Source organism: Falco cherrug, chromosome 3 (assembly GCF_023634085.1).
Source record: "Falco cherrug isolate bFalChe1 chromosome 3, bFalChe1.pri, whole genome shotgun sequence".
NCBI lineage: Eukaryota > Metazoa > Chordata > Aves > Falconiformes > Falconidae > Falco > Falco cherrug.
Window position 1 is genome coordinate 52346323 of NC_073699.1, and position 255487 is coordinate 52601809.

The 255487-nt window shown below is 40.6% G+C and overlaps 1 protein-coding gene and 1 long non-coding RNA gene across 5 annotated transcripts; both read left to right on the plus strand.

The window, feature by feature from the left end:
- The first annotated feature begins 5460 nt into the window (after nt 1-5460).
- Nucleotides 5461-206848, plus strand: NOL4 (nucleolar protein 4). Of its 4 annotated transcripts, none has more exons than XM_055705990.1 (12): nt 5461-5986; nt 42184-42333; nt 54207-54318; nt 54831-54943; nt 61412-61544; nt 121190-121473; nt 155527-155706; nt 156445-156636; nt 168753-168866; nt 191988-192168; nt 196221-196301; nt 204900-206848. In XM_055705990.1, exons 1-12 carry the CDS (start codon nt 5720-5722, stop codon nt 205091-205093), a joined length of 2001 nt encoding a protein of 666 aa, XP_055561965.1. In that variant the 5' UTR covers nt 5461-5719; the 3' UTR covers nt 205094-206848. The 4 variants fall into 4 exon arrangements, with proteins under 4 accessions (XP_055561965.1, XP_055561966.1, XP_055561967.1 ...); XM_055705991.1 differs by having other exon boundaries at nt 5461-5929; XM_055705993.1 differs by lacking the exon at nt 5461-5986 and adding an exon at nt 6632-6922.
- LOC114015939 (uncharacterized) lies at nt 127212-132523 on the plus strand. The gene is made up of 3 exons (XR_003560129.2): nt 127212-130207; nt 130431-130584; nt 130693-132523. It is a non-coding gene; the product is annotated as an uncharacterized LOC114015939 (long non-coding RNA).
- Nucleotides 206849-255487: the final 48639 nt, after the last annotated feature.

Sequence of the window (255487 nt, forward strand, 5' to 3'; positions counted from 1 at the left end):
AGTAATATTAGTAGGTGGAACAGTGACTATTTTCTACTCATGGAAGCTGTGTCACAGCCAAGTCCTACCTCCCCGAATGTAATGAGGTGACTGATTATCCAGCTGCTCAGGGGATTTTTTCATGTACCTGAAACGAAAGGAAGACAGCACAGACAAGCCCACGCAGTGCATGAGCACCAACTTCTGCTTCTACAGGCGTTAGGGCTGGCTGTGCTCATTGTTGCTGCCATCACTGGGCTGTAAAGGACACAACAGACTTCCACTGAAATTCTCTCCAGAAGAGAGGGAAAGTGCTAGCAGGTACACAGTTTAAAGTAAATAATTTGTAGTTGTAATTTCTTTATCCCGCAGCATGTCTTCACTCAGTTTGGTAAGGATGATTTTCAGTTTGCACAGAAAGAGGACCTTCCATCATAACTCACAGACATGGCCAGTTAGAAGCGTCAAATAATTTTTCTAGCTATGTTGGTGAACAAAAAAGCCAAGAGACATAAAATTCTTACCCTCAAAAGCTACCCTTAATCATCCAATAACTCCATATCAAGCACTGCGCTGAAATACGGTGCACATTTTTTAAACACTCCTCTCTGGTAGAATTTGGATGATAGGTTTCAGCCAAAAGCTGCCTCTTTTTTTCAGCAAGTTTTAAAAACTTGGAAGTGTCTTCTCAGCTTCTTCTATGGACTCAGTGCTATGTCACCACAGTGCATAATTTCATCTAGAAACACTGGTAATTCTAATGAGAGACATCAGGCCCCATTCTGCCCAAGTCTTCACTTTCTATTGCCAGTGGACTTGTTAGAGCTGATAATTCCAAAAATACAATATTTATAACTTATTCATGATTTATTTTAAACCTCTTTCACAGCCTGGTGCACATGAAGCAATTTAAATCGCCAAAACTCTGTTTTGCAACTAACACTTCGTTATACTGAATGGAAAAGTTCACACATCTGTTGGTGTTGTATCGTTTCGGGCTGGCTGCAGAGCAAACAATCCAGCAAGGCACAGATTTGCCATAGGAAGGCTGTCTCCAAACCAGAGGGTAGAAACTTTCATTTTCTGACAAAGGCAAGCGAGTTCTGCAGAACATAGAAGAGTCTCACTCCACGGCATTGAAGGACTGACACAGCCCCTCTCCCCAAGGATGCTAAGGGAGTTTCTTCAAGTGCATCTGAGTAATGGGGTGTCACTGGAAGTCTTGACAGAAGGAGGGTCTGTGCAAGCCCTTTTCGTTGGATGGAGATTCCAGTCTGTGTTATAAAACGCTGTTAATTCTGATACCAAAAAAACAGAACGGTGACCCAAACCTCGTGTAATTTTCCTTCTTTAAATATAATCTTACAGTACTAATTTCAGGGTCTCAGGTGATTAAAAAAATTGGAGATTAAAAATCTGCATTCTAAACCCATCACGTAAATTCTGTTGGAATTACTATGTCCATATATATATATATATATGAGAACATATGTAATGAGTATAGGTTATGCAAATATATTATACAATGTGTATTTATATAAAAGTGAAGTCATGTACCATGCAATTGACCTTATTTACACCACCAATTCTTTACAGTAAGCATTGGTTTTGTGTCCTGTGCTGACCTATTGCCTGGCATGGTGGGGTTCCAGGATGCTCCTAGGACTTCTGGCCAAGGGACTAATGGAAGCAGTAAGAAAACATCCATACCTCTCACTGACGTGAATCAAAATTCCTAACTGTAAAACAAAGAAACAAATCCAGCTGAGTTAAATATTGCACTAGTTTCTACTCCCCATTCCCACTCCACACCACAGTTGGTTTTCATCTGCTTTTGTTTGTTCTCTCTCCTGCCATTAAACAGTTTGAAAAAAATAACGGATATTTCTGGTTTTTTTAAGGCATGGTCCAAACTCGACTGAATTTAGGAATCTGTCTCTGCTGAGAAGGCATATGGCTCTTTACATGATCCAAAGCGCTACTCCTGGATACGGAATTATTTTGATATACTAAAGCACTCCTGCTTATTTCAAGCATTTTGCTCATCCATGCTATAACTGTCTGGATCACCACTCCTGGCTGCGTCACGTCTTCCTCTCCCCTCCTTGCTTTGTGAGCTTACTTTGGATTCAGGCAGAGCACGGTATCAGTGTGATACAGAAGTTACTGAGACCCTCAGCGGGAGGCTGGTTTGAGAACAATTATCTGACAGAAATGTTTAGCAGTGCAGCCCAATCTATGTTATGACCCTCTTTCTAAATGTAGATATAATGGCATGTTAAAGTGATGTTACATCTTACAAAGCCTGCTGGGTGAGGGTTCAGCAAAGTTCCCCTCGTTTCCCTCCTGCACAGCAGTTCCTTTGTTACTGCCTCTCCTCCAGATCCTGTGATGGACGGGAGTCCTGTGCTCCTCCAACACTAAAATGGGGCTGCCAAGATAATTTACGGGCCCTGCGGCCAACAAAAAGTCTCGGGCCTCCTCGGGTTATCTCTTCAGCCCTCCTTTTCTCCACCCATTGTGCCAGCTTGTCCTCTCAGATTTTACAGATGCCAGGAAAGGTTTTGGCAACACAAACATCCTTCGGCGCGCTGCTTTTAAACAAGTCTTCTCCTGGCTTCGCCTGTGTCTGCGTCGGTGTTTCTAGACACAAAACAGAAGGGCAGCCACACGGCCGGGGGGAGGGCGAGCGGAGCGGCGCGGAGCGGCGATGGTGCGCTCCGGGCGGGGGATGGAGGCCGGGGTGAGGTGCCCGCGGCGGGGCGGGCCCGGCGGAGCAGCCTGGTCGGGCTGGGGCGTGTGAGGGAGGGCCTGTGCCCCTCGCCCAGCACCTTTCCCCTTCTCCACTGGAAATCCAGGCTCGGCGTGAACAGCTTTGCGGGTGCCGCAGCCCCCGGCGGCCTCTTCCCGCGGGGGGGAAGGTGGTGAAGGCGGAGGGTGCTGGCCGCTGCCCGAGCGTGGGCAGGAGAACCCACGGCTGCCTCCGCGCCGGCTCCTTGCAGGCCCCAGCGGCTGGAAAGCCAGGACCGGCAGGGCTTCTGCGGGGACCCCGCGCCCCGCTTGGCGTCCGCGCAGCTGCGGAGGCAGGGCAGGGGCCTGGGGTCCGCAGGCGCTCGGCCTCCTCCCGCACCCCGCAGCCGCACGGCCAGCGCCGAGCCGCGGGGCGGCCGCTGGCTACCGGGGAGCGCGGCGCGGTGCCCGCCGCCGCCCGGGATGCACCGCCGCCGGCCGAGACCCCCGCCCGCCGGGCCGCACGGCGCTCCGCCGAGCCGGGCTGCGCGGAGGGTCCCGGAGGCGACGGGAGATGCGGGGAGCGCCGGCGGGGGGAAGCGCGGCCCCTCCGCGCCGCCGGGCGGGGGCCGGGCCGCGGGGGAGGCAGCCGCCGCGGAGGGGCTCCGCTGCCCGTTTCCAACGGAAAGCCCGGCCCGGCGGCGGCCACGTGTCGCGGCAGGGACCGCGCAGGGACCCCGCGGCCCCGCCGGCCGGTGCGGCGCAAAGTGCGCGGTGCCGCCGCTCCGCCCCCGCTCCGCCGGCGGCTGCGGCGTGCGCGGGCCGGCGGCCGGGGAGGGGGGGAGCGGTGCGCGGGGGTTTCCGCCGGGGGCGCGGAGGCCGCCAGCCCCCCGCCGCGGCCCTGCGCGCGTTTCTTGCTCCAATAAGCAATAATTAGGTCCTAAGCTAATGGTGTGTCAGCTGATCCGCTCCCTCCGTCGGCGCGCGAGAGGGGGGGGGGGTGCTGCGCCCGGCGACATCGCCATGGAAACGCTGCCCTCGCCTCTCCCCCCGCGCCCCCCCCACGGCCCGCGCCCGGCTCCGCGCCGGCCCCCGCGCACAGCCGCGCCCGCGGAGGCGGGGGCGCCGCGCGCGCCATCCCGACATGGGACAGCGCTGCCCGTCACCGCGCCGCGCCGCCGTCGCCACAGAAACTTTTGTCCCGGCGGCCAATCAGGGCGCGGGGGGGGGCGCGGAGCGGCGCTGGGCCCGGCCCGGTGCGCCGCCGCCGCCAGCCCGCCGCGGAGCGGAGCGCAGCGCGGCGCGGGGAGCGGCGCAGCGGAGCGGAGCAGAGCGGCAGGGCGGCGCGCGGCCCCCGGCACGGAACCCGCCGCCGGGCCCGGGTGGGACGCGTGCCCCAGCCGCGGAGGTGCCGGCTGCGGGCGGGGGCGCGGAGCCGGGCGCTGGATGGCGGAGGCGTGGGCGGGCGCGGCCGCGGAGAGGCGACGAGAGGGAGCGCCGCCGCGGCGCCTTCCCCCCGCGGAGGGGGTGTCCTGCTTGGCGCGGCGGGGGACACCGGGGAGAGCGCGGAAATCTCCGGCGTGAGCTGAAACTGTGGCAAAGGGAGGGGGCAAGAAATGAAGATTGCCTTCTTCTTCTTCTTCTCCCCCCTTTAAAAAAAGGGGTTTTGCTCAGCATCCGCACGCAAACTTACTTGAATGCCTTGTAGCCAGTTTAGCCCAGAGACCAAAGGATACCCCCGCACCCGAGCAGTCCTACATGTGTGAGCACCATCATCACACTGGCAGAACAACCGAGAGCCGCCTCCTTTCCTTTACCAACATCCTCCTGGGACTGATCTCTCTCTCCTCTGGTCCAATATCCGAGCCTATCTCGTAAATACCTGGTTTGGTTTTGGTGTTGGTTGGTGGTATTTTTTTCTTTTTTTTTTTTTTTTTCCTCCTCCATCTGCTGGGATTGCCAAGTAAATAGAGGAAAATTCCTAAAAGGGCATCTGAAATTCAGTGGGACTGAATATGAGGAAGTGAAATGCTCACAGACCATTATTTATTTTTTTTTTAATTTAAAAATACGTACTTAAAACGCTGATCGGATGTATTAGGCTTAGAAAATGGCAGGTAAGAACTTTCTTTCTTTCCAGTACCTTCATGCCCGGAGCGGGGATACCTAAAGCAAAGCCGCCCAGCCCTGGAATAAAGGGGGAGCAAAGAGACCAGTTTGCCCTTCAGTGCTTCCTCCATCCTGCGCGGCGAGGCGGCTTTAGGGAGAGGCACAGCCCGCCAGGACAGACAGAAAGCCTTGCCAGAAGGCAGCCGAGAGCTGCCGGGGCGGAGGAGGGTGGGCTTTTTTTTCTTCTTCCCCCCACCTTTTTTTTTTTTTTTCTTTTTCTTGCCTTCACCTGTACTATCCAGGGTGAATTCGGGTGCAGCTGATGTACGGAAAAGAAGAAGGATCCGAGTCAATATTTTCTTTTCTCTTCGCTAAGCCGAGGGATAGGATTTTAATTATTTATCCACCCGAACCCTCGCCGAGTAAGGCGCTGCTGGAGCCAGTGGGATAGTCCTGCCTTGCACAATTATTAAAAAGACTGATCACGTAGTGGAAGGATAAGAGGAGACTCCACCAGACCCGTTTTGCCTCCTGTGGAAAAAAAATAATAATAATGAAGGAGAACATTGCCACACTATTCAACTGATTGCTGCCCCCCCTCACCCATCCCCCTCCCGGCCCCCCCCCCCCCCCCCCCCCGAACCACCACCACCAACAACCACCACAACAACAACAAAAAAATCCGCTGGGATCTGCCTGCACCGGGACCTCCTTCGCTCCGGCTCGGAGGTGGATGCATTTTTCATGAGCGCTGGGTGAACAGGTGCAAAGTGCGGCGGGGCGGCCCGGCCCCGCACCCCGGCCCGCTGCGGGGCGGCGTGTGCGTGTCTGTGTGTGTGCGTGTGTGTGTGCGTGTGTGCGCCCCGGCGTGTGCATGTGTGCGTGTGTGTACTAGGAGATTATGGAGAGCAGCGACCGGGACATGTACCGCCAGTTTCAAGACTGGTGTCTCAGGACTTACGGGGACTCAGGAAAAACCAAGACGGTGACCCGTAAAAAATACGACCGGATCGTCCAGCTCCTGAACGGCTCCGAGTCGAGCTCCACGGATAATGCCAAATTCAAATTCTGGGTCAAATCTAAAGGCTTCCAGCTCGGCAACTCGGACGAGGTCAGTGGTGGTGCTGGAGGAGGGAAGCAAGTGCTGTACGTGCCAGTCAAAACCACGGTTAGTAGAGAATTGTCTTCCTTGTTCTATGTCGGCCGCTGCAGCCCGCTCCGGGAGCGAGAGGCACAGGGGGAGCCGCAGCCACAGTTGGCTCCTTCCTCCCTCTTCCCCCAAGTCATCATCACCATGTTGCGTTTGCCTGTCACATTATACACCGCCGAGGTCTTTGTGGGTCCTTTTATTTAAAGCGATCGTGCGCACAACACGCCCTGCCGGGTCGGTATCGTTCTGCTTCTCGTCCTCCCGGTCTCCCCGTGCCCCCCGGGCCGCCGCGGCGGGTGTGGGGTGGGCTATTGTCCCGCCGCCGCCGCCGCTCCGGCCATTGTGCCGGGCCCCGGGGCCCCGGGCAGCGGCCCCCCGCCGCCGGCGGGGCTGATCGATGCGCACGGGGGTAGCCTGCCTGGCGCACAGCCAAGCGCGGCGCCGGTCGGTGATTTGGGGGGGGTTTCCCCGGGATATCGTTGGCTTCTCCCCCCCACCCCCCCCCCTTTTTTTTTAATATTATTTAATTCTGTTTTTTTAGGATTGGTGGTGGTTTGGTTTGTTGGGGGTTTTTTTTGTTGTTGTTTTTTTTTTTTTTTTTAATTCTTAGCCCGCAGCCCTTGAGCCGCCGAGCGGCACGAATATGCCTGGCTGGCTGCGAAGCGCCGGCTGCGACAGCCACGGCGGCGGGGAGAGAGGATGCTCAACAAAGGGAGCAAGGGTTCCGCATGACCGAAGGAAGGCTGTATTTTGTTACTCTTTCTGGGGGTGCGCGAGTCTCGCAGCCGTAAGGCTTAAAACTCGATCTGATGCGCCAGGGTAGCGTGGCATCCCCCGGCAGGCGCGGGAGCCGCAGAGCTGGGCGCAGGTCTGACAGCGGGAGAGCTATTATGCTTGGTGGTGGCAGAAGCGACAGATTTTCCTATTTAAGAAGATGGGGACTGTTGGCTGCAAGTAGGTTTTGCCTATTGAACTCTCTTAATGTATCATTATTCTTACTTCTGATGCTCTGGGTCACGCAAGCTAAGCTTCTTTTGTCTGTGCGTGGGGCGGGTGGGGAGGGGGAGCTGAGAAAGGAAAGCCGGCAATTAAAAATATTCTTGCCTGGGCATTTGGCTTGGATGAGCGATATTCTCTCTCTCTCTCTCTCTCTCTTTTTTTTGGAGTGGCGGTTTATTCTGACCTAACGGGAGGGTTGCTGGGTGGCGCAGCAAAGGGGGCTTCTTGGAAAGTATTCTGGGCTGGGCTGTGACGTAGGCTGCCAGGGAAATCTGCCTCTCTCTGCCTCGCTGAAGTCACCAACCTGGGCATTCCCAGAGGCCGCCTTGCATTTGCCCCCTTGTCATCAGCGCCGTCACGGCTGTGAGGAGGCAAAGGTGGGAAATTATTAAAGAGTTTACAAATATGAAGATTGAAAGTGAAAGAGAAGCTCTGGACAGAGTTTGTTCCCTCTCTATGGTTTTTATTCACCAAAGCGTTCTAGGTCTGCCTATAGATTCAGGTTGTTTGGCAGATTTCTGTTCTACCATTAGATGACCGATTGCTAATCTCTGACCCCACAGGGTACTGTAAATACAGTCTATAACAAAGACGTGTCTAGAGCAGAAGTCTCCACTTAGGTTGGTATTTTTTAATATATCTTCTGCTTACTAAAATAATAATTTTGGAGAGCCAGTAGGCAAGATGGTTTATTCCTAAGACTATCCTTTTCACTGCAAGTTCAAAACTGTAACCAAATTCAGTATTTTTTAAAATTACATTGACTACGCTACTAAATAAAAAGGCTAACCTTAATTTTACATGATGGAATTTCAAAATTAAGTGCTGCTCTGGGCCTCTGAAACAAAAGGCTCGGTGATGATTAGCTTGTCTATTTTCTCTCACCTTTGCCAGGCTGTGGAAAGCCTAGAGTCCCACCTTGCATCCCCTCTTCTATTTTATTTTCAGGGCAGATAGTAATTTTTTTTCTCATTCTTTTTTCCTTCAGAGATTTCAGTCAGAGGTTGGGTGCCTTGCTGATCTTACCTTTGTTCATTTGGGGGAATCATACCCTCAAATGAGAATGTCTCTGTATGTCCCTATATATGTATTCATATAGAAGTAACTATCTTTAGACAGCTTAAGCAACAAAGCAGGCATCCTGATAAAATAAGGATGCCTGCTAATGAAATCAAGAAAGGAAAGTTAGCATGACCTATCTGTAAGCAATTCCTGAATATCTGTACATTACTTGAACAATGACATATAAACCCTTGCAGAAAAGGTCTTGCATGTAGGTAAAATTTCCTCCTGCTGGCCAATGTAAATCTGTTGTCCAACATAAATAAGAAAAGGTGATACTCAGCACTCTCATACAACGTTCAGCTCTGAGGAACAAATACTGCCCCCTTCCTAAAGCCATCAATCTGGTGTCACTATCCCATCACAAAAGGCAGAGGAGTATTTAAGTAGACCTGTAGGGAGGCGATGGTTTGTATGAGCTATTGGCAGGGCAGAGGCAGCGCCTGCCAGACACTGAAGGCTCAGAAACAATCGTTTTGACAGAACAGGGATGCAGCCCCTGGCCCAGAGAAAGCCAGTAGCAAAGCTTCTATTGACTTCAAGAGGCTGAGGGTTTCAGACAGCCAGGAACGATAAGGTACAGAGGGAAAGACAGGATTTTCATCAGACAGTAATTGTTGGTAAGCATTAAAAACCCATTTGCTCATTTCTTTAACTCTTACTCATTATTTAAGAGTTTATTTATTTATGACCATTAATAAACATTCCCACTGTTTTGTTTGGTTCTCCCCCCCCACCTTGTTATACCATACATTTGAGCCTGTCTAGTCCACAAAGACAGCCACAAACAGTAACAGATCCCCAAACCGTGAATCTCTCCCTCATCCTCTTCCCCTTCTTGTCCATCACTTGATCTCACCATAGGTAAAAGTAATTTCAATTTAAAATTAATCACTGCTGGCAGCATGAGCGCTCCCTCTGTAGTAACAGGATGGATCAATTTAAAAGTTGGACGCTACAGTCACAAGCTGGTCAAAAATAAGCAAATATTCAAATACTTTGTTAGGAATTATTCTCTCCTTGAAGCTTTAAGATTTGCTGCTCAGCTTTGCTGTCAGCCAGAGAGATTTGCTCCTGATGGTGCTGTAATCCACTGCTGCTGGTAATTAGACATCATTACTGCTGCGTTAAAGGGAAAGAGAGAAGGAGAGAGGACAGGCTGGGGCTAATTAACTACTTGATTCTAATGAAAGAAAGAGAGCCTGATAGCAACTGGGAGGTTGCACCGGAACAGGCTAGATGTACAACACAGACTTAATTGAAGCAAGGGTGTCTTGCAGTCTCACAGTAGCTGAGGCTTGGTCTGCTTTCATATTCTGTGGGCAGCAGCACATGAGGTATTACTCTGTTTTTTCCCTTGCCTGGTTGGTAAGTAGCTCAAAATCACAGGCCTGTCTTCAATATCAAGTTTAAGCATGCCAGCAAGGAGAATGCATAGATGATTATGTGCTGGCTTAATCTGTTTTACGGGTCTTCTCAAGAGCAACAGGAACAAATCAATTTCTGAATGTTCACATCCCTCTGCGGCCTAGGAGATGCACTTTTGGTCACCAGGCAACAACATCCCCTGCAAAACAGCCATTTTAGGTCCAGAATGGGACAGCACACAGTAAGGTATTCCTATATACAACTCAGCGAGTACCTGCCTTCTGCAACTTTTCAGATTGCTACTTCACTGTAGGTTTTCTTTCATTAAGCCCAAGCTGCACTTTGTGAAAGTAGCGAAATTATGCCTAGCCTAGACACATTGTATATATGTATTAAGCCAACAAATATGCCAAATGGTTGAGAGTATGGGCTCTTCATGGTTGGTACTCACAATCCATAAGGAGGCATGGAACTACTATTTCTACTACAATATCTTTTTTCACTCTATACATGATTTTTATGGTGGATTTTGTTTTTTTGGTCTGTATTTCCTGCATAGTTCTTAAACTGGAACTATTTATTGATTGGCAATTTGAAAACAAATTTATTTTCACCACTTTTCTTTCTCTTGCTTGATGTTGTCCATAGACAGAAATATGGCTCCTAAAATCGGTGTTGATTTAAAAATAAGTTATAAAATAATGGCCCAATCTGTATCAGTGGATTGTAAGCAGAACTTTTCTTTAAAAAAAGAATGGTCAAGATGACTGCAGGATACTCTCAAATATAGAATTTACACAGTATTAGCAAACTAATAGAATATAACCTTAAAGGCCAAGTTCAGATTGCTTTTATGTCATTATTAATTTGGAATGACTCCACTGACTTTAATGAAGTCGCCAGCCTAATGTATGAATTTTCCTGTGCTTTCTTTTATGTTTTTCGACTACAAGCATAGAACGAACTTTCATTCAGAAACCAGATTTTGTTCAGTTTAGTTAAATCTCTAGATCCTCCAGGAGGATCTGGTACTTCTTGGATTGCTGCTAGTAAACCAGTGAGGCTCTCTGCAGGTGCGGTGCTGTACTACTGAAACTGATTATAGGATTTAGGGCTTAAAATTACAGGCCAGTCAGTTCTACAGGACAGGCTGTATCTCAGCCCACCTCTTGTTATGTTAGTGGTGAAGAATAGTAGATGGACATAAGAGTTTATGGTTCATTTGATTTTCTAGAAATGACTGTTTATGAACAATACAAGAAACAGATCACAGTATAAATAGCTTATATGCCAAAATATGGTGCTTTAAATTATCTTATGTTTTATATTGTTCATTATTTTAGGGATTTTTATAGCAATCTGAAAATAAGCAGCTTTGCTTCATTGTGTTTCTCCCCATTTTTGCAGCCGTCAATATAAAGAATGAATAAAAGTGTTTGTCAAATACATATCGGTAGCTCTGTAGCCTACTGAACTGCCAGCACATCATGGCAGTAAGTACCTTGGAAAGGTGATGCTGAGGGTGAGCTATAATTTATCCCAAGGTGCAGTTCTGTGGTAGTTTACAGTCCTGTTAAATGCACCTTCCAGGCTCAGAAGCGGTATTCGATCCTGCCGTATCCGTCCCATTTTAACTGCCCACCACATTTTCTTTAGCCCCTGTTCAGGTCTGCAGAGCTTTGTCTCCTCCCATTACCCACAGCCTCTGCCCTGCTGTTTGCAGACCTCCCGGTGGACTTAGTGAGGGGGGATGCTGGTGAATCAGATAGCGCTGGAAAATGGTCATAGCAGATGGAACAAACTGGGTTTAGTTGGCAACTCTTAATGCAGGCATTCAGCGACGTGTTCATGAACAAAGACAGTAACTCTGTCCTGAAATTTAAAGATGTTAAAGTGGCCATATGTAAGATGCCATCTCCACACGTGTGTGTGAGAGAGAGGCAAAGGGAGAGGTAAAAGAGAGAGAAATGCAAGATTTCTTGGTAGCAATGTTGTGCTAGATTTTTCCAAAGAAACATGAGCCAAAGAGGAAATTTTTCAACCTGGAGCGTTTTAAAGCAGTCCTTCTGCAAACCTAGGAAATGTTAATGTTACTTTAGAAACATTAAATAGGGTGTAGCAGTACCCTAGCAAAAACTGCTATTGATGTATTCATCCCATATATACATGTATGTAGTGAGAGACAGGATGACAGATTCAGTGCTATAACCTGCTGAAGGCCAGGCTTGTAGTTCAAAAGCCCCAATATTTCCAGTGATCCAAAATAGAAAATCCCAGTTTAATTTTCATGCTGCTGTGAACCTTTGCTGAGAAGACTGAGGTGACAGTGAACTTGGTCCTTCACTATCATACCCTCAGCCTCTTGTCAGTGAAGCTGCACTGGATTCAGTCGTGATGCAGCATGGTAAGGACTCCAGCTCAGACACTTCAGCCCTGTGTTTTCTTTATACACACTGAGCGTTGTTTCTGTAGCTACACAGCTACGTGATCAGTGGGAAATAAGTAGGCATTTATTAGCAGGTTAGTGCTAAAATGGGCTGATAGACATCAATACAGCACAACGGGGCTTTTTCTGATCTCTTTATGGAGAAAGTTTCCCTACCATCTGAGGTGATCACCATTGCTCTTGTTCAATGCTTTAGACAGAAAGGAGACACGATCTGGAGAGAGTACGCGCATATATACACAGAAAGATTCTGTGTAGAGAGGGCTCATCCTCAACACAGGCCCCTGGGGAAGAGGACTAGTGCTAGTGTTGGACAAATGTGGGAGTTAATGATTCAACTTGCATTTTATGCTACAGAAATAAATTAAAATTGGCTGACATTGAGCCGTAATTTTTGGTATGCTGTTGAAAGAAGGCAACCGGCAGCTGCTGGGTTTCGTCTGAAGGAAGCTATTTGGGTCCTGATCTTTCCCCGTACGCAGGATACACCTGTCAAGAGTTTGCCAGTAAAAGAGGAACAAAACAAGCAGGGCATATAAATGAGATAGATATGGAGAAAGATCATGAGACAGTGTGGCAGGGAACATGCTCCAAGAGGATCATACCAGAATCTGCAGCCTCCCATGCACCACTGAGCATCACAGGTATCTTTTGTCCCTTGTTGAGTAGGTTGACCCTGGTCAACACAGCCCCCCAAATGAGTAGATCTTTCCAGGATGTAAAAGACGTTTTTAATGGCGTAGTTGTCATTTTAACCTGCCAGAAGTCTCTCTGACTTTAGAAAACTCGGGAGGTATTAGCTGGTGCTTGAGACTTGTTTGCATTGTCCTGCAGCAGCACTGAAAGTGATCCTGTAGCTTTCTTAAATTACCTTTTTGTTCTAAAGAGATTAGCCTCAAAACCTTACATTTCCACTAGCAAGGTGCTTTGTAATGGTTTTAAAACATAAAGTATCCAGGTAGGCATTGCCAATATCCAGGAAAAACTTGCTAAAAGTAATGCCGTTTAGCATTCTTCTGGATGTAAAGGGATTTTCTCAGCAGTGGTCAACTTTATCATGGGCATTTGTACAGCCTTCTAACTGCTTACTCAATAACTCTGCAAGCTGCAAAACCTGACAGTTAACTATGTGCATCTGCTGGGATTACAGCTAGTTGTTGAAATTGAATTGTAGGGTTTGAACCCTTTAGTTGTATCTATGGATACTCTCCAACTTAGGGGGGGGGTTTACTTAATAGTTCTGATCTATGTCAGAGTTAACCTCAAGTAAAGAGTTTTTTTCAGAAATAAATTTTCTGTATAGACTTGGAAAGACAGTTTTTATTAAATGACCTACTTGAGCCTAGGATGAAGCTCATTCAACCTTTTTCATTTGAGAGCCTGTAATTAAGCTCCTCTGGGAAATGAGAGGTTTTATATATTATATTGCCAGTAAGGTCTGTGTGTCTGAAAGTTGTGTAAATTTTCTTACCCCAAAGTTTTTAATACAAGAGGAGATGGATGCTATAACATTTTGACTGTACTTAAGAAAATTTAGGAGGTGACATCATTTGCACTTAAATGACTTATGACTAACTCATTGTACAATTTTTAAACGAGTGCTCTCTTTTTTGCCTCCGGACTTACATGTACCACTACCAATACTGCCAGGTGGATTTTGTAGAAAACTTCCATTCAAGGCAGATCCAGAGCTGAAGTCACTGCCACTAAATCATTATCTGTAGGGTAAGGCAGCATTGTGTTGGCATATGGGAAATCAAACTTGTGAATGGACCAATGCTCACTACCCTGAGCTGACAGAAGAAGAGTGACAAGCAAGTAATTACACAAGTATTTACATACATTAAGCGAAGAACAGCTACGGTATGGCCAGAAGTTTCAGCAGGTAGGAAAGACGAGGAGTAAAAAAGGTTTCAAAGAACTTTATTTTTCAGTGTGTATCTTCTCTGTTGTGGGTGCTGAGGAAATACCTATCCTGGGTTTACATTTTTCAGGTGATGAAACTGAAGAATGCTCAGAAGTAGAGAAATTAAAAAAAGAGTTGATGACAAATCAAGATATCAATTTGCAGTGCATCGGGACTAATACAAATCTAAGAACACTAAAGAACTTAATGAAATAACTAAAATATTATTAAAATGTATTATTTGCCACTATATATGGCAATGATACTGGACAATGGCAAAAAAAGCACTAGAAAGAGAGAAAACAAGGTGGTAAAGATAGTTCATAGAAATGACAGACCAGTGAACCATATTTCAACACCAGGGGGAAAAAATCAATAAGAAAATAATCAAAAATAGAGTTAAGTGTCTATATGAACCATACTTGGGTTTTGCAACTAGTTTGGGTTTTGTAAGAGTTAATTATGTTCCTCTAACCTGTTGTGTGAAGAAGTCTTAAAAACAATTTTCAGGTGAAACTTTGGTTCTGGCTTCCTCTGAAATTAAACCAATCAAATTCTGACTTTATTAAAGCAGGGTTGAAACTTTGGCAGTGATGACAAATGAAAGCTGGTGGAGAGTGGGAAACCATAAGAAGCCTTTGAGAGCTATACAAATGCAGCCCAATGTGCATATATATACACCCATAAGTATATATGTATATATATAGGCACAAACCTCAGAAAAATGAAGGGGTTTCAGCACTGGATGGAAATGCAAATTAATTAGGTTAAGCAAGTCAAAGAAGAATTTGGAGGGAAAATAGAAATATCATAACAAAGGAAAAAAGGAGAAATCATGGCAGGCAGAATTCCCTACAGACCACTGCCAGATAATTTACATTTATGCCATTGTGACATTAGCTTTTTGAAAGGAAAGGACGAATTCAAGCTTTTCAATCACATTTAAAATGCATAGAATTCGTATAACATCTCAAGGGAAATATTTAGGAATAACTCCAAACAAATCAATAAGCGTATTTACAATAAGCATAGTAGGTATAACAAAAATCTGCATTAGGAAAAGTATAGGGAATAATGTTGAAAACTTATTCTTCTCATTAATTAAATGGTATTTCCTTGCCTTTAATAACATGCTTGGTGTATTTATCTCATCTCTAAAAGGTCATGACAGATGAAAGGTCCAGGGAAGGTAACTAAGCTAATTAAAGAAGAGGAGTACTTGGAACCATTAAAATCTGTTTCTCTTATATCACCCAGAAAGATGAACATTAAAAGAAAATGCACAGTAGAAAACAGACATGTGAAGAGGCAGAAAGAAGCTGAGAGAAATGGTGTGGCATAAATACTGATGAACAGCAAAGAAAGGGAATTCAGCAGCCACCCCTTTTAATCCTATTCCATCATCTAAGACTCTTTTGACAACCATCTCAAAAGCTAAATTCAAAACTGGGCCGTTGTTTTATAACCTGTAGTGTTGGGAATGAGAAGTCTGCATTGCATCCCCTAGAGAAACTCTGAATGATTTCACCGAAACTTCTTCCATGGATTTTACAAGAGAGTGATAGCTCCGTGGCTCTCATAAGGCTGTAGCATGCTCTTTACGTCAGTTCAGCTTGGCTGGCTGGAACAGAAGTGAGGATGAGGTCGCGTTCCTGCCCTTCCTGCACTGTGCCCCTGGGAGTGCGGGCACTGGTGATGGCACTTGCCTCTGTCTTGCTGCTACCTGGTATCCTGCAGCATCTCCCAGGTGTTTTGCCATAGAGCATCTGTCAGGGTTAGTCATAGTTCTACCCATACAGTCAACACAAGGAAAGACTTCTGGAGCGCAGTGAAATCCCAGCATCTTCCCATCCCTTTCCTCCTCGTACTAAATTTTAATATTGCTGGTGGTCTCAGCCTTCATGCTCTTGTTTCATGAATAGATTATTAGGTTTTAGGTAGGTGTTCTTAGGTTGGCTGAAGCTAGCTGTCGTTATTGCACAATGCACCTGTATGTACTGTACTTTGTTTAGGGATTTATTTGTTTATTTACTAATTACTGAGCTCTGAAGCATCCTTTGCAGACTCCCTTGGAGACTGGGACTAGATGGTCTGTGGGTTGTAGTGTGGACTGTAGCAGTTTCTATGGCTTGTTGCGGTAGTGGTATTACTAGTCTGGAGGAAGGGAGGAGACAGTCAAGTATCTGAGCTCCAGCACTATCCTATGTGGACCAGTGCATGAGATTATTGTGATTTATACAGAACGTTTGTGACGAACCACCTCTCTTTATCAGTTTACTTCACTTGGTGATGAGAAGTAATGTTATGTTTTCACCTCTGTATTTTTGTCTACTTGTGCTAGCTTTTTTGTGTCTGTATTTGTTGCAACTATTACCAAACTCATACTACAGTGGGAAAAAAAGATAAAAAGAACAGAATTATTAGAGAATTAATTGCAAATATGATAGGAAATTAGCTCATTCAATTTCTGGAAGACTTTGCTTTTGACCAGTCTGACCAGCAAGTGTCTCATATATATAATTACATGACTTGCCCCTTTGCATTTCTCAAGAAACTGCAGTGGAAAAGAGAAAAGAATGTAACTCATCCTTTTCTCCCTTAATCTAGATATAGTCATAATTTTTTTTATTACATCTTTTGATAACCTTTATCTTTTTATATTCTGAGAGTTCAGCAAAGCTTCACGGCCATGGTTGCCATAATACTAAAGTATTTCATTCATAGCAAGCAAACAGCTCAGCCTCCTTTTAATGAGTGCTATATTCCAATGCCAGGCATCTGTCTCAAACCGGGTTCAGACAGACCACATCTATTTACCTCTTTTTTCTCAATTTGGGCTTATCCAGCAAGGAGATGGGACAGTAAGTTCTGTATGGATGCAGCAGCAAAAACGAGTTTCTCCAAAAGATGCATTTTGTGAACTCATTGCACTTTGACTCTGCGTTTTTTAGAAAGCCTAAACAAATCCTCTGCTGTGTTTTACCAGTGCACAAGGCCTGATTATCATTGTTTTGGTGTAATTTGAGAGTTGAATTGGGCATATGGTGAGCTTTCAAGTAGTTAAATTTGCACTGAAGCAAACAATAAAGCAAAATAAATAAAGCTAGTTCTAGAGCTGGATAAGACTACTTTCTCCCTTTTAATTGCCCTTCTGTATATTATTATTCTCTGCAGATCAGCCCAGTTTTGGCAAGTTACCTCAGACTGTGGAATTGAAAAGATTGTTTTACCTGTATTCCTAATGAAACACGTGAACCAAAAGGACTGCTTTCAAAAACTGAGCAGGGAAAAAGTATTCCTAAATAGGAGAAAGAGGGTCAAATTTTATTGATAGTAATAAATAGATAATTTTAATTAATAGCATTCTAATGAACTATGTCTTTTCTGCCACTTATCATTGAACTTGGGTTAAGCAAGTTTTTGGGGTTTTTTTTAGAAATTTAATTCTTAACTGTAAAGTCAGTAAAATTTCCACATATACAGACTTCAAAAATTCTAACAAATCTGCATTATCATGCTTGCTGTAATCTGAAAGCAGGCAAATAAAGTACAATATAGATGGTTATGTGAAAATATTTTAAAGTGAATTAGTACTTTGCTTAACAGATCCAAAGAGCGAACTAACAGACCTACAAAAGAGCTGGAAAACTGTAGCTGTGTGAAGATGGAAGGAGTCAAGCCAGTGAAATCTCTGAGGCTTTGAAGGACCGGTCCGGTCGTCCTAAATTGCGCTGGATGAAATACCCTCCTGGGATAGGACCAGCAGAAGCTCTGTGAATCAGTTTTTTTGGCACAGACATTATGTTTTGAAGACATAGTGCAGCCCCTGAGTGATGCTTAGGCTTTTTAATGGGCAGTGTCCAATGGAGGAGCCCACTCACAAAGCATCCGCCATGTGTGCTCCACACCCCGATCACTTGATATCGGTTGACTGGGTGGCAATGACTAATTCTCAATAGGATACGTTCAGATCAAGTTCTTCCTTTTGTAAACAGTAATTTACCTGTACCTGGTATCCAATTTTGCCACAGGATATTCCAATGTGCTAGACCAGCACTTAGTAAGTGTATAGACACGTTTATAAAATGTATAAAAATATCTAGAAAGGTTTAATTACAGCAAGGCCAAATTCAGCTGTAAAATAAATACTAGGAGCACCCTACACCCACCTCTTTGGTTATAATCTGTAATGCCAGTGTTGCACTCATCACAATGCACTGTATAGACAGCTCTTTGTTGTAGAAATCCCCATATTCTGATTGTTTAGGGAGGGAAAAACCAAACTGGAGAACGAGCTTGATCTTACTCCTTTAAACTTTCTATATACTTAAGTTGATTAAAAGTGCATCTCTCATCCAGTCCCCTTCCCAACTAAACATACACAACACACTCACCCCCATTACGCTGTTGAGGTTGTTTGTTTGCTTCTTTTAAGTATTCTCACTTTTCTATGGATATTGCATTAGGACATCTGCTTGGGGAGAATTCTTTTTCCCTTTTCCCTGTCTCTTGGAACTATATATGCATTAGAGCAATTCTGCTTCTAATAAGAGTGGAATAAAAGTGAGATGAGAGAACAAATAAAGTGTTAAAGCTAATCAAGTATAAACAAACTTTGGCTTAATAGCTTCCTCTGAACTCATCCTAAAGCAAGAAAGTCAGCTTTGGGAGAGGTGGAGGCTGAGGAAAGTAAAATAAGCCTGGAAAACACATATTACACATGTCATAGTAACAATAACAATAATAATAATAACAATAACAATAACAATAATAATAGTAATAAAGCTAATGAAGTAAACCAGGTAAAATGAGGCTGATGCTTCTTGCTAATTTGGTGATAAAACTACTATTGATCTTCCAAACTAGTATTTAAGCAGCTAGGCATACCTGTTGGCTACCTATAAGCACAGAGCAACCTTAAGATATGAACTACCTAACAATTAAAACTGTCTGGAAAATATGAGGAAGATGAAACACAATTTTTTGGGGGGTGTTTTTCATGGAAATTTGATTTAAGTGAAATTTTGAATAAATTCTATGTCTATTCCCAAGCATTTATTTAAAATTTGAGTTTATTAGTTACCATTTAATGAGTATCACAGTATGATATAGCAGAAAGTAGCTAAGCACCAGACACTAAAAACATTGTCGTTATACAAATAGGTGCTAGATACACCTCCCAGTTTGAATGTGAATGTGTTCACCATTGTGTCATTGCCCCAATACCTATTTGATGTCCCAAGTGCTACGCATTTTCCTTGATCCTTGTCATTTGTCTTTGCTGCTGCAGATAATTTACTAATAGGCAGAGAACAGTCTTTTTCCTTGTGTTGTTGCCTTTATTTCCAGACCTCGAGGCCTGCTGTTTCTCATTTTGAATTCCAATCCAGTGGCAGGTGCCAAGATTCAAATGTATATTATCTACAGGCAGTAGGATCAGCCCGTTTGTGTAACATCAGTTGAACTGAACCACTCACTGTGCTGGCTGCATTTTAATATTTTTAATCTTTCTTTGGAAGACATGCTATTTTGGTGAGCAACCAAAAGCAGTCTAAGCTGCACACAAGAGGAGATCTACAAATGGGTTGCTAAATCTAGGCTTCTGTAAAATTAAAAAAACCCCAAAAACAAAAGAAAACAAAAAACCTTAAAACCATGTAGCTGGAGATTCTATTGGGTCCAATCCACCCACAACCATCTGGAGCAGTAAGTCATCTATCATATTTATCTAAACAAAACTTTGGACATGACATGAGCAGAAATGAGGGGTGTAAGTTGAGCTGAAATAAATTGTACGTTGCTCTTTTAAAACGTTCAAGGCCAAGAAGGGCGATTTTAAGAACTGCTGAATGACATTACCATAATAATGTGAAATAGACCATTTTCAAGGCAAAAAAAACCCTGTTCCCGCTGAAGTCAATAGCAAAATCCCAGTGACTACAATAGCGGTGGGATTGGTCTGCTAAGTAGCAAGCCATGCTTTAAAAAAAATCAATACTTCAATTTTACAAGGTAATATGGATAGCAGCTTCGCTGCCTGTTATCAGACCCCATAGTCTGTGGATTCTCTCCCTCCAACGCCACCGAGGTTCAGCACCTATCTTACGAATCATTGAGAGGAAAGACATAAGCTGTTCCGAGGCATGTCCCCGGCCCCTGCCCGGGGGGGTCCCCGGGGGCGGGATGCGCGGCCTCCCCCCTCCCCCCCCCCACCCCCGCCGGGGCCGCTGCGGGTCGCGGGGCGCGCTAATCGCTGCGGATCGCGCTGTAGCGTTTGACGCCCGGTACTTCAGCTCCGGCCCTCAGCGTGTCAGCAATAAACAGAAATGCCCTGAAATGGGTCGGGTTTTCATCTCGCACCACACCACAAACACCACCGGCGACATTTTCGTTTTGCATTTTCCTTTCGCGTTTGGAGCACTGCGGTGTTGCGGTTCAAAGCAGAGCTACATCCCATACGTTCATCTTCACACAAAGGATATACATCGGTTTTGACAGAAAGAGAGGCGGGCTTTGGGGGAAGGGGCTGAATTTTGCCTCGCCGGCAAGAGAAGGGCAGCCAGCCCGCTGGATTTTTAGTCCCTGGAGCTCAGAGCGCCCCTGGCCACACGGAGGGTTTGCGGGGTCCCTCCGCTCCGGGGCACGCCGCGCCCCCGAACCCGCGTGTGCTGGGAGCTGGAGCCGCCCGGGGCTGGCAGGCGGCGGGCCGGGCGCTGGCAGGAGGCGCGGTGACCGTGACTCCATCGGACATAATGAGCGCAGCGGCTCGGCAGCCGGCAGGCATTTCCTTCACCCCTCCCCCTGCAGCCATATGGTGCCGTAAACAACCGCCGCGCCGTGCGGAGTTGGGGTTTTGTTGTTGTTGCTCCCCCCGCCCCTTCTCCCCGCGCCGCACAGGCCGCCCCGGCTCCCAGGGGTGCCGCCCGGTGCTCCGCAGCGCCTCTCCCCGGCGCACCTTGCCGGCGGCGGGGGGCGGCGGGCGCGGAGCGGCGCCGGCTGCGGAGGGGCCATCTGCCGGGGCCGCCCCTCGGGGGCCCGCGTCCCGGGGCCTGGGGCCGCCCCGCGGGAGGCAGCCGGGGCCGCGACGCCAGCTGGGTGCGGGGGCTGCCCTGAGGGGCGCCGCTCCAGCCCGCGCCGCTCCAGCCCCCACCGCCCCAGCCCGGTGCCGCTCCGCCGCCGCTGCGGCTCCATTAATTGATTCAGGGCCTGGGCTGGCATTGAGGGCACGGGGGAGGGGGGAGCGCGGAGAGGGTGCGGCTGTGCCGCCACCGCCTCCCCCCGCCTGTTCCTATGGTAACAGTGAAATACCTCCGGGACACGCACACGCACACCCGCTCCTCACTCCCACTCGCGGAGCGGGGGGGCCCGGCCGGGCCCGGCCACCGCGCCCTCGGCAGCGCCCCCCCGCCGCGCGCGCGGTTCCCATGGCGACGGGCTGCGGCAGCACCTGTGCGGCCACCGCCGCCGAGGCGGCGCAGAGCGCCTCCCGCCCGGCCATCGCCGCCTCCCCCCGGCCCCCGCCGCAGCCCGGCCTGGCTCCCGCGGGGGCCCGCTGCGAGGCCGTGCCAGCCCTCCGCAGAAAGGGCTGCGGCTGGCAGGGGCGGAGGGGGAGCCCACCCGCCCCGCGGCCGCCGTCCCGCAGCCGCCGGGCCTCGGCCTGTGCCCCGCCCGCGGGCGGTGCCGGCCCCGCGCGTTCGGTCAGAACGTGAGGTAAAATAGTGGCTCCGGAGTATTTTCCGTGCAGCAAATGCCCAGTGCCTGCCCAGCGCGGTGGTTACTGCTGGCACTGGTAGCACCCAGAATAATGCTAGTGCTGGAGATAGGCAGGTGATAGCCCTGTCTGGCCAGAGCAGCCGTGTGGGCGGACTTCTATGCCAGCCTGCCTTGTTCCCAGCAGGGGATGGGTGCTGGTGCATGTACGAGGCCGTACGGCTGGTAGCTATTTCATCAGACACCCGCAGCATGCTTGCACCATGGCCCTATAGCCTGCAGACATCACAGGCCTCTGGGAACAAGTGGTCTGACTTAGGGAAGCCCTTGTCTTTGGAAACAAGCCCCAGGTGCCTTAAGTAAATTCACTGTACCATGATGTGATGCCACAAGAGACCCTGCTGGCAGGTGTAGGGCTGCCCAACGGCACTGCAGTTACAAATAAATACTTGCTGTAAATAGTGACATGTCATGGTTGGCATGACTTGAGGTGCAGGGAGTGGAAATAAAGCCTTGCGCCACTGTTACTGCTGGTGTTCACCCTTGCTTTCTGCTTTTGCCAGGACCCGGTACTTAAGACACCATTTGCTTACCAGCCCTGATGCTCTCTTACTGTGTGTAGGTAGCTGTATGGTATGAGGTGTAGTATATAGTTACAGCTATTGCTGAAAAGCAATGTTGCTCAACTTTCGGCCCTCAAGGTACTAAACTGGCTATTACAGGCAATAAAAACTTCTGTGTGGAGTTATGAAAATGTGGTCTTGGGTCCCTGATGTGCAAACAATCCGATCTATTCTGAAGCCAGGTCTGTCCCTCCAGAGAAGACTTGTAAGTCCCATCCTCCATGCAGCTGAATGGGGCAGCCCAGAAACTGGGAAGAGGGGGCAGACAGGAGGAACGTCCTTAGCCCCAGTTACTAGAAGTTTCTTTTTTAGCCGTAATATGAGAAAACTATTTTTTATCAGCTTCACTAAATGCTGGATTGCGTGTCATCAAATACAGCTGGAGGACTCCCATTGTCTTTAATAGAACACAGCTGAGACCTAGAAAGATAGTAAAATACCTGACCAATAGTAACATCACTCATGAAAATAAAAATTTATTTCCTGTGTGAAAAACTAACCACAAAACCGTATCTGTACCCTAAAGATGTTAATGTAAAAAAGAGCAGGAATCTTTCTCTATAGATGTTAAAATAGCTTAAAAATTGAGAGTTACCAACTGTTACAAATTCATTTTGAATCCCATGGTGTTTGTAATTTTTTATTTAAAAAAAAATCATCTCCAGTCAAATGCTCATGAAAATTCTACTTTTGTGTTAAAAAATGAGGCAAAAATCACTTAGTAATCCCCACAGCTGTATAGAAGAGATTGTCAGTCGTAGCAACAACTCCCTGTCAGTTCTCAGAATCTCCCAAGGACTGTAGGTATTTCATTATCAGCCTTTTGACTGATGAGTGTATAAAATGCTAGTGGTTAGTGTGGTTGTAGAGACTGATACTATTGATTCATAAACCATGAATGGTCTTGCAGGCTGTGGTTTGAGAACTTTCACTTTAAAATCTGCAAATGTCCCAAGCGGACCCTGTAGACTTAGAAACCAGGGAACAAAATAAGTGTGCTTTTTTTCCTAAATCATAAGAGTTTTCAGACTGATTTAATGATTTTCCATACTGTGTTTCACCAATTCAAGTATCCGTTAAATAATTATTACTGAAACAAAGGCCACAAATACGAAAGATGAGAGAATGAAGGATATAATTTCAGCAGGATCCTCAACATAATGCCTAATAAGCTCTTTGAAAAAAATTCAGAATAAAACTCCGAATAGTTTAAGTACAAACATAGGAACACTGAATATATCTTAAATTATATAAAGCTCAGCTTCATAATAGGGGAGTCTAGAAACTTCAGTCCCCAGAATTTACAAATCAGATTGTAAAAACTTAATGTGAAAAAAATTGCATGAGTATTCTGCATCATAAAGCAAGCTCTGGAGAAGGAGAGCATTCTACTAAATGGCTTGCTGAAATAGTATTTCCCAGGTGCCATCCTGCCACAACCCGGAGACATTCTTTCTGCTGCAACACAGGAGCACAGGAGGATCAAATGTGAAAGCAACATCAATGTCATTAATTCTTGGGCCCATAATTCTAATAGCTTGACTTCTGCGGGACAAAAAAAGCAAAATAAATTGCTGCAATACCTACAGCATCAATAACTTGCAAGAATTAATGCAGAAAATTTATATAGCTTGAGTTATACATAGCATCAGATGAGTTGATCATAATGGTTCCTTATAAACCATTATAATCATCACCACCATAAAAAGAAGTGTGACCAGCAGGTCGAGGTGATTCTTCCCCTCTACTCTGCTGTCATGAGACCCCACCTCGAGTACTGTGGCCAGCTCTGGAGTCCTCAGCATAGGAAAGACACGGACCTGTTAGAGCAGGTCCAGAGGATCCACTTAGAGGGCTGGAACTACTACTCCTATGAGGAAAAGCTGAGAGAGTTGGGATTGTTCAGCCAGGGGAAGAGAAGGCTCTGGGGAGACCTTATTGCAGCCTTTCAGTATATAAGGGTGCTTATACGGAAGAAGGAGAGAGACTTTTTACCAAGGCATCTGTAGAGATAGGACAAGGGGCAGTGGTTTCAAACTTAGAGGCTAGTTTTCAGATTGGACTTAAAGAAACATTTTTTTACTGTGAGGGTGGTGAGACACAGGAACAGGTTGCCCAGAGAAGCTGTGGATGCCCCATCATTAGAAGTGTTCAAGACCAGGCTGGATGGGGCTTTGAGCAACCTGATCTAGTGGAAGGTGTCCCTGCCCATGGCAGGGGATTTAGAATGAGGTGATCTTTAAAGGTCCCTTAGGCCAACCCAAACCTTTCCATATTTCTGTGATGCTGTGATTCTGTCTCTGTAACTCATGATACCCAGTATAGCTAAGGTCTGGACAGGACGAATGCGAACAGTAGGTGCTAGACTGGATGCTGTCATTGTAATAGATTTATTTCAGTGAATATGCAAAGCTGGAACAGATACCCTGAATGGAGAAGGAATGTCTGTAAGCTATAAGCAGAAAGAAGGACACAAAACCAAAAAACAAGGAGCATCTGAGCAGAAAATCTAATAGGAAAAAATGAAATGGAGCCACCACCTTTTTTGCTTCAACATCCAAAATCTGAGGGAGTTTCAGAAAGATTTTTTTGGGTGTCATCAGAAATCATAAAATGTGTTTGTCAATAAGCCTGAAGAAAAAGTATTCCTGACCCCTGGAGGAGAGTGCAATGATGGCATTTTGTAGTGAAGTACCCTCAGATGGCAAGTTACTGTTAAAAATGACTGAGCAAGATGGGAAGTGGGCTGTAGTGATGAATAGATAGATGGAATAAAACCCTAGATACAGAATGAAACCCCATCCTAAATGCATTGTACCAGCTGGTAACAACTACCTCAAGGGTCTGTTCGTTTTTCTTCAGCAAAGTTTAGCCAGCTTGCCATGCCGGTGAAGTATTACTGAATCAAATTGAATTTAATTTCACACACACCCATAAGTAAAAAAACAAACACATGTATTTACCAGACATGCAGCTGTGCCTGGTGTCTCCCCAGAACACCAATTGCAGGATACGTGCAGAATACCCCCAGTGAAAAGTTATGCTAGAAATGGTTCAATTTGATGGGTAATTGCTGTGTCATTTCCTTTTAAGGGCTGTAGCACTCAAAATACAGTACTGTAATAGGCTATTTGCACGGAACAGAACAGGGTTTGTCTGTGTGGTCTTTTTAACATCTTGGTGATCCATGCAGATTTGGCAGTTGTAGACATAGGATTTTGAATTTAGAGTTTTCCTAGTGAGGAGAACTGGACTTTATTGTGGTTTGGGTAGCAGGTGTGACTTGTCAATAAAGTAATAGCGTTATTTCTCTTAGAGCAGACAAGGCCTAAATGATGTAGATAAAGTAGTTACTTGTCTGCATAGCTGACTTCATCTGTTGACTTCAAGTGCTTTGAAGTCTTTTAGGTTATTTGCAGTTAGTGGTTGCTATAAAGTGCCAGCAAATGAGTGGGTACAATGTATTTACAAAGGGAGAGATGTGATACAAGAATTCTTACTACACTGGCATCCTTGATTTCACTAAATGTTTCATGATATACATGAGCTCCTTCTGCAGTGTGTCTTGGGAAGTGTAGTCCAGGAACAATCAAGCCTGATGTAAGGAAAAGGTGAAGGTTTGAGCAAAGCAAGTTGCAGCTTCCTGTAGGCACATCAGCATCTCAGAAGATGCAGTTTAATGTTGAATTGATGCAGAAAGAATTGCAGATTCAGTCCTTGTTAATGTTTTGTTGAGCAGAATAAAAATGTTGTTCATGTTGTCAGCAAGATGAAAATAGATGTTGGCTGTCCTTTGTAAGATAGATTTGAGGCTTTATACCCTTAGCCACCTCTAATGTATATCTAAAACTGTCATCTCTGCATCAGCTTTGCTGAGGAACTAAAACTGATGATGGTGTTCCCTAGTCCTTTGCAGGCAGAGCATGATTTTAGAGACAGTAGGAGAATTTGGGAGGTTGATCCATATTTTGTTAAAGTCAATGTGAGTCTTCAATGGGATTTTTAATTATGTTACTATTCGTGATGAAGGAATGTGCTGGACCCTTTGCAAAGAAAGCTGTTTTTGACAGGAGCAGAGCAGGAGCTGGGAGCTACGCTCAAAGCGTGGCAGTGATCTGGCAAAGCCTTAGGGAGGTGATCACCTATTTCTCACTGCTGCTGAGAGGGCCTTGCTAACTCTTTCTCAGCAGAGAAACTTTATTCCCCAAATGAATCCTAAAGAGTGCTAGTATTGTGTCTGTCTTCCAAGTGAACATGACTAAGGAACAGCAGTACAGCAGTCTGCAAACCTTTTGTAGCAGGCGGTTGGCATGGCCTCAGCCAAAGATTCTGCATTTACCTCTACTAGTCTGTAAATTTGCCTCTTAGAGGCAGTGATGAAAGGTACCTTTCATCAGAAGAGTCATTTAAGATGAGACAGAAGAAATTACATCATGAACAACAGAAAGCAGTCCCTTTTCTGTCAGGATGTGTGCTAAGTGACCATTTGATTTGTTGTTCACCTGTAATGTCCCTGATTTTGTATAGTACTATTCATCTCAAGAGATCCCATAGCACATTGCAAGCTAAACTGTAAATTACAACCAGCTCTGGGTTGGATGGCTGTATCCGTCAGTCAAACTATATGCAGCATGTATATGTAAAGAGAGGAAGACAAACATTATTGTCATTATTATTACTGAAGACATCTGAGTGTTGTTCTCATTATCTTAATACAGCCAGTATACGCAAAGGCGTGAGAAAATGGGCAGGTCACTTAATATTGGTGAATTGTGGTTTTGCTGCAGTTTGAATGCAGTAGTTTAAGATATTGGGAGACAGAGCGCCAAATTCTGGTGAACCTGATGAAAATTACAGTAACTATACTGTATGTAATACATAATTGAATTCTAATGCTATGTTTCAAATTTTTTTTTTTCCTGCTTTGGTAAACAGCTGAGAAATTTAAAACTTTATTCTTTTTATATAAAGAAAGTGCAAGTAAGGATACATAAAAGAAAAAATGTTAATATAGTGCTTGGTTCGTATTTTGAGCCTAGAATTGTACTAATAATTAGAAAGATTCGTATAGTTTGCATGTTAACTGTTGTAGATATGAAAGAATAATCATGAACTTTAATTATACAGAACAGACTGTTTCATCTGAATCTTTCCTTTTCTTTCATCAGCTGTGCTTTACATATACTAATATTAGCATGCAAAGTAATACTATATGGTAGTAAACACATGGGCATGCTTAGATTAAGGCAGAGACTTGCAAACATCTGATTAATAGGGAGTCTCTTGCAAATGCTCCAATTTCCTGTCTTGTATCATGCATCAGATGTTGGGTAAATCTGGTTACCTACTTACTCAAAACACCTATTTTTGCAGTACTGTTGAGGAAATCATATGTTTTCCTTCATTATTTGACTGTTTAATTATGTTAAAAAAAGAAAAGGAATGGTGGACATCATAATCAGTGATCAGAACTGGAGAGTACCTCTTACCTTCATTAAAAAAATTAAGAAGCTGATATTTATAAAAATTAAGAAGCTGAATTCACCCAATAAAACAGCATTTGCAAAGTCAGTTGTAATGTGTATTTACCAGTGTTTTGGACTGTTTGCTGTTTTGGGCATGCTTCAGATTTGATGCAGGAAATGTTCTGAGTAAAGTTAGTGTAACTGAGATCTAACCCCTTTCTAGGTTACTGATGCAGTCCAGACATCAATGTCCATTTCAGTTTCAAAGCAACATAATAAAGGAAAATAGTTCCATTCACTCTCCTGTTTATAATCAGTGATACATGTGCGTGTTAGATAAGACTGCAAAACATTTAAAATTCATAGAGAGGCATATCTTTTACGTATAGGCTCTTGAAGAAGGGGACTACTATGCAGTAAAGTTCTGAACGAAGGACACAACAAGCATGAACCCACTGAATTTCATTGCCAGTGGCAGAGCAGGCACAGATTTTGATTCCCCGCCCTCGGATGAGCAGTGGTGCCTGAGCATGCCTGAGAGAACATGCCCACAGTCCCTGTGGAAATTGCTAACCATACATCTCTTTAAGCCCTGAAAAAAGTGGACTGCATGAAGAGCTGCAGATAGACTGAAAGAGGAGCAAGGGGGGAGAAAAAGTAAAAAGTAGTGGGGAAGATGTATTTTTTCTTACTGCTTCTGTGAGAAGAACCAATAGCACTCCCACAAGCATTTGAGTATTCTCCCTGCTTTCAGAAGGGCATTAAGTAAGGCAAGAAAGACTTACGTTCTGATAGTGCTTATTGAAGGAAAGGCTGATAGAATTTATTTAGAGAAAACCTGAGTCTACTGGGCCTTCAAAGAATTTCAGGAGACTGTTTTAGATAGTTGTATTATCTTAGTGCATAACCCTACAGGCCAAATAGAGTTTGGTGGGTTTTCATGAAGGTTCATCATGTGTAACATTAGCAAGTGTTTTCTATCACACTAACAGCTTCAATGTAATATCTGATACAGAAGAATTTTCCTTCTAAAGGAGATTTCCCAAAGGATTCATAAAGGCTCCTTTTTTCAATCACCACCACCATTTTTAGTTTAGGTTCTTTTTAGATATATGTTTTATTTTTATCCCTGTAGCAAAAATTAATTGGCAAGGTGAAACTGTAGATCAGTGTTGAAAATTTTTCCTAAGCAAAGTCTGGCTAATATTGACTTCAGTGTACAGTAGCAGCATGTTTGTGCTGAGCGGTGATATGAACTCTCCATCTGCAGATGTCAGCCTCCTAACTATCACGCTGGTCAGGACTGAACATATGGTTGAGCAGTGTTTTTCAAAACTTGATTCTTCTGGCAAGGATTGGCCTCTTCATGCTGTGGACTTTGTTTATGGTTGGGGAAGGGAGGATGAAGAAAAGGAGAAAAAAATTGGTCTAAATAATCTGGCTATTTGCAACGGTACTTCCTCACAGAAATACAGTTTTTTGCATCTGGCACTTGTTCTTGCCTAGGTTACCCAGGAAAGAAGAGTGCTGTTGCAGGAGTGGAGAAATCAGTAGAATTAGGGAAATGTAATTTAATTAAAGAAAAAGCCAACAAATAAGTTGTTAAAGAGCCCCACATATGTCTTCTGAGGTAATTTAATTTTGTAAAACCTGATCTGTGCGTACACACAAATATGAACAAAACTAATTAAAAAAAAGAGCAATATTCTTTATTTACCTACTAATTTAGTTTGCACAAATTCTAGTTTGAGTGCACAAGCCCTCCCTCAGGTCTGAGATAGGCTCAAAACTTTGGGATTTTTTAGTGTATTTTTTGAAGGATAACTTTTGCACCCCTCATAATGAATTTGCCTGAAGAACATGGTTAGATATTTGGTTCATGGCATTTGCTGGCTACAATGAAAACTTATTGCTGATATCTGACGTGACATTTGCTCCTTCTGTTTCAGACCTGGTCGAGAGATTGTGTATCCAATGTTTTGCCTGATTTTTCGAAGTACTGTGTTGCTTGGTCTGAGAACAGACCCCAGTATTCCCTACAGGTCTTACTTTGCTTATGTGCATAGGTCATCAGGGCTGTAACACCACTACTGCTAAAACTGCCTGTAGGCAGAAGTCAGTGTGCCAAGCACAGACCCATACATTCAGTTTTGTACTAATCTAACTGTTGAGTCCCCAGTGCCCGTATCCCTGGTCAGGTAACGTTGCCTGTGCAATTACAGTGAGCCCCTTCATCATCCCTGCCCGCTTGGCCTTGCAGAAATCTGGAGCGACCTCCATTAGAGGCTGTTAGCTTATACTCCAGGAATATTTGGTCTTGGAAGTACCTCTTTGCTCTCTACAACAAACTGCTTTCTTCCAGTGTGGGAAGTATATTGGTAATGTGGGCAGAGAACTAGGCCGGGTGTGGAGCACGGGGTGCTCTGGAGATGTCTGTCCCCTTTGGCACTGGAGCTGGGGACAGTTGTTATTCTGCGCTTTGCCTTGCAAGCGAGGTTGCTGAACCAGTGCCTGGGTTATATCAGCACAAAGGTTTTGTATGGGTGATGCAAAACCACTAATGTTTTCTCATCTGTCCCTACTGCAAGCTGCCTAAAATCGGATCCCCAGTGTCTTTACTGATGTTGCTAATGAGGTTACCAATTAATGGCACCTAATGGTCTGTTATAGAAGTGATTTTGGTGATGGAGCCAGCTGTCTTCTGGGAACTGTGCTGAGACCATGAACTCATTTTGTATAAGCAAGTGAACAGCTGTTGCAGAAATATCTGTGGGAGAGATTAGGTCACAGACTTCATCTCCCTGCCACCCCAGGACTGTTCCTTGCAGTAGGCAGCAGGTGGAAGGTGGAAGCAACTTTAAGGGACAAAAGCACTTGCTGGAGTTGGACCCAGAGATCTAGACACAAACCCACCATATCGCACTAGCAGTCTTTTGATCCATCCTTTTCCCCTGACTTTTGGAGGTATTTTACTGACTAACTGGGATTGTGGAGCAATTTATTATTTTTTTAGAAGTTTTGTCACTGAGCTGTGTTGATCTATGGTGTGGTATCCTCTTGGCACCTGACCACTGTATATAACTCTTGGGACTTGCATATCACATTATTTACTGAGTAAGTTCCCTCTGTGAACACCCTTGCATCAGAGATTTATGAGTATTTGAAATATAATTTAAAAATATACATTTATATTTACCCCAGCACTTTGGGGTAGCGCATTCTTATTATTTAAGCTTCACTTTAGCACTTAGGTTAGTTTTGGCGTACAGTAGTTGCATTTCATCAGTCTGAAAAAAGGTGGCATTATAGATCTATGTTGCATTCCCTTAGTGCTTGAATACCTGTAAAGTATAGCACACTTTAGAATATAATTGTGTAATTGCTCATTTTTGGAACATGACAGCAGTGTTAAGAGTTAACATTTAGATGGTAGCTTGCCCATTTCTTTTTGCTGAACTGATGACAATACCAGATATTATAATTTAGAAAAAAACCCAAAACACTCTAAACAGGTCCACTCTAGGATTCACACCCATGCATTTTAAAATCCCCTACAGTCAAAAATATTTGAAGAGAATTAGTTTTTTTATCCTGGTAACCTTATTTGGGAACAGCAAATCTTTTTATGCTTACCAAAGTACTGTATAGATACAAAGAACTGCCTGTTTTGAGATGAAAGTAAAACTAAGTTTTGTATGTATTGTCATTGCTAGTAACTTTTAGAAACAAGGTTTCATGGAAATTATGGTACAGTGTGCTGAGCCGTCAGAACGGGGAGCTGAAGTCCCTTCCCTTCAAAATACTCGCCAGGAATAGCTGACCCTTCCAGATTACCTGTGAGACTGAAAAGGCAGTTCCCATGCTAAGCATTTAGCTTGGCATTGCAGTCTTCTCTGGAAGAGTGTTAGAATAACTGTTTACAGCCTGGCAGATATAATTATCAGATAAAATACATGAAGAGTAGAAAGATGTGAAAAAGTGTTTGAAGGGAATGTCATTTCAGTATGTGTACATTTAGTGGTCACTTGTGCTTCACTTTGTTGTTATCCTTCTATTTTTTGGCTTAGCCTGTCGGTGTATTTACAGTTTTGTGAACAACTGAAGAAATCGGTACACAGAAGGATTACCACCAGACTCAGAATTACTTCTTTGAACTTTTTTTGGTGTCTCTTAGTTGGTAGAAATCTTATAGTTATCCTAATATTTACCTCCATGTTCAGTTTTGCTGTAGTAGAAGAATAATATGTTACTTTAATGCGGTGAATTTTCACACACTTTCATCCAGTTGGTAGAACTGAAGTCTTGGCAGTTTTTTAAACTTAAACCCAGCAATTTCTTAGAATTTACACAATTATAGAAAATTATGGTAGAAGTTGTTCATACCTAGATGAATTTTTTAATGAATCATTGAGAAGGAATAAACGCATTAAAACTTTGATTATGAATGTGAGTCTAAACAAAAACTTCAGTTAAATTTAGTTATACTGCTCGAGTCTAAACAAAACCTTCAGTTAAATTTAGTCACACTTCTCCTCTTTTCAGGTATCTTTAATGTCCTAACTAGGTTTATTAACTTTCAGATGCTTACCAAACAGTGAGTTTGAAGTGGGCAAGTGAAGTGTGATGGATATTTCCAGAACTGTAGTATTTTCACTCAAAGTCAAAAGTAATTATTTCTAATAGAAAGCTGACCCACTAGAAAAGAGACAGCATCCTTCATGGAACAGGAAATAATGCAATCTGTTTATATAAAAAAAGAAATAGTTATTGCTTCTCTCTTAAAATGTAGACTTCTAAACAAACTATTTTGAAATTGTCTAAGATCAGAAATTATTTTTCAGATTATTTTTAAAAATGAAGAATTCATTGATAAATTATGGTTAAGTTCAATTGAAAATGCAGTTTGCTGAATTAAAATTTTTATTGTTGTTAGAGATTGACAAAAAGATGACCTTTGAAGTGAAAATTGCCATTGCCTCACAGGTGTTTATGTGCTCTTCTGCTCTCTCTGTCCAGTCCTGGCTTTGGTTTGATTGAAATTGTCCCATTCTTTTCACTGAATATGATGCATTTAGTGCCTGAATTAACTGTTCCTGTATTAAATATACCAGCTCAATATACTTTTGTAGACAGAATATAGCATTAATTTGCTTTCTCTGTCAAAAAATAATAATAAGAAAGGCCAGCTGTAATCAGACTTCAACTAATGATGGAAGCATCATCTGTTGTTTTAACAGGCTAAGTAGGCAGCAGTTTGCCAGAGAGGGAGGCAGGTAGAGGGTGCGATGCAGCAAATATGGCGTCCACGTCAGAATAGGTGTTCAGCTTCTTTCTGCTCTTCCCAGTCACACCAGGGCTATGTGTCCCTGAGCCAGGTACTTAAGTGTCTTCCTCATCGGTTTGGGTAATGTTCACCACAGTATACATGTGTGAAAAATCCTATCTTTTTGCCTTATTAAGGAAGCTAAGGCTGCATCTGCACTGGCATTTTAGTTTGGAGAATGAACGTGCCTTTGAAACAAAGCTCCTGACCATGCTCACTGTGCTTCATGTCACATTGCAGTGTTTTTTCAGTGCATGAACTGGGTTCCTTTCAGTGAAAGAAAACTGGCATTTGTTCCAGGCATGCACCTACTAGTTTGCAACCAGAAGTGGCTGTCCAGTGCAGGGGACCAGGTTTGAGCTAGCCTGAAATATGTATGGTCTGGAATCAGCTCCTTGATACTGACTGCTTTGCTCTACAGATCTGCTCTTCCTGTGGTGCCCCGCTTGCTCACAGAGATAGAGCTCATGGTGTTTGGTTAGCCTGCAGCAACAGACTTCACAAATAGTAAAATGTGGCCTGTCTTGTGACCCGTTTTTGTTCAGAATGGTTGTGCAAATGTTTAAACACCTAGGGAAAAAAAATAATCAGGTGTTAGTGTGCTGGGGGAAGAGTATTAAGACCTCAGTTAAGAGCTGACTCTTAAACTGTGAAGAGTAAACTGCAGCCAGGGCTCTGCCTGTTGTTTATTTTTCACTGGGGTCTTCCCTGCCATTCCTTCAGGACCCTGAGTGCTGTTGATCTTGAAGTGGCTTTTTGAAATTGCCTCTCATTTGCCATGTCCATGTTTATTTTCAGTACAAAATGCAAGAGTCAGTAGACATGTTCTGTTCTCATTTCAAAGCTCTTCTCTTGCACCAACACTGATGATGATAGATCTGCCTATCCAGCCACACTTTTGAAGAAAGATGAAAAAGAAAAGCTTCTGCCCTTCTCCAATATGGAAAGAACTTAAAATATTTATCTCAGGGACCACTGGCCAGGTTATTATCCTGTTCATGCCAAAGGGGCATCTGAGGATAACTTTGAAGGTAGCTTGTCTATCATGAAATAATCTCCAGGCCCATTTTAGTACACTTCAAGGAAAGCAAGGTGGCAGACCTTCCCATTGCAGTTTGGCAAGTTGGATTTCATAGAATCATAGAATGTGTTGGAAGGGACCTTAAAGATCATCTCATTCCAACCTCCCTGCCATGGGCAGGGACACCGTCCACTAGACTGAGTTGCTCAAAGCCCCATCCAGCCCGGCCCTGAACATTTCCAGGGATGGGGCATCCACAGCTTCTCTGGGCAACCTGTTCTGGTGCTTCAACACTGTCACGTAAAGAATTTCTTCCTAATACATAATGTAAATTTACCCTCTTTCAGTTTAAAGCCATTCCCCCTTGTCGTATCACTACATGCCCTTGTAAAAAGTCCCTCTTGAGCTTTCTTTTAGGCCCCCTTTAAGTAGTGGAAGGCTGCAATAAGGTGTCCCCAGAGTCTTCTCCAGGTTGATCAACCCCAACTCTTTCAGCCTGTCTTCACAGGAGATGTGCTCCAACCCTCTGATCATCTTCATGGCCCTCCTCTGGACTTGTTCCAACAGGTCCATGTCCTTCTTATGTTGGGGGCCCCTGAGCTGAACGCAGTACAGGGTGGGGTCTTACAACAGCAGAGTAGAGTGTGAGAATCACCTCCCTTGACCTGCTGGTCACACTTCTTTTGATGCAGGCCAGGACATGGTTGGCTTTCTGGGCTGCAGGTACACATTGCCTGGTCATGTTGAGCTTTTTATCCACCACTGCCCCCAAGTCCTTCTTCTCAGGGCTGCTCTCAATCCATTCTCCACTCAGCTTGTATTTGTACTTGGAATTGCCCTAACCCACATGCAGGACCTTGCACTTGGCCCTGTTGAACTTCACGAGGTTTGCATGGGCCCACCTCTCAAGCCTGTCAAGGTCCCTCTGGATGGCATTCCTTCCCTCCAGCGTGTCAATCGCACTACACAGCTTGGTGTCGTTTGCAAACGTCCTGAGCGTGCACTCAATGCCAGTGTCCATGTTGCTGATAAAGATGTTAAGCGGTCCCAATACCTGAGGAATGCCGGTCTTCACCTGGACATTGAGCTGTTGATCACAACTCTTCGTGTGTGACCATCCAGCCAATTTCTTATCCACTGAGTGGTCTATCTGTCAAATCCATGGCTCTCCAGTTTAGAGACAAGGATTTAGAGACTGTCATGCAGGTCAGTGTCAAATGCTTTGCACAAGTCCAGGTAGATGACATCAGTTGCTCTTCCCTTGTCCACAAATTATGTAACCCCGTTGTAGAAGGCCACCCAGTTTATCAGGCACAATTTGCCCTTAGTGAAGCCGTGTTGGCTGTCGCCTCACTATTTCCCATGTGCCTTAGCATAGTTTCCAGGAGGATCTGTTTCATGGTCTTGCTGGGCACACAGGTGAAACCGATGGGCCTGTAGTTCCCTAGGCCTTACTTTTTTCTCTTTTTAAAAATGGGAGTTATATTTCCCCTCTTTCAGTCAGTGGGAACTTCACTGGACTGCCACAACTTCTCAGATATGATGGATAGTGGCTTAGCCACTTCATCTGCCAGTTCCCTCAGCACCCACGGATGCATCTCATCAGGTCCCATGGACCTGTGCACCTTCAGGTTTCTCAAGTGTTCTCGAACCTGATTGTGTCCTACAGCAGGTGGTTCTTCATTCTCCCAGTCCCTGCCTTTGCCTTCTGTGACTTTGGCAGAGTGGCTGGAGCACCTGCCAGTGAAGACCAAGGCAAAAATGTCATTGCGTACCTCAGCTTTCTGTATGTCCCAGGTAACCAGATGTCCTGTTTCCTTCTGGAGAGGGCCCACATTTCCCCCAGTCTTCCTTTTACTATCAATGTACCTATAGAAGCTGTTCTTATTGCCCTTGACATCCCCAGCCAGAGTTAATTCTATCAGGGCTTCAGCTTTCCCAGCCTGACTGTTCAGACAATTTCTCTGTATTCCTCCCAGGCTGCCTGTCCTTGCTTCCACCCTCTGCAGGCTTCCTTTTTGTGTTTGAGTTTGTCCAGGAGCTCCCTGTTCATCCATGAAGGCCTCCTGGTGTTTCTGCCCGACTTTGTCTTTGTTGGGACACATCACTCCTGAGCTTGGAGGAGGTGATCCTTGAATATTAACCAGCTCTTAGGTCTCTTCTCTCCAGGACTTTATCCCATGGTAGTCTAACAAGCAGATCCCTGCACACGCATTTCACAACCCGTTATCTCTAATTGCTAGAGCTTAATTAAATAGAGCTAGTGATTCACACCAGGTGATGGCCTCACCTGAAAGGATTCAGTAGGGTAGTCTTTCTGGGTGGGATCTTTTAGACTTACATGTCACTCAGCATGCACCCCTTATTGTTTATGGACAGAGATTTGGTTTTTATGATTTCCTGTCATCTGGACTGGTCTAAGAGATAACGGAGAAAGGGACTTCTGCTCAGTATTGATTTGGTATGTCTTGCTATTTATTGGGTGTCTAGGACTCCCCTGTCAAGACAATTAGAGGACTTTTTCTCACCTACAGCTTTCATAACATCCCAAACCTTTTTGTCTGTTGTTTAGTCTAAGTCTCTCATCTCAAATGGCATATTAATTTGCCATTTTACTTCACTTTATTCTATTTATTTTCATTATCTATTTCTACAATTAGTTTGACTCATTGCTGCCATATCCTAGCTTATTGGTTTAGTCCTTTTAGGGTTTGTTGCTCTAAAGGTTCCAGAGAGAGGACTTGGCAGCTGGAAATGGTTCTGATGTGTGTGTATCTGCCTTAATATAACTCTGATTTTTCCTGTCTCCATCTGCTGGTAAAAGATGAGATTTACTGTTCAAACATATCATATAATGAGTAACAGAAACTATAAATTTCAAATAATAAATACCTCTTTCACTGTTGTGGACGCTTTCCATTAGGAACTGGATAGAAATGATCAATTTATTTTTAGGCAGTCTAATAATATCTATTAAATACTAATAATTTTTGATGTGTTGTGAATTTATACTGTGTCGACAGGAATAAATTAGATATTCAAATGGATGTACTAATAACCTGGGAATTCAAATCTGTGTGCTCATTAAACTGGATTTGTTAATTTCTGTGGAGTAAGAGATATTCCTAAATGGTCATCTCTCTTTTTAAATATTAGTATTTTTACAGTTACTGAGCAAGCAGATAAAGGAAATAATGTATAATGGGATTTTCAGTTTGATCATTAATTTTGACTTATTTCTGCAGACAGGTATATAAGACTCATGTTGCACATAAACTACCATTGGTTCCTCTTAACAGTTACAGTACAAAATTTTCCTGTGTTGAATCCAAAGGGAGTAAACCACCTACATACAATCATGTCAGGAGCTCATTACATATAAGCTAATTTTATGCAAAATGTTTTGTTCATTCAGAGCACAGTGTTTCAGCCAGCAAAAGACTTTGCTTCCCATCCAGTGGAAGTGCATCTTCAAGACTGCAAGAGGCAATACTAGTCAGCAGAGGTGTGGTGACACAAATAAATACTGGTTATATGAGAAAAATGTTACACATCATAGTTCTGCATTCATAGAGGCCTTACATTTGTATGTGATTTACGTTAGGTAATGAAATACTTAGGTTGATTGTGATTTCCATCTACTGTTAATGTTTTGTAGATGCTTCTGGCTTTTACAACAGAGGTTTTTATAGACCTGAACATTTTCTATAAAACCACCAACAAAGCCTTTACTTTTATTTTCAGTCTATCATGTGTTTATAGGAATATTTTTCAAACACTGTAAAGATGCTGATAGTTACATTCATTCTCAAAGCAAGAGGGTGTTTTATGAGGCCTATTTCTCTCAAGAAATTTCAACATGAGATGGTACAGGTATTCTCAAGCAAGGAATTGCAAGCACTTTTGTTTCAGTGGCTTTAATTTTAAAGGCTTGTATTAAATTTTTCTCTCCTCTGCAAAGTAATATAAAGATGACAGCCTTTTTTTATAATAGATATTTTTGCTGTCTTCACTAAGTTTTATCTGTTCGCTTCACTGGCAAACTTTTTTCCCTTCTTTACTCCCACTAGCTCTATAGACTCCACCTCAATAAAAGAGACTGACTCTCTCCTCAAGCATCCTTGTTCAAAGGGATCCCTAGCACTTTCCAAGAGGTGCACAACTCTGTAAACGTCACTTCTGTCCAGACATTTATTCTTTGTGTAGCTATCTATAAACAAATAAACAAATAACTTCCATCTCAGAGTGCAAATGGAATCTGTAGGGCTGAAAATGAAAACCATCTTTTTATTTGTATCCTAAGAACATAGTAAGATCTCTGAATAAACATAAACCCAAGAGTAAACAGGACATCCTGCAATACAAAGAGTAAAATTAAGTAACTTTTCCCTGGTAGAGATTGAAACCATTCCAGCAGCTGTAAAGATGAATTATATTTTGGCAGTGGCTGTCATGCTGCTGGCCAGAGAGGAATCTGAGAACTGGTTTAGGATAGGGGCATACCTCAGTGATGACTGAAATGTGTGGGATGTAGCTTTGCCTAAAAGATTTGAGAGTTGAAGTCCAGTCTTTGAAGTGAAACATTCAGTGAGGCTTCCATTCCTAAGTAATTTTTGAAAGTGAGGCTTGGACTCTTGCCATGACGAATAAAAGTCCTAAAAATACCTCAGTGATTTATAAATATCCTCATTGCTATTCCAGCTTTGTTAGTTCCCAAGTCACTTTGAAAGTGGCATTTAAGCTTCTCAGTCCTAGAGTTATCAAGAAGGAACTCAATTAATATCTAGTCTATCCAAGACAGGATTTACTCAAACTATCCGTGACAGATATTTGTCTAACCTGGTCTCAAAATCCTCCTGTGACGTACATATCTCACAGCCTCCCCAGGCAAACTATTACTATACTTGACTATCCACATCAACAGTAAGTTTTTCCTAATGTCTAACGTAAATCTCCTGTGCTGTGGTTTAAGCCTATTACTTGTTCTGTCCCTTGTGGACATTTCATAGCCTTTCAGACATCTGAATAGCATTATCATGTATTCCTTCACTCACCTCTTTTTAGCCTAGTTGTGGCTAAAAAAATGTCCCCTCAGGCACTGTGAAAATTTTTACCCAAAGCCAGCTTATAAAGTAGAGTTCCTTTGTTAATGCCTTTATCAAATAGCAATTTCAGGATAAAAGTGTAGTGTAATGGTGTATGGCAGAAAAGCCTGATACAACTGTGTCCACTTCAAAGACTTTATGGTTTAAGCGGAGGTTTGAGGTTGTATCATTTGCCCAGCTTTTTACTTGTTGGGATATCAATCTTGGGATATCGAAAGTCCCGGTAAGTAAGCTACCTTATTCAAGTTGCTCATCTGGTGTATTGCTTCTGCAGCTAAGGCTTACAGTCCCTGCTCGGCACTGCATGTTGCCAGATGGACTGAGCAGCTCACTCGCAGCAGCTCAGCACCTTCTGCAGCACTACAGGCTTTCCGAAACAGGCTCTACCTTACAGCCTTATACAGCACCAGAATGAAGCCTGACCTAGTCAGGTGCAGGCCCCACCAGATAAAGTTATGATGAAGTTATGAGTATAGATGTTAAATAATGGTACTGTCTTCCCCTGAAACAGTTTCTGCTCCATGTAAACCCTTTTTTTGTACCCTTTTTGACTGACAAGATTTGGAAAGTTTGTATTAATTTTCTGGCACTTCAGTTAGAAGGCATGACAGAGAGTTTGTGCAGATTTTATTTCCATGCATTTTTAGCAATAGTTGCAATGCTTACTGTTTTATTCAGCTGGATGGAGAAATGCAGCTTGAAGAGCACACCCACATCATGCTTACCTACCTACCTTTGGGTGTCAGTGTCCAGGAGGGAGGTACCATCAAAAAAAGAGGACTGCACACTATGGCCTCCAAAAGCAGAAAAATTAGTTTTGTTTTTGAGTTCCTTCTTTGAATATATTCCCAATATTTATATGTGTCAGCTCTGCTGAGGTGGCATCTCAGGTTTTAAATTAATATTGTTGTAATGCGTTTCTCTTTAATTAAAAAAGAGAGCTCCCCCGTAGGAAATTTCCTAAAACAAAACTCATCAGTAATAAACAGATTAAATCTTTATCAGTTAATCAACACTATAAACTTCTGAGTGTTTGGAGAGTGATGTGAGATAACGCTGTCATCATAATAAGAGTGTTTGAAATCATTAGGGATCCCACCGTGCTGTTTGGGTGGTGAGAAAATAATGATTGAAGATGGGCCCCCCTACAGAGTTCACATGTGAATTCTTCTAAAGATTAAAGCTGCAAAGATCAGGATTTTATGTTGGCCCCATCTCTAAAGCATTCTTTTTTTAAATAGTGGGCAATAGTGGTGGATAATACCAAGTAAATTCTTAATGGTGTTGATACCCGAACCTGTCATGATGCCACAGAATTGTTGAACTGCTGGTTAGTGAAATTTTAGAGACTGTTAATGGGATGGGAGCCTCACCACCATCTCAGAGCAGCTGTTCCCAGCTGATCTTTCTAAGGCTTGAACCTGTGGTGGTGACTGCACTGCAGATTCCTCATCTTTCTCCACCCTGAATCCTCAACACAGTCGCTTCCATCAGGACTATGGCAGTCCTCTCATCACACGTGTGGGAGTTCTGCTCTGGTCCAGCTGTCTCCTGGGGATAAGGAGCCCAACCTGCTGTGAGGATGGAGGGGACCATGTAGCTTTGGGCAGGGACCTCTCTGAAGAAGTTTGGGCATACTGGAGCAGGATAGGACAAAACTTGTCTGGCTGGTAGCATATCAACACCGCCTAACTCGATACCATTCGGAGTCATGCATGTTTAGAAAGTTACTCTATAAAGGCACTGATGTTTTCTCCATCTCTACTGGGAACGTGTCAGAGTGCCTCTGTGTCACCTTGAAGTGTTCTTTGGAGCCATTGCAATTATTTGGGTCCTTTCTGTGAACAATATGAAAAATATAAGTAAGTGGGCTGGAATGCAAATAGAGGCAGTGAGAAAAATAAACCATGTTTGTCCACATCCAGCAAACCTTCTGGAATGGGTTAGCAAAAAGTTATGAGCAGGGGGATGGCAACTAGGAATCACATAATTATTTCCTTTTCATTTCTCATCTTTCATCTTTGTTTGGTCACCGCAGCAATAATTGCATGTATTTTGTCACAAAAAAGGTCAAAGTAAATCAGTTTTGTTGTGGCACGAATTAGAGTAGCAGTAATGGTGTTATCAAGTGTGTTGAGTTTGGAGTGCCCTTATTGTTTCAAATACCATTGAAGGTTAGGTGACACTGCTGCTTCTAGAGGTGCAAATTCAAATACTGTGTTGGAGTACAAGTGAATTGGCCATTCTTATTTTATTCTTCATATACTTATATTGTATTACAAAACACAGTCTGCTCTGGAAAAACAAGGGTCCCAGATACTGTCCCTTCGTTACAACTGAATCCATAGACAGCTATAAACCAAAAAAATGCTCATATGGATGGTCCTGTTTAAAAGGCAGGAACTGAACTGCACTGATTAGTTTCAGAGATGTTTGGGACTGGTTCTGTTCATAAATCTTTAGCTACTGTGGCACTATTACTTTTGAAAATGAAATGGTAGGTGTCCTCACTTTTCTGTCACTAACTGGAAACGTGTGTGGAAAAATCACAAATTAAAAAAATGTCCCTTTTCCTCATGCTGTGATATGTCTTTGTGTAGTATATTTTCAAACCAGTTTTGCAGGGGTAAATTGTAACAACTTCCTTTGTATTCATAATTACAGTCAGCTCTGTCACCAGTGAATTAAAACCTTTTATTATATACCTTTATGAAGTGCTAGGTACAGATTTACTGGGGGTGGGGTGTTGGGGGGGGTGGGGGGTGGGAAGGAAATAAGAGGATAAGAGAGCTGTTGCATTCTTATTAACAGCCGCATAATGCATTTCTGTGCCACGTGTTTGGGACTGCTTCAGCCTTTGAATCTTGTTTGTGCATTTGGAGAAAGAAGCACAGACACATTTTGTTTTGGTTTTTAAATACTGGAGTGAAAGATCATGTTCTATCAAGAGACCAAATGCCCTGACTTGTCAAAATGGACTGCTTGCAAGGGTCCGTGTGATCCTTCTGATCATACAGTTTTCCTACAGTACTGTTTCAGACATTCACAGGGTGGGTGACCTTCAGATCTCAGTGGAAGTGTCTTTTAACACCCTGCTAAAAAAGGACAATGCATCCCATGGCTATCATAATTCATCTATTTATCTCATCCTTCTTACTCTTTCTTTTTATGTTTTTTTCCTTTTCAGGATGGAGTAGGTGTAGATGAGAAGCTGTCTTTACGGCGGGTAGCCGTCGTAGAAGATTTCTTTGACATTATCTATTCCATGCATGTTGAAACTGGGCCTAATGGAGAACAAATCAGAAAACATGCTGGACAAAAGAGAACGTATAAAGCAGTAAGTAAAAAACCCCCAACAAACTAAAGGTGAACATCAGTCTCTAAAAGCATGAGTGATTTGGGCTTAACCACATGGCATGTGATTTGTGTTTTTTCCAACTGGATTAGTACTGCAACCCTCACCCTCAAATTTATTTCAGAGATCTTTCAATAATGCATGGAAACATACAGTTTAGAAATCACATTTTCTGTGTAATAAAACCCAGATCCATTGACTTCAATAGAGATTTCTGATTGATGCAAGCAGGGAATTTATTCTTTCTGTAATGGTTTGACAATTTCTGTGAAAACTCTGTATAAATTAATTGTTATTAAATGGATGAAGTCTTAAAGAAGACTTAGAAGCTATTGCCACAACTTTGGTAAATGAGTTGCTGTACTTCATCATATGGATGAAGTTGCCTTGTAGTTTATTGTTGCAGGCTAAGTATAGTTATGGTTTAATGGTATGAAAACTTGTTAATATCCTAAATTCAAAAGGCCGGAAAGCTAATAGGTACAATGAGAGAAGTATTGAGAGGGCACCTCTCACACCTGCATAAACTGGCTGAGTAGAGAGAAATGATTATTTCTAAGATTTTTAATTGCATGTTGTAGTTTGACCTAACCAGTTCAGCCACTGCCTTAAAATAGCTATAAATTGCTTTTGTGGTTAGTGGCACAAATATAACTTTTCTTATGGAGAACTAATGAAACATTTATTGCACTTTCCCAACGTGTTTAAAATGTATGCGCTTGCCTGGTTTTGGATGGCCAGACTTCCATGCGCAAATCTATGATAGTCCCAGGCATGCTCAGTGCTTGATTTTCCAGCTGCTGAAGTACCAGGGGCTCCCCCAGGGCAGCAGGGCAGGGGCTCCCAGCCAGGGCCCATCCTCTCCCCATGGTCCTAGCAAGATGAGGCTGGTGGCAGGCTGTGCACAGGGCCCTGAGGTGACCTGTCACCCTGAACACAGTATTCTTCACATTAAAAAACACCTGCAGTCACATTGGCCGTTTTTGTTCAGAGGTCACCAGAATATGGCGGAACTCCACATTTCTGATACCCACATCTTTGATTTTAGCTGTAAGAAACAGCTATTTTTCCATTACTGCTTTTTTCAGGTATATAACAAACTTTACTATTTATCTATGAATCTCTTCACAGATATTTTATTTATAGGCTATTTCAGATGGTTTGCTGTGGGATAAGCTCTTGGCAAAATTTCTTATAATTTGTTCCCAGTGGTATTGACCTTAAGACAGATATATGAATACATCCGTTATCTGGGTGTGCTTTTGTAAGGCTTGGAGTGTTATTTCAGGGTAAACAAACACAAACTGTCTAAATTGATTTTCATCTGTCACCTTGGCCATTTTGATACTTGGTCTTCTCTTTTAGAAAGCATTAGCAAAGTAGTATTTTCATTGACCTTATCTATTTTGTTTTACTTCAGTAAGCTGATCAAAGGTATAGGTCACAAACTTTGTGGAATAATATACAAGTATAAATAGTGCTGCCAACTATAAATACAATACTTCAGGTCATCATCCTACATCCTACACAAACACATGCCAAGTATAACATTTACTACTGTAAGAATCCCATGATTCCAGGTCAGGTAAGAAATTTGTTTATTGCAAACAGCATGAAAGACAACTAGGGTATCTTCTGTGAGAACTACTTGTGCAGATTCAATAGCCTACACAGTAGTTTCATTTCATGTCAACTTTTATTGCAATTGCGACCTGAGATTATTGCATCATTATGAGCAGAGGATAAGGATGCCCAAATGTAAGTTTGTTACCAGAGTCTGCAATATTTGTGCAATCATTTCATTGCATATTGGTTTAGGGGTTGACCTGCTGGAAGGCATCTCTGTGGGGAAGGACCTGGGAGTCCTGGTGGACAGCAAGCTGGCCATGAGCCAGCAGTGTGCCCGGGTGGCCAAGAGGGCCAATGGGATCCTGGGGTGCATCAGAAGAAGGGTGGCCAGCAGGTGGAGGGAGGCTGTCCTCCCCCTCTGCTCTGCCCTGGTGAGGCCATGTCTGGAGTGCTGTGTCCAGTTCTGGGCTCCCCAGTTCAGGAGAGAAGGGGAACTACTAGAGAGGGCCCAGCAGAGGGCTACAAAGATGATGAGGGGGCTGGAGCATCTCCCTTGTGAGGAAAGGCTGAGGGAGCTGGGCCTCTTCAGCCTGGAGAAAACTGAGAGGGAAACTTAGCAATGCATATAAATATTTTAAGGGTGAGTGTCAAGAGGATGGGGCCAGGCTCTTTTCAGTGGTGCCCAGCGACAGGACAGGGGGCAGTGGGCACAAACTGAAACACAAGAAGTTCCTTCTGAATATGAGGAAGAACTTCTGTACTGTGAGGGTTACAGAGCACTGGAACAGGCTGCCAGAGAGGTTGTGGAGTCTCCATCTCCAGAGACATTCAAAACTCACATAGATGTGACTCTGTGCAACCTGCTCTAGGAGAACCTGCCTTAGCAGGGGGTTAGACTAGATGATCTCCAGAGGTGCCTTCCAACCCTGACCAATCTGTGATTCTGTGAATAAAGGCTTTGAGTCATATTTCCCAAGGCCAGGATTCACACACATATAATTTTTACAGACTTCCATAGAATCAAAAAAGGAAAAAAGACTCCAGAACAAACTAATGCCAGCTCTTGTTCTCCACCCTGACACGAGAATTAGATTAAGTAAACAGGCCTCAAACTCTACCAGACTAACTGGGGAATTACATGGTCCTTTACTGGACCTGTCTATGAAAATGACTGCACTAAAATTATGAGCTGTATTGTCAGTCTGTTCCAGCAAGCTGTGCAATATCTATCTTGTCTGGCATTGCAGGAGGAAAGAGGCAGTATCTTGGGTAACTGTCTCACAAAGCATTATACCCTAAAAGCTTTATAAATCAAACTGAAGTACTTTGGCGGGGTTTAATTTTATTAAGTGAATAGGGAACAAGATTAATTTAGTCTTGTTTCTTTATTCACGTGTCAAAAGTGAATCAACCTTGAGATCTGTGAATGTACTTATCATGCATAAATATTCACCAAATAGTTTGAGTGAAGAATTTTTACAGGAAGGAGGATTCACAAACTGTATGGTACAACTGCTATTTGTTATTCATAATTCATGGCATGTGACGATCACATTGCTTCTGCTCTCTCACTGGGTAACCAAAACATTTTAGCAGAGAAATGATGGGGAGAAAACCACCACAGTTTCAGTACAAAATTGCTAAGCATCTGAAGTTCATAAATATTGTCATGGATTTTCAGTACCTGAGTATTTCTAAAAAATTAATGGCACATCCCTAAGAATTGCAACATATTGATTTCAAGTAATTAATTTGCTTATATATGTGTGAGTCTCTATTTGCAATAGTGACGCTGCTCCACTCAAAGTTTTGAGTAGCACTCAAGCATGATTAGAAGGGTAATGAAATTGTCAAAGGTGACTTAATAAACTACTTTTGCATTTATATACAGTAACAAACTTGGAATAAGTAGAGTCTTTTTAATTTTTGGTAGAGTCACCCCAGATGCTGGAGTGCTAAAATACATCAGTGTGTTTCTCTGAAAGCATGTTCAGAACAGCTTACAAACTCAATTAGTGGATCTGTAATCTGCTCTGACTGTTTTATGTTGACTGTGTGGAAACAAATGGCATTTTTACAACTGATTGATTTCTGTGGGACTTCCTGCAGTGGTGCTGCATGGGAAGATAAACAGGATCTGATACTTGGTACCTCTAAAAGAGCAGTGTATTGGAAGGTAGCCTTTATATTTTAATTGGGGCAGCAATGTACCAAACTCAAACTTTGTGATTTCTCGGCACAAACCATATAGATTAATTAGGAAAGCATCTTACTTCAATATTTAAGTTTAGAATAAGGTCCCATTTTCTTCTTCTCTGCACACTACCAAATGAGAAGGGAATTGTACAAAGTCTATGTGGGAGATATGAGAGAGTAACCTTGAAAATATGCAAAAAAGAGTGAGCTTCCCTTTTAACTGGCAGGTTTTGTGCTCATTTCAAATGCCGACTTGATACAATATAAGATTGATGGGCTGTGTTTCTTGCCAGAACAACTGTAGGTAGATCTACACCAGCAAAAAACCAAAAGACCTGGCTTACATATATACAATGAAACCAAGAACTTTAAATCATATCTGGAGTATGCCAGACTGGAGGAATACTTAATATGATGCTTATAATCTCAGCTAGTTCCCTTGTTCCCAGGGGACTTCAAAAACAGGGAAGATGCTGAGGGCGTTGATCTGGGAGATAATTCCTTACAAAGGTAGGATGTGTGACACATGGCCTGTCTGAGTCGGTTGCTCAGCAGGGGCACAGGTGATGAGGAAGATGCAGAAGGTGAAAAGACCATGTTCCTTAGTGCCAAGGAAAGCAGCGGTGCCCAAACAGGGCCCTGTTTGTCCTGCATTCCCACCAGGTCCTCTGCCGGGCTCCATAGGAGGTGTGGTGAGATGTGCTGAAGCAAAGAATTTGTTAAGCGTTTAGGAGAAAGTACCAAGGATCCTTGTAGGGGTGACTTGGCTGGCACTCACTGATACAGCTCAGTGTCCCGGAGGAACTGTGTTGCTTTGGAAGAGTACTTTTCACTTTCTGTCCTGAAGGACTTATTTTTGTATAGGCATCCCATCTTGAAAGGAGAACTGCGGTGTGTTGTGGTTTAATCCCAGCTGGTAACTAAGTACCATGCAGCCACTTTCTCACTCCCTGCTTTCCCGCTTCCCCCTCCACCCCCCCGTTGGGCTGCGATAAGAACAATTTAATAATTGAAATTAAAAAAAAATAAAAAACCCAAACAACAACAGTAATAATTGTAATGAAGAGGAGAGGGAGAGAAGGGAATAAAACCCAAGGGAAAAAAATCCCAAGTGATGCACAATACAGTTGCTCACTACCCGCTGACTGATGTCCAGCCAGTCCCCAAGCAGTGATTGGTGGCTGCTGCCCCCCCCCCCCGAGTTTATACACTGAGCATGATGTTCTGTGGTACAGAATATGCCTTTGGCTAGTTCGGGTCAGCTGTCCTGGCTCTGCTCCCTCCCTGCTCCTTGTGCACCTGCTCACTGGCAGAGCATGGGAAACTGAAAAGTCCTTGATTTAGAGTAAGTGCTACTGAGCAACCAGTAAAAACATCAGTGTGTTATCAACATCATTCTTATACTTAATCCAAAAGCATTGTACCAGATACTAAGAAGAAAATTAACTCTATCCCAGTCAAACCCAGGACATGGTGTCGAAGCAGAGGTGGGGATGCACAGAAAAGTGTTCAGGAAAAGAGTCCATCTGGTGTATTGGGAAAGGCGTGCAACGAGTACATAGTGGACTTTCTGTGCCTTTGTATAGCTGCATTTCTTAATTTAAACTATTCAGCTGTGTCTAAAATTTAAATTTGAGTGCTGAGGCGTGTATCAGAGGTGGGAGTAACTGGGAAAAGTTGTGGCTACAGCAGCAGTATAATGCAACAGGCTCAAGCTGTTAGGACAACTTTTTGTGATTCAGTGCAAACCATGAAAAAAGCCTTACATTTTTCAAGAAAATCAAATGGTCTGTGATGAGACTGAAGATGGAAATCATCTCTTCTTTCTCTCAGGCCCAGCTATAGGTATATTGCCCAGATTTAGTGATCAAACTGTATTTCAGAGTAGGTTTTATTGTCTTTACTTTCTTAAAAAAGATGCTAAATTTTCATTCATTTAAACAATAGAGTAAGTCCCTCACCTTTGTTTTATCTGGACAAAGTTTCCCATAACTGAGTGCATCATTTGCCTGAGAACTGTTTGTTGAAGTCTCATTGCCACCTTAAGCATCTTAAATTCTATGTGCATATTCTACTTGAGTATTTTTACTTGTGAAGGATGATCTAATATCTGCCTGTTTAGCCTGTGTAGCCACCATACAAAGCCTTGAAATGTTACAGCAGTGAACTTGAGTTGTAAGTGAGGGTTGTGGTATCTGAGCAGGAGAAATGGGTCAGTTAATAAAACTCCCAGCCCATGAATGAAAAAAGAGCACTGGGCTGATGAGCCAGAAGAGAAGCAGGCTTGTAAAACAGGGAAGAGATATTGATGTGTTAAGGGAAAGTAGCTTGAGGCAAGGCTCTGATCAGATAGGTAGTATATAAGTATATAACATCTGAGGCGTAACAGGAGTCTATTAGGTATGGGGCAATATCTGGTGTCCTGTGCTTCATCCAGCTGTTGCAGTAATAAATGGGATCAGGCTGTTGAGTAGCCTCCCTCTTTCCCGTCACCCTAAGAAAACCCTTCCTCAGATAGTGAAACATGGTGTGACCCTTTTCCCTTCCCAAAACAGGATTGTGCTTGCAAGTCCCTTCTGAACATCACAGTGAACGCGTTTTCTTCGGGGAAGAAATTTTTGGCAGGTCACACCTGTGAAATAACGTCATCTCCTTCCAGTACAACTTCCCTGATCAAACAGAGTTAAAGTAGGTTTGGGGCCTGGCTGGTTTCTGTCCCGAACAGACCTTGTCCTTGGGGACGCAGAAAAATATGAGGTTTGTGCAGGGCCTTAATGCGCTTAAATCCTTGCACCCACACTGTTCCTGTGTGCACGGCGAAACAGCCAAGCCCCATGCACTTTTACTCTACGGACCTTCTTCTTGCTTCTTTGCAAAGAGCGAGCGTTGAGTGTCCTGGCAGTGGTCCCGCTAGCAGGTGTTCCCCATCACTTCCCTCGCAAGAAACAGCTTCTGCTACGTGGGGAGGGAGGGGAAGGGAGCTGTGAAGCGCAAGTTTAGCACGAGAGGGAACAGCATTTTCCTCAGTATATCAGGGTAGCGAGCTCTTGATAAAACTCCCAGCAGTAATGTATCTGCTTTCCTATGTCAGCCTTCTATTCTGACCTCTTGCTGAGGAAAGGAGAGGACTTTCCTTGGCTGGCTTGCCCTCCTGTCATCAAGAAACCAATTTCTGCCACCTGGTTTGATGGCTGTGGGCCCAGGACAGATTACCATCTTCACTCTCTCTCCCTGTCTCTCTCTCACTCCCCCCTCTTGGAAGTCTCCTTTGGATAATTTTTCCCTCCCCTTACCCTCCCTAATTAAAAAAATATACACACACACCAACACAAAATCCCTGTCCTGACACGTCGTATCTTCCAGACTACACATACATCCTCCATGTTAATTCTTTAGGGGTTAATAGGTTCACTTGCAAAATGTCACTCCCTCTCCTCACACTTGTCTCTCCTGCTCTGCCATATGTGTCCTAAAATCTGCCTTTCAGTTTAGAGCTTGTTAATTTTCCAGATAAAAGTGTAGCACTGCAAGCTACATCATCCCAACATCCTGCAATTAAATAATTTGAATATTGGAGAGCATAAAGAAGACTTTGCCTGTTTTCTCTGCCTGCAGCGACGCAGTAGGAATGCAGTACACTTCTCGTAGACAACTAGGGCATGCATCACTTAGCTCCAATGTGAATCAGATTACGTGCTCAGGTACTGGATTACTTGCCTTGGAGTAGTTGTGCTTTTCATGGGATCCAGTAAACAGCATGTAGGTCAATTGTAGGTCTAGAAAGCCATCGATGTTGGGTGATGTTTTGGATGGGTTGACTTATGTCAAAATCTATTATATCATAGACCTTTTGTGATGGGTGAAAAAAGATCATAAAAAATTTGACTCTGAAGCCACTGAAGTCAACTCTTTTTAATTTCCTCTGAGTTCAGAACTAGAACAAAATAAGTAGGTGTGTGTAGATCAGGGGTCCTCAAACTTTTTAACCAGGGGGCCGGCGCGCGGATGAAGTGGCAGGCAATCATCTGCGGCTGCTTGGTTTCCCCCCCAACCCCTGGTGGTGGGGGCAGGGGGCGGGGGGGTTCTGTAAATACCGGGGGCCGGATTGAGGACCCTGGGGGGCCGTATCCGGCCCACAGGACGTAGTTTGAGGACCCCTGGTGTAGACTGTATTGTTAGGAAATGTTTGCTTCTTATCCTATAACTTCTGAGGCTAAACCAAACCCTGTATGATTTTTGCACTCTTTGCTTAATGCTTCAGATGTCTATTTTCTTCTTCATATAATTTTTTCCCTTTACCTTATAAAAAGCATTCAGCTGTAAGTACAGAATACCTAAACACCAAACTGCTAGAATCTGCTTATTTTCTGATTTGTCTGTGATACAGGATACATCCAGATACAAGATAACAAGTTTCTACAAGCAACTGCGTATGTACTAATGTGCAATAAAACCACTAGTAAGAATAAGGAATCTCATAAGGATCCTTACAAAGCTTCTAAAGCAATCCAAGTAATTTTATCAATATAGGAATTCACCATCAATTGTTCTTTGATTGGTACAGGCATATGCATGAGCAGTTTCTTGTAAGTCATGCCAAAAATATGCCATTGTCAGTGTGTGGATGTAAATAATGCAACATCCTCCACCTTCCTGGTTTATTTTTTCTTAAAATGTAGAAATGCATGCATTTGGTTTTTTGTGTGTGGAATTGCAATAAACCAATATTCTTTTATTGGAGCACATAACTGAATTAGATGGTCTGAGTATATTTTTTGTTAGCCAGCAGCCTGGAGAAGAGAGCTAGGAGCAGAGCCGCTGAAGGCATTTAGAATATACAGCATCAGTGAGGACTGAGTCATTATTGCTTTCTTTAGGATAGAATAGAGAACAGAAACAATTTTTCCTGATGAAGTCAGACCATTGTCTAAGGTATTTCTGTAGAGTTATCTAGAAGGTGTTATAGGTCACCAGGTTGTGCTCTGAAATACTCACATGCAAGTTAGCTCCACGAATTACATCAGCACATCAGCCCAAGCTTGTGCACAAACTGGTAAACTCTACTGGGGGGTGAAATCGACAACTTTGTGTTCAGCCTCGTGCTAATTTGGTTAGAGAGCTTCCTGGCTACAGCTGGTGCTAAGCCAGCTGGTTCGGAGCATGGCCAGAGCAAGCAAGCGGCTGTCTGTATCTTATAAAGTAGATGTGCCCTTCTTTAATGAGAAAGGCAAACAGGAGTCTGCAGTGTTGGGGACATGAAGTTTTGGGGGAGGCGGGGAGCAGATTGTAAGCTTTCTGACATTGAAAATTGGAAAGAACTTTTTGTGTATATTCAAGCAGCAACAATAAGGAAAGCTATGTGTTGTCCTCTATGTATCTCTTTTTTTTTAATGTCATACCTATTGTGTTATGCCAATTTGTACAGGCTGAAGTCTTGGATTGTGATTGATTCAAATTACAAAATAAACAGGGGAGGAAGTTGGTGAAGAGTGGTGTTATTTAGGGAAGGGCATCCTTAAAACTGTGTTGCAGTGGGAGGTTGGAGACACAAGCATCTGCTGTGTGGACAAATTTAGTCATAAAACCTGGTTCCTTTATAGTCAGTGGAGCATACCTATGAAATCTGGGCCTTAGCTCAGTGGCTTTCCATGGAGGATTTTCATCTTGTTTGAGCAGAACTGGAATTTTGACAGAGATGCTTGATTAGAATAAATGGAGCATTCCTATCAAAAGCAGGCAACTAATGAATGCATGGGTAAGCTCCATTAATTTCAATACAGTGCTAAATGTGTTAAATGTTATGAGAGAGAGGTTGCTGCATACGTGCACTTACCAATTTTCTTAAATTCTAGCTAATTTTAAGGTCTTTTTTTAGATTCCATAAAGCATGAGGCTAACCAATGTTTTCCTATTTAGAAAGGTAAATACACATCTGTTCTGTGGTATAAAACCCAGGAAGAATAATCTGAAAATATTTTTAGTAGGGTCTCCTATTCAGAAGTGGCTTCATTTAGTGCCTTCATTTTCAGATAAATTGTTTCAGACCCAGAGATAGTCTTTGCCAATTTTCATTACAGAACAAATTTTGCTTTTATACTAATCCCCTTCTCCCCCCCAAAATAGGATTTCTGTTACATGAGAAAACAACAACAATAAACAGCCTAAACAATAACACAAACAGGATGGTATAATTTGTGTTCTTATTCTACAATGCATCATTTCCATGTATTTCCATGACTAATGACACATCAACAAATGCTAATTTAAACTCCACCTATTTTCCAAAATACTGTCACTGATAAATTTGGTCCATGGAGTTTTAGGAAACATAGGTTTCAACACAGGCTAAGTAGGTGACAAGCCAAGAGGAAAAGAGTCAAAACTGGCCATTCCTCCTCCTGTTAGCACCCTTGTGAGGAGCATGAGTGATCTACACAGTGTGCAGTCCCATTTACATCCAGTTAAAGTTATCTTGTCCTTTCTGTATCCACACTTTCATGTACCCCACCTCCATTCTACTGCACTTCCTGCAGAGACTTGCATCAGTGTAGTACTTGATAGGAAATCAAATCCTGCTGTAGGTTTTACAATAAGGGAATACAAGCAGATACCAGTTGACACTTTTAATCTCTCTTGCTGGGACTTTGTCTGTCTTCAAGGACTATCTTCATGGCAAGACAACATCTTGGCTGGGAAAAGAAAGGCTAGTGATTCCTTACAACATTTGCACTGTTCAGTGTATATACATTAATGTATATAATGAATCACAGAAAAGCCATGGCTTTGCCTTGTAATGTCTTGAAAACATCCAGGTCTGGAGATTCTTCCATCCATCTGGTAAAGCTGCTCCAGGGCACTGGCCTCTTAGTGAAGAAGTTTCTGCTCATGTCAGGTTTTAATGTCCCAAGCCGTGGTTGGTAGCTGTTGTCCCTGGTTATACCCTCTGAAGAGTTTCTTTCCACAGTTTTTTAACTTCCCTTCAGGAAGTGATGGACTGCAATTAGATCTCTCTCTGCCTCATAACCTACGTGAAACAAATCCAGCTTCCTCAACCTTTCCTAGGTTCCTTAGGTTCCAGCTGCTATGGTGTCCTGTTGCAGGGCCCGCTCCTGCTTCTCAGCAGCCTTCTTGAGCTGTGGAGGGCAACCCGGGCACATTATTCCAGCTGCTGTCTTGCCTGCACTGAGTAGAGAGTGATAATAACTGTTCTTGATCTGCTGGCCATACACTTAATGTAGGCAGTATGAGATGTACTTTATCTGTAATCAGAGAGTATGCTGTTGGCTCATTTTCAGCTTGGCACCAACCTCAAGGTCCTTTTCAGCAAGGCAAAATGTCTATAAAGATATATGCATCTTTGGGGGTGATGGGAATGCAGTTTTTAAAAACAACAATAACTGCTTCTTCCTCTCCCCTTTCAAAAAAGAAAAATCCCTCTGATGCCTGCTTGTGAGTATGTGATTGGAAAGACAAGGAAACAACCAAAATCTGTTGTTGAAAGTATCTACAGGTAAATCAGTCTTTGAAATCAAGCGATTCCCAAATTCTAACAATTAGTAAAAGTAACATATTTACTCTATAGTATTAAATCACAAGCCTTCCAAGAATATTTTTGCAAAACATTCAAACCAAAGTTAGAATAGTAAAGAAACCATCATTGCTGCTAATACCCTGAGTCCAATATCAGTCTACATACAGTTATGCTAAAAATAGAGTATGTAAACCAACCACTTTCTTTTTTTGGTATTGGTTGGAAGAAAAAGGTTGCTTTTCAACTTTTTTTAAAAGCAACCCTCAGTGGGATGCCTGTTATGTATGAATCTTTTTGCTGAAAGGAATTTGAAAAAACAAAACTCCTTTTGATATACGTGGAATTTTGTTCAGTATCAACTGTTACTAGCCATTAGATGATAAGTTGGCAGACTGGATAGATGTTTCTTGAAATCCTACATACTATGCAGAACATGCTTTCATTGTGCTTCCTGGCATTATAAGATAATATACCTTATTTGGAAATTTAATTATCAGTTCTGTTAAATCATGTTCAATCAGCTTATATAATAGCACCTATATTTTGTTACCCATTTCAGATTTCAGAGACCTATGCCTTCCTACCGAGAGAAGCGGTGACACGATTTCTAATGAGCTGCTCAGAGTGCCAGAAAAGAATGCATTTAAACCCAGATGGAGCGGATCATAAAGGTAGTTTTAGTGTCAGATAGTGGGATGTAAAGTAATTTTATTCCTAATATCCATTTTTATTTTCCTAGCTTAAGTGAGGGTTCATAAAAATTTGGTAGACTGGAACAGTTCAATAAGTCAGATCATCTCATTTACTTAAGCTGGAAGGTAGTGAATCTTCTGCATTCACTTCAGGATGGAGTGTAATGCCATATGCACCCTCATTAAAAAGGTGATTTCATCTAGAGGAAATAATTTATTTTGCTTTGGAAATGTTTATATGGGGGCTTAAACATAAGGAATAGATAGGGTGCATGTGTTGTAGTCATTTAGGGTAGAAGAACTCATCACTTTTCAGGGCTTAAGCTTGATTTTCATTTTTTCTTTGGGAGACTTCCATCTGTACAGCCTACAAGCGATTGAAAACGCCAAAGTTAGAACTAGATGACATAACTGTCTGACTTTGACTGCAGAGTAGGCTGAAGTAGCCTCCACAGTTAACCTATAATGCATAATAAATATTTTTATTGCAGATAATGGAAAACCTCCAACTTTGGTGACCAGCATGATTGATTACAACATGCCGATTACTATGGCTTATATGAAACACATGAAGCTGCAGCTACTAAATTCACAACAAGATGAGGTAAAACCTGAAATCTTTTGTTTTTCTGTTCTCCTATGTTCTTTGGTACTTGTCTTTGTGGTAGCCAGGAAACTGAACTGAAGATGATTGTTGATCCTACCTTTACAATTTCATTGCTAAAATCATGAGTCTAAAACCAAACCAATGCTGTTTGCAAGTAATCAGGTTGAGAAAAATGTCATGACTTACCACCCTTCCATGGTTGGGAGTAATAAGCTGTACTGCTTCAAATTAGCTGAAGGTGCCCTTTTACTGTCTGGACCAGCGGAAAGGGTAACGGGGCAGCATGTTCACCTGAGACTTAGTGCTGTGCTCAGCAGTGGCTTTCATTGTCTACTTCTAAAAAGCAATACCATCAACGGCTGAAATGAATGCCATGGTGTTCTCAAGGTTAGCAGCCAGGATGCAACATATTATAGTGAGATAAATGGAAGCCCTGACAACATCAGTTGAAATCTTTAAGGCAAAAAGCTTCATAAGTAAGAGTAGGGGTTGCTTTTGAAACTTTGAATAAAAAGACGGGAAAAAAAAGGAAGAGAAATAGGCTGAGAATCAAGCTTCTTCAGAGAGGATTGGAGTTGAATTGCATTTCTTTCTTCCTGAAAATTATTTTATTTCTGTGATGTATTCAGATTTTTTTCAGATCTTAAGAAGTCCTTCATCAATTGGATGGCACCTACCAAATTATTTGTAATAAACTCACTTTGCTAGAAATGTGTTCTTTTGTCATTTGAGCTGCCAAATAGTTAGAAGCTCAGCTATGTGCCAGCCAAAAAGCAGTCCTGCATGCTGTGTCCTTCTGCCTGACTACAAGATATTTTTTAATAAAGAAAACCTTCAAAAACAACCTTAGCAGCTGGATTATGTTGAAGACCCTGGCTGACTTCTGACTTCTGCGGAGTCCGCTAGATTTTGTTTCCTAATAAGTAGATGTGGGCTATTGGTGGAGATTTATGGATTACTCAATACCCTATAGAATAGGGATTTCATCACTCCTCTAGAAATAGAAATATCAGGATCCTTGTTTTGCTTTTGTTGTTGTTGTTGTGTTTTTGTTTTGGGTTTGGTTTTTTTTTTGTTTAATTGTGGAGGGTGTGAGGAAAAATCTCCAGCTCAGACTTCTTCATACACAAATACAGCCTGGTCATCTTTCTCTCCTATTGAGTCTCCCCTCTGCGTGCTGCCCCTTTTCTGGGATCTGGCAGCAGGGTTTCAAGCAGCAGGAGAGAAGAGCCTTATCCCTTTTGTAGCCTTAGGAGTAAAGGATTTCTTGTTTTTTCCACTTCTTCCCTCTGAGAATTACTCCTCCCACAACAGGGTTGAGCACTCATGCTGGATCAAGGCCATCTGCCATAGTGCTTCTATAGTCTGAATATTTTGGTGTATTCTTTCCGTTTTGATGGCTGAAATTTTTCTTAAACCAGTTTTTCATCTGGATGAACCAGTGGCAACAATAAGGTGGCAGCAGGAAGCACCATTGCCTGCTGTCTCCCTGCCCAGCTCAGTTTTGCAGCTATGTTACTATGTATGAAATGTCTGCAGCACTGGATCTATGAGAAGTAATTTTAATATATTTTAGTAATAATGTCTTTGCCAGGGCAGAGTGGGCACAAGGAAAGTTCTCAAGATAATCTTTATGTCTTTTCTCAAAGCAGAGTTTTGCTAAGATTTTTTTTTTTCCTACGGGCTGTACATTTGTTGCACTGAGAACAAAATGACAGTGAAAATGTTGTAGTACAAAGCAGCAAGATTTCTGGTGCATACATTCAGACTACTTCATGCACTTAAAAAACATGCTTGGGTTTGTAGGAAGGCTCTGTTTCCAAGGTTTCATCAATCATATCTGTATTCTTGTGGAGGGGGTGGAACTGAGACAGGAGTAAACTTGGATCCCACAATTAGATAGCACAGTGACTGAAAGCCTCCCAATTCTCTCATCCTCAATTCATCATTTTTAAGCTGAGGCCATCGATGAAAGGGGAACAGGCTTCATCTAAAAGGAGAACTCATCACTGTGTGGGAATATACAGCTGTGCGGCAACTGGTATGAAATGCCAGTGGTTCCCAGCTCCTCTCCCCATGCCTGTATGTCCATGCAGATTCAGATACATGTTTTTGTAGTTTAGGGAGTGAGGTAGAGATAGTCTGGAGAGAGCTGTAGGCAAACACAGGCTGCTTATGTGTGCTGTTTTGTACCTATGCAAGTGTCAGATATCCAGAGCTCCCTTTCTGGGGCAGGAGGCTAGTGGACACCACGGTTCTTCTGTGAGGGCAGTGTACAGGTGTTTGCTGCTGCTGTAACTGGGGTGCTCCTGCCTTATCTGGGCAAGGAAGACAAGTGCCAGATGGAGAAGCCGTCACTCTTCCATTTAGTTTTTTACGGAACTTTGAGAACAAAGTGTTGTGGTTTAACCCCAGCTGGCAACTAACCCCCACACAGCCACTTGCTCACTCCCCCACCAGCTGGGTAGGAGAGAGAATCAGAAGAGTAGAAGTGAGAAAACTTGTGGGTTGGGATAAAGACACAAAAGCCACACACACAAACAAAGCAAAACAAGGAATTCATTTACCACTTCCCATCAGCAGGCAGATGTTCAATCATCTCCAGGAAAGCAGGGCTCCATCGTGTAATGGATGCTTGGGAAGACAAAACTCCATCACCTTGAATGTATACCCCCCTTCCTCCTTCCTTCTTTCCCCCCCAGCTTTTCCCAGCTTTATACCCTGAGCATGACACCTTATGGTCTGGGACATCCCTCTGGCCAGTTGGGGTCAGCTGTCCTGGCTGTGTCTCCTCCCAGCTCCTTGTGCCACCTCCCAGGCTGCTCGCTGGTGGGGTGGGGTGAGAGGCAGAAAAGGCCTTGACTCAGTAATGAAAACATCCCTGTGTTATCAGCACTGTTGCCAGCACAAATTCAAACATAGCCCCATACTAGCTACTATGAAGAAAATAACTTGTATCCCAGCCAAAACCAGCACATTCTCCCCCCTCCTTATTCCATACCATTTACGTCATGGTCAGATCTCACATTATCCAATACATTTTCATTACCCACCACCACCCTTCCCATCTTTTGATATAATACAGATATCATTCCCTTAGTCTGTGGACCACCCCTGTGAAATGTCTGTAAAATATCTGTAAAATGCCTACAAATGTCCACAAAATGTCTCTTGAGTTCATTTAGTCCATGACTTTGGGCTCCATCTGTTATGGTGGTCACTGAGGACAGGAGAGGTGGTGTGGTGCATGGAGTTACTGGGGACCAAAGCCAGCTCAGGTCATGTCACTGCTGCATTTGCTCTGCTTCTTGTAAGGCTTGTCCTCCATTGGTTCAGGTTGTTCCTGCTACACTTATTTCTGTAACATGCAACTCAAATCTTGGGTTACAATAATTTAAAGGTATTTCCATTACAATCCTCAGCCCTGGTCGCTTTGGACCAGCCCATAGGGTTTAACATTTCAATGAACTCCTCCTCTTGCCCCTGATCCAGTTTGGACTTATCCACAGACTGCAGTCCCTTAGGGATGCATCTGCTCCAAGCGGAGCCTTATCTGTGAGCGACAGTCTCTCCAGGGCTGCGCCTGCTGCGGCATAGACTCATCCGCAGCCACAGTCGCTTTGAGGTGCACCTGTTCCAGCGTGGCCTTATCCATGGGCCGCAATGCCTTCAGAGGTACACCTGCTCCAGCGTGGCCTTCGCCACAGCCACAGTCCCTTCAGAAGTAAACTGGCTCCAACATGGCCTTACCCAAGGCTGCAGTCCCTCCAGGGCTGTACCTGCTCTGTCAGGGGCTTATCCATGGCCACACGCTTTGAGGTGCTCCATCATGACCTCAGGCACAGCCAGCGATGCTTCAAGGTGTACCTGCTGCAGCGTGAACTTATCCACAGATGCTCTGGGGTGTACTTTCTCCAGCATGGACTTATCCTTGGGCCACAGTCCTTTCAGAGGCATTCCTGCTGAGCAGAAACGTAACCACGGTCACAGACGCTTTGAGATGTACCTGCTCTGGCCTGGACTTATTCAAGGCCACAGATGCCTTGGGGTGTCCTGCTCCTACATAGACTCATCTGCAGGTGACAGTCCCTTTGACTGGAGTTCACACCGGTGTTCCAGCCTGTCCGGTACAGTGGCAGCAGTGATGCCCTGGCCACCTGCCGGCCCAGGCCCGTCACCACGGCTGTTATCAAAGCGTTCCCAGGCACAGCAGAGTCAGGTGATAAGCAGGATGGCAGTACAGCAAGTAGTGAAACCAAAAAGCAGCTACTAACGAGCACTAGACTCTAAAATACAGTAAGGCAAGCAAGCCCCATGGCAAGCACAGGAGCCTGCCAATTAATAGCTAAACAGCAATAACAGTTATGAATTCAATCTAGCACATTCCAATCAGGTCTGTTGTTATCTTGAACCCTTTGAGCCCCATGTTGGGTGCCAAAAAGAACTGTCATGGTTTAACCCCAGCTGGCAACTAAACCCCACACAGCCGCTCGCTCACTCCCCCACCAGCAGAACGGGGGAGAGAATCAGAAGAATAACAGTGAGAAAACTCGTGGGTTGAAATAAAGACAGTTTAATAAGTAAAGCAAAAACCACACACACAAGCAAAGCAAAGCAATGAATTCATTTGCCACTTCCCACTGTCAGGCAGGTGTTCAGCCAACTCCAGGAAAGAATGGCTCCGTCATGTGTCATGGATGCTTGGGAAGACTAACACAATCATTCCGAACGTCTATCCCCATCCTTCTTTTCCCCCCAGCTTCATATGCTGAGCATGGCACTATATGGTCTGGGACATCCCTCTGGCCAGTTGGGGTCAGCTGTCCCGGCTGTGTCCCCTCCCAGCTCCTGGTGCCCCCCCAGGCTGCTCGCTGGGGTGGGGTGAGAGGCAGCACAGGCCCTGGCGCTGTGCCAGCTGCTCAGCAGTAACTAAAGCATCCCTGTGTTATTAGCACTGTTGCCAGCACAAATCCAAAATGTAGCCCCATACTAGGTCCTATGAAGAAAATTAACTTTACCCCAGCCAAAACCAGCACATGAGGTATGTTTGTTTCATTATCTGTCATTGTCCTGGTGGACAGTGCAGAACAGCATCGCCTAGCATGTTGTCCTACTCTCAGTCCTGAATGGTATTTGGCAGTACTTCATCCCAGTTTAATAAGAATTGTAACTGCAGGGAACTTGCCTTCCAGAAACGAGAGGAATGCCCACGCCAGCTAGAAACGTCACTGAGACTCAAGTGAAAAACTGATTTCAGGGCCAAGCACTCAGAAGGAAGAAAGCTATATTAGCTATATTAGCATCTGTAGAAACCAGTCCACAACAAATACACGTTAAATCATATTGTAAAGATTATTATTTTTCTAGGTCAGTTCTGGTGAGCAACCTAAAAACATAGTCAGAACCCTGTCAGTTATGTTTTTGTTAAATAATAATAATAAAAAAGGAAAATAATTTTAAACTGATCTGCAAGGGATACAAAATTGTTTGCCATATTTTTCTCTTTTTTTACAATGCTTTTCTTCATAACAGGAGTAATTATCTCAGAAAAGTTGTTACTGAAAATATATCACCTTAGGTTTTTATGTTGATTCAGCAGTTTACAGAGCAAGACTTGTAGATGCTTAATTTTTAATCCGTGAGTGTACACATAGACTTCAGTGGGACTGAAACAAGTGAAGTTAAACATGTATGTGAAAGTTTGCCAGACTAGGTCCAAAACTGTTTTGCTTTTATAAATGGGGACAAAATATTTGATTGGGACTTTTAATTTTTGCCCTCTGCTATCATCCCTAGTAGATTCTCTGTAATTAGACTTGATATCTAATCTTTAATCATATTAAAGATGTAGAAGGTAGAATAAATTTGAAACTATTCTCATGTGATTCTATTCTTTAGTTTGCCATTGACTGTCGTTTGAACTTTTATAAGCTTTATTATTTTCATAGATGCTCCTTTAAACACAGTATTAACACATTAAACAAGGTATAAACACATTAAACAGGGTGACATCATGTCAAGGGCATTTGGTCATGAATTCTTATTGGGTCAGCTTGCCATTTGAGTGGTCATCACAGCGTTACCGACCTCGCTAGGGAAAGGTAGAGGATTCAGACAGGGAGTGTGGAGACCTCTCCTCAACCAAATTTGAATAACAAGGACTTGGTATGGGGTCTCTATTTACTAGCCCTCTTTTGCAAAATACTGTGGAAACAGAGAGCGCAGTGATGGGAGTATCCTCATAGTTGAACAAATTGCGTTTGTCAGATTATCATATCTCATAAATGTTGTGTTTTCCTTGCTTTTGGTTATGTGCTCCTCATGTTTGCTTATATACACAAAGATTTAGCATGACTACACGCCAGGTGTGAGTGAAACAAACAGGAACGAGTGAACTGCATGTATGATGTGAACAGCGTAACAGTGAAAGTTTTCTGATGCATCTCTGAAACTTTCCATTTGCAGGATGAAAGTTCTATAGAAAGTGATGAGTTTGATATGAGTGACTCGACTAGGATGTCAGCTGTGAACTCTGACCTCAGCTCAAATCTGGAAGAGAGAATGCAAAGTCCTCAGAACCTCCAGGGCCAGCAGGATGGTAAGGCTCTTGTTTCATACAGAAAATGCAGTATTGCTTTGTCTTTTTCCCATTCTATGCCTTCATTTAGTACCTGCTGTGTCCTCTTCTTGACAGTGTGTTTCATTAGGTAATTTGAAATGTATGTTCCCTATATCTCAGCATGAAGAGAATGAAGTTGGGGTTTTTTTGAGGTTAACTTATTTGTTGCTTAGGCAACAGGTGAGTGCTTAGACCACTATATGTTAAGTATTATTATTTTACTATTTCTATATATGTAGTGTGACCATACACAGGCATAAAAGGAAACTCAAACATTTCTGAGGCAACCAGAAGGCTGAGAAAGTTGTTTTTACTGGTTGCAATGAGGGATAGGGGTGTGACAGAAGCATGATTATTTGAGAGCTAGGAATTAGGATGTGATATTCAGAAATAAGGATGTAAAGCCCATAGTGAAATAGGGGTAAAAGAAAGGAAAACAGAATGAGCAGAATTGTAAATCTGAATATTAATTATTTCTAGGTTAGTTACAATGCAAAGCTAATTTGTTGGTGAAAGTGATGAAAGTTTTACTTTGCATAGAAGATGCATAGATGTGTACTCTGATTTCATCCCTTGTTATAGAACAAGTTAGATGAGCCTGGTTTGGAATGAGCTTTCTCCTTGGCTATGGAGCTCGAAAAAAGTCTGTCCACTACAGACCGTGACAGTGGCTCATGAGTGGCACATGAATGTGCAACACCCAAAGTGCAAGTCAGTTCTATTGCTATTAGAAACAACACATTGGTATTCTGTACTTGTTAATCCATAATTTCCTGATTGTGTGTGCCAGTTCAGAAGTGCTTCTTATATTTTTCCTGAACGATAAATTCGTGGGATTTGACAGTTAAGCTGGATACTTTCCACTTTATGCATCCTGGTCAGTTGCTGGCTGGTAAGCTATTTACATGAGAATATAGTGGCTGATAGGATCTGGTGACGGGTAGGGCCTTCTGCTGTGCTGCTCTCCTGACAAATAAAGGAGGAGGATATCTATGATAATTTGGTGGGCCAGATTCTAACCACAGACGCCTTTTGTCTGAGTGTCTTCAAGCTATCACAAAAATTGTGCAACTTTTGACTTAATTTCTATCTATGTTCACTAAAGGAGCAGTTCTGATTGCACAACATGTAGCGAAAGCCAGTTCACTTTCCTGATGAAGTTTGACTTTTTAGGGCTAATGTATTACAATAATACTGCTAAGTCAGAGTTTTCAGGGATACTTTGGGAGGTGCCATTTTTATGTATCTGGCTTTCAGTGCAAAACTGTGCTTTAGAGGTTTTTGTTTACTTATATACTCAGTCAGCTTTACATGTATAGTGTTTCTTAATAGTAACTGTGAGCATGTGTATGTCTGAAATAAAAATTATAGCTCAGTACGGTAACCTATGAGGAAATGCCGGTCATACATGTCTTAATACCTGCTGCAACTAGATTCATGTGCCACATCTAATCATATTAGAACATAAGTACAAATGATAAAATGCTGCAGATCTGTCACTTGCTATTTAAAATGTATGGAAAATAAAGGCACTGTGGTCTTTGAACTGCAGGCAGCGTGATCTTACAGAATTGCTTTAAGTTTCTCAGCTTTCCTTCGTTTCCCCCCAGATGGTACTTGCTCACCTTCCTAAGGTAGTCCTGTTTTCCGCTGCGTCTTCTGGCTAAAGCATCTGCTGGTAGAGAAATAGCACCTCTTCCTGCTTCATGATTTTCTTGTGCTAGCTGTTGTCAGGTAGCAAACCTGAGTGTGGCTAGTTATAGCAACACTTGCTTTTTCAGATATGGGAGAAGAGACTGAAGGAGGAACTGAAAGACATTGTTAGGGTGGGGGAAAGAAGAATGATAGCAGAGGGCAGGAAGAAAGAAGACTGGAAGAAAATAATCAACACAGGGACAGGGGGATGGAAGCAGGAACGGAAAGGAGGGAAGGCAAAAGGGAACTTAAATGAACTTAGCAGTACAATCCCTTTTGCTGTCACAGCCTTCACTGTAAAATGTTACAAATTTCATAATTATAGTGCACACACCCCAAAATCATCCAGAGCATGAATTTCTGTGTGTCTGAAGTGATTATTGTCCCTTTCCCTCCAACATTCTATATGCCCGTGAGAGTTTATGTCAGCCACCACATTCAGTCTACAAAGACACTTGGCATTTGGCTCATCTGAAATGTCTTTGCTGCATTCTGGCAGGTGAAAACTTATTGCTGCATAAGGTTATTGCCTGTGCACACATAGTTGGGAATGGTTTCCGTGGTCACATGGGACACCACAGGTTGTCTGCTGCCCCAAGCGTGCCCTTCTTGGGAGCATGACTTGCTAATGGGAATTGTTAGGAAAACTGCTGCCTGGGGTGGATTAGTGACTGCTCAAGGTACCTAAAGGAAACGTGTTCTATCACTGTTTACCTGGCTTTCCCTGTGAGGTGGCATGAGAATATTTTGGGACATCTATTGGTTTTTTTCCATGGATTTCAACTGATTTGGTACTAGGATATAACTGTACCCTAAAGGAATGTAATGGTGAGCTGGGTCATGACACTGAGGGATAGATGGAGGCTCCTCTTAGTTCAGTTTATCAGAGCATAGTGGAATGCTGACACTATCCACGTAAAAGGAGTAAGATGCTTTCATACCCTCTTCCCTTGGGGTTACATCTGCATCATTTTTAGATAGGCATTTGGCTTTGGGACTCTGTTGCAGAGCTCATACTAAAAAAATTGACCTGAGGTTTCTCAGTGTCTTCCAGTCTAGTACTCTGTGTTCAGTTTCTCATGGTTAGGTTGTTTGAACCTAAATAGAACAAAGGCACATATGAGAGCAATCCACAGTATCAGCTGAAAGCAATAGACTTCTTCACCCAGAAATGTCATGGTAGGTAGGGAAAGTGCTAAGAAGGAGGGCACAGGGTGGAAAGGTGTGTGTTACTTACATTAGATGGGTATGGGTGCTGGTACTGCACAAAAGTCCTGGGCTCTGTGAATATACTGAAGCTTCAAAAGATTTGTATAAAGCATATTGGGTTGAAAGGGAACTGAGGAAGAAATGAAAAGTGGGGAGAGTTGATGAATTGTATCCACAGTACCAAAATTTGCACTATACTATGAAGGACAGTTCCCACTTTAAATTAGCCTTTGAATATTTTTAAATAACAGGGCCTTGAGTCACACCTGCTGGTGAAGGGCTGAAAATATCATCCTGAGCACCTGCAAGGCTGCTGCAACGATGGGGGAGGAGCTGGAAAAGAGCTGCTGCTCTTCCCTGGGGAGTCAGAAAAGGAAAGTAGCTCTTAATTTGCAATTGGTTCATTCCCCAGCTGGGAATGGGGTAGGGCTATCTGCTTACCAGTGCCTCAGAGATGCTTTCCCTAACAGCCAACTGGATAATAGGCCTGCAAACTGTGGTGTGTTCCTTTCTGTTTTGCATCCTTTCCCCTTGCTTGCCCCTGTTTTCTTGCTTCCCTACACGTGCTAAAGCTCCGGTGTCCTAAGCTAGGTCTTTGGAGTGAGCCCTGGGTGCCACTCATCTGTGGGCAAGCTCCCACTTGAGAGCTGTTTTTAATTCCCTTTCTCCTAATAATGCTCTGGGGACTCTGATGCTGCTGGATTAAACTCTTTTGCCCTTATCTCAGACACCAGGCAAGGTTTGCAAACTGAGTTGGAAATAAAGGAGCTTGTATTCTTTTTAATTAGTGCTTCAACTGGTACAAAAATGATTTTTGTAGTAAAAACTAACCTATAGATAGGTCTGTCAGAGGGCAACTACCCTGAGGGAAAATGGGATTCTTGTTGCCCTTGCCTGTTAGCTGAAGCCCTGTGCAGAACAGCTGAGTGTGTTTGCTCCCTCACTGTGGTGGTTCGTTAGTTACCAAAACATGAGACAGATGCTCTGATTAGAGGAAATTAAGAACATGCACAACATTAGAAGTAACAAGAGTTAGGTATAAATTTTATGTTGAATTTTTTTTTTTGTTTTCACTATGTGAGCCATCAAATAAAAATCAGGAATGAGACTATTTGACTGTAACTCAGTGCAAGATGCAGAATTCATTTATTTTCAGTATTTCTCACTGTACTGAGGTACACCAAAACAAATCAATGCTTTGTCTGGATTTCTGTGGAGCGACTATGCTTTCTTCAATCTAGTTTTTAGAAAATGATAGTAACATGTTTATACCTATTTATACAGAACTCCCTCTCACAAAACTTGTATTTTGTGACTGTGCTTATAGCAGCTAGCTATGACAAAATATGTCACGGTTCAACCTTTGACAGGGGTTGGGATATCATCTTAGATGTGGAGGTTACTAATAAGCTTTTCCCGATTGTATTTATTTTTCAGCTTATAGAAAATCGAGCAATAGTACTGTAATGCAGTGGAGATTATGCCTTCAAGTAGTTTGCGGTCATTTGGATAATGCCAGTTCTCTGGCATGTTCAAGTTGCCAGGCTTTCCACAGTATAGATGTAGAAGTGGTTATTCACATTGACTATTCCCTTCACTCATTTGATGTTTGTGGTGGATACAAGTATTGGAGTCAGTCATCCAAATACCTGTTTTCTGCATCAAAGCTATAATCTTTACTCAATAGCTTCACCTGAAACAAGAAACATTAGCTGATTAAATTGTCAAAACTGTGTGTCTGTGCAAGGGTGTAGAATTTGCTGTGCCCATGCTTGCTGTTGGATTATTCTCTCTGAACTGACTCCAAGCCAAGTATTTAATCCATCTTTCCATTCTTAACTGGTTGTGCTGTCATACTTCTTTCTGCTTTTGTCTTTATTCCACTAAAACCTGGACTTCTTGTCTTAAAACTCTGACTTTTCTTTTTCCACAAAGTAATTTAAGTGAGATGTACGAGTTAGAACACCAGCTGCAGGCCAAAATGAACAGAGATTGGTGAAGGAGCATATTGGTGTAAATTGTCTCTGCTTTTGCCTGTGTTTTGGCCCTGCTTTTGATGTTGAGTAAAGCGAGTGGTAACAAAGCCAACACGAGAGCAGATGATTCCCAGTACTGAACCCATGGTAACCTTTTGGCTGCTAATTAAGAATTTTCAGTGGAAATGTTATTTTACACTAATTTACAAAATTAATTTACATTAGTGAGTATTGTGACTTTAATTTCTGTTCAAGCACCGAAAGGTTTTACAAATATGCTGGGATTTTAGGAGATCTAAGTCCACTTGGCTTCAGCAAAGGCCCACTAAATATTAGCTGAAATGTTTGCAGAGTTTGGGTGTCTTTTACTTAAAAGCTTGACTTTAGGTTTCAAAACAAAGCACCTGACATTTCTGTGGCGTATGGGATGGAGTGAAATTACTGCATGAAGACATAAAGCTTTAATAACAGTATTAAAAATAAAATAAAAAGCAGCCTGCCAGTTTTCCTACATGCAATCTCATATACTTTTAGAAAGACTTTTCATTTTTTGGGATTTTCCATGGCTTGACTGGTTTTATTTGCAATTTGTAGATCCATACTAACACAGCTGTAATGCTATAAAAGTTGCTTATTATGCTTATACATTATACAAGAAATTGGACATGCAAAGTTAATAAGTATTTTACTCTAAAGCAAAAGGTAATTTTTGCTTGATAATGAGGCTTTGGGCTGATAAAGAATGAAGGAGGTAGCACTGTTAGCGGTCCTGGTTTCAGCTGGGACAGAGTTAATTTTCCTCTTAGTAGCTGGTGCAGTGCTGTGGTTTGGATTTAGTGTAAGAACAATGCTAACAGCACACTGATAGTTTTTGTTGTTGCTGGGTGATGTTTATACTAAGTCAAGGACTTTTTGGTTTGTCAGGCCCTGCCAGTGAGAGGGCTGGGGGTGCACAAGAAACTGGGAGGCGACACAGCCAGGACAGCTGACCCCAGCTAGCCAAAGGGATATTCCATACCGTAGGAAGTCGTGCTGATTATATGAACTGGGGGGAGTTGGCCAGGGCCTGTGATCGCTGCTCAGGGACTGGCTGGGCATCAGTCAGCAGGTGGTGAGCAACTTATTGTGCATCACTTGGGGGTTTTCCCTTCCCTTTGGATTTTATTCCTCTTCCTTCTCCCTCCTTTTCCTTATAATTGTTATTATTGTTTTGGGTTTTTTTCCTCCTATTTTGTTTCAATTGTGAAGTTGTTCTTACCTCAACCCTCAGGTTTTGCATTCCTTTCTGATTTCCTCCCCATTCCTCTGGGGCATGGCAGGGAGTGAGCAAGCAGCTGCATGGTACTTAGTTTCTGGCTGGGGTTAAACCATGATATTAGCTTATAACATTTTTTGGGTAATAATCTCACATCTTATGACTAAGGGTGAAACAATAAATACTAGTTTTCTGAAAGAAATCTAAGATACCTGACTGACTCATGGTAGTGGAAGAGTACAGTAACATCCAGGCAATGGTAGCAATACAGTACCTTCTGCATAGTCTTTTGTGTTCTTGCTCTAATTTCCCTGAAGAGGAAAGCCTGCCTGTATGAACAGGTTTTATCTTTCCCTTCTTCTGGGAGATAGAGCAGGGGCTGAATGAGGGCAACAACTGCATCCCGAAGATGAGGGCTGAGACCGGCTGGCCAGAGAGAATGAGGAAGGTCTCTGCTTCGGCAGCCTGGCAGTCTGTTCTGAGGATAAGCAAAGGTCTCTTGTCTCTGCAGCTGTCGATCTGCCACCTTTTGCAAGCACCAGTTTCATTACTGAATAAAGCAAAAGGCAGCACAGTCACATATGCATGTTTCCACGTCTATGGGCTGCAGTGAAGTGTTATCTTACACATGTCAAAATCACAAAGGTTTCTTTAGACAGGAGCTTAGTTACAGTAGAGTATATTGCTCTATCTGAGAAAACTAGTATCATCTTCATCTAAGCAAAGTTAAAGTGGACCATAGTGCTAGTATTATTTTGTGTCAATGGGGCTGCACTTGGGGTGATTTGGCCTATCAGGTCTGCTTTGATGAAATATTATTTGCATAAACCAATGCATTTAAGAAAGAGGAAGGAAATGGTGAAACAAGAACAGAAAGCCAGAGAGTTGCAGAAATTAGTTTCAGTGGTGTTTTAGTGGCTTCTTTAGAGATGATACTTTATCAATTCAAAGGTACTGTGAGTGACATTGTAATGATATGGGCAGTGTTACAATGTCAGTGCTAATGCATTGCACTGAGCCTGGAAAAGAGCTTGCAATGCCAGTGCAGCTGTGTTAAAAACTTTCAGTCCTTAACATCATTAAGGAGAGCTGGGTGGAATTTTCAGCAAATCAAGTATTTTAATGTACTGGCTGCTGACGAGGCAGCTAGTATGTGCACTGTCATCAGAGTACTGGGCTGATATATGAGGCATTTCTATTGTACAATAGATGAAAATCTTCCTTTGACTCTCTATAGAATCCAAATTTGATGAAAACTAAGCATCAGTGTCTCTCCATGGAGAGCACTCCTTCCTTCCTCCAGATTAGTGGAAGGATCTTCCAGAACTTCACTAACTCAGAGGACCTGCCTGAGCAGACAAGAGTCTCAAACCAGGATTTGGGCATGAGCACCCCTCTCACTAAAGTGTAGCAAATGGATTACTTTTACAACTGATTCTTTTTAATATGTAGAGTTACTGTATTTTCATCTGCTAGTTGCAAGCATCTTGCAAGTTGGCTGTGCTGAATGTCTCCCCCCTGCTCCTCTGCTCCATTTTACTTCCGTGTGTCTTCTCTCATCTCTTAATAACTTGTGTTCTTTTTTTTTTGACATGTCTTTGCTTGTTTTTTATCTTATACTGTAATTTTCTTTAGAGACTAAAATATTATTAAATATGAATTATGCATTGAGCAGACTCTCTGCTAGAGCCTCACTGGTCTGTTGCAACCAGAGAACAATCCTGTTTCCTGCGCTACCCTCCCAGCTGCACAACTGTCACTTTATATTACGCTTGTCTGGAACAATTGAGTGTGGCTTGTAATGACAATAATTGCCTCAAAATTGTTTGTCATGTTTTCCTTGTTAGCGGCAAACTATTGACTGTTGGTTACAATCAAGTTCTCAGCTATTACTCCATAATTACATCAGGGAATACTTACAGCCAATAATAGCTGAGAAATCAGAATTATCTTTTCACAAATAATGCTAAAATGCTTGCAGACCATTCACTCTAGTCACAGCCATTCTTCTTGACATCAGCAACCTAGTGGTAAGTAAAGTCTACCCCTGTGTAAAAGGCTAGCTGCAGACCTGTATCCTTTTGCACCTTCAGAACAGGTCTGCGGGTTGCATTGGTGTTGTACAGGTCCTCTATCAATAGATATTTCACTTTGGCAATAAACTAAGCAGCCCAGCTCCCTCTTCCTTATGCGGGTACTGAAGTGAGCCAATTTGCTTTCAATTTCAGTATGCAAGCCCTTGTAACTAATCTTAGCGGGATTTCTGAAAGTGTTGGCTTGAGTTTTGGTTGATTTCCTTTGTTCTTTTCCCCTATCTTAGCATCTCTCAGGCTCTTCCCTCCCATTTCTCTGTAACACCTAAACTAAGCAGGGGCATTCTGGTATGGAGATTTAGCTTTGCTTTCCAGTAGAGACACTACCCAGTTTATCCTTTCATATGTACCAGTTGACTTTAGCAGGGGCTATGTGCACAGATTGTTTGATTTGATCTATGTCCTTACAGTATGAGTTTTTTTCATAACTACTGTTAAAATGCATGTTAGGCATTGACTCTCTTTTTCCTACTACATTTAATAGAGAATAATATAATAGAACATTTTTTTTTTCCAGTAAAAGGAATGTAAAACAATGGGCTTTAAAGAAAATTAAATTTAGCCATTAATCCTTCACTGTGTTATATTTTAATTAAGGAAGTTATTAATTTATATTCTTCTGAACAGGAAATTCCCTGGAGACATTGGGCTGTCTTGTGAAAGATATTTTTTAATGGAAATTTCTTTAAAGTATTTATTGTTTGATAATATATTTGTAATGCTGAATGTTTAAAATTAGTAGTCATTTTTTAACAAAATGCAAATACTTTGATTACAAAAAGAGAGTATACTTTTTCAGCACTATAGAATTCTGTAATATTTAACACAAATGCAAACTATTTATATAAATTTTCCTGAGGTCTGTGAAGTGGTGCTTTCAAATAATTGGTTTAATGTTACCAAATAGTAACCGTATTTGTTACTCTGAGGCAGAGGGATGCACTATCGCTGTCAATTCTTAATAACAGGATGGAAGAAACGATATTATCATTCTGAAAGTTTCAGGATAGGCTGAACTCCAGCAGTGTCCTCCAAGTATTTGTGAATGCTCGTAGTCTGGTTATTGTGAGACAGAGAGTAGTGATGGTTTGCAGGTTGGCCAGAGACAGAAAGGTACGAGAACAATGACATTTAGCATCAACACAGATTAAAATACAGCCCAGCTCTTTCACCTTATTTAGCGCTTGGTGACTGGTTAGCAGCTTGCTTGGAGATGTGTGAGGCTGAAGCAGTCTCTCCACTGCTGCATGCCAGGTGGACACTGCCCAGCCCTGGTTGCTGAAGGAGCACCCTTCCAGACAGACATTAGTAGCTACTGAAACCCGCTCTGGAAAAAGATGTAAAGGAGCACCTCCTGTTTAGTTGCCTTTGTGGGCTGTACTGTGTGTAATGCTAAGAAACCAATCCAGAGCCTCAATTTTAAGAGTTGGCATTATCGTTAAAATAAATTAAGATTAAAACTAACGTAGAGACAGAATCCAAATTTATATAATACACATTTTTCAGACTTAGGTGCACAGAAATGAAGAGAAATTGATGCCTTAGGTCAGCTCCAAGGAGCTTTTCTCCATTTCCGTCAGATAACAACTCATTAGTACACTAGTCTTGCAGCTGCAATGTGGTTTTCCAGCTGAAATATTGCCCTGAGATCAGTCTCTACTGCAGAAATTCCTGGTTATGGGGATAGTTGCATCTTTGTATCTTAAGTCCTTCTCTGTGCTTCAGTTTAATTTCAGAGTTTTTACAAGCCATCTTTCTTGTGAAATGAATCAAGGAGTCAGCTTAATGTATCTCAGAGAGCTAGTGACTGCTTCTACTTAACTCCTAGCAGTCATGATGTTCCATGCGCTTTACTGGGTAGAGTTGCTTCCTAAGTAGAAGGTGAGGTGATCCTTGTTAATAACCATCCCAGATCCCTGCTATAAACAGTTAAAGTTGTGTAAGATGAGTAATTACTTCTGACTGGAAGGCTGAGTTCAAACCTCTCTGTTTAGCTTTTCATACTCTGGAACTTGGGTTTCACGTAAGCATAGGCTTTGGCAAGGAGGTTTAAATGTGATCATAAACCAGAATATAGTGTGTGGTTCACTAGCAGCTTTTAAACAAGGTAGCAGTAATAGGTACTTTGGGGCAATAACTGATTAGAAGATATGATTTTGTGCTTTGAGAAACATTGTGGTAAAACCATGATATCAGCAGACTAGTTGAAATTCTTGGGAGTGATAATTGCTATTATGGGTTTGATGGGGAAAAGAAATTAGGAGACACAGGCAGGGAATAGTTGTGGGGTTTTTTTCTCTGCAAAATCTGGAGATGACATTTCAGTTACATGAAGTTACTGTTCTAAGAAGAACCAAAATATGAAGTGTACTAAAATTTTAATGACTTAATTGGCAAAGACATGCAGTGAGTTTGTTACATCACACTGTTTAAGTGTCTTTTGGATGGTTATTCTGAAGGGAGCCAATACTGCAGCCAAAGAGAGGATGAAGAGACAGAACTACAAGATGTGGGAACTCTTAATGTGCATTACCTACAATAGCAGAAATAGGCCCTCTTCAAAAGGAGGTGGTACAAAGGGTAAGAGCAGCCAGGTGGTCTAGAGAGGTAGAAAGTAAATGGAAGCAACCAGTGCTGTCAAATCTCTTCCAAAAAGCACTCCTTGTATGTTTATAAAGAATTATAAATAATTGAATAGTTTACAGGTCTGCATACATCTTTGAGCATTTCTGTCTGTCTAAAAGCAGTAGGTGACTTTTTAAAAATATCTGAGAACTATCCATGGACTGCATTTTTATGCAGTTGAAAGAACTTTGACTTCTAGTGACTTGGTTTTTTAGAAATTGTATCCAGCATGATCGTGTCCAAAATATATGAGCATGATTAAAATCTTACTAAAATCAGTGATGAGTTTCTGCAAACTCCAGTGGAGACAAGGATTCATCCTTGATGTTTTCATAGTAGGCTCTGGGCAGTTGAATGGATCCTAAAGTAGTTAATATGGGTGCTGACATTGCTACTAGTTCTTAGTTAAACCATCAGTGCAGTTTATGCGGAAATTATAAGCTTTAAGTCAGTGAGCTAGCCCTATCTGTGTTTATGTATCTTCCTTTATTATTTGTGCTATATTTCTGCAATTCTATACTAGTTATGTGTGCTCTCTAGGAACTGTTAATCTTAGATTCCTCGAGCAGACTATAATCCATGGTTATTCCTGTACGTCTGTAGTCAGACTTGCAGTTGCACATATTGTTATATCTTCTGCAGATATGCCCTATTTTAATTAAAAGCATGGGTGCTGTAAAGCCTGTTAGCAAGGACAAATATTTTTCTGTTCTCTGAATCAGCTACTTGGCAGTGTGCTTCCATTCAGTCCCTGGAAAAAAAAGGGCTAAAATGGTTGCTTGCTCAAGGAGACGGGGAAATGGTGGTGACAGCGTTAAAAAGCATGGGGCATGGGTAGATTTCAAAGAGTAAGATGACAGCCTGGCCAGGTTTTCCACAGTAATTTATGAAACAGGGTTCCATGGTGATTCTTGAACTTAATTCTCTCTGTTGACATAGTAAACTGTTGATTTCAGTAGAAGCTTACTTAAATGCAGCTTTGCAAAAGAGAGGGTGGACATGGTAAAACTGTTATTTTTCTGAGAAATAATTCTTCACCACCTAGGAAACTGCGCACTCCTAGCCTTCTAGTCTTTTACAGACAGCTCCGACACCACCATGCCGTGCAGAACAAGTTCTTTTCAGAAGAGCTTCTACTGCATGGGTAAATTACTTGGGTTGGGTTGGTAGTGGTAGACTATTAGTATTTTCCGTTTCTTGGATCCCCTTCCAGTGTACTGCCTGGTTTTGAATAGTCCAGTTGGTAGTCTGTGGGGCAGTTCTGTTTAATCCATGCCTTTTTTTAGGATGGTTTTCACGCCTTCTAGGACATCTGCTGTTTTTTGTAGATGCTTGATGCGAGCCCCTGTAAGTAGAAGAGGATGCTGCAATATGGCTTGAGGGAAGAGGACATGCCAAATCAGGCATATGGCCCACATATTAGCATACTGTAATAGAGCAAGAGCTCATTGCTTCTTAGCTGAAATAGGTTGTAGGGCCTTGTGTTACAGGTGATCTGGCTGATGCCTGGGGATGAACAGGCTGGCTAGTAAGACCTGAATCCTAACTGATCATCAAGTACACATGTATGATGAAGAGAGCAGGTGTTAGCAGTACCAGTATCTTGTTGTTTTTTTTATATTTGTATACAGATAGAATGGAAATAACTACTTGGATTTTAAACTGTTCCTGCCTTGCAGAATGAATTTCTCTGAATAATAATGAGTTTCTTTAAAGATATTCCTGTCTTGTGGGTCAGGAAGAAATCTAGTCTCCCATGCTGTCTGACTACCTCTTGAGAATACGGCAATCAGGTGCACTTTGAACCTGAATGAAAAATTGAGAAGAAAACCATTCTCCTGACTCCTCCATTATTCCTGCTCAAACTGAAACCTGTCCCCCTTCAGCACCCTTCAAGGCAGGAAAATTTTACTTATTCTGTTTTCTTATGTCAGTATGTGGTGGATGCCTTACTATTTGTTTCTCTCTGGCAGTACACACAGATGTGAACAGAAATAATCCAGAGAGTAGAGGGTTAGGAAGGCTACTTAGGGACTAGCAGAGATTGAGCTTGCTAGCTTGACAAGGTTATTTTTCCAGCAGCATTTATTAAAAATGAAGTTAGCATTGAGTTGTATGTTGGCCCTGTTTTGTATTTCATTACACAATATGGAGCAAGCACAAAGCTAATTTGAGTCTACACAGAAGTATCTATTGATATGAATAGATTTTCTATTTGTAGGTTTTATAACCATATTTATAAATCTATATTTCTCTTGTCACATATATATGTCTTTCTATACTTACCTAAGTAAAGTGAACAGATCGCTGAAGAGAAGTAGAGCTTTATGGCACAGGAATCTGCTATTAAGCAGATGATACATTTTCCTGCACTCTGATTAGACCATCTCAGAGTTCAGAAATGCCATAGGCCTGAATTTCTAAAGAGGCAATTCTGTGAAGGCTAAATCCAACCAGAGCAGTATACATTCCAATACCTCTTGAAGCTCTGAGGCAAAAAATAGTTGGCATCTCTTGCTTTCTTCTTGTTTTGGTGTGGGTGGAAAAGGTTTTGTTTGAATGTGTTTCAAGCAAATCATAAGGTGTGCGCCATGTGAGCCAGCTTGTGCTTTCCTGTTCAACAGGAGCAACAGCAAGGAACAGTGGATGTCAGTGTCTGTAGCTCCTATTAGAATGTTGCAGGTTATATCTGAGGGGCAGCAGTAGCTACAAGAGCTTAGCAGCACATTCTTCTCACAGGGAAGCAACATCAAAAATAAATTTGGATGGCTGTCTCTTGTAGAAGTAGGTTCCATATATATATATATATATATATATACACATGTGTGTATATATATATAAAACCATATGAAGCTTTTTCCATCCTTCAAAGTGTTTTCCTGACACAGGGACAGTGCCAGTCTTAGGGGCTTTCTTTCAGAGCCGTTTCCAGGGGTGCTTTGCAGGGCATGTCAGAGATTGAGTGGGGAGCATGAGACTGGTATGGACTTGACAATTGGTATCGGTGAGTAAGTCGTCTCCCAAGGGCTCTTCTTTGGGTGGTTTCATTCTTAAGTACAAAGATTGGCTGTGTCTAAAGAGTTACGGTCAATGACTCAATGTCCAAGCGGAAACCAGTAACAAATAGTGTCCCTCAAGGGTCCATACTGGGACCACTACTATTTAATATCTTCATCAACAACATAGTGTTGCTGAGTGCACCCACAGCAAATTTGGAGACGACATTAAGCAGAGTGGTGCCATTCATTTGCTGGTGGGAGGGGATGTCATCCAGGCTTGAGTAGTGGGCCCATGCAAGCCTCATGAAGTTCAACAAGGTCAAGTGCAAGATCCTGTATCTAGGTCAGACAATTCCCAACACCAATACATACTGGAGGAGGAATGAAATAGAGTGGAGAAGGACTTGTGATACTTTATATTATCAGTGAATGAAAAATTGGACTTGAGCTGGAAATGTGTGATGGCAGCCCAGAAAGCCGATTGTATCCTGGGCTGTATAAAAAGCATGGCTGGCAGGTCAAGGGAGGTGATTCTCCCCATCTGCTCTGCTCTTGTGACATCCCACCTGGAATACTGTATCCAGCTCTGGGGTCCCCAACACGAGAAAGACATGGACCTGTTAGAGTGGGTCCAAGGGAAGGCCACAAAAATGGTCAAAGGGGTGGAACACCTCTCTTATGAGGAGAGGCTGAGAGAGTTGGAGTGTTCAGCTGGGGAAGAGAAGTCTCTAGAGAGGTCTTAATGCAGCCTTTTGGTATATAAAGGGGACTTAGAGGAAAGACGGAGAGAGACTTTTTACCAAGACCTGTAGTGACAGGACAAGGGGTGATGGTTTTAAACTAAAAGATGGTATTGGATATACGGAGGAAATTTTTTACCATGAGGGTAGTGAGCCACTGGATCAGGTTGCCCAGAGAAGTTGTGCAGCAATCAAGACCAGGTTGGATGGGGTTTTGAGCAACTTGATCTAGTGAAGGTTTTCCCTGCCCGTGGCAGGGGATTGGACTAGATGATATTTGAGGGTCCCTTCCAACCTAAACCATCCTGTGATTCTGTGATTGCAGTCATCAAGGTGAGAACTCATACATTCCAGCTTATAAGGCCTGTGTCAAAAATTAAAGGAGATTTCTGGGTCATTACAGGTAGGAGATAATTTATTTTTGCTGCCATGGATGTTTAGGCAGCCAATAATGTAGCATCTTGAAAGGTCCCAAAATTGGAAAGTGGGTTGAATAATTTAAAGCTGAACATTCTTGTTACTGGAAGATTATCAGGAGGCACTTACTTCCTCCTACCACCTTTGTTATTAAAAGGCACTTTTTTTTTTTTTTCCCCCTGTCATCTAAGCATCAAGACAGCTGGAGAAAGAGATGGACTGTGGAGTGAAAAGCTTTGTGCATTGGTGTCAAAGTGACAAGGAACAGGTTTTTTCCACAGGTACATGTAGTTTTTGGGGAAGAATGGCAAGACCTTTTTTTTGTCTCTAAGGTGTGGGTTTTGGTAGGAGAGGAACATAATAATCCTTAATTCTCAGTCTGAAATATTTCTCCTCAATACTTCATATTTGGTTATTTGCCAGCTGAATCTATGTTATATCGGAGGAGAATGGTAGTAAAGGAAGCGGTGCAGCTGATTGGAAGGCATGTACTTCCATGAGAACAGGCTAGATTAGAGCAAAGAAAAAGGTAAGCTATCTTCATGCTTGATTTCTGGCTTGGATTCTGAATCTGAGAAGATAAAGTCCATTTCAGCAGCAAGGAAGAAGAGTTTTCCCAAGAGCTGTCTGACAGACAGGAAGAGAGGCAGTAGTGAGGGGCTTGGCAGAGGCTTAAGTGGTAGTTAGACCTCTAACTCCTGCAGAGGGGTAGCAGGAGAGAGAGCACTTTTCTGCAATTTGTGCCTTTGAAAGCGTTGCTCTTGGTGAAGGTGTGCAAATTCTCTTCTAGTCACTCCACAAAGAAGCTGTTTAAAAGAATACTACTTGCCAATGAGTGAAAGGAAAATGTCAGCGCAGGCAAATTTAGATGTCTTGCATTATATTCTCAGTGGGTCTGCGCTGGTTTATAGTAAATGAGGTTCTGACCTTGTTTAAAAACAGCTATTATCTTCTGTCTGCAATACTGATTTCTGTGATAGTTGATAGTTGTCAGTGCATACCTGTAAGTATGAAAAATATGATCTTAACTTTATCAATTATTATGCAGAAGTTAAGTCCAAAGTGCAGTGGTAATAAAGAAAACCTGCTGATGTCCACCCACTATCCATTCTCATCTTCAAATGGTGAAGTAACCGCATAGATGTTTGTGGTAAATGCCTGCCTTATTTCACTACAACAAAATCTGTTTTGGAATACCAGCAAGTCAGTTACACGGAGTAAGTGGTGTGTCGTATTATGTTGTCTATGTTCCAGAGGAGATGCTGTCACCTCTACCACCCACCCTCTGCATGTGGAGTATCTTTTCAAAGCAATCTGAGGGTGTTTGCCTGTGCATTTAAATTGCAAGCCTGATTCAGTAGTTTTATTGTTCTAAGTAGTAATACTAAAGGAAGCATTTTCAATTGGGAGCGTTTTGGGGATTATTACCATCTTTGTTAAATGTACCCATCCATACAACAGGAGTGACAGCCATTTCCAGTGACATGGAGCATCGTTACTCCAGAATGTTTAGAGCTATTAGCAGGGATAGCAAAGCTTAGAAAGGTTACTCTCCCATCTCCCTAGTTAAATCAGAAGGCCAGTGAAGCTGGGGAAATGAGGCAAGGACAGGTCTTTGACAGAATAATGTCTGTTGCCTTGAGTCACAGCAATATGCATTATTCAGAAGCTGAAGGTATCAGAAATTGCCAACAATATGACTTGAGGCCAGAACATAGCTTGCAGACTGTGAAATAAAGAAAACAAAATAGATCAAAAGATGCAGTTTAATAAATTGAGTTACCAGTCTGGTGATGCTGGAATTTATTGATGGCTGTAAGGAATGTGTCCAGGAACTCTGGTGAATGGGTAGGGAAGAGGGAGATTGTTACTGTCATGTTCCTCCTGTGAGCGTGAACACAGGTGATGGAGTTTTTTTGGCAACTACAAGCTCTAATGGGACGGAGCTGTAGAGTTAGTGGAAAAAAATCCACCTTAAGTAAAGTCTGCATTACTTTTTAATGAATTGTGACCAGCTGTTGGAAGAAAAGAATGGATTTTGGCCCTGAACACTGAAAATTATTTGTATTTGGTTTTTTTTTTTCCTGGATGTTCACACTGATTCAGCACTGACTATATATAGATTATTTTTTTTTCTTTCAATGAATCCACTCCTTTGACATTAAAGAGGAGCAGCTTTTACACTGAACCAGAAATCTGGAGAGTATTTTAAGATCCACCTACATCTTGTGAGAAAGTCTTTACTACTCTAAATTAGATTCCCTAAACATGCCAGAAATGAGAATGAGTAGAACATATGGATTGGCCAAAGGTATCTGAAGTAGGAGCCTTTTCTTTCTGTCTGCTACAGCTCATCTCAGCCTGAATTGTGACAGGCACTTTTAGTGACACGTTCATGCAGGAAAGGAGAGGGTAGCTGTGAAGACAGGCCAGAAACATTCTTTCTGCTAAGAACTCTGCTGGCTGCATACATGATTGCATAAAAAGTAATAGGGAAGCTGTGAGATGCTAAAGTTTTCAAGGTAGGGCTGAGGCCTTGCTTTTGGATTTTGGATTGTGGCATGTTTCTTCTTATACCGATACAGATCCTGTGCAGGCAAGCTTTGGCGTAACCACAGAAAGCCAGTGAGTTTCTCTGTTCTTTGCTTTAAACATGGTTATCAATGAACCCTTTGAAGTTGTCATTTAAAAAAATAGATGTCTGTGATGTTTAAGTTTTAACCCAGGTTCCAGGTCTTTATTAGCTAGTGTTAGAGTCTCATGGATTGCACATCCACATCTTTAGCCCAAAATGGGTTTTATATAGTTGAAAAGTACTGATGAACCCTACAACACACAGAGGATTTTGGCAGCAGAATCAATAGTGGAGCATTTCACTGGTTACTGTGATTCCATTTCTTCAGTCCTGAGTCCCCTCAGGAGCCCAGGAAGCTGAGCCCAGAAAATGCCTTGAACACACAGCTTTTCATTACTAGCTCTCAAATAATGCTGACGCTAGGACCCTTCTTGTTTCAGTTCGGGACAAATTCAAACACATATGAAAGAGGCTTCAAACTTATACCATTTCCATTGAATTTGCCACTCCATATTGGCTTCACACTAAAGGCAGAGGCATTCGTGTACTTAGTTGCAATGAGAGAAGCTCAGTTAAATGAAGCTATTCCCTATTGTATGGCTTCCCACTGCTGTTTCCAGAGACTGTAACCAGGAACATACAGGAAGAACTGAAGATTGTCCAGAAGGGCTGGCTCTCCCCAGCTTCTGGTTCAGAGAAAGCTTTCGGAGAGCAGGGTAAGGAACAGGAATTTTAGCTGTTTGGATGAACGTTTGTATGGGCAGGATGTGTCAAGAATCATCTGAGCTGTAAGCTCATTTTATTTACACACAGTATACTTCCTGGGATTGGTGGAGAAAGGAAAATACTGTTTTAACAGAGATTAAGGAATAATAAACAGTGCACTTTGATGGTATGTTCAGATCCAAAGAAGTGTTTAAATACTGGGAACTTCCCAAGTTGTAGCTGTTTGCTCAGCAATGCAAAGAATCCTTGTAAATAAAATAACCAAATAATGTGGAGCTCTTTCTGTATTTTAAAAAAAGTAATATCACTTTTCTTTGTATTGCCCAGCCAGTGTTGCAATGGCATGTTATCTCTGCTGGCACACAGCAGAAAGTTTCTGCAGAGTAATATTGCTTCCAGTGTTATCCAGGTGACTCAGCCAAACTTATCATTAACAAGTTTGGCAACACCCTTAGGCAAAGAGATGATTAGCTAATGAACAGCCATTATCCTATCTGAGTAGACAGCTATTGAACACTGACTGCCAAGAGATCATCTACTGAACTCTTTGAAGATATGAAAGCCTAGCTGGAAATGCTTTAAACTTTTTCTTTTTTAACTGCTTAGGCTATGATAATCAGTCAAGAATAGCTTCAATGAGTGTGTGCTGGAAGTTTGTCTTCTAGGGGAGACACTTTTGCTCTGGCACACACATTTAAATCACTTTGCCTCCCTGTGTGTGCTCAGATCTCTTTGGACTGATTTCCACAGTTTCTTTCATTCAAATGATCTCTCTTTGATTATGTAGACCTTCAATTCTTTTTTTAAAAACCTGTGGTGCAGTAAAGGTTCAAGCTTTTGAGTGTGTTGTGGTGTCTGGTTTTGTGTACACAAATATGTGCAAAGTTATGTATAGAAGATATTGTCTAGATACTGTTAGGTTCTAAACCTACACAGTTGGTGCAGAATTACATTTTTGTGACCTTCCTTGGCTGTGAAAGTCACCTTGGCACAAAGGTCCATCAGGAGGCAGTAGATTTCATGCATAAGTGCACATGATTGTCCTTTAAGTAAGAATCGACTTTCCTGATTGTACATATGATTAATCATCTTTTCATAAGTGTATGAAGGAGGGCACCCCAAAAATCTGTTGAAAAATTTTGTCTTAGCTGAATTCTTTTGATTTAGTAGTTTTGTGAAGATGCAATACTGTGTGAGGAAGACAAAATAGCTACTCTGAATCTAAAATATATCTGAGGGAAATAGTATGTGCAAACCAACTAAACCAGAGCCTCTTAAATGGGAAAATGGGAGACCCTTGGGAATGAGAATTTAATTTTCGTACTGCTTTCTTACTAATACTGTATGATTCCAAGTGTGTCTCCTTAGGAGATAAACCATGGTGTTTCCCTTTAGATTCCCTGAGAGAAAAAGATCGTTAATACCATCTGAAAAAGCTATTTAGTGTTTGTTAGGCCTAAATTATCACCAACGCCTTTTAACTAGTCACATGGCAAGAGTAGGATGGCCAATATTCAGATATGTTCATATGGACTGTCTTCTTATTCTCTTTGCCTTTCTGCATTTTGTTGAATGTCGCACCTTTTCATTTTGAGAAGTGTGGGAAAGATGAAAATTTTGAACGTGTACCTAGGCCCCTGAACTGCATTTCAGACAATGTAGGGAGATGTCATGTCATGACAAAAACTCTTAAGTAAGCAAACTAAATGACAAAGGCGTAAACTTCTAAGGTTGAGTGTCCCATGTTTAGGTATCACGTCCACGGCTTTGATATTGCATTCAGCTAATGTAGCCTGATTTTTCAATGGTCATCAAGGCCTGCCATTTACTGGTTCCTTTACTGAATCATTGCAGGGAATTCTGTTTTATGCCTGCTCATAGGCACTGAAATGTGACAGTTTAGCCAAAATGAATGAAGAATCATTGCAATGGATATTTTACCAGATACTGACAGTGGCTGACTCTAGGTATGGCTAATTTAGAGTCATGGCTTGCTACACCATGTGACAACGTTCTCCTGTCCCAGAGCTTGCAGTCCAGACTGGGCACTGTCCTGAGCCCTCTTCAGTCCGCTTCTGACTTGCGGGTCTGAGGTTCTTCCTGGTGGTGAGCAGTGCGGAGGGATGGTGTGTGGGCAGGTGCCCTGCCTGGGGAGTGAGGAAGTGCTGTCCTCTTCCTTTTAAGACTCAGCATGTAACTAGCTCCCTCAGAGCTAATATTTGGCAAATATTTTTGAGTTAATCTCAGGGAATTTTAAAACATCCACTGCTGACTCAGATTTGGGTTTTGATGACTAGGTTTATAAAGGTATTTAGTTGTGTAATTTTATTAAAACCAGTGAGAACCAGGCCTCTAAATACTTTTTGGATAACAGTTGTAAAATAAGACATTTATTATAGTTTTTGGACTCTAATAACATTTTGCTGCAGTTTGGCTTCTGTGTTTTTTTTCCTGTTTTCTTTTCTGAAAAGGATTTTTTTTTTTTAAATAAAGTAACGTAATCATCAATTACTGTAATAGCCACTAGAGGTCTACTGATATCAAAATTCTACCAACATCAATTATTTCTGCAAGTATTGAAAATGTTTCATCCAAAAGAAAGTGCTTCTTATTAAACACTGTTTGCTTTGTGGAGTGTCTCATTTTAAATACTCTAAATTTTTAACCTCTTAGTGTTGTTTTTATTAAGTGGTATTTAACTGAAGTAGGAAAAAGGTACAGTGTAAAACTCACAACTGAAAAGGGACTTAAAAGATTGCTGACTATATTTACCATGTAAGTATTTCATACTGTAATTTGTTGGATAGAATATATTTCTTAGTGGTTAACCTTGTAGCAAACAATGTTTTAATGAAATTGTTCTACAATTAATGGCTTCTTATGGCATTACTGAATTCTATCTGCCTTTGGGGTTTATTTTTATTTCTCAAAACTCCCCCACCAATCTTCAAAGCCTCTTTTAAATGACCTTAGTATCATGCTTTTTAAATTTCTAACAAGTAGGAATTAGATTCCTGTATTACCTGTAGGCATAGTTATTCATCACAAGAACAGGAGTGTATTTGTTGGGACAAAAGGGGGGACCAGTTACACTGATGACTTTTTCCTAGAGACTTCTCTGCAGTCAGGTGACAAATACCCCTTCTCAGTCAAAGTAAACACAAAACAAAACAACCAAACAAAATGGGTAAGTCACAGTTGCCCTGTGATTCATGAGGTCCTTACCTAGAGTTTGTAGGGAATTGGGCTGGGGCATGAGAAGGTCCATCTGAGACCTACCCGATGATTAGAGTTAAACATGGCTTATCTCTGCTGCTGCTCAGCAAAATGTTTGTACATCCTCTTTGTCCTGGCCTAACAATTCACGAAACAGTAACCTGTGGGTCTCATAAGCGGTGTCAGACTCTTTAGATTTCATCTGATAGTGCTTTCTATTTGGTGTCTGACAAGCTGTCCTGGTTTCAGCTGGGACAGAGTTAATTTTCCTCTTAGTAGCTGGTGCAGTGCTGTGGTTTGGATTTAGTGTAAGAACAATGCTAACAGCACACTGATAGTTTTTGTTGTTGCTGGGTGATGTTTATACTAAGTCAAGGACTTTTTGGTTTGTCAGGCCCTGCCAGTGAGAGGGCTGGGGGTGCACAAGAAACTGGGAGGCGACACAGCCAGGACAGCTGACCCCAGCTAGCCAAAGGGATATTCCATACCGTAGGAAGTCGTGCTGATTATATGAACTGGGGGGAGTTGGCCAGGGCCTGTGATCGCTGCTCAGGGACTGGCTGGGCATCAGTCAGCAGGTGGTGAGCAACTTATTGTGCATCACTTGGGGGTTTTCCCTTCCCTTTGGATTTTATTCCTCTTCCTTCTCCCTCCTTTTCCTTATAATTGTTATTATTGTTTTGGGTTTTTTTCCTCCTATTTTGTTTCAATTGTGAAGTTGTTCTTACCTCAACCCTCAGGTTTTGCATTCCTTTCTGATTCTCCTCCCCATTCCTCTGGGGCATGGCAGGGAGTGAGCAAGCAGCTGCATGGTACTTAGTTTCTGGCTGGGGTTAAACCATGCCACAAGTGAGGATACTTTTATTTGCTTTTTTTGAAAGAAGGTGATGTCACGCGTAGTTTTGCTGAAATAAGCTGCTGTGCTAAGGTTACAAATGAGGCCTGTTTCAGCACACTTGCAAAACTTTGCTGATGCGTGCTTAGCTGAGTTGGGTGCTTTGCTGAACTGGGATGAATTTCAGTGAAAATATTGTGTATGGTGTACTGTGGTGGGTCTTGTAATGAAATATTGTCTGCCTACTGGCTGTATTGTGACTGCTGTACTCCCCCTGTTCTTAGCCTAGCACTAGCTGTTACCTTGTGCCTAATTTTCTTCACTCACTGAAGGATAGTGTGATAGTGATAGTGTGGTGACTTCATTTAATTGTGTGTGTGAAGTCAGTAACTGATGGCTGGCAGCTAAAGAAAAGGAAAATTACCAAGTCTGTCTTATTTCAGACTGAAAAATTCTGATGGCCACATCTGTCAACCTTAATATTTATGAAGGTATCCAGACATCTCTCTTACTGGTCAGAGTGCTTGGTATAAGTATACCTCTTTAGTAAGAGGGGAAATCATCTGTGTGATAGCAGAACAACTCATAGTAAATCATTATACTAAAGGATTTGGTAAGCCTGTATATAAACGGCCACTGTGTACGTAAGTCATGCCGAAGACAGTGTTCACTTATTGCCCTTTGTAGAAATATTTCGGTTTTCTCCTTCCTCTTCCACTTCAAGAGGAAATGTCACATGAAGATGGCAATTCTTTCATGAAGAAAGACCCGTGAAATTAGTTCTTTTAAGAATATCCTTGTTTTCTTCATTGAACAATCGAAGAATCACTCAGGTCCTTTGTGCAAAAGGCAAAAGAGCAGATTCAGTCATGAAAGTGCTGGCAGCTGTAATCACATCTCCCTGCACTAGTCTGGATCCATTATCCCAACAGGGGCTTCCCCTCCAGGGAGAGCAGGTGGTGGACCTGCCTTGCCCTCCCCGAGATTTTAGGGGAAGGGTAATTTTAAGTTGCTGTGTGGGCTCTGAAGAAGTCTTGCTAGTGAAGTTGGATAGAGCAAAACAGATACAGCCAGAGTAGTTGGGAAAAGTGAAGACAAAGGGCTCGTTCTCCAGCGATTTGTCTATACTATTCATTATCATCCATTCACCACTTTTATCTCAGCTCCTGAATGAAGAATTATTTTATCTGGTTTCATCTAGTGTTGATTGAAAAAAGCTGTGTTATTATTGTTATTATTGTTATCATCATCTCTGTCTTCATAGTCTCAGAAACTGTTCTGGTTTGGTCTGAGCAGCGATCCACAAGCCCCAGCCAATTCCTCCCCCCCAGTTCATATACTGATCACGACATCCCATGGTATGGAATATCCATTTGGCCAGTTGGGGTCAGCTGTCCTGGCTGTGTCCCCTCCCGATTTCTTATGCCCCTGCAGCCCTCTCACTGGCGGCACCTGAGAAACTAAAGTCCTTGACTTAGTATAAAAATTACCTGGCAACAACTAAACCCATCAGTGTGTTATCGACATTTTTCTCACAACAAATCCAAATTCAGTATCTTCATGATGACTGTAGCTTCTGTAAAACCCTGAGTTGTTCTTAAAGCACTGGGCAACAGGCAAAATACTGGGATCGCCTGGCTTGCCTCCTGAACATCCCATACTTGAGAGACTGCTGAAAATGATTAGTGTGAGGACGGAAAAGATACAAGATATATCATGAGCATGGGCTATTATGTTTTTCACATTTAAGTAAAAGCAGATGTAAGCTATGTGAGGCTAATGGGGCATTACGTACAGAGCGTCAATGGAGCAAAATTAATGGAAACGTTTTTCTTTTTAGCTCTAAAATGCAGTGTTTAAATGGAATTATGTGGCAGAAGGGGTGGAGCCAGCATGGCATTTTTTCTGGATGTTTGAATTCCTAGTTTTCCTTGCCCCAGAATTGGTGATTCACATCTTCAAAGCTTTATTCCCTGTATCTACATCAGCAGTATGTGAACACCTTCACAGCTTCTTTTTTGTTTCTGCAAGTAGTAGGTATGAGGGGAAAAAGGAATATTTGGACTAGGAAAAGGCACCTTATTTCCTTTTTCCCTTGGGTAGAATGTGGCAAAATTCCACCCTCTGCATTCCTTTCCCTGCAAGGAGAGGATGAGAAGTCAAATGTCAGTTTATTAGCACTCACTGTGCTCACTACTGTCTCAGACTGGGACCTCAGCCAGAAAGACAACTCAGGCCTTAGGAGTAAATGAGAGGAATATTGTTCACTGCAAGATTCCCAACCCTTTCTCAAGCTCCCAGATATAGACAACAGATTTTACTGAATTCACAATGAAAGCATACTTAGGATCATAAAAGCTTTTTTGTTTTATTTTTTGTTTCAATTCTCCAGAAAATGTGGTTGATTTTTAGGAGAGCTGTATACAGAAATGCTTATTCAAGCAAGACCCAAAGAAACACCTAAATGAAATGCAAAAATCCATTTTGCTAAACAAAGTGCAGATTTCAGGATATATCTATACTTATATATATGTATACTTATATATATATATAGGTATGAATTGTCTAATAATTTTGAGAATTTTGGACTTCTAATTTGGGCATTTGATATCATGAAAGTGGAACTTATGGATAAATAATCAAATTTCTGGAGTTCTTTTCACCTTATGTGAAAGTTCTTTTAACTTTAAGCTCAACATGGCCTGACAATGTGCACTTGCAGCCCCGAAAGCTAGCCGAATCCTGGGCTGCATCAAAAGAACTGTGGCCAGCAGATGATTCTCCCCCTCTGGTCTCCTCTTGTGAGATCCCACTTGGAATACTGCATTCATCTCTGAGGCCCCCAACATTAGAAGGACATAGACCTGTTGGAATGAGTCCAGAGAAGGACCGTGAACATGGTCAGGGGGCTGGAGCACAACTCCTGTGAAGACGGAGAGAGTTTGGGTTGTTCAGCCTGGAGAAGAGAAGGCTCTGGGGACACCTTACAGCAGCCTGCCAGTACTTACAAGGGGCTTTTTAAGAAAGATGGGGGCACATCTTTTGGCAGGGCCTGTTGCAATAGGACAAATGGTTTTAAATTTAAAGAGGGTAAATTTAGATTAGATATTAGGAAGAACTACTTTACTGTGAGGGTGATGAGACACTGGAAGAGGTTGCCCAGAGAAGCTGTGGATGCCCCATCCCTGGAAGTGTTCAAGGCCAGGCTGGATGGGGCTTTGAGCAACCTGGTCTAGTGGAAGGTGTCCCTGCCCATGGCAGGGGATTTAGAATGAGGTGACCTTTAAGGTCCCTTCCAACTCAAACCATTCTGTGGTTCTATGTGTGAGATCAGAAACTCCTACAACTTATTTAGATACAGTGTTCTTATTAAATGCATTAATTAAATACCAGAGACTCAGTGAAATGGACATGTATAATATGCTGGAGAAACCCATCTATGGTGTTGGCATTGGTATGGAGTTGACATGCTGTGTATTCTACTTAAGGCTAGGGTGTCTGTAAATAGAATGGCCTCAGGCATATGGCCTAGAGGCAGGACCTGGGTTTGTGCACTGCAGGTTGGGTGAAAGAAAGCCTTGGAAAGGGTTTACCTCTGATATTGAGTAATATACATATAAATGTGTGCAGGGAAAAGGTGGCTTTTGTATGTACTATAGATTCAGTGGCTGGAATACTAATATCCCTGTATCTGAAACCTTTACTTCCCGTGACAGCCTAATGAGACAGTGACAGTGGCTGCCTGCTTGTCCTGAGCGAATGTCCTGCATTATGTTGTTTGTGTTGTACTGAAAGATGCTGAAGTGGGGTTGTCTGACTGCTGTCCCCTCGGGAAGCTCAGGAAGAGATGTGCTGAATCTCCCATGAGGCTGTCCTCGGAAACAGTTTTCTACCTAAAATAAACACTGTCTCCTGGGGTTCTTCTAGAATAGTAACCACTGTATGACTGCCAGTATCTTTTCATACCGTGAAAACCCGAAGCCTGAACTATAGCATCTATAATGTGGAGGCACAGTTAAGATGCTTTAAAAGCCTTTTTTATGCTTTATCATTTACTGACTGAACAGCACTGTCTTCCTACCTGTATCTATGTGTAAATTCAGTTGTATACACTTCATACTTTTGTGACTAAGCTTTCTAGGGACTTCTGTTCTCTTTATTTACCATGCAAAAGCTGAGGTCGTCTGTGATGTGTTCTCTGGTATTTCTTGGAGGTGTGTGCTAAACAGAATAGGGAGGAGTTAAGGCATACTGCTATATTCCTGTGTGGAATTTCTTAGCTGGAAGTATATATGGGTATCCTAAAAGTCTGTAGTGTGAGTCTGTGAGTTCAGCCCATCAGACCCACTGATGTGAGCTTTAAAAACAGCTTGTATGTTCTTCTGTAGAAGAATCTTCATAGAAACCCCTTGTGTTTCATAGCTTTATATGGAAGAGTAGCAGATTTGAACTTCCTGATCTACAGCTCCTAAATATTTATACTTACATTGATCTCATATTTGTACACGTATGGAGAAACGTTAGCTAAAAATCTTTGCTGCTTCTTCAAACTCTGTTTAAACAGTACAAAAAATTTATGCACAGAATACAAATTCATTATCGTATTATGTTCTGTGTGCTTCCTTGAACTTTATTGCATTATCGTACCTTGAAAACTGATGTCATAAACCAAATACAAGCCAAGATGCTCTAGGCTTGAGAAGACATAATGAAGAAAGACTAGAATAGAAAGTAATGTGGAATGAAGAAACATTAAATAAACTCTTGGACTCTTCGGTCTGGAAAAAAAGAGATGTCTGAGGGAGGCGTATGACTGGTCTGTATGGTCATAACCAGTGTATAGTGGTAAACATAGTATTATTCTCTACACTTTTTTATACTGTAGGAAATTAGGACACTTAATAAGATTATCAGGCAATGAGATCATAAGAATCAAAAGACATTTTTGCACACAGGACATCATTAAGTTGTTGTATTATTGTCACAGAATGTTGCAGAAGCCAAAAAAAAGAAATTTCAAAAGTGGAGTGAGCATATTCCTGAAGCATAGATCAGTTGATGGCTATTCAATACATTTCGGAAAAAATCTTTACTTGGAGAAGATCATAAAGTATTGATTTCTGGAAGCTGCAAGGATGTACTAGGAGAAGGATCATCATATTTTACTGTTCCTGTGGTCTTTTGCTCAACATCTGCTTAGAATTGGGATACTTGGCAAGATGAATCTTTGTTTGACCCACTATGATTATTTGTGCTTGTTATTAGATTTCCAGGTATTACGTCTATATGTCAAATACTGGATGGTATACACTTAATGGGGTCAAGCAGGCAAAGTCATGCAGATAAAGACAGTGAGAGGTTTCCCATCGTCGAACAGAACATCAAAGAGACAATCTGTAGCAAAACAGGAAGAAAAGGCAGTGTTCAGTTGCATGCTATATTGCAAGTTTGCGGTTTGATTTTTGGTCTACGTTGTGCTAATTATCATCATGAACCAACATAAAGCCTGACTGTAACCTCAGTCTTTTTCTTACCTCTACCAATTGCCTGATACACTTTAAAAGTATCTGATAATTTTGTGGAAACACGCTCAGTTCAACGATCTTGAGACCTTTTAGAGTTTGTTACTGCTGACAATTTGCTACCTTTTTTTTTTTTTTTTTTTTTTTCCTTAAAGGGAGAATATGTTATTAGGTGTACCAGTGGTTGCACAGAAAAACAAATAGGTCAGACAGAAATGAAGTACCTCTGAAAAAATTAACCTTTTTGGGGTGGTAGAAGAAAATGGCCAAGCAGCTAATATAGCACTATCGAAGCAACCAGTCTGTCTGCAAGCTCAGCTCTGGTCATCAGAGCGGGGGATACAGAACTGGGATTCAGTGGGTTTGCGTTTTTTCGCTAGTTACGTTTGCCCTGGTCAAGTCTCTTGTTTTCTCCTTTGTGTTGTTTCCTGTCTGGAGAGTGAAGGTGATAACATTGTTTAAATCCATCTATTTTCTGTCTTGCTTGCTTAAGCAGTAAGCTTTCAGGTCAGGGATTTTTTTACTATGTATGGGTACGATGGTACCCATAATGGGTATAATGGACCTGATACAAGCTGGGGCATGTAAGTGCTAAAGCACTTACATGTGTATGTACGTTAAGCAGAAATACTTAAAAAACCCAAACTAACCAACCAAAAACCCCCTACTTGAGGACAAAGAACGGGCAAGTCCTTGGCTTTTTACTTCAGCCCTTGTTTCTGTCTTTACCTTCCCTGTTGTAGTCTGCCAATGCTCAGTTTCTTTTCCTCCAGCTTTCTCAGAACGCAACAAGAATATTTTACCAAAAGCCTGGTTCTCTTTGGTGGTGTTCTTTAGAAGCAGACGTAAACTGTGAGGGAATCACTGTCAGAAGTGCATGTGCCTGCCTTCTCCAAATACGTACTTGGGTGCTTAGGTGTGCTCCTTAACGGTTGCTCTACGCTGGTGCTGGACCCACCAGCTCAGCTGCTTGTGCCGCCCTCATCTCCCTCTTCTGTGCAAACAGTGACACACTCATACATGCCTTAGAGGCAGATCTCAGTGGAGATGCAGGTGTTAAAGGCAGCCCTGCAAGACATGTCTGCTGGCAACATCAAACCAGTGTACTAGCTTCACAAAAACAAACCAGAAGTGTGCATCCGTGCTTCTCACTGGGGAACCAATACCCCAGGACTCTGGCTCTAGAAAGTGATTCTCTATGCATCCATGACCTTTTAGTGATTTTGTGTCAGGAAATGTGAACAAAAATTTAAAAAGAAAATAAAAGGGACTTTATTCTTTCAGTGAAAAACTTTAAGCCTGAGATGTAGGGGAAAAATGTTACCATTCTCCTTTTGATGTAATCAAAGCCCTTATGTAATCTGAGCATTGGGGGGGAACAGCCTTCCTGAATCGTATTTACTAGTGGGAGTTTCAGAACTGATGTGTAGGTGGGAACTAACAATAATAACCCACGCATGTCACTGCTGCACTGCATGGATGGGGCTAGGCTGGTACCAAGACTAGCCATCAATGTTAGCCTCACCAGTTTTGACTTGCACAGTGGACATTAGACTTGCTAGCATTTCTGTTTGAGGTACCAGCCATGTGATTGGGAAGGAAGTGGCACTTGAATTTCTCAAGATTTGGCTAACCCCTCATCCCGCATTAAGTAAAACATTATATGTTTTTCATTTCTTAAACTGGAAGGTTGCACTACCATTGAAGTTACCCACTGTAGACAAATTATGTAGGACCCCCATGAGCTGCTGTGCATGACTGGAATTCCAGCTCCTAGTCCTGGCCATGCACTTCTCACTGAAATCAGTTTTGCACCATGGGGCCCCCAAATGGTTTTGTCACTGCTTGGTTAGGCTTTGAGCAGTCATTTTGTTGTTGTTTGTCCAAATAGTGCAGATTGTAGATCTCAGCTCAACCATCCTTTATAGTGAAAGTCAATTCATCTTCCCCCTCTGTATCCAAAGCACCTGGACCCTTATGCAAACCTCCATGACATCGATGAGCTGTGGACTAGATCTTCAGTAATCAAGGTTAATCATGGTATTCAGATGTCACATACACAGGATTTATTTATGTTGTCATGACTAGAGAGTACAGTTAAGAGCATGTCTTTGCCTTTTTCATGGTGAGCAAATTGTTGCCAGTTAAAACACTGATGTTGCATGGTGTACCATATCCAAAGACTGCTGATTTCTGCAGTAATTTCCACAGATTTAAATGGATTTTGCCACAGGACTTTTCCTTATTACAAAAGTAGTGCTTAATCTGGTAGTGTACTGCAGACCAATTGTGCGCCATCACTGGGAAGAAGCAACAGGGGAAGTTTTCACTTCAGCTGAGACTTAAGGATTATTTAATTGTTTTATATGATGTCTTAGGGTAGAAAGTCCATAGAAGTTCATTCTGGTACTGCTATTCCCCCCTTTTGTGCAACATATTAGAGTTTGCTTTTAATAATTCACTGATTAAATGTTTGTTTTTTCTCAAAGCAGGAGAGGGAAGAAGACATCAGTCATTGTTTTGACTTGGTAGTTTTTTTCTGCTACCTTACTATACACATGGGAGAATGCTTTGCTCTGAGCATTAGAATACCCTGTGGATGTGAAATCCCTTTCCCCCACTTTCCTCCTCTACGGTGAATTCTCTTAGATCAGTTTTATTGTGCCATCTCCGTTCTGTCCCTATTAGATGTTCCTCAACTTTAATGTCTATCTGTGAGAATTAGCTAGCAGATGGAGTAAGCAGCCAAGGTTATGACCCAGGTAACATTCTTATGTCCCAGATTTTGTTTATTTGTTTTTCTTATCTGCAATGCTTAAATGATTTACTGCAGGGTAGGTGTCCTTGGAATATTTTCTTCATATAATACTTTGAGTCTAATGCCAGCTGAGATACTGAATCAGTCAAGTGCCATCTCTTCTGGTGAGAATGGAAGGCTGCAATTTACATGACAAGTTTCATAAGTCCCTTCTGGAAACTGAATTTAGCTGTTGCTCCCACCAGGGCCAAAGAATTGTTCTTTATATACCTGCTGATGAAACTTAACAGAGCTTTAGAACTAGATGGAACCAGCAAGAGGAATTAGAGTTTTCTTCACACTCTATTTCATGTCCTCTTGACATGCTATTGCTTCAGCATCTCATACAAGTCTTCCAGAGACGCACCTTGTAGCAAAGCAAAGAACTTACGCAGGTATCTTGCTATGCTTAAAAGGTTTTAGATCTACCTTTATAACTGGGTGTTTGAAATGCATCTGTTTCACAGCTTACACTTTCTTTAGCTCCACCTTATTCTTTTCCTTAGTTTTCATTCTAGCAGCCATGGGGTAATATGAGTAAGTTTCTTACAAATATACTTACAGATAATGAACCAGAATGAAAATCTGAGTATTCAACTCTTTTCCCATATTGTATGTTCCTTGATTATGATGCTTTGTCAAGCCAGAGCTGGCTAGTGTATCTTTCTTGCCTCTTTTTATAGTTAAGCCAAGAAAGAACATAAACAGTTTCACTTTGGATTTTGGTGCTCTTGGTCTTATGCCAAATATTCATCCTTAGATTTTAAAAGATAAATAGCTGGGATGCTTTTTTTGCCACTGCTGGGCCATACATGCTATTACTTTTCTTGTTCCCTCATCTTGATTTCCTATGTGTCTATCATAAATGGCAGCTCCTGGAGAAACATCAGCCAATATGGTTTATGCAAACTTTGTTATTTACTGTGATCTTTAGAATAGAAATTACCTTTTTTTTTTTCTGCTATGAATTCATAAACTATTTAGGGAACATTAAATAGAATTTCCTGCCTGGCATGATTAGGAAACAGGCATTTTTGGTCTTTCAAAGCTGTTTGTTTAAAGAACTTTCAGTCATCTCACTATGTGTTTTTGCATCCTATTTCCAGCTTTTTTTTAATTTCAGGATCTTTCTCCTCAACAGTAACTTAAATTGATATATATATATATCTGTATGGGAAAAGAAGCTGAAAAATTCTGAAAAGACCAAATATTGTATTAGGGAAAATCAGACTTCCTGTACGTTGAAAATAGACCTAAACACATTCAAACACAGAAATGCACAGTAGGTCATCCAGAGTACTGTAGTGACATGATTTGGAGTGATAGGAAGGAAATTTGATGCAGCTTCTAAAATAATGTTCATTTGAAACTGTGGGCACTGTAAGAAACATTTACCATACTGATAATATCTATTGCAATTGCATTAGGCTGTGGTCTTGGTTTGGTTTGGGTTTTTTTTGTTTCTTTTTTAAGTAATGGAAAAGGTTTTATGCATTTAGAAGACGTGTTCCAGTAGAGCTATTTCTGCTTCTGGATAGGAAATAAACAGGTGGGAAATATGCACGGAAGAGTGAAACAGAAGTCCTAGCATATTTACTGGCAATCCTTAAAATTAGTTAATATCCCATAATATCATAAATACCAGCAATGAAGCAGAAATTGCTTCAGTAAAACTAATTTGTATTAGGTTTTGTTTTCTTAACTAAAGGTAGTATTTTAATTTCTTCCGACGCTCAAACAATAAACACTTGAATTTCCTGGACTTTTAAAATCAGCTGAAAAAAAATCTAGGTTCAGTAGTGTGGCATAGAGATGCTGCTTTCTGACCGAAATTATGAACACTGAAAGAATAAAGTAATAAATACACTGGTCATCTTAATTTTTTTTTTGGGGGGGGTGGGGGGTGTTGGTTGTTTGGTTGTGTTTTTTTTTTTTTTTTTGTAAGCCCAACCTGGTTCTAGCCTGCTTCATTTGGATAGCTTATGCACAAAGACACAAGGCTGTAAAGTAAAATTCACACGAATAACCAGAAATCAATTAGCTTCTTTCATAGTGTTAAATGTTCGTATTAGAAGTAACAGATACAGAAAGGAAATAAATTCAGAGAGTATACTTTAACACTGTATAACAGGAATAGCGCTGAGCTTGGAAAACATAGATTTGGAAATGAGCTCTGTTATCTCGGAGCGTGAATAGATTTTACATTACTGAACTTTTTCATTTGTCCAGATTTACATGGTGCTAAATGCAACCTTTTTGTAGTATTACCCAGATCATACTTAATTTAAATATTTTAAGTACCTGTGTCTTGAATTTATTATTTGGGAATGTATAGTTTGATGCTCACACTTACATTAAAAAAGATCTGAACTTCAAAGCATCCTGCACTGAAATGGAAAATAGCAAATGTGTGTCTTGCAATGTTGCAGTTGGTATCCAGGAAACTGCAAATGAAAAAAATTGAGGTCTTCACTGGTCACATTGGTAGCAACTTCCCTGAAGAACAGGGTTTCTATGCAGGAACATAATAACATGATGTAGAAATACAGTGTACTGAGGAAGAGTCAGGAGCTCAGACCTGTTAAGAGTCAAAACTATTAGTGTGTGAAAGAGTCACTGGGCGTGTGGCTGGTCTAAGGTCCATCTGTGTGCTGTTCAGAAAGGGGTCAGGGTCTGAAAGCTCGAGTGCTGCAATGCCTAGACATTCACTTAGTTTAATTGTTAGCTCTCTCCAAGGTCTGTGCTGGGCCATTTCAGCTTGCTTACTCCAGTGCAAATCTGTTCTAAAGGAAGGTAGCCCTTGGCAATGGGGATGAGAACGTAATCCCTCTGGGTTTCCTAAAGGCTTTTCACAAGGCTCCTGCTAAAGGCTCTGTAGTATGTAAGTGGTTGAAAAATCAGAAATGGAGAATATGGATAAATACTTAGTTCTCAAGTGGAGAGAGGTCAGCAATGGAGTCCAAATGGTTTTGCAGAGGGCTCTTATTGTTCAAAATATTCATAAATAGTTTGGAAAAAGGCTGGAGAGCAAGGTGACACGTGTTGACAAGGCTAAGTTACTCAGGCTCACAAAACAAATCCTGATTGTAAAGAGTTATAGAAAAATCTCATGGTACTGGATGATAGAATGACATAAGAAATTCAGCTGTGGTGAATGTAAAGTAAAAATAGTGAAGAAATCCTTCCCTCAATTTATATATGGTCTACAAGGGCTGTGAACAGCTGTTACCACCTTGGAATAATATCTTGGGGGGATAGTAAATAGATTATGAAAACATCAGCTCAGAGCTCAGTAATAGTTTGCAAACAGACTGAGTGTTAAGAGTTTTTTGAAGTAGCACTGACGATATGGTTTAAACAGGATTTGTACATAGATGTTAGACCAGCTAGTGCAGTTGGAAGAAACAGTGTTATGGATTGATTGAAGTAGTGCTAAAGATACGGGTTTAACAGGATTTGTAGATAGATGTTAAATCAGCGAGTGCAGTTGGAAAAAGTAGACAAGCTTTTTGGCACACAAACCTTGATACAGTGCGGATTGAAGGAGAACACTTCAGAGCTTAATATAGAGCTTAATATTGGATCCACCAGAAAAGAAATAGCAAAACAGTGAATGGTAGCATCCTCTTTTTCACCACGGTCAAAGGCAGGACATTAGACTAAATGGGCTTTCTCTGACCCAGCACAGCGATTCTTACCATTCCCGTCATATCCCTGTGTAAATTTAGGTACCTGCAGTGCCATTCTGCCCTCCCTTTTCCAAAAAGTATATAGAACAAAAGGGAAAGGTGATAAGGAAGATCAAATATACAAGATTGTCTCCACGAGAGAAGAAACTGCTTTGACTATGACTCTAACCTGGAGAAAAGGATGATTTAAGAGGACATGCTGACATTTTTAAAGTCATGAGTGGCATGAAGAGAATTAAGGAGGCCAAACTGTTTGTTGTCTCTCATAATTCCAAAATGTATGGCTCGTCAGATGGAATAACAGAGGTGATGACCAGAATAAGTAAAAGAAGGTACTTTTTTGTGCATCACAAAAGGATGTTGTAGATGCCAAATGCTTATTATAGTTTAAAAAAAATGAAAAATTAATGGAGGGAAAATCCTTAAAGAGCTTCAAAAGGCAAGAATGTGTCTTTAAGCTATTTGTTGGCTTTTTGCATTTTTCAGACCTAGGTCTGATCCCCAGATCATACACACTGTATCTGTGCAGTTCACATTCAGGTTCCTCTTGGGAACAAGAATCAAGTCCCTCTAAGGGCTTTGACATTGCAATGTAATGTCACCGTGCTTTTACAGTCCCCCCTATGGGGTATTGTGGTATGTCTGTCTCATCAATTGGTTAATTTGGGGTTACCATGCAGACGAGACTGGTTAAGTGAACAGTGTGGACAAAGCTGGTCCTGCCCTGAGCAGCATGGACACAAGTCAGTCTGCTCTAGCTGGTTTAAAGGCCAGAAACTACTTCCTACTGTGATCCACAAAGCTGACAGTGTAGCCAGGTTATATAAGGTCAGGTTTAGGAAACATCTGACCGAAAGGTAGCTGGGTGGCAGGAGGGTAAGCCAGGGAAACACGGTCACTCTGTTCTCAGTCATGCCTCAAGCTGTTGTGGGGTGTCACGGTCAGGAGGGTGTATCTGTTCTTATCATCTTGCAGGAGAGTGGTATTGCTGGAAATAACATGTATTTCAAAGTCATTGTTACTTCCTAGATACCCTCTCTTTGAATGAGAATGTCTATCAGATACAAGTATGGTTTAATTTTTTCTTGTTGGTCTCACTCACCAGAGTGTACTACCGCAGAGTAGCCCGTATGACTCACAGAACAGTTGATTTTGGAAGGGACCTCTGGAGATTGCTCAGTCCAACCCCGTTTCCTGTTTAAGAAACCTATGAAATTCAGGTTTTATAAGATGTATAAGCAACAGATATTTGAAAGAGCATTTTTTTCTTTGCTGTGCCTCTCCACCACTCCCAATCTGATAAACTAACGTTACAGATCTAGAAAAAAGAACATCTAACTGAGAACATCTGACCTCATCTTTTGTTCATGATTTTAGTGTAGAAATAATTTAGTTTAATGTTGTTTAATGACCATGTCTCACAATGGGGTAGCTTATCCCTCAATGAGTACTTCTACATTTGGCACTACATTCCTTACATTACTTACACAAATGTAAGGCATTTGCTTAAAAAGACAAAATTATATGACACTTTTAAAGGTACAGGCAGTTTTAAGTTTTCTGTATAAATTACTTTGGTTATTAGAATGAAATCACAGTATTTTTTATCATTTTGCATATTAAAAAAATCATATCTCCTGAAATGTGTCATTACTTACAAAATCATTTGATTCAAAATTCCTGAACACTGATTCTGCTCATACCTAGTCCTATTTGTAAACCTTGAGTAAAGTTAGTGAATTAGGAGCAACCACAGGTAAAGAAAAAAGATCTAAGAGGTACCAGAATAGGTCCTGATTGCCTGTGTGATCCAGGGGATAAAATTACAGGAGGAAAATGTTTAATTATATGACACTTTTCCAAAAATAAAATTGTGTTTAAGAGCAGTCTTACAGTGTAAAAGCAAAAATTTTCTTTTTCATTTACGTATTTAGGTGTATTCCAGTTGTTAGCTCTGCACCGTTAGTTCTGTGTTTAGAATATGAAAACTGAGTGTTTGCTGTCAGAGGGGGGTGGTACAGCTTGCACTGGTGTAGGCTTCTTCTTGATTTATCACTGCACTAGGACTGAAGGTCACTCACTGTTTCATATAAGGAATTCATCTGACAAAAGCAGGATCTGACTTAGCAAGATACATTTGAAAAGAGAAAGGAAAGGATAGGGAATTAGGGGTTTAAAAACCCCAAATCACAGGTTTGATCCTGTAAAGTACTGGGCACTGTTGCTTTATTTCAGCAAGACTTACATGTGCTTAAACCTTTTGTTCAGGGCTCAGCATTTAGCACTGTTTAATCTCAAATGAACCATTCTTAAAAAGAAGATTGGTATTTCCTTTCATCCACAGATTTCAAAGGACTGTGAACAGCTATGTACAGAAACTGTATAATAAAAATGAGAATTCAACAGTGATTTCACAGTTAAGCATAGTAAAGAAAAGGACAGGAAATCAAAACAGAAACCTTCACTTTCTCATGTCAGCTTTTCATGTTGAACCTATATATAGTTTTATTTTCCTGTCTTTTTTTTTTTGTTTTTATTTTCGACATGAAATCCTCAGACTCCTCATTTGTGGCTAAAGCTGTGAATTCATGCAGAAACGTAGGACAGGATGTGTCTTCTGAGCTCCCACGTCTTGTCTTTAAACTGTGGGTGTCCTGTTGAAAAGTGGCTGTTGTGTATTCACCAATCATCCCTCTCCCAAGCAAGAGGGTAGACAAAGGGCAAAATTCAGACTCCAACCTTGATAAAGGTAGACTCTGCCTTTGAAAAAGATAGAGCAGACCTATGAGAGCAGTGGGAGCAGCTTGTTTCTGCTAAGGACCTAGAGCTGGTTACTCTACTTGAGCCTTAGAAGTGTGCTTCTTTGATCCTACTATGTCACACGTATGTGGTGTTCTTTAATTATAGTAGATAGCTTAAATATATGTCATCACCTTTCATTTTATCTTATTCCTTGTTCTGGCAAGCTGCATCTGTGTTCATTAAAACAGTTGCCTTTCCCTGGGTATACCCAGGGATATATGTATGTAGTAGGGATACCTGTGAGCATTTCTTGGATGTTCTAGGAGATCTCTGAACTTTGCTTCTGTTTCTCCACGTGTGTGTGAGAGGGTGTGTTCCTGCTGAGGGAGTGATTTGGGTATTCATCTGAAATAAAACCCAAGAAGTTTCAGCCAGAAATAGGAAGAAGATGGTCAGAGTTAATTTGACCCACTTTCGTAACTGGGTGCTACTTGTTTAGGGTGCTGGCAGGGCAATCCATTTCCTATCCGACAAGTAAAGGAACATATTACTTGCATTTGATTGGAAGACTGAACTTCCAGAAACACAAGATTCAGTGTTATTAAATGGAAGTTCCTGCGCATAAGCATTAAGAAATGAATGTTTGCATTCTAAGGGCAATATTTACTGATTTCTACAGTCATAGTTTGCGAAAGAAATAAAGAGACAGAACTTCACTTTTATTAACCGTAATAGTAGTTTAGGTTTTTTCACAGCATTAATCTTGCTGTAAACTGTTCTTTTCACGTTGTGAGGACACAGCATACAACAGGAAAAATCTGTATCATCCAACATCTGATTAGATGCCCTTTTTCCTCAAAACCAGTTTGCATGCCTACAAATATCAGTGTTTCCCAGTGGAATTGAGGGTGTAAAATATTGTCTCTCAAGCTGAAAATTATTTAGCCAAAGATTTTTCAGTATTTGGGATTCTGGCTGGATGATTTCAAAAGCAAAACCATATGTCGCTTACATGATTTGGCATTTCTCCAGTTGCATAGAACATGAGTGGAAAAGTGGAGGAAAAAAACCCCAACAAAACCTAACGCTAATTAGATGGTAATAAATACAGGTGCTATACTGTGTGGTGTAATTCATTTTCATAGTGAGCTGTAGGATGAGTCAGAGCCAGGGGATTCTAAGGGATACTCTTTTGTGCATGTGTATTTCTGACACATGCTAAGATCCAAATGAAGGTAAAACTGCAAGAAGTGTGTAACACTGAGATGCTTTGCCAGGTTACAGAAGCGCAGTATTGCCCAGCCATGGAAAAGAAATCGTGTGGGTTTTGTCTGGGGGTTCTCACTGTAAATCCATTTAGTGTAGTACCAGGGAAAAAAACAGTGATTTGATGATAATTTGGGCATCCTGACCTGGGCTCCCTCATGCCCCCATCCCCCCAGACTTCCCAACCATTTCCTTACCCACTGCAGGCAGCAAGGTGCCTCCCCAAGAAGGCACCTTTCGTCTCCGACCAAAACCTTATTCCCGGCCTTATGTGGTTTGCTGAGATGAAGTTAGTTGGGACTAATCTGCCAAATATCCTGTATAACTGGCTGTACAGGGAAAGCTGTTATACATCTGCCCACTGGTTTGCCTGCCCACCCGTCACTTCCCTACCCATAGGAGTTCTGGCTAAATTCAGCCTCTGGGCTCTTTCTCGTTCATGTGTCAGACACTCATGGAGGTTCTTTTCTTTTAAAATTTCCAGAGAGAGAAATGGATTCAGATGATGTAGATTTGATTCATCTGCAGCTCTTTTAGACTCAGATAGGTCAAGCCAGTACAGATACCGAGGGGACTGGTGTATCTTCCCTGTTGATGAGGTGTTATGTGTGTAGCCACATATGTTACATGCTCAAGAGTGAAGGCACAAAGGAGGAAGGAATCTGTTCTGTGCAAAAGCACAGCTAAAAACATGATGAGAGACTGGCCTTACATTCTCAGTTGCTACTTCTTTAGTGTGAAGACTCACTGAGATGGACATGCTTGTGTCTGAAATAACAGAAGATGCTGCAGCCTCCAGGAATTTAACACAATAATATGTTGGGTGGTTTTGTAAGAGAAATTAAAACACAAAGAAAAACCCTTTGCATGAAAATTTGATTGAACAATTAAAAATGTGTAAATAATTGAAATGCAGGAACTATAAAAGCTTTCTGTTATTCTCATTGAGAAAAAAATGTTTAAAGCGTCGGGTCCAGACATTATTCTGGGGCAGTAAATAGCTGATATTTACAGTATGGATTACTCAGTTTTCTTTTGCCTGATGAACAGGGCTCCCAAATCTCATTGTGGCTGTTTTGTCGTTTGTGTAAGACACATGGCTGCTGTGATTTGCTTTTCTCGGTATCCCCTCCCCCATCAGCACAAACCTTTGAGCTTCAAACACAGATGTTATACTGCGCTCTTTGTGTTCATGTACGTGTACCAGTGTAAAGTCATTAAAGAAAGACTGTGTGCCTAATATGCTGGAAAACCAAAGCTGAATCACAGGACTCAGCTAGTGACTTTCTTTCTTTCTATGTTAGTGAGATTTAAGCGTGGACTAAGTGTAGGACTGATGTGTCTGAACAAGTCGTGGTTTAAAAGCAGCCACGCTGCTTATAAAATCAGCAATTTAACGTAAACAGGAATGGCAGTTTCATTAAATAATGCTATGATCTCTCAACCATATTCTTAACTAGCAATCTCCCCGTAGCAAAATACATAGCTAATCAACCTCCTAGCCTGTCAGTAAACTTGCAGGGGAATTAAATCCTGGAGGAAGGAGCCCGTAGCCCTGGAGGAAGACTGAATGCATGTTTCACTGTCGTCTTTTCAGCTCATCTCAGTGGTCCCACTGCTAGAATGTGCTCTGTTGTCATGGCAACCCCATCTCCTGCTTCCTACAGGAAAGATTAGCTCGTACTGTGCACTGGAGAGAATTTAGGGGAAGTCAAGCTAATCCCTGGGTGCACTGCAAGAGAAAGGTTGGACCTCGCCTGAGGGATGCTGTATCTGCAATGATAGAATTGGCCTGCCACAGACACTGGTATTTAAGTTGAAGAGCAGAATTCACAGTAAGTGTCAGATCCTCCAGAGAGGAATATTGAATGAGGTTTTCTAAGTCTTGGTGAAGACTGTCCCATGCCAACAGTGGAATGACAGCAGGAGGCTGTGTGTGGAATACCAATATGTTTCACCCGTTCAGGTGGTATTTCAAACATAGATTCAAAGCCTCAGTTCCCTGGAAACTAGGTGATAAAATTTTAAAACATCATTGTGAGATGTGCACCTAGAAGCCTGAAGCATGTCTCCTTTGGTGCATAAAGCTGAACAAGTGACGATGAGCATGCCTTACAAATTGTGTATGCACGGTGTGGCGTGCTTAAGAATTCCTGTGTGCTGAAAAATAAGTGGGAAAGCATGAGGAAACCGATCTGCGTGTGCTGCAAACTCAACTGCAAAAGTGCTGAACTATCAGATTAAGCATGAAAATTTACAGCTCCTGATACAACCTTGTTTTTTCTTCCTATTAAAACCCAAACAGAGAAAACATGAGCTTTTTAAAGGTATAGTCATAATACAAGCTTTTCTTTGAGGAAAACTCATTTTACTGTAGCTAAATTAAGGTGGTGTGTGACATGATGCAGCGTGTGATATGTGTGTTTGTTTTCTTGCTGTAAACAGAAGTTATTCTAGCTATTCCATTTCTGGTTATTTTGATGCTCTGCCTTTCTTTGATATGGTCCTGAATTTAACTTTAATAGATGCTCAAGACTCCCAGCTTTAAACTAGACTGTTTGCAGTAAGATTTTAACTGTCTGCTTTTTATTACTGTCAGCTTTTCCTAAACTTATTTTTTTCAGCAGTTTATATGTTCAGCCTATGTATTTTTACATTTTTAGTATGCATGCTTTTTCTGTTGAGTTTTTAATCAGAAAATAACTTTATCATTATTTAATGGTTATTTCATATATAGCAGTATTCTCTAGCTTAGATCTATTTTGCATATGTGTTTTACATGTATAAAATCTATGTGTGCTTGTGTGTTTCTGCAATACATACATGCATATACGTAGGCAGACAGATGGGGTGTTTGTTTTAATGAGGCCCGTTAGTGATTCATGATAATATAACACCAAGGAATTCAAAGACCTGTTTTCACCTTGAAGGATAGGTATTTTTTTTCTATGTAAAATGTTTATTGTTGCAAAAAAACCTAATAAACACACTCAGTCTGCTTAAAGAAACAGCATATGTTGTATTTTTATGTGTGTCTGTAGAGTAAAAAGGGAAGGCAGATTCACTGATATAATGAAAGAGCTCTGTGTTGCCTTTCCAGTGACCTGGGTCCATGGAATAGGTAGTAAAGGGATAGTTGTTTTTTTCTTTTCCTCCTCCCTCCCAGGGCAGCTCAGAAAGAATCACACATAAGCTCCAGATTGGTTAGTGTAAGAGCAGTCTTGCCTGAAAACTTCCTCATTTTTGGCTGGTTTACCAAATAGTAAGAGCAAAGACAATGCCTGTCGTCTTTGTAGTTGAAAACAAAAGTAGCCGTAGCGTACACCTATTATATGGAGGACTATAGAAATAAACACAAAAGGTATGGAAGCTTTAAGCCAGGGGTCCTCACACTTTTTAACCAGGGGGCCGGCGCGCGGATGCAGTGGCAGGCAGTCATCTGCGGCTGCTTGGTTTCCCCCCCAACCCCCGGCGGGGGGTTCTGTAAATACCGGGGGCCGGATTGAGGACCCTGGGGGGCCGTATCCGGCCCGCAGGCCGTAGTTTGAGGACCCCTGCTTTAAGCCATTATTTAGGCTGGCCCTTGAATCTGTGGTAGACATATGGGTGACAGGGAATCCACACAAGTGCCAAGTAAAGCGGGGATCAGGGTAAAAGGAAATTCATCAAATAGATGTTTTTCATTAGAAAGAACACTTAAGAAATTATTGTTTGTTATCCATCAAATTAAATCACTGATTAAAAAGTCCCTTCTGTGATAAAATAACACATTTCTCAGAGGTTTGCTTGTATATTGTCACTACCTCTGTGAGGCTGTGTTTTAGAGTAACGCTTTTTAACGTAGCTGTTTACATCTGTTAAAATATTTTAGATGGTTAGCTGCACAAATTTTCCACCTTGTGCGTCCTTTTGTTGAACTAACTAGCCAGGAAGTTTTTTATCTCAAAGTCATGATTTGTTTCCCTTTTTTTTTTTTCTCCAGCATTTAACTTGTATGTGGAATAATGTTGGCTGGGCAAACATTGTCTCAGCTTATTTTGTCCGCTGCAAAATATGTGGTTTTAGGGAGTTGGCCCAAGTTTTATTAGGACTGAGTTTTCACAAAGGGACTTGAATTCCTTATCTGCATTTCTAGACATCTTTAAGCACCAACTCTAAACAGGACTAACTGCATGTGAGGGAAGTGCAGTGAGGTTCAAAGCATGCACCCAAATCCATAACCTGCATTGCATTCTCTTCTAAGAAAGGGATGTCAATGCTCTTTGGAGCAGTGGGACTGTATCATACACAGGCAGGTAGGACTGGTAGAGACTGCTCACGCTGAGGAGTCCAGGCCTCCAAACTTGAGGGAGTTTCTGTATAAACTGTTTCGATTAAATAAATTTAATTTCCTTGAGTTTTCAGAAACTAAAAAGCAGAGATGACTCTGCTTGATGTATACAAAAAACTCAGAGTTCCTAAACTCTTAAAAACAATAGATGTAGCGTGTTCTGCGAGGGCTTCTTTACAGCACTCTCCTGTTGTGAGAACGTTGGCTTCTCCACAGAAGTGGGTCACTCCTCTGCCTAGTCTTTTATCATCATTCCATTTCTGCCCTGCATTCCTGCTCCTTACAGGTACTGCCCTCTTCTTGAACTGCCTTCTCCCTGTGCCACTGTGTCCTAGTGTTCGGGCTGTCTGCTGACTAGATGTTGAACTGGCTAATGTAGCACTCTCTGATGTGTCTTTTCCATGTATAAAAGTAATTAGGATGATTTAATGTATGTACCGATTCACCAGATCAAGGTTTTAAGTTGTAACACCAATCTGAAAAGTATTAATAGTGTGTCACTCTCTTTCCTTGAAAAATTTCTCACCATTGCAAAAATAACCCCCAAAATTTGTACAGCACAGCTTCTGCCTACAACCTCCATTTGGAATTCATGACTAACAATTTGTCCCTCTTTCACTGAGATATTCATTCAGGGAAAAATAGGTAAGATGTTCAGCACTTCCCGGGTGATATGCTGTGCCTCACAGAACCTGGCTGGCTTTTAACATCCACAGATATGATAAAATCACAAACTCTATTCTGTCCCAGCAAGGATCTTTCTGCTGGTATTCTCATTAAATCAAAAAAAAGAAAGCACAAGTTTATACTATGTACAAACTTTACACACAATGTATGTGTCTCTCCATATCAGAGATTTATCCTTGACATTTTAGTAAGAAAACAGTAATAGTGATGATATTTTTTCTTGGTTGCAAAGCATTTTGTTTCCTGAGGCATCTCTGCCTCTTTAATTCCTTTAAAACGAATGTGTATGTATGTCAAGTTTCCAAAGAGACTGTAAATGGCCAATTTGAAGGTACCAGAAGTGGCCCTCAATGACAGAAATGTATCTTCAGTTGAAGCAGGAAGTTTAAATCTATTGTGATTTTGTCTTTAAACATAAACTCAAATATTTTGATTATTACTTGTATTTTTCTTTTGTTTAAACAAATCTGCAACGATTTAAAAAATATCTTTTGTGTTGACAGTTTGCCTTAATTTGAAACAGTAATAGCCAGCCACATGGGAATATTTTGATCACTTTAAACCTCCTTTATCTTCTTTTTCTACTCAAAAGTAAGATTCTGAAGCAACTAATTGTATGTAAATCGCATGAATTTAATGGACTAAATTATTTCCCACACTGCACACACTGGCTCCTGTTGACTCTAGTGAGATTACGATCATATGCATCCAAAGGTAGATTTCAGCTCTGTGTATGATGTTTGTCTGGCCAGCCTTATAGCAGTTAATTAACAAGAGCTTTCTCAGTGCTGTGCTGCTGGCTTTATGGCTTTCTGCATAGTAAGTTCTTTATACTAGTTGAAGAGCTAAGCAAACCAGCAATGTTAATTTTTAGCCAGGCCAAATACAAAGGGAGAGAAACTAAGACTTCCTGGGCAAATTTTCTGTTTGTAGTTGTAGCTGAGATACTACGTGCTGCCTGGTGGATGGCCCTAATACTAAAAGGAATGGAATTGTTCTTGTTGCAGCTCCATTATTGTAGTTTTGTATGCTGTTAGCCATAGCAAACTGAATTTTTTAGTCTTCTCCAGAGGTCATTTGTGAGGCACTGGCAGCAGATGGCTACAAGAAGCATGAGGGGTGTAAATGCATCCTCTAGGGCAATGCTGAGGTTTATTTTAGATTCCAAATATCAAAATTACAATGGCAGTAGAAAATTATGCAGTGGAACCCAGCGTTTCCATCATTCTGTTGCCAGAAGAGTCCACCTGGAGTTTTACAGGGGATAAGAGAATGAATATGAGCTCAAGATTTGAGTGATCAATCTTTTCATATGTAGTGCATTTTAATTTCTCATTGCATATTTATCCTTGACAATAGATTAGTTATTGTATCCTGTTGTGGACCCCTTTAATGGTCTGACTTTAGGTGGATAATCAGTCATTTCGACTGTCATTTCTTTAATCATTGTGGTTGAAATTGTTTTCTGAAACATGCAGAGGAGAAGACAACTACTGTATGTGTGGGTTGATGGCAACAGCAGCAATCCTGTTTGCACCCGTAATTTGTGAATGCTTTCAGCCAGCAGCAAACCAGATGGGGTCTGATCAAAACTGTGTTTTGGATATTCAAGTCCGATGGAAGAGTGCCATGATACTCACTAATGTCCTTCCATTCTGCTCTTTGCTACTGCATAAACTACTGAAGATTATTTTTAATGGCTCATATTGTGGTTACCACATGATGAAGAAATTGCATTAACAGTACCGGTCCTTTTACTGTCTGCAAATGTGCTGCCTCTAAGTCCACTTCCAATACAAAAGCTCAGCCTCTGCTCCCTCTACTCTACACCATTTTATCTTAATTGCCTGCAGCAGCAGCTGTGGTGTTGAGTTTGGCAGGGACTCATAGTGTAGGAAACTGCGCATTTCAGTGCTGAAGTTAAAAAGAAATGTGTTCTGGGAAAACAGACTGCTTGAGAATCCAGTGATGACATTCACATAAAAGGGACTCCATACCAGTGATTTTCACCACATTTGTCAAGTGTTTTTTGCCATTTGTTGGAGATGTTCCAAATTAGAGCTGTCTCAGGTGTTCTTAAACAGAGGATAATGTTGAAATGAAAGCAGTTCTGACAAAACTTTAATCTTCAAAGGCTTCACAAGTTCAGCCTGAAAGATTTTGGACCAAAAGTCCAAAAGCCTCACAGAACGTTTTTCCTGGGTTTGAGAGATGTAGGTTCAGACCTCTGATCTGAATCAAGTAGTGCAGTGACTTAAATGAATTTAGGTATTTTCTGCATCATTGGTAACTGTATTTTTCTCTTCTTCACTCTGCTGGTAATGTGCATGCAACAGGAAAGAGGCACTGAGTCCGTATCCCACTGTTCTGGGACTTCAGCTAGCATTGGGGAGACAGGATCAGGAACTTGAAAAACTGTATCTCTTTGCATAAAGGGGAATGCCAAGATTATCTTTGAGGTATTACAAACCTTCTAAAGAGGAAGATGATATCCTTAGACTGCCTTCTAAATGCTTCAGAGGTTAATAAAGAGAGGGTTTTTCTTTTAGAAAGACTGTCTTTTGAGTCCTCCAAAATGTGTTTGTTCATGTGTTGGAGAATCAAAGATGGTAACCATTTATTTGGCTAGACAGCCGAAATGCCTTTAAGTACCTGAACTGACATACATAGTATGATCAGTCGGTTTGTGTCAGTGTTTTCTGTCTATTGGAGCCTGTCACGCTCGCTTAATCAGGGGTAGTAAAATTATGCTTTGCCCAGATTATTTTGTGATTTTTGGACCAATAAAATACCTAGCTCTGAAGTTTCTGTGGTTTCCTATATGCAGAATAAGGAAACTGTCATACCTAGAACATCTCTAGGTGCCATCAACGACAAACTTTTCCACCCAAATTTGTGTTGGAAGTGCAATTAATAGATTTGAATGTAGTGTGTTTACCTTTGCCATCTTTCCATGAGGTTATTTTTCTGTTATTGCACTGATTGTATTATTTATTCTGGTGGCAGTTACTTGTAATTGCAGAAAAGGAAAGATCTGCTGGTGTTCTGTGAAGGAGGACACACTAGGCATTTCATGCTGTTGAGTATTGGTATGATTGTTTGCTTTTATACTGGATATAAAAGATAACAGCCCACCAAGATTGTAATAGTTATTATAAATGACATTCTGTTCATGTTCAGATTGATACCATGTGTTTCCCTTTGCAGCATGCATAACTTTTCCACTTGATCCAACGGTAACAACTCAGAACTAATAAGCTTATTTTATTCTCAAACCCATCTTCAGATCTGTGTTCTGCTTCTAAAAAAATCAAGCTTCTGGAAAACTGGAATACACAGTTCCTTCAGAATTGATATATAATTGTCATTTAGGAAGAAAGGTGATCAGTTAATGAAGGTAATGATAAGAATTGCAAAGCAATGATCTGGGATTTGAAAAAACTTCCTAGGATTCTGTTGTTTTGATAGCCATTTAAAGTTTATTTATGCAGGAGAAAGACTATCAGCAACTGTTGCTCATTCTCTTCATTGTTTTTTGCAAATACTCTATATTTTCCAACTTTTCTGAAAGCTTGGGAACAGGTTTGGCATACAGCTGTTTGTCATACAGCTGTTTCTGTTTCCAATGTGCATTTCAGTTAGATTAAAGTAGCTATACAATGATGATCCCTTCAAAATACAAAGTGTATCATGGGGCAAACAATGTTGTTTATGGATTTTAAAGGGGAAAGAAACTACATAGCGGATTTTGCAACGTCATTGTCCTTTACTTTGTTATTTAAAATAACAACAAGCATTTCTGTTAAGTGCTCTTGCTCTAGGCTGCCCCTTCCTCCCCTAGCTAGCTTTGTAACTGAGAATATCATCTGTGGGCAGGATACTTTGTTTACCAGGAGTAGCCTGCTGGTTTCCACACAGAGTTCTGTTGGGGCAGCTCAGCAAATGGTAATTTCTCACAATTTTATTCCCCCCCTTCATTCTCAGCCAATCCCATATTATAAGAAGACCAAGCAGGTATTGCAGTTGGACTCTGGTATGGTTTTATTCTTTCCCTTTCTAGTGCTCTGACCTTTAACAACAATCGGTACATAAATTGTCAGAATTTTAGTGAGAATAGGACTGATTTGCTGTGATTAAAACATTCTTAATTTTCATCAGTAATGGTACCTCAGCAATACTGTAAAGCACAGGAAAAACACGTGCTGCAAACACTCTGTGTGTGGACTGTCCCATTGCTGAATCCTGCTGGGCTACCAAAAGCCTTTAAGTGAATTAGAAACATGAACTAGTTATTTTCTTTCTTGAGAAATCTCTCCAGTCTGCAAAGAACTGCAAAGCAGTTCATGGATTCTCTCTGAAAGGTGGTATTCTGTTTGCTCTACTTTCTGGCCTTGTTGAGTAGTCTGGTTTTGGGGCTGCCTCTCAGTGATGTTTCAGCAAGGGCAAACCGACGGCCTTTAATGAGAAGAAAGTTTTTGAAAGTTACTAAAATAGTATTATGACCGAGAAGCCATAGTGTTTCTGTTGGCATTAGCATCTCAGAAAGGAACTGTAAAATGATGGTCTTCATGCAAATGTTTTCAAGCATAAATAGTTTTCAACTTTTCCCATTTTTCATTTACACTTTTGTTCAATGCACCCTCTCATATTTGCTCTGCTCCCCGCCAAGCGCAGATTGCTGCATTGCAGTGGGAGGGAAAGTTCGAAACAAGAGAAGCATTACTTAGTCAGGTGGCTTGGCAGTGAAGGTTTCAAGTGCGCAGTGAGGAATGGCAGTGGATGTGCCAGAACCATCTATAAGGTACTTTGGGCTTCGTGAAGTTTGTGGACATTGAACCATAGTTACTTGGTTTGCAAGAGATAATGCGCTGACAGACCATCTAGCAAAATCATTTATTTTTGTCTTCAGATACCTCTTATTCTAGTCCATTTTTAGACAAATGCTCAGCTATATTTTGGGAATTGTAAAAGAATGTATTGACTTTGATGTCTGTGCTTAAAATAATTTCTGAAAAGGAAAGAGCATGTTTTATCTTTGCCAAAAGTAATTTCTGAAAAGGAAAGCATGTTTTGATTTTGCCAGTCAAATGGGGAGTCAACATGTCTATCTGTAGTGTTATGAGGTGGTTGGGTTTTAAAAGTGGTGAATTTAATGAAGGCAGAAGAGACCTTGTTGTAGTATTAAAACCTCATGGGAAGTCTGCTGTCTTCTGCTTGATATCACACAATTGGTGGCAGAGACCTAAAATCATGGATGTTTGTGGACAGAGTTTGTGAATTTGCCATTTTTCAACCCAAGATATATTACATGATTTGGGATTCTGCTGTCCTGGACCCTGTGATTTCTTGGTAGGAAAAAAAAAGTAACTACTGTAAACTTCCAAGACTATTCTAGTGCCATGCATATGATAATGCCAGTGCATCTTTCATGGCAGTTTTGGCATTTACTATGCAGACAGATTTTTCAGACTGATGAAGGGAGGTCAATCATCAGCACTGTTTATCCCCGCCCCCCCCCCCCCCCCCCCCCCTTTTGTTTGATGCTGTAGTTGTAATCAACAAGCTAGGGAGACTTGCAATATGCTTATGTTCTTTACCTCAGTAGCAATATTTTGTTCAGGTAAAGCTTCCTTAGCACTGATGTCTGTTGTCAACTTTTGCATTCTGGTGTTTGGGCTGGTGCTTAGCTTTGTGGATGCTGAATATTTTTAACTTTCACTTGGTACAGTGAAAAATAATACTAGGAAAACACAATGGAACGTAACATTTTAAAATGATTGCTTGCTGGATGGAGAAAGGCCATCAGGTTTGTTATCAAGTGTTGCCCCGTGTGACCAGAATACTGTTTTCACTCAAGCAGTGAGGAGGCCACTTACTGCAGTTACCAAAGGCATACTCAAATCAGGAGACAGTAATGTACATGCTGCCATGGGCATCCATAAGCATTTTAAAGTGATACAATAAAAAGCAAACTGAATTGAAAAGGGACATATAATTTATATCACTCAAACATACTTATTTGCTCAAGTTTGTAACAGCAGCTTTCTAAGCTCTGGAATTCATCGAATTTCTAAACTTGCAGTTTAGCTGTAACAAAATGATTACACTTGACTCACTGACACTCTGTCTCAACAAAAATGTAAATTACATCACAGTCATTAAATAAGGAAATGGCAACCCTAATGGAGTCTTAAACTTGGATGTTTAGTGTTCTGACTTCTCAGGTTCACCAATTCCCTAATATATCAAGGAAGTTTTAGTTCACTGTCGGTAATGCCAGAACTGTGATGAAGTACAAAGGATGTGATTTCCTTCTTCACAGTCACATACTTTTCTTCTAGTTTTTCCCAATTACATGTTTATTACCTACTTTTAAACTGAATTTCAGTATTTGAATATCAGAGGTACTTATTTTACTCTGCTGACTTACGAAATTTTTCTGAAACCATGTATGTTAGTGTGACTGGAGAGAAGTGCTTGGAAAGGATGTGACAGAATTATTCTAGAGTGAAAACCAAATCTTTTGTAAAAGCCAGTTGATTTTACTAACATTATCAAATGAAAACTAGAAAAAATTATGAACATGGTAAGAAATGCTTTCACGTCTCGTTATGAAGCATTTTTCATGTCCTAGCTTTTAGTATGCAATTGTAAACAACAATAAAATGGTTTTAATTTACTTGATTCAATTCTTTAAACTCTACTTCTCTGTGTAAAAATATTTTTTTAAAAAATGCATTGCCATTTTTAAATCATGAACTCTAGAGGTACAAACCTGATCATGCAGGGTCTAATGAATCTGAACTATTTGTAGAAATATTATTACTGGAAGTTATGCAGTCAACTCAAACTATTTTCATTATTTTAGAGGTACCCAAAATACTGGGCTGACAGGGCATTTTTAACGTAGTTACTCTTTGTTTTATGCACCTAAATAGCAATGTTATAGCTACGGAGACTGCTTCTACATTACAAATATATATAATTACATATGTACATGTAAATGTACATGTAAATATATTACAAGTAAAGTAAAAAATGCTTGCAAGTCTTCAGAATGGTTCAAAAATGAAACTTAAAATATAATAGCAGTGTTTGTTGAACTGCAGAACTCTTGGTTTTCCTACATTTGGGCATATATAGATAACTTTTCTCAATGCTTTTCTGTTCTTTTGTTGGGTACGTAAGATTTTTTTCTTATTTCTGCTTCGTTGTAGTCTTCTAGTGGTAGGCAAAATATTAACAGGCGTATGATTTTTTTCATATTTAAAGAGGAAATTTCTGCTCAGTTTTCTGCTAGGTATATAGCAGACAGGCAAATGCAGCAGTTTGTACTGTAAAGTTTGGGAGCCCAAGTCAGATTTTGGGTTAAATGTTGCTAAGAATGTGTGAAGCTCAAAGCACCATTTCTGTTTGCTCTTAAGACTTGCCCCTTTCTCTCCCAGTCTTACTGATGGAGTGGGTGTAACGAGCCTTTCTATAGCCTTGCTGCTTTTATGGAAGAGCAGGCAGCAGTTTGCTGAGGGGGTGCAGAGCTGTCAAGCGATCATTTATCTTGCTTGTGCTCAGGGCTTCACCCCTCCAGAAGAAAGTACAGACTGATATCACTCTGTGAACCCACTCAACACACTAAAGCTGGTAGGCTAAATTTTAGACTTTTAAAGGGCTTTATTTAAAATGACAGTATTTGGGGCATCCAGTCTGCAGAGTATTTCCTCTACTGACTCCAACTTGATCTTTCCTCTTTGCTTTTGTCTTCTGGTTACATCCTAATTAAGTAAAATGCATCATCACACACATGCACTAGGTCCAAGTGGTAGATAGGTTTAATGTAATTCCTTTCAGCCCCATTTGGATTGATTTTTAGGCACCAAACATGCACCTATGTGTTACTCTTTTGTTTGTTGCTGGCACTGCACCAGATACTTCTTGCTGCCGGGAACGGTGGCAGCTCCTGCTGCCCACAGCAGCCTTTCGCTAGAGCAGCATTAAGCCTCTTCCATGCTGGGCAGGGAAGAGAAGAGGGTAAGATATCTCCTAGGTTACCTCTTTTTATGTTAAAGAAAAGGCTTTATCTTTCGCCTTCTTAACATGTTGCAGTCTCAAATATCTTTGTCACTGGTATGTTCTGTACACGGTTGGAATTTTAGTGAATCTCAAAAGTCAGAGTTAGTCTGTCCTGAGCCCTGCTTACTTGCTTGTCTCCCAGTCTTCCTCAGTTCCTAGCTTCATACCAATAAACTGCTCTGAAGTCTTGTTTGGGATGAGTCATAAGGCAATATATCTGGCATCATTCATGTGATATCGGGCTGAGGACTTGTTCCTGCAATGCTTGTCCAGAGATGGAGCTCTAAGCCACATTCTCAATCCCAGATATCTTGGCTGTCCAGTATGATCCTATAAGCAGCATGAAAACTTTTAGAAGAATTGCAGGTTTTCTGTATTAAGAACTGCTTGACAGAGCCTTTGTCACAAAAGGTGCCCTAGAGGTTTCTCCTGAGTAAAGGGAAAACCAGAGATTTTTCTCCCAAGGGGCAATGAGGGCTGTCTTTTGAAGTAGAAATGTCAAAGCACAAGTACAAACTAGATGCATTGTGATAATAAAAATAGTATGCACCCGGTGAGCTATTTAATTGGTTATTTACATGTGCAGTAGTCTCCTAGTAGCCATTCTGCTTCATCTCTTTGTGTATATGCAGGGACAGTAGCTCTGCAGGCAAAGTAAGCATGCAGTCACTCATGAATCTTTATAAATGAGCCCTTCTAGAAAACTGTGACTAACAGGAGAGTACTATTATTTCTCTGATAGTTGCTGATGGAGTGGCAGTTGCTCACTCTTCTGTTATTAAATGTTATAATTAATAACATATCTGCCTGTTTTGTGGCACCAACAAGAAGAGACATTTACCCATGGAAAAACTGTGAATTACTGGGGCAGTTGTTTAATAATGAAATAAGATTTACAGCCTGGCTAATGCCGATTCCACTGTGTATGTGCATGTGTATATCAAATTTACTGTACTGTTGTTGACAATACTAAGGATTAGTTTTGTAGTTTGCTTTTGTTCCTTTTTCTTTTCATAAATGCATGCAGTGAGTGATGATATGAAGTAGCTCCTGACTTACTGCTCCATCACTGAAGACACCAGTGAGGGACTCATTGATTGGCATCACACTGAAACTAATGGACATTCCAGGTTCAAATGTCCATGTAGTGAGTTCCATAGCTGAATTCACAGAAGCCAACCACATCAGGAAAGCTATCAAAAGAAAAACATAAAATTGTTGATGTTGGTGAGGTTAGCTGAAGAGGACGATTAACACATGTTATTGTAGTGGAGCAAATGCAGTCTCACTGCGAATGAAGGCACTGAACTCTGTGCACATCACCTCACTCTGTATTCTAGAAAGCTTCTTGCCAGCCTCTTAATTCCTGCCTTGTTTCTTTGACACAGCACTGACATTTTAGTGGAAACAGAAATAGTGGCAGTAACTTTTTGGAGGAGCAGAGAAGGGTGCTTGAGATTTACATAGTACAAAGAGAGACTGGATATTTTCATGGAAATCTGTTGAGTATCAGTAGGTTACTGGAAACCAAATCCAACTCAGAAAGACCTTGAGCTGAAAATTATTAAGGGCTCAGCAAGCCATAGAAGGAAGAATTGTATCTGCTTGCCTTATTGTCTTCCCTAAACATCTCCTAATAGCCACTGCTGGAGATAGGATATTGGACTAAACAGATTTTTGATCTGACCAACTATGGCCATTCCAATGCTTTACAAAAAGACGAATAATAGAGGGTGTGAAATCACCTTTATACCTACATTAGTAGAACCTCTTCTCTTTATCATAATATGAAAGGAAATAGAGAAGATGAATAGAAATAGTTGATTTTGGCTGACTTTTAAGTTATCTATTGAACTTGTGCTTGAAACATGACTTGTGATGTAAATGAAGCGTAACCGAATACATAACTGTGACAAATTGGTATTAAACAGTCCTTGTGAAAAATGGTGGGAGTGAAGTGTGACCTCGCGTTTTTATCAGTTAATTTAGAAAGTCTCTATAATTATTTCATACTACAGAATTTTCTGTGAGTCAGCACCCTGCACCACTTTTTGTCTGATGCATGGTGTTCCTCTCCCAAAACTGCCTGCCGTCAGTTGCTGCCAGTAGAGCATTTTTTTCAATAGTTCCTGTTAGGAAGGTTTGCTAGCATTCCTTGGGTTTGTGGAGTTACAGAAGGAATGTAACTTAGTTTTAAATGTTTGCTTATGTAGCAAATATTATTTTCATTAAAGTTGTGTTTTAACATAGAAAAGATAAAACACTTGCATGACTGAAGCCAAAGGTTAAAAAAGAACAGCACAGTAACTAAAGTGTCTGGAGTCTATCGGTCTTTGGTCTGCAGTGCTGTCTTTTGCAAGTGATCCTGTTCAAATGAAACAGAATCCTATAGGGTGTAAGGCAGTGTTTAGCAAGGTCTGGGCTGGTGATGTCCAGCCCAAAGAGATTAAAGCAACCTTCATCGTACAGGACTTTGGCAGACGATCTTTAAGAGTGGTTTTTATGACAGTCTGCACTTCCACAGCCAGAAACTTCGGTCTCACTCATCCCACTCATCTCATTCACATCCCATCTCCTCCTTTTAGAAAGTGCAGTTACCCACCTTACAGTAACTGCTGCTCTCAGAGATGCTGTGTTGACAGGTAACCCACTCAAAGTGTTCGTTTAACCTGGGTGCATACTACTTTGGAGTCTGCAGGCATCAGTGTCTGTTTGGGCTGCATATGTGGCCCTCTCTGCTCTCTGCTTCATAAAGCAGGAAGTGGCCCCAACGATCGCCTAGTTTACTTAGTGTGATTAATTGGACTCATTATCACCAGGAATGGTTTTGACTTGTTGAATGCCCCCGTGTAGTCAGAATATCTCAAAAGAGCCAAAGGTGCTATGAGGTTAATTGCCTTTCCCACATTTTTTTTTCTTCTAAATTCTAGTTAAAGTAGGCTATCTGCCTTGTTTCATGGCAAAAAAGGGGAGCTGTGTTAGAGCTGCTTTGGTGTCACGGGGCTCTTGCTTCATGCTTAGTGTTGGTGGAGGATTCCTTAGCTCCCTGACCCATCACCATGTTGTCTTCTCAGCAGATCTGAGCTTCCGTGTGGCTGTGTGGTTGCACGAGTGTGCCACACTACTACTGTTATTGCTGAAGGCCAACACTATGGATTACTGACTACTAAAATATGCAGTAAGTTTCAGGTAGCTGAAATCTCAGCTATATAAACTATTTAAGCATACTCTAAGTATTAATTGAATTCCTGCCTGGGAATTAATTTGAGAGAGGGAGAGGATTTATTGAGAGATCTGTCTTCATGTGGAATGGCTTGTTGACTTCTTCCCAACTTTCCGGCAAGGAATATGAAAAGTCTGTTTGATTTATAGTATGAAATTGATTGCTAAGAGTAGTGCAAGAGATCCTTTAAAACATCTGGAAATTTTTCTCTCAAGGAGACAAGTGAGATTTATATATATGTACCCAGGTTTGAGATTCACAGTACTTCAATGACACTTAAATCAGAGTTCAGATCTTAAATTTGTGCTCTCAGAAAAAATGGTGTTTGAAGGACTTGTTATTCCATCCAGATTTGCTGCATACTTCAACTTGCTTTCCTTTGAAAAAACGCTCTTACTGAGAATGGTGTTGAGCATTTGACATATCTGGTCTGAAGAGTTCTCTCTGGGTGGAAGAACTGTATTTTAACCTGTAACAGAAGAATCTTGAATCCTAACAGTGTATGTTGTTTGCCCATTCATAAACCTAGGCATTACTTGGTAGGAGAACACAATTCTATAAATTAAGATCTGGTTTTCTGCTCTAAATCAGAGTGCCCTTAAACTATCAACTGCTACAGAAATCACCTTGCAGAATCCAAGGTGTTAAATACAAAGAAACTGGGTTTTGGCAGAAGTTTAGACCATGGAAATGCAAATGTTTGTGGCAGTTAATTGAAATGAAGGATGCAACAGTTTTGAGAATCAAAACTCATATTCAGAGCATCTGTTTACTTGGGCTTTCTTTGGCATTGTCTATTCCACTATTTCCAAGTTTTCTTCAAAAGCAGGGGGAGAAGCTAACGCAGTGGTGGCTGCAACAAGCCTGGAAAGTTTTCTCTCAGGAGCCTGGACTTCTCAGTTGTGCAGAAACAAAGCTAGTGCCACTTTGTGTCTAGCAGACCTCAAGGGGATGTAGAAGCTCTAATGCAATGGGATGAATAATAAGAAACTAACTTGAAGTAGGAAAATTACTGCGGTTCTTGTTTTAAGAATTATCCCTAACACTGAGAGTACTTGGACTGAAGGTGTCCAGAGGGTGTTGGTCAGAGCAGAGGATCAGCGTGGAGCTCTGTGCAAGGTGGGAGAAGGAGATCTCGACATCAGGAGGTTTAAGAAGTACTCGTCCATGATTGAGAAGTCCATGCCTAAGCCTGGACAGTACTCCTTGCTTCAGGAAAGCGGCTACTGCCCAGTCCAAAGACACCTTCCCTCTGCTCTTCAAGTCTTTCTCTGAGGGGTGGTGGTCTTTAATCCCTGAGGCAGGATCTGTGCGTAGGTGAGGCACCAGCTGGCAGTTTTCCAGAAGTGAAGCACATAACACATTTTGCAGTCAGACTCTCCCTTTTCAGGCTTAAGTAACAAAACCAGTTGTAGTTGTGCTTCCAGTCTTCCAGCATCCTGGGATACGGGCTTGATAAGTGCACAGTTTCTAGAGACGTGTCCTGCCCAGAGCAAACCGCAGCGTTTGATGAGGCTATCATATGCTGTCATGGCTGATGCCTGCGGATAGCTGCGGCCCTGGGAGGTGCTGAAGGCGTGAGTTGGTCACACCTCCTGCCCCCCGGAGAGGCAGCTGCCACCAGGGAGGGTGGTCCAAGGAACAGGTCTCCAGGAAACCACCTTGCCCCTTGGCAGCTGTGAGGGCCTGCAGTCTCTGCGGGCTCAGGAGCTGGGGGTGGCTCATCCCAGCAGCCGTGAGCAGGGCTGGCACATGTTGGGGCAGTGGCTGCCCATGTCCAAGGGTGAACGTGCCTTTCCTCTCCTGGGCCGGACCCTCCTGCCTTTTTCCCCAAACCAGTTATTCCTGATATGGTCTGTGTTTCTGATACCTCAGAAATTCTTGCTTTAGAGTAGTCTTACTCTTGGCAAAAATAGACCAGCTGCCCAGGGATGGTAACATCTGTAAGGAACTACTAGCACTAAACCACTGGATTTTTTTCTTGATTTCGTTTATGGCAGCACATATGTATATTTACTTGGCAAAAGTGTGATTTATAGCCATTGTAGCCATTCTCCTGAACATCCTGACTAGACAATAGCTCCCATCTCTAACAAGCAAGGTTAAATGACTGTAAAAGCAGGTCTTTGACTTTATGGTAGAAACCGAGTTTCAAGTAACTGAGCTTTTGCTAAGTAAAGACAAAAATAATGTAAATACTATATTATTGTTTCAAAGTACTGTGATGCTTGACCATGTTTATTCAGCACAGGAATTTTTCAACGGTTGTGTTTTAGAAAAAATATGAAAAATGTGGTTGGTTTTCTTTCTTCTGTATTGTAACATTCTCACACATGTGTAAGTTTTAGCTGTCAGCCATTAATCATACAGGGAAAAAAAAAAAAAAAAGTATTGTTATTCATGATTACAAGGGAAAACTAATAGCCTTGTTTTGGACTTGGTTGTTCCTGAATCTGGCTCTAGGCATAGCTCTCTTCCTACTCCACCATTCCCATTTAGCCATCTATGTCCTAGTAGTGACTGCTCTGCACTGCATGGCCCAGAACCTTCAAGTGCAGGTGCACAGAAGTTCCCTAGGGATCAGAGTTGTGTGCTGCAGAGTAGGCAGTACCCCCAGCTTTTAGGTGGGTCTCTGCATCCTCTTGTTACTCACTTGTTTCTCTCTGTACTCCAACAGCAGGGAATTTTCTGAGCCGTTCAAAGGGAGGAGCATCCCTCAGTCAGTGACCAATTCAGTAATTGATTTAATTAATTTGAAACTGTCACTTGTTAAACTGATAATCAAGGAGCCAATTACCTGTTAACAGTACTAAATACAAATCAGCAGTAACCAAAGTGCTTCTCTGTTAAACAAAGAAATCTGAATTTCTTTCTGATATCTCAGCTTTTAAAATTAGTTGTAAATATGGCTATTTTCTTTAAAAAAAGCAAAGACCCAATATTAGTATGCCATTTTCTAGTTCAGAATAATAAAATTGCGTATTTATTTCTGAAACTGCATTTAGAATTTTAACCTTTTTAGTGTGTTATGGCCTGTAAGACATAAGTCTCAGGGCATGATAGAAAGTTTATTAAGGATAAATCATGCTCACCCTCTTCATTTACAGAGCTGAAATCCTCAAGCAGTCCTAGGTTTTTAAATTAGAACATTTCCATTCCTGTGTTGCAAGTCGGGTTGGTGCACACATTTAAAAGTCTTATTCTAGGAATATTATGCATTTTATTGTGTGTGCATTTATATTTGTAGAAGGTAATTTAAAAGTGGTCCATACCAAAACATAGCTTTATTTTTTATTGCTGCCATTAATTATAGAGCATTTTGTAAACCAAAAAAGTGTTCCTTAAATAAAAGCATTTTAATTAAGTTTTTTTAAATTATGTATTTGCATTATACTAGATTTATTTTTACAGGTTTACAAAACAAAGCAATTTAGAAAAATATGTTCAGAATGTGTGCCCAGTCCTGTATACTTCATGACATGACAGTGTTGGATGTGTACAGCGAGCAAGCCACTGATGTAGGATGGCTTGTCAATGGCTCTCTGAGTACTTAATTGAATTAGATCATTACCCATTTATACAATACTTTATTCACTTTTAAAATTATGTTCTGAGGGCACTGAATAGTTGTTTTTTACTGTATTAATGATGGAGAGTCAACAATATGATTAATCATGTTGTTTCAAGCATGAGTATTGCTAAGCCCATCCTTTAAAGATAATGTGTCTGATACTTATTTTTTTTTCATTCCATGTATATATAAATGTGTTTGTTTCTTTTCCATGCAAGTTGTTTAGAAGAGCATGAGAGCAGATGGTATATTAAGGTACTAATACATTAAGGTCCATCTCATCCCGTATCTCCAATTTCAATCTGTATGTGTTCCTGGCTGCTAACTCCCTGGTTTTGTTTCCAGCTGCTTCTTCCCACTGTCTGTGATAAGCATAGGCTTGTAGAGCCCTAGGCAGGTGTTTGCACCATTAGCAAAACCATATAAGTTGCCAGCAAAAAGGTGCTTTAGAGAGCAAGAAGTAAGGCCAAATTCTGCTGCCAATTGGTCCATTGAAGGATGAATTGTTCTACTAGATAATCTTTTGGCACCCAGGCTGTTCAGAATTAAAGGACTGAGTAGTAGCACAGGTTGCAATTTCCAGTGCTGACAAACACAGTATACACAAGCCCATAAGCATGTGAAGACACAGATTAATCATACATTTCAGCTGTAAAATCTTAGGGGTAGCAGCAACACATCCAGAGTTTTCAGGTGTAACTTTCAGGTTGATGATTTAATCCTTTATTGAACAGTATTTCTAAATACAGTATGACACACAATGAATGAGCAAAGGGATTGAGCACCCGAACAAAATGAAGAGAGGATCTTTCTTTTTGGAGTCAGCTTTTCCAGTATAATCTCTACTGCCAGCAGTGAATACATCAGATGTATTTACATCGTATCTGTGCAAGAGGGTGTTTATGGATATGACATATGCTGCTCTGCACCCTTAAAACCTGAGAAGTAGATTCTCTCTCAGTACCATGTGCATCTCTGTTGATTTCAGAAATATGCAATACTGCAATAACGAGTATGGTACAAGAATCTAAATAGATACATAGACATATGGACAGGCAGATGGATTAAGGCAGACTTTGTCACTTTGTCCCTAAAAATCCTTTGTGATACTTATCTTTTGTGTACACAGTGACACTAAGGTGTCAGCCCAGATAATTTCCCTTAACTTAGTAATATTTTATGGATTTACATAAAGTTTTTACTTGAAAACATGGAGGAGTGTGTGTGCACATTTTGCAGAAATGTACTGGTGCTAGTAATATAAACAATTTTCATTCTATTTTGAAAACATTTTGAAGGTATAAATTATGTTTGAACTGGACAGAGATGATGATGTGGCATGTGACTGAAAATATATATTTTTTAATAGATGATTCAGCCGCAGAGAGTTTTAATGGCAATGAGACCGTGGGACACAGTTCCAATGCTTCAGGGGGAACACACTGCAGGGAGATGGCAGAAACCAACAGTAATGGCAAAACAAATCTGGAGCAGGATGAGCAGCCTCTGAACCTGAGTGACAGTCCCCTCTCTGCTCAGCTGACTTCAGAATACAGACTAGATGATCACAGCAGTAATGGAAAGAACAAATACAAGACTCTCCTAATATCTGATCTCAAGATGGAACGGGAGGCAAGAGAAAATGGAAGCAAGGTAAGATGCTTCCACATGCTCCAGATATGAAGTGTGTAGCTTAGAAAAGGAAAAGATTTATGAGGCCAAACCGAAGGTTATTCCCCTTAATGCAATGTGCCTAATGTTTGTCACATCATTACTCAAATGCTATACATAGATTTGTATGCTCTGTTATACATATACGATGCATACGTACATTAAGTGTATGTGGATGTACATGGGTGAATACATATATATAGGCGTATATATTGTGCTGACACACTGAAAAAAAACAGTGCAGTTCTCCATCAGGCATGAATTTTATCAGCCCATTTATTGAGAACTGTCTACGTTACCCATTTGAAAAAAAATAAGTATATTTAAATATGTATATAATGTGATACATATATATGTATACATACTGAGATACATATATCTATGTATATTTATAGATGACCATCTCGTTACATGTATTACATATCTGTAGAATGAATCTGTATGAATGCCAAGTGTGTATGCCCAAGCCGATTACTACATGTGAATTCTCAGCATCTGAAAGGAGCTGGTTTGCTTCCTTCCTGATTGTTTGTGTTATGCAGGCACCTAACCTGAATTAAAAATGACAAGTTTGCTTTAAGAAGCTGTAAATCTGTAATCCCCTGAGGGCTTTTCTCTGTGGTTTCCATCATGTGGGTAAGGAGAAGCAAGGGTGGCTATATTGTATATGAAGATGGATCCTATAGATCAGGTATACTAACTTTCTAGGAGGGTGTTGAGGGAATACTGTAGGGAGGGTGAAGAAATGTCCTTTATCATAGAATTTAGCCATTTATCTTATTGGTGACAAGTTCCTGGTTTTTATCTGATAACTCCCAACCGGACTGCCACTTTTACAGCAGCAATAATAGGATGTGAGTACTGGATCCAAGTACTATTAATGCTAGTCACCAGCTTTCAGTAGCCCACCACAAAATTACCTGACAACATAGATATGTTTTGAATGGCCACATTTTTTGCACAGCTTTGCAATAGGAGTGATAGGGAAAATCGCTTTTTCTAGGTATATCCAGAAAGGGATTGTACATGACTGATGTCTAGAGAACAGCATTTATTGATGTTAAAGTTTTAACTCCCGTCTTCATTGCCTGTGGAGTAAAAAAAACCAACAAAAACCCCTTGAAATTTATTTTAACTCATGTATCTGGTTTTGGTGGGTAGAAGAAAGCTCTCAAGACCAAATGGGAGATCGCTAGTCTTTTTTGGCCGTTCCAGTTTAGCAAGTCATGTATCCCAAAACCTTCTCCATAAAATCTTTATGAAAAACTGTTTATCTGCATTGAATATTTTTGTTTTGACAAACTTTCGTTTCATTGAAAATGTTCTGAAGATCTCTAGTCTCTGAGTGCACGCATATTGCAGTGCTGGATTCACTCAGTACTTTGTTGCACAGTGAGTCGCAAACTCTCTAATACGAAATGGTATCTTCATTTGCTTCAGGGCACATTGTTCCAGTGAACCTTTTATAAGCCAGTCACCCAAATATTGATAGACACACAGGCTCTTTTGCCTAAGGTACACTTCAGTTACTGCCATTACTCTTGCAAATCAGGAATAAGCTTGGTGAAGAAATGGAACAGTTTTACTGTGGAACTCATTTATAGCTAGGACAAGAACATTAGTCTGGTGTTACATTTCTAATTTTAACCAGTTCCAACTCAGATGCAAAAAAAAAAAAAAAAGTATCAAAAAGTGTTAAAAATCTGTTTGTAATGAACTGAGATGACAGTCAAAGCCATCTTATTGTTATTCTACAAATTTTAAGAGGCCTGAATCATCCCCCACATCGATACATTCTTTCATCACTCACTGTCATCCTACCCACTCTATACTGCAAACAATATGCAGATTTGTCTCCCTTTTTTGTACTAGTGAAACTCATTTTGATGTTTACAGTTCATTTAAGTATATGATTTATTAGGTATACAGTAAAGATTATTAAATATGGAGTGCAGATTTCAGGAAGAACACACTACTGAGACAAAAAATTGTCACAAGGTTTTTAAGCTGAGTGTAGAGTAAAATAACGTTTTTGTGGCCAATTTCATATTTTACAGATTAATTCTACTCTTACTTTTTACATTTAAAAAAAGTTACAGAGTATTTTTAGAAGGAACAAAAAACATCAGTGTATTAGAATAGAATGGGACTGTACAGCATCTCAGTGTTTCATATGCATATATATACACTCATATAAATCATTACTACTGCTTTACCTTAAGTGGTATCTTACATGCTAAAGAGTCAGATAATGTTTTACAAGCCCTAAACCTGATCAAGGAGATCCTCTTGCCTTCCCATGGTGATTCAGGTTACTGGGCCCTTCCAGAAGAGTGTTCTGGCCGTTACTGAGCCGATTAATTTTGAACAATGCAGAAGATCAAACTCCTAGTTGTGTGCAGTACTCACCCTTGCCCACGTGCATACCGTATCACAAGGAACTAGCCAGGACTCCAATTCTCTGCCATAAAGGAAACAAAATAAAGGACAAGTAAGGTTAATAGAGTACTATAGTTTACTAGGAACCACATCTCACATATCCTTTTTACTCAGAATACAACAAGTGTATGGGTTGTTTTTTGAAGTCATCTAGGAATTCTCCCAGTGCTTTCGCAGCATCTAACCACCAAGCCATTCACAGTTATACAGTTATCAGGCATGATTAGACCTGAATAATGGCAATATTGGTAGTGATGGGTAAGCAAATGTGTTCAGTGTAACCTCTAATCATGTTTCATGAGAAAAATAATCTGCAGCATTCACCAAATATCAAATTGATATGCCATTTCTTATAATGTAGTATTCTTACAGTACCTTTATGTGGCAAAGAATTGAGAAAAGTTATGCAAGAAGCTAGCGAAGAAAATACCTGGTTTCTAAATGCAGGGGAAATATATTTTAATTATTGGGCTAACATTGCAGGAAGTAATACATCATACTTCCTCCAGCTTCTACCACAGCCCGTTCAGCCTGCAGATGATGTTACTTGCTCGAGATGGCAAGGACTCTGTGAAATCCAGAGTCAGAGGGCTGGAGCCGGGAAGATCTGTTGGCTGACATATTCCCTATCTGCTGCGTCTGAATCTCCTTTTTGGATACTGCATCATGTATGTTTTATTAAATTTGCAGCCACAGTTTATCTGGTCAACTTGTATCTGTTCTGACCTGTCACTAGGTCTAAAGATAACATATCAGAGCTGAATCTAGCCACAAAAAGACAAAAGACTACTTTTTTTTGTTGAAAATTATCAACATATTATACCTCCTGACCAAATCACAATTTTTTTAAGGGAGCTTATTTTTTTCTGGAAACAAGCAGTTTTGTTAAACTATAAGTATTTGCCTGTACAACACTGTTTACAAGAACAATACTTCATTCGCATGTGTAGAGGTGGGCTCCACTGTTTGACAATACAGTTCTGATTGATAGTTTTGTACATACTGCAGAAACATGATCAGAAGAAGCAGTTGAGATAAAAGCTGTAGTTTTCCCATCATATTTTCTTTGCAAATCTGACAGCTAATAGACAAATGTTTTGGTTTTTTAAATGGTTATTTCTTTGTGGAAGTTCAATATTTAGAATATTCATCTTGTCAGTACCTATTTGAAGCAATTATATGCTTATGGTATATGGAAGGCTTGCTAGATGGTGGCTTCAGTCTATGAAAGAGTCTTGGATGTCCAAAGAGGGTTACCTAACATTTCCCTAAAATCAGGTCTCTCTAATGTACACAGAGGAAATCATTAGTGATTTGTAAGAAATGTAGTTTTTTGGGAATAACAAATCAAGTCTTCTTGTCAGAAGAGACTCTGATGTAAGACTGGAGATCAGATAACCCTGTGAACAAATTTTAATTTTCCAACTATTAGGGTATACTATTTAAAGAATACTCTGTTCAGTCACTTCAGAATATGACTTTTAAAACTGATGTTGATAACACTCTTTAAACAGGTGTGATGTTTCAGTGGACAATGTAACTTTCCTCTTTGAATCCTCGGTTTCAGGCAGTGAGTATGTGTGGTAACCTCTGTGTAAAAAGACCACATGCCAAATGGAGTTGCCAAATTGTAACATAACCTTAAAATCTGGTCTAAATTGTGTTACCATTCACTGGAAAAATGTCATGCAATGAAAAATTTGGTATATACATATATGTAAGTATGTATGTATATATGTATATGTGTATGTATATACTTTATATATATGATTTTATTAAGCTGATATTAGGGAGCTCATCCTTCAATAAGATGGAGATGTTCACGGCAGCAGAACTTTCTACAACCATTCAGGGCTAAACTGAAGTCAGTGAAATTTTGGATAGCTGCACAAATATATACATAAATTTACCTTAACAGGTCTGGTTCTTTGTACGACAAAAGAGTTATAAAACTAATGTGTAAATGCTCTGCAAATGCAATTCTATGAATTCAAATAGTTAAGTGCACATATAGATTATTTTAGATTATTATATACTTACGTGTGAGACTGCTAGGTTTCTGTATGACCACAGTGAAGTCTCTGTAGCACTGAGATTTTTGATTTGTGATTCTTGTGTTATTGCTTTTTCCTAGACCATATATTTTATTTTTAAAATCTCATTATATGGCTTTATCTCTTTATCTTTTCTACATCATTTCATGAAATACAGCAAGCCCACTCCTTTGAAATGATGTCTCTTCTGCATTTGCATAACAAGGTTATTGTGATACAGTATGGGAAAACAGGTTTTGAGCTAACCAGCTGTACTTATATCATGCCATGTATCTTACCTGGATCAATAAATAGTTCATTATGTCTCTATTGCAAAGGATGTTCCTAATATGCAAAACTTCTGTTTGGGATTTCCCAGACAGAAACACATACTACTGATCATGAACGCCTGGGAGATATATTAAAGTAAGGTAATAAGGAGGACACATACCATGTGTCCATTTTGTCCAGATATCTACTAAGTGCAGGCAGTTGATTAATGTCTTTTTTCTTTTTACCAGACAAAATTTCTGATAGAAAAGCTGGACACCTCCAGGCCCTCTGTATGTATGGTAGGCTAAGTTAATATGCGTTATGTTTAGCCGAGTGTCTAATTGGCTTCATGGAGAAATGCACAAGATAATTAATATTTCTCTAAGTCTGAAAAGAAAAGCAAAGTTTTAAAGAAGAGAACAGTAAATAATTATTGCTGCATACAATGACCTTTAATTATACTACTGCATTCTAATGTTCATGTCATTATAGTTACAGTGGTTCACAGCAAGGCCGAGCTGTCATGTAGTTTCTAAAAGGAAGATCTTTCTGTCACTCCTTTAATGTTGGACGTTTAAAGTGTTTCTCAAGCTTTTTTCTTCAGCCTGATGTAAAGACCAGTCTTACCATCATGGGCCAGTGCCAGGGGCCATGTATTCCCAACTATTGCAACTTCAAACTGGTGCTGTAATGGATGCATTTACACTACAGCAGGTTAGGCTGGAAGGTTGTCCACTTATAAGACAGGTCCTGCTCTAAGAAGGTATTTAAAGACGGTAACATTGCATGGGATCTGAAAGGGGATGTGAGATCCTGGGTGAAGAGTCATTTAACATTCTGCATGATGCCCTAGTTAAAACTTTGGTCATCTTCAGTGGTTAGTCCAGCTGTAGAATCTCGTAACATCTCCTTTGCCAAAGCTCATCATTACAGAAGGAAGCCAGGCACAACTGTCCAATCAACCTGGCCTGAATATACAAATATACTGATTAGTCTGTTGTAACTTGCTGATGCATCGTCAATCCAGCTGTTTTCCGAAAGTACACATGAATTTAGCCACAGACAGACATGAACTCTGAGGAGTAAGGTAGAGTTTCAATATGTTCCTTTCTCTCTCTCTCATTTTTAAAGATATGATTGTATCTTAGGAAAATATGAAAGGTCATTCCTAATATCCAGGGAACATCATCACATCTGACACCGTGTCTCTGCGGCGCGTGAAGTCACTGTCTAGTTCCCCTTTGCCTATATTTTTAGTGCAAGTTCGCTTGGAGAAATGGTCAGTATATGAGGGAGCATATAGCATATAGCATGTAGAAGTGGGGTCCTCAGGAGTTACAGTGAGCTTTTATATAGAGCAGTAGTAGCTTATTGAGCCACTTAGTAAGAAATGTGTTAAAAAAATTCTTAAAGGACTGTGAAATAGGAGTGCATCTACTTGAAGCAAGAGGTAAAATACAGATTGTGGGAATTTGGCACGTTGAAGAACAGTGTTGGAGACATTCTTTTCTTTTTTTTCACTTCATAATGAAAACATTTATCATTTCTTTTTTTCTTTCATCATCGTTCATTATTTATATTCAAATGGCACAGACAGGTTTCAGCTGAATTGGAGCACATTGTCATATGGTTCTTACATGATATGATTACCTTAGCTCTAAGCAGGAAGGAAGGCTAAAAAGGGTAAGATAGAAGTGTGTCCTCCTCTTTTGAGGATACTAGTAAACTCTGCATACCGGGTTTTTTTTGGTTCAAAGAAAATGCCTTTTTGCCATTCTAGTTTATGGTGCCAAGTGCCCAAGTTACTGATAATGAAACTGAATTAGGAGCTAGTTAAGCCTTTCAGAAAGGAGTTTTTGACTCCAACTCATCCTCTCTGCAGAACTTCTCACTCATCTCTCTTACTTCAAGTTGGATCTTGCTACCTACGTATGGCATAAAAGGAAACTGGATTTTTGTTTTGTTTTGTTTTAATTGTTATATTTTATTTCATTTCCATAGCAGGACAGAAAGTGTCAAAGCAATGCCGTATTTTACGGACTGCTGTTTTGTTAATGAAAATATCTTAAGTGTCTGCAGTCCAGATGTTTGACAGCCTTATTTTATGTCTTAATTGTTAAGACTAGGAAGAGGCTTAGCGTGAAATTCTGTTTGCTACTGTAATGAATAACATATGAGGAGGGAAGCAAAGTGTGGTGAAAAGTATAGGCAGGACATTACAAAAGTTAGTGGTGTACTAGCGTTTGAGTAAACACCAACGTAAGAATGGGGCAGAATGCAAAGATAGTGCATGACATACACCCTGTGGAGCAGCAAGACATCAGCACAGACTAAAGCCTGCAGCTCCACAGGTATCCCAGCTTGCTTCCACCATTCCAACCACAACACCAAGGAGAAGATGGTGACTTCTTACAGCTGTGCCTTAATTGTTATCCTATAGATTCCAGCATTGCTGCTTTTCACTAAGTCCTTGGAAACAGTTTGTACTGAGATTCAAAAGTGAAAATGATAGAAGTGAACTGAAGTTGAAATCCACCCCCGCTGCCATCATGGTGGGTAATACAAGGCTACAACATCTTTTGGCTTGCACCTCACTTTGTTGGTGTGTGAAGGCAGGCTCAAATGTTCTGTTGAAGTATGCACCTTTTTCTTTCTCTGCTGTACTCAGGTTTGTGCAAAGGTAGTAGACATGCCAGTGTTTTTCACACCTCCTTGGGAGATAGATACACTACAATAGAGGGAGATAGGCCCCTTCTCTTCTCCTATGCATGGAAAATATTAACGAAAGGACAGAAAACAGTGTATGCAAGGAGTTTTGTCATCTCATTTTTCCCTACCCACTCACCTACACAAGTAAGACAAACTAGCCTGTTTTCTTTTTCCCTATTAACGCCTACTTCATACACAGGGGTTTTATAGGTTGGTGTCATTGTAAAGACTAAGTCCGTTATATTTTCCTCTACCATTTTTATCAATCACCTTGGCTTTACTTTCCCCCACTTTTAGAAAGGGAGAAAGCTGAGAAAATCACAATTTTACAGCTTCAAAAGTCAGTTTATTTGTTGTTTGGAGAAAGAAGTATAGTTCTATGAAGAAAAAAAGGTCTGTCTTCTTTTTTGCTGCTCTTTGATAGGGGAATTGTTATACACCACTGAGTACCTTTTTGGTACCAAAAAAATTATGTTATTTTAATAATGGTTTAATAAGCCTTTTCCTTGAAAAAGAAGTTGAATTTATAAAGCACTGGTTTTGTCCAGACTTGAATCTTCTGATTTTGGGAGTTACCCATAATAAATAGCAAAATAGAATGGTGTTATGAAGAGAGAAAACTACAGGTGCATGAAAAAATCAGTGCAGTGTTTGTCTAAAGATATGAATGCTTTAGCATTCTCTCACAGTCACATTCATCAAAGTCCTTTGTCTATGACAACATCAATTCTATGTTTAATTCTTCCCATTGGAAGTATATTTAGTAGCAGGTTTTCATGTTCAGTGAAAGCTCTTGAAAATGAAATTGGTTTCCTGCAGGGCATGCATTACAATGATGGAAATCCAGGTCAATTAAACTGAAGTTGATGATGCTACCCTAGATTTACATATCTGTAATGGAGAATACAGTCTGGCTCCAAATGCGTATGAAATCCCAGCTAATGTAGAACTGGCATGGAAAAGAATAACTTTTAATGCGACCTTTCATAAATTTTCTCAGAAGTTTTTTTTTTTAAAGGAACAAGTGCACATTGGTCAAGTATCAGACAGTGGTGCTGTTGATTCCAGATTGCATGTGTATTACTCACAGATCCAGCTGTCTATCTTCATTTACACTCACCTTTGGAGTCATTGGTCCCTCAAACTGAAACAGAAGCAGTTGTACCCAGAGGGGATGCAGGACTTTGTCCAACTTGATTTTAGTGGCTGGACATCTGTTCAGACAAGAGAGAAAGCTATCAAGTGCATCTGCGATCAGTGAGGTAAGGTGTACGAAATTACTACTTCCCTCCCTGTTTACAGCCAAGAACTTTTTGTAACTCAACAGCCCAGGAACCCAACTCTGTACCTTTCAGGCAAATTGCTGTTGACTTCAACCAGGGTTTGTTCCTGACAGATACTTGGAAGGCTGGGCCTTGTTACAATGAATATCCTTCAATCCCTAACTCTTGCTTTTGTCTTTTGTTTGTTGTTTTTTTGTCTTAGGAAGGAAATTGAATTTGTGTTGAAGTCCTACCAGGTCAAATGGTTCACTGCAGCTTTTTCTTCTCCTTCTGTTATCACATACGCAGCTCCTCTACCAGCTAGAAAAAAGACTGAGAGCAAATATTGCTCTTAGAAGATTAAATACTATTTGATGGTAAATTGAGCGAGATATAATGGGGCAGCAACAATTGCTACCTACTACATTTATGTTTAGTCTTAATATTATTTACAGCTAATGAACTGTCATTTTTTTATTTTTCAGATGCAGAGGTTGAAGAGCTGATCCTCAACTAACCTGTGATGAACGGCTTGATAATTGGCCACTTTCTACAAATGTTAGACTCCTCCAAAAATATATTGTTATTCAAGAAGTTGATAATCCCAAAATGTTAGCCCTATTTTTTCTTCTGGTATTGAATTATTTTCTATACACCAAGTCACCTGCTGAAGAAAGGGCGGAAAGAAGTCAAAGATTTTTTTTTTCTTTAATGACTTTTATAACAACATATTGCTGAGGCTTTAAAATAAATATAATTTTTATTAGTTGTCTTACAGACATCTCACAAGCTAATCTTGTTTTTTGTTGATTGAATGCCACTCGTCAAATGTCTTGCTGAATACTTGATACACTTTCAAACTGTGCTTTTGTGTGCTCTCCATTTTCCCTCTACAGCAATTGCTGAGAATAATTAGGTACACTAGAACACGGAATGCTTTTTTTGGATACTTACTTATTCACATAACTGGATTTGCAAGGTGATGTGAAAGAACTGAATAGGTCATTTTTTTAATGAATGAAGGAAGAAGTAAAATTCAACTTTTCAACTATTTCACTATTTTTTTCTCTTTCATGTTTCTTTTTGTTGCTAGTCTTTTAACCCTCCTTTTGCTGCTTCAGCTTTTTGTGTTAATTCTCCTCTGTTCTCCTCCATTTGCTTCCAAAGACTCCTAGGAAGACCTATCTGAAATTTTATTTTTAGAAAGAAAATAGACGTAGATAGTAATATCAATTACCAGAAAAGAGGACTGTAAGGAATCACCTGAATTACTGAGTCCAGTCCTCTGGAATTGGCAACCTTAGTAATAGACATTTACTCCAAGAGGATCTGCAACAGTTCAGCTCACTAAACATCACAACATCCATGAAGTTCTGATTAATAACCTTCACCCTTATAGGAAAGAACAATGGTGCAGCTGTAATACGCCACAGGAAAAAAGTGAGGTACTGGAATCATTGCTGATGTCCTAGATCCTGCAACAACAAGGGATTTGCTAGGTGGATTTCCCAGATGCTCTTTAGCAGTATCTTATTGCCCGCAGAATAGGGAGTAAAAAAGAACAACCTCCAATAATCCCTATCAGTCTGCTTGAGGTTTTGTCTGCCATATGTTCCATCAAAACTTCCTGCCTTATATTTCATCTCTTAACAGTGACTGGTTTTGAATACTTCAAAGAAACAATTAAAAAAGCAGCATCCACATTAGTTATGTGGCAAGGTGGTGAGGTAGGTAAGCATTGAAAGCTGTGAAATGTGCATTATGTTTACTAAACGCAGTCAAAAGAAAGCAATCAAGTGATTTTGCAAAATGTAGGATAACAAATAAGCCACTGACTGTTAAAAGTATTACAGAACAGTATTCTTGTGCAATCAGGAAAAGTTCCTGGAAACTGGTATTTGAGAGCTGTGTAAACAGCCAACATTTACTCTTCATGGGGCACTGATGAAAGCGTATGAACATATGAGCAAGTCTGAAAATATGTAGCCAGAGGTAAGGGTCTGTAACTGGTGTAGGTTTTCATTCCACTCAAGTAAGCATGGCATATCATGACACATTTTAATACTGAATGGATTCCATACGCATCTGTAGAGTTTTTACTAAGCTGCTGCAGCTTGACACTCACAGTGTTTCTATGAAGTATTGCAGCTGTTGCTCAGATCTTGGCATGGTACAACTGAGTATTTCCCATATAGATGCTTCTTCTCATCAGCTGCTTTGGTCACAGACTGTCATTCTCAGTGTCCTTTCACAACTATTCAATCTGTGCTTTCTTCATTCTTCTCATCATGATTATGCCATGAGCTACCCCCCAGATCTGATGGGTAATGATAGAAATGATAGATGCTGTTCTCTTCATATACATACATACATATACACACACACTCTCTTTTATATATATAAATATATGTATCTATTTATAGATATATTTATTTTTTTCCCCCACTTCTCTGATGAGAACAGTGGTCATGACCTCAAATTGATGGAATCATACAGGTGAATCTGGAACTTAAGAAGATCTCATCTCTTCTTGTTGAGGTACCTGCAATGACACACACCTAAACTTTGTGTTCAGGTGCTCCGGTAGACAAAAGTGTGTGATTGTCTTTTATGTGCATTGTAGTTAAAATCAGGATGATTTCTTGAATGTTGCTTCTAACTTCATTTTATATTTGGGTAGAGGTCATGAGGTAATTTGTTTCCTCCTCTTGTGTTTCCCATGGCATTTGGGAATTGTCTGACTCCATCAGGAAGATCCCTTGCAGAACTATTCAGAATTTCTGCCCTTTACCTTCTGCCATTGAGCTCCTGGGCTGGATCTCAGGATGGATAAAAGAATCTGCATGCAAAACAGGGAAAGGTGAGTTGATTTTCTTAGGGTTTACCACAAATGGCCCTAGTATGGTCTGTCCTTGGTCCTCAACATTATGCTATAAGCTCTATATCAGCTGTCAAAAAGACACGTGACTATTCTTTGGGCCTTTTTTTACTGAATTAGTGATATATAAGGCTTTTTTGCCCCCTCCCTTCTCAATGCATGTATCTTTGTCTCACTTTGTACAGTTAGTCATATGCTCTTAAAAAATCTTTTGCAGGTAGAACCCCGTGGGACTGGACCTGTATCAAAAACTGTATTGAATGACTAAAATAAAGGTTTTAAAAGTTCCTGTGTCCCCCAGTGTGTTGCTTAGAGGTAATAGGTTTGTTTAGTGGAAATCAGATGAATCTAGGGCACGTGTGCTACCTCATACCCTCTTGGCTCAGCTGGGAGATGGAGGAATGAGATACAGACATCTTTTGGAATATGATTGTTGTGTCAGTTGCATCTTAAAGATGACTGTCTCACAAGGTTGATGCTTCTGTGTGGTTCATTAGGTGCTTTTTAAAATACACCTCTGTACGTAATCATGAAATTAAAGTGTTCACCTTGCCTTCAGGAAAAACATAGTATGCAAGTTTATGTAATACTGAAAAAAAGATATTGGAAGCCATAGTGGATTTGAATAAGTGACAGAACACCAACAAGCTGAAAAACTTGCTACATGAAGAGGGAATTACCTTGTTAGAGATAAAACAATGGTGACTTCATCACAGATTTCACTGGATCTTACCGATTAATAGATTGTGGTTTATTGTAGAAGAGAAAGTTATTGAAAGAGTCAGCACATGGAAGTTGCTTTATTTTTTTAAAGTTAGGTTGGAATTGAGATAAAATATTTTTACAATGATTGTAACCAATTATTTATATGAAAGTAGTTAATTATTACATAAAAAATTATACATAAGGTAGTTACTCTTTTATAAGTATTTGTTCTAATTAATCTGCAAGTTATTTGGCACAATTATGTATATTTAGGAAAACAGTGACGACTGTTCCCTCCTGTTCAAGTTACCAGGTGATGATCTGCAGTGATGGCATTCTCTTCTGTGCTTAACATCTATGAATTTGTAGAAGTGTCTTGAGTGCTTAAAGAGCCAAAAAGGCTTTTAGCCTCTCAGACTGCCAGTTCCCTGGCACAAGCTTTTGAAAAATCTGGACATCTATATTTCATAGTCTTTATTATTTAGCCCTCAATGCATCTGGTTTGGGGTATAAAACCCAGGACAGGATCTTTATTTTTACTGCACTCACTATGCCAATTTAGGATCAAGAGGTAAGTAGTTTTTAAGACTATGTCTAAACTTTGTTGAGATTACTTATCTTCCTTTTTTAAATTATTTTTTTTTAATAAGAAATTAGCAGGGAGCATGCTGCTTTGCTTTTAATCTGTTTCTTCATTTCTATTTTTAGATTTTGGGATTTTTTTCATATTTAATGCTCACATTATAATGAAGTTTACAGTACCAAGAACTTTTATCTAGGGCAATGTATATAGCACATTAAAAAAAATTAATTTGGGCTGCGTGAATCTACTGTTCAGCTGTGAAACAGTAATCTCTACTTGAACTATTCTACCCATGTGAGGTAGGCAGTGTCAGTAGTGGCAGGATCTTCAAAACTTTTGCTCCACCCTTTATTATCTTTTCCTAGTTGATAGTTATGTCCTTCAACTGTATGTGATGCTGCAGTGTTACTTTTCACATTTGTCATTTAATGTCTATAATTCATAGAGTTAATTTAAGTTTTAGGATATCCTGTTTCTAGTAAGATAACTCTGTGCATAATAACTTCACATAATGTGACTGAGTTATTTATACCTTTGCCAATATATTAATTGCCAGAGGTCCCTATATGTTAATTATTTGGATTTACATAGCAAGTTTGGGATTCTGAAAGCATCAATAAAAATAGATCAGATTAATGTTGAATCGGTCCCATGAGACAAGGATATTCCATCACTGTCTATTGATTAGCAAATACAGGCATGACATAATTAATTGACTTTCCCAAAGCCACGCAATTGGTAGGAAAGCTGGAGAAGTCATTTGTTTCCTCTGTGCTATACCTGAACATTAATCACAGTACTAATCTTTATCTCCAGACACTACTGTTCAGTTAGGGTAGAGGGGCAGAGTCAACTTCAACTGAATAGCCATTGGGAAGTTTCCTCTGGTTTTATTAGCATAGCTAAAGTTCAAAGCAGTTTTAAAAAAACATTTGTTTTAATTTGTGCTTTGCTGGAACCATGAGGATGACATTTTCATTGATTGTCTTGATAAATCTATCCAGCTTTCATCATGAAGACATATATATGTATACACAAGAGATCCTATGGACTACATTGATAATGCTTATGAGAATAAACTTAGTTGCCTTAAAGTTAAATGCTTTCCTTAACGTTAGTCACGTAGCTTCACTGTATAATGTATTTGCATAATACAGAAGTCAGCAGCTGTGGCAGCTCATCCTGGTTTTAGGTAACAGAATGGGATTCAGTTGCACAGAGTTGGGCATTTGGTACCTGTGTAGGACTTTAGGGTAATGTGTGCCCAGCATACACCTCTCTGGAAGGATGTATCTCTCGCACTGGCCTTGTGGCATATTTGCCAGCACTGTACAGTGCTCCTACTGCATCCTAAAATAGCAATGGGGCTCGCTTGCCTTTCACCTAGTCATCTGGTTCTCTTTCAGACTGTCTTGCACATTGTATAGGCTCCTTTTTTAACAGTCAAGTAAGTTCAGACTTGGTGCGGGTATTTCCACTTACATTGATATGTAGGCTTTTATATATTCCTGAGGATAGGAGACCAACATTTGGCCTCTGAACTTCTTTAAACATGTCTCAGAACGTGGCCCTGGCCTTGCAGAGTTGGAATGGATACAGCCATTAATTTGCTGATAGGACCATTGATTGAACTAAGTAATGAGTATGTAGCCAAAACTGAGAGAACTGCAGGATGTTGAGACTGTAGAAGTGTCAGAATAATTGTCTGAAGCTGTATAGCAATGTGATTTTTTTTCTGCTTAGTTATGAAAAGATGTCAAGAATAATAGTTCAAATGACTGAGGCACTGGACTTTAAATCTAGGTTTTCAATTCATGTACAAAATACGAGTGTGCATGTGCATCTGCACACCTGTATCAAACAAGTTTTTTGGCTTCCTCAAATATTACTTCTGCCCTTCAGTCCTTGATTCACAACGCTGGTATATATAGCTTGCTTGGCTGAGTAGTCTCCTGATTGCTAAATTTTTGTCCTGCTTAATAGGCCTACGTACTTCCCATCTGTTTCTGGCAACTGCTTTTGACAGTGTGAAATTAAAGATTCTTCTTCCAGCAGCCCATTTTCTAAAACTTCTAGGCTTTAGCCACCAAAGCCACATAACTAATGTTGACACCAACAGATCTCACGGTAGCTTACGCACACCACTTATTGGTGTTACAGCAATTGGACACTATGTTTACTATTCACTGGTTTTTGGGCTAGTGTTAACTGAAACATGTAACATAGAAAACAAAAAGATTTTAAAATTAAGAGCTTTTTTACTTTTAGTAGCAAGGAATATACAGAGCTGAGGGCAAAGCCGAACCTCTGCAAGTGCTCCATCTCTTGCAGTGCTTTGCAAAGTCCTGCTGCAGGTCAGAGGCTGGGTGTGCAGTAGCGTCCCTCTTCCTTCCTTCTTCTTTGAAATCACCAGGACATGAAATTTCCACTGCCATGCAGCCATTTGAGGCCCTCACTTCATCTCCCTGTTTGTCCAAATTGACATAAGTGACTTTTTGTATTATTACTTCCTGTCTCCTGTGTTGGGATCTCTTTCTCAATCAGCCTTACAAGTTAATCCAACTCAGCTGTGTTGTCATCTGCTACATAATTACTGATTAGGAGAATAATCTAGAAGTGGATCCACTCTGTATGGTGATCTCCTCTTCATACAGGATTATCCCAGCAGGTGATCTCATGACTCAATATCTCTTCTTACACTTCTGCCAGAAGCCTAAGTTTCTGCTGTTGCCTCTGCTACAATCTATAAAGGCAAAAACCAACAGAGGAGTCAGAAGAACTGGCCATTCAAAACCCGGTTCACAGTCTTGAGTTTTATGTTACGTGGCCTTAGTTCAGTGCCCTTTTCTTGCCATTGTTCAGTTCAACAAAAAAGGCTCAGAAAGAAAAATTATTGACAAGACCAAGTGGTGAGATTGGCAAGAAAAGATATTCCTTACCTGATCTTGGCAGCACACATTTCAGGTCATTCCTTTAGCTGTAATAAAGAATCAAAAGGACAAAAAATTCTGAAAATGTGGATAAACCAGTATAACGTTATGAATGCTTAATTTAGCAAATAGCATGCAATATGAAATTAGTAGCATTTGCACAGAGTAGATTTGCTGTAGGTTTTGTTGAATATGGGACTAGATTGGATGCAACAATGCTTTTATATGGTACTTTTAAAGAAGCTGTTCCAGAAGTTTTTCTAAGTAGAGAACAAGGAAGGAAATGATCTTATGTGCAGCAGTTCAAAAGCAAGACTAGCAGCAGGGCATTGAAGGGAACTATTTCTGAAATGGCATGTCAGTACTTAGGGCATATTTCATCATCAGCATTGTCAGAGACCAGCAAGATCAAGGCTTCTCCATAAGGGAAGGCAATCAGGGAGCTGAAGGTGGCCATGACCCAAGGCAGTGGCCTTTCTGATGCAGACATAGCCCCACAGCACTCCATAGCCTGCAGGGTAGGGCTGCTGGCAGTAGCAGGTCCCACTGAAAACCCAATGACTAGCAGACAAGCAAGAGGGGTGGACATGTCCCATCTTAGTGCAGAAAGTGCACTAAGTGCACTTTGTGCAGCACTTTGTGCAGCAAACCTGGAGCAGCCTGGGACACCAGTGGTCCCTCCTGCCCAAGGCATAGCTCGGCTTCAGTGGGACTCCTGGAAAGGAGCACAGAGATGGAGTTAGCCAGGAGATGTGGCCAGAAAAAATAAGGCCCGACGGTGCACTCAAGGTCCTGATGAGGGTATGGATTAATGTAAGAGGGTTTAAAGTGGCAGTGATAAAATATGAAATGTTAGCTTCAAGGTCCGTTCCAACTTCAAATAGCAGGACTTGTATTAACTCTGCAAGGGCAAATTTCCATGGGCTGTGTTCAGGCTACAGCCAGCTATCTTATAAAATAGAGAAGTTTAATTCTGTCTTTGGTGGAACTGTAGAATCCAAGATACGGGAAAGCAAAAGGACAGCACTTAATTTCAAAAATTAATGGGCTTCACTAATCCTACCCTAAAGCTTTTCATCCTTCCAGAAAAAAACACCCCACATGTTCTTACCTTGAATTAGTTAATTGAGGGCAATGCAGTTTTCAGTGATCAGATCAAGTGAAACAGTAACGAAGGTAAACCATTTTTGGTGTGCAAAGTTAAGGCATAAAGAGTGTTTCCATAGCTCCGGTTATTTAAAGCCTGTGAAACCTGAGCTCTGTAAAGCATAAGGCAGCAAAGCCTTAATCTGGTCCTATGATCTGCCTGTCACCTGTAGATTTTCAGAGATGTACCAAACCTGTGGTCATTAGGACTGACCAGTGCTGGGTTTTTTTAGGATCAAAAAATCATTAAAAAAATATGTTGTAGAAACATTACTCAAGAAGTGCCAGGTTGGAGGCTGATTTATTTGCACACAAAGGACAGAAAAAAGGAGAAGATAAATAGGCTTCAGATTTATTTCAAAGCTTTTTATAAAACAGCTACTGAAATACTGGCCTTGGAAATAGTAAGTGTAGTCCACAAAGCAAAACTAAGTGATATAGTAATTCCTCTTGAGAAGAGTTTTCCAACACTTCAACACCTTCCATGGTGTGTGTGTACTTACACTGTATTTGTGTCTTAATTTTAACAAGATGATAAATAAGGATTATTTGCTTATTTAAGGTACTAGCATGAATATTAGAAAATGCTTTGGGAGTGGTGGTAAAGGAAATAATTCCTTGTGGTTAGTTTTCAACGAGAAACCTTTGGAGTAGAGTAGTGAAGGTTTGAAACAGGAGCTTCTCTGGGTCTTTAGAGTCTTGCAACTGGATGATTTTGAGCCATCTTCCTTGCAAGGTGAGAGTAGACCTGCCAGACTGTAGTGGTATTTTTTGTAATCCCATATTTGGCAAATCATCATGAAGAGGAAGGCTGAAGAAAAACTAGCTTCATTCATCCTCCCTCTGGAGTTTGTCTGAGGGATGGCTTGCAGGGAATTCCTTTGCAATGCAACAAGTCTGAGGTAATTAAAAGGGAGTTGTCTGGCAAAAAGGTTGTAAGCTCTTCTGTAGTTTTCTCACACTGATAACACTGTAAAGGAGAGTAGTTGTCTATCTTTTTCCCTGACTTTTGAAAGGCTGAATGATAAATGGTAGAAATTTTTGCTCTCAGCTTATAAATTTGGGTGTTTGTGGTTTTAAAGAAAGCTAGGATTGTCCTAAAACTCACGTGGAACCTTGATTAAACATAATGTGCAGAATGTATTAGCAATTAAAAGCTATTCGATGTCTGTCACACATAACATCTTAAGAGCAGGGCCTTGGAGGGCAGTGCTTTAAAAGGAACGTGGCTGTGCACAAATACGTTGCTTCATACATTAGTTAACCTCTCACAGGTTTGTTAAATAAAAGTAGCTACTTGGAAAGTTGAATCTTTTTAAGAACATCATCTTACCAAATGATTTTCATGAAAGCTATTTCATGCCTTCAACAGATTTTCTATGACCATTACTTTATATTTCTTGCCTTCAGTTAAGCTGTGAGGTTAAAATATATTAAATAAATAAATAAATATATCCCTACCTTATTCAGTGTTGTGAACTACATCATAATACCATAGAACATATTCATACTTGTACATATACCCAGAAAAATAATACTGCATGCTCAAAGTGCTATGGAAGTGGCTAATAAATATGGGATCATTCTCTTATGGATACCTCCCACACACCACTTTGAAATTCATTCTACCTAGAGCAAGAATTTGCAACATATTTGTTAGGTCTTAAGTATGACTTCCCATAAAAATGCATTTAGATGTAGTGTTATTTAGAGATTTTATGTCAGACTGTTCCTGTTTTACTCATGTCCAAGGTAAGAAATGCTTTTTAAAATCTTCGTTTCAAGAAGTGTTTTATCCAGAAAAAAATACTGGTTTTCTATCTCCATGGTGCAGGTTATTCTATCAGTGTCAAAAGATCTTTGTTGTGGTGCTGATCATCGTCTTGATTTTGTTTCCTAAGGAAGTGTTTTATGCTCTGTTAGTTTGTCTGTCCCTGCCTAACCTTTGAAAGTATTGGCCAGTTTCAATCTAATTTGATAGGGCAGGAATCTTCACAATATTGGGTTGCTACAAGTTCTGTGAAAATCTGCATTTGATTCAGGTGGAAAGGCCCAGGTTATGGTCTTCATGAGGGCCTTTCATTTTGAGAGGTGGAAGCTGCCTGGGCAGTAAGTACTTTCACAGCCCTCAAGAAGCCCCTCAGCTCTTGCCCTGTAAGAAGTGGAAGTGTTGTGGAGTGAAATGGAGAAGGCATGATGGTGAGGGCTTGGGGATCTAGAACATAAGTTAGGTTTCTTCAGATCTACTTTTTGAAGATATATTTAATATACACTATTGAAGTATAATATACTGGATATATTTTAATAGGAATCACTGAGCACATATTAAAGCTACTTCTTTATAGGACTCGTAGACATGAGCTGTGAATGCCAGAGTGAGTCGCATGCCTGTACTTTGTTGCTTATGGCACTGTTGAAAGCACTGCATAGAAAAATTGAATAGCTTGAACCCATATCATCACATTCATTTAAAAAAAAGTTGTACTGGAGTTGCAGAATTTCTTGACAAGACTGAAAAGGTCAGATTTGTGAAAGCAAATTGATTTCTACGTACTTTCATTGTCTGCATGGTGTTACTTTTTAATAGTGGAAAACAAACCTGTTAGTGTCCTATGTCACGTGTCATCCTTGTGTTCAAATAGAGCCCTACTTTAGGGGTTGTAGGCCCAGGGTCTATAAAAGGAAATTCTGTTGTATTTATTTTGTTGACTGTAAGATTGACAGGTAATTTACCAAGTTGTAACAGAAAGCAAAATATACAAAGTAGTGTTACAGATGTTGCCTTACAGACAAGTAAATATTGCTCATTTTATAAATTCTGGCATTGCAAAACTTGGTGGTGTATATATCTTTAAAAATAGCACTAGTACACATGTGTTTCAGGAAACCTTCTATTTAGGGACCATTTTCTGAGTCATAAAGTTATTGTTTGTGTTTTAGAAAATATGCCTGTAAACTCTTAGCTACAAAATAAATACACTGCAGCCTTTTCAGACCCCCTACAAATTCCTTCTGGTGAACTGAATCACAGTTTCATTGAGAAATCTTAGATTTAGAGGCTCATGGCTCCTAATGTCCAGTGTCTATCTAGATCACAAAAACTCATGTGTGCAAAAATCAGTAAGACATGAAGAGCAAATGAGTTTGTTTTGTGCAGCTGTCTTTGAATCCACAGAATTTAGACTGTATCCTGACTCTTAGCACAGACACTGTTGACTTAATTGATCATAAGGAACCAGTAAAGATCTTGGGATAAAAACTTGGTACATAGATCATAGTGCAAATCCTGGCAGCTAAACCAGCTTCAGGTATATGGGTGCGTTTTTGACCCCACATGACCTTCTGCTCTATGTAATCAGCTCTGAGCTGTCTCTGATGCAGCTCACTAGGCAGAAAGCAAGTTCCATGCAGGAAAGTTCAGAGAGCTGCAGGGATGATGCTAATGGTGCTGGATGCACGCAGCAGGTCTGGCAGACTAAGGGAAAGTCCATGCAGACAGTGCATGTGCAAAAGCAGTCATTCTGCTTTGGTTCATTAAATCTGGTTACTCACTGGGAAAGGGGAATGTTGCTAAACTTATCCTTGCCTTTCAGTTTTTTAAAATATTTCCTCATTACTGTTTTTCTGACCTGTGGCCTGGCCATGCAACAGACCAGAGTCAATGCCACTTCCAGTGGCAATGATGGGGTTGTTTACAGAAAACTCTTCTGTCTCTCACATTCTGTGCATCTTGTATTTGTGTTTTGTAAAATACAGCAGATGAGAGTTATATTCCTCATTCATACTGCAAAAGAATCTCAGCCTGTGGATCACAGCAGTGCATGTCTTGAACTCAGGTAGAGCTCTGTGAAAGAGGAGAAAGGGTGAGCACACTGTGTAGGCAGCTTCGCCCTGGGAGGGGGGACACTTTCTCAAAATAGACATATGGGTGACTTATTTTTATTTTTAAAAATATATTCTATTTTGTTTTCCTCTTTATTCTTTCAATTTAATCTATGGAAGCTAAGGATAAAGTAGGAGTCATATAATGTAAGAAAGCAAATACAAACAGAACCAAACTTTTAAAGCTTTAGGCCAGTTCAGATCTGGATCTGAACTTTTCAGTTAGTTCTCTTCATGACTGACTTAATATAGGATCAACCTGAGTTTTGGGGTGCAGGGGGAAGACTAAATCATTTGGGTTGGAGCAAGTTACAAAGCAGTTTTTATAGCTGTTCACTGCTGCATAGTCAGGCATTGCGTTGTGATATCAATATGAGAAAATGCACTGCCTGCTCTGATTTATTCCATTTTTCCGGTACACTTCTAGCTGGTTTTCCTCCCAGAACTCGTCCTCTGCAACAATGTGGTTTGGATGTGGTTCTTTGGAGGAAGTGGAGTTTTGCCAAATAGGATTTTCTACTTGTCTAGGAGAGTTCTCCATTGCTAGATGGTGATAAGAGCTGAGCCTTGTGCACTAATTTAGTAAGCTAAAGTGAACGCATGTAACAAAGTGGTCTCTAGAATTTACAACTCAAAATATCTCCTCTAATAGAAGCTAAAAATACTGTTTGTTGTAAATGAGTTTGAGCTTTTACAAACTAGGTCTGTTAGATCACCTTGGAAACATCTGTGCTGCTTGACTGCTTATGGTTCCCTCTGACTGAGCTCTGAGTACCAATGTGACAGAAACATTTTGCAGTAAACAAGGATTATGTAACTACAAGAAATCACAGAGAGTACTGGAGCACAGAATCAAGTTTGGAAGTGCAATTTCTTTTCCAAACAGTAGCTGTTCTGGGAGCTTACACTATGCCACGCTGTCCTGGAGAAAGCAGGATGATTCTCTTCTCACAAGCCTAAGAGTTTAACAGGCTGCATATAAAATGCCAGGGTTCGTTTATAACCAGGCCACCCAAAACTTTCAGCTCAATTCTGCATCAAATATATAGAATCATAGAACCATTTGAGTTGGAAAAGACCTTTAAGATCATCAAGTCCAACTGTTATGTTTGTACAAGTTAGAAAGCACTGTACCACCTTGAGCAGGTAAATTTATGGATTATAATGAGAGTTTCTGATTTCTTCAGGATGGTACCATGAAAGCTATGCTACACTAGACATACTTAATGATATTGGTAGGGATTTAGAAAGCTACTGTGATCTCTCTGATTCATCTGAGGAAGAAATTGTTTGCTAGAATTGGGTCCTTGAATAGTTTGATCAGGATTTGCCTTTTATTTTGGGAATCATGTTTAACGCATTTCATATTACTGTCCTCCATCCCCCACCCCCAAAATGTCAGGCCGTGTCTTTAGCAGAAGCACAGTCAACATTTCTTTAGGACTGAAATATTCTTTTGTTGTTCCTTTCTTGGTGCTCTTTTTGTATTAATCCTAAGGATTCATTGGTCTGGAGGACTGATGGCTAGAGATTGCCTTTATGAGAAATTCTCCTGCAATTTTTTAATGGTTGCTGTCATGTGCTAACCTTAAGCGATACATCTGGCTTACTCATACAATAAATGCTTTATTTCTCCTTCACTAAACAAAAAAGGTCAAACTACATCATTTCTTACAAATCACTCTAAGGATTTATTTGTGCCAGATAAGTAGGGAACTAATTAGTAATCTATTCTGTCAGCATCAGCTACAAACATCTCAGCTATTCCCGTGTCAGACTATTGCAAACTATGAACTAGCCCCCTCCCCAGTTGAGAAGTCCTGTCTTCATCTGTCCCCTTTGATTGGTCTTGAGTCCTAAATCTCCCCACTTGGTTCTTAAGCAATAATTAAGACAATTAGTTTCTGTCTTCCAGACCTAGCTGCTAATGCAATCCAGCTGATTTACCTCCACAGATGTTTTATAAAGCTCAGCAAAGAAAAAACAAGGTTGCTACTATAAGCAGATAGAGGCAAAAGGCAGAAAGGAAAAGCAAGAACAAGCTAGTCCTTCATTTTGTAGTTGTGCCCTATACTTTTCTGTAAGTAATTTGCTCCTCTCTTGCATAAGCAACTAATTGCTGTTGTGCCCTTGTTGCATTCCTAGCTTTCTCCCAAAGAAATCAGTTTTTAATATGTCATACTGTTACTGGGATCAGTTGTAAATGGCTTTTCAGTACTGAACAGATTATTTTGGGTTACATGCATGTCATTAATCAATTAGCTTTGTTTTTTTGCATGAGCCTGTCTCTCAATGCATTACCATTACTATCTTTTTTTCATCTAATCTGTACTTCTGAAGATGTAAATGATCAGTGAGACTCTCATAATCAGAAGAGTGACAGGACTGTCTCCTCTCACCTATTCTGACATATGATTGTAGTGACTGAGAACACAAACTGAAGGAGGGAGAGCCTAAATTTGTCTCCAACAATGGAGACAGGTGAGTTGGAGTTCCCTTCTCTGTTGCTTCCACTAACTGAATTTTAATTTTCTTTCCAAACACGTGTACTTCTGCTATGCTCAGACTTGAAAGGAGAAATGTGGGAGAACCTCTGAAATGCCATGCTGTAGGAACGAAGTAGGAAGAGAAAATCAGCCCAGTGAAGGACTTAGGATAGATTCACAAAGAGCATACCAAGAAAGGTCCGTTGTTAAACCCTATTCCTCTGTTGTCCTGATCATAGTTTTTAGTTCTTCATTATTTCCCACTTTTGTTCTGTCTTGTGTTGCTCTTACTCATATGAGTTAGGATAAAAAAAATGCTTCTCCTCCTTCCTTGTTAGAAAATAAAGGTTCACAGCTTAGCATATAACTATGTGATTAAGTCCAGCTGCTGTGTAGCCTTTGGCAAACTTTGTAAGGGAGTAACTTAGTTCCTGGACCTCAGATAGCATTCTTGCCAAAGTCCTGGCAAGAATGGGACAGAGGCATTCTTCATCTTCATTTCTTTCTTTTCCATTACCTAGTTAAAACAAATGTTCCTCTCATTTGGTGCTGCTCTTGTGACACAAACCTTGCAGTAGTGATGTATTATTATCCCTACATCTGTCTCTGCTGTTACTCTCTGGAAATATCTTTTGAAACTTTGTACAACCTGGAAGCCTTTTACATAGCTTCCGTCTCCAGCTTTTCTGGGATGCACAGAGATAGGGGAGCAGGGTGAAAGTAAGTGTCCAAAAAAAAAAAAAATAATCTCCTGACTTCCTGATATAACTTGAACTCTTTCCCCTGCAGATGTGTTTGTTCCTTGGGAACACTGCTTTGCACACAGGAAAAGCTTGCATACACCCGAGCTGCTATGGAGAAGTCGAAAACTGTCATGGTTTAGAGCAAGAGGAATAAAAAGCTGGTGGAGTAAGGGGGCAGGTACAAAGTCTTTAGAATCTTTGTGGTTGTAGTTCTCTTAGCAAGGGCTTTAACTGTAGCTGACAGTCATAGATTCAAGGGATGTTGTTCACAAATAAGCACGTAATTTCCCAGAGCAGATTAATGCTTTGAGACTTGAGAAAATAGCCTTATGTTTCATGTTTGTAATTGAAGAAGAGAACAGTTTAATGAACCCTCTTGGTGTCACAGCTTAAATTGATGGCAAGAGGAAGCAAAGAGAAATTCAGGGAGGAAGATGGAAGGAAATCGTATGAGAGTCAAGAGAAAAATGCAAGAGGAGAATGAAGCAATAAGAACTAAAAGCTTAATGAGTTCAAAGAGAAAGAAAAGAATGAAAGGTTTTAGGAGAAAGCATCTTGGAAAAGATGGTTTAAACTGAACCAACAGGCATGAACAGAAGGAATAACAAACGAGGGAAAGAAAGAACAGATTATGGCAGTTTTCTAGTTCATTGTAGATGTTTGACAAAGGACCCATAACTAAACCAGTGAACTGCATGTGGTTTGTATTCCTGTCGCAGCACTCTCCAAACTAGCCAGCTGCAACAAGGTCTTTCACCACCACATACCAACATACCCTTCATGCCAGTCCCTCTGCTGCCTTCTCGTAGTCTCTCCTCACGCAAGGCACGTGCTCTCTCTGTTTCTTCCTTGGCTGCCCAACCACTTAGCAGAACCAGCCACAGCTGCACCTTATCTACATCAGCCAACCCGCCACCCCTGAAGCCAGCCCACAGCTGTATATTATCAATGCTAATTAACCCAGCTTCATTCCTCTACATATTCCTTATTGTTAAAGTGAGGAAGGGCATTCTTCTATTTAGGTTTTCCAGCAGCAACGTGCTCAAGATTAAAATAGAGTATTTGATGATGCTATGTTGATGTGGAGGCCTGCTCTATCTGTATTTACAATAGCATTATTTTTCTGCATGCAGATACTACTAAGAAATTAAAATCCTAGAAATAAAACATTGAGCTTAGGACATTTAAACTACTACCCCAGAAATTATTGCACTCCTGTATCTCAGTTCCTGCTTTTGCTGACAATAATGTTGTACCTAAGTCAGACTTCAGAGGCTGTGACTGCAGCTGTAATATTCAGTTACTATTTTTGATTTGAAAGATAGCAGCCATTTGGGATATTTTGTAACAGTAGGGATATAACTGTTGGCTAGTAAATGGGCTTTAAAAGGATAGATTGAATTTTGTCAAGGATTATGGGTTTTTTCAGGGCTGCTGCTGCTACCTTGCAGGAGAGTGCCTGTGAAACTTGGCTGTTTGTTATATTCCTGTAGACTTGCTCAGCTATGTCTTACTCTTCTGTCACTTAGATGAAGACAGGCTGCAAAGAGAGGAGTGAGAGCCTTAAGGCTTGCATTGTGATTGTCATTGTGATATTCAGGTTTATATAGGTCTTCTCCATCTTAGTTACTTCCTAAATGTGCTGCCTACATTAGAGGTTTCATTCTCAATTTGAATAGAATGAGAAGAAATGAATAGCCCAGTGTTTTTGCAAAATAGTTTCTAGTAGTCTTACCAGCCAGTTGTTTAACAAATGACCAGAGAATTGGTGGTCAAAAATGGTCACTACCTGCCTGTAATGGGAACCTCAGTAGTCGCTGAAGTATATTTCATAAGAAAAACGTTCCCTACTCCCCATATAAGCTATCGCTATTTCATTTAAAAAACAAAAGAGAAAATGAAAAAACCTTGACAAATGGAAGGCTGTGGAATCTGAGTGGAAACTAAAGGTTCTTGGCAAAAGGTCAAAATTTCACCAAAAATTAGAAATGGTAGTTTTCCAATAGAAGTTTTTGATTGATGCATTTAACCAAAAGCACAAGAACTACATGGGACCCTCCCACACTCTTGGCTTCACAGAGACTGCTGATGAAGTTTCCTTACCTTTGATAAAAAGGTAGGTGGTTTTTTTGGTGTTGTATTTTGAGGTGGTTTTTTTGTTGTTGTTTGTTTTGGGTTTTTTGTAAGGTAGGCTTTTACAAGAGTATAACATTTTAAATAAGATCTTCTGGTTTGATTTGGGGTGTACTAAAGGAAAAGTTTAAATCCTCTATTGGCTTGCGGTTTGCAGAAATCCCGAATTTTGTGATGGAGCTTTTCTATGTGGCAGACTCTGTTTCTCAAATTCACAGAAACTCTGACAGATCCTTCTAAACTTTCAAAATAGTGATTTATGATGCCAAAAATAATTGAGGCTTTTATTTAAGTCTGTCACCATTTAGATTTGACTTTTCAAATCCCACAAGGGACTCTGTATTTTTGCCAAAACCACAGCAGCCACATTTTGCAACATGACCACTTACTGGAGGTTATATAACTAGCTTTTTATAGTATTTGGTTGAAAATACCTGTATTCCTACATCAGTGACAGGAATTCTGTCATTAATAAAACAACTTTGTAAAATAAACGCTGTGAGAGGTAGGCGAGTGTCCTGCTCTGTTAAATTGGCTCTGCCCTGATACTCTCAACACTGGTGGGCTAGGGAGGTTTGGACATGCTTAATCTGATCCTGCAAGAATTCTGCTCCTCCAGAATGAATGGGCAAGGAGCAGGAGCCTTCTTGAATCAGGTAATAAGAGTTTGGTTGTGGGTGAATTAGAAAGAAGCTCACTTAACTATCACCTCTAAATACACTTCATTCTTCTACTTGACTGAGAATTCTTAGCTGCCTCTCTGTTTTCACTCTCTACTTTATTTCTGAGGCTATTTCTGTTAGGGCAAAGTGATATATTTCAATAATGTCAGTCAATACCAATGGGGATAGACCTAGGGTAGACTATATTTTAGCTAAAAGGAAAAAATATATCACAAGAAGATCTGTGTTTCAGGGGTTCCTTCAATTATTTCTTATCTTTCAATTATCCAAATGTCTGTCTATCCAGATAAATCCTGCTGGAATGAAAGTGTCTGGGTAATTTACAGTTTACTTCTACTTACTGCTAATAAATATGCTTCTGTTGAATATTATAAGCAAACAGATAATAGACTGGCTAATTACTGAGAAAGAATAAGTAGGTAGTCTCAGGAACAATCACTGTTCTCTCAGTGGCTACTGTAAAAAAAATGCCTCTGGAGAAAAGACCATGTCAAAGATAATTCAGGAGAAAAATCTTTTTATTTCTTAGTTGCTATTGTAAATAACTGAACAGTTGTCTTCCTGGAGCTCACGTTGTTAACACAAAGCAAACAAAACATCTTTTAGTATTTCAGCATAATACAAATTTTTAAAATGTCTTATACAATCCACAACACTTTACATGTTAGGTAACACTCTATAAGAGTCATACCTATGAAACCCTAGATTTCAGGTCTCCACTCTTCCGGTAAAAATGCTGCTAGCCTCATGCTCCAAATAGCAGAATTATACACAATGACGCCTTCCAATTAACAAGGGAGACATTTTATGAAGGAGCTGGAAAGGCCAACTGTGGTGTAACAAGAAGAGTAAACTGGTCATAGTCAGATGCAAAGATATGGGTAAGATGAGCAAATACGTGACAAGTTTATAAAAATGAAGTTAACTGGATCTTGAAATAAATGGTGAGAAGCTGGATTTGTGTTTGAGGCTTCAGAGTCTTTTACATAATGAGAAAAAAATGATGGGCAGTAAGGTTCCATACACGTGGTAGTCTGAACATTTAAGGGGGCTGTGTAAAAATTATAATAACAGTAAAATCTGGAGGAGAGAAAGGTATAGGATTTAAGAGGTATTGTGGAAAAAATGGCATATTAATGAAAAATAATAGAGAGCTGGACCTCTGTCTATAAAAACTGAAAGAGGATTGCTTAGAATAATAGCTGAACCTTGGTTTTGAAGTTACGCCTCCTGCTTTACGGTTTGAATTGAAAGGAAAAGATAGGAACGTTTGAATTCATAGCTTAACCTCATTTAATACCAAAAGGGCACATATGGCAAATGTATTTTATGTTTTCTTTATGTGTTATTTATATTACATATGTTATAGATTTAATGTAAAAAACCACCCCACTCCCTCCTGTAGGCCAGTTCCATGCAATATGGAAAATACATAGTTTTTGCAGGAAAGGAAGTGGAACACTAAGAATCCAATATTGATTTCAAATATTTTGCATTTCAAATTTGAAAAAAATTCAAATATTGATTTCAAATATAATTTTACGGAGAAGATATAGGACATAATTTTTCCCTTCACCTTACAGGCTTAGCCTTTTAATTTTGTTTTTATGTCAAATAAATGCATGCTTCTTACTCACAGTCAGTTCACTGAAATCCAGTGTGTCACACTTCTTTCAAAAACCTTGTCATATGTAGAATCAGTTGAAAATGTACATGTGAAATAAAAAATTCAGATCGAGTTCTGATTTAATTGACAATCTGGAAAAAAAAGTCTTTGAAGCACTCAAACCTGGTGTCATAAGAATATTCTAATCACTTTCTGAATCATAGGAATGACTTCTATAAAAAATATACACAATAGCACAATGGGAAAATATGTGCAAAAGGACATGTAATCTGCAAGAGTAACTGTGGAAATTGTAGTCTTTTGTGTATGTAGTGGTACAGGGGAAAGACTGAGATGTAGAAAGATAAGGAAGAAAGGGTTGGAGGTACAACTGAGGGGATGAGCAGAACTCTGTCAATGTCAGATTATTTTTTTATTTACTCATTAAAAAATTCTATTTAGTAACTCTTGTGGAGGAAGATTTCTAGAACAGAAACCATGTATAGCCAGTAGAGTGTTTTCATCTCTGCCTACCTCACAATTCCTTTCCCTTCCATGCATTATGTTTTCCATACTACTACTGTCTTGTCAGCACTTCAAATCTCCAGATCTTTTCAGCTCACAGGATGCTGTGGTTTGCAGGTGTCTAATGTAACAACTGAAAGAATTACACACTATCCAACTGTATGTAAATGTAAAATGTAATGTAAATGTGAAAAATGAAGCTTCATTTAAAAAAAAATAATCTGCTGTGCTTCCTTCAGAGGCTTTGTCCCCTTTAGGCATTTTTAAAAAAATCACAAAGCCATTATTTTTCCTATTTTTGGTCATTACAAATAACCAGCCTCAGTAATTAACTTTCTGACACTGAATAACTTTTGTTCTAGTAATCAAGAACCTTCGTTGTACACTCACCAAGATAGCCAAGAGTCTTTCGCTATCAGTTACTGGGAGAAGCCTCCTTCAGTGAGTTCACATGGCATCATCCTCCAAACCATGTCTGATGGCCATACGCCAGTGTCTGAGCCTACCAGGCATTGGGGCACTATAGTAGAATTTATGTTTATTAATGTTCTGGATCACTTCTGCTTTATTTCTCACAGAATAACAGCATGACTTCTGTTGGCAGCTATGGGGTTTCTGCATTACTTCCTTTAGCATGTATGGGGTATTTTTTTATCTTGAAAATACAGTGATAAGCTTTTTCTGCTGTAAGCATGTTAGGAATCAGTCAAACAATAAATTAATATGTCCTCCATAGAAAGGCCTCAAATGGTATACACTCTGCAGTTTTTGGAGTTGCTGTTTGAGAAAGTTTCAGACCAAATAAAGAACAGGCGGACTAGTAAGAATGAGTTCCATAGCATGAATAAATTTATTTGTAAGAGAAGACTGAGGGGAGGGAACATGATAGCAGTCTTCAAATGTCTGAAAGATTCTTGTAAAAAGGGAAGAGATGCTCTCTTCTCCAGGTACACCTGTCCTGCATTGTGGTATGTGGTAGACAGGTAAAAAAGAAATAGTCTTATCACTGTTTATGAAAGTCAGTGAGGGGTGTTATGAATATTTTAGTAATTCTGAAGACAGTGAAACACTGATGCATATTGTTTGGGGGATGCATGGCATTTTTGTCACTGAAAGTCTTAAGATAACAACCAGACAAACAGTGGTCAGGAATGACCTTCTGACCTTGTTCTGTGGCAGCAAAATGAACTAGATGACACTGTGATGTCCTCCCAGATCTTTTATTGTATGATTTGACACTTACTTTACTTCAGGTCACTTTTGTTGCTGGCTTGGAATGTATTGGAAGATGTTGATATTTCATGTCACAAGCTCCTGAAAGCAGGTTGTTAGGCAAGGACCTTTACTTTTATTTTTATAAAGCAGAAGTGTCTAATATTTATTATTGCAAGGAAGAGATTAAAATAATGAACTCAGTACCTTCAGAAAAAGGCAAGGACAAAATGGTCAGAAGATATCATCAACATCTCAGTATTTTTAAGATGACTTTATAATCATCTAAATGTTTGGGGGAGGCAATACTCGTGTCCTTAGCCTTGGCCTCATTTGTTCTTGAATGATTTTTTATTTTACGTTGCTGCCACTTTCTTTTCCAACCCACGTTGTTAAGCACAAAGGTTTCGCCTGTGAAACATCTTGTGTCTACGAATTCTTCCGCTCCATGATTGCTTTAATCTTGCATTGCTGTCAACAGAGATGTGTATGCTCCCTCTACTCCTTCCATGCTTACAGTCTCCTGTCAGCACCAAGGTTTGTGCTTTCATGTAGTGAATTGGAGCCAAGAACTGATCCTGATCTTAAACAGGTTGGCAGAAGAAAATAAAAGCAACCCCAAGAAAAACCCCAAAACGTTTTAACCACCATCGTTTCTCTGACCTATCTCACTGCAGGACCATAAAAACAGGCGTGTCAAGGGGTGTACAGGAATCAATGAGCAGGTTCCTGTCTGGCAAAGCAGCCTTTTGAAATGACAGAGCAAGACCTAAAATTGGAGAATGTGTACTGAGGAAAAATTGTCCTCTGCTGTCCTCCTCCATATTTGTTTAGCGCTGCAGCTGCTTAGTAGAGTACCAGAAGAAAATGCTTATCAGCTTTCACACAACAGCAGAGTCAACACAAGTGAAACAGTCTGTTCCTTCTCTGACTCAATATTCATCTTTCTAGAAATAAAAAAAGTAGAAAATTTATTCTTATCTGAGCTTTTGTAACCTTTTCCCTCAGTTTGTTGACAAGAGCTAGGAAAACCCCCATCTTTTTTTTCCTGGTACTGTACACAGTCTTCATATCCATGATGAATCAATATGGATTCCTGCCATGCAACTTTCTCAGAGTATGTTATTCTCCACGGTTCATTTAAGATCCTAAAGTTGTTATTGAAATAAATATTTTGGAGAAGTCATTGGAAAAGGCTCCTTATGCGACACTTTCTTTAAAAAAGCCCACAACTATTGCATTTTTGAGAGACATAGCTAATCCATTTTGGCCTGAATTTCTTTCCTTCTCAAAAGCAAATCTCAGTCCTGGTGCATAATTTATGATCTTGGCATCCAGCCCAAACATATGTACATACTGAAATCAGTTTTGCATCTGTTTAAGTTTATGCACAGGAGTAGTCTAATTGGATTTAGTCTGATGAAAATGACTCATGTGAAATCAAGTGTTTGCAGAATAAGGGTTTCAGACGGTAGGGTTCTTCAGGGCAGTAGCTTCTACAGCTTTATGTGGCACGTAGCACATGGAATAGCTTTTTAATTATCTAGAAGCCCTCTGCATGCTGTAGCACAAGGGGAAACAAAGTACAAAAGAACAAGTCTTGCGGTATAAGTCAGAGCTTCCACTGCACAGCACTTGGACACAATTACAGTAAGTCTACCAATTGTAACCATCTTTTTCAAAACATTTCTTCTGGGAATTTCTTCAGGATCAAGGAATATCATTCTTTTTTTTTTTTTTTTTTTTCCCTTCATAACAGCTTGCTTACGCTATAGCTGCTGGCCTTCTTGTAGCCATTGGCCAGGTTAAACACGGTTGCTTATATATGCTAGACACTTATGTTATAGACATCATCTCCTATCAGGATGGAACCATATTCTACTGAAGTCTGATAATTCAGTGGATTCAACACCTCCTACAGGGAGGAGTTGCCTGAATGGGCAGCAATGTAGATATTCATCATCTTCACAGAACAAAATACCAGTATGTCAAGAAAAGGAACAGGTCTTTTTTACTGCTTTCCCAGGTCTTACCTTCCCATGCTATCTCATGTCTATCTCATGCTGAACCCTCAATAATTTCTTGCCTCATAACTGTGCAGTCATAGGCTGTAGGAAGGGAAGAGGTGATGGTGAGCTCGCTACTTGTTGAAGGTGTTTGTATCCAGAGGATGGCTCTTCTGTTTTCTTTCAGTGTTTTTTCATTCTCCCTACATCTGCAGTAATGGTCGAGGGAATGGAGAGTGGTCTCAACACTGAAGAGACTCAAGGAAGGGGACGAGAGAGGCTGCAAGATCTGATGTTAGGAGCACTAGGGATTAAAAAGTGGAACCCCAGGGGATTTGTACTGTCAGTATATAGTCTAGGGAGGATAGATAAAAAAAGGAAGGCTTGGGGTATGAGTGCTGTTAAGTCAAGGCAAGGAAATGTATGGGAGTGACTCCAGTGGTGTACTACAGGGCCAACATAAGATGGTAGTAAAAACAGGGAAAGAAAAAAGGAAGGTGGGAGTAAGAATATTAAGCAAGTATACCTTAAAGATGAATGGTTTTGTTGGCCTTTCCCTCCAACCTCAGTGCCCAGCTACATTTGTTGTTGGTGAAAACACCCTGAAATAAAGACGTTTTTAAGAAGCTGAAAATGTAGATGAAGGCATGTGATTTTCAGTATTTGAAATATATTTTTGTTTGAGGCATTATGCTCCTGACTTTTGGTGACATTGAGGCAGAAGGCACCTGAAAAAGTGTGTATGTGAAGTTCCTCATGTAGCACTTGATTTAGGACTCTGATGTTAATAGACTACAGTATTAACTTACTTTGAAGTAAGAGAGAAAAATATTTAAATATTACAGGATTTAAATATTCTAGAAGTAAAATTGTGCTCTGAATTATATAAACATGAACCTGATGGTTCTGGTGAAGATACTTTCTGATACTGTTGTGTGACTCAGGGAAAGCTTTGATCTTTAAGTGTTAAGTTGTAGAGGGCTTCTTACTAGTATCTTTTTGTGGTCTGCAGTTTGAAGTGCATGCAGAGGAAACAGGTAACTGAAGTCTTGATATTTCAGGGGAAAGCAAAGTATTGACTTTTGGTAATTGAAAAGTTTTTGGTCATACAAATGTGTATGCTTTAATGAGATGGTCATCTGTTTCATCCAGCAATCTGAATTTCTGCTCAGGGGGAAGTTCTGAATGCTGATATGCAAAGAGAAAATGGTTTTACTACATGATTCTCAGAAGAGCATTCAAAATCTACACACGTAACAAACCTACACATTTCTAATCCTTTCTGGTGTTTTGCAGGTGAAACCAGAACATAATCATCTCCATGTTTTGAATAAATTATTGCAGCTCTTGATAATAATTCATATCGATTGGATCAATATCAGTGTTTCCTACTTAAATTCTCTTTGCCTTAAATGTGTAATTCTTAATCCTTCACAGTTTTGTGCAAATTAACTGCCCCTTCTTTACATCTTGTCCAATACAAGGCAGTTGGTATTTGTAAGATACTTCTGCAGGTAGTACTTAAACAAGGTTGTATAGCAAAGATCTCATGTTAACTGTAATCATCATAGGTAATTCATTTGTTAATTGATTTACTGAATTTGCAGCCGGTCACGTTTTTTAAAGTACTGAAATGAATGTTATTGGGAATTGCTCTTACAAGAATTATAAGCACTTTATGTTAATAATAAAGAATAAAAAGAAATCATGGAATTATTTAAATATTTATAAAGCATATTTATGAGTAGACCTTATTTCCATGCTGAATTTTTACAAACATATTCTTTTTGTCTATTTTCAGTCCCCTGCACATAGCTATTCAAGCTATGACTCTGGCAAGAATGAGAGTGTAGGCAGAGGTGCTGAAGATCTGTCTCTGAATCGAGGAGATGAGGATGAGGATGACCATGATGAACAGGAAGATCCTGAGAAGGTTAATGAGTCAGATGGGGTAGAAGCTGAGCGACTGAAAGCTTTTAACGTAAGTCCTCTTGCACTTGTCTTGTTTACTTCTGCTATTCCTTTACATTGTTATTTATGGGTAAGTTTGACAATATTAAAGGCACATTAATTTAATTTGCAGGATTTTTGTTTCAATTATTATTTTAATGCACATTGAACTCTTGCCAACAGAAAACAGATTTACTGTGTTTTATTTAGAATTTTAAGGCAGAGTGCCATCTTTACCAGTGAGGAAAACAAAGCTTTGTTTTGTATGTGTGCATGTGCGCCCGTGTGTGTGTATGTGGATGTGTGTATGTGCATGTTCACCCATTGAATGGAAAGGGGCTGTAGCTAGTTTATCAGAAGACCATTCTGGTGGTCAGCTGTTCTCTATTGCTTTCCCAATGTATGTAATTATGCATGAAAACACAAGCAATTGTTCAAACGAAAAAGTGAGCATCAGTTCTACAAAACGATTAGCAATCACAGCTTATTGTTAATAATGAAACTTAAGCAGTGCTTGTTTTCACAGTCTGTTCTGGTTTATCTCACAAGTTCTGTGTCCTATAGACTATTCTTTTCTTGTCTATTTTTTTAATCGGCCCCCAGAAAATAACACTTTAAAGAACTGTTTGCTTAATATTTCTGGCTTCCCATTACAAAGCTCTTCAGTGGATAGAAAAAATGTCTTCCTATCAGTAATCAAGACAGGAAGCTAGGAAGAGAAGAGATCCGCCCTCCAAACCCATCTCCTCTGTCTCCCTCTTGCCAACAGATGTTTGTCAGGCTGTTTGTAGATGAAAACTTGGACCGAATGGTCCCAATCTCTAAGCAGCCCAAAGAAAAGATCCAGGCTATCATTGACTCATGCAGGCGACAATTCCCTGAGTATCAAGAGCGTGCCAGAAAACGCATACGTACTTACCTCAAGTCCTGCAGGCGGATGAAAAGAAGTGGTTTTGAGATGGTGAGTTTTGATTTAAAACCCAGCCCTAGTTTCCATCAAAACCCCATACGTAAATCCATGGCACTATTTTGTTTTCATCTTAGTGTCTTTTTTTTGTTTGTTTATTTTTTTTTGGTAATACCAGGTCAGAGGTTTCTTTTCCCCGCCTTCATTCTTCCTGAACTTACTCCCTTCGTTCACTGGTTTAAAAATGCTTTGAGACATCAGAGTTCACAAGATGAGCTAGTATGGATGTATAGAAAAAGAAGAACAAAGCAAGGCATAAGGAGGGAAACCAGATGATCACATATATAGTGACTTATTTCCTACTGTAGGTTACAGTTAGAGATTTTTGCCTTGCTGTAAGTCTTGAAAAGTCTTGCAGTAAGATGGATTTTTCTTTAAAATGCCTCTGGTAACTGGATTTCTGTGAGCTTTGTAAAAATTAGATCCTGCTAGAGAAGTGCTATACCCAGGAAAATACCCAGTGTAGTAACACTGCACTGGCAATGGTTTTAGCTTTGGGGTTTTTTCTTGTACATTATAGCCTACCAGTTATCAGTAGAAGTTACTCCTTTGATATCTTCCAATTGATATATAGGTGTGCAAAACACGTTAAATGGTTTAAAAACACAGATACCGAGCTTACAGTTTGAGCATCCAAATGCTTTAGTAATTGTTATTTAACCAAAACCCATGAAAATTATGATGGTATTCAACTGTCAGTGTTTTCAGACATTAATATATTACTTAGTAGCACAAGAGTGGGCTAATAATAAATCTTCTTTTGTACTTCCAAACCCCAGAAAATTTGGAAGAAACTAAATAGCTACACATCTTAAGGTTGATGTGCTTTAGCTATCTCTCTGGCCTTTAGATGACAATAAAATCACCTCATCATTACAAATAGTTATCATTTAGTGATTAAACATATCATTTTTTTTAATGAATCATCTGCAAACCCATTAGTTACATTTAAAAATTACTGGAGATGATTGAATTTTACTGATTCTCTCTTTCTCTCTTTCTCTTCCTGCAGTCTTTGCAGAATGCTTATGATTTCTCTATGTTGCTTAAGATGTTAACTGACAGTTTTAAGAACAAAGTATCAGGTTTATTTGTAGGGTAAGACTGTTACTGCATAACATGAAAGGCAAAGACAGAAAATAAATGTATGTGTTTGTGATTCTAATCTTCTGCATGATTTTATTATTTGAAACATTGGGATAACACTGTTTCTGAACAATGGAAACACAGATGAAGAGAGACAGGTAGAATAAAGGACATCTGTACAGATAAAAGTGCCAAAGACTGACTGGTGGTGTACGTGTCAGATTGCAGCCTTCCAAAATAAAAGAAGGAAAAACAGAAAGAAAATATTTTCTACGATACACTAAGTAGCATCAAATTGCATCTACTCATTCTGGCTGAAAATAATTCAGCAACATCAAGTTCAGCTTTCACAATGCAAAATATTTTTATTTTGCTGTACTTTCAATTGAATATACTTACAAAATTAGCTAATGCTAGCAAGTCTCCTCACTGTTCCAATTTATGGCCTCATTACTGTCATTATTCACACTGATGAGCAGTTATGTAAACTGGCTCATTTTTTGTCATCTGAAAGACTTGCACAACTGTTTTGCGGTAGGAATAAGGGGCTTACAGTCTGACCCATAAGAGCTAGCTTGGCTTGACTTCAGTGCACATTTGCAAATGTTACTTTCATACGAATAAAGGTTGCAGGAGCAAATTTATTCCTGGGAGGAGAAAAGGAGCAAAGATTACCAGGAACATGAATCAAATAGGCAGTCTTTATAGTTCAGAAATATTCCCTGTTTTTATACAGTTTATGATGGGCTTTATTTATTTTTAAACAAAAAAAATTACCCTTTAAAATATTGACTTTGCTGCCTATGAACGGAAGTGACAAAGCACTGGAGCTCATGCCAAAGATTTCAGCCCTCTTGGGCCTGAAAGGAAATCTCCTGCTTTCCTGTTCACAGGTAGGAACACAAGCCAAAGACTATGCAAAGGCTTTGGAGGAGCTCCCATTAACTTCCTAAGAAAATAAGTGGTTGTTCATGTTTATGTCTTAAATAATTCGGAAATGTAATATGTATCCATTTGTTGTTTTTAATTATTTTCTGGTTTTTAAATTACCGTATCAACATCTCCTGGTAATAGGCAGCCTTTAAAAATGCTACCATGGACAGAGACGCTTGACTGTATGATTGTTTTGTATGTACTTACTGTTTTGACAGTGGAAAAGAATCACTTTGTCTGGATAATAGGATTTGTTCAAAACACTCATGAAGGGACATGTTGGTGTTGATTTGCATAACGTAGTACCCTCAGATACAGCAAAACGGGATAATGATCTCCTCAGGAGCAACAGTGCTACCGTTGTTATATTAAATAGGATGTCAGATAATAATCTCCACGGGAGATGTCTTTTGCTGTAGACTTATTAAACACAAATTTTTCATTTTGTTCAGCTTCAGAATGCTACATTTTGAGCATCTACTTGCAAGAGAAAAAGAGAATAATCTTATATATGGCATATGACAGTTCAGACTGTGTGGAACACTTCAGCTGTTCAGCATCATATTGTGAAGTGAAAAGAAAATGTACACGCTAAGTTAAATAAGTGTAAGACTGCATGGTAAAGATGAAAAAGCATGCCTGAAGCCTGTTTCTGTCAATTATTTGCCATCTGTAGTCCAGACAACAATCCTTGCTATATAACAGGCCAGTTCTAGCTCTGAGGCAATGGGACAGGCTCAGTCTCATGAGTGTTCATATTGTTAATTAATGTGTTTCATAGTATTAATATTTTTAAGAGATTGGTTATAGTCATTACACTTCTGCTTATGACAGATGTCTGTGGACTCCAAGGCAGCTTGCATAGCTTCTTTTTACAAATATTCCTTTGAGGAGGTCCCTTTCTACATTGGAAATGCTTTCCCCATTTGACTGTTTAGCTTGTAATTGTGCCTTTTGCATTCTGACACAAGCGCATCCCTCAACAAGGCACTGTTTTTCTCATTAATTGTAAGATTGTTTTTCTCCTCCAATTGTCTCTTGCTTATAGATTGTTGAGAATGTTTTTTTACTAATTTCTATGGTCTTGCTCAGAATCTTTCGTTGGGAGGGAAGTTTGTCAAGTTCTGAAATCACTGGCTTTTGGAGGGGATCTCTAGGTTGTGCTCCACCTGCGCTATGCTGCAGCACTTCGTGAACTTCTTAATGTTCTTAAATAAATTCTTTCTTTTTTTCTTCATTAGCCCATACGCAAAAGAAAAAAAAAATATTATTGCCTCTTTCTCAAGGACTAATATTAATGAGAATTCCTTTATATACATTAAGTGTTTTGTGACCTATATATGCTATACAAGAGGAGTTTTCTTTCTGAAATGGTCAAATGACCTGTTTCATTATTTTAAAATCCATCCTTTAGACTTGTCCCAGCCCCTGTATCTATAGAAAACTGCCAATGAAAAAAAAAAATAGTAGACAGCTGCTGAGGATATGTGGTATGTATTTATTTAGCTACAGTCCATAAAAATTTTAGATGCTAGAAATAATCAAATGCATTTGAACTGACTTAATAATTACATTTTCTTACTACTGTCTGCTTTGTCCCATCCTCATGATCTCCTATCATCAGTCTCACTGCATTCAGTTTGAAACTGCATCTTACAGTATCTTTTTACAGTTATGTCATTTTTTCTGTGTGTATCCTAATGCAAGAGCAAGGTTTTAAACTGTCATTCACAAAGTGATTCTTCCTTTTGTTTAAGCAAAAGGAAACCCTCCTTCCTAGGCACTACTGTAATACAAAGTGATAGTATCAAAGAACAAAGTGCTCTTATATATTGGAGAGAAAAGGCTAGTCACAAATGTTTTTCATTGTCAGAAAGCAAGTTTGGATGTGTCAGAGAAAAGTCACACTATGCCTGAAGACAGTTCCTCAGATCCCTGTGTTGTTCATCCTAGCCCCTTCTGTCCTATCACCAACCGCAATAACAAATAACTGAGCTCTTTATCTTTTGCTGCTTCTGTCATTTGGTTTTGCAACTCTGAACATCTTGATCAAGGTGTTTAAAATACGTTTAGAGGCTTCGAGTGCTTCTGTGTTGTGACTGAGAAATTTTTGGGGGGACTGGTTTTCAGAAGGGGGTACCTTTTCTGAAATTTGCCTTGTTAAGATTTCTCCGGATAGACATCTAGCCTCTGTTTTTAAGTTTTAGCTTTAGAGAGGGGAAGCTTTCATTATTTACTGAATTGAGTGCTGAATAGTCCAGCTGGCCATGCAGTCACATGGCTTTTCGGTCCTCCAGCCCTGTTATGGCTGGAAAGGTCTTAAGTGCTTTCAGGAAGATGAGGGTCTGTGGATCCAGGGACTCATGCTTAATCTTGATTAATGAGCTGGGAAGCGTTAAGGAAATTATCACAAAAGCAGTTACGTGAAGATGTACAAATAATAATAGATTTGTTGCTCTGTTGATTGGTCACTTTCTAAGCATCTTACCCTTGTTTGACAGTGGTTAGTTTATGTAACAGTCTGATGGCTGAAAAAGGGCAAAGCTTTCTCTGACAAATTTTTATTTTTTCCATTAGGTCTCACATCCTTAAAAAACATATTCTATAAACAGTTTCCCTAAGACTATTAAATATTACACAGACACACACCCCAAACAATTAAGTGATTACTCATATGACTTTTAAGAACTACCTTGTAAATTTGTCTCAGATACCTTGTGCTTTTAAATAACTTTTGGAAGTATCGGCAATTTTGGAAAAGAGAGTGGCAGAAGAAGTTATACTTTTTCCAATAACCTTGGAAAATGTGAAGTAGTTAACTTTGAAAAAGGCATGATATTTGGAAAAAGAATTAAAACTAAAAAAATAAAAAATACCTAGCAACCTGACAGTAATTAGTCTTCTACATTCTGTGACAGATGTAAAGATAGGAATGCAATTTTGATATTTGTTTCACTTTTTCAATTGCATTTCAAAGAAAACCAATCCCCTTCAAAATGGCAATAAGTTCTGATGTAGGGGGAAAAAAAAAAATTATGGAAAAAATATATGGTGTAAAGGAATGTTGACCCTGATGACTTGTAAACTTTAAATCAGACAAAAAGTAGTAAATATGTCAGTTTTTCTTATACCTCTGCTGCAGCGTTACTTGATAGCTGGTTTGTGCCACTAGGTTAAGGACAGGGAGCCAGTTCAGTATCTGTTTAGGGGAAACAGGAGATAATGTTAAATCAGATTCAGTTTTTCCTAGTCCTCTGGAGTTTTGCTAGTAAACTGTTTGCTTTTGGAGTGTCAAATCCAATCTCCACCTAACTCAGAAGGAGTTAGTTCAGCATGACAATTCCTGGGCTTCTCTGTAACTATGAAATACCAGATTCATTTGGGACTTGGGACAGAGGTAATCTTACCTAAGTTTGATTGAGAAATTAGGTGACTTGGACTCCCTTAGTAATTGGTGAAGGGCTTAGATAAACCAATCCAGAGAGATTCATTCCCAGCTGTCTCATGAGTCAGCTTCTGGAGATACCTGTCTTTCCAATCAAACAAAAAAGAATCCTAGATGACTAGTTTAGACAAAATACTTGTGTTTTAGGTGGATAAGGTCAGACAGGTATTCTTTTTTTCACATATTTTTTATTTATTCACATAGTCATTTAAAATTTCTGCTAGCTCCACTGAAACCACTTTCTCAAATAAGTGGAGCAGGACTTGGTCCCATATACAGGCGCAGCAGCAACAGTAGGAGCAGAATGGTGGTTGATTGGAATGTGTTGCTTGCTTAACATTTAGGCAGGAATATGAATATGTTAATATATATATGGATATATTTAGGTGCTGTCATAATCAAGGTGCAACATGCAATGTTTCAATTAAATGTACTTTAAAGCTGAAAAGTTAAAAAATTGATGTGACGATCACTGAACATTTTAGAAAGCCTCTTCTGCCATTAATTAAAAACCATTTCTAGTTATATCTTTGAATTCCTTACTAGGTGTTACAATTGAGTATCACAAGACTGCAAGACTGAGCAAAATATATCAAAACCCAGACTGAAATGCAGTGCTACAAGCATTAAAATGCCAGTCCGGTTTTTCATATTTCACTATTCTGTACTAACTGACAATTATAAAAGTATGTCCAATAGAGTGCAGTACTGTACTTCAGTCTGTAAATTTAAAAATACTCTGTGGAAAGGTTTCTGAATTCTTTGTAACTGTGTAGTGTAGGAAAGTTCTGTGTCATACATTTCACTGCATTACACTCACTAAAAAATCTCATTTGAAGATAATGCGTACCCTCTCTTATAAAGTGTTTTGGATATTTTCTATGAAAATACTCTCTTTAGCAATTGCATACTGTTATAAATATGTTGGGGATTTTAACACATTGTGTTAGAACTTAGTAAGTTTATTATGAATGAGTTGTGGCGTATTTGCACTATTTCATTTTGGAAATGAACTAGCCTTACGGGACCTAAGGAAAAAACTGACATGAAGGAAAGCACTAGTGAGTGTCATGTTGTTAGGAGCACCAACATGCAAAGAAGTGCTTAGTGGTACCTCTGGAAATACTCGGTTACTGTCAGTGAGGTATCGTAGGCATTCATCTTCACCTTCAGATGCCCAATCACTGTGGAAAATTTAGAGCTTTTTTTTTTTCCAAGTTTGAGTAATAGTTAAAATATTTTCTCATTCACATTTTTGTATTAGAGTTCATACATCTTCTCCCAAGTAACAAGCAATAGGACAAGAGAAAATGGCCTCAAGTTGCACCAGGGGAGGTTTAGATTGGATGTTAGGAAAAATTTCCTCACAGAAAGGGTGGTCAGGCATTGGAACAGGCTGCCCAGGGAAGTGGCTGGGTTACCATTCCTGGAGGTATCTATAGGACCTGTAGATGTGGTGCTTAGGGATGTGGTTTAGGAGTGACCTTGGCAGTGCTGGGTTAATGGTTGGACTTAGGTGATCTTAGGGTCTCTGTGAACAAAATTGTCACTTTTATGTTTATGCGCTCACAACTGCCTTATACTGAAAGATCTTTTCAGTATTAATTTGCCTAAACTAGAGAGTAGTATTATGCACAAATGCCAGGTTATAAATTTTGGCATTTTAGCAGGTGTGCATGTGTGCCCATTATCTGAAATAATAGCTTTATTTTTCCATAACTGAGTCTGGTGTAATATGAGTATCTAGACCAAGCTTCTGTATGACAGCTTTGTGTTTTATTTATATAAATACTGGATTTCACAAAAAATGCCAAGGTAGACAACATCTTTAACCACAGGAGGACAGCATGTACAGCAGATTGCAGACTTATTTTTGGTGAATATTCTGCTCCTAGTGGTTTAGACTGAAATACAATCTATTCTATCAGTAATTGGTAGATTTTTACCGAAAAAGTACACTTGAAATGAGAATATAGCAGGTTTTTAGATTCCTTATAGAAACACAGAAACTGTGTGAATGTGCCCAAAAGGGTATTTTGTTTCCCATGAAGATCCTGCAAAGCTACCTCCCTTTAAACAGAAGACCTGGTGATATTGTATACAGTTGGCATAATGCAAATGGGTATTTTACAGCACATTGAAAGTGCCAGTCTCTTTTATGTTAAGGAATCAGAGATTATACTAATAGAGCTCATTTCTAGAGAATTTGAGCCAAGGATTTCTGATTTCAACTACTAAAAAATCAGCAACCTTACAGGACTACTCTGTAACTCCAGAAAGGCACTTTATTTTTTGAGAGCCAGATCTAAAGACCACCAAAGCCATGGAAGAATCTTCATTAGCTTTAATGTTCTTTAAAGGAGACCAACAGTTATTTGACTACAAAGAAGTATTGACTAATTTGATTTTTCATTAAGAAATCTGCAAAACTATATCTGTCAATAATTTGTGCATATTTCAGAAAGCGATAAGGGGATGAGTGTATAAAGTCTTCATGTCAATTTGCACAAAAATGATTTATCTTAAAACCATGCAATAGTTCCTTTCCAATATGGTGGTTATGTGTGCTTGTTGCTTTGTCGTCGTTGTCATCTACAGGCTCTGTGATGGTCAGAATAATCAAGTTTAAATTATCTTGAAATGCAGTTTCAAATGTATGAATAGACTAGAGGGGGTTGGTCATATCCCTTGGGCTACTGAAGGAATTTCAACCACTTCCTGAGTATTGGTTGCTTCAAAAGATGTTAAAAACAGACGCATCCACATGTACATGAAATTTAACAGGTTTCCCTTACTACTTTTGTCAAAATGCTCTTCACCTACATCATATTAGAGGCTGAATGTTAGTTGTGTCAACTGAAGAGATGTACAAAACCAAAAAAAATATGTGTGTTCAAAATGTGGCTGCTATTTTAGTGCAGTCACAAGCAGTATTGCATTTCCAAGTAAATACAAAAGAATTCTGTATACTGCTGCTGTGTGATGGACAGAGGCATACAGTCTTTTCAGAAGGTCTGTATTAAGCTGTTTAACAGATTCCCTGTAAGTTTTATTCATCTCTTCACCTGAAAGTTATTGTAAAATTTTCACATGCCTCCCTTCTATCTGTCAGTTGTTCAAAATGACAAAAATGTTATCCTGCCATCTAATTTTGCAATGTGAATTGCTTGTTTCGGTAGACTAATATTTAGAGGCTTGCTTCCTTTCTGTTGCTTTACACATGAGTAGTTCCAGTATAGTTATTTCTTGCTTTACGTCACTGTGAAGTGAAAGAAATTCCAGACTGGGGCTGTGAATATTATGTATCAAACAACACTAGGTGCATTCTACCAGTAAAGGTTGACCAGGAATTTTTTGATAATGCCTTTATTTTTTCCCCTTTTAGAAACGTTAGTTTGTCAAAGATTTTCTGTTTTGACATACTCCAGTAAAATGAAACCTGGCTTCCTGCTAGTCCAATGGGCAGGCTGGGGATCCAGGGATTGTGGAGGGAGCCCTCGGAAATAAGGACTCCTTGTCTCCCACATTTCCTGCTGTAGTCCCAAACATGCAGGAACCAGCACTCAGCTCCCAGGAGCCTGGGAAGCTAGAAAACTCTGATTTGGCTGAGATCTGCAGGATCCCTTCTGCAGAAACGAATGAAGTTGCTTTTGCCACGTTTTCCACAGCCTTTATGTCTCACCCTCAGACAGGGAGTTGAGAAATGTTCAGAACCCCGCAAGGACCTGGATGCTTGAGCTTGTTACAGAAGTGGTTTTGTAGCTGATAGACATGACAGATATCATGAATAATCAGAAGTATAGAAGATGAGGAAGTTAAGCTAAACCAAAAGGGACCTCTGAGATTAGAAGATGGGGCTATTAATTCAGTTTATTTAAAAAACATTTTGAAAAAAAGTGGATATTTCAAAGCAAATTTTCCTCTTAGGCAAGGCTTTACAAAATTGATCTTTTTGACATTTCACAGATACGACATCTCATGGAACAGAAAATCTTTTCTTTAACAGCTTTACTTTTAGTGACAGAGGACTGTGTTCATCTTCTCAGTGAGTGCAAGACTAGACAGCCTGAGCTGATAGGACCAAACCTTGATCAGATGATTTTTCACCTGTGCTTTGTTACAGTAATTTTCTCCCCAGGTGATTTAACCGTACATTCATTACGTTCTCCCTAAGGTTCACTCTAGATAGTTCTTGACATGAACATATCAACAGCCAGCTGCAGTGATGAGTAAGAGAAATTATGGGCTAAAAGATATTTCAAGAGGCAGATACTCCATTACCTGGAGATTTCCTCTTTTTTTTTGGAGGTACTAACTTTGAGTTCAGTATTTCAACAGTGAGCACATTGCCCTCCTTTTCAGAGAGAAGCACATGACTGCTTGATCTTTATGGTAATTCTTTATTTATTATTTTATAAAAATACTTCAATAAACCTGTTGTCTCCCATAAACAAATAAGCTGTAGGAACTTGGGTTCATTTTACTTTTTGGTCAGAACATTACTTTTTTGGCTCATATGCCACCTTCCAAAAATCTATTGAGAGATATATATCTAATTCTAATTAATCATTAAAGATCTGAGCTGGAGGAATTAACCAGGTGTTTACTCACCACTTTTCAAGAACATCATTGTGTGGCCACTGCTACGGGACCACACTGAGACTTCCATGAAGCCAACATAGTCAATGTACCTTGAACATACATAAAACTGTGGCATGTACAGTGATACTTGGCCACCAAATGTGAGGAGGGATCTAGTGTGGCTAAGTGATGCAATAATGAGTTCAGAGTAACATCACCATTCTAGGGAGGCAGAATAATAAATATAATGCTTTCTCAGTGAAAACCCTCTGCAAAGACTTACTCCCTCCTCTGGAGCTCTGAGGAAGCTGTCTGCTTTAATGTTAACTTCTGTAGCGACACCAGGGTTTAACATCAGCATCCCTCATCTCTTAGACTGATTTATTTTCAAAACTGGAAACAAGTTCAATAGTTTGTTCTGTCAAATCAATCCAAGTATGTTTTGTTGTCATATTGCAGTCTCTGATTGTCTTTCTTGCACAGCTATCATGCTGATGCCAGAGTGCTTGTTCTTGTATGCGTGGGGAGAAATAAGCCTATTGCACTAGTGAGGGAGAACCATAAATCCCTGTCTAATTCTAAAGGCTAGTTCAGCTTCTGCTCCCAGACAAACTGTAGTCCCATGCATTAGGAAAAGTACAGTGTCAGATTAAAACCTGGCATTCTGTAGAGCAGATCCAAAGTCAATAAATCAACTTTAATTTTTAAAGGTAAAAATGTAATATTAGTAACAGTTGGGCTCCACAGTTTCTGGAATGTTATGAAAAACATAAAATCAGTTGAGCCAATATAATGAATCTGTTCTAAGAACTGTTCAGTTCTAAGAACTGAATGGGAGTTCTTCAAAACTTGCTTCTAAAACTCAGTGACATTTCATAGCAGGTTCATATTCATGCTTTTGGATGTAAGAAGGTAAAACTCTTAAAAAAAGAACAAAGCCCGCCACCAAAATAATCAACAGCAAACAAAAACCACCCCAAAAACCCAACACACATGGCCAGTTCCTCGGTAGGTATACATTTACATAGTTATTTTGAGTTCAATGAAGCTCTGAAAATTTATGGAAGTTCAGAACCTGATTCAAAAAATTGCGGTCTCTGGAATGAGCTTGTATGTAACACATTACCTGTGTTATTATCCCCATTTTCTTTATTTTCTTGGTAGTTCAGATATTTTTGTATATATCTTTGTATATTAATGAAAAAGATGGATTTTATTGTAAGCATCATTCAGAAAGATTGTTTTGCATGTAATTAGCAAAAAAAGGTGTTTAAATGTTCTTCTTAATGAAATGGCAAGAAAGATCATGTTTGAGTTCATAACCAACAATGGACCTAAAAAGATTTTAGCATTCCTTGTTTTTTAGGGATTCATTGCACCTTTAACCGAAAACATAGTATGCTATGAAGGCAGTAATGAAATGTTTTGAATTGGAAAAAAAACCCGTACCTAGCTGAACCACAAAATATCTACGATGTTGGAAGGCTGGCATTATCAAAAGAAAAACAGTGTTTTTTAAAAAAGTCATTTTAATCACATCAATCATGTTGTAGCAAGAATGCAAATATTCATATACTACAGATTGAGACTGCTCTGAAATGTTCTGACAATCTGTTATGTTTTGAGTGATGTTTCAACCCTATCACTTAGGGTTTTTGTTTTGTTTTTTTATGACTATAAAAAAACACTACTCATCTCTGTCACATGCTGTACAGAATAAAAAGCCTTTCAGTTTTCTTAACAAGAATCAGACGGCCAGGGTGCTGCTGGAATGCAGAGAATATGCCACTGTCTGTTCAAAGTACAGCTTAATGAGCCAGACTAAACACACTGGACAATAGAGCTGTGGGGGGAAAGGGCTTCTCGTGGATCTATGGATCGGCTGCAGCTTTAACATCAAACTAGTTTCATTTTTCATCTTTACAAGTTCCATTTCCCTGTTTTGTTGGTATAAACTGCATTTCAATGAGTGGACTTTCCTGCCTAGGTGATGGTATTGTGTGCTTTGAAAAAGGGTATCGTGGATTATGCTAGAAATAATTTCTGTTTCTTTTTTCTCTCATAGTCACGACCTATTCCCTCACACCTTACTTCAGCAGTTGCAGAGAGTATCCTGGCTTCTGCCTGTGAGAGTGAAAGCAGAAATGCTGCAAAAAGGATGCGGTTGGATAGACAGCAGGTACTGTGTTGTTTGGGGGTCTACCACATCCATATTTATAAATGCACTGGACTCTTTTACATAGGATGCCATGCAGAAGGGTGGTGCAATCCCTTATACGTTTCTTGCTAGCAAGAGTAATTAAAATACAGAAACTGTAGTTCTTTAAATGAATACACAAGCATGTCTTTGTCTATATTTACATAACCTGTGTGAGGATGGCTAGTATATTTATAATGTCCGACTGGAGAAAGCTATATATTTGCTTTTTAATGTTTGTAGATTTTGAGGGCATAGTATGTAATCTGCATACTAGAATTAAAAGGAACAGAACGTACAGTATATGTAATTTACATAAATAACAGAAATGGTGCACGTATCCATGAGTCACTGTGTTTATCTGTGCAGATATTCTCTTTCAAAATGTGTATGCATTTGTAAATGTAAAGTGAAATAATGTAAGTTTCTGAAAATACCTATTTGCCTGAGACAGAGAAGTTACTGTGATAGATAGCAAAATGCTGCTGGTTACCTTACTAGTGAGTTTTTAAAGCTTATATCAGTAGTTATTTCATTTTTTCTAATGTGTTTATTCACCTATTATAGCGCATGTTAGGATTTCATTATTTTTAGTTTGCTGAGAATTACATGTTTTCTTTCAAATTTTTGAAGTAAAACTGATAGCATATTCCAGGCTTTGATGATTTAGTCGCTCCACAGATGTAGTGAATGTCTAACGTTCTTATTGCAAAGACTAGTATGCTTTATTTGTCTTCATGATTATCACAAAGTCAAATCTCAGTAATGTCTCAGTTGTTCCAAAATATGTGTCTGTCGTGGCAGATGAACTTTTTGCGTGGAAAAGAATGTTTTTTTCAAAGAACGTTTTCCTTTTGTACATAGTCCATTGCCTTCTTTTCAGTTGTGCCACAACTGAGTAAAGGTTTGTTACTACTATCCCTAGAACACTGATAGTTTAGGATCTGAGAGTGGATATTGCTACTTCTTTTTTGCTGTTAGATTTTTTGCTAGGATTTTCATTACTGTGGTACATTTGCCTTTACAAATCACATGGGATATCAAAGCATTGTAATGTTAAGTGTGGCTTAGTTTAGAAGTAGTGCTCATTCAGATTGTTTGTTCTCTGATTTGTTAGTAACAATTAAAAAAAAAAAAAAGCTACAATGTTGATGTGCTTACCTCAAGGAGAAGTAGAAAAGACTTGTGCAAAAATGTTACTTTCCTTGCACAAAACTAGTGATTCGATTCCTTGGTCCAGCCAGCATGAGGCAGAGTTTTCGAGTGATTTAAATGAGAATCCCATAATACTGTCCAGGGAGCCAGAGAGCTGTTGAAACAAAAACAATTTTAAAACTGTAGAGAGAACTCTAAAAGCATATTAATAGGATTTCTTTTTCCTTTCATTTGTGGTATTACTATTACAGAAGGATTTAGTAACCATTATCATTGAAGGGAGAGGTATTGTTTTTCATTACAGAATTAAAAGTCGGTAGGGGGAATGGCTGCAAACTGATCACCTTAAATAAAGTCGTGATGTTAAAGTAGCAAAGCTGCCTCTGAAGAACAGGTGCTGTGTTCTGCTTCCTTCAGCTCTATCCTCTTTTTGGCAGTGAGTTCTGGGAACACTGTGAAGACAGTTGCAAATAACACCAGTCATTTGATTCAGTAAGCAGTAAGTTAGCTGGGTTGATGTAGCTTTGGTGCTTGGAAAACTATTTGTGAGTTCAGGATAGATTTGCTGAATAGTTTTTGCTGGAAAAAAATATGGGAATGTGTGTTAGGTCGCTTCATAAAACTTACCGTGAGAAATTTACCCTGCAGGGTAGAATAGTTAAGTCATTAGAGAAGTAGAAGACCTTGGTTCTAGTCCCAGTTCCACTGAAATTTAATTATTTATTCCAAGTAAGTCACATTAACAGAGTAGACTGAGAGAAAATTATTCCAGATTATTTCTGAGTGGGGTGTTTAACACGCTCCACTGTGACCAGTTCTTATGCTGACATGGGAAGTGGACCTGTATCCTCACATCCGGGGAGACTGCCTTATGGGTAAAAGAGTTCTGTCCTTCTCTGCTTCCTATTTTTTCCTTTTACTTTTAAATTTCATTCACTTTTCTTCCATATATCCAAAAAGAAAGATTTTTCATTGGATTTTTTCTTAAACAGAGTAAGAAGGTTGAAAACATTCAGTTCAGCATGTTGTTTTGATTGTTCCATAGCTCTAAAAAAAAAGGGGGGGGGGGGGGGGAGAAAAAAAGAAGCTTTGTTGCCTTGTTTTCTTGTTAACATGTTTCTACTTTTCCTTTTTAAACATAGCTTTTCAAAATTGGCCATTATACCAGTGGGTGGACTCAGGCTTTGAGGACCCTTCAGTGGAAATTTGGGAGGAGGAAAGGGGAAATAAGATTTGGATAATGAAAATTACCACTTCATAAATTATATCAAGAGATCTCCTAATAGAGGACAAGCATTAGACAGTCCTGGAAAGTAGATTGTTAAGAGGATCTGGTAAGAGCACTCATTCAGTGCTTTTCCTCAGAGCTGAATGAAAGTGTTGCATTAAAGCTGCTTTTTTCTTGCATGCAGCACAGTGAAGGTCTGCCTTTTATTCTCCAGAGGGGTGATCTGCCTCAAAGTGAGATGTAATTTGCATCACCACCACCACCTTTTTCAGAATATTACTCATAAAACATGAATGTATAAGAATACAATGTGTTATGCCCAATCCTGAAACTAAGACGAAACTTCAGCATCTTCCTAGCTTGCTGAACGCCTTTTCTTGCCTTGTTTATGCTCTTTCATCTTCTCCTCCTCTCCCTGGCACAACAAGGTCCCTGAACAGGAAGTTCTGAGCATGTTGCATGTACATCCCTAATGGAAGCCTGTACTTTGGTAAAAAAAATATGAATTTCCAAACTAAACATGTTTTTGCCTATGTTGTTAATTTTAGCAGTGCTTAGATTGAAAACCATCTCAATTATTGCTCAGCAAAAAGAGCCAGCTTTAAAGTCAAAGCTATGGAAACTTATCTCTTCAGAAGCAACCTCTCTGAAGTGTGTGTGTATGTGTCTGCATACACAAATACTGCATCTTATGGATGATTCTCTAGAAGTATTTCTGATAGCTGCAGTGTTTGTGTAGCCCTGATCTAGGGATATTGTTAAGTCTGAAGCAGGAAGAAACCATCCTTTTACCTATATGCCTTAAATTCCACTCATGTGATCTTTGTATTTCCTAACTCAAGGCTGAAAACCAAGGCCTGCAAAAATTCAGTTTTAAAAACAAGTGAATGAAAATTACTGTCATTGGCATCGATTACTTATTTTCAAAAATTCTTGTTTTTCATGGCAATAATGGGAAAATCAATGCGATCTTGCCTGTCAGGAAGCTAGTAACTTCCCATGTTTTTTGAAACTGCTACAATAAAAGCATTGTCAGTTTCTGAGACTTCTCTGTAAAAAATATAAATGTGTTTAGTAGGTCATGGTAGCTTGGACTACAATGCTTTGGCTGTCTGACCATGTTAGATGTTACTCAAGTGCTCTCTTTAGCTTCAGTACATTCTCATTATCTTGAGATCAAGCTCTGTTGGTTAGCCAGTAGCTTAAGCGTCAAGAAGTTTTGGTTGATACTTATTACCTGACTGAAGAGTTCTGTCACTTCCACTTTTTAATTCTGCCTGATAGTAAAGATAATTTATTCCCTTGCACAAATTTTATAGATTTATATATTGAAATGGTATGGGTTTACTGACACTACTGCCGAACTGTGAAATAATCATGACACTTGGTTGATCTTTCCCAGTCCAGATCAGGCAGTGGCTACAGAGGCAATGCAGAGCTTTTGTGTTGCTCTCCAAACCATCTCTGCTGAGTCTGGATACTGAAAAAGGGTGACTCCAGTCTTGAATTTTGTGGAATTTTTTCTTCACAGATAAAAAACTTAGGAACAATAATTGGATCAACCTTATATGACTTGCTTCAGTCAGAGACGGAAGAGGCATTATTTGAATCCCTAAGGTTTCCTGTGCTTCTGAGTGATATCCTGGGATACTTTCCTGGGATAATCCTTCAAGAAGCTTATTATATATATCTCTAGCAATATTCAGGGTGAAGCAGTTGCTCCGAAGTGGATATTCTGGACTGCTATTGACAGGGGACTCATGAAACAAATTAAGTCGAGCTAAAATACAGCCCTTTTTACACGCATTCATTACATGTGGTGAACAGGATGACTTATTTTGTTGTGTCCTTCACTTTAGAAACCAAATTGTGTCTTGATTGGGCAAAAGAAGAATGGTTAAATAAGTAGAAAAATCTGGAAAACAGTCATCCTGTCATTACTGTCCTGGGCAGTGAACAAAGGTTGGGTTGCCTGTTTGGTGCACTGCTGCTGCAGAAGCCTTGGCTCTGTGGCTCTACTTGTGTCAATCACAGAAACGGAAGTTTTGTTTTAAGAGCTTAATCACTGTCAGTCTCTGCTTCTTCTGAATGTGGTGTAATTTTCATAAAACCTTATCATAAAACAGGAGTGGTGTTGGCCTGTGGTACTCTGTGTAAAGTGGAGGTGGATTAGTCTTGTTCCTGTCCTGTCAGAAATCAAAAAGACCAATGAAAATTCTAAACAGAAATAGTAGTTTGTATACATCAGTATGTGATAGGACCTGCCCCTCTACTTTCCTGAAGGGAGATGAGAAGGTGAAGTCTTCCTTTGGACAAACAAATAAGAATGATACTAGGAAAAAAATGCCTTCATTTTTATTTGGACACAAGTGGTTTTTTAACAGCTGCCTTTTGTTTCATTGTTTAGAATTGATTCTTTTGTATGCTGTCACGTTGCAAAATTTATGAATGAGACTTTTTCTTCTAATTGAAATAAGAAGGTTTTGGCGATAAGATAAAATGTCAGCATCTGAGAGTGAGGAAAGGGGCTGAATATGGGAAAGCAGGAAAATAACTGAATCATAGAATACTATGTCTGTGGAAGTGTATGAACGTTTTTATGGATGTCGTGTCTAATCAGCCACATCATTTATGAAATTAATGTAGCTTCATTCACACCATGTTGATTTGTCTCCCAGTTAGGAATCTGGACCTTTGAGAAATTATTATTATACTTGTAGATAGGAGACTAGTGGTCACATATGACTGCGAAGCCAGTGGACTGGATTCTTTCCTGGATTCCATCCATATTATTTTAGCAATTTGACCTCCATTTCAGTAAGTAATGTCACGGAAGGGCTCCTGTAGCGTGCAGAATTTTTTGGTCAGCCAAAGGAGTGAGCTATGTACACTTCTTTCATCCTTACGCCCCAAGTAGACATGCAATGTATGATTCTTTTCTAGTCACATAGCAAGTGTAAAAGTTGAGCCCCAAGAGAGCTTAAGCTCAGAGGAAAATGAAAGTTATCTTACATATCTTCTGTCCTAACAAAGGCATTTCTCAGACAGAGCTGGTGGTTTTAAAATTAGTAGGCTTTTCGCTGACTGCTTGTCAGTCAATGTTTTATAGAATACACATGATAAAAAGAGGGTTTCTCCATTTTTTTTAAATGTGAATTTAAAGGGTAAAATTTCTTTTCATTACAGAGACTAGGTGAAAATAACAACAGTCAAAAGAATTTTATAGGCCGACAAAGGTGGTGTCCTCATACCTTTGCTGCACAGACATCAGAATAATACTTTTTTTAGGTTTCTTTAGTTTTATTTAATTCAACTATTCTTTATCACCGTCTACGAGGCAAATGGGAGGTAATACAGTGAAGCTATTAGGATATGTGTATGCCTGCATGTGCACATGGGAAATAATTTACAGTGAACAAACCAGTTATACATGGACTTACTTTAACTCTTCACATGAGATCATCTTTGGAAATGGCTGCAAGACAACTTTCTCGTTGCAAGAGTATTACTTACTTCATCTCTATCTCTGCTTCAATTATTTCACTCTGTTAGGCATCTCAAAAAAGCTCCCTCAATGTAAGCATTGATTGTCTTTTTTTAAAAAAAATCATAAGGTTAAAAGATATGATGTAAGATTAGGATAAATAAAATTATGATAATGTGCATGTTATATTTCTGAGTCTTGTGGAAGTTACTAGTTTAATTATGAAAGCTAAACTCAATTAAAAAATTAATCTTGTATTATTTGAGCTTTCAGAGTTGGTAAGAGCAAGTTTGTGCACTGTGCATAGACTACCATGAACTATGATGCTGTGAAGCAGTCCTTTATGATAAACACTGAATGCATTTTGTAAGAAACCTCTCATCAAGATGACAGCTATAACTATTTTCCATGCTATGATTCGTAACCAGGCAAATTAAATATCAATAATCATGGTGGAGTGAACGATAATATCTAACCCTCAAGGAAAAGAAAGTTTAATGATCCCAGGTTTACACTGAAACATAAATGAACGTAAGTTTGCAAATGGACACTTTAAACACATTCTTCACCCCCATTCTTGTTCGGGGGATAAAAGGAAAGCAAGTTTAGAGTTTTCAGTGCTTTAATAGCATATGACTAAGGTATTAAGAATATTGCAACATTTAGTATTTTTAACAACATTGCTTTTAGGTGTTAGAGGAGTAGGAGTAGGTGGCTATTAGGTTTCTGACAAAGCAATTACGGCCTAGACACATATGCTGGGAGCTGACCTGACATTTGCCTCCGGATAGTTGTCATAGCAGCAACCTGAATAGAGCAGCTTGATACAAGTGCCAGTTGCAGACTGGATACAGGTTCCGTGCTAATGCAGTACATCTGAATATTAATAAAAGTGCACATGTACTGCCACTTAGAAATCACCGCTACTGTGTTTCCTTCCATTTATATCTAATTCCTAAATGTTAATTTTTAAAGAAATTGAGGTTTGTAAGGAAATGTTAATGAACTTCCTCCGTACAATTTCTGGTGCATTTCTCTGCATGTAACAAGGGGATTGACCTAAAGAAAGATTCTTCAAGTACAGTTTTTTAACAATAAACTCTGGCTGTTGCAGACCAGGAAAATTTTGTGTCTTGATTAAGAAGGAAGGAAATTACTGGTGGACAAATTATAGGTAATTGTAAAGACTGTTTTGGAAGAAACTAATTAAAAATCTGAATTGCAATGAGGGCATGGACTCTGCAGGATCCTACTGCAGGATCACTGTATCTGGCTTTCAGCAGTGAGGGGGAAGAGACCTTTAAACCTTCATATTTTGAGGACAGTGAATTTGTGTTTCAGCTGGCCACTAATGCACAGCTGCTAAATCTTGACACTGAACAGTTATTTCCTGCATTACCCTTCAACAGCAGGAAAGATGGAAGAAGGATATATATTTGTGTCCCTGTATGTATGTTCTTGTTCTTTTCTTTTTTTTTTTATTAATGCGTACTGCAGCTCCCAGGAGGAAGGAAGAAACAAATTGTAGGGTTCTTAAATGCTCTCTTCATTCTTTTATTTATATTGTCTTGTCTTGTATCAAGGGCAGATTTGGACAATATTTGTTACAGAAAAGGGAGTTATGCAAAAACATCTCCCAGTGGATGCTGGAGAATGCCCTGCTGAGGCAGTGCTTCTGTGGCAAAAAGCTGCAAATTCAGAGGGAGCACAAAGAACAGGGAGATGGAGTCATTGCCATAGCTATTCAGTATGCTGGAAGAGCACATCAACTATACATCCTTGTTAGAGGTGAAGGAGAAAGTATCAGGAGTTCCCTTTCTCTTGGGTTTCACAGAGCCTAATTTGCTCTAGAGGATGGGAAAGAAAAGGCACTTTGTCCATGCTGACCACAAGTGTCAGCAGTGTGGAGGGATGGAGCCATTACCTCTCTCTGCTGTATATTTACCTAAGATCTGAAAAATTCCAGCTGAAAGTGATTTTCACTTCAGAATTGGAGGCTTGTGGAGTCTTAGATAACAGAAAAGAGTAAAGAGAAGCAGGTAGTTCACTTAATATAAAGCAAACAAATAGAAATTGTAATCCCAAAAACCACAAGAGGCAAAAGTCACTTTAGCTTGCAAAGAGCTCAATGCCTCTTACACTATAGAAGCTTTATTAATAATAGCTTTTTGTATTCAGACATCTCTTTGTGATTTAGTATTTAATAGGGATCAGAGTGATTTCTGTACTTCAGTACTTTATCCTTTTTTATCTGTGTTGAAAACGATCACTAAGATGACTGTAATATCCTTGGATACCCACACGCTAGTTTGCATTTCAGGCCTTGTTCACTTCCATCGTTTCCCCATCTAATGATTATTTTACTTCTGAGCTGGTCTTTGGTTTGCTTTTGTGGTTCCAAATGATATGCTTTAACCACTGATGCACAAATGTTATGCAGGCACCGTTTAGCTGCATGTGGATTATTGTCAAGAGATCAAATTATGTACTAGTATTGGGAAACTTAGCTTCCTACCCAGAATGCACTGGCCATATTGTCAAGGGGAAGAAAATAAGTAGTGTGCATTGTAATTTTAAATCCTGCTGCCTTTCAAGTCAGTGGCAAAATTCCTGATTTCAGCAGTGCTGGACAGGGTTCTGTCATTAGCAGATGCAGCTGGAAGGGACTGCTGAGTATCACAGGGCAACCCTCCTCCCTCCACGCTCCAGCCCAACTTACATTAAATTTGCTACATGTATTGGAAAGGAGTAATGTGCAAGGCATGCAGTTGCAAATAATTTCATGCCTTGGATTTACAGTGAGGCCCCAAGGTGAGCAGCTAATTTTTCACCTCAACACAGAGATCATTAAATTAGAAAATGCTTCATTTTTCCAGGCTCTTCGTGCTGAGCATATATGGCTGAATTTCAAATCTCTGCTGATTTCAGAGAACACTTTAAACACCCCAAGCTGCAATAAGATCTTGAATGTGAAGTAAAATTGATGCCAATGTTAAGTTTTCTGTTCTGGAGGTTGATAAAGCTGAAGGCTGAGAAATAGTGTCTGGTTGTTTCCTGGACAGGATCTTTTAAACAACCTTATCCCCCTTCCTACCACAGGTGGAGTGAAAATGAACGGGGACCAGAACAGCCTTTTCCCTTGTGTCTTTAATATCCATCTCCTGTCAAGCAGGCAGAAGAGGAAGGACTGCTGGAAATGTAGATGCAAAAGTTCTCTCCTCAGGCCTAAAGATTGAGGTTTTTGGAGTCAGGGCTTTTGTTCTTCCTGCTCCTGTGTTGAAAGCCAGGAATAGAGATATTTTTACTTATCCCTCCCTTTCATATGCAGGAAGATACTAAATGTGAAACATTTTCTTGCCTGTCAGATGTTTCTAGCATAGAGACAAGTATGTTAAAAGCTTGATTTTGTCTTTCCTTTCCTGTGTTTAGCTACTGACTTCATTGCACACACCCTCCTGCCTGCAACACAGGCAGGGAGTAATATTTCTGGTGAGTAAATCCCTGTTATCATGCCAGGATTGGGCCAGTTTAATGAAATCAATGCAAATCCAGTGTGCATGTGCATACTCTTATTTTTCAAGAGTGGGGTATTTTGATTTTGGTTAATGAACTACTAGATTTAGAAGACTTTGACCAACCATAAAATACTACAAAATTCAAAGCAACAGTTGCACAATGGGTTCAGATCTATTCCTTGGTTAGAACAGTGCAATACTCCATGCAGAAAATATATGTAGAAATGTACGCACAGACTGCTTATGTTTGGTAGCATGAACATGCTTGCGATTCAACAACTGGCTTGATGTCCCTAAGCTAAATTTAGAAACATATTTTTCTAAGAAAAAAACCCCCAACAATCTATAATAAGCTGTGGGAGCAGGAGCTGAGTGCATTGCCTGGGAGCAGCACCAGCTGCTAAAGAGGCTAGGCACAGGGCAAGGCAGCCAAGCAGGCTGTGGCCAACAGCCCAGGCATCATGCCAGAAGAATCCTCCCCTGAAATGAGAATATTTGGGGAACAGATTTGTACTGCAGTGCACAAATTTCATGGTTATTACTCATGGTATTTCATATTAAGCTTCAGTTTTACTGTCTCCATTAATGGAGCAAATCTGAAAGTGCATCCTCCAAAGGCCAGTCAAAGTTCATTTCTTTGTTTCTTCCAGTGGGTTATGCTATTCTGGTTTGAGGATTGTAGAATCAAAAGGCCATACCCCAAAGCATCACTTGTTATCTAATGAATCTTTTTGAATACAGAACCCTCATGATAGTTAAAGTTGCAGGATGTGCACCAAGTTCTGTCAAAAATTTAGAGCAGGTCTTCCTCAGTAGCAAAACATTTTCTTTCTACTAAATAGTTTGAGACAGGGTGGGGAGGTCAGGTTTGTTGTTTGTTTGGTTTTTTTTAAATACCTTTTATTTTAGAAACAGTTTTTAAATATTTATTTTTAAACTGTAAAAGTCAAGTTGTACCTGAGGCAATGTTCAAAACCAGACATCCTGCATTGAATTGATAGAAAGAATTTTGGTTTTCACAGTTCAAACTTTAATGCAGATTTGAAATAAAATAATTAGCGATCAAATGTATCAAACACAGGGTAAAATTTCTTTAAAATATCTGAACCTAGTGTTGAAAACAAGAGCCAGTCATTAAGTGCATGCAAAATAGTAATTGCTCACTCTCTAAGCCAGGGGTCCTCACACTTTTTAACCAGGGGGCCGGCGCGCGGATGCAGTGGCAGGCAGCCATCTGCAGCTGCTTGGTTTCCCCCCCAACCCCCGGTGGGGGGGTCTGTAAATACCGGGGGCCGGATTGAGGACCCTGGGGGGGCCGTATCCGGCCCGCAGGCCGTAGTTTGAGGACCCCTGCTCTAAGAGATGAGAAAACTGGGTTTTTTAGAAGACAGCTATCTGTAACTCCTACTAGAATTGACCTGTGAAAGGGATACCATACTGTAAATACGGTAAAATGCTGGAATGTCCAGTGTGCTTAATTTTTTCCTTTTCAAAGCAGAACACAGACATTTTTAATTAGGTGAAACTAAGAAGTTAATTCAGCATTGACCTCAAATGCTTCATGTCTAGGCTGTCATCTCTCATTTTAAATGAAGAATAATTTCATTTAGAATCTAATATAAAGTGCTTTGGTCCATTCCCCCTGCCACACACTCCAGTATAGGTAATATTAAAAGAAAGTGTGGGGCAGAAGAGAAATAGGAAGAAGCGCTCAAAAGTTCAAGTCATACTCCAGTTTTCCAATAGACTTTTTCATTAGTTGCATCTCCATACCCCAGAGCTAGCAGGTGTATGGAAAGCTGTTTTGTGTCAAGAAAATATGCTGTCAGTGGTGGGAGTGATACCAGTTGTAATGCAATAGACGAAGAGACCTATAGTGGGAGGTTTAATTATGTTGACCGTGATGATATTGTAGTAATAAATCTGCAAAGCTGGCACAAGCATTGCTCCAGTACTCCCACACACTTTCCCCTGCATGCTCCCTAAACATTTGATTCATGACTTTAAAAATTTTCTCTGTTGGTGTTCTGGTGCAACAGTCCTCCTGCACTGAATGGAGTAATGCTGATCTCTCCCAGCTGAAAGTCTTGCCCATCATAGTCACTAAAAAATGGCATGTTGGCAAGGGGGAACAGGAATGTCTCTCCCTGTAGGAGTGGCTCACTGAGATAATTTCCTGAGGACAGTACACGCAAGTATGAAAAAAGCAGAGAAAAATGCTTTATTGTGATCATAGAAGTGGAGCTGTCTAAGGCATAGCAAGGTCTGTTCTGAATGAGAAGAATATACTGCGAAGGAGGAATTTCTCTCGCTTTGCATCCTTTTGGTTCAGTAGTAAGTACTGCTATGCCTTTGTCATCATGCATCAGTTTCAGTAATACATTGATTCATTCAGTGCCATTACCTGCAGGCAAAACTGCTCTTGGGATGGGAAAAAAGGACGTTGTTTTCTTGTAGTTTATGTTTTTTCTGTTTGGAAGAAAGGTCAGATATTCAAACTCCTCCATTCGTAGTGCCTGTCAATGAGGAAGCAGCAAAAATGATCAGTAGCCATGTTCTTCAGCAAGATACTAGCCTCTGCAAAGAAATTGGCTTGGAAAGGACTAGAGGGGTTGTGCAGCAACATAAGAATAAACGTGACATAACCTGTACTTCATTTCCACTGAAGTTTTACCTTCCACACACGCACGCACACACACACACACCCCGCCCCAGATTTTCAGCTAATTTAATTTCAGCAGGGGCATCCTGGGCCCTGGAGTTCATTGTGCAGTGCTTCATTTTTGGATTCAGGCATGTACCAAATGAGCTCTCTAGCAGGCTTGCTGAGCCTGCTCCCATGGTCCTGTGCCTTGAGATATCTTGGGCTGAGAGATCAATGAAGGTGGCACAGGGAAGGAAAGAATCCTTGCATATTCTCTGTGGTCCCATCCTCTGTGGCAGGCTGAAGGAGTTGGTGATGTGGTCTTCCAGGGGAAACTGGCTTTCCTTTGAAGGATAATGTGGGCTGAGAGTGGGTGGTTAAGTGCAGTGGAGGAGGTGGGGATTCTCAAGGTTGGTTGCTGAAACAAGGCCTAAATCAATAACACCATAAGGCCTGAGGCAAGGTCCATTCTCTGCTGTTCTTTAGGTCAGAGTAAAAATCTGCTTATCCCCGAAAGAAGAAATTCTGTATGAGGTGTGGGCCCTAACAAACCTCTTCTCTTTGCTGGTACAATGGGGAGGAGTGCAAGTTCCACCTGCCTTCTCTCCTCTGGTGTTCCTCTGCCAAGCAGAAAATGATGGCCCTAAAGACTCTTCTGCCCTTTGCATGGCACCTTTGTCCCCGTCTGAATTTGTACTGCTTTCTCCATGGGAAATGTCACATGTATTTTGTGAAATACACCATGAGCACATAGGAGTTTTGCCAAAAATCAAAGGCATTGGCACAATTCATGTATTCAAACCAGGTCCAGTTCTGCCTCTTACATCCCTGTAGCTGTTTGTAATCTGCTTCTGGCCACCACTGAACACATTATTTAAAGTTGCACTGAGGAAGTCATTGCTGTGCATACACTGCAGTGTGCTATGCAGTCTTACGCTATGCACCTGTCTTGCATGTTGAGACAACTTTCAATTAGTAGTGGTGAAACTGTTAGCTAACTAATTTTTTTTCATATGTTAAAGTTCTCTAGAAAAATAAAGAGCGTGACCATGTCCAATATAACTAATGAAATAGCTTATGAAGGATGACAACTGTAACCTAATACAGGAACAGCAGGAGCTATAAAGTTAATTGGCAGGACACTTCCCATCATTAGTCCACCTCAAATGTGATTGCTTACGTTGATTTATACATTTTAACATTCCTTTGTTTCTGATGGAAAAAAGCAAACCAGGGAAAGCACATTAAAAAATCATCTATCTAAAAATCAAACCTTCCAAATCTAAAAATAAAAAATCACCTTCAGTAGAGAACAGTAAGTTTCTCTCAAAAACCACTGAAAAAGATAAATGCTCTCCTTTTCCATTTGGACAGAGAGAGACATGGTCCTTTAGAAGAACCCAGTTTCTCTTTCCCCAGTGACTTTGCATCACAGTTATCTAAACTGTAGGACTCACTCATCCATGTGTCCATGCTTGACCAGCAGCACTGGTGACCTCTGAACGCTCATGTTGCTTTTCTGCTATCACAGTGGATAATAAACTGGCTAAAGTTGACAGGCTATGAAAAATGATCCCTCTGCTTTGCTATTGCTCCAACAAAAGTGATTCTCTGACAGCTCCTTGCAACAGCCATACAAGTACCTCTTCCAGAAACATTTTCTGTTCTGCAGGTGACGTGGCAGCAGTGAAAAAAAAAAAAAAAAGACTCAAATACTGCAATGTGAAAACGCTAACCTTTTATTTAAGGTTAACATACCCATTCCAGTCTATAAATGATGTGTCATTTTATCAGAAATGCAAAAGTCTGAGGTTCATTTCTCTCCTACACAGCAGCACCTTTTTATTTTGATCTTCTTTTTCTGTGTCAGCCTCATACTTTCATTTCTTGTTGAACACTAGCTCATGTCATTTTTGATGCCTGATGACAGCACTGATGCTGGCAGTTCATTTCAATGTTAAGAACCTGAAAGCAAAAGGAACCTTCTGCCCTTCTAATCTGAAACTGATGATGCTTTCTTTTCTTGGCTGTATACCCTGTGTCAGGAGGACAGTTTGGTAAGTCCTCAAACTTTTAGTAGCTAACTTAACATTTTGATAGACATTCTTCAAGTTCCCACATTACCGTTGACATTACAGGGAGTTTAGATGCCTAACTGGGCTCTGTATTACACCTGATTTAGTTCAATTAGAGTATATCAGTATTTCCTCACCATCTAAAAAACTGTTTTTATCATTTTTTGTCTAAAATATGAAAACCATTTTGATACGGGACTGCACAGCAAGATCATCATTGATACCTAGATTTCTGGCAGTAACATGTTCAATACAGTTGCATCTGCATGCTAGGAGCACTTTTTTATATAATGTTACATCAATGCCAGAAAATTCTATGCTGAGACCAGTGCGCTCTCCATGTAATGATGAGATGATAGACAGAAGCAAGGAGAGAGTGGTACACGGTATGCACTACTGGGTCACAGGGCAGGGAATGGCAGCAATCTCCGCATGTTTAAGAAGTGGACACCTTCTAGACCCTGCAATGGGAACCAAGAATCCCATGGCTCATCTTCCTTTAAACACCGTGCTCTGTGCAGCCGCTTACCCTGGCAGCTGCTTCTCTGTACAGGAGTCAGAAAACTGTGCTGAGACTGAAGTCTATGTAATGATGAGATGATAGACTCACAGATAAAACATAAATGTTCAGCTTAGCTGGAATACCCAGCTCCAACTGAGCTACAAATTGAGTAGTATGTCACACAAGAACAGGCTTTCTCATTTTTTTATGTACTTGATTTAAGTAAGTAAAAGTGAAGAAAATAATGCAGAAAGGGGTAGAGGAAAACATGGTCTAGGTCAGATGACAGAGGGTGGGAAACAGAAAGCTGTGCAGTCCTCCAGCTATACCTTACAAGAGGAGAAATAGTGTACGTGCTTGAGGACAGCAGTTATGGCATCTTGATTTCACTGCTAAGTCCACCCCTGAATTATCAAAACAATCTAAAGAATAACTGGCATGAGTTCTGTGATGTTATTTGAACTTGATTTTGTGTTTTATTTTAGTCAGCTTGCTCATATTCACTCTTAGTACTTCTGGGAAAAACCTCAGGGGTCTTTCTGCTGGTTGTGCATAGGCCTCATCCATAATTCTAGTGCCTTATTCTCCGACAAAGACCTGGAATGCTGTTTATGAAGGACAACTAAACTTAAAGGGGAAGGAATCTGTCCAGGGGTGCAATTATTTTTTACATCTTTTCATCTTGGTGATTTTGGACAACAGGTTGTGGGACTGTCAACGGAGGCATCATTTTAAAGAATACTGTGGCTAGCCTGAGAGATGGAGGAAATGCCCAGGTATAGATATATATAAAAGTAGATATGGATATCAAAATAGATATAGATATAAAATATATATTGGTCTTGGAAAGTTATCAAAGAATAACTTTACCACTCAGATAAAATATGTCTGTGGTATGTTTCAAGTATTTTCCTAAACAGATTGTAAAGATTGTAGCAATTCAGTTTTTAGGTTTCAGCTCTGTGCCTTGTGTGATGAGCTGAAATCTCAGGTAGATGTTAATTTTGGATTAATAATATAGGGATGGAAAAATTTGTAGAACTTTATTCAAAATAGCTTTGAGGTATGAAAGCACAATTCAGCATGGCAAACAAGTCACATGAATTAACTTTTCTGTGCACAATTTCATCAGGGAACCTGTAGCAAATGCTTGGCTTTTCTCATTGTGAGTACTGAAACTCTGGGGGCTTCAACTGAAGATCTGGCTTTTGCTCATTGTGTTGTAAAAGAAATAAGGCTTTTTAGGGGAGGGAGTAACTTTTACTAGATCAGCCCTTGAGCACACAAGTTCTTCTCCTGGTCTAGGAGAAAGTATTGTATTACTTTTTTTCTACAAACCTTACCTTGCCTCCATGCTTAGATCACAGCTGTAAGAGCACCTCCTACAATATTAAAAGACGTCGTCCTTTTAAAGGACTATAAATGTCCAGTATGTAAATATTAAGGTCGGCCAATGCAAAGGACTACTCTGAAGCTTCATTTGGATTTCAAACTCAGTGAATTATGTAGGTCTGTTTCATTTCATTCAGGCCTTCCTAGCCTTGAACAGGTTTTATTTAGTGAGCAGTATCCCAACACAAACCTCAGCAACTGGAGAGGGGAGAAAGAATGTGCAATGGAAACCCAAACTAAAAGGAAAACTCACACCCATCATTTGCAGAAATACCATTTCCACCATTGCTAAGCACACTGAGTCAACAGCCTTTTTGCAGTGTTAAAGGAAAATTAAGCCTACTGTGATGTGCCAAAATAATGTTTAGCTGTCTAGGCTTCCAGGATATTGGTCATAAAATTAAAAGCTGGGTCAAACACTAGAGAATTAATTTAATGTAATTAAAGCTAATAAAAGATTCAGAGTTCTGTCAGAACAATGTGTGTCATCCCAGCAGTTAGTAGTATCATCACTTATTAAGATTACCTGACACTTGCCTTTATAATGCTAGGTATGCAGTTTGGTGATAATTTCATGACCTTCAGCCCCCAGGGATTACATGTACTGTTCTGTATGTCTTCCGTTTGCTGAACTCTTTCAGAGAAAACTTCAGCCATTTTCAAGAATGAGGAAAATATTGTCCTGTAAGGGCAGTTCAAGTCTTAAATGTATTTACTATTAAAAAAAAAAAAAAAAAAAAAAGTGGCTCTGTGTTTGGTCTTGACAATATAGTGGTGTCATTTATGCCAAGGATGTGACACTGGATGCACATGCTTACACAGTCAAAACATTTTAGTTGCTAAATTCTCAGGTTATTCAAATTTCAGTGAGTGTGACTAGGATCTCAGTGCAGAATGGAGGGGAGGAGTGTTGGGGCTGTGAACCATGGCAGGAGCAGACATAACAAGGGATGAAGGGAAAGTGAGATTATGAGATGGGGTTGGGTGAGGAAGTGAGTATCTGAGGCTGGCTATGTGAAGGAAAATGGTTAGGTGAATTAAAGAACTAGTGGTGGAAGAGGATCAGATATTACTAGCAGAAAAATAATGTGTGTTGAAAACAGGAGCTACCCTGGCTGATAGTGGAACCTGGCTTTGCTCCCTGTGGGACAGGATTTTGGGATTAGGAGTCTGAGGAGGGAGAGGAAATCTCAGATGGGACCATCAGTGGATGTGACACTGATTAAATACAAACTAGGAAATGAATGGGCTTGAGTTGTGGAAGCTGCTCAGCTCTCAGGCATCAAGAGACTTGTTTGTAAAGGAGGGACAGGAATTTGCTAGGCAAGATGACAAACTGAGATGGAGGGTGGAAGGTGAAACTGGAGAAGCAAGGAGGATGGGATAAGGAGTCAGGGATTTTGAAGAGACAGTGTGAAATAAGTTTGAAGACACAGAGAACAAGGTATACATGATCAGGTCATGGGCAGGGTAATGTCAGTGATCTCCGGGCCCTGCAATGGCAGCCAGGAATCCTGTGGCTCATCTTGCTTTAAACAGCTTGCTCCATGCAGACAATGATGGCTGCTTACCCTGGCAGCTGCTTCTCTGCGCAAGAGCTGAGATGGGCAGAGAGCTCTCAGCCCCACAACCCCTGCAGATTCAGCAGAATGCTCTGTGATGAAACTTATGAGTTTCTTCCCATTATTTTAAAAATAAAGTTAGACAAAAGGAACCCATTATTTTATTGTGGTTGCAGAACTCAAGTGCTTTACATATTAGGTAATGCTAGCTTAAGGTTGCCTTTGTTGCCAGAATCTCACCATCTGAAAAGCAGTGATAAAAGTTCTATCTAACAGAAGTGTTGTGAAGATTAATTGTGTACGCTTTGGAAAGTGCTACATGGTTTTATCAAGTGTTTCTATTTATTTTAGTTTTGATTCAAAAATCATAGAAATAAATTGGTGAGTTCCAAATGATAAAAATATATGAAACATCATTTCCTTTCTTCTAAAGCCATACTACAAGCTATTGAGGCTAAAACCAAATTTAAAACACGTGAATGCAGGTTTTAAATTTTTCATCTGAATGAATTTTTCTTCCTATGCTGAAAAAAAATAGAGGACCATATGCAAATATTGGGTCCCTGGCTTGCCTATTTGTTTGAAGACTAATTTACATTTGAGTTTTCCTAACCTCAAAGTGGTATTCTATGAGAAGTGTTTATTGACAAGAACAAAAAAATCCACATCTTTCAGTTTAACATATTAAAAAAGACAGTATCAAGAAACATGAGATAAAAATGTGTTTGCCTTTTTATCTCTTTTCTAATTGAGTGTGGGAAACATCACCTTGATGTAGGGTCAGTTAAAAGCTGTCAGTCTCAGAATTGTTAATTTGTCAGTCTAGTACTTCATTAAAGCATTAGTTAAATGCATGTTGCTATCTTTGCCATTTTTGGAACATTACCATTTATATTCTTGTTGCAGGAGTTTTGTTAGCTTTATGGTCAGCTCGCATTGTCCATGTGAGTTGGTTTGCATGCACGCTCCCTTTTGGGATTTATATTTACATGTTAACAATGCTTGTTGCTGACAGTGGAGCCAAGGCAATAGCACTGCTCTCTCTTAATGGGAATACACAGAATTTCTGACATGCGTATATATAGGATCAAAACTCAATGCAGCCCAGATTTGCCAGGCTTTTTATTTTAACAAGCTATTACTTCTTTTTGTATTATTTTGGTGTTGGTGAAGGAGACAGGGGAAATAAAGGAGCAATGGCATTGTTAGACTTGCTTCCACAAAGGATAGACTTTTTGAAAACAAATGTGCATGCTGTGCCTCTGCTGGCATGGGGAACAGGAGGCTGGGGTGCTGCTGGTGAGCCTGGCTCTTTGTACCACAATCATGACATTCTGCACTAGCATCTGTGTTACTGTGGATGGTATTTCCTTTTAAACTATTCGTTAGCTGCTCAGAATAACAGTGAGAGCAGAGCAGGGTTTCTTCAATGTACAGGTTATGCAGTAGTTCATGAAATAATTTCTTGGTCTGTTGTGTCCTTAGAGAGTTACTTAATTGCTTTGATTAAAAATCAAAGAAATTGCATCTATCTGCTCTTTTAAGGACAATATTGTGTTCTCCTCATACAGACCTGGCCATAAAACTGAAACGTAGATACTCTGGTATATACGAAGTTGAGGATCACAGTATGTACTTCATGCTTCCACTTTTTCCAGTGAACAGATAACTTTGTCTTTTTAGCATGCTTTTGTCCCGAAAAGATATTTTTGCATTTCTATGATTTCGATCATTTTCAAGATTATATGCTCAAGACTTAAATTACTTCTCCAAAATAAATTCAGAAGATAAATGTTGTTAGAAGGATGACTTATTTCCATTGCCATATACAAAATGAAGGTGGTATAAGTCAAATTCTAGATGGACAAATATATTATCTGCATCTTGTTTGTACTTCTTACTAAAGGTAAGTTATAAATAGTTTTAAAATGTTTAGTTAATACCTTTCAAGTTTTATAATTTTTTAATTAATTACAACAGTGTGTGTTCCAGGTAGTTAGGTCAGACATATTAATAAATGGTTAGTTAATTGTTACTGATTATTATGAAATTAAAATCATTTTCAATAACATTTTAAATAAATTATTAAGTCTTTCCTGTGTAAACATAATACAGGGAGAAACAAGAAGTGCTAAATGACTAACAATATTAAAATATCTGAGTTCTGGAACACTGCTATGTTTGTTTTATTTCTACATTAGTTTAAAAGCAAAGGCAATTAAGATGAAAGGAAAGAAGAGAGTAAATCTATGCAGAATAAATCTCAGGTGTACAAAAGTGAATATATTAATGTTCTCTCTCCTCAAGAAAAAAGAGAGCCTGGCTTCTTTATCCTTGGTGTGTCTGCAGAGAAAAAGGACAGAGTTTTGTCTTTTGAAGCACAAAACATTCCTGAAAAATGCTTAAATCCCAGGGGAATATATGAGAGGTAACACCTTAACTCCTTGGGACCAGGCTAATGGTTCATAATCCTACAGTAGGGCTGACACCTGAGCCTGCTCAGAAAATGCTTGCCAGAAGTCCTGCCCTGCTTCTGCATTTAGTCATCCTGAAGCACCAAGCTAAGCACTTGGATGAGACCTACATTTTAGGTCTGAAATGTATGGCAACTTATTCATTATTTAGGTACAAGTGATCGGTCTGCTCTTTAAAAATAGATGTAATATTTAGAGGAAGCCACCTTTTGTATGGTGGCCAAGAGACTGGAACTCATACACAGAATCAGGACTCCTGGGCTCAGCATCCTCCTCAACCCCTTTCACCCCTCCAAGAAGTGCCTTCCCTAGCAGGACACCTGGGCTACAAGTCCAGCCCCAGCCTATGGCATGCCACAGTGTTGCACAGGGCTGCGATTAGTTTGATCCAAAGACACCCCTGGCAGCACAGCCCCAGCCTTGGATTCCCGACCTCAGAGCAGCTTGTGAGTTTTGTGTTAGAGAGTAGCTGGAAGGGAGCAGGGCTGGAAGCCTCCCAGGACAGCACTTCTCTGAAAGGGAACTGAGTCACGCTCCCTTTTTGTTTGCTATCTCTGTAGCTATGTGTCTCTCTAACTATGAATTGTACATTTCTTTCCACACAGTGGCACAGCTTCAGCTACAACTCCCACCACAGTTTTGCTTTGAGCCTGGTTGCTAGGAGATGGCAGCTCTGAGTTCAGGTCCCCTCCTCACCACAGCTAGCAAAGACCTTGCATCCCAAATTTTCCACCCTTTCACTGTGTATTGCAACAAGGAGGCAGAACTTGGATCTCCCACTTGGCCTCGTGCTCTAACACACGGGCTAGTACGCACCAAGGTGCATCAAGCACCCTTGCTGTGCTCTACTAGAAGCTCAGGGCATCAGCTTTGCAAGAAACTCAGTTAGGTTTTCAGTGCACTGACTAGAGAGGCTTTGGAGGACATGTAAATTCAGGGACAGCAAATCTGTGGGATCCAGACAATCAGCATAAGGAAACAGGCCCTGAAGATACTCTGCTCAGCTATAGCAGTTAATCCCCTTTGCAGTGTACATCTTGAACACAGTCCAGTCCTTGATAAATTTGCAGAAGATCCTTTACTGATCTTTGTGAGAATAAAATGAGGGTCTGAGCAAGTCTATGGCAGGAAGTATAATCTAGTTTTAGACAGAAGGATACAGAACATCTCAGCCTTGAGAGTACTAAAGATTTGGATGATGGGTTAAGCTTTGTTGCCAAGATAGAACTTTGCTGTATAGCTTACGAATATTTTCTCAGAGAAAATAATATGTTTTCTTCTATAAGAGACAGAAATGACCTTTGGAGATAAAAGGTAAATTATATTGAAGTTGAATTCCTGGCAGAAATGCATTGCAATTTTGGCCCTTTGTTTAAGCCTGTTATTACTTAAGAAAATATATAAGAGACCAGTTTGGCCAACTCTCTTAAAAATGCAAAGCTTTGCCTCTGCTCATATTAGTGCCCAAGAGGCCCCATTCTGATTGTTTATGGAATTAATTATCTGATGGTTCAGTGTTCTGTATTAAATATTAAAATTTCTGTTAATAATATATATACCTTCTTCTGAGTCATCTCAGTTGTGCCCAAGCCTTTTACCAATAAATATCTGCAAGACAGGGATAGCTGCATCTCAAAAAAGTTGGTAGTGTCTTATTTGAGAGGTGGAACCAATGACTGCTCCTGATGCAAACAGGAAAGCTGCTTCAGAACCCTTTTTGCTTTAAACAGAGACTGGAGACTATTTGAACTATTTGATGCCTCTGTGCTGGTATATACATTCTGATTTTTAAGTAAATACTGTAAAAAAGGTTTGAGATATTTTATAGTATTCTTAATAAGTTCGGTATTTTTAGCAACTGTAAAAGGGTTGTGCAGGAGAGAGAGGCATAAAATGGACAAAAACTTACACAAAGGGGAGACAATTCTAACAGATCACTTTTCAGTTAACTACTCTGAAAAGACATTCTCATCTCTGTTTTTTTACATACCGATTTTCTGTAGATCCATTTTATTTGAAATCAAGGAAATATATTTTCATCAGATAAGAGTGCAAAATCAGGCCCATCTACATGTTAAAAGAAATAAAGTTCAAATACATTTGCAGACTACATCAGAAATTCTGGCACTCAGGTCCCTGTGGTAGGCTGAGCAGTCACACACTGGTAGTTTTTCTTGTTTCCAACTAGTAAAACACATTAAATCTTCTCTTAATGCTTTTCTTTTTTTCACCTGTGTCATTACTAAAGTTGCCACAGGGGTGTTCTGTGATCATGAGTGTAGGTCAGGTGCTCTAAGCAGTGGCTATGGTAAGTGCAGGTGGGGAAAAATACACTTTCACCTGAGACATGATCTCCCTTAGAGGAAAATTGGAGGGCCGTTGTGCTAAATCCTGTTAAATATTATGCAAGCATCTAAGAGGCAAACAGGGAGCACTGAAGGGAACTCATGGTGTACAGTCACTGCTCATACACAGATAACATGCTTTCAAGTCACATTTGTAGAGGGAGGCATCCTTACCACTTGGCCCTTGTGTGGATGGACACTCACTCAGCCCTTTGCAAACATAGGAAATAATGCTTAATTCCATTCCTCTATTCCTTCTGTCATTTCTGAGGCTGATATATCAAAGTAAGTAGTTGGTGCATTCTGTATTGGTTTGTCTTATTTAGAAAGATATGATTCTCTGGCTCAGAAGAGTCACTCCTGTACTCAAAAAATAATGGCTTTTTTCTATCCTTTCCCACGCTGTTTCTGGACAGAGTTGGGTTTTGCAGAAGACTGTGAGCATTTCAGGGTGAGAGGATGCAGCTTCTCCTTTGAGAAACAGTATGGTTGGCTTCTGGAGCACAAATAAATGAATATCCTCAGATTTTTAGGAAACCTGTATTCTTGCTTTTTTCCATTGTTTCTATTCAGCTGCTATTTGGTCAATCAGAAACACATCTGTGCTTGTTTAACACGTATTAGAGTTTTCTGAAAGCAATAGATGTGGAGTCTTAACAATGGAAATGATCTCTCTTGTGCAAGGTAAAATGAAACGGTAATTCAAAACCTTTCCTTGTTTTTGCAGGATGAGGCTGCTCCAGCTGACAAGCAGTACAAACAGGAGCCAGCCCAGGTCACTTACTCAACATCGGCCGTTTCCAGTACACAGGAGGTGTTGTACATCAATGGCAATGGGACCTACAGTTACCATAGTTACAGAGGGCTTGGAGGTGGGCTGCTAAATCTCAACGATGCTTCTAGCAGTGGTGAGTTTCCGTACAAAATGTGCCTGTGTGTATATGTGCACATGTGTATGTTTCCCCCTGCTGTACAGAAAGCCGGTCCAAGGGGTTCAATACCCATAGGCTATTACCAGATAATGAGCAGGAATACAATCCCGCAAACAGCTACTGCTGAGCAAAATACTTGCTCACGGCATGCTAGTCTCCTTTCAGTTTCAAGGGACTAATACACCATAGGGCGAGAGTGAACCTGAAGTCTCTAACAAAGCTGAGTAAAAAAATGCCAGGTTACATCTTCAGTCAATTTGCATTTTTGAGGACCTACCCTGTCATTATTGCCCTCACCTATACTGGTCACAAAATGAGGCCATTAGTATCTTTATGGCTGGAGTTTGAAAACACTGAACTCTATATTTTGTAACACAAATGAATTAGCCTAGATTTCTCACAGGTTTTCTCTAACTACTTTAATTCACTGCAGATAAGGATCTGGCATAGCAAGTGTTAAATGAGAAATCAGCATACCCTTCTATAAACTAAAACCGATGCAGGTAACTATGTGTCACCATGAGGTTGTATGCCACTGAAAAAAAACAGTGGTGTCATTTATTTACGCAACATTCCTTCCTACATTAGCAAGCTTTTGTAACAAACAAATGTAAGCAAATGCTATTGTTTCAGATAGTCCCCTGTGTTGATTTCATACAAATTTCAGAGCAAAGGAAAAGGTTTTCCCATTCTGGTAACAAGGGTATTGTCTGTCTGTCAGAGAAAAGTGATTACTTTGGAAACCTGAAGGTCTCTTGCCTGCAAAAATGGTATTTTAAGAATGTCTCAGAGGACAGAGAAATCCTTGTGGGTTTTGTCCTGGCTGATCCCTCTCTGGCTGAGGAGAGTGCTGCTTCAAGTACATGGGCTGACTCAGGCAAGATGGTATTTGTTCAGCTACAGCCTCTATATTCAATGTGCAAAGCAATTTTCAAAATGTGATCAGGGCTGCAAGTAGTTATTGGTATGTGGTGTCCCGGTGACCTTCAGTCATGTCTGCTTCCTCACACCCCACACCCAAAATCCTCGAAGGTCTGTGAACGATTTGCATTAAGTTTTCAAAATGCTTTAAAAAGGTAATATTTTCATTGTCAAAAGTGTTTGACTTAGAGTGAATGATGATTACAATTGTTTCCATATGCATGAAAAACATATGTGAGGTACTGAATATGATGTCTGACCAAATATTTTCATAAGAGTAAAAGAGGCTGTGGAAATTTGGTTTCTTGTGAAAATGCACAAGGACTTTACAATCATCTTTTACATTGTGGCCAGAGAAGATCTGAGCCAGTTCCCACTGCAAACAGTTGACATTTGCTCTTTCACCCAAGTAAGAGTAAGATTAAACTCCCCTTGTGTTATTTGTCAGCAGAAGCCATTAGAATTGTCCTGTTTTACATAATCTTAAACTGTGAAGAATCACAACTGTTTTGTGTACTTGTTCTTCCCTTCAAACCTCTTGTAATAGGATACATTTTCATAATTCCTATTTCTCTGTGAATTGTGGGATTTAGGCAAAAGTATTCTATGTCACTTCAGCATGCAATTTTTAAAAATATGAGGTACAAATTCAACATCATAAATTAGTGCTGATTTCTGATTAGAAGCAACATTTTCTTTGTACCTTTAACACAGAGTGCTCCAGTGTTTTTTCATAATTAAAGCTCAGAATGGGTTTTGAAGGACAAGCAGTGTTTATTAAGGAACTGTCAGATGATTCCCTGACACAGCCAGGGAACTGTGCAGCGCACTGCATTTCCCTGTGTAGCATTGCTGGGGTGAAGAGGCCAGTGGATGCTTACAGTTTGCATGCTGACATATCATAGAATCATATGCTCAAATATTTCTTCTTCCTTGCCTTTCCCTACTTGCACTGGAAAATCTTGTCTTTTTGTCCTCTTACTTTGTAAGACTAGTAAAACATTGCACATCTCCCAGTTGGTTATGCATAGTTGGAGGGTTCTGCAAAGGTGTCTGTCTTCTCCATGGGCATCCTACAGGATCCAAAGCACGTAAGTTCCATGAACTGAAAGTCTGTGTGCCAGCACTTGGAAACCAGTTGTTGATGCTAAAAATCTAGCTGGCTGCTGCTTTGTGACCCACCTGCTGCTTTAGGAAGATCATTAGCTAAGTTGTGGAAAGGCAAGTCTATCAATTTCTTAGCTTCACTGACATGAAAGCGAGCAGTAGCCAACCTAATTATCTCTTGGCTATTGAGGGTAAAGTGTTCTGGCTCCATTAGCTGGTTTCCCTTCAGGAGAAACGGGAGGACTCGGAGGCCAGTTCTTTGGGATCTGTCAGTCCTCTCTGATATGCTCATGGATATTTGCTTTTTCATTTGTAGACTAAGAGGAGTGCGTGGAGTTGCAGTTGAGAGGGGTAATGATTTCCCTCCTGACAGACCTCACAGGACAGTTGTTTGCAATTGTTACACTTTCAAGGACTCTTTTTTCCAAACATATGCAAGGCTGTTACAATGGTTAATGAGTTTCCTCTCTGGAGAACAGGATATTTGCTTGCAAGTTATTCTCGGGACCTAAGAAGTAATTTAAGGATGCATTTCCTTTTCAATTTAGTAACCCATCAAATGTTCTTGCAACATTTACAAATGTTCATCTAGTGTAAAAATATATGTACAGCTCAGTCAGGATGTGTGTATAAACAAATACAGTGTGGTTTTGTATATCTGCTAAAACAGAAAAAAGGAGAAGTTGCAAAACAACTCACTGCTCGAATACCTATTTCTGGACCTTTCCCCACAGTAATATAATGTGTCCAATTAGCTCTCCTATCTACTAGTCCAACTGATGCATGTATTTGTATGCTGTAACTCATTTAATTTGGTTATTTCCTCCCCTATAAAAGTCATCCTTACTCCGATCCCAGCCTGCCGACTTGGGTATCTGCTCACCTAACTGCTTGGTGGCTCTGGCTTAGGGACTTCTCTGTGCCTGCTGTTGCAGTGCTTCCCTCCTCAGCCTGTCCTTCTACATGGCTAATTACAAAACCATAATGAGCTTTTTACACAACTGCATGGGGCAAACTTTCATGCAACTTTTCAATATGAGCAAGCAGAATGCAACAGTTTGTACAGTGACTCCTTCTTTATTGTAGGCAGGAAAAAAACAGCAGAAAAGGCTTGGGCTTACAGCACCAAGGTCTATTTTCCCTTTGCTTTTAAACCCTTTAGGCCAAGCCAGCTTGGCTGGAAAGCTTCACCCCATCACCAAGCAATCTGTGGGTTGACAGAGCCTCTGTCAGCCTGTACATGGGCTGGGGAGAAGCCTTTGGGGATGTTGTCCTTGATTCTTGTAGGTGTAAGAAAAGGGATGCTCTTTGAGAATGGTGGATTTCCACGTTCTCTTTTTTAAGGCTAATGCAGTTCCTGCTACAGAACTGAACAGAGAATCTCAGAGGTGGGGTAGCCCAGTGGGTATAAACAAAATTTGCTTGCCAGCTCCTAGTCAGCCACAAAGGCTTCAGCTGGCTCCAATCCATCACACCTGGGCTGAGCCTGGAGGGATGCCCAGCTTGAGAGCAGGAGGGCGAGGACAGGAGACAGGCTGCTCTTTTGGGAGCAAAATCTCTTGGTGCTGGCAGAAGCTGTTGAAGTCCCTGCATGCTGCTGAGCCCCTCCTGACAGAGTGGGATTGCCCTGTCTCCCAACATGTTTCTGTCCAGTGGGTCGCTGTCTGCCCTCTCCTGATGACTGTCAGCTGTCAGAACTCTCTAAAGCCAGGGCGGGCTTGTCAGAGCTTTACTGTCCACAGCCACTTCATTTTCTGAGGTCTGTTTTCCCCAAGAGATGTGGAGAGTGTTTCTGCTGCCATTGCTGGAATTCCTGGAGTTGATTTGAGGCTGTTTCTTCTGCATCGTTGCCTGGTTTTCTAGGTAGAAATGTCAGTCGTTTCCTTTTGTGTGTGTGAAAAGAGAGGGTGTTTCAGACTCTATGCAGACTGGCCATGCAGGACATGCCCTTGTGTCATGGTAAGACAAAGCAGCTGTTGTGTCTCCATTTCTCTACACAGATCTGCAGCCTACCTCCACCACAGCTACAACTCAGCACTGCATCCCAGGCACCACAAACGTCCAGTCCCCTTCCAGCTCAGGTGAGTCCTTCTGTTGAATCTGAACATGTTCACACCACAAACAGATCCTGAGCCCTGGCAGACTTCTCTTTCAGCCTCCTCTCCTACAGGCGGGCCTGCAGACCAGGACAAATGGCCCCATGGTCCAGTTGGTAGCTGCTAGACCCCTGCCACACTGCTCACCTCTCCCTGCTACTGCCTTCCAGAGGTCCAGAAGGGCTGCACTCTCCCAGCTGTTCCCTGCTTTAGCCAAGTCTCTTACCCACATGCCAGTCAGCCTTCCTGGTCCTTTTGCCTCCTGGTCCTTTGGGTGGTGCAGACCTGCTAAAGATGGTGGGGTATCTGGGGGAAGCTCCTGGAGCTGATGCTGTTGAGCCCCAATGATCAGCATGGTTGTGCTGCTCTGGGGCAGGGAGAGGAGGGCCAAGCACTCTTGTCCACTTTGGCATGTGACAGTAGGGAGGGTGCCTCATTTCCACACCCTCAAATCTGGTGAAGCTGTAACCTTCTGTAAAATCTTGGCATTGGCATGATCAGTAGAGGCTTCTTGGCAGTAAACTAGGTTAAAAAAAATGCCCAGCTGAGAATATCCAGTATGTAGCTAATTCTTAAAAGTGCTGACTGGGTTACCCACAGCATGGCTGGCCATGATGTGTAGGGGATTTTTGCTGTGGTTGCTCTCTCCAGCTCTTCTTTACATGTCTACTCTTGCACAGATTTCTGTGCTCTCACTGCTACCCTGATGACATCAAAGTGGAGAAAGAGGTAAAAGACAAATCAGCTTGTCTCTAACACAGCTGGAGCGTGGGGCATGAGTAGACACAGAGCAAGAGTGATAGGGTTAGAAACCTGAGACAGTGTGTTAGCCCTGTTTAAAAAAGTCAAAATATGGGATTGGGAGAGGTTGAATGGTTTGACCTGTGCTGTGGCAAAGGTAGGAATTTCTCACTGGGAAATTGTGGCTGAATTCTATATTAAGATCATCCCCATGTTCCTGTTCCCCCTTCCTCTTCCTCGTCATCTTACTGGATACATGGCATGTGCAAGTATTAGTCTGCTCCCACCATAGGAATAGGGGTGGAATGTCTGCAGATATATTGGGCAGTATCCTACTTTCTACCTTTGCACAAAGCTCAGGAGACAGCCATTAAGGCAAGACAGGTGTATGCCACATAATTAATCTCCTGTGGTGGACAGGAAACATTACTGGATAACTTCACATAATCATTTCATCACAAACCAGTGTGTTTGCTGACTGGTGAAAATGCATGATGTTCAGTGGCTATAGGCATTTCTGTGTTTTCACATCTTTTTCCTCAGGCAACACAGCAGTTTTTTCTGCTAAGCTAGCTGAAGGTCTGTTTTCCAGAGGGAAAGGCATAGAAGGGAGAAAGAAGCTTAAAAGGTCCAATTCATTAGTCCCTTTTTCTTGATCGGAGATCTGGCTTTTGAAACAATAGTTTTAGGCACATCTGCTCTCTGAAGGCAGGAGGAAAAGAAACACTGACAGATGCATAATATCACAATAAAACATTCTTGCAGTAATAAATACATCTGATTTGGAAAAAGTAGCATATTTTGATAGTTGTTTATATTTAGTTTTATTGGAGTATATGAGTATCCAGTACACACTCACTTCTAAAGCTACTCATGGGGAAAAAAGGGACAGAGGGGAATAAGTGCAATAGAAAAGATACACAAGAGCGATTTCAAAGCATGGACAAATGTATTTTTCTATAAATAAGTGCCACTGCTTTTTACATCTTCACTGATGAAAAAGATTGCTTAACCATTGTTAAAATGTAGAAGCATGTGCTTAAGCACATATTTTAAAAAATAATTTTGTTATTTTAAAATATCATCTGCAATAGTTATAACCATTTTGAAAGTCATTGACACATATATTATTCTTTCAGTAGTTGTTAATTATAAGATTGGTAGCTGCCCAGTGACAGCATACAATTCTTAAGGGATTTTTGCTGAGACAGTTGACAGTGTCTAAGCAATCAGTAACAGCACATCTACATCTGACCCATATTTTGGAATTTGATATAAATCATGTTGCTAATGAGTAGAGCATGAGGCAATAACTATTTCCATTTAAGTCTTGCAATTTACAGAAAAGCCATTTGTCCAGCAGTGTATTTAATGGCAGATATTCCTAGCAGCTAATTTGATAAATGATTGTCTAGCACGTGAAGAGTGGGTTTTCAGCGTTCTCATATTCAGCTGGATGTGGTTCCAACAAGAACAGTTCCACCTCGTAGAGGAAATTAGGTCTATGTAACTGGACTGAGGTGGTAAATAGAAAAATATTCTTGTGTTAAAGTGTAAGTCAGTCAGGTGTCCTCAGCAAGAGGCAGACGAATGACACTTCTGTCTTCTGAAAGAGTATAAAAGAAAGGATCTGTCCCAGCAATTTGTTTAACCCACTGCTTAAGAGAATGTTGTGCTGTTATAAAAACATGGGAGGTGACAATTGTGAGTTATAATAGTACACACCAAGAGAAATACCTAGTCAAGATTTTTAATTGTTCCGAAGTACTCCAGGATAGGAAGCAGTATGCTAAAATGTGCAGTGTCACCTTGGAGGAACCTGACACTGCAAAATTAATTGCAAAAATACTCAAATTTTCCTCTATATGAGGATGCACTTGTTCCTGTGAAGACTGGCAACTTAATAAATAATACTAAATACACTAAGGAAATAGTTCTATTTAAAGTTAGCGTAGTTATTAAAAAAAATCATGGTGAAGCTGTTCAGCTTTCTCCAGATTTAGTCATCTGTAGTAATGGCTTCTGGGGACAGCGGTACACGAAGCTTAACCAGCTATTTAAAGCCTTGAGAATATCTGTGATTTATTTGTCTGGTTAAAGAAATGCGGTGGATATTTATAAGTAAGATTTAGGTTCCTGTGCTTCAGTAGCTGATTTGCATAAAATCACAGAGGAAAAATCTACACGATAAGATAAAGATGCATTTATTTCTTATTTTCTGAACGACCAGGTATGATAAGGAAGCTACAGATAAGTTATAGCCTTTTTAGCATATAGCAGCCTGGACAAATTTTAAGAATCAATAATACTGTCAGTGAGTGTCTATCATAGCTATTAAAAGTGGAGACTAATATAATACATCGTGGAGCTAGTCTCTGAGCGAGGTATTCTTCCAGATAAAAAACTTTGGCTGTCATAGGCAAGCTTTGGAGGTGAGGTTATGTATGTCACATAACATAATTAAAAGAACTAAAATCCTTATCCCCACATCAGGTGTGGCTTGTTCTCTTTCTGTTCAGCTCGCTGGCAGCACATGCAGCTTCCCTTCCTGAAAAGGCACAAGCATACTCGCTGTCCTAAACTACAGACATGAACACTTTCTGTGTTTGTGTATTTCTTTGCTTTTTTGCTCAGGAGGCTTTTCTTTGAGGGCAAGGAAGACAGCACTGTGACTTAAGTAGAAGGAAGAAGTTTGGGAAGTGAAGCAAAATCTTATTTTCCTAGTATATAGAGTTTTTTTAAAAAAATTGAGTAGTTTGAAGTAGCTGGGGTAAGTTAAAATCCAGTATTTCTAATTTCCTTTGTATCCAAGGGCTCTGTATATAACGCAAGTCCCCCAGACCAAGAGGATTTCTGGGTCCTGATGGTTTCTTGTGTAATGCAGACTGCAGATTTGCACTTGCATGGAACTTTATTTCCAGTTCCTTCAGTATTTCAAAATTATATATCCTGAAGCGTTAAAAAAACTTCCCTCATGATAGTTAATCTGGACATATAGGAGTACAGGGCCAGATCTTTAGTTTGTGTAAATCACTGTGACCCTATGGACTTGTGAGGAGTTACACTGATTTATGCTCGCTGGACATCTGTTCTCCTAGTTTTCCTTTCAGAGCAGTGCTTTTAATTTGTTTTTACTCATCGTTTTTTGTAAGGGAAACCTCAGAGGTGTGAGCAAGCGCATTTCTATGTATTTTCTACTTATGAGTGAAATAAACTTAGTATCTTATTCAGTCACTTAAAAATCTGGATTACCAATGAGAAAACCCCTTCAGTTTTATTGCAGAAAAAGATGTGCTCTGCCACAGAAGCTCTGTTATGCTATATATTGTGTGTGTGGTTTTGGCTGTCACATGAATGAGAGTCAAGGAAAGAACATAAAAGTTAAAGTAGGTTCATATGGAGCACAATGCCCTCAATATGTCAGTGGTAGCTTTTTCACTACTGACCCAATAAATACAGAAGTCTTTAATGGCTTCTTACAACCATTCAGTCCAGCTGGCTTTATGATTTGTATACCCTCCTTCTCTGTGCTGGGTTAAGATTTTACTTAGAAATATCCTCTGAGCTTCTTCACACTGTGATCGTTTCCCTGCAGCGTGCAGTCACACTGAAACAAATTCACTGAGCTAATTGTCCTTTATTTATCCTTTGTACGCTGGAAGTTACTTAAAAGTCAGTTCATTTATGCCAGTGTAAAGCTGGATAATACAGTTGTAAGGCTAAGTGCTGTCATGCTAGTTGCATAGTAGGAAGTAAGATGTAATAGGACCCTTTCTGTTCAAGTAGTTTCTTTTCATAGTCCCAGCTCTGCCTTCATTCACGCAAGGGGAGATTTTCATTAACTTCAGTGTGGGGACATGGCGATCTCCACGTTCTTTGTGGTCTCAGTTGTATCTCTGCATAAGCATAAAAGAAAGACAAATAAATAAGGTTTATGACCAGATCTTCAGCTTCTGAAAATCAGTACATCTCTTTCCATTAGTGCTTAAGATAATGAGTCTGGGTTTGAATCTTGTGATTCTGGTGGGATTATTTAAGAGAACATCTAAAGTATGAATTGGTGTGTTTTGTATTCCAAAATTTAATATGCTAAATTAAAATTATTCCACTCTCTTTAGGAAGCGAGGGCCATCCAGTGAGCCAATGCTGAGATAGCCTTGGCATTGACATACATTGTCCAGATGAAAGTGAAAGGTGACATTTTTCTCATAGGAAAGCAAGATACATTGACTTGGGTAACTTGATCCCAATTTCCAGGAGAGTATTAAGATTAAGATCAGGCTAGTCTGATCTTCTGCCTTCCAGAAGTACAGATTTACTACAGGCCACCTGATCAGGAAGAGGAACTCAGTGAGGCCTTTCCAGACAGTTGGAGGTAGCCTCACGATCACAGGCCCTGGTTCTCACTGGAGACTTCAACCACCCTGATACCTGCTGAAAAAACAACACAGCTAGGCACGCATGGTCCAGGAGGTTCCTGCAGAGCATTGGTGCAACTTTTTGACACAGGTGGTAGAGGAGCCACCAAAGCGAGGTGTGCTGCTGGACCTTGTACTGACAAAGCAGGACTGGCTGGGGATGTGAAGGTTGGGGGCAGCCTTGGTGGAATTCAGGATCCTGAATGGAGGAAGCATGGCAATAAGTAGGATTGCAACCCTGGAATTCAGGAGAGCTAACTTTGGCTTCTTCAAGGACCTATTTAGAGGAATTGTATGGGTTAGGGCTCTAGAAGGTAGAGGGGTCCAAGAGAGCTAGCTAACATTCAAGCATCGCTTCCTCCAAGCTCAAGATAGGTGCACCTCTATGAGTAAGAAATCAAACAGAGAGGGCAGAGTACCTGCATGGATGAGCAAGGAGCTTCTGGCAAAACTCGGAAGAAGGAAGTTTACAGAATGTGGAAAAAGGGACAGGCTGCTTGGGAGGAATACAGGAATGTTGTCAGAACATGCAGAGATGCGATGGGGAAGGCTAATATCCATCTGGAATTAAATCTGGTGGGGGGTGTCAAGGACAACAAGAAGGGCTTCTTCAAGTACATCAGTAGAAGAAGGATGACTAGGGAAAATGTGGGTCCACTGCTGAATGAGGTGGGTGCCTTGGTGACGAAGAATACAGAGAAGGTCGAGTTACTGAATGCTTTCTTTGCTTCGGTCTTTATATCAAGGCTACCCCTCAGGAATTCAGACTCTGGAGGCAAAAGAGAAAGTCTGGAGAAAGGAAGGCTATCCCTTGGTTGAAGAGGATGAGGTTAGGGAACACTTAAGCAAACCTGACACCCACAGATCCATGGACCCCCAATGGGATGCACCCCTGAGTGCTGAGGGAGCTGGCAGATGTTACTGCTGAGCAGCTCTCCATCAACTTTGAAAGGTCATGGAGGACAGGAGAGTTACCTGAGGACTCAAGGAAAGCCAATGTCACCCCAGTCTTCAAAAAGGGCAAGAAGGACCCAGGAAACCACAGGCCAGTCAGCCTCACCTCCATCCCTGGAAAGGTCATGGAACAGCACATCCTTGCTGTCATCTCTAAGCATGTGGAGGAAAAGAAAGTTGTCAGGAGTAGTCAACATGGATTTGCCAAGGGTAAATCATGCCTGACCAACCTAACAGCCTTCTGTGATGGAATGGCTGGCTGGGTAGATGAGGGGACAGCAGTGGGTGTTGTCTGCCTTGACCTCAGCAAGGCTTTTGACACTGTCTCCCCTCATAGGTGAACTCAGGCAGTGTGGGTTAGATGGGTGGACAGTGAGGTGGGTTGAGAACTGGCTGAATGGCAGAGCTCAGAGGGCTGTGATCAGCCGCACAGAGTCTAGCTGGAGGCCTGTAGCTGGCGGTGTGCCCCAGGGGTCAGTGCTGGGTCCAGTCCTGTTCAGCTTATTCATCAGTGACCTGGATGAAGGGACAGTGTGCCCTCAGCAAGGTTGCTGATGATACAAAACTGGGAGGAGTGGCTGATACCCCAGGAGGCTGCACGGCCATTCAGCGAGGCCTGGACATGCTGGAGAGCTGGGCAGAGAGGAACCTCATGAAGTAAGTGTGAGGTCCTGCACCTGGGGAGGAACAACCCCACGCACCAGTACAGGCTGGGGGTGACCTGCTGGGAGGCAGCTCTGTGGAGAAGGACCTGGGAGTCCTGGTGGACAGCACGCTGGCCATGAGCCAGCAGTGTGCCCTGGTGGCCAAGAGGGCCAATGGGATCCTGGGGTGCATCAGGAGAAGCGTGGCCAGCAGGTGGAAGGAGGCTGTCCTCCCCCTCTGCTCTACCCTGGTGAGGCCATGTCTGGAGTGCTGTGTCCAGTTCTGGGCTCCCCAGTTCAGGAGAGAAGGGGAACGACTAGAGAGGGATACAAAGATGGTTAGGGTACTGGAGCATCTCCCTTGTGAGGAAAGGCTGAGGGAGCTGGGGCTGTTCAGCCTGGAGAGAAGACTGAGAGGGGGCCTTATCAATGTCTGCAAATATTTTAAGGGTGAGTGTCAAGAGGATGGGGCCAGGCTCTTTTCAGCGGTGCCCAGCGACAGGACAAGGGGCAACAGGCACGAACTGCAGCACAGGCAGCTCCATCTGAGTATGCTCTTTACTTTGTAGTTGGCAGAGCCCTGGCACAGGCTGCCCAGGGAGGCTGTGGAGTCTCCTTCCCTGGACACATTCAAAATGCACCAGGGTGTGACTCTGTGCAACCTGCTCTAGGAGAACCTACCTTAGCAGGGGGTTGCACTAGATGACTTCCAGAGATGCCTTCCAAACCTGACCATTCTGTGATTTGCTACACTGTCAAAATGAATGAATAATGTTCTTCCAGATTTGCACATAATAAACTGCTTGATAAGTATACTTGTCATCTGTGTTCTAGTGTGTCTAAAAAAAGTCCTCAGTCCAATTCTACCTGTCCAGATTATGCTCCAGGAAGAAACATCTCATCAAAGCACCATACATCTTAGCTGATTAATAACTATGGCCAAATGACCAGGGAAATTCCACACAAAGCCAAACTTAATGATGGCAGATGGTTTTGCTGATCATAGTAACATGCAGACCACCCTCAGGAATGCTGTCTTCTGCATGCAGCATACATGGTCTTGAGAATATTCTTTGATGAAAAGTGCTAAGCATATTGCTGTAAGCCAAGGCAACATAGTGATTGCTGCAGATTCTCTATTCAGTGTTCAGGCCTCACAAGATCCTTGCAGTATATTGCCAGCTGTATGCAGCCCCCACAGATGATAGTGAATTCCTCAATGTAGCAGCCAGATTGTCACAGCCTAATCTCATTCATGACTAGCTATTTATGCAAGTGATCACATGGTATCAGGGCTAGTCAAGTGAATGACTATTTATCTACATCTGTAAGGGATTCACAATCTGGCCACATGCTGATTTAAGCATAAAATGCGAAAATAGTTATCTAGAGAACATAAGTTTTCTATTCTTTGATAAAAACTGCAAATGTGCAGAATGCCATGAAGCCTACGATGGCAGCTGGAGCTGGGGGAGGCACAGATGAATCTTCTGCCTGCTCACCAGGATCAGATCCCAGGGCAGTGTTGGGGTGCAGGTGGCTTACACTGTATGGATACGCCCTAGAGGGTGATTTTCTACTGGCGGTGGAGTTGCCCCTCATGTAGCGTAAATAGAACTTGAAGGGTGTCTTTCATATATAAATATAAATCACTGTGGTTCCTGGCAGGGCAACTGGTAACTGAACAGTTATTGCTTGTTTCTGCTACTTCTCATTGGCACTCAGCTGAGAGCAGATTTTATTACTCTGCATTTGTGGCTGCAGACCTGTGAAAGGTCTCTTGCCGCAGATCTGAAGCTTCTTTTCTTTTCTTTTGTTACCTGCAGGTCCAACAGATCTCAGTATGAAGAGGCAGTTAGCAACCAGCTCTGGATCCTCCAGTAGTTCAAGCTCTAGACCCCAGCTGAGTCCAACTGAAATAAATGCAGTGAGGCAGCTTGTGGCAGGGTATCGAGAATCAGCCGCGTTTTTATTGCGTTCTGCAGATGAACTGGAAAACCTTATTTTGCAGCAGAACTGAGTCATGTAACCTTCACACTGGCCTGGTCTTATCTCAGAGTTTCCACTAATGACATTTTGATTTCCCAGAGCACACACTTCAGTTACTGCACAGTCTTTTAGGAGAGTTAATTACCATAATGCCACACTGTTCTTGATCCATAAAGTGATGTGTTAAGGTGCTTCAAGTGAACTTCGACCTCTGGTATTTCCGAGGTACTTTACTGTGTCCAGCCTATTGCTTTTGTTTTAGTGTGTCAGCATAAATATCGAAAAAGTGGCTAGAAATTAACTCGTTCTAACAAGTGGAGGAAACAGAAGATGCTGTGATGGTTTTAAAAAAAATGGTTCAAGATCCAAGTGCAATATTAGTGGAATGTGATACTGACTCATTGGACTTAAAGCTGCAGTATATGGCAAAACGTTGCCAAATGTCCTGTTGCTACAGGGCACAATTACAATTAAAAGGATCTTGTATTTTAAAAAAATGTAATTTTTATAAAAAAACAAAACAAAAGATTTTTGTTTTCATTCAAGATTTTTCATTGTTACTTTGGTAAACTTTTTCACTTGTCCTGAAAATGTTTTGAGGAGGTATTTTAAGTCCCCCCTTCCTCTCTTGAACCCCTGACTGTGCCCTTCTCCCCAACTTCATATTCTTTCTACAACGAGTAACTCTTGATGCTGGATAATTCTTCCCCCATGTACTGTAAATTGTCATGTATGGAATACTTTCCAAAGGAAGCATGCATTTCCTGCATTCATACCATTCTCAGCTCCATTCTGTAATATATTGCAGCTTTATTAGCAATTAATAAAGAGTTGAGGGTTTTTTAAAAAAGACATATCATTGAGAAAAAAAAAAAGATAAAATTGATTTCTTATGGTGAGCTCATCTAACTCCATGATCACTGCTGCTGTCCTATACAAGTCCCTCTAGTTGTGATTGGATGTAGATGATGAATGTTAAGAGGTTGCAAGTGACAATCTGAAAATTTGCACTCTTGTGTGTATTTATTTTTTGTTTCCTTAATTTAAACAAAATTCTTACCGAGGAGGTAATTGACACTTCTGGTATGATTTGTATAATTCCCAGGCCTAGCTAAAACCTGTACAAAACTGTAAATGGATGCAGCTGCAACTATAATAAAACACTTCTCTCCCCTTCCCCACTCTTCCCAACCCCTCTATTTCTTATTTTATAATATTGATTACACATTAATGGTGTTTTCTTTGTGCACTACAGCAGGCTTATTTTTAAGTATATAGAAAAAAAGTACTTTAGTTTATGCTTACTGTACTATCTGTTCTGTTGTTTAGCTTTTGTTGAATAACAAGTTTCTTGTGCATTCCTAAATTTGCCTTATTTCATGTACAAAATTTTATGTAATTCTGTTTTTGACAATGAGTTTAAGGCATCAGTGATATTTTATATCTACTTGTTACATATAGTTTTCCAAGTAATGACTGTGATTGTGACCAAGTAATGTGCACTTTTTCTTGTAACTGTGGACATTGCTATGCTTTTTTTTCTCTAGTGTTTCTAGAATTACTGTTGCTTACAATTATGTAAAAGAAAAAGAACTTTTGTGATACTGTTGGTGAATATTAATGTGAAAAAGCCTATGAAATATGAGTATTTTGGAGGTACATAGATACACAAACATCTCTAAGTTGTGGACTGATGTTCACATATTTAAATGAGAATTCAAAACCTGAGGGCTGGAATCATTTCCTCTGTTTTGTTTGGGTTAATAAACAGATTTCTGTGTTTAAATACATGATTGTGAAACATTATAACATTTACATTTACATAGCATTTAAAGCTATAAATCTTACTGTCTTTAAACAGGAAAAAGGGCCTTCCAGTCCAATTCATGCAGACACCCAAACCTAATTTCTCAAAATTATCAAGTAAATCCAGTAGGCCAATCTAGCTGGAGCTTTGTATTAATGAAGCATTTCCTCAATAAGAGCAGAAGTGGGTGGTCCATAAATCATGAGATCCGATTCACTAGCATGTTATAATTTTAAGTTGGCTGGAGGCTACACCATTTTGCCACTTTATTTTTAAAAATCTATTGGATGTCTTTTTAAAGTCACTTATTCCTGGATATGAGAATATCTTTGCAAATCCTTACTAGCTGCTACCCATCACTTGAGAGGTGCATTTGCTCCTAACATCTTCTCACCATGCTTCTGAAACCCTATGGCTTGTCTCTACCACAGGTGTGTGGTTGCCTCAGCATTTGTCTCACCAGGCATTCAAAAGCCTTAGAAATCAAGTGCCTTTTTCCTCTCTTCCACTTTCAAGTGTCTACAGCACCTTCTGTCTGTGCATGCCAAGAGGGGATGAAGCAGGTACCTTGTGCCAGGTCACTACCTTGGCCTCATCAGAAGAAGAAGTCTGGCATACATCTTCCACAGAGAAGTAGTGACAACTATGCCTACATTTCAAAGTTTCCTTAGTCCTGTTGTCCAGGACACTGTGCTACAAAGTGCCAGCTAAGCAGCAACCAGCAGTTTGTCCAAGAGGCTGTTTGCCAGCCGGGAATCTTCTCGGCTGGGCAGCCTCGCTGCTTTTCAAGCTGTCTTGCTAAATGCAGGTAAGGTCAGGAGGCTAGAGGATGAGGCGGTAAGAGATTAACTTCTGTGTTCTACCTTCTGACTCCTCTTTTCTCTCCCTCAATTGCTTCTTCTCTTGAAAGAGAAGTAGGGAAGTTGGGGTTCACCATATGACCTTCAAGGCCTATGGCTGATCTCCCCTTTTCCCTGCTCCCCCCCCCAGCCTACTTTGATAGTTGTCCAAGTATATCTCCTACAGCACACACAACCTGTTCTTCTGGCTACCTTCTCTGAAATATTTAGGGCCATCTTCAACTGTAGGAGCGATTAACATCCCTCTCTAAAGGCTCAGACCGGTACTCCGCTTTCAGTCCTCAAATGGTTTGTCTGTGCCAAATTTCAGGAGGCTGATGGGGTTTTTACTCTATAGCTGTTTCCACCTCTTAAGTACTGGGTTTATTCATCTCTTCTTTGCAACAGCCATCGATTCAACTACAGTTTTAACTTCCTCTGCTTCTAAGAGGGTACTGAAATTTGGACCCATCCTGTGAAGGAGGGATCATAAATCTCGGTCCACTTCTATGTGAGAAAATCTACATCCAAGCACTGCAATTAAATTTGCACTCTTGGATCTAATGTATGTCCCAGAGCCACCTACTCTCTGCTGGCTTTGAACCTCCTAGAGGAGTAAAGGTGCAGGTGGAGAAGATACTACTCCAGCTATAGACCGAGTCAAGTATCCAGAAATAACTTCAGCGTTATTTCTTTCTCTTTTCCCTATCTTCCGTAATCAATGGCGTGTCACCTCAGCTGTTAGGATTTATTTTTTTTTTAATATTGCTGTTAGGATAAGGCCAGTCCCTTCCAGCTTGGGCATTCGCCTGAGTATGGCTGCTTGAGGCTGCCTTCAGAAAAGCATTATCCTTATATCTAATATCTTTATTAACTAGTACTTCAAGTTAATGGATGCCTCACTACAGAACCCTATCAGTGCAGACTGGCAGGTGCTGGTCTTGAGACAGCCTCATGTCTTCCCAACTGTTCTGGAGTTTCCTTGGAAGTGGTCCTGTAAGACCTTCAGTTTTCATGGGGTTTCTGGAAAGGGAGGGATGGTGGGAGAGTATCATGTAATGTCCCTAAATTCCCATGCAGAATTAAGTACCAAACATTATCATGGTCTCAGTGGGTTGAGTCTCTTTAGGCTTACTTCCACACTGGGAAGATGTCATTTACCCATTCTTCTCTCCTCTCTCCCTGATTTCCAGGGTAGTTTTCATTGGTAGGAGAAGCAACTGTGGGTAATATCTATAGATGCAACCTCACATTGTGGGAGTGGACAAGCTGACCAGCTTAGCAACTAACCAGATTTGTTTACTGCTTTTGATATCAGCTGGGAAACTGGACTCAGAACACATGAAAAGAGATCTGGAGCCTAAAGTTTCTATCCAGATTGGCACCTTGCTGCCTGCCACCAGAGAACACCAACATATCAGCCATGATGAGTATCAAAAGCTACAGAAAGACAATGCATAAGTAAGCAAGAATTTGTCAATTCAAAAGCTGCCCATCCTGTGTGGAGAATGAGTTTTCTGGATGAGGAAAAGCAGATGAATATGTACATGAACATAACTATAAAACTAATTGGAAAACAGAGTCAACCTGAAGGGACTGGATGTTCCTGCTGCAATGACCCGAGTCCCTGCTGAATACAGTTTAAATGGAGGTAAGTTTTGTTGGTAAAACTCCATTAAATAAGGAACAATTTCATTTCTGTCCAGTTCCTAGCACTGTGTTAAAAAAATCCCATAAATTTTTTAAAACCTCTCTGAATTTCTCTTTGAGTGGCTTGTGAGGCATTCATAAGGAAGCTGTGTTTTTCTATATAAAGAAAAGCTGATCTTAGTAGATCATGGAGTCAGGATGATCTAGCCCTAACTCCAACCACTATTGAAAAAGTTACCAGCACATGAAAAAGAATTGTAAAATAAAGGCAGAAATCAAGCAATGCCACACAGATAGTTGCAAGAGTAAGCATGTAAGAATCTAAAATGGCTGTACTGGACAAGACTGTTCACAGCCATCTATTCTGTTGCTGGTAATAAATAAAACAGATAAAGATGTAGCAGATAGAGCAGACCAGAAGGACAGAACAAGCATATAGCAATGCTCTCTAAATAGACATCCATGGTCTACGACAGTTTGAGGCTGCAGTGGGTTGCCCCTGGCTGGCAACTAACCCCACGCCGTCACTCGCTCACTCCCCACAGCAGCACAGAGGGAGAATCGGAAGGCAAAAGCGAGGGGGGAAAAGTGGGTCAAGTTTAATAAATGAAGACTGATAAAAGAAAAAGCGATGCGAAGGCAATCAGTCACCACCTCCCACCAGCAGACTGATGCCCAGCCGGTCCCCGAGCAATGGCTACTTTGGACACACACCCCACCCCAACTGCCCCCCATGTTTTTTTGCCAAGAATGACATCGTATGGTACGGTATGTCATAAAAAAAGAGCAGGCACAAAAGGCAAATGAGTAGCTTGAGGCCATGCCATCTGTGAATGCCCAAGCCAGGTGTGCTGACTCCTTTCCAGTGTCATGCCCCAGTAAAGCACACTCCAGATGTGCCAAGTGCAGCACGTAAAGTCCAAAATTCAGATTCTATTTTTCTGCTAAGCTGTCCTCTGGACTGGATCAAATGTTGAGGAAGAGCTTGTAGAAATGTTTTTTTCACTCTAACCCAAATAACCTGCTTAAATCTCTTTTTCACCACTGAAAAAAAGAGCACAAAGGAGCTGGAAAGGCTGTAAAATTAATAACTGCTTTATGAATAGAAACTTTAATTTGTGCCACCTAATTCAGTTAATTTCTCCAAGTGTGGAGTAAGATATTTTATGCAAAGTTTTTTTGTTCCCATTTCTAATAATGCCTGGAAACACAATGGGAAAGAGTTCTAATTATTGTGACTATAAATTTAAAATTTGTTTTGTAAGTACACCTTTGCCATAGTATGCCAACTATAGAATTACAGTGTAAGGAGAGCTGGGAGAGGGATCTGGGCTACCAATTGCACGTAGATAGGATTGTCCTCTTTTTCCCTGAGAGTCTAGGCAACCGTCAACTCAGGAGGGGGGGTTGATCACAGTAGCTAATTAGAAGAAACAGTGTTGCTGAATTTTCAAGGTTTTCTAGTAAATAATTTTAATTTGGGTTTCTCCTAATGCTCCCCTGGAAACGTAAATCAGATAATTTTTCCCACAAGGCTGCTGTTTTGTTATTGTACGGTTGCTAATCAGTTCTTAGTGCCGGTTTGTTTTTTATACTCAGTCACAACACAGTGAAGCACTCATAGGAGGAAAAGCACTGAGAAAACCTGGAAAAATAGAAAGGATAACTATTATTAATTTTTCAAGCATGTCTGTTTAACTATTTTAAATTATTTTTATTTGTGCTTGCAAACCCAGAGTGCCTTAGCAACACAAGCTTGACCTATTTATTTCCTCTCATATTCTGTTGCAGGGAGGGAAGGATTTGCTATGTGGAGGAATAGCTTCTAGCTGAAAAAAGCTTTTACTGCCCTAGCCAGCAGACAGCCTTAACCAGCATCCATTTGCTGCCCCTGATATTTGAAAATTAAAAGCTACAAGGCATGCTTAACTTGCAAATCTGTTCTCTAATAATTAGAAGCACAGACTAAATAATTTTAATGTCTTTGTCCAGTGTTTTTTTTTCTTTTCAATGCAAACATTAAATTATAAAGAAAAACAAAAAATAAAATTGCATTTTTAATATAAATCTTTAACATCCACCATACAGTTGAGGTCCACATTGAGAAGACTTTAATAGTCTCAGTGCAAAAGTAAAAAATCATACAATTGCTCTTTTGTACATAATTGTTATTAGTGTTTGTTTGTAGTATATGGATTCCAGATTTCTTCTGCTGTGCAGGGAAATCTCCACAGTAGAAATCCACACTCTTCTTTGGACTAGGTTGTCAAAGAAGGCAGCACACCCTGTCTATTCTCCCTGCCAAGTTCTTTGTCACTCTGTTACCTTACAAACATCACTGATGAAGGGCTTGGGATCACACTCAGTTAAAAAACTACCACATGGTTAATGAGTAAGGTTTGGTGGTTTAAACACCAAATAATTTAGAACCTGGTAGAATCTGCACGGGACGGTTTGGGTTGGAGGGGAACTTCAAAGATTATCTAGTCCCACCCTTCTCCCATGAGCTTTCACTAAATCAGGCTGCTCAAAGCCCCATCCAGTGCTGACCTTGAACACTTCCAGGGATGAAGCATCCACAGCTTCTTGGGGTAACCTGTTCCAGTGTCTCACCGACTGCATTGTAAAAAATCTCTTCCTTATATCTTGTCTAAATTTACCCTCTTTTGGTTTAAAACCATTGTCCCTTGTCCTGTCACTACAGACCTTGGTAAAAAGCCGCTATCTTCCTTACATATTGAAAGGCTGCATTAAAGTTTCCCCAGAGCCTCCTCCAGGCTGAACAACTCCAACTCTCTCAGCCTGTCTTCATAGGAGAGGTGTTCTATCCCTCTGATCATTTTTGTGGCCCTCCTCTGGACCCGCTCCAACAGGTCTGACTTTCCTGAGGACTTTGCTGAGGACTCCAGAGCTGGACGCAGCACTCCAGGTGGGGTCTCATGAGAGCAAAGGGGAAGAATCACCTCCCTTGACCTGCTGGCCATACTTTTTTTTATGGAGCCCAGGATATGATTAGCTTTCTGGCCTGCAAGTGTACATTGCTGGCTAACATCCAATTTTTTATCCATCAGTATCAAGTCCTTCTCCACTCTCAATCCATTCATCCCCCAGTCTATACTGATACTGAGGATTGCCCCAACCCAGGTGCAGGACCTTGCACTTGACATTCTTCAACTTCATGACATTCACACTGGTCCACTCCTCAGGACTGTCAAGGTCCCCCTGGGTGGTATCCCAGAGGTATCTTGACCCATTACTACAGTATACATAGGAGTAGGCTATTAAGATCACTTTATGATGCTATAGAAAAGCTCTCATTCCCAATATCCTGTTGGCTGGTTGTTGCCTTCCCAATATTTCTGGGTGGAAGCTTTTCTGGAAAATCTCTGTGAAATTGTATAGTTGAGCTATTGCGGGCAGTTTGGTGATGTTTCAGTGGTACTTTAGAAAACCTTCCAGTAGCAGTTTCCTGTATCACTGTCACTTCAGACTGGTATTTTAGAACCTGAAAGAGAATTCCATTGTCAAGAAATTGAGAGAGAAATGTGGTTATTAGCTGTCACTAGATGGTACATTTTTATGACGTGAAGAAGTGAAAATTAATCTTTTTTTTGGCTTAAAAAAGGGCCATCTGCCCATGCCAGTCACTGTTAAAGGCCACTTTCTTCTGTAGGGGAGGCTGAGAATACTAACAGGGATACTGATTTTTTATTAGCCTTCTACTGCTCCCCACCAATAAGGGGATGTCGTTGTTATGGTAATATAGTGTGAATGACACAATACAATGAAAGAAATCAGTAGGCCTTAGGTGCCCTGACGAGCACCAAGCCCTGAAATGACTCTGCAAGGTCAAGACAACTCAACGCACCTTCAGTGGGCACAGCATACTCTCCTTTGTCAACATTTTGTTCATTAAATTTATATTAGCGAACTAGTAGAAAGACTTACCTACAGTTCAAATGTTGCAGATCCTGTTGCAGGCTGTGAATAGCAGCTATCAGGGCCACTTGAATGGGAAAAGGGATGGCACTTGTTGAACAGAGCACAGCTCTCAGGCTAAGAGCTTAGAAAATCCTTTATGAAAATGAGAAACGCTTCCATAAGCTTTACGCAGTTCAGACTTTGACAAACCTCAGGAACACAGTGCCCTTATGACAAGGTGCAATTTCAGCTGTATCTGCAACTGAAACAGTAAGAAAGGTATTCAGCAAAAACAATCACATCATTTACCTGGATGAAGTGCAGAGCTGATGTCGTGGTTTAACTTGGCAGGCAGCTAAACACCACACAGCTGTATGCTCACTCCCCCACCTCCAGTGCAATAGGGAAGAGAATTGGGGGGGAAAAAATGTAAAATCTGTGGGTTGAGATATAGACAGTTTAATAGGACAGAAAAGGAAGGGAAAATAATAATAATAGTACTGATAAAATAATCAGAATATACAAAACAAGTGATGCACAATGCAATTGCTCACTACCCACCAGCTGATGCCCAGCCAGTCCCTAAGCAGCAGCCCCCAGACAGCTTTCCACCTCGTTTATACACTGATCATGATGCCATATGGTCTGGGACATCCCTCTGGCCAGTTGGGGTCAGCTGTCCCGGCTGTGTCCCCTCCCAGCTTCTGTGCCCCGCAGACTGCGCACTGGTGGGGTGGGGTGAGAAGCTGAAGAGTCCTTGACCACTGCTTAGCAACAACTAAACCATCGGTGTGTTATCAACGTTATTCACATCCCAAATCCAAAACACAGCACTGCACCAGCTACTGGGAAGAAAACTAATTCTGTCCCAGCCAAAACCAGGACAGCTGATGACACGTTTCACATTATAACAGCTCTTCCAGTGATCACAGCTGAGCTGAGAGTCCTGTACCAAATACTCTGACTGTACATTGCTTTCTAGCGAGCTGAAAGCTTGAAAGCTCTAAGATGAAGGTAAAAAGCTCTTTCATTACTGACTGATTCTCCTCCAATTCAAAAAAAGAAGGCAAGGATTTGATTTTGGTGCCAGAGACTGTCTGATGACCTGCTAGCTAATTTGCTAATATTCACATGTAAAAGCTAGTTGCTGAGTAGTAGGCTCTGTGTGAACACTAATGAATGGCAAACGCCGCTCTGAAGCGGTCGTTATTCCTGACAAGCAGGTACACTGTGGTAGCTTCTTCTCTTGGATATTTCACTGTTGTCTGTTGTTTTATGTGAGAACATTGCTTTGAAACTGAGGCCAAAGTACAGAATCATGAAAAATTGGTCTGGCACCAAACAACCAGATCTGAGCCGCAGCAGTTTTGAAGATCAGTCATAGAATCATGGAATTGTTTAGGTTGGAAAAGACCTTGAAGATCATCAAGTCCAACTGTTAGCCTAACACATTCCTGGAAAGGTCCCCAGAAGAGAATAGCTGCTTTTCTCTCTGTTTGAGAAACACCTGGGTAATTAAGAATAGGATTTAAGGTAAGTATTGCCAAGACTGGCTCCTGTGTCACTGCCTTCTCTTTTCCCAAAGTACATTTAAAGTAAGTGTGTTCATGGTAGGAATTCAATAGAGATTGGACTTCTTCCCAAAGTATTTTGAGATACCAAAATAATATAGCGATCTTGTTTCATTTCCTTCGAGACTGACAGTATGACAGTATGGCGGAGGCGTGCTGTGTAAAACCCATGGCTGCCAAACTAAAGCAGCTTTATTAACAATTAAGCAGTTTTGATTCTGTTCTGCAGATGGCAGTGCTTATTGCAGTGCTGTGTTACATCCAACATTGTGTAAGACTTGGGTGATTGGACCCTCCGAGTCAGAGGTGCAAAAGGGTTTCTGTGTGGGTAGTTGGTGAGTCTGAGCTAAAGAGCTCCCTCAAGTCTTGCCTGACTAGAGGTCACTCATGGGCTCCTCGTGGTTAACCCTGTACACTTCCATGGTGCTTTCTTAACCTCATGCTATATTCTTACACCCTTGTTTAGATTCTTTACTGAATTTGTAGGGCTAGTGTTTTCACTAAAATGAAATGCATATTCTTAAATATTTTTGCTTCCATCTGTCCTGAGGAATCCGTTTAATGAGACTGTTTATTTTCTTATATTAACCCTTTAAGAATCTAGAAATTCAGTTGTAAACACAAATGCCTTAAAAACACATGAGTAGCTACAAAACATGGGTTGTAAAAAACATTTTAAATACCTAGAATGGATTTACATGATCCCTGGAGCTTAGAGCAAGAACTTTCTGAGGACACAAAGCAAGGGTAAACCACAAAGAAGGGTTTATACATTTCTAGTAGGATACTACTCTCCCGGTTTTCTTACCCTGCTGAACAGTAACAGGCCCTTTCATGTAACATGGTGGTGTGTTTATTTGCAACCACAGTCTTTAAAGGGCTAAGGTAAATACAAAACAAGAAAAATCCCAAACTCAAAACATTTTAACAGATGCTTTCATTGGGAGCAGGAGACATATTCAGGAGAAGTCATCAGACCAGCAGTCGGACCAAACTTAAAAACACCGCTACTTTATTCTTCTTAAATCACAACATGTCCAGGCAAAGGCTTGAAAACTGAACGCCCTATCTGGCATTTGTACCCTCAGCTTGCATGGATGTCCATGAGAGCTGAGAGTACCTGCTGCTCTGCAGGCCTGGCAGGGGGAAGGTCAAAGAATGCATGTGTCACACTGGAATTCGCAGCAGCTCATCTCCACGAATAGAGGTTTGCTTATGCTAAAACATTTCCCCCATGCTCTGGTCATTTACCCCACTCTGGAATGTGGATATTAATAGTCTTTCATGCTTATTTAAAGCATTTTTATGTTTCACCATCCTCCTAGCAGGAGGGAAGAGCAGGGAAAAACTGTGACACAGTTATAGTCATACTGTGCTATGAAGTTTTTCCATGTACAACTGCAACTTCAATGGGGCATAGCAGCATTACTGAATGAGGATGATCCTAGTTAGCCCAGGCACCTCATTGACTATCATCTGACATATTCCCAATACTTTTAACTAATTTCTCAGACTAGACAGCTTCCCCCCCCCCCCCCCTACAGAAAGATGAAACCAGGATCATTACTAAAACGGACATGGTTGTGAGTGTACTTTGATGTGTGACAAAAACATCTAAGCAGATTGCTCTTAGATGTAGCAAATGTGTGTGGCATTCATTTTGAATCTTTTTCTTCAAAGAAGAGGTTATCATAAATTTCTTCAGAGGATGTCACTCCACAGTCACTTACCCACCCCATTATTAGTGTGTTCCACTCACTAAAGGGCAGGTACTGTGCCTGGAATAAGAGAAACAGGTATATTACACAGGCATCAAAATGAAAATTTTTGGTCAATGACAGAGGTTTTTGGTTGCAGTGCACCCAAAACAAGGAAACTGATATCTGGGTAGTAGCATCTTGCAAAATTAACCACCCTTTTAACCACTGACATCCAATAATTTAAATAGAATTCCATAATTATTAGTGTTTCTTTCATCACTTTATCTCTTACTACACCAAGAATTTTCACAGGTTGCTGTATCATGACATCTACTGGTAGAGATAACCCAAATAAATAGATGCAGCTCTTTCTGAATGATGAAATAGGTGGTTTTGTCTATATTGGGATTTTTGTTTCACGTTTAAGTGATTACTGATGTGTGTATATTCACACGGACAGGACGATCACAGTGGCTTGGATGGGGTGGGGAGGAAAGGGAGATGGTCTGTTTAAACACAATAGTGTCTGCAAGGGGCAGGCGCACACCAGGTCGGTGTGACCCAGGCAAGTATTGTATGCTCAGCTCGTGCCCTGCAGTCCAGACCAGCCACTTTATTCTCTGTTTTAGCTTCAGCTGAAGCTGTAATTCATTTCTCCTTTGCCCTGGTTAAGAGGGCAGGACTATCATGTAAAAGACACCATCCCTACCTGAACAGAATAGCTGCTGGTTTTGCCTAGGCTTCTGGAAAGAATAGCTCATCGCTGAGAATCAGCTTTAACAGAAGTATTCTACACAGACTGCTGTAGATAAGCTTGAATTTCTTTTAATTGAGATAATGTAACGGTTGATGGATACTCTGAAGGCACCAGGGACAGACTGAAGGTGCTGTGAAGAAAAGGAGTAGAACTGACCTTTAAACGCTTTTGTATGGTTGTCATCATCGAGGTGTGTGTGGGGTTGTCTTACAGACCTTCTCACTTTATATCATCTGTCCTTTGTTGAAGCAAAAATACTCATATGAAGGAATACTGAAACCAGATTTGGATGTACTATAATCAGGCAGTGGTGGGTTGAAATTTAAATAACATATTTTACCATACCACTCCATCCATGGGTGCAGAATTTTCCAAAACGTTTCTAACAAAGCAACTTTCTGGCATGTTCATGAAAATAAAGCATCTTTCCATTCCTTAGACTCTGAACCTTTCAACCATTATATGCCAACTCAGACCCACACTCATGCTTCTGTTACCACCTTGAAAGCCACCTGCTTCCCTAATGTGTCTTGTTTCATTATTGAATAGAATTTCCCTGTTTGACAGCATACTGGCAGCACTTTCATTCCTCAGGATATGGTTTGCTAGTGAGCTATTATCTATGTCTACTCAAGCTTTTGAGATCTAGTCTAGGTTTTCTCCTCCTATTAAATTACCGTAACAATGTCAGTTACCAAATTGTCATCCCTGTTAAGTTCTTCCACTGTGCATAAATCCATTTTCACACTGCACAAGGCAGAATCAAGCAGATTTTCCATCAGTTTACAAGTGGTATGTCTGGCCAATAATTCAGCTGCATAAATCATCTTATGTCACACAAATATGAATAGGAGCTTAGATATGTGCAGAGGGAGAGCAAAAGATAGTAAGGATCCCAGCATTTCTCATTTGGTCTTTCCTTTCTAGGAAGGAGCACAACAAAAGGAACTTTTTCCTACTGAATCTTCCCAAGCAGTAAAACAGGCTGCAAGTTTCCCACTAGGAAAATTACCTTCTGCTTTAACCATGTTTGAAAAATCCAGTTTGAGATGTCAAAATACTTTTTCCCACGTGACCATTCCTTTAAAATCTTTGAATGTATTTTGGCTGCATTCAGTTGGATTTTGCCTGGAATAATTTTTCAGTGTGTGTTTTCATATTAGCTAGAGGGGCTCCTGTGAGGGTACCCCACGGCTTTGTCAGGGAGGACAGTACAGATCTGAATTTTGTGGTTAGATCCCTTTTTACCGTAGCCATGTTGCCTCACTGGTTTGTGCATGAGAAAAAAACCAACACTTTCTTCACTTGTATTTTCTTTTTGCAAATGAGGACTTGTTCTTGGACATTCCTTTCAACAGCAAATTGCCTCTCACCTGAGATAAGACAGTGGCAGGAGCCTTCTTGTTAGATCAACCTCTCCTGAGACCTTTAACTGATGCATTTACTGTGCATTGCAGCCAACAGAGGCTGAGCCAGGAAATGTGTCTCCTAAAACTTTGCAGAAAGAGACTGTTTTTTCTCCATTAATTTACACCAGACAAGGTGAGATCAAAGATACAGTTTTCCTTGAAAAAAGCTTAATTGGGTAATTATAGCTGCAATGCCACTTCCACTGTCATCTTTCCTCCTGGGTAAAGTTTGGTGCCAATTCACACAGACAAGTTACTTAAGAAGGAGTATCTCTCCAAGAGCCAACTTTTCACCTATTTTGCAGTTATAAGCAATCCTTTCCCAATGCCGTCCCCTATAGCAGTGCTACTTACAAGCTCAAAGGATGGCTTGCAAGTTCAGTGAACTGACCATTCAACACTATCTGCATCTCCATGCACTGGCACTGCATCCCTAAGCCTCAGCAAAAAAGTCGGCTGCCACTTTGAGTGTCCTGAAGGTCTTCTGAGTGTGGAGCAAAGCACTTGTCAGAACTTGGGGGTGGAAACAGGTATTAACAACCACTACAGAAAAAAAAAAAAAAAAAAAAAAGGAACCAAATTCCATTTATACATCCACATTTACTCTTTATAAAAAGACTGCAGGCTGCATTTATGTTTGATTCACTAATCCTCCCTCTTCTTGGTAGGGTTTTCCCTTTATAAGTTTAATGACTTAGTGGCCCAAATCCAACCAAATACATACTATTACTGTGCTCCCCTTCCCTATCCTTTCCCGCTGTCTGGGGCAAGAGGGCAGTGAAAGGGACCCTAGGAGGGAGGCTCGGTTCTGGGCTCCTACACCCAGAGCAGCCCCACCTGCTTCTGTTAGGTCTGTGGAAACTGTACCCTTAGGGATCCCAGGCTCCCCATACAGCAACCAACTTTTCACCTCCGTTCAGGCAATCAAAATCTTAAGCTTATCCTGAACATACAAATCTGGAGTTTCTTTTCTTCGTGTGCCACTGTGTGTGTAAGAGGAAAGAGTGTGGATCAACAGCTGCCTTTAGTCAACACAGTCAATCGGCTTAAGAATGTAATCATCTAGAAAAAGGAAGGGAGGCTAAACTGCTGTCATTCGCTGCTAATAAAAGTTACAGCATTAAGCAACAGCGGGAGACAGGCTTTTGTTCCCTCTAAGTGAGCATTTGGCTCTCTGTGTGCCTCATATTGTGGCAACACTCTACATTGAGAAGGGTTCTTACAATGGAGCAAACTTGGAGGAGACATTTATTCAACGTGCTACTTACTCTGCCATTCATTTCCAGTGCCCCCGCTAGTCTGGTGAACATTAACGCTTGAATAAAGCTTCCCTGTCCTCTTATCATCTAATTCTGCATTGTTAGGCACAATCCAGTGGTTTTGTTTCTTGGATTTTTGGAGGTTTCTTTTTTAAACAGCAGCTGGTTGGGTTTGGCACAGTAATTACTGTTGTGTCATAAATTCAGCATAATGGCTGCACTACAGGACCAAGCAGACAGGCTGTGAGGCAGCAAGCCCTTGCTTAAACAAAAGAGAGCTTTAATACTAATATTGGCCAGGAACATTATTTAAAAACATTTGCAACAAAGTATGGGCTCACTTACCTGTCAGATACCATCTTTTAACATGCCCTTCCCTTTAAATATATTATTTCTTTTATTTGAGATTGTGGGTTTTGGAGGGGGTTTAGCCAAGTTTACTTCTCACATAGCAACCATTAGGAAGGATGCTAGAGTCCTGCTTAGCCACAGAAGAGATGAACATTAATTCAGACTCCTTCATTCCCCAATGTGACTAAGGACTGATAGGGGAAATCAGGTGCCTTAGAGGTTGTACTTACCTGATGATTCAGGTCTTTGTGTCCTTTCTGAGACCTTCAGGGAGCGTACCAGTGTTGCCAGTAACTGATGTCCACCGTAAAGTGCAAGAAGGGAGCGAGTCACTTTAAACAGAGACACTGAAGGGCTGCCTGAAAGTTATTCCGTTTCAGTGTTGTCAGTGTGCTAGGATGAAGCAAGAAAACCAAGGCTAAGACAACTGATCAAGCCATGTCAAAAAGCAAAATTAAATATCCAAGTACAAGACATGAAAAAACAAAGCTAACATGCAAAAATGAACAATATTCCTAATTAAAACAACAGCCCTTGTTGATCTACTGGCTGCTAGTAGTTGTTTCTAGGAGGAATCCCAAATCTGAGGAGTTTTCTACATACTTTATAAATCAAGTAAATATAAAAATAGTGCTATGGGTGCCCACATTGTAGAAATTATGATTGCACCAAAACACTTCAACTGGGCACAAAAAGGGCTGCCTTTCCTATACAGAATGTCAAAAAAAAAAAAAAAAAAAAAGTATTTTAGCCTGTCAGTGGACAAAGTAAGACTTCTAGACTTTATCATTTACATTCCTTCTTTCTCTTATAGTATTGTTTCTATCATCACCGATATTTGGGGAGCTTGGGATGACAATCTATTAAGATTCAGTTAAGCAACTGTTTCTCTGCTCCTCTGAACCAACTCCTGCACTCTGCTCTGTGTACATTGCACTTGGGATTATTAAAAGCATTTAACAACATCCATTTAATGTAAGCCAGCAGTTAGTGTATCCAAAACGCTGGGAGCAGCCCTTGAAAGAAAGCTAAGCGTGGTATTTCAGATAATGTCAGATAATAATAGTGGGTGAACACAGACTTTAATTGTAACTCACTGCAGTTTGCTGCCCTGCATGGAGAGAAACTCCTGTCTGCACAGGTCAGAAGCTACAGTGTGCCTTGAATGCCCAAAGGGTGACTGCAAAAGCAGCAAACAAAACCTTCTCATTCAAGTCATTGTTCACCACTCAGTGCTGACCAGGTTAACACTGCCAAAGGCTTTTCCACCAGTGGAGGACAGGCAAGTCTCACCAATAACACTATGCTGGAATTCATCCCATGAGGGGGACAGCAAAACCGATGGTCCATGGAGGCTTGGGAAGGGGTAACGGCATTGCAGCTTTCCTTGTGAGGTCTTGAGTTCTCTTACCTGAGCACTAAGTTACTAATGTCTTGCTGGGTAAGGTATGCAAGTTAAGGGGCTCAGCAGCTGAGAGGTAAGGCGTTGTTCAGCCCAGATGTTTGGCATTTAGCCTGAGATCCTGAACTGCAAGTGACAGCCTGAGTCTGCAGAGCCATTCAAGGAAGGAAAGAAGAGCAGCCTTTAAGCCTGAGAGTTATGTGCCTCCCTGGTACGGTAATACCAGAAACATGTCATGGGAAGATTTAAATAGAAAGTGTTCCATTTAATGGGATTTTGGTCACAGTACCGTGGATCTCTTTAGCAGCATAAAATGTACATTTGAAGCACTGCCCCTTTGCCTTAAACTTCTGGCTCATTTTTCTTTGCTAGTGCCTTAATGGTGGGCACTTTTTTTTTCAAAGGGAGAAATGATTTGCAGCACATAGACAATTTGATGGTTTAACATATTGCACTGCTGGCTGCTGAAGGCAAAACACAAACCACGGCCTCTTTGCTCTGTGTTATATGCTAATCAATTTAACTGCAAGAAAAAGGAATTAATCACGGGATTGTGCAGATAATTTCATTGAGCAAGAAACTACACAAGACAACCAATATGGCACTACTTCTTCAATTAAAGATTATTTTTTTTTCTCTGGCTTACATTTTGCTTCTTCAAACCCCTTGTTACTCCAATCCCTTCTTACTATACTGAAGAAACTCAGGCTTCACATACAGACCTGAGACGGGGACAATAGAGGGGATAAAACAGATGAGAGAGTAAGTGGCAAAGAAGACAGAGGAGAGGAAAGCTGATGAGAGGGAAAGAAGTAAAAGAGTGAAGGTATGTCTCTACATTTTTCATCAGAGCATCCTTTGCTATCATGTGCCCTAGTTCCAAGTGGGAAATGGCGTGATCCATGGAGGAGCTGTTCAGTCCTGCCTGAGATAACCATATTTCTTCTATTCAACAACCTGCTCTCTTTTCTGAGGCAGACAGCAACCCCAAGAGTGGATAATGCTTTCAGCAGTACTGCCAGATTCAAACAAAAAATCAGTTTGAATAAATTCAGGCTATACAATTCTTCTACACAATTCTTGATCTCATCCCACCTACTATCTATTGCTCCTTAGAGGACCTTCCACCCCTCAGGCCAGTGGTGCACTCCCTCCCCACACAGAAATCTGTGACAGCATATTCATTTACCCTCTTGGGGCTGCATCATCCTCATAAGCAGAAATAAGTCTTCATCACTCCGCTCCCTGGTTCTTCTTCAAGACTGAAGCTCTCTTTTCCTATAGAAACCAATTCCTTAAACAGACTTCCTTCTCTGCCCCCTTACTGCCCCCAGCCAGTAGTTTCTGAAGCAGAGGACCTAATGATACTGTAACAATTCTCTTTCTCAAGACCAACCATTATCCACTGCCAACACGCTCTTTTTGAAGACCCTAAAACAAGTAGCCAGTTTTCATTCTAAGAGCTTCCTGATGCCTTCTGCTATTTCTGCACATCCTGCAAGCACTTGCTAATAATTCCTGCCATGAACAAATAGTACATGGTCCCATGATTAAATGGTGTTTTCAAAGAAGTTAGTAGAATCATAGAATCATTTAGATTGAAAAAAACCTTTAAGGTCATTGAGTCCAACCATTAATACCGTTAGTAGTTACTAAATATTCAATATTTGCTTATAGCTATAACATAGCTGAGATTTTTAAATGCAGGAGAAAATAAGTAGGATTGGTATGCAAATAAGTAATATAATGTAAATTTCATATGCAAATTAAACTATCTTCATAAATACGGACTTGCACCGTAAATGATACTTTTCACAAATGCAGACATTTGGGATTAAGGGCAGGGAAAGTAATTCCTATTTCCAAGTGGTCTATTTGGTCTGAGAAGAGAAACTGCAGCCATAGCTCCTACCTCACCTTGTTCTTCCCTAACTTTCAACATCTTGCTTCATCTGCTTCTCATGCTGTATCTGTTTCACTTTCCCTCTTTCCCCTAATCGCTCAGCCACCAAGGCCCCTGTAAATGCTTTCCAGCTCAATGCATCATTGCGCACACATGCGGCACGAAGCACATCTCCAGCCCATCTCTCACCAGCTGCAGTGACAGAGGTCAGGCTCCCATGTACCTTTCCACATGCAGAGGAAGGCATTTAAACCGTAGTTCGGCACAAACCTGCAAGGTCTCTGTTGAACCCCGCTTTTGTCTGTGCTTACAGATAATCTCATTCTCTTAGTCATTTTTGGTTTGTTCTCCTTTGTCCTCCAGGTCAGTATCCTGGAACTTGTCCATCCACTCAACATGTTTTAATGCTCCTGCTAAAGAGTCAAAGGACAAGGTCTCAACTTTCATGGGAGTTTTAAGCTACTGCTTCCTTCCACCTTTGCAGCCACCCACCCTCCAGCAGAGAGGATGGGCCATTCTGTAAAGCCAGAGTTACCCTTTAACAGGCACAGTGGGTAGAAAAAAAATATCCTTTGTACAAGGGCATTCCTCCTCACATGAAGCTCGCTTTTCCTTGGTTTCTTGGTTCAACTGCAATTCATGCCACCACATTCCTGAAAACTCTGTCCTCACACACGTGTTCCCATATCCCAGCCCTGATCCCTTGCTCTGGCCTCCACATGGCATAGAACTGTACTGCTAAATAACTGAAAAAAATGTTATTACTTTCGGCTGAAATAAAGTTATGTTCTCTGTACTCTGCTCACTAAAGTGATTGTGCTTTCAGCCTCAGTGCAGAAATATTAGCAGCACCTTCCACTTTGATGTGCTGGTAAGCTTCCTAACTTCCCATTCTTTTTGATGTCTCTCTCTGCAAGCCACCCAGACATGATCATACACCAAAGCATTTTTCACGCTTGCAATGAGCTGTCCTGCATACCTTCTCATCTCCCCAGTGGAGTCCCAGAACCCTGTGGTTGGCTCCAGGTCCTCTGGCACTAGCATGCCTGAAAAAGGGGGTGTCCCATGAGCCTTGCACAGCTGAGCTGTGTGTGCTTTGTGTTGGTAACAGTTTTCCAGCTTTTCTTTGTGATCAGCAGAGCCTCAGCAGGTGACCCTTGCCATTTGCTGCTGAGGCTCTTTGTAGACTTAATTTTCCATCTGTTGAAATCTTTGTACTCACTTCAGTGGAAGCAGTTTTGACCATTGGAAAAGGCATGACTACACTAGGTGTAGTCAAAGACTTCCTTCTTGGCAACATGTAGTTTATCCTCCCACAACTTCTACTTGAGATATCCTCTGATTACTTTTCCTATTCTACTTTAATCTTCTTCCTTATCAATCTCTGTTATTCTTTGCTTTGATGCATGATCTACTTCCAAAGCTTCTCTGTCCCGTTACCCATTTTATTTTTGTTCTTTTTTCTCACACCAGCAACTGCATTTCCTTGGCCTTTACATAGAAGTTTACCTGATAGCTCTATTTCAGAATGCTACTTTGGACTTTATTTGAAAAATAAAAAAAGTCACAATTCACAGCATTTACTAACAGTTGCTGCTATGTGGTACCTAATGCAACACAGTTATTTCTCCCCTTGAGAAGAGCTACCAGCAATGGACCCTAGCATCACGCTACTTTTTGACTTTTATAGGCTAGCTTTTTGATCCATCTTTTGTTGCCCCATCTTTCAGCTGCAATCTTGTCTCATCTCCCATCTCGCCCCCACAACAAATGAAGAAAGCATATGTTAGAGGGCAATTATTTGCATGACTTTTTTTGAATAAAAAAGTTATTCAAAAAGCCTTTTTTATTATTTTAAGGTTTTTTTAATTTATTGTTCTAGAAGTCTGAATTTCATGGATGAATGACAGGGCAGTATTTCTGAAGTGTGGTAATCTGCACATTATCCTGTGATGGTCCTGTAAGTGCTGCCTTAATCACAAATGGTGCATATTAATGAAGGTCCTCACCAGATGAAAGAGAATGTTAAAGAGTAGATAAAGCTTGATGGAACTAATACAACCAACTCTGAGCTGGGCTCAGATTGAGTCAAACAGCTTCGAGCTACATTTCTGCAGCAAGGGGAGGGGGAAATCCCAAGATGACAGATGCCATGCAGAGAAAAGCCCTCTAAAGAAAGAAATAAATCATTTATGTACAGTATTCACTAAAAACTGCAGGGGGCAAGAGACTGCAGGTTTTCATAGAATCATTTAGGTTGGAAAAGACCTTTAAGATTACCTAAGTCCAACCATTAACCCAGCACTGCTGAGTCCACCACTAAACCACATCCCTAAGCACCACATCTACAGGCCACATCTAAATACCTCCAGGAATGGTGACTGAACCACTTCCCTGGGCAGCCTGTTCTGATGCTTAGCAGTGCTTTTGGTGAAGAAATTTTTCCTAATATCCAATCCAAACCTCCCCTGCTGCAACCTGAGGCCATTTGCTCTTGTCCTGTCACTTGTTATCTGGGAGAAGAGACCGACCCCCACCCGGCTACAACCTCCTGTCAGGGAGCTGCAGAGAGCAATGAGGTCTCCCTCAGCCTCCTCCTCTCCAGGCTAAACAGCCCCAGTTCCCTCAGCTGCTCCTCATAAGCCTTGTGCTCCAGCCCCTTCACCAGCCCCGCTGCCCTTCCCTGGACACGCTCCAGCCCCTCAGTGTCCCCCTCGCAGTGAGGGGCCCAAACCTGAACACAGTGTTCGAGGTGCGGCCTCACCAGTGCCCAGTGCAGGGGGACAGTCACTGCCCCAGTCCTGCTGGCCACACTGGTTCTGACACAAGCCAGGATGCTGTTGGCCTTCTTGGCCCCTGGGCACACTGCTGGCTCACATTCAGCTGTGAGTCCACCAGCACCCCCAGGCCCTTTCCCACCAGGCACTTCCCAGCCGCTCTGCCCCAGCCTGTAGCGCTGCGTGGGGCTGGTGTGACCCAAGGGCAGGGCCCAGCACTGAGCCTGGTTGAACCTCGTACAACTGGCCTCGGCCCATGGATCCAGCCTGCCCAGATCCCTCTGCAGGGCCTTCCCACCCTCCAGCAGATCAACACTCCCCCTCGGCTTGGTGTCATCTGCAAACTGGCTGAGGGTGCACTCAATCCCCTCGTCCAGATCATTGATAACGATATTAACCAGCACTGGCCCCAGTACTGAGCCCTAGGGAGCACCACTTGTGACCAGTCCCCAGCTGGACGTGACTCCATTCACCACCACTCGTTGGGCTTGGCCAGCCAGCTTTTAACCCAGTATAGAGTACACCTGTCCAAGCCATGAGCAGCCAGTCTCTCCAAGAGAGTGCTGTGGGAAAAGGTGTCAAAAACTTTATTAAAGTCTAGGTAGACAACATCCACAGCCTTTCCCTCATCCACCTATGTGACATACACCTTGTCACAGGAGGAGATCAGGTTTATCAAGCAGGACCTGCCTTTCACAACGCCATGCTGGCTGGACCCGATCACCTGGTTGTCCTGTACATGCCATGTGATGGCACTCAAGACGATCTGCTCCATAACTTTCCCCAGCACCGAGCTCAGGCTGACAGGTCTGTAGTTCCCCGGATCCTCCTTCCTGCCCTTCTTGTAGATGCACATCACATTTCTAACTTCCAGTCAGCTCAGACCTCTCCAATTAACCAGGACTACTGACAAATATTTGTGGATCAGTGAGCTCTTCCACTAGCTCCCTCAGTACATTGGGTGGATCCCATCCATCCCTATAGACTTCTGTGTGTCTAAGTGGTGTAGCACATCACTGACCATTTCCCCTTGGATCATGGGGACTTCATTCTTCTCCCCATCCCTGTCTTCCTGCTCAAGGGCCTGGGTACCGGAGAACAACCGGACTTTAATTATTAAAGACTGAGGGAAAGAAGGCATTAAGTACCCCAGACTTTGTCACTATGTTGCCCCCACATCCAACAAAGGATGAAGAGTCTCCTTATCTCTCCTGTTGCTAATGCGTTTATAGAAACATTTTAACTGTCTTTTACAGCAGTAGCCAGATTAAGTTCTGGCTGGGATTTAGCCCTTCTGATTCACAACATCCTTCTAGTCCTCCTGAGTTGTGTGCCTCTTTTTCCAAAGGCCAGAAAGTCTCCTTTTTTTTCCTGAGTTCCAGCAAAAGCTCACTGTTCAGCCAGGCTCATCCTCTTCCCTGTCGACTCATCTTTTGGCATGTGGGAACAGCCTGCTCCTGTGTCTTTAAGATCTCCTTCTTGAAGAATGTCCAGCCTTCCTTGATTTCTTTGTCCTTCAGGACTGCCTCCCAAGGGGCTCTGTCAAACAGGTCAGTCTGCCCTCCAGCACTCCAAGGTAACAGTTCTGCTGACCACCTCCTTACTTCTCTGAGAATCAAGAACTCTATCACTTCATGATCACTGTGCCCAAGACAGCCTCCAATCATCACATCACCAAGTCCTGCTCTGTTCACAAACCAGCAGGTCCAGCAGGGCACCTTCCCTGGCTGGCTCCTCACCAGCTGCATAAAGAATCTCTCCTACACACACTCCAGGCACCTTCTAGACTTCCTCCTCTGCTGTATTGTATTTCCATCAGACATCTGGTAAGTCGAAGTCCCCCATGAGAACATGGGCTAGTGATCATGAGACATCCCCCACATGCTTATAGAATATTTCATCTGCCTCTTCATCCTGGTTGGGTGGTCTATAACAGATGCCCACCATGATATCTGCTTTGTTGGCATTCCCCCTGATTCTTAGCGATAAACACTCAACCCTATCATCACCATCAATAAACTCTAGACAGTTAAAACACTCCCAAACATACAGGGGTACTGCACCTCCTCTACTTCCTTGCCTATCTCTTCTGAAGAGTTTATAGCCATCCATTGCAGCACTCCAGTTGTGCAAGTCATCCCACCATGTTTTTGTGACAGTAACTATGTCATATTTTCCTGCTGCACAGTAGCTTCCCGTTCCTCCTGTTTGCTGCCCATGCTGCGTGCATTGGTGTAGATGCACTTCAGTTGGGCTATTGATCTCACCACCTTTTTTGCAGGGGAGGACGCCCTAGTTCCTTTGTGACCATTCTCAGGCACTTCTGTGGTTTCTAATACATCAACAACCCTTGTGTCTTTGCTGTCACATGGATCTCCATTCCCTACCTCTACCGAGATGGCAGACCAAAGGACCTCGCTAGCACACTGTCCCTCAAACACTGGTGTGCTGCCCCCATGCTTCTCTCTAACAAGCCTTCAATAAAGGAGAAAAATGGATGTATAATAATTGCTATTGTAAACATACACAGCACACAAAGTGAGTTTGGGTAAGTGTCATTACCTTCCATGTGAAGGAAACTTGGCTAAATTACTCCTGGGATACTCATCGACTAATAGCATTGGGATTGCCTTATTGCAAAACAAAGGGAATCTTCAATTTTACTTTTTAAATTTGTGAATTTCTATTGAACAGTCCAAAATTGCCCACACTAACAGGCATGCACACACACTCTCTGTCTGCCTAAACAGGAGAAGTGGTCACAGAATGTACACAGAGTTGCAAACAGAAGTGGTTGGATGGGGTTTGCAGGAAGGGGGGAAGGTTGCTGCGTGCAGGTCATTGTTGAACTCATTAATTCAGTAAGGTCAGTGATTTAAGCAACTGTTGTTACAATCACATTCCAAGATTTTGCTTTTCCTTTCAAAACACAATTCAGAACAGCAATCTGCTGACTGTCTCAAGCTTCAAAAAGCAGACCACCCATTTGTGTGCTTAAGCACAGAGGAAAAATAAACTCTTATGGTCTAACGTATGGCAGTGAATGGAAAAGCCTTTTACCTATTTTTTCCCCTTGCCATGTTATGATTATTACTGTATTTCTGCAAGCTGCAGGAGATGTCTCCTGGTGCAGGGCCTTCCCTGCAGACCTGGTGCTCAGCACGGCCAGCTCCCAGCCCTCCTGCCTGCTCCTCCAGCATCACTCCTGCACCCAGGGTGGGAGGGCAGGGGCCACATAACTGCTGTGGTCACACTGGGCGATGGTCCCTTGAGGGCTATTAGCCACAGATATTCTGTAGGGGAGCTCTGAGAGACTACTACTACTGATCTCTGGCTGAGTCACCTCAAAGAAGGAACAGCCTGTAACTCTTTCTGGCCTCTTTCCCTGAGTTATGCTCTCAGAGGCGGACTGCAGCAAAATATCTGGGTATCTCATACACCGAAGTAACAGAAGCACTATTCATCATGTGCATCCTCAGAAATTTATTAATCTTTGTAAGATATGCTTTTAAGTATTTCAGAGACTGATTTTTTCAGTAGTAGCATCTGTTCTTTTCAGGGGGCAGTTTGTGGCTAGTGACACTAACTGTACAGATTCCAGTGAACACAGCAGAGATCACACACACTTGCCAATCAATTAAGCAGCTAACCTGTAAGTTCCTCCTGCCATGGATGCAGAGGCAAGACAGCTCATCCAAACCCCAGGTTCCTGGGGCAAAAACAATCCCATACTGAAACATTAGGCTGTGGTTGGCAGGCCTGGTCCGTGTTAGAGCTCTGCCATGTGTATCATACCTTTCTCCTGCTGTCAGCAGCACTGCACCAGTTCATCCCACATAAGGACTGGGCTCTGCGTGTTTGACAGGGTAAAGTCTAGAGGGGTTGTTGGTGTTTCTCAAACATCCTGGCCTCGCATCTGTTGGAGGTAAGGAAACACTGGCATATCTTATCTCTTCTAGCCCTTGCTGTGATAGCTGGCACGCACATGTTGCTGTCAGCTAAGCCCACAAATGGCTTAATGGCAGGTACATAATAGCCTGTTAGTACAGGTTTGCCTGGGATGCTGGCAGATGTTTACATGAAATTTTGCCCTGCTTGTCATAGCATACAGGACAGCCAGCACCTGGCAACCTCCTACTGAACAACACATTCTTTAATTGCTCCGAAGCAGTAGCAGCAGCTGTCGCCAACCTTGTTAAATAAACAACAGGTTCTGCACCTGGCTGAGCAAAATCCTGACCCAGCTCCCAGCCAGTGGGTGCACAGGTAACCCAGCCTTCCCCCTGCACAGCAGCCTCGGGGATTAGTAGGGGTCTATCAGTATTGATTTGTCCTTCAGCTGCGGAGGTTTGCCCCGCCCTTCTCCTGGGAGTGTTTTACTGAGCTGGGAGACATGAAAATCTCCCTAATGAAATTTCTGGTTTGTGGATGATTCTTGTCACACACACATATACAGCACACACGCCGCCCCCCCCCAATCAGGCACAATGGCAATGAGAAAAAATTACTATGGCACAACATCCAAGTGCCTATCCCTTGTCAAGCCCTATGGTATAGTACAGGGCAATTCTGAGTTGTTTCTGAGGTTTCTGTGGCTTGGTACAGGACAGGGCTTTTTTATTCTCCAAGGAGTGAAGCCATGCAAAGAGCCCGATTTTTGTTAGGTATAGCCAGCAAAGTCAAGAGAACTATGTATCATGACTTGTAACAGGTGAGCTTGCACTCTCAAACCCATTAATATTTTATCATTCCCTTTTCTATCAGGTTTAACTAAATCTTGGCATTTTATTAGATTCTACAGTAAACTCACTTGCCTGGATCCAAAAACTTACCAAATCAGGAGGAATAGTGGGATGGAGGAGTGAGTTACCTGCTGCCAGGATATTTTCCCTCTGTTTCTTTGTTTTCCCTCCCCTTCATACTGTTGAAGAAAGCATAGTCTGAGGGACACTGTGGCATCTCTTCCAGCCTCCAGCAGTGGCAGGTGCCTGAAGAGGCTGCACATGAAGCACAAGTGAGTAAAAAGGAATATGCAAAGGTCCTTGCTGTTCACATATAAGAAAAAAGTCACTGAAAGAGGTAAAGTGCTCACAGCAAAGAGAGAGAAATTCCAGGTGAATGCTAGGGAAGAAAAAGGAAACAAAATATATCCACCCTGCCCACCCCCCCCACCCCCCCCAAACAGGTGACAAAAGATAAAGATGATCCATTTAAGAGCTGTATGGGACTTAGTTTGGGGCAGCATTCTAAAAGCAGAACACCATGCTAATTGAGCTCCCTTCTTTTGATCTGTAAAGCAAAATTTCCTCCATTTACATGTTTTCTTGGAAATTAAAAGGCAGAAAATACTCAGCAACAGCTCTTATGCTACAGTCATACAGTCACAGAAAGGACCATCTGTTGGGTCTCTCAGCTACAAGAAAGATGAAAAGGAAAAGGTGAAACAGGAGCACTGCATCTATTTTGGAACTGTATATCCACCCAGGCATAGGGATATGTTAACTATGCTTTGGGAGTTTTAAATTCCTGACAGGGACAAGTTATTTACTACTAACAGTTCACAAAAGCAAGCTGGCAGAGCAAATCCCCTCCACACAGCCATACAGAGCTTCAGGTCTAAGAAGCCGGTAATGATCATCAGGAGACTACGATTTGCATTTAACTATTTTCCAATAAATTTCCATCAGCCTGCTTTGCAAACATAGCTGATTATAAATACAGTAAATGCTGTTAAAGCACGAGACTGAAACACCAGCATGCCGGCAGTGACCACTGTCTCTTCTCATGTTTGCCTCTCAAATGCCAAGACACTGTAATCACTGCCAAAGAGGAATGCTATATTTTTAATAGATCCCCTACTAAGTACGCATACAAGTGACAAAAGTGACTTTATTGAGCAGAAGTGCAGCTTTCAGTTTAAGTAGCTCCAAGGGAGTATTACCTTTGGCTGTTTGTGGGATCACGTTGCCTTCTAGTGGCTGGCCCAGGCTCCCTCATACCAGAAGGGTTTCAGAATACTCTTCCACAAACGTATCCAGAGCACAGGATATTTTCTTAATTCCTTCTGAGGGACAAACAACTGCCCAACAAGATTCATGCTCCGAGAACGAGGGCGGTGTTGATTTTAGCAAGTGGGGGAAAACCAGTTGAAAAGCAGAAATAGGTTGGGGAAATATTTAAATCAGTAGCTTCAGGAATATAGAAAACAGGAGAGAAAGAAAGAAAGATAACAAAGCCGGACAGGACATTCTACCCTCCCAGATTTCCTAGAGAGAGAATGCACTGGTGAGGCAGTTAACCAAAGCTCTTTTTATCTGCATGTATAAAAAAACGATTGCATCTGAAGTGGCTGCACCTGAAAGGCACTGGCTGCTTCAACAAAATACTTCCTATGGGCTTGATATTGGTGGTTTATATTACTTTCAGGATCACCTGCAGGGCTGGATCCTAAAATGCTTATATGCAAATACAAGAGTCATTACAAGAAGAGGAATTAGAAATGACTGCAAGAAAACAGTGACTAAGCTACATCACTGAAAGAGGGAGCCACATGACAATGGCCAAAGCTGGGGGCTATTTAAAGAAACATGGATATGGAAGGCAATTTTTTCCTCTTTTGATGTACAAAACTAAGGCGGGGGGGGGGGGGGGGGGGGGGGGACACAACTGAGGCTGGACACAAAGAACAGAGAGGAAACAGAATTACAGCTGAAAATTAGAAGCAGGAGCCAAATCACTGGAGGAACAATGACTGGATTGTCAGATCAGAGGGTGAAAGAAAATGTGAAAGTAAGTAAAATGTAAGGGGCCTGTTACAAGAAAGCTGAAGAAAATGAAAACAAACTGGTAAGAAATTTGAAGGAAAGACTTTCCATTGCACAAACTGCAAAGAGCAAAAGTGGTCAAGGACAGATGCATACACCTGGAGAGGAATCCAGTCATTGATGGGGTGGACATTTTTTAAAATTCAGCATCCCACCACCATGCTCCTTCAACAAATAAAGAGTTTATTATCTCAGAAGAAATAAAGTCCTTGGTATTGAGGGTTACTGATTAACTTAGCTAGGGAAATAAATGTTTGAGTAAAAATGTTTCCTTTCAAATTCTTTTGCACATGTACAGAACAGCATTATATATGAAGTCAGATTAGACTGTTGCAGTCCCCCTCTTGGCTCCGTAATCTATGAATATACTTGCAAAACATGGTCGTGTCATTCCCACCTGTTCTCCAAAACTCTGCTCATGCACACATTCCATACATAATAGGGAAAAAAGCAACACATATGTGACTAGCAACAGCCTTGAATGCAATCTGCATGAGATCAACATGACAGAGATGAGTTAAACACACGAATATGTCATGCAAAATCCAAGTCTGTTTCTTCTGTTCAGAGCTCCGAGTACTGACTCTTGGGGAACTGCCAGTGTGAAGAACATAGCTCATCTTCCTTAAATATCTAAGCAGCAGGACTGGTGGAAATGCAAGTTTCCTCCCCTCTAAACTATTCATTATATAGCTGCAACTCTGAACCTCCTGCAAAGTACAGGACCATTAATTGATATACATTGGTATACCTCTTTTTCTAAACCAAATAATAAAAAATAAGAGGCCTCTCATAACTGTGGATTTATACATCATAAGATCATAAGATGACTTATGATCCATTTCCCAAAGAGCTTGCGATCCAAGTAAATTATGAGGTTTGTAGAATATTCCTTTCTCTTGGTCCAGTGAAGGAAAAGACATATACAGGATGGAATTTAACTTACTAATTGCCTTTTTTTTTTTTTTTTACACCAAAGGCTATCAGCCACCTTTTTTCTGTCTTGTTTGATTCTTGGGCAACATCACACTGCACAATAAATGCAGAATGACTCGAATCATACAAATATTGTCTTCCACATTATCACCTGCAAACTCACATTACAAAAAGAAAAAGAAGGAAAAGAGTAGAAGTGAAGGAGAAAGAGAAAAAAAGAAGCGTTAGGAAAATGTTACTAGCAGCTGCGTTATCGCTTCGGAGATTTGAGAAAGTTGTGGCTCAAAACTTAATGCAACATTTCCTAATGACATGTCACCTAAAGTATTCTGAGGGCTACCTCTTGGAAGAAGAAAATACCCCAGACTACTGTAATCACTGTGGGCTATCTAACGAAATGATCCTGAAGGTAATATAGACCATCAACATCAAGTTCATAGCAAGTATTTTGTTGAAGCAGCCAACACTTTTCAAGGGCAGCCACTTCAGATGAAGTTGTTTTTACATGCAGATAAAAAGAGTTTGGTTGTGGTAAACAAAGGAATGCATTTGGGATAGGGTCACTAACCACTGTCACAGTCTGCCACTAACTGGAATACCATCTTACTCTAAAAAAAATAAACATCCCTAAAGTTGAGAAAACTATCCAACTTTAAAAATGGCAATTTCTTGTTCTTCAAGAAAGATAAAAATCTCCCCCTCCAATATGTTGATAAGCCTGATAAGGTAAAGTTATTTATATTCAATAATTCTACAATATGATCTTTCCAGAAATATATAACACAGGTGAAATGAATGATCTTTGTGAGACAGATTGAATGTAGAAAAGAAAGTGGAGTTCATTTTGAAAATATAAAATCATGGGGATTCAATTAGCTGAAATAGTGCCAAAGGAGAATTCAAAATTTCTTTAATATCCTTCAGGTTCATCGTAGCACATTGAATGAAAATCAGAATGTCTCTTCCTTAATCTTCCAGAAAGGATTAATAACCAAGGTAGTCAATGTGGAACAATATTAGTGTTCATGTCTGTGAATTTAGATATTCACACCACACTTCTGCATTTCTAGCTTCATTTATTTAACGAGAGACAAAAATAAAGGCTGGTAGCCCTTATGTCAGCATTCCCAGCTATGTCTCACAGAGGCAAGTTTTTGTCCTCTTGTGGATGGACACAAAAGCTTTTTGTTCCCAGGCAGGTAGTTCTTACTTTCCAATGTAAACTGAGCTATAGCACTATGTAGCTTACTGTGCATGTAGTACTTCATTATTATTCCTCCCATATTGCCATCAAGACAAAAAAATCAGTCTCGTAGTAACCTGTGCCTGGAACCGTATTAACCTTTCTATTTGCAAGCAAAGGGAAGCTCATCTCAAGACCATAAAATGCCATCTTCGATTCAGAAAAAATGACAGCATGTGGATGACTGATTTCATATGAGGAACCCTAAAATATAAACCAAGCAGCTTCTCTAGGAATCCCGTTCTAAACAGGGAGAGCTGATTCATCAGTTTGCTTCCTTTTAACTTAATCACTCGCTCTCAAATTGAGGCGTTAAAAGAACATCATGTTTTTAAAAACCATGAGGAACTCAGTTATGTCTACATGGCATTTTCTGTACTGTCATTATCTTATTCTGCCCACGCTTGGAGTTAGCTAGAAGCAAGCAAGCTCTGAATGAAAGCTAGACAGCCATGCTTGCATAAAGCTGGGCCCAAGCTAATAAGCCCTGCTGAAAAAAATTATTGTTTCTGCACATTGGCAACACATTATCATGGCTATGTAGCTTCCAGCAAGGCTATAGCATTAGTAGAGTAAGCTTATGTCTGCTTTGGGGCATGCGTAGTCATATTCACAGACTGGGGGAATAAGAGAAGCAAAACAGAGGAGTTTATACCTTACAAACAATAGACTTACTGCCTCTGCTGCTATCATCCCCAGCACACCAGTCAGCACAGTCAACCTGCTGTTAGTAAGGAAGCACTGACTAATCCTTCTATGTCATGTCTCGGGGAGCATGGAGCCATATGACAGCATCCAGAGCCACAGCTCCATCCCTGGTCTGCTCCCGAGACAGCCCAGCTGTACCCCACGACTGCTGCAGGGGCCATGTCATAAAGCTAACAATTGACTTATGAGTAACCTTAATTTTCCCTTACCAGCCATAGATTTGGTCTCTCCTTTTACAAATTTTGTAATTAAGATGATGTGAATGCTTAGTAATCCTGATTACAATAATGACATATTATCCATTACTAATTGCTAGTCAATCCTAATTGTCTCCTCGGAACATGTACCTGATTAGAACAAGTTTTAAAGGCAAAACCCAGAGCAACCGCTTGGTATCTCAGACCACTGAGGACAGGGCAGGAGATGTGCCAAGTCGGAGGAGGTAGCAATGCAAGGCAGCAGAGTACAGCTAGAAGAGAGACTCCATCGTGTTTCTGCTTCTGCCTAGAAACTCCATAGCTGTAACACCAGCTCTGCATCTGATGTTAAAAAAAAAAAAAGTCACTCTGGAGTGTGAGACACCACATGTCAGAAGTGTACTGTGAAACATATGTTCATGTTTTCCCTTTAAGACAGAGTATTTCACATTTCATTTTTTATATATACTTTGGATTACAGATGAATCTATTGTACCAAAATATTGGCAGCTGCTTTCCGACATGGGAGACTGCCTTCCATGTTCAGCAATCTCTCCATGCTTTCAACTATAAAACATTTCAGCAGACTCTTGTATATTGATATTCATTACCTGTATGGTTTGCATAACAGACACACAAACGGCCCAATCAATAATATCAGCTCGTATTGACTAGCTATTTCTATCCTGAAATAGGAATGTCAAGCTTCAATTGATTCACATTCATGCACTATGTAAACATAATTTAAAATTAACATGTACAAGATAGAGCACATACTGTTATTACCATGTAGAGTAACCCAGGGGACGCACTGTAGCGCAATGCTGGTGTACTAGACAAAACTAGTCAATAAAATTCAAGGTATAATTTGCCACGTAAATATCCCAGAAATTCCAGCTGCAGCTGGCTGCTACAAAGCTATAGTGCATTCCTGTGCTAACACCCTGCAAGCCATGTCAGGGTGTCCTGGTTCTGGCTGGGATAGAGTTAATTTTCTTCTTAGTAGCTAGTACAGTGCTGGTTTGGATTTAGTATGAGAATAATGTCGGTACACATTGATGTTTTAGTTGTTGCTCAGTAGCACTTTAAATCAAGGACTTTTCAGTTTCCCATGCTCTGCCAGTGAGCAGGTGCACAAGGAGCAGGGAGGGAGCAGAGCCAGGACAGCTGACCCGAACTAGCCAAAGGGATATTCTGTACCACAGAACATCATGCTCAGTGTACAAACTGGGGGAGTTGGAGAGGAGCTGCCAATCGCTGCTCAGGGACCGGCTGGGCAGCGGGCAGCGGGTGGTGAGCAGTTGCATTGCGTGTCACTTGGGGTTTTTTCCCTTGGGTTTTATTCCTCTCTTTTCATCTCCTCTTCATTACAATTATTACTGTTGGTGGTGTTGTTTTTGTGGGTTTTTTTTACTTCATTTCAATTACTACACAGTTCTTATCTCAGCCCATGCATTTTACCTTTTCTGATTCTCCTCTCCATCCCACTGCAGGGGAGTGAGCAAGTGGCTTCATGGTAATTAGTTGCCAGCTGGGGTTAAACCACGACAGAGGGGCAGTGAGAGAAGGTACAAAACGTGGCTAACTGAGCCAGGGCTGAGCAGGTGAGCTGTAGCTGCAGCTGCAGCTAGAAGTCCAAGAAAGGATAGTACTGGGGACAAAGGGATGCTCTGGGTACCAAAATAACTCTCTCTTTCCTCTACAGCACTCTGAAAAAACAGGCACCCACCTACCTTGTTAGAAACAAAACTTACCTTGCAAGACATGGTCTAAATATTTCACAGAATCATAGAATCAGAATATCTCAAGTTGGAAGGGACCCATAAGGGTCATCAAGTCCAGCTCCCTGCTCCTTGCAGAACTACCTTAAACTAAACCATATGACTAAGAGCATTATCCAGATGCTCCTTGAATCCTGACAGTCTTGGTGTGGTGACCACTTCCCTGGGGAGTCTGTTCCAGTGACTGACCACCCTCTCAGTGAAGAATTTTTTCTAATGTCCTCCCTGAACTTCCCCTGACACAGCCTCATTCCATATCCTCATGTCCTATTGCTGGTCACCAGAGAGGAGATCAGCACCTGCCCCTCCTCTGCCCCCCTGAGGAAGGGGTAGGCTGCGATGAGGTCACCCCTCAGCCTTCTCTTTCCAAGCCAAACAAACCAAGTGACCTCAGCCGCTCCTTGTTAAGTCTTGCCCTTGAAACCTTTCACCTTCTTGGTCACCCTTCTCTGGTCATGCTTTAATAGTTTAATGTCCTTCTTATATTGAGGCACCCAAAACTGCACACAGTACTCGAGGTGGGGCTGCACCAGTGCGGTGCCGAGTGGGACCATCACCTCTCTCAACCAGCTGGTTACGCTGTACTTGGTGCACTCCAGGTTGGCCCTTTTGAGGCTGCCAGGGCACACCGTTGGCTCATATTCAACTCACCACCAACTCAAATCCCTGAATCTCTTTCCATGAGGCTGCTATCCAGCCTCTCATCCTTCAGTTTGTACATATAACCAGGATTACCCCATCCCAGGTGGAGAATTCGGCATTTGCTCTTATTAAATTTCATACAACTGGTGACTGCCCAGCTCTCTAGTCTATCCAGATCTCTCTGTTAGGTCCCTCTACTCCTTGAAGGAATCCATAGCTCCTCCTAGTTTAGTATTGTCAGCAAACTTACTTAATGTACATTGGATTCCTGCATCCAGATAATTTATAAAAACATTAAAGAGCACTAGCCTTAAAACTGAGCCCTGGGGAACTTCACTGGTGGCTGGCTGTCAGCCTGATGTAACCTCATTTACTATAACCCTTTGAGCCCGACCCATGAACCAACTGTTCACCCAACGTGTTATGGACTTTAGCTGTGTGTTGGGCAGTTTATCCAGAGGGATACTGTGAAAGACAGTATCAAAAGCTCTACTAAAGTCCAAAACCTTCACATCTGCTGGCTTCCCTTGGTCAGCTAGGTGGGTGACATCATACAAGTAAATTAAGTTGATCAAACAGTACTTTCCCTCATGAACCTCTGCTGGCTATGACCAATGACTACATTGTCTCTCAGGCGGTTTTCAGTAACTCCCTGGATAACCTTCTCCATAATTTTTACCAGGCACTGAAGTGAGACTGACAGGCCTGTAATTACCAGGGTATTCCTTCTTACCCTTCTTGAAGACTGAGACAACATTTACCAGCTTCCAGTCAACTGGGACCTTTCCAGATTCCCAAGACCACTGAAAAATAATGGAGAGAGGTCCTGCAATGACATCAACTAGCTCTTTCAGCATCCTGGGATGAATCCCATCAGACTCCATAGATTTATGTGCATCCAACTGGAGCAGCAAGTTTCAAATCATAGATTTGTTCACCTTCCTGTTAGATTTGTCTCCCCATGCTGCACATGCTGGGTTTTGTACGCGTTATCCACAGGAGTGCTTCTCAGTTTGGGCAAGTACCAGGTTCCAGTTCAAACAAGTGAGCTCTGAGGACCCAGGAAGACCCCACTTACCCTCACACTGAGGACCACTTGTACCACCCTTGCTCTTTCCTCCCTGGATGCCTGCCCCTGTCTGGTGCTTTTGTCCTTTGACCACCCCAAGGACAGAAAGAGGGAGGTATGTGATCCCTTCTTTACTGGTCAGCTGAGGCATAGCAATTTCCCTAACATGCAGCGGGACAATGCGGCTGAGTAGTGCAGTCCTGGGTTAACTAGTAGGTCCCAATGCTCCTTAAACATACCCATGCACTTCTGAACATCCACAGCACTTCTTTCAGTGCCTGTGCTATTCAGCGATTCATGGTTCACCCTTTGCAAGGCTTTGACATTCTTGTCTCAGTAATCACAGCTGAAGAAAACACCCAAAAGATGTTTTCCCACTAGCTTCTGTCCTTGCCTGTTACACTGGCAGCCTAGAGCTGGCTGTCCTGGCCCTCACATCACTTCATCCTTTCTCTGCTGCCTTGGCAGTGAGCTCACCAGCCTCTGCATTCACATCCAAGGAAGGATGTAGCAGAACAAACAGCCAATGTTTAGTTATATGTTGAGGTAAAAAGATCCAACATAATTATCCTTTAACTAAGCTATTATCAATTACTGAGGGGGGGGCACACAGGATGGGACAGGACAGGATGACGCATGACACGGATGAGGACACAGGCAAAAATCTAAATCTCCAGCTGTAGAGGTAATAAAATAGATCAATTCCTTTCTATAGGGGGTCACCAAAACCTGTTTGGTGCTGAAACACATTCTGAATCACAGCACAGTCACCAAGAGCTGTAGGAAGAATAGGTTTTTTACTAGTTCTGGGGAACAATAACAACAACAAAATTTTGACAATCAGGATAGTACCCACAAGCTCCTCTAGCTTTCTGCCTCTCTTTCAGTATCGCCACAAAACCTCTGACAAGATTTTCCAGCTGGTTTCTCACCTGGGTTTGCTTGCTTTTTAATGAAGAAAAACCCATTTAAAAAAAACAACAAAAAATCCACCAAAACCAAACTGCTCAGCATAAACATTACCACTGTAATGGCAGCCTGAATGAAAACAATTAAAAAAATCAAAGAACTGAGTAGCTTGTTTAAAAATAACATAAATTAAACAAATAAAAAAAAAGAAAAGAAAAAAGAGTTCCTTCAGCAGAAGAGAAAAAGGCACTTCAGCTCTTTTCTTGTCAAGTCAGGACTAGTCCCTGGTCCTGCAGTTCTCCAGTTCCACAAACAAGTTTCACTGACACTCTCTGCTGGTGATGAGGACCATATTTTATCCACCACCACCCTGATGCTGTAAGATCTCTGTGCCCTACATTTTTACTTATTGAGGGCTTATAATCTAGTGTTTTCAAGAAAAAAAAAGAAGCTCAATGATGAGAAAAAAAAAGACACCATAGAGCAGCTGCAGCTGTAATTGGCTGAAGGGCTAACAAATGACCTAATATTCTTCTAGCTAGGATTTATCCAGCTGCGCACTGTTCTGATTAAATAAGACTAATCCATCAGATGAAAATTGCTTTGCTGGTACAAGAAATAAACTTACCTGTTTCTTAATTTTTCTTTAATTTTATTATTAGAAGATAAAGATCCACTTCTCTAAATCTAATGTTTGTTCTAAATTATTCATGGCTAATTTCATAAATTAACACATAAACCTACTCCCTTAGAGCTCTCTCACGAAGCTGCTGTTTCTGATCTTTATTTAAAGCTGCGAATTAAAACAAACTACAAGATAAACCACTAAAAACCCTGGACTTCTCTATCAGTGAATGTATTTCATACAAGGTACAGAGTTTTTTCTAGTATTTGATCTCTGAAATAGGAAGTTACCACAGTTATAATTAGCATTTGATTGATCACAATATATACATATCACTGTTCCACTTGCGATAAATGCTTTGCATTCCAAGATAAACATGCCCAATTAAATTGTAATCAGTATGATTTTTTAAGTCATTTGGTCCTCAATATCAGAAATAATATAAAAGGAATGTTAAAAAGGATTGAACCTTTGACAGTCCTCACCTTATTTCATTTATCTCTCTGATTCCACTTCCTGGCATCTTCCTCTTAAATCGTGGCTGGCAGACACGCTCCTTTCCCCCCTGAACACCTCGGTGTGAACGCTCCAACCACGGACCACCATCTTTTGTATTTTGCTACCACAGTAATGGAGCATTTGCCATCTCATCATCATCTTTGTCTTAGCCATCCTCGTACTGAGAAGAATAATGATTTAAAGCCCTGAGTGCGCTACTATCAAAAGAACTAAAGCTTTTAGTGTCAGATAGTGTACTACAGTATATTATACACCTTTGGCTAATGTCACTGTGCTTCAGCAAACGTTATGGCTCTAGTGCTAGTAAACACCACCTCATCTGCTACTAAGTCCTGCCAGTAGAATACATATTAAAAAAAAAAATAATTAAAAAAAAAAAGGAAAGCGAGAAGGGGAGAAAGCAGGGAAACAGAAAGTGCAGGAGATTCCACTTAGAGGAGAAACTTGTTATGAGTACACTTAAATGAGCAGAATGTTCCCTTTCCAGTTACATTTGTAATAGTCAATTTCCAACACTGTGTGTCTTTTTGCACTGAAATCCATGACAAATCTTCCCTATAAAGTCATTCAAGAGCTTAGCATGCAAACAAAGAAACAAAAAATATTCACTGTGACAGCATTTTCTTCCCTCCATTGTCCAAGTGACATCCATCAATATCAATATCGTGTTTCACTTCTGTTCCATATGGGTGAGATAGTATTCCAGGATCTTGTTCTCGATGGGTGCGGAGACAGCTATGGCTTCAGTTCTGGGACAGGTTCACTATTGAAACCAGGGGAAAAAATGGAAATGCTGGAAGGTCCTTCAGATGGGACTGCTGTAATGGACCTTTAAAAGAAGTAAGACCAAAGACTGAAGAGTTCATGAATGTAAGATCCAACATCCAAGTCTCTCTTAATCTACAACATGCGATGTGGTTTAGCTATCAGAAAAATGGAATAGGTATCAAAGTTGTAACGTGACTTGTGTTTCACCAGATGGCAATATCAGAAACAGCTTTTACAAGATCTAACTGGCCAGATAAAAGATCAGGGTTTTTTAGAGTGCTGTTTACTGGATCTGACAGAGTACCTTTTACAAGGTGCATGTCTCAGTATTAGAAAAGTTCACCCTTTTATTCCATTCAAATCAATAATTGTAAGCTTACTACAAACTGTTTGTACGTATACAAATAATTAAAAGAATCAAAGAAAAGAGTATCAAAATGTTTATTCTTAAATTTAATTTACATTCTTGTTAATGAATCAAGAGAGTGCATTCTGGAAAAAAACCCAACCTGCAACCTTGCTTTGTCTGTTTTACCATCTGCTCAAAGCAACGGCAAAAAATGCAAGATAACATTAACCAAAGGTGCTACGTACGTTAAGTGCATTGGTACTGAAAGACCTCTGTATGGATACAGTCCCTCAGCAAGAAACTCAGACTTAAGCAACCTACCGTCTTGCCTGAGGGACCCAATCACCAGCCACGGGTTCATTTCAACATTTCTGACATTTGGTCCTTAACCCTTGACGACATCTGGGAGCCCCTTGGGACACAGCCCTCCCAGCAGAACAGGAGAGATGGCAGCAGTTCCAGAGAATGGGTTTCTCATGGGTAGAGGGAGAATTTTCTAGTGCTAAAATTGGTGGTAGTCAGCTCCCTGCTAAGATCACTCCCCACTTCTCATTTTGTCTTGAAGCTTACATGAAACCTGTGCTCCGTATGAGGCTCTGAAACCTGATCTAAAAAGAAATGTCAAGGCTTTACTGTCATAAGGAATGGAGGCTCATAAAATCATGATCGTTAAGCCTCCTCAGTCAAGTCAAGCAGGAAAAAAAAATAATTCTAAAGGTTTTAGTAAACACATCTGAATTTGCCATCTTGGATAACGAGTACAGCAATAAAGTGCCAAGCAGAGACTAACACATACTTATATGCTACTAATTTCCTGGTTTCATTAAATCCAATATAATAAAATTGACAGATGCTGTTTTACCTACTCAAGTGATTCATGAAGGGCCTGAAACTGTAATGCTGCAGCTAGATATGCCATCTGTGCTGGGGTTTGGGTATTTTTAAATAGAAGGAACTGACTGGCTGAAGAGTGGAGACAGCACACGGTTTGCATAGCATGAAATGAGAAGCTTGCCACCTTTATCTATAGAGGGAAGAGAATTACTGGGCTTGGCTACTATTTTCCTATCCATTGTCTGCCAGGCTGTTATTTTGCAAATGCTGACAAGAAAGAAATATAAATCAAAGAAATAATTGAAACTTAAAGAAAAATTAGATATTTTTTCATGTCTCTTTAAAATTACGATAATTGGCATGCATTTTTAATGACAATATTAGCAGCGAGTAATAAAAAGTCAGCAGGATCTACACATGGATAAATAACAACACACTAACGGTAATTACATAAACTTTCTGTGTAGTGACATGTGGGTCGGGAATTGAATTTGCACTCTCAAATTAAATCATCTATCAGATCCCCACATCATCAGTAACAAACGTCACTGGTAGGTTTCATTCCCTCATACTCAGAGTGCTCTCATTGTTCTGTTTGTTAACATTCAATAAATGAAGTTTCAAGGCCAAATCTTGACAACTAATGGTACTCAATGGGAGTGCTGATTGCCAAAGGGTAGTAACATTTTGAGTTTCAAAAAAGAGCTTATTTCAGAAACGTAGAGAATATAATCTCTACATAGGCATTTAGGAGGACCTTTCTTATAAAAAAGGTTTGACATGTATTTATAGTTACACACTGGCATAACTGCCTTGTGAAATGGGACCTTTTTTTAAGCGGGTGACTTTAACAGTGAAGATACAAAGACTGAGCAAAGAGTTTCTGAATTACTGAAATTAAGCCAAATAGGGAATGACTGAAGTAAAAGGGAAAGGTTGTCTTCAGTTTCAGAGAAAATACACATTTTTAAATCCTTTATTTTTTGGCATAATGGGATATGCCTTCTTGTCATTGTAGAACAAGCTGACAAAGTAGCTGAAAATAATTCTCTTAAGATCAGAAGAACACGGTGCTTCCAAACAGAACTTTATTCTGTGTTACCAGGAAGCATTTGTCAGAGTAAGTCACATAACACAGGCCATTTGGGAATCCTGAAAATGGATCTGCTCTGGCTCACTTTCGGCACAGGTAGGACAACAGTGGTCCTGAGCTACACTACATATGAAAAATAAAAGCTAATCTAATACCTGCTGTATTGAGCATAACTGGCAGCATTTGGATAGCTGGGTGCTGCATGGCAGAAGGTCATGAGTTGCCCCAAGCAGGTAGCAGCTACACCCAGACAGCTCTGAAACTGGTGTGAGTAACCCATTGCCTGCAAAAACTTCCATGTCAAAGGAGCATGTGGTGCCTTTGCTCAAATGCATTTCAGAAAAAGCAGCAGCCACAAAGGGCAGGGGACACACGGGGAGATGCTCTTTGGCAGGTGCATGGAGGAGCCAGAGGGAAGGAGACATTTCAGGGCACAGAGGTGACTGCAGCCCGGGGTGAGACATGCCAGGGCAGGGGCACCCCTGAGGGACTGTGGTCATGGGTGGCTCTCACTGGAGCAGGGGGAAAAACGAGCAAGGAGTAGCAAAAAACCACAGGACATGCCTGCGGGCTCACAAAATGGCTAAGGAGGGACTGAGTGCAACAAACAACAAAAACAAGGCAAGATGACAGCAATAAGTGACCAGAGATGTCTGCTTTAAGATAAGCCTGGGAAAGAGGAAGGAAAGTGGGTTGCTTAAGTGTTTGTTTTCACATTTATGATCCCCCCTCCCAATACCCGAATCAGAAGATGGTGCTAATTGGCAGTAAATCAAATTAAGTACAAATCCCCCCAGCTGAGACTGCTTTGCCCTTTACACCTGTGTCTTTTCAATTCTTAAAATAGAAAAGATCTAGTGAAATGTCCTGTCAAGCTTGACTTACAAATTTGCTATGGATGATGGACAATCTGCCACAACTCTTGATGCTTCAGGACCTCTTCACCGTTCATCAGTTTCCTGTTATTGTTAAAAATGTATATTTTAAATTGCCTAGTTTAACTTCCAGCCAATAGATTTTGTTACACTTTCAACAGTGAGCTATTAATAATCCATGTTCAAGTCAGTTTTACAACTACCTACAGTATTTAAATACTATGAACCTTCAGTCTTTTATCTTCAGCTTTTCTAGTTTTTAAATCATTCTACAGTTATTTGGCAATTTCTTACCAAGTTTTCAATGTTATTATTAGTTAGACACCTGAATTGGTGGGTTTTAGTAGCAGATGCACAAAAGCCAAAGAAAGGGATAATACGATTTGTACATTCCAATTTAAATCTAAACAGGATTGTCTATTGCTATCAAAATATATACTAATTTGTTAAACTCAGTCTATTAAATTTGATGATTAAACATGGAAGGGTAATACATGTTTAACTCAGCCTTTGTGTTTGCAGACTTTACTTTAGATCAATATTTGCTGTGTTAATTGGATATGCTGTTACTCAGTTTTCATGGAGAAAATAACAATTTCCTTTCACAGATAGTGCAGGCACACAAACAGTGGAGGAACCATAGCTTCCTGAAAGTCAAGTTATATTTTTGAAAGTTCAGTATCATTCTCAGAAACAACAAATTAAAAATAGAGTTAATTATGTATCAAAGTGTAATATCCATTTAAAGTTAAATAAATAAAGTTAAATAATGGGGAAATGTAGCCAGGCAAATATTTCAAACAAAATGTAAAGAAATATCATTTTCCTCCCAGAATGAACTGTCCACTTTTTTGTATTAAACTAGTTATATTATGTATGTATAGGTCATTAATATAATGAAAAAGAATGCTTAAAGTCTAATAGTCTAATAGAACATCGCTCAATTGTTGGATATTTCTTGACAAGGTCAGAACTCCATCAGGATAACATTTGATGTCAAGAAGTTATTTTTATCCTAAAATCCTAATTCCAAATGTCTTAATAGACTTGAGAAGCCAAAGTTAGATTCCTTAGTGTGGACTAGAGCAAAACAGGTGTTTAGCCAAACAAAAGGTTGCTTTATGTATCTGCACCTTCTCTTAAATAACTTCTATGAGTCCAGTCACCGCTCCAAAGCAGTGATGACGCATCAAAGAGGAGGAAGTGATTAAGGACACTCGCTTCATTCAGCAGTGTGTTTCAGGAGAGGCGGATTTAGATTAGCAATTACAGCTACATGGCTAAAGGAATTTCAAGTTTAATTAACTCAGTCTTAAAGGTCTGTGCCTTTTTGTTCCTTTAAAGAAAGTTTTATTGGAACTTAGAGATCTCTGAACTTGATTTTCGCTTTTACCAATGAAATCATATGCAAATTTTTTTTACAAGCATTATTCAGGCTTACTTCTCTTGGATATATGTATACTGTGTTCAAACTGATGTTTTTTACCAGAAATGTCAACTGGGCTCTACCAATGTTACCTCTTAAGCATACCAAGCCCACCTTGGAATCCTTGTTCATCAAATGTCCTCATCAGGTGTTTTCAGAGGCCAAAGTGGTGGGTTTGACTCTTTTGCAAGGCAAGATTTCCTTTCCATAAAACAATCACAGGTGAGGCTGTTGCATGACTCTAGAATGGAATTGGGATGTGCACAGGGTATGTGTTGGGCAGCTCTGGAACCCATAATTCTGATTGATAGATCAGTTAATACCCACGACAGCAATTCCATTGCGTATACAACTTGACCGACAGAGTCCTGAGGAAAGCCAGAGACACTATGAGCAGGTTGTTCATCAATGGAAGCTTCCTTTTTTGACCTTCACTGAATGTTCATTCAGCAGAAAGTGGTGGGACCATGCTTTCACAAAGCACATATAAGCCAAGAATAAGGGGTAATGTGTTGGGACTTGTGAGACTGCATACACAGTTTTGGGTTTTTTAACAGTTTTTAATTAAGAAGCAATCAGAAGAAGGATATTCAAGAGCTACATAGGGAAAAACAGAAGGAAAAGATGACAATAATTAACTAGTACTATTACAACTTATAAATAATAATAATAATATAGCAAATAATGACAAGAATAATACTGTGGGGTTTTATTGTAATAAAGTTTTAGTTTAGTTTATTGTTAGAAGGAAATCTTTTTCCACCATTTTTTCTGTGTTTTGCCATCTGATGGCTCTGAGGACACAAAATTGCAGAAACAAATCAAACAAAGCTGGTATGTGTTTTTTATGTACTGTCATATACTGAGGAGTCCTACTCAGAGACCAGAATACAGTGAAAAGTCCAAAATAAATGTAAAAGGGCAGTCCTTATGTTAGAAAGATGAAATTAGAAAAAAAAAAAAGGATAAAAACCTGTTTCTATTCACAAATGGAGGAGCTAGTTGTTCATCCATGCAGACCTTCTGCTGGTTTTGCTTGATTTCCTATTAGTAGGGATGGAGCTCAGAGTCGGTCATCCTTGAAAATCAGCCAGCTCTCCTGGACCCTTCTTTTCCCTAAGGCTGTATCCCATGGGATTCTTCCAAGCAGATCCTGGGATCTGTGGATGTATAAAAGAATCACCCTTCATCTTCAACACATCCAACTGGGTCTCCATTATCCTTTGGAGATGAACATCATTAGGAAATGAGGACTTGTCTCAAAGACCAAACACAGCCTGGTTTCCTCAAAACATCAGCAGCCAACAAGTGTTGAGCAATTAACTCCAAGGAACCAAAAGAATCATAACAAAGGCAGCAGATGCAGGAAACACAGCATCACAGGTCAAGTCAGTCAGAGCAGTAAAATGAGAAGGAAGGTAGATATGGAGGAGATAACGTTCAGAGGGTTAGAAGAGGAACTGGAGAAAGGTTACATTTGTGAGGCAGAGGAAAGACAATGAAAAAGTGAGAGTGCTTATAGTATGGATGGTCTTACTTGGGGAAAAATCCATTATTGAGATTTTGCAGGAGACAAAGAAAATTTCAAAATGTTTCATAGACACTGGAGAAAGGAATTGTTTTCTCTATTACAGCTCTCTATTTTCTTTCTACCTTCTGTGAAGTAAATTCTGGTTTTCTGAATTACAGTTGACTAAGATGGCATGTTTAGAGAGAAGAAAAGAACCAAATTATACTGGAATTAAGTTGAAGTGATAGCTGTGTAATGCTGAGGCCAACAGTTTCAGCAAGTCACATCTGTATATCCCTCTTGAGAACACAAGCATGCTAAGCTGCTGAATGTGGAGAACTACTGGGAAACATAACAATGAGGAGATCATCAATAAAGCAACTATGTTGATCTTACGCTTACAGCTTTTCAGCAAAGTACGGTAGCAAATGATAGAAGTGTACATCCTTAAGATCAAAAGTCTAAAAAAAATCTTTGCACGGGCTCAGCCCCACTCTGAGGGTTACCTTATTACTGCTTGAGATTTTCAGGCTAAAAGCGTGTCAGTAGTGCACATGCAGGGAGTCCCATAGGCCCAGGATCCATCAAATTTACTGATGACCGTAAAGTGTCCGTCTCAAACTCCCTGTATGCTCATGCCTTCACACATCACCTATATAATTCATATATAGGAAATAAATCCTATACAACCTTGATAGACACCTCTGCTGCATCAAGTGTCCAGGACCTTTGCCAGCATTTAAACGTGAATATGCCTACTAATACACTGTAGGAATATCCTCTGCTGAGGTTCTGGCTTTTTCCCAGAAGCACCATTCCAGGAAAGTCCTGAGGCTGGCTCTGCCAGTTGCCCTTGGAGCCCAGGACAGCTAACTAAGTAGCTTACAGCTAGTATGGCCTGCTACACTGCAAGAAATTTTGGGCAAGGTCTTCCTATCTACTAGGGCAATACTTTTCAGCAGAAAAAGACTTTGGCAGAAATGCTCTGTAACTGGGATGTAACTTACAAGCATAACTTCATAACCAAATGCATATGTCCTTGAGAAGTAACGGTAATTAACAGTACCCACGTACTTTGGGACAGTTTATGCACTTGTGCTGTATCGAGCAGCCGCATTCCCATTTACTTTAGCGTAAATACTGTGAATACATGCACCTTTTAGTGGGAGGATGAGTATAAAGTATGTTAATAACATTAACAGTGTAAGCAGGCAGACAATTAAATAGTAATAATTTATAAATATAAGAAACGGTTGTTGTGTAAAAACCAAATACTTTATTGATAAAACCTATCATGTAGGCAACAATAATTCTCTGTGCCACTGATCTTCAGTATAACCCCATACTCTTCAATAACATTTTGTATCAAGCAGCAGAATTATTTTTGAGGCAAAAGTAAGGAATGTTTACTTTTCTAAATGTCTGATTAACATTTATTTCTTTTACACTCCTGCATCTGCCAAAGCTGAGACCTGTCCTGCTTGGTAGAATGATAGAGAATTCATTTATTTTCCACGACAGCTGCTCCTTGGTGAAGTGACAGGGGGCATTACTGCACCGGGCTGATAGCAGCAGCTGCAGTGTGGGTTTTGCTGCAGTTTGGGTGGATGTTCAGATCTGGGGCCTTTCTGCATATGTGTGTGAGTTCCAAAGAAATCTCAATCTATTCCAAGCAAAAAAAATCAAACCATAAATAATGCCAGTGAGTTTATTTCTTTTCTGTGTATATCCTTTGAATATGTCTGCCCCCCAAACAGGAATTTTTATTTCATGCACTTGTAATGCTTCTGCGCAAGGTGGCCCAAAACCATATATTAATGTTAGAGGAAACAGCTTCTTGCCTCTTGACAAGTGACAGAGATTTTTACATGGGTAAAACAAACATTAAATTGATCTAAAATCCCATAATTGTCAACTGGTACCCACTTACACTTTCTAACATTGGAGCAAATAACTACAAGCTGTATATCTGTAGAAGAATGAATCTGGGTTAATTATCATTGATAATACACAGCTGTGGGCTGGCTTCAGGGGCGTGGGTTGGACGATGTAGATAAGGTGCAGCTGTGGCTGGTTCTGTTAAGTGGTTGAGAGCCAATGAAGAGCGAGCAGCTGAGGAAGAAGTGGACGGAGTAAGAAGAGAGAGAACATACGCCCTGGATGAGGTGAGACAAGGAGAAGGCAGCAGAGGGACTGTATGAAGAGTATGCTGGTATGAGATGGTAAGAGACCTTGTTGCAGCATGATAGTTTGGAGAGTGCTACTACATATAGCCACAGAAAACCAGTCAAAAATACTAAGTTCTGTGAAATGTGTAGTGAAGTAAGAAAATGCAGCTAATTTTAATTCACTGTTTGTCAGGTGAATGAGTCCTTTGAAGTTATTTTTGTACTGTGTCTAAAAGGGACTTAATCTATTAAGTTCTCAATTTTCTGAACTGTACAGACATTATGCCTATTATAACTTTACTGTTTTACTATAGTTAAACAATACATAAAAATAGTTAAGTTAGTATTTCAGTGCTTTTTCTGATATTCAGTACAGACTCCTCTTTTTGTTTCAGGACTAGCTTTAGCTTGGAAAAAAAATGCTGTGTCAAAGTACTGTTTTCTTCATAATCATAGATAATTGTATATTATTGATCTTGAAAACAATTTGATCTTTTAATTTTTAGGTAGGTATTTTAATGTTCAGTTAAAAATTACTTTATGGGCTTGGATTGTTGAGTGAGTTATCTTGTTTCTTTTTCAGTTCAACCGAAGTTCTGAAGAAGCAAGTCAATTGTAACTGTAACTGCAGAGAAGTGGTAAGTATAGCCAGAGGACAATTTATTAAAAATGCTTCCTTCTCGTAAGTACTCCTTTCCTTAAGGAAAGGTAGTACACAGAAAGTGGTAACCTATAGTACAAACATGTAAGAGTGAAATCGGAAAGGCCAAGCACAAAATCGGGTTTGGCCAGCAAATTAAAAACCCAGTTAGTCAAAAGTGGGTGGAAAACCATTCTCACGCAGTTGTAGCAGAGTCGGTGCTGGTGTGGCTCCAGCTCCTTCCAGCATTTTAGTTAATGAGATGGGTGATGGGACAGTGAGTTCTGAGTGGGAGGCTGGGCTCGATGACCTGCTGAGGGCCCTTCCAACAGGAATTATCTCGTGATACTGTAGTCCTGTTCTTCTGAATTTGCAGATGATACCTACCTGGGAAATACTGTTAGCTTCTTGATAGATAAGATGGGAATTTAAGACAAAACAGACAAGTTCAAGTTATGGTTTAAAAGCTTAGGATAGGTCTAAGTGCTGATAAATAGAATATTATACATTTAGAAATAATTACTCAAATACAGGATGGGAAGAAGCAGCTAGAAGCAGTTTTATTGGGGAGGTTGCAGGGGTAACTGGGACCAACCTGAACCTGAGTCAAACAGGCTATGGACAAACCAAACACTGTTCTGGGATACAGAAGCACAATTTTAGCCTCTAAGGCATGCAAACCAGTCCTACCTCTCTGCTTGGCCTCAACTGAGATAACGTATTCACTTGGGAGCTGAAGAGCAAAAAGGATTTGAACTGGAGAGAGTCCATGGAAGATCAATGAAAATGATAAGAGGTTGGAAAACATGACCTATAAAGAAAGGCTGAATATTAGAATTGTTTGGCTTAAACAATGGAAAACCGAGAGACAAATTAACAGCCTAGCTGTCTAATAACCACTGACAGAGGAAAGGGAAAAGTTATTTTCAGTGTCTGTGAAGTGTAGATAAGGCTGAATGGGCTTAAACAGCAGCAAGGAAGATTTGGGTTAAACATTAGGATAAGCTCCCTAATTGTATGAACAATGAAGCAGTGAAAAAGACTGCCTTCTGGGGGTGGGGGGCTGCAGGGTGAGGGTGGGCGAGGCACACCACCACCACAACCAGAAGTCAGAGCCTGCTGGGTGCAGCAGGGACAAATGGGTCTTTCGTTTTCTGATTCTACAGTATATGAAATATATATATTTGTATTCAAATAGAATACTTTTTTTTTAACCACATCACAATCGTTAGATGCCAAAGAGAAGAACTCCTTGTGACTGACACCTCACATGCTTTTCTTTCTATTCCTCCCAAGTGTAACTTCATTTTCTGCCGAAGTCTCTATAAATCCCTTTTTATTAAATATTCAAGTATCATTTGCATTGGTGCTCATATCATTCCTCTTTACTGTCACCTACACACTTCATCAATACCTTGATATTATTTCTCTGAAAATTTAGAAGATGCAGAATGGAGATGGTCTGTTCCTCAAGTCCAGTAATGCTCTACAAAGTCCTTTGAGTCACATGGCTGTTTTCACTGCCCTTTAATTTGGTTTTAAAGGAACGAAAAGGAAAAATGCAGATTTTCCCCCTCCATATTAATTTGTTCCAGGTAGCATGACATACTTAACTGAAACAGGTGACACTGAATGTATTTCTAGATTAATTTTTGAATTGTCCTACACAGAAAAGAACACAAATCAAACCTGCCTGGCATTGCAAGCAAGGACTTTTAGAATCAGTAAACTAAACTAAGGCTCTGAAATTCCTGTTCTAGGAAACTAAAACAAAGACCCTTATAATCTGAAAAAAGCTGAGCATACGGTAACTTTTTTTATAATCAGAAAGATTGTAAAATACCTTCACACAGACATCTTAAAGAAACGAGCCATCAAGTTTTGTAATTTTATACTATCATCTAGCTGTGGATCTGTCTTTCCTAAAATATTTAAATTTCTCTTCCAATTTAGAACTTCAAAATATCTTCTTCGTATTTGCAATTCTATACAGATACTGAAATTTTAAAACAACTGTCAGAATCACTTGTTCCAGAAACGTAACTAAACTTCTTTTTCATGAGTCTTATGCTGACTGTCTAGTTATTCATGCTTCTTTTCAGCAACAGACGATCTGTGTTGGCTGTGTTTTCCTAATACTCTGAGGGCATTTCTTTGGACCTGTTGAACTGTAAATGCTCACTTCTGGATGGAGCCCAGGACTATAGTATATTCTGACTTCTATGGGTCAGCTCCTGCTCATACTCATCAGAAAATCTGAGGCTTGGACTTTCCCACTCAATAACCTAAAGGAAGTCAAGGAACGCATGTTACCATTATTGCATTTTCACAGCTAATTTTATTCTTTTCCCCAAAGACTCCATATCATTCTGCACAATGCATAAGCAAATGAGTGAAGGATGAGACACCATGTACAAATCTCCATACCTTCATCCAGATTTGTTCCTTTAAAAGCCAGAAATGCACACAGCAGTAGCAAAGATTCTGCATGATGGATGTTGTGCTGAGACTACACAATCAGGTGGCATGAAAAAGTGATTTGCAGGATGGATCAGAGCAGTTGGGAAAGAATCAGAAGCAAAAAGGATTCTTTACAGCAAGGCCCTTTTTTTTTTTTTTTTTTTTTTTTTAAGGTATCATTTCTATTAACATCAAGTAACCTATCAACTCAACATAGTATGATTTCTTGTTAATAGAAGCCAATTATCCAATATATTCAGCTTATTTTCAGATGTGTTTTTTCTATGTGGGAATCTTAAACTGTTCTCTGCCCTGGTGATACGTGCATGAGGATGCTTAGATATACTGGAAGAAAGCTATCAGCTTTTTGTTGGAAAGACACAGAGATAAGAGTCTGAAGGCTGAACTAAGCCCTGTGAGACCAGGACAAAGGGCACAGAACAGAAGGGCTTTGGAAAGGTGACCTGTATACAGAAATTCATATTTATCCAGGGTGTCAATCAGCTTCCAAAAAGTACAATCCAGGTATTTTCCCCACCACAAATGTGTGAAACAACTGTTGTTTTCATCGCTGCTGGTGAGTCAACAGGCACCTTCCAGGCTGGGAACATGAAGGTTCAGTACTTAAATGGCTGTCATTTAAATGAGATACAACAAACTCCTCTTATCAGTGTCTGTTATGTATTTCTAGAGTACTGGTGTCCAGGCATCTGAATTATCTCCATGAGTATTGCTTTATTTCTATATCTAGCTCAGTTTCCATAAAACCCAGCTGTACTAATAATGCGCTCTGTCTCCACAAGCAGGTACCAGTGCCAGTGGCCATCTACCTTCCTTATCATAGAAAGCTGTGCCCAAGGTGGCGGGGCTCAAAGGTACTGCTGTTTGGTGGCCCTTCAACCATAAGCCATGTCATACAACAAAGGCCAGGCCTGATAACACCACACTTTGCACACGAAGCAGTGACGATACCTTCCTAGTTATTTGTGAAGCACCTCAATATGAAGAGCAGTGTTGCTGTCTCTCTTCATCCACGAATGTGTAAAGGAAACGGCAGGAAAAAAAAACCACCAAAAAGCCCTGGTTCTGGTCTGGGGAATAATTTTTTCCAGTGTATTAGTACTTCAATTCCATAGACTGCACAACTCAGTGCCAAGTGCAGGAAAGGATGATGTGAGCTTCAGGGCATCATTTCCATTGAAAGCCAAGTTCCAGGACTGGGGGAGAAGGAGGGCTTGTTTTCACTACAGCCAAGGAAACCCTGTGTATCTGTGATGCGTGCCTTGGCTGAGGGACAGGAGAACTGAGGAGACCACAGCAGTGTGTTTTCTACAGATGTCATCGGTTGGCCCAACCAACACGCTCCATCTGGGCTGACCTAAGGGCAGAGCACAGACTTAACAGCAATCACAAGGCTTAATTTACTCGTACTTATAAGGGCCATAGCAAACAACACAATAAAGCTAAATACTTATTTTTAAGATGGAATAAAAATTGTAAGAA

Excerpts from the sequence above, each read along its gene's own strand:
- NOL4 (XM_055705990.1), top strand. The coding sequence starts at position 5,720 with ATGGAGAGCAGCGACCGGGACATGTACCGCCAGTTTCAAGACTGGTGT. Across the intron at positions 42,334-54,206 it reads AAAAGAGAACGTATAAAGCA|ATTTCAGAGACCTATGCCTT; the intron begins GTAAGTAAAAAA and ends TACCCATTTCAG. Across the intron at positions 54,319-54,830 it reads AGATGGAGCGGATCATAAAG|ATAATGGAAAACCTCCAACT; the intron begins GTAGTTTTAGTG and ends TTTTTATTGCAG.